A 288,358-nucleotide genomic window follows, 5' to 3' on the forward strand; every position below is an offset into this window, starting at 1 on the left:
GCAACATCAGCGGCTCATGCAATGGATGGGTTGGAGGGTAGTACTTCTTGAGGCAACTGCCAGTAAAGAAACCCATGCCCTCTCCCTTTAAGGTCTCGAGCTTTGCGTTGCCAGTTTGACTAATGTTGTGGACTTTGAAAGGCCCTAATCCTCTAAATTTCACCTTTTGCTTATGACCCTTCAGTAAGTATAGCAACACTAGGTCGCCTTGCTCGAAGTCACAATGTTTTACATGCTTGTCAAACCAACTCTTGCGTCTTACCTTCTCACAGATTAGCGCATGAATAGCTAAAATTTTTGTCTCAGAGAGACGTTCTAGCTCTACTAGGCATTCCGTCCATGCCTCCTTTCTATCCCATCTCTCTTACACTACTACTCTCATGCTAGGAACAAAAAACTCTACTGGTAGGATTGCTTCAATCCCATAGGTCAACTTGAAGGGTCTTTGCCCAACTACCAACTTATAGGATGTCCTATAGACCCACAGCGCTGCCATGAGCTTATTGTCCCAATCTCGCTACATGAGGCAAAGAAACTACTTTAGTGAGCACATTCACTAGGATCTTGTTCGTGGAATCTTCCTAACCATTAGCTTGAGGATAGTACGACGATGATTTTCTACGGATGATCAAGAAGATGGAAAGCAGGTGGGCAATTACTTCATTAAAAATGAAGTGAGTGCCTGGTCACTAACTAGTTTAATGGGATAGCCAAATCATGAGATCACTTGCTCCCAATGGAACTTAGCCGTAGTCCTAGCATCATTCTTCCTAGTGGCTCGAGCTTCGGCCCATTTTGAGAGGTAAATTGGTGCTACAGTGATGTACTTGGCCTAGGAGTATTATGACGTGGAGCTAATTGGCCCAATGAAGTCAATGCCCCATTTTTTGAAGGATTGTGATGCTATGACTAGGGTCAACTCCATCTTATCTTTATGAATAGGTACCTTGGCCCTTTGGCACTCATCACAATTCTTGATAAACTTAGCAGCATCACGAAATAGGGTGGGCCACCACATTTGAGATTGTAGCACCTTGTGGGCTATAATATCTCCGTTGAAGTGTCCTCTAGCAATTCCACCATGTGCTTTAGTTAGCACATCGTGCATTTTGTGTGCTCACATACACATCTTTGCAATATCCCATCCTGTCCTAGCCTATAAAGCTGGCCCCGACAATCAATTGACAGGATTGAATCTTAAGAATGAGGCTTCTTAGCCTAGCCTTCTCAATAGGTCTTTCAAGCAATCTGTGCTCTAGGATCTAGACTATGTCATCTATCCAATAAGGTGTTAAATTGCCTCTAAATAAGTCATTTTCATTGGGCATGATAAAAAGGTGTGCATTGGATAGGTCATCCACAATGTGCTGTCTAGCGGCTTCTCATGTGGATACACAAGACATGTGATCTACCATGTAATGTTTCTTTCCCTTACATACAATCATAGAGAAGTCAAACTCTAAAAGCAAAAGCAACCATTGAGCTATACATCTCATAGCACAAGGTTTGTTTACAAGATAAAGCAAGGGTTGATGGTCAACAAAGAATGTGAAGGACGTAGCCAAAAGATAATACCAAAATTTCTTCACAGCAAACACCATACCTAGGCCTTCTCTCTCTGTCGTGAAGTAATTCATCTTAGTATCAACTAGAGAAAAGCTCACTGGACAGTCAAGGTTATGTTTGCCAAGCTGGCACAAAAGATCTTTCATGGAAAACTTTGATACATCAATATGCACATGGAATGTTATGCTCTAGTCTAGGACTCATAAGATTGGTGCTGTGGTAAGAGCCTTTTTTAATTCCTCATAAGTGCATTGGCACTCCTCGGTCCACTCAAATACAATTAACAAAAGTGGTCTAGCAATCAATGAATAATTCAAGATGAAGTGCCAATAATACCCTATGTGTCCCTGAAAGCACTTAACTCCCTTATAGTTTGTTGGGGATGGCAAGTTGACAATGACCCTAATTGATGTTCTTCCATGCCACATGCCCTAAGATATATATGTGTTTCACCTAGAACTAGTACTTTAAGGGGTTCAAAGAGAGACTATACAATTTTCATCATTCAAAGACTGCGTGAAGCTTGTCTAGGTGTTCCTTCCAAACTGGAGTGTATGCATAGATCTTCAATGAATACCTCTAGCTCTCACCTAAGCATGTCCTTGAAAATGGCACACATTAGATGTTGAAAGGTAGCAAGTGTGTTCATCAACCCAAATGGCATGACTATGTAAGCAAACACACCCCATTCCATGACAAATATTGTCTTATATCTATCGTCAAGGTGTACCTGAACTTGATTATAACCCCAGAAGCTATCGAAGAAACTATAGGCTTCTTTTCCTAGCATATGCTCTATGTAGGGAAATGGATAATTGCCTCTCTTGATTATTGCATTGAATTTCTTGTAGTTCATGCACACTCAGATTTTACCATTCTATTTTAGGACAATCACAATGGGTGACATCCATTCCATGTGCTCAATCTCATAAATGAATCTGGCCTTTAATAGTTTATTGATCTCTTCATGGCATGAGCATGCTTTGGATTCATTAGGTAAAGTTGCTCTTTCACTAGGGTTGCATCAAGAGTCATTGGGATGTTATGCATTATGACTCTCAGATCAACTTCCTTAAGTTTTTTTAAGGACCAAGCAAATATGTCTATGTACTCTCGTAAAAGAGAAACAAGATCAGCCTCCTCTTGCTCAATCAAGTTGTCAACTACAAACATGGGCTGATGCTTTTTTCCTTCCCCTACTAAGTTGACCTCCTTGACCTTGGCATGCCCTTCAATTAGTTCATTTGCATGTCCCTATCTCATCACTCCCAATAAGATCACTACCTTGTCTCCTTTTTTGAATTTAGTGAAGCACTTTGGTAGGTCTTGGGGTGTCTTTTGTTGTTCAACTTCTGATCCCTTTGGTTTTCCTCTCTTTTCCTCCTTCAACTATTTGCACCATAGATGGACCGACAAGTCCCCTTTGGTGTGTTTAGTCTTAGTAGGTGGTCGAAGTCTCTCGGGGTCACTCCCAGAGCTCACTTTCGAATCTAAGTTAAACTCGCAACCCTTGCTAGAGGAAAGAGTTTTCCCTAGTGGTCACAACTTTGAGGCCGATTTTGTTCTGAGGAGAGGTGCAATGCTTTGGCTAGGGACCAATCTTGCTTGCTCATAGTCTATCACACCTAAGTGATCCAACCAAGTGCGATCACATTCCGTTCTGAAGACTCCCTTCTTGATTCTAAAGGTGTTGACTTTTCGTGGCTTGGAGTTCACTCTTAATTGTTCAATCACGTGTCCATCTTTGTCATACTCTATCATCTCAATCTCTTCTTCACTTTCCTCATTTGTGGAGTAGTAGTCTTTCTACTCGTCTTCTGAATCACTACATTCTGACCGCCCCTTGTTGTCTAGGCCTCTATTCTCATCTGTGATTATTGCTCAATTGTACATTAGGCTTAGGTCATGCACTTTAGTCCATCACCATTTCGGTTTCGTCCATGAGGTCTTGGAGTGGCTTAAGATTGGCAATTGGGTGACAAGCTAGCTCCCTTGTCAATTACTCAAAGATCCCCTAAATCTCAAGTCTATTGGATGGTATGTGGATAGGTATTAGTTGTCTGCTAAGGCTTTGGACTATCATACAAAGTGGCACTAATGGTAGGGTCTTTCCCTTTGGCAAAACAACTGAGATGTGGTGGCTCTCTAGGACTCACTAGTTGTCCTTGCAACCTGCTTATAATCCTTTTCATCGTCTGGGAACGGTAGGTCGATGGTGGCTAGCACATACACCCAATCCCACTTGTCCTTAGGATAGGTGATATACTTTGTTAGTGGTCCATAAGAGTTCATGGCTTGTGAGCGTCCCTTCAAGATAGAGGATATAGCATCTAAGTCAACCAGTGTGGTCTTTTTAGGTATCCATCTCGACTTTCACTACCTCCAATCTGTTAGCTAGGAATATAAGAGTATTACCCCAATCTTCGATTACTCATGTCTTCCACATCCAGGTCAGCCTAGTATAATATCGTAGTCTACTCCCTTCATAACTATGAATTTCACTAAGAACTGGACACCTACTATTTTCAAGGACCAGTCCTTCAATACTCCAAATGGTTTAACTTTCACACCATTAGCCTGTGTGAAATTAAACCTTGCTATCTCCACCGGTGGGTTACCCCAAGCCTATAGGACTACATGGCTAAGCACACTCACTCTCGCTCTCCTCCTGTGTCTACGATCCTCTTTCTTGTGACATCTTCTAATGCTACCACTAGTAGGACTGTGTATATCTCTATGCCCTCCCAAAAAGCATTTACATGTAAGGACTTAGGTAGCACTGAGTTTAGTATTAGGCTAGGTATCTGAGTAGTTGTGTCGTGTTCGTGAAAGTCAACTGCTCTCGACTCATTAGATCCCTCTACCCACTACTTTAACTCCTACCATAATGAGGGACTTTGCCTAACCATATCCCCCATTGGCAAAGTTACAGGGACTGATATATCAATGTTGTAAGCAAACTACTAGCCGCTTGCCTTTCATCATGCCCTACATTATTTTGCCACTAATCTTGGGCAGTTTGCCTACCTATGGCATCTAGGCCTTGTCTTTGTGTGGTGTTGCATGAGGTGCAGATGCATCTCTTGATCCTATGCGTGTCGGTGAGATACCTGAAATGCCTTCATTTTTAGCTAACAAACCTAATGCTCTCAATTCCTTAATAGCCTATTTCATAGATCTGTGATTAGCCTTGCACATAGCTTCCATAGGCTTAAACCAACATGAATTGTTTGATGTCTAAGAATAACTAGTAGTAGTAAATATATGCTTCATTCCATCAAGAGGTGAGTACATCCTCTGAACAGCACTACTATAGCCATGCATTACAGTAGTGCTCAATGAAAATCCGGGTCTTTGAATTCCCTTGCATTTGGAGGCAAAGGAGACTCTCGAGGTGTATCCTGATTCCTAGGATGATTAACACAAATGGTAAGAAATTGGACTACTTTTCTCCCATCCTTACTTCTACCTCTTGCATAAGTAGAACCATCATCAAGCACCTTTGTTTCCATATGCACTCCTGTAATATAGGGATGTCCCAAAATCACTGCATATGAGGAACTATCTTGCACAAAGAAATATTGCTCTTCTTATACATCGCCAATCACCACTTTTATATTAGGACATGCAGCATAAAGCTCCCCCAAAGAATTATTTGCATCCCTCATATGCCAACTATGATTAGTGTCCATAGGCCATGTACCATTCTCATACAATCCATACTCAATTATATCAATCTCGAAATCATGGTCAACCAAAGCAACACAAGGAGTTTCACACTTCCCTATTTTCACTATCATTTCGATGGTAGCCCTTAATCAGTGATTTCTTGTGTAATGACTATGAGGAATAAATGCTAGAGTCCCTTCCCCATATTGTTGCATCTGCCTTACTCCTCTTCCATGCATATTGCTACAAGACAATGCATTTTCAATCACTTTCTTCTCTTTTTCACATGTTGTCTAGTGATTAGCGTCATCCTACATAGATAAACCAATACTTACATCATGGTCATATTCAGCCCAAATGCCCAACAAACTAGTTTCCTCTTTTTAATTGTAGCAATACACTAGTGGTATCACCAAGAAACTGACACTTCCTCTTAATTATGTCAATGATTTCATCATGAAATTATTGCTTGGCAATGCGAAGTACCTCTCCTAAGGTGAATTCCACCCGACTATTTAAAATATGTTCTTCAAGAACCTTCTTAAGATCCATGGCTATCTCAATATCAGACTGCACCTTATATCTTGGCTACTTGCCCTTCTTTTTGCCCTCTTATTTGATATCCTATTTCTGCTCCTGCCCAATCTCTTCATTTACATGCTCAAGAGGTGGCTGATTCACACTTCTTCTTGTCACTCTCTTAGATGTCTCTGCATTATCTTCATCTCCCTTTCATTTCTCGTCCACAAGTACATCCATGTTTTGCACCTTTACGAAATATGCATACACTAAATATGCATCTATCGGTGATTCCCAGCGAGTTATGTCATGAATGTCTTGCCATGCATGAGACATTTCACTACAGTAACTTTTCTTTTTTCAACTGCATGCAAAGTATGCGTCCATATTGCAGCCTCGGACCAATCATGGCTAGCCAACTATAGACCAGATGTAAAAGCATGTACAGTTGCATAAGCATGTGCAGTTGCATAAGCATTTCGGATAGCCAAGTCTTCCAACAACTTTTACATATCTCCCTTTCCAAAATTAAAATCAAGAGGCAATCCCATTTCTTGTGCATGGATCTTTCAATCTTTCCAAAAGATAACCTATCATGCTAAGGCCTCCTGATAAGCAGCACAATCCTTCCTTTCATGCTGCAAACTATCACACCACATACAACTTTTTCATGGTTTAGGGGTTGTTGCTTGTCCCCTTTCCTCTTGTCCTTTCTCATCCAATTTTGTGACAACTAAAGATCCCATATGCCTTTAACCAATTCATCTAGCACATATACCTAACAATGGGAATAGCAGGTGCAGCCATATGGTTAGCCACAGAAGTGGGTGGCTTACTGGATACATCAACTATTTTTGTCGTAACATGTGGGCAAGCTAGATAAATTCAATATTTTTCTCCTTGTTATACTTTTTTGCCAATGTAATAACAACTTCCTTAACATGTCTCCACTTTCTTTAAGCCATGTCTCTATAGTCTGATCCTCTAACAAATCATCAAGCTTCTCTTGAAGCTCAAGATCTATTGCTTGCAGAAACAATTCAATTTTCTGACTCGTAAGAGCTTGCTTTTCTGCAAGATCTAATTGCTCAAACTGACTTTCAAATTGTGTTAATAGCTTTGTAGCCACAAGACCCTTATTGGGTTTTAGAACCCACTCTTGGAAACTCTTGCAAGTAATCAAACTATTGTCTTCAATAATATGAATTTCTTCCTTGAGTGTCTTCTTGAAAGCTACCCAGCTAGCATCATGCATGTATAATTCAGTAACTCGGGCTTTCAATTCATGTACAGTAACACGTACAAAATACTAGATCCATGCAAGTTGAGCCATCCGAGAGAACTCTATCTTTTGAGCATAGGTATGCAAACATGCAGATCATTCCTGCCATTAAACAACTTCATCTCATGCTTTACTACTTGCATAGCATTCATCACAATAGTTTTTGTTTGGGAAGAAGCATGCATCACCTGTTGTTCTTGTTGTACCTACATAAGTATGTTCATATTCTACACTAATTGCTACAAAACATCACTAGAAATTGTGCTTGAAGGTTTTCCCATCCTATATTTTCTTTCGACGACCTTTCACGTCAGGTTCACCAATGTCAGAGGGATTTTAGTCGAAAGGTCGTATCCACCAGGGATCATAGGGAGAAGGAAGTAGAGAATAGGAGATAGAATAGAAGAAAAAGAATAGACAGAGGTACACAATATAAAGACAAAGATCAATGAATCAAAGTACTATGTATTGATAGAACGTAAGAAGATAAGCAAAATCCTTGTCTAGGACTAATCATAAGTAATCTCCAAGCATTAGATCTCCTGGAGCTCTAGTAGAACAAAAATGCGTGCCAAATACAAGCCTTTTTCATGCTACTGAGATTGCAAATCCGATGGTTTTGTTGGCTCCAAAAGGGGGGTAAAACACCAAGATAACTGGTCAGAATTCACCCAAATCACTCCTTCTCCTCATTCGAAGTGTTTTTTGCTGCTTAAAAATTGTGATTGTGTGTCGCATGAATTCGGAAGCCCCTTCTTTTTGCATGAGATCTCCCAAAATTTGCTGAAAAACCACTTGCTTTTTGCATGTCACTCTATTCTAGAAGTTTTCTACACTTTCCAAAATATCAAAAATATGCTAAATTTGTCCAAAAATCCTGTATTTTAGAACTAACCATACTATGGACACTAGTACTAAATGAGTAAGATGACATTGACTCTCTAGATTCATAAGAAAACCAGATGATGATGCACTCCAAGTTTTTTCACATTGTGTCCACGTAGCGACATGACAATGGTCCCTCACCCTCACACACTCACTCCCTCACACTCCCTCTCTCAAGCACGACCACAAGCAAAAACAAAAAGGAGGAGAAGAAGAAGAGAGCTAGTTTTGGCCACATATAAGAATGAGCTTCTTCATTCACTTTTTGCCTTTTATACATTCCCTACCTCCTCCTTGGGTGCCCATCCCTTTATTACATGACCAACTATTTTGGCCTAGGTCCTCTTTCCCTATTCCCTTTCTATTTACATTGTTCCTTCACCCATGCCCATCTACATTTTTTATAAATTGCAAGAGGGAGCCTGGCAAGCACTCTTTTACAAAAATTTAGGGTGCGCTTTTATTTTTAACATGCGCCTTTCCCTTTTTGCACTCACCTTGGACTTTTAAAGTTGCTCCTACGCTTTTGGCTTTTTTCCTCCTATTCTTCTATTGGGCCGCATTTTTTTGCTTTGTTCTACGTCTTTTAATTTTCTTTCACTTTCCTTGCACCGAGATTAATAAGCATATCTGCAAGAAGCCACTTAAATTGATATTTTTGATGTGTGGGATCCTACAAAGGCTGCATTTTTAAGTGGTTGCAAGTATTATATTCCCTTCATTGATGATCATACTCTCAAATTTTTAAGGCTTTTTTTCAAAGGAGACAATATTGCATATTAAATACTCAAGGTCAAATAGAGGGAAAGAAATATCTCTCTTATGAGTTTTCTAATTTCATATAAAAAAATGGTATACAAAGGCTAGTATACATGTAGATATACTCCCCAACAAAATGGAGTTTCTAAGAAGAAAAAGAGGTATATTGTAGAGGTGGCTCATGCATTAATTTCAAAAAGAAACTTGCCTCATTATTATTGGCCTGAAGGAGTTGCTATTGTTATATACATTATTAACAGGACATCCACTACTATTGTACATGGTATGACACCCGAAGAGAAGTTTATAGGTAGAAAGCCACCATCTGAAAGTATTTGGACATATTTCTTATGTGCATATTCCTAATGAGTTGCATAGTAAATTGGATCCCAAAAGCAAAAAAATATGTATTTGTGGGATATTCTCTTAAGTAGAAGAGATATAGATGTTATAACTCTATTACACATGAGCTAAGAGTTAGTAGGAGGGGCCGATGAGCATGAAAGTGTGGTTGTGCAAAAAATAGGTTAGCAATCACAAGCATTGAGTGGACCACAAGAGTCTCCTAGTCACAGTTCTATTAATAGACCAAGAGTGGGAGATTGAGATCATAGATTACTCCACCAAGTACATCATAGATATCAAGAAAAGGGAAAGAGAAAGTTGTGGACTCACATATTATGATAGATGTATCCTTAGGTTTCTCTAATATAAATGTTAATTTAGATGGCTGTGAGTAGAGCTTGGATGAGGAGTTTAGGATTTTGTCTATTAAAACACCTAGTGTGGAAAGGCAGAAGAGGATGCTAAAGCACATGGTAGTCATCCAGGTCCATGCAGGTTAAGTAGAGTAAGAAAGCCAATGTAGTAGCCATATGATAGCTGTATAGCTCATCACTATGTATACATGGCTAAAGTTATACAGAATGTGGAACCCACTTGTTTTAAGAATGTAGTGGAAAATGAGTATTGGAATCATGATATAGATGAAGAAATGGGTATTCTTAAGGAGAATAATACATGGGAGTTCGTGCCTTTACCTGAAGGCAAGTTATTGGTTGCAAATGGATTTACAAAGTCAAGATCTATTGAGTACTATAAGGCATGATTGGTTGCCAAAGGATATGCATAGATTCATCGTATTGATTATGAGGAGACTTTTGCTCCAATGGCTAAAATTGCTACTGTAAGGATTGTCATAGTAGTGGTTGCATCAAAGGGTTGGATCATCCATCAAATGGATGTTAAGAATACCTTCTTACATAGTTAATGTGAAGTAACCACCTAGTTATATAGATAAGAGTCATCCAAATTATGTATGCAAACTTTGTGAGGCCTTGTATGGGCTGAATCAAGCACCAAGGGCATGGCATGATAGTATTGCAAAATATCTTGTAAGTGTTGGATTTTGTAGAGGTTGGCTGATCACTCACTCTATGTATGTGAGAGTGATGTAGGTATTGTGGTTATTACTATATATATGGATGATTTAATCATTACAGGCAATAGTGAGATAGAGATTGACCATGTGAATGTCTCCTTAAGACCAAATTTGAGATGAAGGATTTGGGAGAATTGAAATATTTTCTCGACATAGAGATAATTAAGACTTCAAAGGATATATAGTTGTCACAGAGACGACATGTGTTAGGTATGTTGAAGAAGTATAGTATGATTGATTGCAAGCCTATTTCTATACCTTTGGATGTTACTGGTAAGCCTAGTGCACATGAGGGTGACTTGATTGAGGATGTCACTATGTATCAAACGATTATGGACATGCTTATCTATTTGATGATTATTAGGCCAAACCTAAGCTACACATTTGGCTTGGAGAGTTAGTTTATGTGACTTCCTAGAAGCCACATTTAGATGCGGTGTGATGCACATTGTGCTATGTCAAGTCCTCATTGGATTATGCCTTATTCTATTATGCAAGCATACTATTTAGACTTGCATGGTTACACAGATGTAGTATTTCAAACAAGAGGTCTACTTGTGGTTTTATGTTTTCCTTTGGTAGTGCTACTATTACTTGGAGCAACAAGAAATAGCCAACAATTTCCTTTTCTAGTATGAAGATAGAGTACAAAGGTATTACAATTGGAGCATGTGAGGTAGCCTAGTTACACAAGCTACTTGGTGATTTGGAGATGCAAGTGGACAAGAGGGCTATTATCTACTTTGATAATCTTAGTAGCATTCAATTGGCTAGGAACACACTACATCATGTGTAGACCAAATACATAGAGGTCCATTACCATTTCATTCAGGAGCAGGTTCCGGCAAGTGATATTAACTTGATTTATCTTAGCACAAAGAATCAAGCTGCTAATATTTTCATTGAGGCCTTGGGAGTTGAGAAGCTTCAATGCTTTAGGACTATGCTCGGAGTTCATGAACTCATGCTAAGCTTGAGGGGAATGTTGGAAGAGAGGGAGAGAGATAAAGTGGAGCGGAAGATGACCCTCAGCTCATTGTTGTTCTTCTTCCATTATTCTTCCATCATACTCACTGAAAGAGACTTACACACATAGGTATGACTAACCAAGACTAATTGTAGTTAAGTCACTAACTACACAGACTTATTGAATGTCACACACGTGTACAGCTGGATCTAGCTAATGTCAATCACACACATAAAGATAGACTTACTGAAGAGTAATGGGAGCTTGATATTCTAACACTCCCCCTCAAGCTCAAACCATCTGATAAACTCCAAGTAGCTGTTTAAAGTATATGAACTTTTCTTTACTAATAGACTTGGTAAATATATATGCTACTTGGTCTTCAGTCTTCACATGAATCAAGTCAATCTGTCATGTAAGAACCATTTCTCTGATGAAATGGTAGTGAACCTCAATGTGTTTGGACCTAGCATGGTAGGCAGGATTGCTAGCCAACATAACACTGCTGAGGTTATCACAATGCAATCACACTGCTTTACAGCTGTATTCCCAAGTCTTTCAGTAGTTTCATTAACCAAACTGCTTCGCAAGCCGCTAAGGCAGCTCCTTTGTACTCAGCTTCTATACTAGACAATGCAACAGTAGGTTATTTCTTACTCTACCAACTGATCATACTGTTGCCCAATCCAAATGCATAACCACTTATTGACCTCCTGTCATAGGCACAACCAGCCCATCAGCATCAGTAAACCCTATTAAGTCAAGGGATTATCCATATGCATAAAACAGCCCATAATCTGTAGTACCCTTTACATATCTCATGATCCTCCTGACTGCATCTAAATGTGGTTTGCGAGGCTTCTACATGAACTGACTAATCAGTCCCACTGCATAACATAAGCCAGGATAGGTAATAGTCAAGTATATCAAGCTACCCACCATCTGTTTCGTACATCGTCACATTTACTATGTCATTCCCAACATCAATCTGTAGCTTGACATTCTGATCAAGAGGTGTCTCCATACGCTCGCATTCAGCCATATCATACTTCTGTAACATGTCATGAGCATACTGCTTCTGTAGCAGCCATATACTTTGAGGCGTAGAGACTACCTCAATTCCAAGAAAATACTTCAGCTCACCAAGGTCTTTGACTTTGAATTCAGTCTGTAAACATTATTTAATTTCAGCAATGCTCTCTTCATCATCTCCAGTGATGATAAGATCATCTACATAAACGACTAGAAACACATATCCATGATTTGTCTTCTTCGTGAACAAATTGTGATCTGCATCACCCAAACTAAATCCATGTTGCTGTAAATAACTACTGATCTGAGCATTCCATGCTCTAGGTGCCTGTTTCAGTCCATATAAAGCCTTTTTCAGCTTACATACATGTGTAGGAAAGTCTGAGTGAACATAGCCTTCAGGCTGCTCCATATATACTTCCTCAACCAAATCACCATTCAAGAAAGCATTCTTGACATCCATTTGCCATAATTTCCAGCCTTTGCATGCTGCCAAAGTAATGACAGTTTTGACTGTTGCCATTTTAGCCACCAGACTGAAGTCTCCTCATAGTCAATGCCATATTGTTGTGCATACCCTTTTGCAACCAGCTTGGCCTTATAGCATTCTAACAAACCATCTAACTTGCACTTAACCTTGTACACCCATTTGCAGTCAATGGGAACTTTGCCTTCAGGCAACTAAACCAATTTCCATGTCTCATTTTTAGCCAGGGCTGCGTACTCCTCATCCGTGGCAGCACACTAATTATCATTTGTAACTGCATCATCAAACTTTGTAGGTTCTTTGTAGCCTGTCGTCACACTAGCCATATATGCATAATGGCGGGCTGGATAACCAGTGTATGTAAACCTGTCGAGACTGGTTTTTTGACTCTCTCAGATCTCCGTAACTTTGGCTCACTCTGAGCTTGCCTCTCATGAGGCAATACATATAATGACTTTGCCTTGCTCCAGGCATCATAACAGACAGAATGCCCAACTCACTATCCAAGCTATCACTACTTGATGACTCATAACCTACTATAAGTGGACCTGACACATCCTCAAGCATCTTTTCTTTTCCCTTATCCAATCTCCCCCTCATTGACATATCCGTGTCAGTGGACGTAGGAGTACAACTCTGCAAGCGTTCTGACCAAGGACTTACTATAGGTGACCCATCACCTATAGCACCACTCATAGATGTACTCACTGTAGGTGTATTTTTAGCATTACTAGTGTTGGGGCTGATCCATCAGTAGCCATTGCAACAGGATTACCATACCACGATACCAACTCATCAAAAACAACATCTCTGATAATCAATGTATCATGTGTAGACGGTACATAACACTTGTAAGCTTTCCGATCTTGTGCATAACCAAGGAACACACTCTTGAAGATAGGTTTAGGATCCAATCTCTCCCTCTTTTCATCAGGACATGCACATATGCAATGCTGCCAAATACCTTCAAGTGTGAAATGTCAGGTTTATGACCATAAAACATCTCATATGGAGTTATATCATGAATCCTTGCTGTAGGAGTTCTATTTAGCACTTAGATAGCACAGTCACTACTACTTCATCCCAATAACCATTTGCCAAACTCTTCTCATTTAGCATAGCTCTTGCTGATTCCATCAATACCCTATTTTTTCTTTCTGCTACACCATTTTGATGTGATGTATAGCTACAAGTTAATTGTCTTCTGATCCCATATTTAGCAAGGTACCTATCAAAGTAATTAGAGACATATTCTTTGCCTCCACCTAATCTAAGACATGAAATTTTACAGCTCAACTCATTTTCAGCATGCTTCTTGAAGTCCTTGAATGCATCAAACACATCATCCTTATGTTTCAGTATGTAAAGCCAAGTATACCTGCTGAAATCATCAATGAAGGATACATAGTAATGAGCACCACCAAACGAAGCATTATGAGACGGACCCCATACATCTGAATGTACCAACTACAAGGGTCATGAGCTATTCCATACATGTCTCATAAATGGAAACCTTGTCTGCTTTCCAAACTGACATGCATCACATACATGTCCAAAGTCATGATACTTCAACTTAGGCAGTCTAAACACAATCTCCTTCTGCTGCATAGATTTTATCTTTTGTACATTCACATGGCCATTTTGCTTAAGCCATATCTCAACATTCCGTATAGCACCATCATCATGTGCAAACATGGCTGCTTTCAATTCTGGAATTGATGCATCAAGAGTAAACATTCAGCCATCTCTTCAGCCTCTAGCAATCAATTTGCAACCATTGCCATATTCTTCAACAAAGCATCCATCTCTATTAAATCTCACCTGTAGATTCTATTCTGCCATCTGTCCAACTAACAAAAGATTCTTGGTTATTTCAGATACATGTAGTATATCATGCATCTCTTTTTCTTGCCATCAAGCATCAACAACGAAACAATTCATGTGTGTTGAATGTCATGTTGGGTGTCATCCCCAGTACACACATAACCATGTGAACCTCCAACCATCTCATCAAACCATTCTCCATGGGGTGTCATATGATTTGAAGCCCTTGAATCAATGTACCATCTCTCATCTCTGTTCTGCCTAGATGCATTCTTAGACACATGCTGCATGGCAAACAATCTATCAACTTGCTCATCATGAGCACCACTAGAAGATGCATAGTGTCCATGCTATTTTCTCTTTGCCTTCATATCTCCCTACTTCTTGTAACAATCCTTTGCAATGTGTCCATATTTGTCGTAGTAATGATAGTCCTTATCTCTATTTGACTGATCATTTGACTCCATGAACCAAATCCACCACCTCTACCATGGGGTGACCTCCCCCTACCTCTAAAGTTGCCAAATCCACGCTGGTCCTATGTATTTGTGCTATGCCAGGCATTCTACTGATGTTGTCCATAAGCATTTCGAGTGTCTCCTGAACCTCGAAAAGAGCCACGGCCTCTACCGCCTCTACCACATGCTAGCTAGAGTAAAGAACAATGTCTCTGCTTTAAGACATACTAAAACCTGTATTCAGCCCAAGCTTAACTTCCTCATGCAGTAGCAAAGCAATCAGCTCATCCCAATCAGGGGATTCAGCTCTCACAGAAATAGACATATCAAATGCTTTATACTTTTTGCCAAGTCCATTCAATGTCACTGCAATCATATCATCCTCACACACTGAAGATCCAATGGTGGCAAGCTAATCCGCTATATTCTTGATCTCTGTAGTGTAGGCCTGAATGCTTCTGCCATTCCTAGACATGTTATTGAAATGTTGCTTTAGCTGAATCTTTCTTGCATGTGTTACATGTTCATAATTCTTCATGAGTATGTCCCATGCATCCTTTGGGGAACTGCATCTAGTAATCTGTATAACCATAGCATCTGATATACATTGTAGACCACATTGAAACGGTCAGGAAAAGTGAGCCATTTCTCCAAAAACCATTTCTGTAGCAAGATATAGCTTCTGCAAAAAAACGGGTTGCATGCACAGTCTCCTTTGATGACATTTTCTTCAAAACTGATGTATTGATGTCAAATGGCCACTGCAAAGCCTTCAAGCTCTAATACCATGTTGAAAGAGAGGGAGAGAGACAGAGTGGAGCGGAAGATGAGCCTCAGCTCATTATTGTTCTTCTTCCATTATTCTTCCATCATACTCACTGAAAGAGACTTGCACACACAGGTATGAGTAACCAAGACTAACTATGGTTAAGTCACTGACTACACTGACTTATTGAATGTCACACATGTGTACATCTATATCCAACTAATGTCAATCACACACATAAAGATAGACTGACTAAAGAGTAACAGGAGCTTGATATTCGAACAGGGAAGTGCTGAAATATCAAGCTCTATATATGAGTTGGCATCCACTACATACCTTGGTGATGTGGCAATATATTATTCACTAGCACATTAGGTGGTTGATATTAGGATACGTCGGTGATTCTATAGCTAGACTATACTAACATAGTCCACCCTTGGTTATGGCATATTCATTGTACCACTTGTTATTTCCTTAGTGGATTCACACTTAGTGCCATGTGTACATTTATTGTGGTACTTTCATATTCATCTATTATCATGTTGTAGACTTAGTTCTTTTATGTGGAAGAAGAAGAAGAAGATTTCAGCCATATCTCTCTATGTGCTCAAATCTCCATTGCTTTTGTGTATGTGCTCTTGGTTTCTTCACCTCTCTTCTCTCTTGTCTATTTCCAGGGAATCCAAGATATGCCACATCAAATTAGAGCTAGTGATAAAGTTGGACCTATTAAATGGGTCTTATCCATAAAAACATACTTGGTTGATATGGGTGGATGGATGGCTATGTGAGGTGGGGAATAGTTGGGTGGCATAGGATAACAGTGGTGGTAACTAGATGCTACATGTGCCATTGAAGCACTTGGTATGCTGACTCTAGATGTGTATCCCAAAGGAGGTGATTGATTGCTATATGATCCAAATCTAAAAAGGTATACATTGGCCCAGTAGGTAATGACACATTGAAAAATTATATAGCCACTTAGGTAATGGGATTATAGAATTGCAGGCTTGAGATCCATAGGCGTGATATCCATGCTTATAGATTCCCATGGATTCTTGGTTTGGAGGATAAACCCCCACCAATTATATACATCCACCACTTGGTTGTCTAAGAGCACAGGAGTTAAAGGGAAAGAATGTGCCTATCTTTGAAGATCCCCCAGTGTGGTGTGATGTCGAATAGGTGGAGTGTTGGTAGTGATGTGAGAAACAGAGTGCAAAAAGATGTGAATATAGATATGGATTTAGCGGAAGAGAAGAGATGGTTGGAATTGGGAAGTAAGGTGTAAATGGAATAGATATGAATGCAAATGAATGCTGAGATATCAAGCTCTACATGAGATAACATCCACTATTCACCTTGGTAATGTGGCAGGATATTACTCAGTGGCATGTTAGGTGACCAACACAGGGATACACTAATGATTCTACAACTGGACTATACCCACATAGTCCACCCTTAGTTCTGGTACATTTATTGTGTCATCTCTTCTTTCCTTAGCGCATTCACACTTAGTGACCTCATGTATATATGTGTGCTACTTTCATATTAATCTTTTATTATGTTGTAGACTTAGTTCTTTTATATGGAAAAATAAGAAAGAAGAAGATGAATATTTCAGCCCTATCTCTCTGTGTTCTCAAGTCTGCATTGCTTTTATGTGTGTTATCTTGGGTTCTTTATGTCTCTTCCCTCTTGTCCATTTTCATGATATCAGAGTTGTCCCATGGCTGCACAGAACACAATTAAAGGTTAAGGTGAAGGCCTTTGAGCATGAAAGTAAGCAAGCAAGCAACTGGTGAGAAGCTCTTTCACCTTACTCGATTTGCCTAGGGTTATCGCTACAAGAGGCTTCTAAGGTTAATGTGGTTGTAGTCTCCAATTACAATGAAACTCGGTGAGCATGAAGAATAGTGTATACATTATAAACAAGCCCTTTAGGGCTTATTTGCTATGATTTTTGGCATTTGAAGTCATTTTGGTCTCTATTTTGGACTTGTAAGTGGTCTCGATAGCAATTTTTGGATATGCTATAGTATCAACTAGATTGGCCATTTAAAGGACACAAATTACATATTTCAAATCTATAATATTTTGTGTATTTATTGGGTTGCAAAGACACAAGAAATTTTCATACAGATGGTAGATTGTAGTTATTGTTGTGCTATTCAAAGTAAACATAAAGGCCAGAAAGTTACATGATGTCAAGCTGAACCAAGTGAAAAGAGAGAACATGTCTATTAATTATGCCTTGAAGATCAAGATTATTATGAAAGCTTTGGGATCTATCAATGTGGTAGTTGATGATGATGATGATGATGATGTGCATGCATGCTTAGATGAAATTGCAGATGAAAACAATAGCTTCACATCGTCTATGAATATGAGGGATGATATCCCTGATTTTATAGACTTGATTACTATACTCACTTATGGAGAGCAACCTTATCTTGGATTCCTCTTCTTCTCAAAGCAAGAATAAGTTTGAACATGTATTTTACTCTATTAGCAAAGGTTGAGGTCATGGTAGAGACCAAGGTGGTGGTCGATCAAAGTTACGATGCATAATGAAATAGAGGGGGATCAAAGAGGCCAAGTTGCAGATTCTAATAGGCAACAAAATTCTGGTAATAGCAGAAAGTGCTAACATTGTGGTCAGAAAGACTACATTTCTAAAAAGTACTTCAAAAAGAAGGTTGAAATTAGAAATGGAAAAAAGCAGCAAGGTAATTATACACGTAGTAGCAGGAATAATGATACTAGAAGGCAATGGTTGTTTGTTATGTAGCGCTTTATGAATACTATAATTGTTTATGGTTCATCAAAGAATGATGTATGGTATGTAGACTTAGGTGCCTCTAACAACATGACTTCTTACGAAGAGTGGTTTGGAGAGATGCACAGTCCAAAGTCTTCCGCTATGTGGAGACATGGGATGATACAACTCACCCCATTACTCATGTTGGAAATATTCCTCTGAGTATGTAGGATAGTAAAACTAAGTGCTTGACTAATGGGCTACATGTACCAAATATTATAAAAATTTGGTCTCTATTGATTAGATAGTAGAATAGGGATTGCAAGTTTGGTTTATATGTAATGTTGTTATGTAGAAGATTCTAAAAATGATTGCAAAAGGAAGACATGCTAGCAAATTGTTTACTCTTAATGCAAGTCTACCTAAAACGGATGCTACCATGTTTACATAAGATTCAAGTGTTATAGTTGACATTGCAATTTGGAATAAGAGAATTAGTCATGTGAATGTGCTTCGACATGTAGTCAAAACAATTGTGGATGGCTTGCCCAATTTTAGGATTGATGGGATTCATAAAGTATGTGAAGCATATCAATTTAGAAAGCAAGCAAAACATGTGTTTCCACATGAAAAACTTATGTGCAAGAAGCCACTTGAATTGATATATTTTGATGTGTGGAGTCCTACAAAGATTGCAACTTTGAGTACTTGCAAGTATTATATTTTGTTCCTTGATGATCATACTCGTAAAATATGGGTTTACTTTATGCATGAGAAATATGAGGTGTTCACTCACTTTAAAAGCTTTAAGGCTTTGGTTGAGAAGGAGACATGATCACATATTAAATACCTAAGGTTGGATGGAAAGGGAGATTATCTCTCCAATGAGTTCTTTGATTTTTTGCAAAAAAATGGTATATAGAGACAATGTAGCAAATTTGAGTTGGGAAAAAAAACAAGATATTGTGGAGGTGGCTTGTGCAATGATATCAAGAAGAAACTTGCCTCATTACTATTGGGTTGAAGCAATTGCTACTATTGTATACCTTATGAACAAGATATCCACTATTGCAATACATGGTATGATACCTAAAGAGAAGTTTATAGTTAGAAAGCTAAATATGTCCATCTAAAAGTTTTTTGATGTATTGCTTATGTGTATATTCCTAATGAGTTGCATAGTAAATTGGATCCCAAAGTAGAAAAATGTGTATTTTTTGGATATTCTCTTAAGCAAAAGGGATATAGATGTTATGACCTTGTTAGACATGAGCTCAGAGTTAGTAGGGATGTTGTTTTTTATCAAATGAGTAGGTAGTACAGTAATGTGCAAAATAGAGTAGGATTGATAAGCATGAGACTATGGTTGTGCAGAAAATTAGTCAGTAGTCACAAAGTCACAAACATTGACTAAACCACAAGAGTCTCCTAGTCATGGTTATGTTGATAGAAGTTGGAGTGGTATACTGAGATCACAGGTTACTCCACCAAGTACATCACAAATATCAAGAAAAGATAAAGAGAAAGTTGGGAACTCACCTACTATGACATGTGTATCATTAGATTTCTCTCATGTTGATGCTAATTTAGATGGCTTTGAGCAGAGCTTGGATGAGGAGTTTGGGATTTCATCTATTAAACACCTAGTTTGTAGAAGGCATAAGAGGATACTAAAGCATGAAGCAGTAATAAAAGTCCCACACAAGTCAAGTAGAGTAAGAAAGCTGAGGTAATGATTGACATATGATAACTATGTAGCTCAGCACTATGCTTACATGACTAAGGTTGTGCAAGATGTGGAATCCACTTGTTTTGAGAATGCAGTGGGTAATGAGTATTGGGATCATGGTATGGATGAAGAAATGGCTGCCATTATAGATAATGGTATATGGGAGTTTGTACCTTTACTCAAAGGCAAGAAAGCTATTGGCTACAAATGGGTTTATAAGGTCAAGCATAAACCGGATAGATCTATTGAGTGATATAAGGTATGACTAGTTACCAAAGGGTATGCATAAACTCATGGTATTGATTATAAGGAGACTTTTGCTCCCCTTCTTGTAAGGGGAGTTATAAGAGGAAGTTTATGTGGAGCAACCACCTAGTTATGTTGACAAGAATCTTCCAAACTATGTATGCAGGCTTTGTGTAAGGCCTTGTATGGGCTAAAGCAAGCACCAAGGGCATGGCATGATAGGATTGTAGAATATCTTGTCAGCTTTGGATTTTGTAGAGCATTGGCTGATCACTCACTCTATATCTATGAGAGTCATGCAAATATTATTGTTATTACTATGCATGTGGATGATTTGATCATTATGGATGATAGTGAGATAGAGATTGACCATGTGAAGAGTCTCATCAAGAATAAATTTGAGATGAAGTATTTGAGAGAGTTGTGCTATTTTCTTAGCATAGAGATAATCAAGACCCCAAAGGATATATGGTTCTCATAGAAACAATATGCATTGGATATGTTGAAGAAGTATGATATGGTTAATTACAAGCATATTTCTATACCTTTGGTTGTTAGTGCTAAGCTTAGTGCACATGAAGATGACTTCATTGAGGATGTCACTATGTATCAAAATATTGTGGATAGTCTTATCTATTTGATGATCACTAGGCCAGATCTAAACTACACAATTAGTTTGGACAGTCTATTTATGCAGATTCCACGAAAGCCATATTTGGATGTAGTATAGTGCACATTACACTATGTCAAGTCCACATTGGACTATGCAAACTTATTGTATGGTGGAGGTGTAACATTGGACTTGCATGGTTACAAAGATGCAAATTAGGCCTGCATTATCTCAAACAAGAGATCTACCAATGGTTTTATGTTTTTCTTTGGCAATGTTACTATTACTTGGAGTAGCAAGAAACAACCAACAATTGCCTAGTCTAGTATAGAGATAGAGTACAGACGTGCTACAATTGCAACATGCAAGGTAGCTTGGGTAACCAAGCTACTTGGTGATTTAGAGATGCAGGTGGATAATAAGGTTATGATTTATTGTGATAATCTTAGTAGCATTCAATTGGCCAGAAACCAAGTGTATTATGCACAGATCAAACACATAGAGATCCATTACCGCTTCATTCGAGAGTGGATCCTCACAAGTGATATTAACTTAGTTTATATCAGCAGAGGATCAATCTAGTGATATTTTTACCAAGGCCTTGGAATCTGAGAACCTTCAAAGCTTCATGACTATGCTTAAATTTGACAAGCTTATTTTGAGCTCAAGGGGGAGTATCGAGATGTCAAGCTCTACATGAGTTAGCATCCACTATGTATCTTGGTGATGTGCCATTACCTTGTGCCAGATGTTGAATTTGAAACACTACAACATGATCTGGTTGGACCATGGCCCTAGCTTCCTACCAAGGAGTTTGTAGATCCCTCTACCCAAAGAGGTACCTTGCTGACATATAAGGAAATGAAGATACAATATGATCTGGAGAATGTGAGATTTCTAACTACCATATATTTTTATGCCCAAAACTTGATGGTAGGGTGCATCGAGTCCCTCGGAGTCCACTAGTAAAATCTTTGCCAAAAATTATGCCTGTAGCTACCCTAGCTAGCATCTGGGGCCGCTTTCTTTCTTGGCAAAAAATGATGCCTGGCAACAACTGCCCTGACTGATGGCATCGGTCAAGGCAGCTGCAAGCATCATTTTTTGCCAAGATTTCACCACTGGACTGGGACCCGATGCATCCTAGCGTCAAGTTTCGTCGCTTTCTAATAACTCTAGGTTAGTCGCTAATTATATTGTTTGATTTGACTTTGTCATTCATGACATAGTATATATAGATGAGTTTGCATCAAGGCAAGGAGGAGCTCGACATGCAGATCGATGGAAGGATTCAGCTCTGAAGGAGTACATTGGCAACTTGTTGCAAGACTTGCTGGTCTTCCATAAGAAATACTCACCACGAGGGCAGGAAATAATCATGAAAATTTGAGCTTTGACCAAGTTTGGACCTTTTTGAGCAATACATGTGACATCTAGCTTGGAGAAGGTGGTGCTAGTCAAGCAATCAAAGCTTCTTTACTTGTTTGACCAAATGCTTGGTGGATCAATGTGTGTGCTTGCTACATTAGGTGACTTTGCTAAAGTGTTAGATCCGCTCCTCCTAGAGAAAGAGCTGAAGCGAGAGCATGTTATTTTTGAAGCAAAGAATGAACTTCTATTTTCATCGAAAGTTGGCCCCTCCTCTCCACCGATGAAAAAGCCAAGGAATGAATGAGAGTTCTTGTTGGCTATCGGCTTTTTGTATCTACCATCACTATCATCCATCGCATGTATTTTTCTTAATGAATATAAGATATTTTATTTTGTCTCTATAAATAAATATTTATTGAATAAATGTGTGGTTTGTGTAAGTGTGACGATAATGTGTGGTATGTGAATGACGCATTCACATACATTAACATAATCCAATTTAATTATGTCAATGACGCACTCACATACGTTAACATAATCCAATTTAATTATGTCAATGCGTAGTACTGCACTTGCGATTGTGCATAAGCAATAATGTAGCTCGTATCTGTACGTATTACTACTTTTAATACGTGTGAACGTTAAACAAAAATTAAGAGTCGTGCATTTCAAGAAACAAAACAACACAACTTTACCCAATTATTTGAATTGAGTACACATCGCATGGGATATTATATTATATATATATATATTCCAATGTGGCAAAGCATACAAAATGTTTTGGCCTTCCAAGATGCTATGGTGCTATAACACTCATTACAAAATCTTGCATCATTAATCTCATAACCTACGGAGGAGTTCCTTTCCCGTGTCGAAGCTGAACGATAAAGTTCATGTCTTTATCTATGATTGTGGCGCACTTTGCATGGATGGCCGCTAGTTGTGTATCATCGAACAAGTCGATGAGAAACCCCTCTACAAAGCCGTTTGCAAGGCCTCCATAGCTATAGCAGTCCACCTTCCTGCTGGTGGGCCATCCCGCACTCACGCCCAAAATCTTCCCATCCCTTTCACCTCCAAGTCCTATATAACTTCCCAAAAGACCTTATGAAAAGATCTTTTCGGGATGAGAAGCTCGTATACGCGACGGATTCTCATTATCTCCCGAAGGGTGACAGTGCCTAGTTTCCATCTCCTCTTCTTCTGTGGTGGTCGTTATGCTCTATGGGGAGCACCTACTGCTACACTAGAGGAGGTTCCACCTTGTGCTCCAAGTGGCGGGCCTTGGCATGAGGCCTTCCAGTGGACCAAAATGGTGACATGCTTGCTTGTTTCATGCCATGTGCTCGAGAGGGCAAGGTGGAGAAGAGACAGACGTTGGGGGTGTGAGAATGGAGGAAGCAAAGAAAGCAAGATATGAAAATGAGAAGAAGAATGAACTTTTAACCCATTTAAACCCCAAAACAGAGTTAATGCAGCTTCATACGCACTGTCCATTGTGTGATCGTAAATCCATAACTTTTTATTGGAATCTGACAAAACTTCACACTCGCACTCGTTAGATAGCAAGAAAGTGGTTCCAAATGCCCAAGGGGTCTGCATGCATTTTTTTCCCCAAAAAAAATAATGTGGACTCTTGGCCACCTAACGAAAAGTGACTCTAGATGTCAGACTTCGGACCAGGGGTCTGCAAGTATTTCTTTTCCAAAAAAAAGGGGGCTCTTGGTCACCTAACGATTGTGCATGTGAAGTTTCGTCACATTTCGATACAGTTTTGTATTTTAAAAACTATCTCACACCAAAATTATGGATGAATTGATAATCAAGAAATCAACATCGCAACTACTGGCCCTTAGAAACTTCACACCACCACATAGACTATACAAAGGCATCAAGAGTAAAGTCTACAACACAAGAAATGACAAATTTTTGCATGTTTTTCCTATTGAAATTAGCAGTGCTAGCAAAAGCTATAAGTAAGAGTTGAAAATACAACGAAGATGCATAGTCAAAGTTGAGAGAGAAGGACAAGAGTAAAAATTTAATGCATATTTTAAGGACATGTACAACAATTTTTCACTAGGACATAGTCATATGTCCAATGCACAAGGAGAACACTATGCTAAAAAAGATAACATTACAAACTGTATTCATTCCATTGGAACAAATGCATCCTTCACTGCTTGAAGATTTCTTACAAGTCGGAAGTCCTTGGGAGTTACAGTGATGCACTTTGCATGTATTACACAACATTGAGCATCCATCATCAAGTCAACTAAAAAGGCATCTATAGCACATTGTAGAGCATGAAGACATTCTTTTGTGAAGCGATCAAATCTATCATGACCTTGTGCAAAACACCACCTCCTTCTATGTGGTAGATATCTTACACAATCTTGCGAACAAGTCTCAAGAAGCTCGCCTTCGGAATGATGAGATCAAAAGAGCGTTGATACCTCCTAATTTCTCTCATGGCCACTATACTTGGCTTCCACTTGTGTTTCTTGTAGGGATGTTGAGGAGGACCCTTGTGAGGGAGGCTTGAGGAAGCTGGGTTAGGCTAAGAAGGGGGTGCATTTGAGCAAGTAGATGCTCCAAGGGACTGAACACGATATGGAGCTCTAAGCGGAAGCTTATTTACAACTACCTTAGGTCTAGCCATCTTTCCTACACAAGAGATGTAAGAACTCAATGAATAAGATAGAAAGTAAAACCCTCTTTTATATAACCCTAAACTGTAAGACTCATTCACATAGATGCACACTCTCTCTTTCTCTCATAAACTATAAACTGCATTCACACTGAACACATTGTTCATGTGACTATCTTAGCTCTCTTCGAACCCATTTGCTACCTTGTCGAAGCCTTGTTTCTAGCCACTTTGCATGGTTTTCTTTGGCACTTGAGACTTCATAACACACTCTTTTAGTGACACGACATGATTCCATCATGTCTACATCTGATTCATCAGCACTTTTATTTGCTCTCTTTTGCAAGAGTTTAGCTCCATCCTCTACTATAATCCTATACCAGCAAGATAGCAATTGGATCACTGGATTGCTACCATTCACCCCTCCACCATGATAGGTTTTTCTTTGGTATGCACCATGCGCTATCCAATGTGAATTTTCCATCCGTTGTGTGGACCAAACTCCGATGCTTCCCTTTTCTGTAAAGTATGGCCCATGTGCCTCAAGGATATGCTACAAAGACACATATCACACATGAGTAAAACTATGCTCAATAGTTTATACAATTCATTCAATTTTAAAATATTAACTTAGTATGCACCATGTAATCTGTGATAGAGCTTTTGCCCCACACTTCCACTATGTTTTCATCGAAGCTATGCACAGCATCGATAAATTATTGCTTATATTCATTGTTAAACACCATCTTGCGAAGTAAGGGAGCTAATTTGTTAAGACTTATCCAAACCTTAGCTTTGGCCAACCTTGTTTTTCCTTCATTACTTCGATCAAGAACTACAAAATGCAACTTTTTTCACCCATCGTAGTCATGGAGCCTATGAACCATGACATTCCCTTCCTCATTGATGGGTGCTAAGAGAAACTTCCTAGCCTTTGCTCCTCCAAAGCAAGGCGTTTTTGGCAAGTTACCAGATTTTATTAATCTCTTCTCAACTTTTTCAATCATCACTTGATGCTTATGTAGCCCAATTTCCAATAGCACTCGCTCCACATTCCTACACGTTGCAATGGCTTCTTTTTTTTGTTGCATCCTATAAGCAAAGCAAATGTATTCATTCATATACAAGTTTTTTCATGATTCTGACAAAAGCATGCAATGAACAAATGTGAATACGATCTAATGGAATGTTGAAGATGGGTTTCAAAGTGAAATCTTCTCTATTGCACATCGGTGCAGCACTTGTCACCCTTTGCCAGTTCTTCTTTCCATCCTTTCCTTCCACTCTCTCTGTCAAGCAATATAGGCATGGATTCTTTGTATTTGCACCATTGGAGATTCCACACATGCATTTTAAATTCTTCAAGTCTCTTGCAAAATGCCATTCAACCAAGTATTGACCATATCCTTCAATTGAGAGCATCTCACCATGTTCTTGATGATCGATGATGTTTGGAATGCTTGTGTGCATAAAGAACAGCTCCAGCACCTCAAATGTTTCCTTAGGAATTTCAAATGCAATGAGCCACCACACATGGCACTCGGATTGAATACTAAAGTTCCCTATGTTGTTCTTGTTGAATTGTAAAGCTCTATTCATCAGAGTTACACTAACTCTTTCAAGCTTTACTCCTTTGACAATCTCACTTTCATCCAATTTTATGACAAACTACAATTTACCATTACATTCCTCATTGTAGTACATTACAATTACCGACTGCACCTTGTACAAATCTAAATAGTAATTGTTGAGTTCAGTGAACTTCACCTCATATGCATTTTTGGTCCCAACCTTTAGTGTTTCCACGCATTGAACATGCATGGGATCTCTTATTAGCTCCAAAACCTTTATATTAAGTTGTCGTCAAGCCTCTGAGAGAAAGAGACATGATTCTATTTCTCTTCAGCACATGTCCCCAAACCCAGCCTTCACACCTTTGAATATCTTTAAGTAAGTCACTGTGCTAATACCTGCCCTGTCACAAATGGATTGTGCATCCACAGCTGAGAACTCATTTAACACATCTTTTAATGTGCAATCAATCACCTTTTCCTTCATAAAGCCTTAAACTTAGGATTGCTCAAAGCATTTTCCAATGTACTTGCCTTCAACAATCTACTAATACATGATCCAACCTCACCCTCACCTAGGTTCTCATTCTGAGCTACCTTGCATGCTTTGATACGTCGCTTCCACTGGCTGCTATTCACAATTAACTCATTGATTGGCTTCTTCTTTCGTTTGTGCTCCTGTGTTAGCTTGTTGTTGATCTTTCTCAGGTCATCCAATTGTGCCTTTGCCACCTCATATGAGATACCAATGTTATGGATAGTGTCCTGCATTGAGATAATTTGATTGTTTTGTTGAATTATAGTGCTATTCAGCTATACCACTTGTCCTATGAGTTGTTGTATATGAAGTTGATGTGCAATGATCACATCATGATAATTTTTAATGGTTGTTTGGCAAGTTGTAAATACTTTGAACGCCTGATCATTGAGCGGCAGTGTAACCGAGCAACCCATTTTCACCCTCGCATACATACTTCAGCAATTTTGTGATTCCTAAGAAAGTTGGAGATCTATTGTTTAAGGGGTTAATTGGGTAAATCCCCCCATCAATCCACAAGTCCCCATGTTTCAATCCCATTTACTTGTAACTCTACAAAACCTAAGGGTTGACATTGTTACGCTAGGTTCTTTTAAATAATGTGGCGTATTCAATCTCTACCTCAATATGTAGCTCCATGTTTCCTGTATTCATTTTACTATTAATAGAAACGGGGAGCCTACTTGGTTGTCATGGGAGGTAGAGTGAAGATGCACAGAGAGGCACACAAAGGTGCCAAGGGAAAGGAGGGTGTAAGTAATTCACTCTATTTAATGAAGGTTGCATAAACACAAAGAAGTGGTCACAATAGAGCCATGAGAGAGTATAGATATGGGGGAAAATAGCTCAGAGAGTAGGGATGTCCAAGACTTTTCGTATTTTAGAAATTTCTATTTTACCTCCAAAAACATTTCCAAAAAACACAAAATTTGACCAGTTGGTTTTTTTTAAAAACAAAATCTAAAATTAAAAAATCCTTAAAATATCTTAAAAGAAACTTTTGAAATTTTATTTTCCTTATTTTCGATTAAAAAATCAATTACCTTGTATCTACTAATCATTTTGCATTGAAAACGAAGCACCACACTCCCGTTACTAACTCCTTTTTTAATATAAAATTTGGTTGAAAAAGACTTCTTGAATGAGGAGAGAGAAGGAAATCTAAGTATATATTTGTAGATAATATAAAAAAGGCAAAACAAGATTGCAAATGTGGAGAGAGAAGAGGATTATTTTACTATTCTTCTCTCCTCTTTTCCTTGTTTTAAGGAGGAGAGAGGGGGCTAAAAGGCCCATTTTTGAGTTTATTTTTTAACTAATGGAAACATCCACCAATTGTGGGTGAAATAGGTGGAAGAATCCATTGTTTATGAAACACACTCGAAGAAAACGAAGAAGTACATGAATGCCCCCAGCAAAAAGGATGTGGATGGGGAGTTGTCCTCTATTTCAACAACTTGCAACAAACATTAAAGGCATAGCCATTACATGGAATGGCTCATAGCTAGATCAAGAGCTTGTGTGGGTGGGAGAAAAGGAGTGGAAGGAATATAGGATGTGATCATGGCAGTAGGACCATGAAGGCTAGGAAAGAGGGGAGCATCTTGAGCAAAGCAAGCTAGCTAGGAGTGCATAGAAGAAGAGAACTAACTGGGAGCATCCTAGTGGAGGAGTGAGCTGGGTGGGGACACAAAGTGGACTAACGATTGGATCAATTAAAAACCATTGTTGGAGAGTGGTTTCACAGAAAAAACCACCTACTAGTATAGTAGGTCTGTTGGTCTTGTGCATGGAATATGCCTTCTTGTCACTGTGGTAGGTCCCCCATTCTATTGACTTTTTTGTGCCATGGTCACTCATTTGCATGTGATGTGAGAGCCCCGATACCTTGCTAGATTCTAAATGCACTAATCTGGGATCCTATTAATGTGTTAGGGGTATCATCCTTCACCATATTCTAAGAAGAGCATTTTTTGTCTATCTCTAGTACCACATGAGGGATATTTAAAGTATGATCCTTACCCATACCTATGAGTCGTGTGTGTGTGTGTGTGTGTGTGTGTGTGTGTGTGTGTGTGTGTGTGTGTGTGTGTGTGTGTGTGTGTGTGTGTGTGTGTGTGTGTGTGTGTGTGTGTGTGTGTGTGTGTGTGTGTGTGTGTGTGTGTGTGTGTGTGTGTGTGTGTGTGTGTGTGTGTGTGTGTGTGTGTGTGTGTGTGTGTGTGTGTGTGTGTGTCTTTCTTTCATTAGAAGGCAAGAGGTATGAGCTAACTACTAATATGATATGCCCTTATATTTCTATGACTTAGCTCAATAGTCAATGTATCAATCAAATTGGAACTCTAATATGATGTAACACCATATTAGAGAATTTGTGAATTTCCCAAGTCCTAATTTCAAATAAGTGATAAATATTTGATCACGTGACTAAATCTTGATCTATATTTGAAAGTGGGATTTGAAAATGTAGCTTATATAGCATTTAGGGTAGACTCCACCTTTAAATAAGATAACAAGATTTGACTATATGGTCAAATAATAAAGGTACTGGGGGTTCCCAAAGTTCATGAAAACTCCCAAATTCCCTAATATGATGTTATATGCCCTTATATTTCTATGGCTTACCTCCCACGGTTGACGTACCAATAGAATTGGAAGTTAAAGACATAAAATAGTTTCTTCCTTTCAGATTCAACTCCTCCTTCATCATCAACCCCCTCAGCAAGCCTTGGGCATGTAGGCTCATCAGGGACTTCCATCAAAAGGGGGGAGTATCTGTTATTATTTACCTTCTTTTTCTTATTATTTGATTACCTTTCTTCCCTTTCCTATTGACTTGCTAAAAGCCCTCATCTGCAAATTTCTTTTCCTCTTTAGTTTTTGCAGACTTCTTTAACTTTAGCTCATGACAATCCCTTACAAAATGTCAACCGAACCATGGAGACCACTGATATATGCTAATGACTTTCCAATTTCTAGAGTATAATGTAGAAAAGGCCTTCACATCAGCATCCAAGACAATACATTGCAAAAAAGACCCCAACCTTAAGGAGAGGTACTAAGAGGGCTTCAAAATCAAAACTTTTGTGTTCATTAACATTAATGTCATGAAAAATAAACCATCACCATTTAAGGATCAATTGTCATTATTATGAATGTGAAAAAAGAAAGAGGGATAGAAAGAGAGGGGGTGTCTGTGTGTGTGTGTGCGCGCGCACACGCACGCATGCATGCATCTCTTTATATATATATAAATTGAGTCACAATGATGTATGTGTATGTGAGTGTGGCACAAGTGTGAAGAAGAGGGTCAGGGCCAATATTGTGTGTGTGTGTGTGTGTGTGTGTGTGTGTGTGTGTGTGTGTGTGTGTGTGTGTGTGTGTGTGTGTGTGTGTGTGTGTGTGTGTGTGTGTGTGTGTGTGTGTGTGTGTGTGTGTGTGTGTGTGTGTGTGTGTGTGTGTGTGTGTGTGTGTGTGTGTGTGTGTGTGTGTGTGTGTGAGAACTAGAAGTTAAGTAAGAATTAAGGCAATGTGCAAGTAGTAAGTGAGGTGAGGGTGTGTCTCACTAGCATAGCATGAACAAGAAAGTTGTGTATGATCGCGTGTGTGCGTGTGTTTGTGAAGGTATGAATATGTGTGTGTGCATGTATGTATGTATGTATGTATGTATGTAAGCATATGTGCATTGGTATAAGCATAAGTGTGATTAAAACATGAGCCCTAGTATAAATTTTAGGTAGAAGCTAATGTAGGAAAAGATGCAAATTATCTAGATATATATGTGTGTCTCAATGTGCTTGTATAAGTGTGTATATGTGTGTATGTGTGCACATGCATTAGTGAGTTGTGTATAAGTTAAGAGGGAAAATCCTAACTAAGAAATGTGTGTGTGTGTGTGTGTGTGTGTGTGTGTGTGTGTGTGTGTGTGTGTGTGTGTGTGTGTGTGTGTGTGTGTGTGTGTGTGTGTGTGTGTGTGTGTGTGTGTGTGTGTGTGTGTGTGTGTGTGTGTGTGTGTGTGTGTGTGTGTGTGTGTGTGTGTGTGTGTGTGTGTGTGTGTGTGTGTGTGTGTGTGTGTGTGTGTGTGTGTGTGTGTGTGTGTGTGTGTGTGTGTGTGTGTGTGTGTGTGTGTGTGTGTGTGTGTGTGTGTGTGTGTGTGTGTGTGTGTGTGTGTGTGAAGACAAAGCTTTTCATATAATGTTGAAAACACATTGCTACAATTTCAAAGTCGATAACTATGTATTCCCAATATGCTTGTGTGTATATGTTTACATCTAATTAATCATATAAGATACAAGATGCCATTTACAAAGGATTAACTGCCAAAGAGGTGTTGTCTTCATATTGGAACCATGAAACAAAAGTATACATAGTAATTTCAACAAACACATTATAATCCATGGTTTCAATAGTAATACACCACAATAGGAGTAGGTGGTAGATGTTTTACTTGCATCTATACAATAATACCCAATAAGAACAAGCCGCATTGATGCATATTGCAAGTGTGAGTGACCTACCATAGTTGTCATCCAAGTCCACTCATATTGTGGATTACCTTGTTGAATTCCATGTCATGGATAGGTATTAGCAATAGTTTGATTGCCACAGATTTGACAAATAGTTAGTGTTTAGTGAACACTAAGTAGTTTCTTGTATTAGTGGGATATATATATACCTCATTTTTATTCCAGTGTCCAAATTTCAAGTAGATGGTAAAATGTATATCATATGCCCATAGGGGTAACGTGAATCTTTATTGTAGGCTTCTCTTTAGGTATATGGCTATATATGGGATGCCTTTCAATCATTCAACTTATGTAAAGGCCTTATCAATCCCCTATTTGGCTTAGGCTAGGCCAATTAGCTATGTGATTTAGATGCAATACATGCTACAGGCCTAGCAATGCTAGTGGGTAATCATGTAAGTACCTAAGTATCCATAGCATGGCTCAAGACAAGGCATAGTGAGGTATTATGTACGCATGCAATGGGAGTTAATATTTTAAAGCCATCCATCCATACAGGATCCTACCTACCCATATCTTAGAGCAAGTGCATCAAACCATATGTGTTATCCACCCTCCATTCGTACCAGCTCATGCCATGCAATCCAACCAAGCCAATCAAAGTCATGAGAGGCTTGTGGGGTGGTTTATGAATTGGGGCTAATAGGGATTGTCATAGATACATGATAACTGACACTGAAGTGCCATAGATGATTTTATGATTACATTGCAGTAAATGAGCTATGGTTTCAACAGAAAGCACCTATAGTATTTGATATGGTTGAAGAAGCACCACACACCCTTGGGACTCCTTAGTAGTGGTAGCTCAAGATGCCTTGGATCTTGGTCATATTCATGGAAAATCCAACCTTGGATACCACATTGCCCAATATGATCCTATGCTTTACCCACAAATTAACATTTTAGGGGATTAGAGAGAGCTGATATTTCTTGCACTTTTCAAAGATTGCTATGAGCTTATCTAGATAGATGTTCACCCTAGTTGGACTTAACATAAAGGTCATCCATGAACACCTCAAGATACTTGTGCTAAATGTCTTTGAATATAGTACATATCAAGCATTGAAAAGTGGCCAATGCATTTGTTAACCTGAAGGATATTATTGTACATGTGAACACTTCCCATTTCATCGCAAAAGGCTATTTTGTGCTATTCATCAAGATGGACCATGATACCACACTTGATTATAGTCTAAGAAGCCATTAAGAAAGTTGTATGCCTCCTTTCCTTTCACTCACTCGATCATGTGCTTGGTGGATGGACTAACACCACTTGATTATAGTTGTCAAGATAGATTGGCACCACCTAAGCTTAACAATCCATCAAGAAATTTGTATGCCTCCTTGCCTACCACTCACTCAATCATGTGCTCAATGTATGGAAATGGATAGTGATCCCTCTTGCTAGCCTCATTCCCCTTCTTGTAGTTGACACATACTCTAATTTTCCCATTCTTCTTAGGCACCACTACTATGGGTGGCACCCAATATGTATGCTATATTTCTAGATGAACTCTATCTTGAGAAGGTTATCTAATTCCTCCCATAGAAGTTACACATATCTAGGGTTCATCATGTAAGTTCTTTGTTTTATATGCTTGATGTTGGGATCTATTGGTATTGTAGCATGAATACATGTGGCTATATTCCTTTTTTAAGGTTACTGTACTTTTGGGGGAACACGTCATCTTGAAACTCTATGAGTACCTTAATGAGCTACATGGGCTTAGGAGGCTCACCTTCCTTGGCAAGGTTTACCTAATTAACCTTCACGATCTCTAGATTTTCCTTTTCTCTCAAATTCCAAGCATCACACTAATGTGATCTCCCTTCTTGAATCAAGCAAATCCTTTGGGAAGATCTCATTTCCTCTCGATGCCGAGTATCACAATTGAATTTTCCTTTCCTCTCAATGGCAAGCATCACCCAAGCATCATAGCAAATATGATCTCTCTTTTTAAATTGACTTAATCGTTTGGAAATATCTTTCAATCTCTCTTTGTTCTTCTCATTATATAAGTCTCAATTCTTCTAGGTATCATTCAACTTTTGCCTTGTCAAGTGTATGGGTAGATTTTTCTTAGTTTGTTTAGCTTTGCTAGGTTATGGATCTCAAGATCAATGTTCACCCTATCATCCAATTTTGAACTTGTTGCATTTAACTCTTGTGCAAAGTCCTCATCATTGTCCATAGTTATTTCTATGTAAGGAATTTGAGAGAATGGATGAGGTCTGCAAGATTATACCCTAATCATTCATGGTATAGGACCTCCAACTGCTCTAGCCATTTTGACTCACATTTCACACTCACCACTCAAGTGCCTACTAAGAGTCCTTTGACCTTTCGAGGCTTGGGATATTCTAGAATCTATTCTATTATCTTATCCTCAAATTTATAATCTCAAGATTCATTGTTTTCTTTGTCATTGCTTTCATTCTTCGAAAAATCCTCTCCAACATTGATGTATTCATTATCCTTGGGATCTTCTAGTTTCATAAGTGACATTGTTGGGCTATTATGGTAGTCAAATAGTGGTTGGTATAACTTGGTCTATTTGCACTCTCGTTGTTGAAGCAACTCCTCCAAAATGAACAAATTGGCCTTGAGATTGTTCTTGAGACACCATCACCATTGAGTGAGTAGTTTTCTCAACTCTAGGTGATTGGTGTGAGCATTAAAGCCCCTAACACTAAGATGAGATGGTTTCAAATTCATCATAAGGATGTGTATTGTTAGTACAATTGTTCAAGGCTTGGCCATGTGTATAATGGGCTCTTCTCCACTCCACTGGCTCATTCAATCATAGGCTTCTTTATGTTTTCTCTCTTTCGTGAATGGGGGGAAGGGCAAGAAGCGAGCTTTTTGAGCAAGCTTTTCTGAGCAACCTCCATTTCTTGTTCCACATATTCCACTTATTTCTCCTATTCTCTTGTGCACATATCAAGCACCACTACCGCCCTTAGTACCACCACCATCTCCACCACCACCTCTGCTGCCGCCTCCACCACTGTTGTCACTACCACTTCCACCACTACCATCCCCTCCCATGTTTCTCCCCCCATGTTAATTACCTCAAGTACATCTCTCTCTTTCTCTCTCTCTCTCTCTCTCTCTCTCTCTCTCTCTCTCTCTCTCTCTCTCTCTCTCTCTCTCTCTCTCTCCAACTTCTCGCTTCTCCCTCTCGTACACTCACCTTCTCTCTCACTTGCTCTCTCTCTCCTTGTGTCGCTCACAAATACATGTACATCCACTCTCTCTCTCTCTCTCCCTCCCTCTTTCCTTTCCTCCTCTCTCTCTCCCTCTCTCCTTTCCCCCCCTCTCTCTCTCTCAAATAGAGCAAGTAAATAAAGCAAGTAATTAATATTAGATTATAGAGCACTGGACCAAATAAGCAACTCCTCTCTTTCTCCCCCTCTTACACACACACACTCACACACACACACACACACTCTCTCTCTCTCTCTCTCTCTCTCTCTCTCTCCCCTTGTGCACTCACAAACACACACACACACACACACACACACTCTCTCTCTCTCTCTCTCTCTCTCTCTCTCTCTCTCTCTCTCTCTCTCTCTCTCTCTCTCTCTCTCTCTCTCTCTCTCTCTCTCTCTCTCTCTCTCTCTCTCTCTCTCTCTCACACACACTCTCTCTCTCTCTCTCTCTCTCTCTCTCTCCCCTAGCAACCTCTCTCTCCCCCTCTCTCTCTCTCTAAATTAGTAACTTCTCTCTCTCTCTCCCCCATCTTAATTTTGCAAGGGTCATCCATCTGTTTTTTACAACCCTCTTATTTTTACTAGGGTCAAGGGTTTGCATGAAGTAAATTGTCTTAGACACTTTTAGATGTTAATATTAGGACAAAAAGAATATCACATTGTTATCCCACATGCATGTATACATTCACGTATCTCTCACTTTTATGTGCATGATTTGATATTATATCCTGATATATCACTTTCATTTTGCACACGTAAGCGAAACTACATTGCACATGTTTTCATTACTTTCAATTGAGCATTATTGTGTGGACTTACTATAAGAGGATAGGGTATTAAATAGTTTGTTACACTCATTGCAATATCTATTGTTTTTCACTTTGTTCAAATAGTTAATATCAAGACAACAATATTACCTCATTGTTACTCAATTTACTATGCATATATACATTCCCATGCATGCATGTTTCTACACTCCACCCTTCCCTATATATTTTGCACGTGCTTTGTTTACACATCTTGTAGTATTGCAATTGAGCGAATGCCTATATACAATCTCCCTCACTTGCATATTCCTCTCTCTTTCTCCTCTTCCCTCTCATCCTCATTTCATTGCACTTGTAAATAAACACAATCTAATAATTCTAAAAGTACACATTCATCATGCACATCAAATATCAATCGAGTTCCATTGTGCTAGAGGGTGGAATTGGTGATCCCTGGCAAAGTCTAGGAATGAACCACGAAAGCACGCTAGCTCGATCAAGTAAGGAAGCATGTGCTCCATAAGGATAGTGTCCATGGGGTTTCCCTCAAATGGGGGTGGGCGTAAAAAGGCGTTGGGTGGGTTCATCTACATCTTCTCCATGCTATCATCCGCAAATAGTGTTGTTGTTGGGCTGAAATGCGACCAATCAATGTCGTTAAAACATTTCATGAAAAGGGACTTTGTGTAACTCCTTCTTCCAACAGAAGTTATTGTGGGAGTTGCTCTGCACTTGCCTTGTCCATATTATAATAGAAATGTTGGTGCTTGCTTTGATGACTTTACACATTCACTTCTAACCGATTTGAGTAGCTCACTTAAGTTATCTTCCTTCATGGAACTCCAGATGGCAATGTCAAAGTAGATATTTTCTTCAAAAACCTTGTGAGCCCTCATTGCAAAAATACATGCCCACTTCTAAGGGCTTCACTGGTAATGATCCCTTTTGCTTTGGCCAAGTAGAACCACCCCATTCATATTGAACAAGATTAATTTTCAGGTTGTGGGAGGTAGCTGTACATGTGCATGTGGAAGGGTGAGCACCCATGTATTGGTATGATGAAAAAGAACACTACATTATAAATCAGATATTATACAAGTTTATGTAAACATGTTACCTTTGCTCTTAGATATCTTCCATATTCGGAAAAGCGATACAAACATGCAATCTATCTATTGGAATTTAGTGCTACCAATGCAAAGTCACCACATCCCGCATTGCGATCTAAAATGGTGTCCCCTTCTTTTATGTATATTTGCAAGAACGAGCTCCAAAAAACCCTACCACGTTGCATGTCACCTATAGTATTTGGTAGTCATATAACGGATTAGGAATCTACTAAATGTTTACAAAACACCTCTACAATATTTTAACAACATTGGATCTCATATTGACCTCTCATTGGGGATCCTGTGTTGAGATATCGAGCTCCACTCGTGATATGCCAGGGTGACCGTTGTGCATTTATGTCACCGACGTGTTAGTTGCAGATGCGGTTGGTATACTGCCCATGAATAATAGCTACATGATAGCTATCCTTATCTACTCTAGTTCGTGGCTTGGTTAGTATGCCACCTTAGTTAGTTGAGTTTGGTTTGAGACCCATATATAGGGTTCTTCTATTTCTTTGTATGAGAGTTCTTTTGGCTTACACAACTAAGAAGAGGAAAACTGTTTTCAGCCTCCACCCTTGTGTGTATTCCCCCATTGTGCAAGCAAGAAAGCTACAAGTGAGACTCCTTCCTTCTCTCCCACAATCTTGACATGGTATTAGAGCCTTGTTCGTGGTAAGGAGCTCAAGAAAGCAAGCCAAGCTCGCGGTGTTCTGGTAAGAGGAGCAGTGTTGCTTTCATTTTCTGTTTTGGGAGCAGATCTCTGCAGGTAGCACAGCCGGAAAGTGCAGGAGTGCATTGTCTCAGGTTGAGACGCCCTTCGCGGTGAAGCAAGAGGGCAGTATATGCTGCAGGAGAAGGCCTTAAGCCCTCGGCGACCTTGTTTTTTTGATTTGAGGCCATTTCGGGGCCTGTTTTGGAGGCGGAAGTTTTCTGCACGCACTCAGGAAAAGGCCCAGTTTTATGCTGTGCAGCCACTGTTCTACAGGTCGGTGAATAGTTACTGTAAAAATTGCATTGTATGCTTGTGCGCAGAGGCATTGGGAGTTACAGAATCATCCCTGTTGCCTGTTGATGCAAAATCGTCACTAGGAAGTGACTGTGTGGTCAAATACCACTTTCGCCAGTTTTGCAGATTTTCCCTTGTGAGGGTGAAGCTGTGGTTTTTGCAGTGACAGAATTTTTTGCAGTCTTCTGTAATGGCATCTGATTCTCTTTCACAGATTGTCACTGAAAAGCTTGACAAGAATAACTTCCAAGCATGGAAGTTTAGAATGACGAATTTCCTTATGGGAAAAGGATACTGGGAATTTGTTGCAAGAAATGAAGAAGAACCAGCTCTTCCTGATGTTCCCAATCAACAGCAAATCCAGGCATTTAAAGCATGGCATGAGAGAGCCAGGAAAGTTATGTATTGGCTGTCTATCAGCATTTTAGACTCTATGATTGTGCATATTCAGGATGCAAGTACGCCAAAGGAGGCATGGGATACTTTGTTAAAAATGTATAGCACAAATACACAAGCCAGGAAAATGCAGCTCAAGCAAGAGTTGCACAATGTGCAAAGAGAAAATATGAGCATCAACGACTACCACATGAAGGTGAAGAAGATTGCAGATGCACTTGCTTCCATTGGGTCACCAGTGGAAGATGATGATTTAGTTTCTGTGACCTTGAATGGTCTAGGAAAGGATTATGCACAGTTTTGGACATCCATTTCAGTTCGTGAAAGATTTCCTGATTTTGAGGAGTTGATTGCTCTTCTAATTTCTGAGGAACAGAGAAATGGTGGTGCATCTTCTTCAGGAGGAACTTCAAAAGAAGCTGTCTTCTACTCAAATGCTGGAAGAGGTAGAGGCAAAGGCAGAGGAGGCCGATTTGGAGGCCGTGGTAGAAATCAGAATATGCAGCAAACTCAAGAAAACCAGTCCTATGGAGGAGGACGTGGTAACTCTAGAGGCAGGGGGAGCCAAAGAGGTCGTGGTGGATGGCAAAGAGGTCAAAATGCAAACAGTAATGTTGAATGCTATTACTATGGTAAAATGGGTCATATGGCTAAAGACTGCTATAAAAAGCAGAATGACATCATGAATGGAAAACTACAACAAGGGAATTATGCATCTTCTAGTAGACAGGGTGATGACAGAAATGAGCACTTGTTTATGGTGCAGCACATGAACAATTCTGTGACAAGTGCAGAAGAAAGCAATGATGTATTGTATGTTGACTCAAGTGCATCAAACCACATGACAGGTCATGCAGAATGGATGGAGGATGCAAGAAAAATGGAAAAACCAGGATTTGTGGAGACTGGTGATGATACTGCACATCCTATTGTGCAGATTGGAAAAATTCCCTTGTCTATGCAGGATGGGAAAAAGAAATACCTGTCCGATGTATTTCATGTCCCGAATATCACCAAGAATCTGGTTTCTGTCGGTCAAATGGTTGAGCAGGGCTTGCAGGTCAGATTTAATCCTCATGGATGCTTTGTTGAGGATATGAAAAATAAAGGTCGCTTGATAGCAAAAGGAAAGAAGAAGGGCAGAATGTTTATGTTGGATGCAGACATGTCTGAATTGAGTGCAGCAATGTTTGCACATGGGACCGGTGTAGTTGCAGATATTGATATCTGGCATAAACGCATTGGTCATGTTAATGTACAGCGACTTAAATCAATGCAGGCCCAAAATATTGTTGCAGGATTGCCAAAATTCAAGGTTGCAGAAATGCATAAGGTATGTGAAGCCTGTCAGTTTGGAAAACAGGCAAGGAAACCATTTCCTAGACATGTTCAAGAGAGTGAGAAGCCATTGGAATTAATCCACTCTGATGTGTGGACTACTAAAGCTGCATCTCTTGGAGGCTGTCATTATTTTGTCACTTTTATTGATGACTATAGCAGAAAAGTTTGGGTGTATTTTATGAAAAAGAAAAGTGAAGTTTTTGGGCATTTCAAAACCCTTAAAGCTATGGTTGAAAAAGAAAAACAGGTCTGCAAATAAAATGCCTAAGGTCAGATGGAGGGGGAGAGTACCTCTCAAATGAGTTTGCAAAGTTCTTGCAGGACCATGGCATAAAGCAGCAATATTCATGCAGTTATACCCCACAACAAAATGGAATTGCAGAAAGGAAAAACAGGCATATTGGAGAGGTATCTCGTGCCATGCTCAATGAAAAAGACTTGCCAGATTTTTATTGGGATGAAGCAGTTGCTACAGCAGTCTACATAATGAACAGGACTCCCACTGCAGCAATACATGGGATGACTCCAGAGGAGAGGTATACTGGTAGGAAACCAGATATTTCTCATTTGAAAATTTTTGGTTGCATTGCCTATGTACATGTGCCAGATGAGCTGAGATCCAAGTTGGATCCAAAAGCTGAGAAGTGCATCTTTATTGGTTACTCTCTGCAGCAAAAAGGGTATAGATGCTATAACCCTTCTACTCGTAAGTTTACAGTGAGCAGAGATGTTGTTTTTGATGAGATGAGTAGCTGGTATAAACCAGTAAATGTGATTGATGATGTAGATGCACAAAATGGTAATGCTGCACAGAATTCACAGCAGCAGTCACAAAATATTAGTGGACCTGGAGCGTCCTCTAGCAGTGGTTCACATTCTTCGCCATGGACAGGCAGATTGAGATCAGGAGAATCTTCTCAAAGCAATGCAGATAGTGGTATGCAGGTATCACGAAAAGGAAAAGAGAAGGTTGATCAGCCCATGTTTGATGTGAATGCAGGTCACTCTTATGTGGATGGTGAATCCAGTGGCTCAGAACAGAGCATTGATGATGAGTTGGGTATTCCTTCTATTGTTACACCTGGAGTAAGGAAGACCAGGAATGTTTTGAGAGCACCTGGGAGTGAACCTACTTTGCGCAGGTCTATGAGAGCTAGGTATCCTGTGGATAGACTGAAATATGATGGATTTACAGCCATTCACTATGCATATATGGTCAAAGTGATACAGGAACCAGAACCCACATCTTTTGAGCAAGCCATGGGAAAAGAAAAATGGGAGAAAGCCATGGATAAAGAAATGGATGCCTTGGAAGCAAATGCTACATGGGAGTTAGTACCTTTGCCTAAAGGTAAGAATGCAATTGGCTGTAAGTGGGTTTATAAGGTGAAGCACAATGCAGATGGTTCTGTGAACAGATACAAGGCAAGATTAGTAGTCAAGGGGTATGCACAAACATATGGCATTGACTATGAAGAAACATTCAGTCCAGTTGCAAGGATGGCAACTGTAAGACCAGTCATTGCTATGGTTGCATCAAAGGGATGGTCTTTACATCAGATGGATGTAAAGAATGCCTTCTTGCATGGTGATTTGCAAGAAGAGGTCTTTATGGAGCAGCCACCAGGTTATGTGCATGCTGTTCATCCTGAGTTTGTTTGCAGGTTGAAGAAAGCCTTGTATGGCTTAAAGCAAGCACCTAGAGCATGGTCTGACAAGATAGGACAGTATCTTGTCACTATTGGCTTTCAGATTTCCAAGGCAGATTTCTCACTTTATGTGAGAAAAACAGAGAAAGGTATTATGCTAATTGTCATTTATGTTGATGATTTGATTATGACAGGTGACAGTGATGAAGATATCCTTCATGTGAAAATGCTATTGAAGCAGAAGTTTGAGATGAAGGATTTGGGAGAGCTGCGTTATTTCTTGGGCATTGAGGTGATTAGATCACCAAGTGGGATACAGCTCTTGCAGAGGCAGTATGGATTGGACATGCTGTCCAAATATGGGATGACAAGCTGTAAGCCTATTTCAGTTCCTTTGGAGCAGAATGTGAAGCTGAGCACAGATGCAGGTGAGCTTCTAGAAGACCCTACTATGTACAGACGCATAGTAGGAAGTTTGATTTATATGACTATTACCAGGCCAGATTTGAGCTATGCTGTTGGATTGGTAAGTCAGTTTATGCATGCTCCAAGGAAACCACATTTGGATGCGGCTAGACGCATACTCAGGTATGTGAAGTCCACGTTGCAGTATGGACTATTTTATGAGACTGGGGTTCAGATACAGTTGCATGGATACACTGATGCTGATTGGGCTGGTAGTATTTCTGATAGACGATCTACCAGTGGATATGTGTTCTCTTTTGGGAGTGCTGTAGTCACTTGGAGCAGCAAGAAACAGCCTACAGTTGCCTTGTCAAGCACAGAGGCTGAGTACAGGGGTGCAGCAATGGCTACATGTGAGGTAGCTTGGTTGCATAAGCTACTTTATGATATGCATCAGTCTACAGATGGGCCAGTTGTCATTTATTGTGACGACATGAGTAGTATACACTTGGCAAATAACCCAGTCTATCATGCTAGAACAAAGCACATTGAGGTGCATTATCACTATGTGCGAGAGAGGGTTTTACTAGGTCTTATTGATCTAGTTTATGTCAGCACAGAGGATCAGGTAGCTGACATATTCACGAAGGCATTGGGCACAGAGAAGCTGCGCAAGTTCAGAGACCTGCTTGGTGTGCAGGAATTGGGATTGAGCTCGAGGGGGAGTGTTGAGATATCGAGCTCCACTCGTGATATGCCAGGGTGACCGTTGTGCATTTATGTCACCGACGTGTTAGTTGCAGATGCGGTTGGTATACCGCCCATGAATAATAGCTACATGATAGCTATCCTTATCTACTCTAGTTCGTGGCTTGGTTAGTATGCCACCTTAGTTAGTTGAGTTTAGTTTGAGACCCATATATAGGGTTCTTCTATTTCTTTGTATGAGAGTTCTTTTGGCTTACACAACTAAGAAGAGGAAAACTGTTTTCAGCCTCCACCCTTGTGTGTATTCCCCCATTGTGCAAGCAAGAAAGCTACAAGTAAGACTCCTTCCTTCTCTCCCACAATCTTGACATCCTGATGTATCTCACACCCACTCATTCACAGTAATGTCATCTTTTGTGAACTTCAGAGGGATGATTCCATTGTAAGAAATATCTGAATGCATGTATGCTAGAATATATAGCATATGTACCTACATTTAAAGCTTGAAATACTAATTTTAATAGTTTCATTCACTGAATGGAGCCAACAAGTGTGATACATAAATAGTATCCAACATGACCATATCATGACTTTAAAACTCTCACCTCTCTACCTCCAATGACACATATAGGCATCTCGCAATGTTTGTCCATCCTCCACACCCTGCTCAACAAGCTCTACCATGGAGTGTGTTGTGGCAAAGAAAAGTAACATCGTTGTGTCCTTGAGAACATGATCAACCAAATACATGGCATCAATTGACTCTGCCTCAATATGGGAGTTCCATGATAGAATTCCATCCCCCAATCCATGCACGTCACTTTCTTCAAGGAGACAAACCACCATGATATCACATGATGTGTTTGTAGTTTCTTTGTCAACCTCAACCATCTTGTGTTGGTTGACCTCCTCCAATGCCTCTACTAATCGAGAGAATGCCTCACTTGGCTGATCATTTCGCAATGTATCTCCAATCTCAAATGGGTCGCACAAAACAATACGCTGTCAAGAATCGTGTGGTGGGGGACTTGCTCAAGATGCTGCGTCGAACACACACAGAATGCACAAGGAGAAGCTCACTCAAGAGACAAGAAGAGAGATGGAGGCCAAAACGTTTTCTTGCTGGTTTTTTTTTCTTCTTCCACACTCTTTACAATTTCCACAAAGTATACATAAGATACAACATAAAAGAAAGTGGCCTACTAAGTCAAACAATGCATAACCGACTACACTAGTCGATTGGCGCTATAACTATGCCAGCTGTAAATAGGTGTAACAACCTGAATATAATAAGTAATGAGTCAATGGCCATGTGAGAGTCATAATGACCACCAACGTGCTAAGTGTAGATGTGTGGACCCATCTAACCAGGTGGTCTATCATCAATGTCTGCATGTGTTGAGCTTGTCATCTCAACACTCCCCCTCAAGCTCAACTGCATCTCTGCAACTCCAAGTAAGCTTCGAAACTTTTGAAGCTTCTCTGTACCCAATGCCTTCATGAAGATGTCAGCTATCTGATCCTGTGTGCTGACATACACCAAGTCAATCTCACCTGCTAGTACCTTCTCTCTCACAAAGTGGTAGTGTACCTCAATATATTTTGTCCTGGCATGGAACACAGGGTTCCTAGCCAACTATATACTGCTCATGTTGTCACAATAAATGACAACTGGACCTTCCACCTGCACATCCAAATCAGCCATTAACTTTTGTAGCCATACTACCTCACATGCTACAATAGCAGCACCTCTATACTCAGCCTCTATACTCGACAAAGCAACTGTAGATTGCTTTTTGCTGCTCCAAGCAACTGCTGCACTACCAAGAGAGAACATGTATCCGCTGGTAGATCTTCTATCAGACATACTGCCAACCCAATCTGCATCTGTGTATCTAAACACTTGTACATCTGTACCTGCCTCATAGAAAAGTCCATAATGTAATGTGGACTTCACATATCTCAATATGCGTCTGATTGCATCCAAATGTGGCTTTCTAGGTACTTGCATAAACTGACTCACAAGACCAACAGCGTAGCTCAAGTCTGGCCTTGTAATGGTCATGTAGATCAAACTCCCTACTGTCCTCCTGAACATAGTAGGGTCTTCTATCTCATCCCCAACATCAGCACTCAACTTTACATTCTGCTCCAACAGAACTGAAAGTGGTTTGCATGCTGTCATACCATACTTGGACAACATATCCAAGCCATACTGTCTTTGGGACAGCCATATACCATCATCACATCTGATCACCTCAATGCCAAGGAAGTACCTTAGCTCATCTAAATCCTTCATCTCAAACTTCTTCTTCAAAAAATCCTTAACTTTAGCAATCCCACTATCACTATCACCTGTAATAATCAAGTCATCCACATAGATGACTATGATGGCCAAACCTGCATCTCCCTTTCTCACATAAAGTGAGTGATTAGCATCAGAAACATAAAAGCCAATATTGACAAGATACTCTCTGATCTTGTCAGACCATGCTCTAGGTGCTTGCTTGAGCCCATAGAGCACCTTCTTCAACCTGCACACATACGTGGGATGCTCTAAATCTTCATAACCTGCTGGTTGATCCATATACACTTCTTCCTGCAAATCACCATGCAAAAAGGCATTCTTCACATCCATTTGCTGCAACCTCCAACCTTTGGCTGCTACCAAAGCAATCATACATCTGACAGTTGCCATCCTAGCAACTGGACTGAAGGTTTCTTCATAATCTATGCCATATGTCTAGGCATAGCCTTTTGCAACCAGCCTAGCTTTGTACCTACTAATAGAACCATCTGCATTGTGCTTAATCTTATAAACCCACTTACATCCAATAGCTTTCTTGCCCTTCGGCAATGATACCAGATCCCAAGTCTTATTGGCCTCTAATGCAGCCATCTCCTCATCCATTGCTGCATCCTAATGAGCATGACCAACAGCCTTCTCAAAACATGTGGGCTCAACATCCTCAACTAGTTTCACCATATAAGCATAATGGTGACCTGCATAACCTTCAAAACCAAATCTTTTAACAGGGTATCTAACCCTGCTAGATCTGCGTACCACCGAATCACTCAATGGAGCCTTTACATTACTATGAGCTCTCTGTACACCTGGTGTCCTGACAAAAGGAATACCAAGCTTATCATCCAAGCTCTCTGAGCCACTGGAGTCTCCATCAAGAACTGCATTAATGCCATCTAACACTTTATTCTTTCCTTTGTCTTTACCTGTAGTGCTACTAGATGCACTTGAAGATGTAGAGGTACTCCTTAGTCTCCCAGACCAAGGACTACCAGATGATGTCTCTGGTCCACAAGGAGTCAGTGATTCTTGCTTTTCAGCCTGCACATGAGTGTCATGATCATCATCATCATCCAATGCATCACCACTAGATGCATACCAACTACTCATTTCATCAAAGATGACATCCCTGCTCACTCTGAACTTACATGTGACAGGGTTATAACAGCGATACCCTTTCTGCTCTAAAGAGTATCCAATAAAAACACATTTTTTTGCCTTTGGATCAAGCTTCTTCCGTAGCTCATCTGGCACATGAACGTATGCAACACAACCAAATACCTTCAAGTGCGATACATCAGGCTTCTTGCTAGTAAAGCACTCTTCAGGAGTCATCCCATGAACTGCAGCTGTGGGAGTTGTGTTCATAATATAAATAGCAGTATGAACAGCCTTAGACCAAAAATGCTTAGGCATATTCTTTTCAGCCATCAAGGCGCGTGCAACTTCTGCAATATGCCTGTTTTTCCTTTCTGCAACCCCATTTTGCTGTGGGGTATATCTGCATGTGAACTGTCTCTTTATCCCATGAGACCTTAGAAAATGATTGAACTCATTCGAGAGGTACTCTCCCCCTCCGTCTGACCTCAAGCACTTTACTTTTAAGCCTGTTTCTCTTTCAACTGCAACCTTGAAAGTTCTAAAGTGCTCAAATGCTTCACTCTTTTCCTTCATAAAATATACCCACAACTTTCTAGAACAATCATCAATGAATGTGACAAAGTATGAACTGCCTCCAAGAGATACATTTTGTGTAGGCCCCCAAATGTCTATATGCACAACATCAAGGATATTTCTGCTTACATCTCTGTCATGTGAAAAGGGTTGTCTTGCCTGCTTACCAAACTGACATGCTTCGCATACCTTATGAAATTCTGCAACTCTAAATGTAGGCAAACCTAAAATTCTGCAACTCTAAATGTAGGCAACCCTTTGGACTGCATTAATTTCAGCCTTTTTACATTTGCATGTCCAATGCGTTTGTGCCAAATTTCAATATCTGCAACAACACCTTTTCCTTTAGCATACATAGCAGCATTCATAGTAGGAATTCCAGTATCCAAAGTAAACATACGTCCAACTCTACTTCCCTTTGCTACCAACCTGCACTTGTCATTGAAGTCTTCTACAAAGCAGCCCTTTGCATTAAATCTGACTTGCAGCCCTTGCTCCGACTGACACCAAGTTATTTGTAATAGATGGCACATGTAATACATCTGAAAAACTCTTTGTCTTACCATCATGCAAGGACAAGGGAACTTTTTCAATGTGTGAAATTGGGTGGCATGAATCATCACCTGTCTACACATAACCTGTATTTTGCAAATCATGCATCTCTCCAAACCATTCTGCATGGCTGGTCATATGATTGGATGCACCTGGATCAACATACCAAACATCATCATGTGTTCTTTCTTGTAACAGCATTTAGCATATGTTGCACAACAAATAGACGTTCATTTTTGTCTTCATTCTGTCGTGAAGACGATGCATAGTTTCCTTGCTGCAACTTACCACTATGAATATCATCTTTCTTAGCATAACATTGGGCTGCAATATGACCTGTTTTGCCACAGTAATGACACACAATACCAGAGTTATTAGAACCTCTGTTCTGCCATCCATCTCTTCCTTTAAAGCTCCCCCTGCCTCTAAAGTTACCACGATCTCCTGAAACCTGCATATCACCAAATTGTTGATTCAATCTGTTTTGCTGGTTGTCACTACCACGGCCTGTACCATGGCCTCTTGAAGAGAACCTGCCACGTCCCCTTCCTGAACTGGAGTAGAAAGCTTGGACATGTTCACCACTTCTTTCAGATGTCTCACTCTACATGTTGATCTCTTCAGTGATCATAAGGGAGACCAACTCATCAAAATCTAGAAATGGCTTTCTGACATATACGGAAGTTACAAAAGACTTCCAAGCCTTTTCATTATTAAGTCCACCCAAGGTAGACGACACCAAATCATCATCATCGGGCATTGCATCAATCGTTGCCAATGCATCTGCAATGCTCCTTACCTTCAGTGCATACTCATTGATAGACATCTTCCCTTTCTTCAATGTATTCAACTCTTGCTTGAGTTGAATCTTTCGTGCCTTTGTATTTACGAAAAACATACTTTCAAGTATGGTCCAAGCTGCATATGAATTCTCTACATTTCTAATATGTCCCAGCATATTATTCTCAATTACTGCAGACAGTCAATACATGACCTTCTTGTCTTTTCCATTCCATTCCTTCCGTGCCTTTGTCTCTTCTGAAGTTGGAGGATCACTCACCTCCGGCTCCTTTTCTTCACCTGAAACAAACTCTAAATGCCTTTTTCAATAAGGAAGTTCGTGACACGGAACTTCCATGAAGGGTAGTTGTTCTTGTCGAGCTTCTCAATGATGGGGCTTCCACTGTTCTCTCCCATTATCATAAAACTAATACCAAACAGCAAGTAAATCTTCTACAACCCTCGACCTATAGTGCACAGCAATACACCAAACAGCCTTTTTCACTGTTTGCTCAACAATACATGCAATCTGCAACCTGTTTGCAGATAAACCTTATGTATCCTTCCTGAAAACACCTCAAGAATTACAGATTCGCAATCTGTAACCTGCGTACCCACTTTCGGTCAAAACAGTCGAAATCACAATGTACCCTGAAACTGCTATCCGCAACCTTGCGGCTCTAAAACGGGGCCTTAAACGGCCTCAGATGCCCAAAATAACTACGAACAAGCCCTAAAGGGCTTAACTGCAGAATACACAATGCTCTTCACGCACACCAAATCTCACTGCAATCTGAGATTTTTGCTATGCCCTGCTTCCGATGCCTCCACAGGCACTATCTAAGAGAGAGAAAGAGTGGAAGGATGGGAGAGCTTCTTACCCGTGGCTTGCTTGCTCGAACCTTGCTTCTTCTCCTTCACTTCAGCCTTTGAAATCAGCCTCTCTCAGTGGTGCGGCTCTGATACCATGTCAAGAATCGCATGGTGGGAGGACTTGCTCAAGATGCTGTGCCGAACACACACAGAATGCACAAGGAGAAGCTCACTCAAGAGACAAGAAGAGAGATGGAGGCCAAAACGTTTTCTTGCTGGTTTTTTCTTCTTCTTCCACACTCTTTACAATGTACACAAAGTATAGATAAGATACGACATAAAAAAAAGTGGCCTACTAAGTCAAACAATGCATAACCGACTACACTAGTTGACTGGCGCTATAACTATGCCAGCTGTAAATAGGTGTAATAACCTGAATATAATAAGTAATGAGTTAGTAGCCATGTAAGAGTCATAATGACCACCGACGTGCTAAGTGTAAACATATGGACCCATCTAACCAAGCGGTCCATCATCAATGTCCGCATGTGTTGAGCTTGTCATCTCAACATACGCCACTCCACCTTCACCATCATAACGGCATGGGAGACAACGACTTGCAAGGGGTCTTCCATGGGGTTTTCAATGTTGTGAACCTTTGCACATCGATTTCTCAATTAGTAACATATTCTTCTTATTGAATGTTAACGATAGATAATATTCTTCTTACACATTTGTTTACTTGCATGTGTGGTTGGAACATCTTGCACCATTGTAGCTTTGTGGGAGACGATGTCTTGCAAGGGGACTTCCACGTGACTTTCAATATGGCCCTCTTGTACAATAAATTCATACATTTGTTCAAACATTGCTTTATTTATGTTATCTCTCTCTCTCATCCCTCTCCCATCACTCTATTACTCTCTCTTTCCCCATGCATTCTTGGACACATGAGATTTTTTTACGCCGAGAAAGGGTCGTCGACAACCCCTTCTTGGGCGAAAAAAAAACCACACTTTATTGCTCTCTCTTCTTCCCATGTTGTCTATTCTCGGAACCGTGGTTTGTTTTTTCGCCAATAAGGGGCTGTTGGCAACCCCTTTGTGGCAAGAAAAAAATTACACATCACATGTCCTCTCTTTCATCACCCTTTCTCTCTCCCCCTTTCTCTCCCTCCATCTTGGGTATCCTTCAAAGGGAAAATTGTAATAGCTCTTTAGGATTAGAGTAACCTAGTCTTTTTATTTATGCTAGAAGGTTTGGACAATCTATTTGGCTACCATTTTTTCTAATAGTTTGAGTAGGTTGGGTAATCCTAGGCCGCCCTTTTGTTTGTTCTGTTTAGTCCTCCAAAGCTACCTTGGGAAGTTTTAATGTTTCATTGTTCCATGACCAGAGAAAATTCCTAGCAAGTTGTTATAGTTTTTTAAGTTATGTAGATAAACTCCTTTACTAAGTTTAGTATATGACCTTTGAGAGGGTAATCAACATGATACATCAATGGATTGTCGTTTCAATTCCAAATTCAGTTGAGTGAGCTCGCATACCTCCCGAAGAACCTTTGGCCCTTTGTTAAAACTCTGATAATCCCTTTCAGGAAGATATTAGAAAAGAGACCAACAAACATGGTTAATTCTTGATGGTTCCACCAAGTATTTGATTAATAAGCTCCCTGAATTTCTTCTCATATCTAATTTCAAGGGGAATCTGATGACAAAACAACCCCTATCTTACATGAATTTACTTAATGCATACTTTAAATGTATGAATGTGGGATATTTTGCTAGGGATTGTATACTTCAAATGTGTGAAGGTGGGATATTTTGCTAGGGATTGTCTGGATTCCAACAAAAAGAAGACTAAGAACAATCAAGCTCACCTTAATAAAAAAGGCATTATGTTTGGGGGGGGGGGGGGGGGGGGGGGGCGCGGGGGGGGTGAGGGGGGGGGGGGGGCGCGGGGGGGGTTAGGAGGGGAACAAAATGTGTTTTGGGGGAGGGTTAGGAAATCGAGACATCTACTCAAGTCTTGGTCTTCAAACTAACCTAGAGAAAGTAGATTTTTGTACAATTATTCAATACATTGAAATGTCTTTTAGACTCATGTTCTCCTAGCATATGTTGTATGATTTACAATTTGGGTGTATCTATTCGTTTTCTAGTAATGGTTCCTTAAAAGACTCTTAAATTTAACAAACCTCAAATGTCAATTATCACATGAAGCAAGAAAGTGACATTGATGTTAGAGTTTGAATAAGGTAATGCTAACTAAGTTAGATCTCAAACCTAAAGAGTAGTTAAAGTTGACCAATGGCATCCTTGATATGTAGTTTATATCAATTTGTACTAGCAATTTATGGGGGCAAAGAGTGTTTGGGGGGGAAGGGGGGCAAACCTACCTTGATTTGTCTCTCTATGTGTATGTGTATGTGCATGCGCATGCATGCATGCTTGTGTGTGTCTCATTAAGAACTTGTTTCTACATCTCTACCTTATTCAAAAACTATTATCACTAAAAATCTCTCTCTCATTAATCTATATTGGAAGTCCTAATACACGCACACACATATAATTAGTTTAAAGAAGTATAACTATATTTTATAGTATGTGAATATTAATATTACAACAACATGATGTTAAGTTAGCAAATATATGCTCTCTCTCTCTCTCTCTCTCTCTCATTAAGCATATTGATTGAACATCACATCTATACTTATTTTCACCAATCAATATCCCTTCTTGCCACCACAACAAATAATTCACAAATTTGCAAGATTTAATAATAAGTTTTTATTTTTTAACCAATGTTTAAAGAGGTTGCTAGAGCCATGTATAAAGAAAAATGTTTAGTGAGGATTTAGAATGGATGCAAATATAAACATGTTTATATGCCAATCCATGCTTATCAAAGAGAACTTACATCTCATATTTGGAAAGAGAAAAACATTGGTTAAAAAATAAAATCTTATTATTAACACTTGTACATTTGTGAATTATTTGTTGTGGTGGCAAGAAGGGATATTGATTGGTGAAAATAAGTATAAATTTGATGCTCAATCAATATGTTTAATTAGAGAGAGAGAGAGAGAGAGAGAGAGAGAGAGAGAGAGATCATCTTCTTGATCTCTCATTGTGCATGTCTTTGCTAACTTAACATAATGTTGTTGTAATATTAATATTCACATGGTATAAAATATAGTTATACTTCTTTGAGCTAATCATATGTATGCATGTGTGTGTGTGCATATTAGGACTTCCAATATACACACATAAATACATACACACATATATATGTATATATATTAATGAGAGAGAGGGAGAGAGAGAGATTATTACTGATAATAGTTTTTGAATAAGAGAGATATATAGAAACAAGTTCTTAATGAGACGCACATAGGTGTGCATACATACACATGCACATACACATAGATTGGCTACAAATGGATTTACAAGGTCAAGCATAAGTCAAATAGATCTATTGAGTACTATAAGCCACAATTGGTTGCCAAAGGGTATGCGCAAACTCATGGTACTGATTATGAGGAGACTTTTACTCATGTGGCTAAAATGGCCAATATAAGGCTATCATAGTAGTGGTTGCATCAAAGGGTTGGATCATGTATTAACTGGATGTAAAAAATGCATTCTTGCACAAGGAGTTGTAAGAGTAAGTTTATGTGGAGTAGTTACTTCATTGTGTCGATGAGAGTCATCCACATTCTATATGCAGGATTCATAAGGTCTTGTATGGGCTGAAGCAAGTACAACAATGTATTATCAAGCCCTCGACCAATAGTGGATCCATCATAGGGAAAGAGAATGAAAAAAAGAGGAGAAAGAGAGTTGTAGCCAAGGTGATGCTACAAAACAAAGCTCTTGCTTGTGCTTATAACATCACCTTGGCTGTAGCTCTATTTCTCCTCTTCTTAGCATTATCAAGAATGCTTATTTTGGCCCTTCTTACTTTGTGCTCACATGATGGCATTTAAAGGGATATGTGTTATGTACATTCAAGGCATTGTTGGGTTGCTCAATTATTCTTAGGTGCTTCTAACTTTTATGGACGTGTTGTAAACATGTGTCTAGGTTGCCCATACTTCTAACATTTGATGGTTTTTCATAGTTGGGCTATTCCTCTCCCTTGTCTTTGTCCTAGTTTGATGTCCATGAGGATAGATATCCTTTCTCATTAAAGAGGATATAAGGACTGATAAACTCCTTCTTGATTAGCTCTTCTACATAATATACAAGAGCATCACTTTGACGATGAGTAACAATTGGCACAAGAGGCCACTATATGCATGCTAGGTTGATCTCATCTCTTTGCATGGCTAGATTTTTCTCAATGGGTGTTGTTAGAAAGGCCAATTTTGCTATTGATATGCATTACCCACATATGTGTTTGGGTATGACAGCTATCTAGGAACTCAATAATAAGTTGTTGCTATGATAAAGGACAGTGTAGCTAACTGCTCATCTTACTCAATAACCCTAACTATATATGTAGATACTCATTATCTATTATTGGAGTGATAAGACAATAAGGTGCTACTCCACAAAAGAGCTATTGAAGGAACTACAAATGTAGCGTCTCCTATATGTGTGTGTGTGTGTGTGTGTGTGTGCGCGCGCGCGCGCGTGCACACGCACGCATGTGTGTAGTCTCCATTCTCCTTGTAGCACCAACAACTAGTATGATAGTAAAAGGGAGGCTTTAGTTAGTACTACCAACAAAAATCTTCACGGTCTTTGTTTTGGATGAGATTCAATATATGCACAAAGAGGTTGGTGAATTCTCAAGGTATGCTCATCAGGGATCAGTCTGCTCCATTTTTTTATCTCAAGCTATTTCAAACTCCATTTTGACTTGTAAGTGCTACCCAAAGTCTATTTCATCCTTTTCTACAAAATAGGCCAAGAATTACAGTATCCACTATAGAGACATTATGTGCAAGTTATTGAGCATTGATAATCAATGACGACATATTACTACAAATAAGCAATTTCAAGTTGCATGTAGTTTGACACAAGTTGTTGATTATATATTTCATGGTTTTGGAGGTTGATGTTGGTTACTACTATATGTAGCAAGTGTTACTATAGTAGAGATAATCTTGTCCATACATATTTGCTCGTGAATGAGCAAGAACTCTGTTTCTTGATGTATTATAGATGTTTCAAGGAGATCAATCCTCCGATGTACTTTTGAATATTTGGATTATGTTATGTAGCTATATTTATGAGGAAACATTGATGTTGTAGTACCACATTTTAACTATATGTAGTTTCACAACATTTGGACAATGATATATATATTATTGTTGAATAATGGTTCATTTTCTAGTTATATTGAGCAAGTATTGTAGAAATGTTGGTATGTCTTTACCATGCAGTTTGTTGATTTTTTGGTTGCTCTCACTTGAAAATTGTTGTTGTTTTTCACAAATGACTTCATCATCTACAATGGACAAGGAATTGTATAACATCAAGAAGTTTTATGGTATTAACTTCTGTTTATGAAAGGAGTAGATCCAAGATGTTCTTATTTTGAAGAAGTGATGGTAAACTAAGAAACATATCTGAAGATGTTTGGTCAGATCTTGATGCATTTGCCAAATACAATATTATATTGCACTTGGAAGAATCTATGATTTTATAGTTGTGAATAAGACTACTATACATGACTTACGGAATAAGCTATTGAAACTTACAAGAAAGAAACTACCTCTAATAGGATGTATCTCATGAAAAAGTTATTTGAGTTACAGATGAAGAAGGGCTATATTGTCACCTCCTACATTAACGCAGCCAACATCATATTCAATCAAATGTAGGCTCAAAAGTTGAAGTTTGAAGATGAGGCTAATGTTATCCTTTTGTTGTGCTCCTTACCTGCAGCATGGGACATCTTTAGAACAACCATCAATAATTCAGCTCCAAATGGTAAGGTGAAGTTAATGATGTTGTAGTTTGTTTTTTGTCGAAGAGATACACAAGAAATCCACAAATCGAGGCAAAAATGGCCAAGCATTGGAGACTCATCAACAAGAAAGAGAGAAAATAGTACAAAGGCAAAAACTAGGACCGTGGAAGGCCACACGACAAACGTAGATCTAAAAAAGACATTCAATGCTTATATTGTGATAAAACATGTCAAGAATGACTATTACAAATGGAAGCAAGAAAAAAAGGATAAGAAGGAGGAGGATGAGATGTTGATACAAAAGAAGGTAAAGATAGGATAAAGATCAAAGAAATCAATGCACTGGCTATGCATAATTATGATGGTGAGGTGCTATTTACTTCTACTATTCATACACATATGCTAGTTGTAGTGGAGCTCAAGATTGGATTCTTAATTCTAATGCATATTTTCATGTGACTCCCCATAAGGAGTGATTCTATTCATATGGCAATAGGCAACAAGTGTGGATTAGTCCATCTTGGTAATCACTATGTATGTGATGTAGTTGATGCAAGTGATGTGTAGTTTGCTTTTTAGAATGGATCTACCTTTACTCTTCAGAATGTAAGCCATGTACCTAAGCTTACTAGCTTGATATCTACTAATTAGATTAATGACTCGGGATGCTCTACTACTTTTGGAAGTCATTCATGGAAAGTCCACAAGGGATCATTTGTTGCTGCTAAAGGAGCCAAATGTGGCACTTTGTATCCCCTTCATATATATTCTATAAAAAATCATGTAGTTACAACAATCGAGTAGCCAAATGTATATTTTTGGCATCGCCTATTGGGACATACATCTAGAAAAATAATGGAAATGCTATCTCATTTCGGTTACTTGCCTTCTCTTGATTTTTATGATCTTTTTCTTTATTGTATACATGGAAACTGTGCACATTTAGCCTAAGAAAATCTTCATCAAGAAAAGGAGTGGGCCACTCGAGACTTATTGCATATATGGAAATCATGCACATTTAGCCTAAAAGAAAAAATTAATCAAGAAAAGGAGAGGGCTGCTTGAGACTTATTGCATAGCAATATATGTGGGCATATGCCTACAAAGTCCATGGAGATGTATCGTATTTTAACACATTCATTGATTATGCAAGCAAGAAAGTATAGACTTTTACCATGGGTAGGAGATATGAGGCTTTATCTTATTTTTAGAAATTTTTGGCATTTACAGAAAATCAATTTGGCAAGTGAAGTATCTCAAAACTAATAATGGTGGAGAATATGTCTCTCATGAGTTCAATTTTTTTGTGAAGCACAATGGATAAAAGGGAAACTAATTGCACTTGGTAATCGATCCAAAATGGTGTTGCAAAGTGTATGAATAGGATGTCAAATGAAAGGATATTGAGTATGCTATCTGATAGTGGTCTTTCTCAAGGATTTTGGGTTGAGATTATGGCAATTTTCCTGTACATTTAATAAACAAGTCATCTGATACTACTTTGGATGCTAGCATTCTTGAAGAGACATGGTCAAGCAAGAAGCCCTCTTATAACCATTTAAGAGTGTTTGGTTATGAAGCTTACATACATGTGTTTTAAATAAAAGCATAATAATTTAGAATCAAAATCCACTACGTGCATCTTTTTGGGCTATGGATAGAGTGGCAAGATGGATTATTGCCTTTAGAATCTAAAAGGTAGAGAGATTATCCATAGTAATGACGTGAAATTTAATGAGAAGAATATGTACAAGTAGCCTTTTAAGGAAGTATCAATCACAATGGTTACTTTTTAGGATGCAATGCAACCTATTATTTTGCCATGTAGAGCAAGTGTTGGTGCACCAAGTGTGTAGATAGAGGGCACAAGTGATCCTTCAACTAGTGAGTAGGAAATAGGTAGATTTATCAAGCAACAAGTTGAGAGCCCTATGGTGTCTCATGAAGAAAGAGTAGAGGCTAAAATTGCCACTCTAAGTCATCCCATTGTGTTACGTAGATCTACTTGTATCTCTTGTCCCCCCCCCTCCCGAGAGATTTCAACCTGGCATTGACTATATTAAACAAAGTGTTGCAACGTTTAAATATGGAGGAAGAAAAGGCAGTTACTAGTCCATTGTCTCCATGTGAAAAAATTCATGCTAATGATTGTCCCAAATATAATGAGAAAAAGACTAAAATGGCCAAGGTTCTATATTCATCATGGGTGGCCAGTCTCATATATGCTATGATTTCCACTTGCTTAGACATTACATTTACAGTGGGAGTAGTGAGCAGTACATGTATTAATCCTAGCAAGAAGCATTGGGAAGGAGTGAAATGCATCATGAGGTACTTGAATGGTACAAGATATATGTGCATATACTTTGGGAGAAGTATCAATGGTGGTGTATGCAGATACACAAACATAAATTATATAGGGAATGTTAACAATAGAAAGTCAACCACATGATGTGTTTTTACCTTGTATGGTAGTGCAATCTTATGGATGTCTCACTTGCAAAAATGCATGGCATTGTCTACCACTAAAGTTGAGTATAATGTAGTCATAGAGGCATGCAAAGAAGCCATATGGCTTACTAATCTAGTTAAAGACTTGGGCCTTGGTGAAGACATGCCATTGTTGCATAGTGATAGTCAAAGTGCCTTCATGTCGGCAAAGAATCCTATGTTTCATGCAAAAACCCACCGCATAGAAGTGAAGTATCACTTCATCCATCATGTGCTTGAGGATAACCAAGTTGGGCTTATCAAACATCACATTGATGATAACCATGTAGGCATTCTGACCAAGAGTCTTTGCTCCAAAAAGTTTACAAATTGCAAGGAGTTGGTCCACTTTTGAGCATTCGATGATGAATGCCCCTAAGACCCATGCTTGACTTTGCCTTGAATTTTCTTAAGCAAGACCTTTGGTCTTGGCCATGCCTTCGAGATTCACTTTTCATTCTGCACAACATACAACATAGTCCAAATTGGATCATATGTATGTCATATATGATGATAGTTTTCTGTCTGAGATCTTGGATATGCAAGTTCTACAACCATACGCCTTGCTGGATCATTTTCCATTGCAATTTGACATGCTTGCATAGCCTATCACTCCCTTTGTATAGTTATTGGGGTAGACTTCCCTTGCACTTCGATTCATTCTACTTGAGACATGCATTGTCTAAGAGTAACTCACATGTATTATACACCACACATTCTCTCATTATTTTATCTTCCTTAAAGCCACATTGGCCTTCAAGTGGGAGGTTGTTAGGGTAAAGGTCAACGTGGCTGACTACCCATCTTACTCACTAACCTTAACTGTATTTGTACACACTCATTCTTTATTCTTTGAGTGATAAGACAATAAGATGCTACTCACAAAAAGGCCATTGAAGAACCACAAATATAGCATGCTCCCTCTCTCTCTCTCTCTCTCTCTCTCTCTCTCTCTCTCTCTCTCTCTCTCTCTCTCTCTCTCTCTCTCTCTCTCTCTCTCTCTCTCTCTCTCTCTCTCTCTCTCTCTCTCTCTACACACACACACACACACACACATACATATATGTATGTATATTTGTGCAATCACTATTCTCCTTGCAGCTCCAATAGTTGTCTCAGTTTGGCAGTAGGTGCTCAACCCCATAGTGCACACATTGGATGTTTAGGAGATAGGATTGGTGTTGCTTCAGGGCATCGATGTGTGTGTGTGTGTGTGTGTGTGTGTGTGTGTGTGTGTGTGTGTGTGTGTGTGTGTGTGTGTGTGTGTGTGTGTGTGTGTGTGTGTGTGTGTGTGTGTGTGTGTGTGTGTGTGTGTGTGTGTGTGTGTGTGTGTGTGTGTGTGTGTGTGTGTGTGTGTGTGTGTGTGTGTGTGTGTGTGTGTGTGTGTGTGTGTGTGTGTGTGTGTGTGTGTGTGTGTGTGTGTGTGTGTGTGTGTGATCACTATTCTCCTTATAGCTCCAATAGTTGTTTCATGCCCAAAGTGATAGTAGTTTATGCACACTTGTGGGGGTTTTGAGCATTTTGGTAGGTGCTCAACCCCATATTGAACACATTGGATGTTTAGGAGATAGGATCAATGTTCCTTCAAGTCATTGATAAGTTTTGCTATCTTTGAATATTGTTGCAACAAGTAAGTCTTGGATCACGCTAAGCTCTAGGCCACTTTTTTGCAGACACAATATCACTTCCTAACCTTTCTCTCTTGTCTTGGTTCCTCTCTCAGTGCATGTCATCTATTCATATGGCCTTATCTAGTAATTTGTTGAGATTAGAACTATCCATGGTTAAGTTGTTAGCCATGGCTTCATACATTTATTCCTCATGAACGCCCTTGATAAAGGCCTTAGCAACAGCCTCAATGGCATGGACCTTGGAGATGTAGTCTCACATGTTCTCTCTCCCTGCGATTTTGTAGGTTTTTGAGCCATACAATGAGGTTGTCCTTGCACTTGGCTTCTGTCATGCCTGGCTCAATGAACCATGTCCTTCCTTACCATATAAGCATAACCCAAAGGCTTATGTATTCTTCATTTAAGGTGAGGTTGTTAGCCTCGCAAACCTGTTCAGACTACTCTATGAAGTTGTAAGCCTTATTGCCCACTACTACACTTCTCTATTTTCTTGGGAATTAGGGGGGTTTTCACTTGATCTTTGGTACTTGGTGTAATGCCCAAACTTGTAAATAGTGGAATGGCTATGTGGGTCCCAATCTATATGGTCATGGAATTGTTAAGCAACTTCCTCTACACCAAATCAAAGATTGAGTCACTTGAATATCTTGTGATCCCAATGTTCCAATACAGTAGACCCTTATGAAGGGGATGCAATGACAGTGGAGAAGGAGAAGAGGAAGATGCGGGAGAGAAGAGAGCACACAACGTAGGTGTTGTCCAACTGAACTAACAGCCTTATTGCACTATCACATTATATATGAATAAAGAATGGGTGGTCTTTTACCCCATTGGCCTTTTACCCCAACAACCTCCCACTAAAAGGCCAATGTGGCTGGGGGGTGAAAACAAAGAAAAGAAAAGAAAAAAGACAAGGTGAGGAATCATGACATCTCACCCAATGCCCAATCGAAAAGCGAGCTGTGCAAGAAGTGTCGGGAACCTCTACAGAAGAAGAGTCAAGCATCCCCAAGTCCATGACATCCAGGAGATAAGGGTTCCCGCAACTCCATAAAATGGAGCAATCCAAGAATGCTTCTCATGAAGCAAGCACAACTCATCATGCACAACTGTAAAGCATCAGAGTCGCACATAGCATCACCGTGGCGCATACAAGATAGCAGAGAGCAGTCAAACTCTCCAGAGTCAATCACTAAAAGAGAGCCAACATCCTGGACACTCGTCCAAAGGGGTCTCAAGACTACATGTGGCCTCAGCAAAGCGGAAGACTAACATATGGCTAGCTGTCCAACCTGCAAAAACTACAAGAAAATGGCTCTCATGAGCCTGCAACAAGGGGTCTAGTCAGTGATCACCAACATCCTGACCTTGACTGTTATGCATAGCTATGTCATCCGGGCCAATAAGTGCCTCATTTTTAGCATAAACAACTTGATGTAATAGCACTATAGTTGCTGTAAAATCAGCCATAAAGCGTACTGAATGCTCATCTCAAGAGGCCTAAGAGGTGTCTGCGTCTCATAGAAGACAACATGATGGCTGCGTATGACCTGCTGGGCATCCAAATCCCATAATATGTAGGCCTTAAAGTCACCATCTCCATAACCAAGGAGGATACATCTACGTGACATAGGCTCATGCAGCATACGTAAAAATGCATGGCAACCAAACATCCTCAAGTAATCATAGGAGGGTTGCATATATAGTGATTATTGTTTGATCAAGTGCTTGAGCACTCAATGCAAATGTTCTTAGTGCTTTTTGTGCCCAAGTGCATGTAACTCAAAGTGAATGTGCTCCTATTCCAAGATGCTAGTGTGGAATGCACTCAAGTGGTATGAGTATGCCCAACGTGAAGTGTCCTAGGCATGCGTTATGTAGTCTACTTGAGTGCTTTCGATGCTCGAGTTGAGGTATCCTACAAGAGACTTGAGTAGCAAGTACTCGATCCAAGGCTTATTCCTAGGCTTGAGGGTAGAAATTGATTTCTCAAGCAAGACTTGAATGTTATTATGCAAGTGCATTGATACTCAAGGGTGGGTCATGTCTTGTGCTCATTGTTAAAAGGCCATTGATGGGTTTGATTGTCAAGTGTTTAGGTGGTGACACTTGCTTGATGTGCATAGATGATGCCAGGAGGCATATTTCACGGTGGATTCCGTGCGACGGTGGATTCCGTGAGGTTTTACGGTGGATTTCGTAAACTTTGTTGACCGGGGCTCATACACAAAGTGGATTCTTATGTGCGAGAAGTCGATGGGGATGCCTATCCTTTTCGGGCGTTTCGTTAATTTAGTGTGTACATGGGTGATTCCATAGCGGGTGATTCCGCAAAATACATATTAAATTAATAAACGTTTATGAGTTTAGAGTGTGCACTCCTGATAAATTAAGGTTAGGATTGATTTCTAACCAGTTGATTTATTTATGTAGCTGAAGACTGCTAGGTATTCACTTTTGCCGGTTTAATTGTATTATTTTACTAACGATTGTGAATGCTTCAGTTGATGTGTAGAGATAGCAGCAGTGGCGGAGGAAAGCATTGGAGGATAGCATGTATTCGAGTTATCACTTATATTTTGATGGGCGCATACCTTAGGCATGGCACCTATATTTTATCGCACCTATTTATTAAGGTGTTGGATATTTATTTATTATTTTGTATGCGCATGGGCGCACGATTATGATATTTGTATTTGGACATTGTATTGGGCATGCCTGACTCTTAAGGCACCCGTCCATTAGCTTTATTTCTATTTGGCAGTAAAGCAAACTCAAAAGCCAAAAGCGTGCTATTTTGTAATTTGGGCTATTATTTGAGCTTGAAGATGATTAATACATAAAATACATGCTTTGTGGAGCGCTCACACAAGGCATGGGGGGAGATTGCACCCAATTGGTCTCTTGTTCATGTCGTGCATGCTTTCTACCTTGAGTTTTGTGCAAAAAGTAGAGTTTTTTTGTTCTTGGGGACCTTCCGGTGCTCACTGCATGAACAGACAGCAACCGATCTGTACACCAGTGGTATCAGAGCGAAGCTGAGATCGAGAGCTTCCAATCGCTACCCATCTTGTGCGAAGGTGGAGCTCCTGGAACAATCGAGCTCTACAGTCAGTTTCATCGCGAACGGTCGATATGGGTGGATTCCTGGTGGTCAATAACCTCTGTCTACAGCCTCTGATCATGAAGGACCGGCTTGAGGAAGCACAGGACCACTCCTACATCTTCTTCAACAAGTCATTTTTTCTCAGACAAAACAAAGATAAGCTTCATCTTTAATCTTCAAAGTTTAAGCTAAAGCTTAAAACTAAGCTTTTAAAAAGCTTAGTGATTGAAATTTTCGAATCGGCGGCATCAGTATATCCTCGCCGTGATTTTCGGTGCATCAAAAATGCCCCCCCTCCTTAAATTCGTCGACTGTCAATAAGCTCAATTAGAGCTTAGTTACATAAGCCACAAGTCAAAAATTTTCAAAGTTTATCAAGTCTTGCAAGTTTCATTACTTTGCAAGTTCTGCAAGTCAGCAGAGATCAAAATTGACTTATTCCAAAAACTCCCATAAGGACTGTTCCTGCACAGAAGCACAGAATTGCAAAGTTGTTCCCTGGAAGACTCTGTTCGCATACGCATACTTGCTGAACCAGTTTTAGCACATGCAAAAGGTCATACGCAGATTTTACAAAGACTTCAAATCCCGCAATCGCAAAAGTCGAAGACCATGAAAGCCAAACAAAAATTTATAAGCCTTGTATACCCGACTTTGAGCTACGCTCATCCCGCTAATTGGATTTTGAGAATGTGAGGTCTTTTGAATTTTTACAGGATGACGGAACAAAATATGGATGATTTAATGGCTGAGGGAGATCTTCCTAAACCTACAATGAAACAAAAATTGGATTTAATTATGATGCAGCTGAATGAAGAACGAAGAGCCCGACAAGCTTTACAAGTTCAATTGGCCAATTTACAATGATCGACTACCGACAAAGATGGACCACAACTCGAATATCTTATCCAACGTACCATAGATGCGACTCTCAAAGCTCAATCCATCCGCAAAGAAACAAAGATAAGTAAAAGAAATTTCAAATTCCGTACTTTCAATGGAACTCGAGATGGAAAGATTGTTCTTGCATTCATCAATCAGTTTGATGATTACTTTCATGAAGAGACATACGCTGAAAAAGATAAAATTAAATGTGTCACTAATCACTTAGTCAATCGAGCATCTCTTTGGTGGACCGTGGTTCGTAAGAGCATAGATTGTCCCACTACCTGGGAGAGTTTCAAAAAGAAGTTTCTGCAGAATTTTCTTCCTCCACGATTCCATGAAAAAGCCATAAACCAATGGGACCTTCTTCAGTAAAGAGATCGTGAGCCTATTTCCCAGTACACCGAACGCTTTTGGAATGCCTTACTGCAACTACGCATGCTTGAAGACGTACTTGAAGCGACTCACAAGCGCAAGTTTATGTCTGGATTACTTGGGCATTACTATGCTGAAGTCAATATGTTCAAGCCTGCAACCCTTGAAGATGCAATTTCTTTAGCTCATGACACTGAAGACAAGATTCGAGGAAGAGACAAGCATCCACAACAATTTCAAGCAAATGGTAACTATGGTTCTAAGCAATTCAATTCACATTTTAGAAGATTCAATCAAAGTCAATTTTCTTCATCATCTTTCCATAAGTCTTGGACAAAACCACCTACTTTGCCATCAAATACCAATCAAAACCCTAAGCCATCCTCACAGCCAAATCCTAATATTCCTAGACTTCCTGCCATTGCAAACAATGTATCTAAATCCAAACCTATAGTGTGTTACAAATGCCATCAACCTGGACATCTAGCAGCCAATTGCCAATCGAAGAAGCCACCTATCCATATCAACTATCTTGGAGCAATGGAAGATGAAGAACATGAGGAAATGCCTGACTTTACGGAAGATGAGGATGACATTACTACTCCTTTGTATACTTTACCAAGTATGCCAACTCCACATTCTTTGTTGACAATGAAATGTTTAGTGCATGGAAAAGAAAATGTTATTTTGCATGATGATGGTAGTATACATGATTTTATTTCTACAAAGTTAGTGAAAGAATTGAAATTACAAACCGTTCCTATGCATTATCGCATTAAAGCAGCATTCTTAGGCACAAGGTATAATGGAACACAAGAGGTGCATGATTTAGAAACTCAAATTGGTGAATACACTGAAAGAAGGAATTTCCTAGTTGTACCTTTACAGTCCAGTGATATTATCCTAGGTATGCCTTGGCGTCATCAGCATAATCCTGACATAGATTATTTTATACATTCAATTAAAATTCATTTTCAAGGAAAACACATTACGTTGTATGGTATGCACGCATCTAATAATTTTCCACTGCTGACTTATACTCAAGCTAAACGTGCATTACGTAAAAGTAGTAAAACTTATCTAATTTGGGTGAATGAACTTCAAGTTAAAGAAAAACATATGCACCCTAGGCATAAAGAATTCCTTGCACAATTTAAAGATTGTTTTGTTGAAGATTTACCACCTAGACTACCTCCTTCACGTCCTGAAGACCACAAAATAGATTTAATTCCTGGTACACAACCACCCTATAAAGCACAATATAGGCATAACCAGATTGAACAGAAAGAAATTCAAAATCAAGTTGAGGAATTATTAAACAGAGGATTAATTAGACCTAGTAGTTCTCCATTTGGTGCACGTGTTTTGTTGGTAAAGAAGAAGAATAATACTTATCGCATGTGCATTGATTATCGTGCCCTAAATAAGATTACTGTAAAGAATAGATATCCAATTCCTAGGGTAGATGATCTTATGGATAAACTACAAGGTTCTGCCATATTTAGTAAAATAGATATTAAATATGGTTATCATCAAGTGAGATTAGATAAATCTGATATATTTAAAACTGCATTTAAAACACAATTTGGACATTATGAATTATTAATTATGCCTTTTGGATTGACTAATGCACCTGCTACATTTAGTAGAATGATGAATCGCATATTTTTGAAATATCAGCATTGTGTTATAGTATTCTTTGATGATATCTTGGTATTCAGTAAAAATGAGAAAGAGCATTATGAACATATGTCTTTGGTTTTCAAGTTGTTGAAAGATAATCAATTGTATGCTAATCCAGAAAAGAGTGAGTTCTTTCAAACAGAAATTGAATATCTAGGTCATATTGTGTCATCAGAAGGTATTAAGGTTGACCCTAAGAAGATAGAAGCAATATTAAACTGGCCTATACCTAAAAATGTGCATGAGTTACGTTCTTTTCTTGGTCTTGCTAATTTTTACAGGAAGTTTGTGCAAAATTTTTCATTACTTGCTTTGCCTTTAACTAAACTTTTAAAGAAAGGTATTGTTTATCATTGGTCTGATAATCAACAAAAATCTTTTGATTTATTGAAACATGCATTAACCCATGCTCCTGTATTACAACTACCTAATTTCAATAGACCATTCTTTTTAGTAGTTACTGATGCTAGCGGATCTAGAATAGGAGCTGTACTTATGCAAGATAATCATCCCATAGCCTATTCTAGTTGTAAATTGAAACCATCCGAACTTAAATATTCTACTTATGATAAAGAATTATTAGCTGTTGTACAAGCTTTAAGACAATGGAAACATTGCTTAATGGGTTCTGAGTTTATGATTAAGACTGACCAACAAAGTATTAGACATCTCCTTAGTCAACCCCAAATATCTGATCGACATATCAAATGGGCAGCTTTTATTCAGAGTTTTCATCTCCTTATCCAATATCAACCAGGTAAAGAAAATGTAGTAGCTGATGCTTTAAGTAGAAGACCGACCATTCATCGTATATCTGTTATATCATTTGATTCTTTAACTCCTATGAAAGATACTTATCATCAGGACATTAATTTTCAATCTGATTGGACTAAATTAGTTGGAAATAACTGGATTCCTATTGATTCGCTGTCTTACAATGATGGATTCATGTTTTATGAAAAGAGATTATGTGTTACAGTTCCATTTAGATCTTTTGTTTTGAATGAGATTCATTGTCCTCCATTTCAAGGTCATAGAGGTATCATATCTACTTTGCGTATATTGACTGAAGATTTTTATTGGCCACATATGGACACTGATGTATCTAACTTTGTTTCTGAATGTTTAGTTTGTCAAAGAGTTAAGAGACATCATGGTAAATAGTATGGTTTACCTATGCCTTTATCTATTCCATCACGGCCATGGGAACAGATTTCTATGGATTTTATTACCGATTTACCTAACACTAAAGCTAACCATGATATGATTTGGACTGTTGTAGATAGGTTTAGTAAACAAGCATATTTCATTCCATGCAAGAAAACTTTAATAGCATCTTAGGCAGCACAATTGTTTTTGAAAACTGTTTTCACTAATCATGGTTTACCAAAAGTTATTATTTCTAATCGTGATTCTAGATTCTGTAATAATTTTTGGATTACTTTGTTTGCTAACCTAGGGAACAAAGATTAATTTTTCATCTGCATTTCATCCTGAAACTAATGGTCAAACAGAAGCCACTAACAGTACTATTTTAGATCTTTTACGTACTTACACTATTTCTAAACCACAGACATGGGATACACAGTTACATTTACTACAGTTTGCATATAACAATACACCATACACAGGTATAAAGAAAGCACCGTTTGAAGTGATTTATGGTTATAGATTGCCTACACCTGTTACATCTTTATCAAATAGAATTCAGAGTGCTCAAGCTAATAAGAAAAGATAGGCCATGAATTTCAAAGTTGATGACTATATTTGGTTAAGAATAGAAAAACGTAGATTACAAAGTGTAGATAAACACCCAGTTGTGAAATTAGCACCTAGATTCTATGGACCATTCAAGATCATTCACAAAATCAATGACAATGCATTTAAGTTAGAACTACCACCACATTGGAAAATTCACAACACCTTTCACATTAGTTTATTACGACCCTTTAGAGGCCAATTACCTGTACATCCTGTTTATGAAAACCCACCTTTGTTAGATGAAGAGACTGAAATCCTTGAGCCTGAAGCTATCATAGATACTGACTTTATGACCACTAGAACTGGCCGTACATATTCTAGATATTTGGTCAAGTTTAAAAACCATCCTATTGAAGAGGCCCAATGGATGCACACTAGAGACTTAAATGCTTTCCCTACTCTGTTAGCTCCACATTGAGCTAATAGCAATTGAGGACAATTGCTATCCCACCCCGGGGGTATGATGCCAGGAGGCATATTTCACGGTGGATTTCGTGCCACAGTGGATTCCGTGAGGTTTTACAGTGGATTTCATAAACTTTGTTGACCGGGGCTCATACACAAAGTGGATTCTTATGTGCGAGAAGTCGATGGGGACGCCTATCCTTTTCGGGCGTTTCGTTAATTTAGTGTGTACATGGGTGATTCCATAGCGGGTGATTCCGCAAAATACATATTAAATTAATAAACGTTTATGAGTTTAGAGTGTGCACTCCTGATAAATTAAGGTTAGGATTGATTTCTAACTAGTTGATTTATTTATGTAGCTGAAGACTGCTAGGTATTCACTTTTGCCAGTTTAATTGTATTATTTTACTAACGATTGTGAATGCTTCAGTTGATGTGTAGAGATAGCAGCAGTGGCGGAGGAAAGCATTGGAGGATAGCATGTATTCGAGTTATCACTTATATTTTGATGGGCGCATACCTTAGGCATGGCACCTATATTTTATCGCACCTATTTATTAAGGTGTTGGATATTTATTTATTATTTTGTATGCGCATGGGCGCACGATTATGATATTTGTATTTGGACATTGTATTGGGTATGCCTGACTCTTTAGGCGCCCGTCCATTAGCTTTATTTCTATTTGGCAGTAAAGCAAACTCAAAAGCCAAAAGCGTGATATTTTGTAATTTGGGCTATTATTTGAGCTTGAAGATGATTAATACATAAAATACATGCTTTGTGGAGCGCTCACACAAGGCATGGGGGGAGATTGCACCCAATTGGTCTCTTGTTCATGTCGTGCATGCTTTCTACCTTGAGTTTTGTGCAAAAAGTATAGTTCTTTTGTTCTTGGGGACCTTCCGGCGCTCACTACGCGAGCATACAGCAACCGATCTATGCACCAATAGAAGATTGAGTCAACTAGTGTGAATGGGCTATGAAGTGCATGTAGTCAAGTGAAGAGACTTGAGTATTGAATTGTCTAAGCTTGGTGATAGGTGGATTCAAGTGCATGCCCAATAGTCTAGTGGTCGAACACTCAAGTGGGTATCTAAGTGACCAATTGCTAGGTCTGATGTTCAAGCACTAGGCTACATGATTAAGTGGACATTTGCACATTGAGTGCTAAGTCTAAGTGCAAATGCACTTGAGTAACACAATGGCCTACATCTCATGTCGACAGCATGAGGAGAGGCGCTCATGTCGGCCTCTTCTGAAACCCTTACACAAGCTATATAAAAGTGATTTAAAAAGTGGTCTCACCACACATACTCATAGTTCAAGTCTCTAAAAAGAAAGGCATACACAGAAAAGGAGATGTGTACCTATGATATACATGATCAGCCTATGGCATCGTAGCTCCTGCACCTCTCCATGTAGGCTCCAATACTTCTGCTTGAGTGTCCTTCTCCTCTACTTTCCCACTTGCCTCTTATCCTTGTGATGCACCTCTCGACCATGGTGTCATTAGCTCCCTTCACATACCTACAAGAAACCCTCACTCCCTTCTTAGCTTGCTCTCTACATGCTTACTCAATTAAGAGTGGGTAGCAGTAGCTCTTATTCATCCTCTTATACCACCATGCTTTCTGAGTGATGAGTCCCTTTTGGCAAGTCCCTCAACCACTCAAATCTAGGCTTGAAAGTAGCCAACCAAGGGTATGGCGAGCATTAATTGTCCTCGCCTGAGACTCGAGTGCTAGTTGTTGAGCGCTGGTCATCTTGAGTATGTCTCTCCCTTCCTCTCACTTGAGTGCTTGTGTTGCCTGACTCAAACCTTCATAACCTCCTTTTTTTCCCTCTTAATTAGACTTGAGTGCTTGAGCCTATTCAAATATGCTCGAGTGGTCCACTCAAGTACATCTACAGGGAGATATCCAAAGAGAAAATGTCTTATTCCATCTATCTTAACTCAATCCTCCTAAATCTTTGCCATTCACACAAGTCTAAGCACCTCACACAATGTTGTGATGCTTGATGGATTATCTAAAACTTCTTTTTCTCAATTTATTCTCCAACAAATTCCAATGCAACCAATTCAACATTCTAATCATTCATCACACAAGCAACACCCCATAGTTACCTTCTTCCTATCCTAACCATGCTTGTTTCGAGGCTAGTAACAAGTGGGAAAGGATTGATGGTCTCTCATAGACACACGCTCGTAAGCTTCCTATTCCTAAGCATGGTGGAGAAGTGAGTGTCTTGATAGGTTGATTCCACTTAGTCCTAATAAATGAACCAAAAAATTTGAGGCTTTCACACACTCAAAAGTGGGAGGTGAGTAGAACTCTTATTCTTTTGAGAGTCCAAACTTCCTTGGCTAGCCAGCTAATCACTCTCTTCTCCTCTCCAAACCATAAGTTTGACTCCACATGCATGAAAGTAAATCAGAAATTTTGAGATTGGACACACCCTTCTCATTATAGTCTATCCAATCCAAAGTTGGAGATGGTCTCATGATCCTTGTGTGGTCTCTTTGCTCCAAGTGCTCGATTTATGGTCACAACTTGCTCCAAGATCAACCCACCATTATAAGGTGAACAAGAGGAAGAAGGCAATGAAGAAGAAGATGGAGGTGGAGATGGTGGAGCCAATGGTGTGTGTCACACACGCGCACACACACACACACACACACACACACAAAGCAAGTAATTATTTAAAAAGTGAGCAAGAGAGTGCTTAAGAAAAAATCGCACCCCCATAATAATGAGCTTCTATTCAAAATTTCTAGCTTTTACACACGGCATTCTTTGTTGGGCACCCACTATCTACTCAAGCCTTTGAAATGGCCCTTTTCATTTAAGCACTTGGTGGTAGGCACTTGTTTTCATTTAATTTCTAGCTTTTACACATGGCATTCTTTGTTGGGCACCCACTATCTACTCAAGCCTTTGAAATGGCCCTTTTCATTTAAGCACTTGGTGGTAGGCACTTTGTTTTAATTGTTTATAGATTGGCTTGCTTAGAATTTTATTGAAAATTCTTACAATTCACATGGGAATGAGCTTGGCTCTCACAAAATAACTTACATTGGGACTTAATGCCATTGTGGCCTAAATAATCAAGGTGGTTACACACCAAATGCTGGATACCCACTTTGCGAGTATTAACCGATCAAAGTTCCTCTTTAGGGGTTGGGCATCAATAGTCCTTTACACATCGAAGAGGGCATGGCCTATTGTTTACTTGCTAAACATGTGAACTCCTTGCCCACTTTTGGATGGGGAGTCTCCCCCACCCAGTTTGTAAAGTGATGGACAAGGGTGCACTTTTTGCATTTGGAACCAATTAGAAAAATTACAAATATATTATTTTTTCACTTTTTTGCAAAATGTGTCCTTTTGCATGTAAAGGCTTTGTGCCCATGTCTAAGCCTAGCTTCAAAAATTGCATGCCCACACTCTGGGTAGAAGTTGGGTGTTCGTCATTTGGTGTGTAACTAGCCTCAATAATATTAGAACAAAATGGAATCCTTTAAAATGTCCACCAAGATTTGAGGCATTTGGCACTTTTCTCCCTTTGCTCTTTTCTTCCCTCATTGCCAAGAGTTAGTAATGATCTAAAATTAATGCCCAAATTCTAGCTTTATTTTATCCAGCAAAAACCTTTAAAGTGGAACAAGGCATTCTAATCTTCATAATATCTTGTTTGCTTGAGATTTGTCAGATTTTCTTCCATTCCACCACATCCTCTCACCACAAGGTAATTGAGAAAACATGACACTAGACCAATAAAAAACATTGCAAGATGTAGTACTTCAATGATCACAACATTAGTGACTCCGGGGTAGAGATTGAACCCACCACTTACAATAAAGTCTAGCTATTAGTGTGCTAAGGAGATAATGGCTATACAAATTAGAATGTGTTGACAAATGGTCCTTCTAGAGGGGTAGAAAAATGAATATATAAAAGGTCTATGGCTATGTATTCTTTGCAATCCTTATGGGAAAGATCCCTTTGAAAGAATAGCCTATTCTTATGGATTCTCTATCATGGCAATACACTTTCTACTTACCACATTTTTAAAGATACAAGTAACTTTGCATCAAATTTTGTTTGACCTGTTGCTGTATTGGAGAAGTTTGAACTCTGGTATGCTCCTCCAAAAAACCATATATGTTGTAGAAAATGATGGTGAAGTGAATGGAGATGTTGTGCTTGCACTTGCCAAAAGGCTTTAGCCTTACATCCATTCTCCCACGCATGCCTTTATGTAACTCGACAAGGCATTTTGATGTTGTGCTTGCACATTCAAAAAAGTTTTAGCCTTATGTCCATTCTTCCATTCATGCCCTTGTGTAACTTGACAATGCATTTTGATGCACACAAAGGAAATGTTTGCTAAGAGGGGTTGAAATCGTGGAGATATAATCAACTAGGTAGCATCTTCTAGAGATCATTGGCCTCATTATGTCTCATACTGGAGAAGTAGATGTGTGAAAAAATCATGACAATGTCCAAAGGACAAATGAAAATCAATTGAGAAAAAGTCAATAAGATCCTATAGGTGAAGGAGAATAATAAGACAATGTTAACTTGACATTAAAAAGTATCTGCACATGGGCGAAGCTAAGAACATTGAGTCCAAAAAGAAGAAAGAGATAAAAAAGTAGCCATAGTGATAGTGTGATCAAATGAGATTTTGCAAAACAAATGTTTGCTAAGAGGGGTTGAAGTCGTGGAGATACAACCAACTAGGTAGCATCTTCTAGAGATCATTGGCCTCATTATCTCTCATACTAGAGAAGTAGATGTGTGAAAAAATCATGACAATGTCCAAAGGACAAATGAAAATCAATTGAGAAAAAGTCAATAAGATCGTATAGGTGAAGGAGAATAATAAGACAATGTTAACTTGACATTAAAAAGCATTTGCACATGGGCGAAGTTAAGAACATTGAGTCCAAAAAGAAGAAAGAGATAATAAAGTAGCCATAGTGATAGTGTGATCAAATGAGATTTTGCAAAACACTTGTGAGCATGCTCTATAACAAAAAGTAAAGTCCTCAAAATTAACAAGTTACATAGTTAAGGTACCAGTGTGTGAGCACTTTGTTTCATCTATTAGCAATGCCTTTAAATGGAATTGCTACCTTAGAGTGTGCATCCACCATCCCTCTACTTGGTTCCTTAATCCAAATACAAAAATTGCTACAATATATGTTCAACCCAAGATGTGAAATATTGAACAAAATTGCATAAACCAACTATAAGCTCTTAAATACAATCCCAAAGCTCTGCCATGTTGTTTTAAACTTATTGTTGTTGAGTTACTTTAGTTGTATAATGGAAGGACCTTTTCCTTACCATGAAATGTTAAAATACTTGATGTATTTTCCCATGGGGAATCTTATCATTATGAAAAGAGAATAATTTGAAAAATCTAAAGTAAATGGATTTTAAGTGTCATTTGCATCGTCCTTATCACCCAATAGGAAACAAATATAGTGTTCGCCTTTAAGCAAAAAAAGTAAAGTAAATGTAGGCGTTAGAGTTACATTATCTCCCCCGAAGTGGCTATTCTCTAGAGGTGTTTTTTTCGCAAGTTCATGGAGATTTGCATGTGGTTAACCATCACTTGATGGCTCCACATGTGTACATCACAAATCTCATGATGTTTATGAAGTTTCTACATGGCTAGGGGCCAAAATTGTAAGACAAAAGTGCACGAGATTTTTGTTATAATTGACATGATGGTAGATGAGGCTAGATTGGCCATTTTTTGGCTACACAAACCCTTACGTTTGCAATGGAGATACACATTAAATTTTTGATACAATTTACAATATTGTAAACATGAGGCTATCTAGCTAATAATTTGCTTACACGAAGCCTTGTATACTGTAACAAATACACATGAAAAGGCACATAAAAACTCATTAGTAGTACGGTGTGGGCTCACTCATGTCCATGTTGATGTTATAATAGAGGTTGTAGCCAAGAAAGGAGAGAAACACATGCCATCACTTTACACGACAATAAACTGAAAAGTAATTTTGCTTGTGCAACATTGTACATGTACATATTTGTGCCCATCTTTTATCAATATCAAGTTTTGGTCATTATGTCTCAAGAAGCAACTGCTTAACCTTAGAATAATTGCTTGAATGATAGGTGATCATTGATAAATTACGTCCCATGTAATAAGATACCTTTTTCCTATCATATGCCTCATCAATAATCTACTTGAGTACCTTTAGAGACTAAGAACTATAAAAATATTTCATAGTATACGATCAATTGTCTTATGCATATGGAGGCACATGTCTATGTTGTCAAGTGACTTCAAAGGATGAAAAGTGGGCCATAATCACATTGTGGCATATAGAGGTGTGCCTTGGAGAAGAAAAGGTAGAGAGAGAGAGAGAGAGAGAGAGAGAGAGAGAGAGAGAGAGAGAGAGAGAGAGAGAGAGAGAGAGAGAGAGAGAGAGAGAGAGAGAGAGAGAGAGAGAGAGTCTAATGATTCATCAAAGCTATAGAAAGAGGGATGTAAACAAGAAAGGTAAAAAGAGGTAGATGCGTCTAATGGCAAGGGCAATGCGTAGCTTCTAATGCATTGAAGGTGCTACAAAGGCGTGAGGATGGAGGGGTCCAATGAGTGGAGAAAGATGGTGGAGAAAATTCAATTGGATGTTAGGACAAGAGGATAGTACAACCTCCCTAGGGTGGTATCACTAAACAACACATGCTAGGAAATTCTAGGTTAAAGGTCAAGCTCAAGACCAGTAGAACTTCCAAAACTATGGGTGGGCTAGACAATAGAAATGGAGGTGGTTGTAAAGTGATTGTTTAACTAAAACATGATAACATGACTAACCCTTTAATAATGGAATGAAATTCTATTAGCTAGGTCACTTTAACGTAAACCTTAACGTAAATCAAATAACTATACATGTATTAAATAAATACAAAGAAACGCCTTCCACATAAACGATTACGTCTTGTTCTCATTGTTGGTGTCCTAACTTATGGATCCACCATACATCAATGCCACAAACATTGAATGTAAAGAAGTGATAGAACATCGTTCTCGATTGGCATCTCTAAGATAATCAAGAAAACATTCACACCCAATCAAAGGTGATGCTTCTTTTAACCTGAGAGAAGTCCTTACAATTTAAGTTATTTCTTAAATGGCTAGCATTCCGATTCCATTTGTATGTTCTTAATACTAACAACCATTGCACAATTCTCGAGTCACATAGGCATCCACTTTATTTGAGAATGGGGGCTATCATGATGTCACAAATGAACTTAGGAGGGATTCTATCCAATCTGTGATTCTTAACAACATTAGGTGTGTTAATAAATTTAGGCCTCTTTGTGGTTTTTCTTACAACTCACTTTGTATTAACGCATGATATCTTCCATATAGACCATGGCTAGAAAGGACATTCTTGCATTGTTATAAATTTGCTATTTTGGATGGATGGCTTAAAATACTAGAATTAGCTATGCAATATTGTAGGGTGACAAGCATCAACACCTTAAGTATTGGACCCACTAAATCTTAAAATATGAAATTATTTATTTAATAGGTGGAGTTAAATGCTTAGATTCGATCTCTTTTTTCTTTCATAACTTTAATCCCCTCAAAATATCACAAATTAGGATGACCTTCCTCCTTAGATAGGCGACTCTCATGATATTAAAACCTTGGATAGTAGCCACAAAAAGTCAATGTTGTGAGATTGGTGTAATGCCACTTATAGTGGGCCAACGTTAAGGTTGTGAAACAAGTGACAAACAACCAAGTAATAATATTAAGGAAAAGCCTAACTTGCGAGTTTGTTGAAAGTGAATCCTTAGGCTTTTACCATTGAACCATTAAAAAATAAAAATATTTTAGTCCATTTTTCTTGTAGAAGAGAATTGTACAAACATTAAATGCAAACTATGCAGTAGTGGTGGTGTGGGATGATGTAAGCTCGAGGAGAGTTCATATGTCTAACATATGAGTGTTCCACAACCAGCTGATGTGGGGATGGCCCATGATTTTGGTTCAAACATTGCAATCTTGCCAATAATTTATGTACATGCCATAGCATGGACATAATCTTGGAGGAGTTGATGTCAATGATAAAAAAGAACTTGTTAGTAATCCAATTAGGCAATCAACAAGCATCCAAAAGAAAGCCATTAATTAGCTAGATATGCAACTATATTTGCCCTTTTTTAAGTCATGAAAACTTAATGATAATGTCTAATTGTAGGTTAGGTTTTTTGTTAGAAGTATAAAAATTCAAGCCAACAGATTAAGCTATATGAGCACTAGCTCACTAGATGGAGTTGTTTAAGCATGTTGCAACCAAATAAGGTGGGAATGGAGCCTAATGAGCTTAGGTGGGATGTGGCAATGATGCCATTGTTCTACGTTCAAATGCAGCTCTACAAGCTCGAGAATACTTACATTATGGAGCTCTTTGATTGTTTCCGACCAAGAGAGGATAGAATTGAGCCTTATAAGCTTTGGTTGGGATGTTGCAATCATGCATACTGTTTATGTTCATGTTGTGGCATGGAGGCAAACCTTGAGAAGTGCTCATGTGAACTCTTATGAGGGCTTTGCACCTAGTGGCAATAAGGATGCCAAGCTCGAGAGCTATTCATAAGTCAGAGCTCCTGTAACCAAGTGAGGTGGGGATAGACCTTGTCGATTACAATTACTCCTACCAATGATAACAGTAAACCCTCCCAAGCTTATTTTTGAGCTTTGGCAATGCTTTCTTCATGCATTAGCATGGATGCAAAGCTTGAGTAAGAGTGTTGTCGAATGCAATGCATGGTTGGTATACAATTGGTGACTATGTATGGTTGACCATCTCAAAGGATGAGGATTCCATGGAGCCCCTCGTGTGGTCAACACTGAACCTCAAACCATTGGGAATATGCACATTTGCTCAATGGAGGGGGGATTGAATGTTGGAGACTCGGGGGTACACTTACTCAACCTTTGAATAATGGTCACGAAAAACATTTTTGAATAATGGACAAGCTTGAGGAGAGCTCTTGTGTACAAGATTGCTCATGAAAAATTGAGGTTGAATGCAAAATGGATTACAAAAATTTGCTAAAAGACCTTCAAAATTTAAAGACAAAGATTTAAAACCTTGAAATTTACAAAATTGTTTAGTTATAACAATAGTAATAATAATTACATACAACTTGATTAAAGTGTGTATGGTATGGAAAATGTTTTTGGAGAAACACATTGGTAGGGGGCTTGGGAGTGTGGAGACTAAATGAGCTTAGGTGGGATGTTGCAATCATGCCAATAAAAGGGCGGTCAGAAGGAGATGCAAATACACACAGACACGCAGACGAAGAGAGAGAGAGAGAGAGAGAGAGAGAGGGGGGCGGGGCCCGCTTGAAGTCGGTGGCACGTCGGCGACCAAAAGTCCTAATAATCAAAACCCAAAAAAACAAAAGTAAAAAAAAAGACCGTGGGAATTTGGAAAGGAAAGCCCAACGAGAACAAAACAATACTTGTAAATAAATAAACAATTTCGAGATTATTAAAATAATTTCCAGCGATCAGAATAATCGAGCGGAAGCAATAATCAAACCATAATACCAAATACGAACGAGGGGAAAAATGCCTTTCGTCTCCCCCAATAATAGGAAGGAAGCAATAATTAAATAATAATAATAAGAAGACCGAGGCGGAAATGCCTTTCGTCTCCCTGAAATAATCAAAAAGGAAGCTTGCTCTCCCTCTCTCTTTCGTTGGTGTTCTTTCTCCCGCTTCCTCCGCCTTATCTCACACACACACACGCACACGCATTCTCTTCCCATCTCTCTCTCTCCCCCCCCCCCCCCCCCCTTCTCTGCCTCTGTGCTTCCTCCCCCCTGTGATGAGGCTCCCATGCCCCTTTCCCCCTAGGGTTTGCAGGCCCTCCCTCCCCTCCCCCCTCGCCTCCATGGCCTTCGTTGCCGAGAGGTGATCCCCCCTTCCCCCTCGCTTACTCTCGCGGTACGTTTCTTCCAACGTTTTTTTGCCTGCTTCTCATCCATGTTAGGGTTTCATCGTTCAATTTGTTAGATCAAGCTTGTAGGAATTCTTCTTCCTGAGCTGCATATATGTGTTAGTGTAATTGTCTCAGTAAACTCCAAAGAAAATGGCAGGAATGAGCAGAGCTCTAGAAAATGTCAAAAAGTAGCAGACCCTCTGGCCATGGGGAACTAGTTCTAGAGAAAGCATGTCTGTTAGATTCGTGGTGCTGAAGGGCCATCTTTCCTGGCCTGGTAAACAGAAGCATTCTATGGATGCTTCGCTGGAGCAGAGACCCAAAGGACTATGCTTCCTTCTTCCAGAATCCAGCTCATTCTTGGCTTGGCTTCTTTGCAGAGCTTGATTTGCGCCGGTAAACCAAAGAATAGCAACAATGAACAAAGCTGGATACTCCAGAAATTCGCCAAGTGGCACAGCCCATAGTGCAGCTGGTGACAATGGTGCTGGCTCGCTTGATTGGGAGCTTCGCCCAGGAGGCATGGTAGTCCAACTGCGGGATCCAAATCTTGAGGCTGCGCTAGCTGGGCCAATGATACGAGTGAAGGTTTCATATGGCGTGTCAGTACATGAGGTCTCCATTGCAGCACATTCATCATTTGGTACGTGCTACTTGTGCTCAGAATTTTTGTTTGTATGCTTTTGATTAAGCATAAGGTGCTTTCTGCCAAGTCCCAAAACCTATTGTACTCTACCGTATAGATGGCTCACAAAAGGATGGAATTTTATGTGTAATGAGGTCTGTCTACTTTTAATAACCAAAATGTAAAGTATCACAGCTTATCAGCAGTGCAAAGGGGCAAGGAAATGTCAATCCCCGCAAACTCACAGTTCCTAAGTATCTGAACCGACACTCTAGAATGGCAGGTTTATTCAGATGCTGTCCTTTATGTCTTGTCCTTGTATGTCAGTGAGACACCTTAATGCCAACCTAGTCTAGCAATGCAGTTAATGTAATATTCCAAGACATCAGTCCTCTACCAGAACATGGACTCTGTGTGGTTCATTGACCCACCTGTAAAATTAAACCTGGCTTTTATTATGGGTGGTTTATGATCTGTGAGATTGTTGACCATGTAGCAATAATCAGCAAGGAAAACTGATTGTATGGAGTATGTGATATAACTTTTGTTCATTAAGCCATTTTAATTTGTTGAGGATCTACCACCACCTTTGGCTGCTTATTGCTTGTTGTTGTCTTTGGATGCTTTCAGGCTATTAAACCAGTGGTTGATGGTTTTGAGTTAGAAAGTAGGTCCAGGAAGATGTTGATTTCTGCTTTAGTGATGGAGATAGTTCTGGGCTAGAATCTAGCTGTAGGATGTATAGTGTGGCCAGGGTGTTGGTTATGAGGCCGACCATAAATGGGATGAAATTTCTACTCACAACAAAGCTGCTTGGAGGGGGGGAATATCACTATTTGCTTTGTGCCCTTTGGTGTACTTGGTGTTGCAAGAAACCCGTTTATGTCGACTGACTGAGAAAGTTCCGTTGTCTGAAAAAACATGCTCTGTCACATTCGTTCAGAAAATCATGAAGCTGATGTGTATTCCTTGACAAAGTTCCCTTCCATCCTTAACAAGATCCTTTTGTGTTTGTCATACACACAGTTTGAGATATTGTTCTCTTAACCCACATCTGATTTTCTGCAAGTATAAAGTTGTGCATACTAGAGATGGCCTAGATTGGCTGTGAAGGTTGGTAGTCACCTGACTGGCACATTCTCTAGTTGGACTGTGAGTCAGCATCTTGCAGCTAATGAACTTCCCTGTTTTGACAAACAACATTGTACAGGGGATTTAAAGAAAGCTTTGGTCCAGGATACTGGTCTACATCCCAATCAGCAGCGACTTCTTTACAAAGGGAAGGAAAAAGATAGTAAAATTTATCTTCATGAGGCTGGTGTGAAAGACAAATCAAAGATAACACTTGTAGAAGACACTGCAAGTAGAGAGAAAAGATTATTGGAGTTAAGGAAGAATGAGGCACTTGCAAAAGCATGCAAAGCTGTAGCTGAGGTCAAACAGGAAGTAGAAAAGCTGGCTGAACAGGTATCATCTTCTACTTACTTTGTTTTGTATGTGAGTCAGGCTTGCCCACAAAAGTCCTTGCTATTGTTGTGTTTTACGATGCTGCAATGGAATATAGGTTGCTACTGTGGAAGCGGCTGTTCGTAAAGGGAAGAAACTTCCAGACAATGCGTTTACTGGACCAACTGAGTTGCTTATGTGCCAGCTGTTAAAATTAGATGGAATTAAAGCAGAGGGAGAGACTAAGGCCCAGAGGAGGATTCTTGTGAGTTTTTCAAACTCTTGCTAGCTGTAGAATGTTTTCACCAGGCTTTTGCTTGTGTTACATTGTCAAGTCTAATTGTGTACAAGAAATCAGATCTGTTTGTGTAGTTTTTGCAATGCTTATATTCAGCTGTAGAAGTGTTTTTGTAAGATTTTGCTTGCATTGTTTCTCTATTTTAGTTGGGACTATCACCTTTTGCATGCGTACATGGTGATGAAGTTCATTTGTCATGATGAAAAGATGTCTAGATTGGTCCAGGTGTAAGGCCTTTCATTTCAGATGATGAAAGATGTCTACTTTAGTCGGGAGTAACGTCTTTTGCATCCATACATTCATGCATTGTTATAAGGTCAATCTACTATGATGGAGATGTGTAGTTAACATTGCAACACCTTTATTATAACTATGTGCAAAGAAACAGATGATCGACTTGTGTAGTTTAGCTGCGAGTAATGCCTCTTTACTTCCATACATGCATGTCCATCTGTTGTGATGAAATACGTCTAGTAGGTAACACTATAACACCTTCATTGCATGTTGACTGTCTAACCCTCTGGTCAACAGTTGTGGCTCTTGCACCAAGATGTCACTGCCGTGCAACTGCTACCGTCCTTCCTAGCAGTCTTTCATTGGTCAGGTTAGATGTTTGGTTTGTGATCGTCACTGTTTTGGCTACAATCGAGTTGGTTGTGGCAATGTTTTGGAATATTTTTTAGAATGTTCACAGAGTTAGAAATGGCTTGTGGTTCACTGTTGAACTTGCAAAAGAGGTTATCTTGTAAGGACAGCTGTACATGACTTGAGAGGCAAATTTTCAGTTTGATCTTAGCATGTTCAGTCATTTTTCACACAGGTGATCAGGGTGTTTAGTAGTGCTGTCACATGAATTCATATAAAAATACAATCAAAACACAATGTTTTTGCATTTTAGATTCAGGTCTCTGCAGCAGTTGGCACTAAAATTTGTAGGCAATGCCCATAACTCCATTTTCTTGTGGTGTTTCATTAGCTCTTGGTGACTGGAGGCATCAATCCTGCTCTTCTATTGTTCTCCACTGTGCACATTTGAGGTCAGTAGAATATTCATAAGTCGCAAGCTTTCTGCTGAATGGCAAGAGAACATAAGATTTGATGACCTTGACCGGAGTTCATACGTGCAAGGCCAGCTCTTGGTTGGTCCTTGTTGGTAGGGTCAGGAACAAGGCAGATCTCAGTGTGATCAATCTCAGCCATTGATTCAGCTTGCAAACTATTATATTTGTGAGTTGGAAAATTGCCAACATGGCTCTTGCTCTCTCTCTCGGGTCCTTTTTCTAGGGGAGGCACCCCTGGCTGTGAGAATTCAGGAATGTCTTGGTCAGTCCTTGTCGCTAGGGTGAGCAACAAGGCAGATCTCAGTGTGATCAATCTCAGCCATTGATTCAGCTTGCAAACTATCATATTTGTGAGTTGGGAAATTGCCAACACGGCTCTTGCCCTCTCTCTTGGGCCCTTTGTGGAGGGGAGGCACCCCTGGCTGCCCTGGCTGTGGGCATTAGGGAGTCTCTTTTTGTGACAAAAAAATATTGCAATAATATCTATAATCCCCAGCCTTTACTTCAATGGCTGTGCTCATTGTTTCCATGCAGGATGTCAGATTCTGGCCCTGATTAATCTTGCATCTGTGGTCTACCTCCAGTCAGGCAGCACTATGGGTATCCAGAATTTATCAACAATTGAACTCCAATAAAGCATCAGGGCTGATCTTTTAGAAGGCCAATTTGTCACATTGCTTTTCAATATTTGCAGAGTGCTGTAGTATGTGCAGATTGTATAACTCCTAGTAGAAAACTTACATTTAGAAAATTACTAGAATGGGTTCACTATGGCCAAGTGCAATGCTATCGATAATGGAACTACAGGAGAGTAGTTTTCTTTTCAGGGTTCAATAAGCCAGGTTTTCCCTTTTGCTGCGCACCTTTTCCTTTTAGAGGTAAGTCATTCTCTTTAGAGGGAAGAGGAGTCAATTCAACCTTATTAGAGTCTCAGTAGAGGTGCCATGATATACCCAGTTAGATGCATCCGCCTGTGGTGATATAAAGAGGGGATCTCGAAGTGGTAGTATCAGTCCATAAGTGGGTACACGATGGCCAGGAGCAACGTTATCATTAGTGGAGTTATAGGCTAGCAGTTTTCTTTTCAGAGTTCAATGTGCAGGGTTTCTCTTTGGCCATGGACCATGGACCATTTCGTTTTAGAGATATTTTGTACTTTTTAGAGAGGAATAATTGATAGGAGCCTGTGCAACCTTTTCACAGTTTCAGTAGATACACCATGATATCTCTACTTATATGCTGCCACTGGTTGCGATATAATGAGGGAGCTCCCAAGTGACAATGGAATTATTCAAGCACTACTATATCCAGTTGACTACTTTCCATGTGCATTCCGAAGTGATAATGTGACTGGTTATTAAGTACACAACTTTGTGCTGCTCTTAAAGCATTAACAAAATAACATAATTCTTGAACGCCATGCAGGTGAGGCGGGTGCAAAAGTATGTGGAAACTTTGGACAGTCTTAAAATTCGAAATGATATGCCAGCAAAACCGGCCTCTAGCACAGTAGTAACCACTACATGGGAGACGTTTGACACAGGGTTTGGTAGTCTTAATACTCCACCCAGCTCCAATGCTGCTACCTTAACGACAACAAACTGGGAATTATTTGACTGAAGCAGCTGCTGAAGAGTCAAGTGGTGTGTGTTCTCCTGCATGCTACAATTATGAATAAATGGTTGCACAAGGCCTCACATTCTGGAGTCTGGATATCTATTTTTTGGGAGGAGCATCTGAGAATGGAGATCAGAGCTTCTGTCCTACTGATACTTCCATGTTCCCTTATTCAATTGAGTGTCTCTTCTGCAGCCTGTGAACTATGTGCTTAGCTGCATTGGCTAAATCTGGCAAGCTTGTTAGTAGGATGTGTTGCATATTTTTTTGTACCAAAATTATTTGTACACCTGCACTACTTGTTTAGAGTGCATATGGCTGTTTCCCAGCTCTCAAGGAGTCAACATTTTGTACATTGTAGATTTATGAAAGGTGCAATATGCTACTGTCAATAAAGATGCCTCCTTGCAAGTGGGAACATAAACAGGTGCTTTGTTTATCAACCTGGGCTTCATTGCAAGGGGACATGTTTAAACATGCCTTTAAGAATAATGAACGTGGATCTTGCTGGATTGTATAGTGTGAATTCCTCTTCAGAGATGCACCATTGGGTATATATGGTTAAGGCCTATCCTTCTAACATTTTGTGTGCAACCATGCTATGTGTTGCTGTAAAACCATCGGATCCATTAGATAGGCTTACTGATTGGACCATAAATTTGAATGTCAGATCAACTTTTTGCTGATAATGCACACAAAAACCATCTTTGCAGTTTGTTTGGATTGGTTTCCTGCCAATAATACATAGAGCCTTTTGCCTGCCTCTTGATGAAGAATTATGCCAATCATTTTTGGCCTATGTGAATTAAGTCACAGAAGTGGGCAATTGATTAAATGGATGGGAAATAAGGTTGCCTGTTACTTGGTAGGTAAATCAATTGTTGGCACATTGCAGACACATCTGATGGTGTCAAGCATCTGAGCCTTGTTCTGGATGTGTAGTAGTCATGATGAACTACACTTATATACAAATTCGTATAAATTTATGATTGGGTCAATTTAGATGTAGTTAAGTATTTTTGCCTGAAAAATTTGCAGAGGAAACCTGTTCGACATGGTTACTTCTTCCATGGATTGAACCTTGGGTCGTCTGGATGATTTGCATTATGATTATGCCAACCTATGTGTCGATTACAGGCCACTTGGAAGATAATGTTGGCTTGGTGAAACATTTGTAAAAGGCAACCTACTCAACATGGTTACTTGCATGGATTGAACTGTGGTCATGTGGACGATTGTATGGTGCATATATGCATGGAAGGCTGGACAGTGTATAAATATGTGTGTGTGTGTGCTCTACAATACTTAAACATGGCATATATCAAGTCCTTTGGAGTTTGGGTTCATAAATGTGTTAATAACTTGAGTAAGCAAATGGGGATTTGATCCACAATCTAACGTGTGCACCATGACCTATTCAAAACATAAGACTAGAGAAGATAATAGAGTCAGTGGTGAATACAAACACTAAAGGATAGAGGATAAAACACCATGATGATTAAATGTGTGCACCATCTCCTACTATAGTTATTGAAGATTAACATGAGAAGAAGAATCCACTTAAGGCTTGCATTTTACCACGTAAGGTAGCATACACCAAGTTTTGGAACCTTTGTTATGTTCTCCTGCTCTCATGGAAATTTCTTTCTTTGTTGGTACATTGAAATGTTGAGAGGGGTCTTTGTCCTTAAATGTCCTCTCCATTTTGTGTTCCAATTTTCAACCTTTACAAATAGAAAACCCTTACATTTAAGGGCCCACCCTTCAAGCTTCACAAAGAGCAAAGGCTTCCCAAATGAGTCTTGCAAACCAAACTTAAAAATTTTTGTTCATTGTCATATGTTTGTGTATAATGCAAATGGTAGGTTGTATTTTATCTAAAGAAACATTGCTTTTCATTCTTGTTAGTGGGTGAGGTTTCAAAGGTCCTTAATGTGAAGCTCTTCTTGTACTCATGATCAAATGTTCCTTTGTGTGCATCTTCCATTCCTACCTTTCCTTCTCATGTGTAGATTTGTAGTCGTGTGTATTTGTGCATATACGTACGTGCGTATGCATATGGATATGTTGCCTAACAGAAGTTGTATACTTTAGCTAGCAACTTGCATTTTGGGATCCATCCTTAAATCTTCGTAAAGAGACATTCTTGCTTCAAGGGTCCACCTTTCAATCTCAACTAGGAGCATAGCCTTTCCAAGTGAACCTTGTTAACCAAAGTTAATTACTTCTCATTCATTATCATATGTTGTTTGTGTAAAATGCAAATAGTAAGTTACCTTTTATCTAAATAAGTGTTTTTTAAAAGTATTGTTTTTTAGATATTGAGCTTTCAGAGGTCCTCCATGTCAAGCTCTTCTTGTAGCCCTTATCAAATGTTCACTTGTGTGCATCCTCAATTGGTTCCTTTACCTCTCATACATCTAATTGTATTTGTGTCTATTTGTGTGCATGCATTTAGCAAAGTCTAGAGGTAAGGAAGATGAAATAATTGAAAGTTGATAGGTGAAAGCCTCTTATTTATTGTTTTTTGTAAGTAGACCCTTACAAACAACTCAGAACACTACTACTTACTTTTCATGCTTAATTTGGGGGCTTGGTTAGCATTAGACTAAACTACTTGGTGCTTGTCTCCAATTGTTTGAATGTGAATTGTTATCGTAGTGCTTAGAATTGTTATCATAAATATTTTGATTGCTTGGAACCTAGGGTAAGGCCATCTTAAGATCTTTTTGTTATATTTAGTTTCACATTTAAAACACAATTTGTATTTTATTTCTTAACTTCATAAGCCTTGCTAAGTTTGCATAATTTTTTATGCAATAAAATTTTAAGTTACCTAACATAGCTTAAATCAATGGCTTGTTTTGTGCCCACTTTGAAAATTTCACCTAGATTCAAAGTTGGCTAATTAGATTTTGTGAAGGCAAAGCATGGTTAAAAAACAATTGTACTCTCGAAGACAATGCCAAAAACTTGATCGATATTTTGAATTTATCTATTTAAGGAAACTCTACCTACCTTGATAATGAGTTGGCTACACTTCTAAAAGTTGGGGATTGAAGGGTCTCGATTAGTTGAAACATTTTAGCTATGGAAACAAGCACTTTGGCTAAAAGACTAGAGAGATTGAAAAACTTGCCACACTATTAAGAAGTACTACACTTATATGGGTGAATCTCATTGCTTGGTTAATGTTAATCATTGAACATACTGATTGTTTCTAGATTCCTTTTAAAATTTTTAGCATACAATTCATTAAAGCCTTTCAACTTTGCCATTTGCCACAATAAAGTGGCATACATCGCCAATGATGCCCATGCATAGCTCCAACTATGCTTTAGCTATATTGGATACCTCTTTTTGTTTGCTTTTCAGGATACCATTCTTTTCAGTTTCCTTTTTGACATGGCAATATAGAGTTGGTGGCATGGGTTACTCCTACATCCCCACAACTCAATGTAATGTGCCTCTATTGCTAGTAGCTCGACTTTGTCTCTATCACATTGATAGGGTAGACTAGGGCTTATGTGCTTTGCTCGAAGCATAATAAATTTTTCAAGATAAATAAAATTATGAGTTTTTCTCTTGTTATATGGAGAGCAAACCCATATAAGAAAATGGATTTTTAAAAATGACGTCCTACTAGAGATGATGAAGATGTTACCTATCTCATTTCATTGTCCTCTTTGATAAAAAAGGATGATGATGTCCAAAAAATATGGAGAGAGGTTCAATCCTTGTAGAGCTAGTTCTCATGACCATACTATGTGGAAGCAAACTCTTATTGGATACAAGGAGAACATGTCTTGGAATTGTTGAGTGCTAGCATGTCAAAAGAGGGGTTCTTTTGCAAAAAGTTTGGGAGCCTCTTGACTTGGTGTACCTAGATCATGTTAGATTTGGCAAATAAATTTATGGGGCTAGGTTGATAGATCGTTAGAATACTTTCTTATGTTAAGTAGATTGTAGGTAGTAAGCTATTGCTACTCTCTTGGTTAATACAAATTCTCACTTTTTTTAAACAAAGCCTTTCACCCCAAGAAAATATGCCACATTTTGCTATACCTAGTGTCCCATGGTTTCTCTAATACATTCATAATCTCAATTTAGGTTTAAAAAACAATCTCACTCTAGAAAGTATATTTCTTAGCCATATGAACCATCATGTTTACCCTTGCATTTTTGGATTAGTGACTATAATTGATACTCATGTTCAAACATTGCCTTTATTAAACTTTTGTGATTTAAAAATAGTATTGGAGAAATAGCTATGCCATTCTTCATTTTCTATACTTGTGACTACATCATACATGTCTCACAAGAAGTATGTTAAATATCCTATATCTTTAGCTATTTAAGGTGATAAAATGCCAAATCAAGAGAAATATCAAGCTCAAAGAAGAAGAAATTGTAAAGAGGTGGAGAACTAGCCTCTCCTATAATTGAAGATGGAATGAGGATTGGCATAGAGAGAGAAGTGGTGGTGGAAATTTAAATGCTCATACAGAAGCATCTATATTATCTCAAATCATGAGTGAATTGACGCCATTTGGTTTTTGTATAGTTGGAAGCAGTAGAATTGCTTTATTTACACCATGGTCTTTCTAGTATCTTCTAAATTAAGGTTTGGGTTTGACAACTTCAACATCTTGAATCCCAAGTGATTTCAGTAGCTACAAGAACCTTAGGAGTGTCTTCATCTCACACTTCTCTTTGAGCAATATTTTGACACCAAATCTAAGAAAAATTAACAAGATAATGATAAGGTCCAACCTTCAAGTGTCATGTTCCTTTCTAGGGGCTAGAATAAAGGGCTTTTGGTACCCTTTCACATCCTTTCTACTCAAATAACTCTATTAATACATATCACATCACATTGTTGAGAGAAATAGTGAAAGAGAGGATGGTAGAGAAATGTGGAAAATAAAGCAAAAAAAAAATCTATTACTATAGACATACAACATGGATGTACTAGCGAGGATGAATTAAAATAGGTATAAATTATTGTAGTGGTAGAACAAGAGAATAATAGAGAGATTGAGGAAAGTTGAACTTGCAATAGGGTATAAAATCATCATTTTCACTACAACGTCCACTCCTTGCATTCATATGCTTGTTTTGTAAGGTACCATAGAAAGTAATTGAACTTGGAGATGTTCATTAACTTCAACAATTTTTGGTCAAGTTCTTTTGGTATAGAACAATGTATAGAACAAATTCGATGGCTATAAAATTATTTTAGATCCTAATGACATGTGCCAAGAATTTGCCTTTATGCTCATTCACTTTTTTCTATAATGGTAGACTAGAGCTCCAATGTAGTGAATATTGATGGAGTGAACAAGAAGACATAGAAAAGAGTTACCTTGAAGTACTATTTTGACATACGAGGGTGGCCCGATGAAAAAACAAGAAATATCACCATCAACTCAAATGGGTTTTCCATGAAGTGACACATCTCACATGCACGATAAATATTGCTTTTATTCACTTGGATTGGCACAAAAAATGTCTATCATGATTCATGTTTGAAAAGCAGATTGCCAAGTAACCGATTTTAAGTTCATTTAATGTTTTCATTTCAATATGATGGTATACTTTCAAACATGATAGGAGTCTCTTAGAGATTGTAAATTATTTTTGGAAGTGGTCATGTTTTGTGTTTGAGTGTCCAAAATGTATACTTTCAAGGAGACTGACTAGGTCTTTTCCCCATGTTTAACTTATCCCCTTGATTGATAGTACAAGTGAGCAAGTAACGTTTTGCCATGTATTGTGCCATCACCCCAATCTAATAAAATTGTTGCAGATCTTGTGTGGATATTTAGCAAGTAAAAGTGAATGGTGTCAATCATTATGCTTAAGGTTTTCATGGAATCATCAATATCCAAATCTATCAAAGAAGAACATTAATCTTTAATAGAAAATTTGCACCAATGTGTTTAATTGTCTACATATAGTCCCACAAGATGAAAGGCCTAACTTGTTAAAGCATAAAGAATTTAGCCTTCTAAAAGTATCTATACACACACTAAGACAAAAGCCATAGGCTTTTCTCACGAGCCATATGTTATACATAGATATGCACAAATATACATACATATAAGCATAAACCATACATAGATGCACGCATACAACATGTATACGTGTATACACATACATATGTATGTACATGTATGCAACCATATATACAATTATATGTACATGCATACACTCACAACAAATACTCTTATGTATGTATGTATATGTATGTTTTCGTGCACACACACACACACACACACACACACACACACACACACACACACACACACACACACACACACACACACACACACACACACACACACACACACACACACACACACACACACACACACACACACACACACACACACACACACACACACACACACACACACACACACACACACACACACACACACACACACACACACACACACACACACACACACACACACACACACACACCCGCACACGCACACACGCACACGCACACACACGCACGCACGCACGCACGCACGCACGCAAACAAACAAACAAACAAACAAACATATGGACACACATATGCATATGTGTGTGTATGTGCACATATGTTGTATGTGCATAAGTGTGTGTGTGTGTGTGTGTGTGTGTGTGTGTGTGTGTGTGTGTGTGTGTGTGTGTGTGTGTGTGTGTGTGTGTGTGTGTACACATACACACATGTAAATATAAAAATAAATAAATAAATAAATACATACATACACACATATGCATATGTGTGTGCACGTGCACATATGTTGTGTGTGTCTATACACATACATGTAAATATAAAAATAAATAAATAAATAAATATATAGAGAGAATGGATTGACCTTTTCCAAAAAGTTCAATAATTAAGAAGTGATGTTATTGGATAGGGGGCTTCATGAGAAACACGAGACACAATATAAATATTTAAGCAAAACTCACTTGTACAACTAGGAATATCTCTCATTAGATAATGAAAGGAAAGAGAGCATGAAGCTGGCCAAGGGAAAGATAAAGTGTTTCTTAAATCTATCAACACCATATGAATATATATTTGTTAAATCTAAATATTACACCATGATTTTTGAAAAGTTGATTAGAATGCATATCCTTCAAAGTTGAATGCTACTTAGAACTTGCATGTGCAATAATGAATCTATTGGGATTGCTAATGAATAAGAGTTTATTCTAAGTAAGTAACTAGAGTTAACTATTTTAGAAATACAAGTCTTATATTGAGTATCATATTTTGGATTTTTAAGTACACATATATCTAAGAGCTTAGATGTGAGCTTTACTATGTTTAGATGTGGCATCAACATGCATCCACATTATTAATGTGAATATATATGCTTTTCCAATGAAAAATTCATATGGTTTAACTAGTAAAAGACCGAGTCCTTTGTTGGTTATATTATTTTCCAAATTTCTAAATGACTGCAGTGCATATATACTGGTAAGTTGACAACAACAATGAAAGAGATAAAATATAATCTTTCATCATCCTAAAATAAAAATGCCCATAATTTGTGCACATTTCTCTCTACAGTAGAAGTGGTAATGCAGCTAATTTGTATGTTTAAAACCTTAGCGGATGAAAGTTAATGGAGGTGTTATACTCCTCAAAGTTTGCTTTTGTTACATGGTCCTCATTATTACCATTGCCTTTTCACTTCAATACCTTCAACAACTAAGAAATTAAAGCACATATACTCACACTATCACTTCACTTAGGTATGAGCTATGCTTTTGGTTGAACAAAGTTGAGATTAATGTAATGGTGGTACTGTACATGCCTAAGCTCATACATTTGACTTATCTATGTACTTTTAATGCTATAAAAGATGTATGGTTAGCTGGGAACTGGGGACAATTTTTGCTTCAATCAATGAGTAAATTGTTGGTTTATGTCTTTGTTGGAAGTAGTTTTATGGAGTGAATATGTTTTAATTGGATAGTTGAATTTTGTAACAAAACTCATGTAGTGGAAGACTTGCTTGGGCTTGTACACCAAACACACATAGAAAAGTTGCAAGGAAGCCTAACTCAAATATGTGAAAAGAGAGATGCAAGCCAAAATGTTTTCTTTCCTTGTCTTCTTCTCTCCTTTCTCACACACTATAATGTATACTAAAACTGTAAGGTCCCCATTATGAAGAGAAGCTATTTGTGAGCTAGACATTGGTTGGGTGTCTTGACTTGTATGTTGGATGAGGTCTATGTGACCAAATGTCAAAAAGGTGATTTTTGTGGATTTAACCTTTGGGTTAGATAGAGTAGTTATGTTGGTATCAATTCGAGGCACAATGGATCGAGTTGTGGGGCATGGGAGTTATCAAGGATCCCTATTTTGGGGGTTGAGGGATTGTGAAAGTAGCCCTGGATGAGGGGTCTGAGGGGGACCAACAACCCACCTAATAGTGGGGGCAGGGACCCTGGCCCATAGTAAAGGAAATATTTCCTATAGTTGACTAGGTAACGTTCATATAATATGGTCAGACAGGTTGACCAAACTACCTTCATGAGCTATAAAAGGAAGATCCGTCCAAAGCCATCATCAATTTATCTTTCACCTAGTCAGAGTTCTTCTAGCAAGCCTTAATCTCTATGCCTATCATATGTTTGGATTGCCATCTAAGCTTCATACTCGAAGTGCATGAGTGCATAAAGCTATCTTTATATCGGTTTGTTTGGAATAGAAGGAGTTAGCATTCTTTTCATATTTGTTGTGTATGCTTTATCTCTTACTCAAGTTCTGTCCGCTATATCGTGTTGTAATTTTTACACTAAATACCGTAAATGAGTCAATCACCATGTGAGAGTCATGATGACCATTGATGTACTAAGTGTAGATGTACGGCCCCATCTAGCCAAGTGGTCCATCATCAATGTCCCTACGTATTAAGCTAACCATCTCAACATCTCCCTCAAGCTCAGTTGTTGCATCCTTGGAATTCCAAGTAATTTTGAAGCTTCTTGTCAATATCCAAGGCCTTCATAAAAGTACCATTTACTCGATCTTGTGCGGTAACCTACACCGAGTCAATCTCACCTACAAGTACCTTGTCTCTCACAAAATGGTAGTGTACCTCAATATATTTTGTCATGGCATGGAATATAAGATTCCTCGTAAATAGCATGTTGCTCATATTGTCATAATAAATGACAACAACTAGACCATCTAGTTGAACATCCAAATCAAGTAGTACCTTCTATAGCCATAACACCTCACATGCTAGCATAGTTACATCTTTGTACTCAATGTTTGTACTAGATAAGGTAATTGGAGGTTACTTCTTTTTTCTCCAATTATTTTCTACACTTTCAAGTAAAAACATTAAGCTACTAGTATAATTATTATCGTATAAGCTACCAACTCAGTTTGCATCTATTTACCCAACTACTTGTACATCCTTACTTGCTCATTAAAAATTCCATGGTACAAAGTAGGCTTTACAACTATATAACTTAAGTGTGGCCTTGTGATAGTCAAGCAAATCAAACTTCCTACTATTTGCTAGGACATAGTAGGGTCTTCTATCTCGTCTCCAATATTAGCTATCAACTTTACATTATTCTCCAATGGCATTGCAATAGACTTAGATGCTATTATACCATACTTGGATAACATATCCAAGCCATGTTGTCTTTGGGACAACCAAATACCATTAGCACACATGATCACCTCAATGTCAATAAAGTATTACAACTCATCCCAGTCTTCCATATGAGGCTATTGTCTAGGTGACTTGCACTTGATTATACCTTAAGAATTTTTCAAGGAAACTAAGATTCATTGCTTGATAGACGCTCGATATAAGGTAGTAGGTAGTGACATCTCTTCATTTCCTTTCCTTCTTATAATTTATGAATTCTTTAATTTTTGGTTCTACTTGAGTGCCACAAGGATTGTTATACCCAATCTATATTATCACCGATTCGAATGCTCATTCTCATGGATGAATTCAATCTTAAGGGGATTATTTAATGTAGTGCACATATCTTGGGCTCATCAAGAATGGTTGATGTTTCATTGGCTTGGTATTTGTGTTTATTGGAATTGTAGTATTAATGTATGAGGTGGAGCTTTCTTTAGGCCAGTTTCACTCTGGGTGAACACATATTCAAATTGCTTTGACAAACTAATAAGCTTGTACTCGCTATAGTAAGATCCTTGGTAATATAAACGGGTCTTGGTGTTCCTCCTGAAATGGTAGAGCCCAAGTGGACTCAAGATGTAGAAAGTCCAATAGTCACAATGTGTGACTAGCCTTCCCTTATTGAATAGTTCATTGAAAGTGTGAATAATAAAATGACAGTGATGGGCGCCTGCCACCTGCAATATACAAGTCTACGATCATGATGTGTGTAGCAAATATAGGGCCATGTAGACACATGCACCTTTAACCCCATTAACCTCATACTTAAAGGCAAACGTGCCTTGAGTGAGAAGAGAACAATAAAAGTGACAAAGTACAAATGTACATAAAGTCTAATAGGATGAGGAATAGACGTAATCTCATCCTACACCCATCATCTTCCTAAGAAAGTCTAAACGTTCCGTTAAGAGACTTTTAGTGAGTAGATCTTTATGATTCTCACTAGTTAAGATCTTGACAAGCTCAATAGATTTGTCCTCTACCATCTCCCTGATGAAGTGATAGCGTATCTCAATGTGCTTTGTCTTCACATGGAAGATTGAATTCTTGGCCAATTGAATAGCACTCAATTTGAATGTAGTGTAGGAGTAATAATAATGATAAGGACTACCACTAGACGGCCTTAACCGTAGGGCATCTTTGCAAGCCTTAGTTGGTTGCAACATACTTGCCTCAGTGTAGTAGATAAGGCTCTCCATTTCTGCACCTTAGACATCCAAGAAATAGCCCCTCTACCAAAAGTGAAGACATAGACAAAGGTGGACTTCCTACTACTTGCATGTCATGCATAGTCAGAGTTATGTAACCCATGACTGTAGTGTCTTGACCACTATAGAAAATGCACATTTTTGCAGTGCTTTTTAGATGTCTCATGATATCCTTCACAGTGTCCCAATGTTATTGGTCATGTGTGTACCACAACTCCCATTACAAATGCTATGCCATGACAAGTCAATATCATGGTATATATCAAACTACCCATTGCAAATGCATGAGGGAACTTGGCTATCTTGACCTTTTACTCATTTGAATGGGGACAATTTTCTCAATTGGCCTTTACAACATGGGAAGGTAAAGGGTAGCTAATAGGCTTAACATCTTGCATATGGAAGCGCTCAAGGACCTTCTATATGCACTCCTTCTGTGACAAGGAAAGGATTCCCTAAGAGCAATTGTGCACAATGTGCATCCCAAGAATATAGGAGGCTTGTCCCATGCCCTTCATCTCAAAGCTCTTATTGAGGTGAGTTTTCAAAGCATCCATCTCATCATGAGCTCTCCCAGTAATCAACATATCATCCACAAAAAGTACCAAGATAATAAGGTTGCCATCATGAGCCTTCTTTGTGTAGAGACATGGATCCATATCATTAGTAAGATTTCAACCACATAAATGCATCAAAATTATGATACTATTCCCTAGGTGCCTAGTTAAGACCATAAAGGGTCTTTCTCAACTTGCACACTAGGTGTTCCCTACCCTTTTTCTGAAATCCCTTAGGTTGTTGCATATAAATCTCATCAGTCCTCCCTGTGTAAGAAAGCCATTTTAATATCCATTCAATAGAGACCTAGATCTCCAAGCAACCAAGGCCAATACCAAGTGTAGAGTAGTCATCTTAACTATAGAAGAAAAGACCTCATCAAAGTCAACACTATGCTTCTACTACTTAAAACCCTTAGCAACCAATCTGGCCTTATATGCTAGCTTATGGCATCCAGGAGTACTCTTCAACTTGTACGCCCACTTGAATAACAATGCATACTTCCCATTGGGCAAAGAAACCATGGTTAGTGAATTAAACTTTGATTGCATGGCCCTCTCCTAAGAGTGACTTTCAATTCTGAATATAGCCTCCTCATAAGTAAGAGGCTCACCAAAATCTATAACCATAACATAGTCCATGGAGGGTGCAAATTGATCAGGTTGACGACTATCTTCAGTAGATTAGGATGTGGGGCTTGTGCATTACCATAACATAGTCCATGGGGGGGTGCAAACTAATTAGCTATCTCTATTAGATCGTCTCAGGACATGCTATGGGGCATGTACATCCTATCCAACATCATAATCATAGGCCACTAGAACATTAGCTTTCAGGCTATGTAGTTGGATGCATGGTAATAGGTGGCTCCTCTTGAAAGATCACCATGCATATCTCAACTACCTGCTTAGGCTGCTTATGCAGCTTCTTCTCATGGAAAACAACATCATGGTTGCAGATAATCTTCCAAGTCTATGGATTCCATAGGTGATAGCCCATCTCACCTACATTCCCATAACCAAGAAAGATGCATTTCACTAAGTTAGGATCTAGCTTATTGCGTTTGTCCTTGGAAACATGGTGGAAAGCCTCACATCCAATGTCTAAGATGCACATATGAGGGATGTTTTCTAGAACATACCTCCTATGCAACCAGACAGTTAATAGTAGTGCATGGGGATCTGTTTATCAAATGTACGACAGTAATAACTACCTTAGGCAAAAAATGCTACACTAAGCTTGCCTGACTAAGTATACTTTTGAGCTCTCTCTTGAATGGTCATGTTCATGCAGTCGACAATACCATTCCGGGGTGGGCTCTGTAGGGGGTGGTCAACTAGCGTTTAATACCCCTCTCATTGTAAAACTACTCAAAAGCCTTAAAAACATACTCACGCCCATTGTTAGACCTTAGGCATTTCAACCTATACCTAGATTGGTTCTCAACAAGAGCAAGGCAACACTAAAAGGTAAATAATACTTTCCATTTTTTCTTAATAGAATATGCCTAGTCCTTATGTGAATAATCATCAAATAAATGTAACAAAGTACTTCTTGCCACCTAATGATGACTGGCAAGGCATGGGCCCACATACATCAGAATGCACAAGATTTAGAGGCTCACCCATGCACATAATGCTAGACTTCTTATGAGAATTGCATATCTTCCTACCATAAAGACAATGGTCACAAGAATCAAAATATTTTTAATCAAGAGAGAAAGATATTGCAAACGAGTAAGCATTTTTATTCCCTTTAAGGACATGTGCCTAAGTGACGATGCCATAAAGATACATGTGATATGTCAACCACAACCCAAAAATGGTCAAGGGATCTAGATATAAATAAAGGGTGGAGGCTTCCAGCCTTGGTATCTTGAGCGAAAACAAGATTTCCACGAGTATTCTTCCATGTGGAATCACCAAAAGGTACATAATAGCTTGCATTATCCAACTATCTAGTAGAGAGAAGGCTTTTGGTCAAAGATGATACATGACATACATTATGCATAGTAAAAGAGCTAGCCGAGTGAAATTGTAGCCATACATTCTTGATGCTAATAATATCCAATGCCAAGTCATTGCCTAGTCTAATAGAATTTGTCATGCTGCAGTAGAACTAAAACCAATCCCTATGTAGGGTAACATGAAAAGAGGCCACCAAATCAAGCGACCAACATTGAGAATATACAGAAGAAGCATCTATCACAACTGAGAAGCATCACGAGAGGAAGGTGCTAAGATGTACTCATCATCTAACTTAGGTTGCACTATATTTATCTCTTCAATCTTTATACTAGACTTACCAGGGACAATGTTGTGATCATCAAAATTTTCCTACACTTTGTCCTTGCCTTTTTCTTTGTGCTTATCATCTCAAATCTGATGGCACTATGGCTAAATATGACTATGCTTTCCATAGTAATGACATTCTAGAGAGGACTTATGACCACGAGACTTATTGGGAGATTGCCTAGTAGATTGAGTCCTATGAGAGTCTCTACCGCTACAGTCATTATTGCTCTTACCATTATGTATGCCCCTAATAGTCAATGCATGAGAATTATGGTTTGCATCCACATTCTTTTCGTTTATCTCCTCTATAAGTAAAGCATTCTTAATATCCTAGAGTTTCAAGCCATCCTTACATATATTAGCACACATGGCTGTACAAAAAATGTCTCGTGACTTAGGAAGTGTCACAAGTAAGAACAAGGGGGGTAGGTTGTCTTTGAACTCAATGCCATGTGGGGTCAATTGGCTGAAAATTGAATGAAATTTATTCAAATGCAAGGACACACTAGTCCCTTCATTCAAAATTCCATAAGTTGTTTCAATCAATACATCTACGATTTAAGACTTTTCTTATCATAAAGATTGCATATCTTTTCCCATAATCGCTAAGAATTATGAAAGGTGAGAAGGATTGAAGCTTGCTTGGAAGAGCTATGGCGGGAGAGCAAGAGCAAGAAATAGAAAGATACAAAATGGAAACTCTGACAGTCACAATGTGTGACCGGACCTTCCTTTATTAAAATTGTCACTAAAAGAATAAAGAATAAAGTGACGGTGACAGGTGCCCACCACTTGTAGTGTGTAGTGGCGTGTACTGTCAGTGTAGCAATACATGGGCGGCTAGGTGGAGGTGCCTTTATCCCCAACAATCTCCCACTTAAAGGCGAATCTACCCTAGTGAGGAGTGAAAAGAAAAAGAAAAGATAGTACAATGTACACATGTACAACATGATAAGGAAAAACATCATCTCATCCAATGCCCATTAATCTCCTGAGGAAGGCAAAGTGGTCAATAGTGAGGCTTTTCGTGAGCAGATCTGCAGGATTTTTGTCAATGAAGATCTTGACAAGGTCAACAGATTTGTCCTCCATGACCCCACGTATGAAGGGATACCTTAGCTCAATGTGTTTCATCTTCGCATGGAAGATCAGATTCTTGGCTAGTTGAATAGCACTCATAGAATCCAAATGCAACGTAAGTATAGAATCAATCCCAAGGTCATGAACCAAACAGCCCAACCAGATGGCCTCCTTGCAAGACTTAGTGGCTGCAACATACTCAGCCTCAGTGGTAGAGAGATCCGTACACTTCTAAACCTTGAACATCCAAGAGAGAGCACCTCCAGCATAGGTGAATACATAGCCAAAAGTGGACTTTCTACTATCTGCATGTCTTGCATAATTGGAGTATGTATAACCCACAACTCCTGTATCTTGACTATCATAGAAAATACACATATTTGCTGTGCCCTTCATGTATCTTATGATACCCTTTACGACATCCCAATGCTTCTTGCCAGGTGTAGCCATATAGCGTGCCACAACACCAACTACAAAGGCAATATTTGGACGAGTGGCTATCATGGCATACATCAAACTGCCCATGGTTGATGAATAAGAGATCTTGGCCATCTCGGCCCTCTTCTCATTTGTCTACGGGCAATCGGCCTGTGAGACTTTCACATAAGAATGGACAGCCAATAGGCTTCACGTCCTGCATGTGCAAATGCTCAAGGACTTTATAGATGTACTTCCTTTGGGAGAGGTAGAGTAGTCCCTAATGCCTGTCGCGCTTAATGTGTATACCAAGAATGTGAGAGGCATGCCCCAAATCCTTTATCTCAAAGCTCTTCTTCAACTAAGATTTAAGAGCATCCAGCTCATCATGAGTTTTCCTTGCTTTTAACATATCATCCACATAAAGTACCAAAATAAGCACTGAGCCATCACAGGCTTTCTTTTGTAAAGACATGGATCCATAGCACTTTTGCTATAGCCCTGTGATTGCATAAATGCATCAAACTTATGATACCACTCCCTAGGTGCCTGCTTCAAGCCATAAAGACTTTTCTTCAACTTGCATACTAGGTGCTCCCTGCTAGTTTCTGCAAAGCCCGTGAGCTACTCCATGTATATCTCATCATGCAAATCCCCATGCAAGAATGCAGTCTTGACATTTATATGATACATGTCCAAGTCAAGCTACACGACTAAGGCCAAAACCAAGCATAGGGTGGTCATCTTGACCACAGGAGAAAAGACTTTACCAAAGTCAACTCCATGCTCTTGTTTAAAACCCTTAGCAACAAGTCTTGCCTTATAGGCCAGCTTGGGGTTTCTAGGGGTACTTTTTAGCTTGTACACCCATTTGCATGGCAAAGCCTTCTTGCCCTTAGGGAATGCACCAAATCCCAAGACATATTCTTATGCAAGGAGTCCATCTCAGACTGCATAGCCCTCTTCCAAGGGAGTGACTATCACCCTTGCGCATAGCCTTATCATAGGTGAAAGGCTTTCTTGCATCTATAACTAAGACATAATGTATTGAGGGCTCAAATTTGTCAAGTGGACGTCTAGCTCAAGTAGACCGTTTGACTGCAGTCTTTGCTGCATGTCCAGCATCTTGTCCAACACTCTGGCCATGTGTACCAACTGCTACTGCAGGCTATCCAAGTGGTTGTGTAGGAGCACGTGGCTCCTCCTGGAATATAACCCTGTGTATCTCTACCACCTTCTCAGGCTGCCTATGCATCTTATCTTCATGGAAGACTAAATCATGGCTACGGAGACTTTTCGTGCCTGTGGATCCCAAAGGCGGTAAGCCATCTTGCCTGCATCTCCATGACCAATGAAAATGCATTTGACACTCTTAGGTTCCAGCTTACTACGCTTGTCCTTGGGCACATGGCAATATGCCTCACATCCAAAGACACGTAGATGCGCATGAGACGGAAGTTTCCTAGTCCATACCTCCTTTACAACCTAGAAATCCAAACCAACGGAAGGTGATCTATTTATTATATGCATGACTGTACTGACTACCTCAGCCCAAAAGCTCTGTGGTAGGCCTGCATGGCTAAGCATACTGTGTACACGCTCTTGGATCGTTCTATTCATCTGCTTAGCCAAACCATTCTGAGGTGGGGTATAGGGGGCGGTCAACTGACCATTAATACCCCTCTCGTCACATAGCTGCTCAAAGGCATGTGACACATATTCTTCCCCATTTTTAGTCATAAGGCATTTTAGCCTATGCCCAGTTTGGTTCTCAACCAATGCAATCCATCTCTGAAACACAACCAAGACATCAGATTTAAGATTAATGGGATAAGCCCAGAATTTATGCGAAAAATTGTAAATAAATGTCACAAAATACTTTGTACCACCCATAGACTGATAGGGCATGGTTCCATAGAAATCAAAATGTATCAATGCCAAGGGCTCACTCATGCGTGTCCTACTAGACTTCTTATGCATATTTCTAGTCTGTCTGTCGCCATAAAGACAATGCTCACATGAATCAAAACATGCATAGTTAAGGGGCGGTAAGTACTGCAAACTAAAAAACATTTTTATTTCCTTCAAATACATATGGTCTAAATGAGCATGCCAAAGATATACCTGTGGGATGTAATCCACTGACAAAACATGGTTAACGAAGGACCCATCAACTACAAGGGGATAGAGGCTGCCAGCCTTGGCACCTCTAGCAAGCATAAGTTTTCCACTCACGTGTGATCTTCTAGGTAGAATCCCCAAAAGAGACATGAAACCCAGTATTATCAAGCTGCCTTGCAAACATAAGATTGTGTGTAAGTGTAGGTATATGACGTACATTTTGTAATAGAAAAGTAATGCTAGTAGAGAACTGCAATTGTACATCCCCAATGCCAACAATAGCAAGTGACCTGTCATAACCCTCGCGAACTGATCCAGAGACAGTGCGGTAGGAGTGGAACCACTCACACGACATGGTGTAACATGAAATGAAGCACAAGAATCCAAAAGCCAACACTACGCATACATAGAGCGAACCTTGGTCAATGGCACAACATCACATGAACTAGCTGCAAGTATGTACTCCCAATCATCAGAGTCCTTAGCCTACATGACATTTATTTCCTCAATTTTCACATTGGATTTTGCATGTACCATGTTGTGATCACATGACTTTTCATGTACTTTGTCTTTCCCCTTCTCATTGCGCTTCTCATTGTGCAACTCATGACATTGTGGATGTATATGCCCCTTTTTGCTGCAATGATGACATGTCACATTAGCACTTCTCCCATGAGACTTGCTGCGCAACTTACCACACGACTTAGACCTAGACTTCTGCAAGTCTCTGCCACGGCCATTTCCACAGCCATTCTTTCCATTACCATCTTTGCCTCTAACAGTCAAAGCATGCGACCCACAAGAGGCATCCAAGTTCTTACGATTGATCTCTTCTTGGAGAAGAGTAATCTCTACATCATCAGGCAAGTTCAAAATAGTAGCAGAAGCACATAACGCAGTGCGGGAAACATCCCTTGACTCACTCAGAGTCTTAAGCAAAAACAATGGAGTAACCTCATCATTGAAAGTAATGCCTTACAAAGTCAAGTTCTTGAGAATAGCATGGAATTGGCTCAAATGAGCAAACATCGTTATATTCTCCATAAGTTGCTTTAGCCAATACATCTGACTTGCTGGACTTTTCTTGTCATAGAGGTTCTTGATCTTATCCCAAAGCTGCCAAGCACTCTGTGCTTCCTCAACCACATTGTAATACATCTTTTTAGTGAGAGACAAGATGAGGGTGGACTTGCATAACTCATCAAGCTGCATCCATTTGTCATCAATCATAGTTTCAGGCTGCTCTCCATGCAACCTTAGTGGTTTTATATGTGATTTCTGCACCAATACTTGCCAAACTTGGCTCTTCTAATAGGCATAATTCGTACCGTCAAGCTTAGTGATGTTGAAGATAGCACTGTTAGTGGAAGAAGATGCCATATTGCAAGCTGAAATAGTGTAGACAATTCAAAACTGCTTGCTGTTTTCTATTGTAAACAACAAAAAGACGACCAAAACCAAGGCAAAATGACCACGAACTAATAGCTAATGACGTTGCCCACCAAGTATCATCAAAAGTACATAAAATCAGGATGATTCAGCATGAAAATTCCATGTCAGTCCATACATAAATGCTTGCTGTAATAAATTACAGCCACATACAATGATAGCAAACTGTAGGCAAAATGAATGCACCAAGTCAACCACTAACTATCAAATCATAAACAGCATCAAAAAAGCGGATATAAATAAGCACAAGTGACAATCGTATGGACATTAAGCAAACACCCAAGCATGTCAAATGAATCCGTTAGTAAGCCGACACACCCCTTGCGTAATAGGAAAAAGTGTATACAACAGTGGAAAGACCTACCACAAATAGGTGTATGCTCAGGGAGTGCAAAGCACAAATTAGCCCAAGTACATCTGTGAGGACCATGGCATATCAACCATGCAACATCCAAGTGAAGATCCTAATCTCAAGTGTTCGAATGCTCAAGTAGCATAAACTACATACTCAATGTCTGTCAAGCATCCAAATACACTCTCACTAGCACAAAAGCCGTAAGTGTCAAGCAAGAAAGCTCGAACAAATCATGTAAGAGTGCACAGTGATAAGTGTCCAAGATCAAGCATCAATGAGACATCCCGAGCATATAGGCTTCGTAGCATCCATACATAACATCCATAGACATCGAGTATATCCAAACTGTAACTTTGGCAAGCCAAGAAATAGCCAAAGTAAGCTCCAGACGAGCCCAAGTAAGCCGTAGTAGCAATCAACTCCAAGACAATGTAACTAGCATGTATAGAGATGGCATAAGCCAAGCATGTCAAGACACCGGTCAGACATAAGCAAAGTACATGCTATAAGTACATCAAAGATGGAGATCCAAATGCTATGCAAAGCGAGCTCAAGCTCAACCAATGATCTGAGAGCAAATCCAAGCTCTATATTGATCCCCGAGAGTCACTACATCAATGTATATATCCAAGACATAGCCCGAATCCCGGATTAGAAAAAAAACGAACTCACAAATGGGCCCTTAAAAATAATATAGTTTAAGATGTGGGCCTTTTGGATTGTCCAATAGGAAGGCTAGATGTTGATATCCATGGAGGGTGAATCTTCTCTCTCCAAATCTTGGGTTTTCTATTAAAAAAAGGGGTAGTGGGGGATTAAAAAAGGGAGAACGAATAGTACACAAAATTTGAGTTTCTCTCACCTTGTATTTTCCCCCTTTTATTTTGGAGAATTTTCAATTTTGGTTTTTTTCCCTCTCACGAAATCAATTTGACCCAAAAGTCGAGCAATAGACCAATTTCCCTCTCTTCTCTGTACTCGTGAATTTCGTCTCCATTGAAGCTCCTTGCTGAGAGTAATTAGGGTTTTGAGTGTTTTGCTTACCTCTGCACTTTCTTCTCCACGCAGCTCTAGATTTTGGGCAAAACACAGGTGCCCATCTCTCTTTGCATTTTCTCTTGTTTGCTATTTTTTCAATAGGGTTTGATGTCGTTTCTTACTGTTGTTGTTTTATTGCAGAGGTTGTTTGGGGCAGGAGACATAGGTGCTCATCTCTCTCTCCTTTCTTCCCCCCCTCTCTCTATGTGTTGTTTCTCTTTTATGTTGTGTTTTCAATAGAATTTGATGTTTTCTTGCAGATTTTATTTGGATCAAGAGGCAAAGGTGTTAATCTCTCTCTCTGTTTGTTTTTTTTTTGCTGATATCTTTTCAACATAACACAATGTTATTTCTAACCCTTGTTGTTGTTTTGTTGTTGCAGAGATCATTTTGGGTGACATTGCATAAGTGCTTATCTCTCTCTCCCTCTCTCTTTCTCTGTGTATGTTTCCTCTTTTCTACTGTTTTTTTAGTATACCTTTATGTAAATACTAACGCTTACAAAATTGTCTTTTGCAGAGATCAATTTGGGCAAGATTGGATAGGCGCTCATTTCTTTCTCTCTCCTGCGTACTCACACAAACTCTCTCTTTCTTCCTCTCTGCATTATCCCTTTTCTACTATCTTTACAATAGGGTTTGATGCTAGTTCAAACTTAAGGATCAATTGTTATTGCAACACTTAACATAAGGTAGAGTAGAGATTCTGTAGCTCAATTTACAGGTAAATCTACCATATTTTGTGGTGCCAAAATTTATTCATTTAATTAGTGACTTTTATATTTGATGGGATTGATGTTTTCTTATGTTCATCATTTGCAATGGTTTTTGATTAGCAATGATTCAATCTTATCTTTAGCAAATCAGCTTATAGGTAAATTGGCCCTGTTTTGTATTGCTTTTATTCATGCAGTTATCTAGATATTTTTTGCTAAAAGGGATTCATGCAAGTATTTTTGTTAAAAGGGATTCATGTAGGTATTTTTTGTACATGCACGTATTGTACAAGGTCTAGGTGAAGCATATAATTCTTCATCAACTATTTTGATGTGGTGAGTGATTCCTTTGTGTTGGATGATATGGATTTGCTGGAAGTCGATGGTTCAAAAATCCTCTGCTTTATTCGTCCTATGTGTCCATTTGGATCTCCATGCCAATTGGCAATGATCCATGAAACTCTTGTATCATATCATCCATATAACACACAATGTGTTGAGTCGTAGAATATCTCATGTGTCAATCCAATGTGCCTATTAAGATTTACATGCCATGTGGCTGCTATCCTTGTAACAACTACTCTATAATACCCACATTTCATACAATGTATTGAGTCAAATCAGACTCCTCTTCATTATAATAAAATTTATTTTGGCGAAATTCTCTGAGTATTCTTGTGCTATTCTTTTCATTATATTTCATGTAAATGGTATGATTAAAGTGATGTCTTGAAATTAAATCTATACTTTGTGTTGATATATATATCCACATGCGTTTCGATATCGATATTTATGTCTGTTTACAAAAGTGTAAACATCTCTTAATACCATGTTGAATTGTATGGCATATTGGTGATTACTGGACAGACTTAAAATGCTTATTATTTAGGGGTTAATACATACTTATTTACATCTAATGCGTAGATTATAATGCCTGAGAGAAGAACAAGCATTCTCTTGATAGAAGTACATAACAAAAAAGATGAAAAAGGGAATTTTACATGCACATACTCCATCGAGGGATCCCGATATGACTTGGGTGCCTCTGGAACAACTCATGGTATTTCAGGTAGGGAAGAATCACCAAAAAGTGGTGAGTAGGTGTCTGGCCCATGTGGATCCTTCGCATAGAGTATGCACTGCTCCCATGGGAAGTGCACCAGGTACATCACCTTTGGATCTTGTGGAGTGTGATTGTGCATTGGCAATTTACCTCCTTGCATTGGATACACTCCTAGATGAGGAAAACAATGAAGATACAACTCCACAGGTTGTTTCTATCACATACACGGGAGAAGAACTGATTGAAGAGCTCATAAATGTTGAAGAGGAACATCGAGTGGTGACAGAGCAAGGGTTGGCTCTCATGGTGCCATCTTCTTCAGAATAGCCACAAGTCGACAAACCCAACCTTGCCTCCTTGACACCCATTGAAGTAGATGGTGTACAATACTTACTTCTATCAGATGTACCGCAATACTTGGAAATGAAGGAAGAAGAGTTGTTTTCTATCCTAGTCAGGGATTCACTGGAAGACTTGATCGATTATGATTACACGGATGTGCATCCAACAATGGCAGAGATTGGAAGATATGATGGCACAAGCTTAGATACTGTGAGTGCGATCATAGCAGCACAGGAGCATATAACCTTGGTTAAAGAAGATTACCTTGTGCCCGATGCTGAATTTGAAGCACTATAGCACGATTTGTTTGGACCAAGGCCCCAACTTCCTACCAAGGAGTTTGTAGATCCCTTTGTCCAAAGAGGTGCCTCCTTGATATACGAGGAAATGAAGATACAAGATGATCTGGAGAAGGTGAGATTTCTAACTACCATATATTTTTATGCAATGAAACTTGATGGTAGGGTGCGTCGGGTCCCCTGAAGTCCACCGGTGAAATCTTGGCAAAAAATGATGCCTGCAACTGCGCTGCCCTGTCCAAAGTCTGGTGTCTGGGCCACTTTCTAGGCAAGAAAGTGGCCCCAGACAGCTGCAAGCATCATTTTTGGCCAAGATTTCACCGGTGGACTCCAGGGGACCTGACGCACCCTAGCATCAAGTTTGGTCCTAGATGCCAGACTTTGGACAGGGCAGCTGCAGGCATCATTTTTGGCCAAGGTTTTACTTGTGGATTCCTGGGGACCTGACACACCCTACCATCAAGTTTCATCACTTTTTGATAACTCTAGGTTAGTCACTAAATATATTGTTTGATTTGAATTTGTCATTTAGGACATACTATATATAGATGACTTTGCATCAAGGCAAGGAGGAGCTCGACATGCAGACCAACACAAGGATTCAACTCTTAAGGAGTATATGAGTAACCTTGTTATAGATTTGGTGGTTTTCCATAAGAAGTGCTCACCAGGAGGGCAATAAATAATTATGAAAATTTGAGCTTTGACCAAGTTTGGACCTTTTCGAGCGATACCTGTGACATCTAGCTTAGAGAAGGTGGTGGTAATTAAGCGGTCAAAGCTTCTTTATTTGTTTGATCAAACGCGGGGTGGAGCTATGTGTGTGCTTGCGACATTAGGCGACCTCGCTAAAGTGTCAGATCCGCTTCTCCTAGAGAAAGAGCTGAAGGGGGGAGTGCATCATTTTTGAAGCAAAGAAGGAACTTATATTTTCATCGGAAGCTGGCCCCTCCTCTTCACCAAAGAAAAAGCCAAGGAACAATTGAGAGTTCTTGTTGGCTATCGACTTTTTGTATCTACCATCACTAACAACCATCACATGTATTTTTCTTGATGAATATAAGATACTTTACTTTGTCCCTACAAATAAATATTTATGAAATAAATGTGTGGTTTGTATAAGTGTGACGATAATGTGTGGTATGTGAATGACAAATCCGCATATATTAACATAATTCAACGCGTATTACTACTTTTGATGCGTTCGTACATTAAACAAAAATTAAGAGTCATGCGTTTCAAGAAACAACACAAAACAACTTTACTCAATTATTTGAATTCAATATATATCGCACGAGATATTATGTATATATAAATAAATATTTCAATGTAGCAGAGTACAAAATTTTTTGGGCTTCCAAGATGTTATGGCGCTGTAGCACCCATTACAAACCTTGCATCATTAATCTAGTAAACTATGGCAGGGTCCCCTTGCCGTGTCAAAGCTGAATGATAAAGTTCATATCTTTGTTTGTGATTATAACACGCTTTGCATGGATGGCTGAAAGTTGTGTATCATCAAACAAGTCAATGAGAAACTCCTCTGCAGCAATTTGTAGGGCCTCAATGGCTGCAACAGTCCACCTTCCTGTTGGTGGGCCATCCCGCACTCGTGCCCAAAATCTTCCCATCCCTTTCAGCTCCAAGTCTTGCATGACTTCTCGAACAACTTTATGAAAATAACTTTTTGGGATGAGAAGCTCATATACGGATATTGTGCCCGGTTTTACATATGAAAATACATTGTGCCCGGTTTCCATCTCCTCTTCTTCTATGGTGGTCCTTGTGCTCTACGGGGAGAACCTGTTGCTGCACTTGAGGAGGCTCCACCTTGTGCTCTCGGTGGCGGGCCTTGGTGTGATATCTTCCCGGGGCCAAAACAACGATATGCTTGCTTGGTCCATGCCATGCAAGGAGGGCAAGATGGAAAAGAGACAGAGGTTGGGGATGTGAAAATGGAGGAAGCAAAGAAATCAAGATCTGAAAATGAGAAGAAGAATGAACATTTAACCCATTTAAACCCCAAGACCGGGTTGATGGAGCTTCATACGCACTGTCCATCATCGTGTGATCGTAAATCCATAACCTTGTATCGGAATGCGACAAAACTTCACATGTGCAGTCGTTGGGTGGCCAAGAGCCCAAATTATTTTTTTTGAAAAAAAAGTGCCTACAGACCCCTAATCTGAAGTCTGGCGTCTCGAGTGGCTCCAAACACCAGACTTTGGACCAGGGGTCTACAAGCACTTTTTTTTCAAAAGGAAATTTGGGCTCTTAGCTAGGAAAGTGGCTCTAGACACGAGACTTTGAACCAAGGGTTTGCAGGCACTTTTTTTTTAAAAAAAAAAGGGCTCTTGGCCACCCAACCGGTGCGCATGTGAAGTTTCGTCGCATTCCGATACAAGGTTATGGATTTTAAAAATTATCCCACACTAAAATTATTGATGGATTGATAATCGAGAAATCAACATCGCGACTACTGGCCCTTAGAAACTTCGCACCACATAAACTATACAAAGGCATTAGGAGTAAAGTCTACAACAAGAAATGGCAAATTTTTGCATGTTATTCTTATTGAAATTGATAGTGCTAACAAAAACTGTAAGTAAGAATTGAAAATATAGCGAAGATGCACAGTCAAAGTTGAGAGCGAAAGACAAGTGTAAAATTTTAATTCATATTTTAAGGGCGCATACAATAGTTTTGCATTGGGACATAGTCATATGTCCAATGCACAAGGATAACACTATGCCAAAAAAGATAACACTGCAAACTTTGTTCATTCCATTGGAACGAATGCATCCTTCACTGCTTCAAGATTTCTTACAAGTTGGAAGTCCTTGGGAGTTACAGTGATGTGCTTTGCATGTATTGCACAACATTGAGCATCAGTCAATCAAGTCAACTAAAAAGGCCTCTGCAAGCAGCACACTGTAGAGCATGAAGATATTCTTTTGTGAAGCGATCAGGTCTATCCTGACCTTGTACAAAAAACCACCTCTTGCTTTTTGTGCGGTAGAGGTCTTGCACAATCTCGCGAACAAGTCTTGAGAAGCTCGCCTTCGGAATGATGAGATCAAAAGAGCGTTGATACCTTCTAATTTATCTCAAGGCCACTGTACCTGGCTTCTACTTGCGTTTCTTGTGGGGATGCTGAGGAGGATCCTTGTGAGGGCGACTTGAGGAAGGTGGATTAGGCTGAGAAGGGGTTGCATCTGAGCTAGTAGATGCTCCAAGGGGATGAACACGATATGGAGCTCTGAGCAGAAGCTTATTTGCAACTGCCTTAGACCTAGCCATCTTTCCTACACAAGAGATGTGAGAACTCAATGAATAAGATAGAAAGTGAAACCCTCTTTTATATAACCCTAAACTGTGAGACTCATTTACATAGATGCACACTCTCTCTTTCTCTCTTAAACTATGAATTGCGTTCACACTGACTCACATTGTTCATCTTACTATCTTAGCTCTTTTCGAACCCATTTGCTGCCTTGTCGAAGCCTTGTTTCTAGCCACTTGGCATGGTTTTCTTTGGCACTTGAGGCTTCATAACTCACTCTTTTAGTGACACGACGTGATTCCATCATGTCTACAGCCGATTCATCAGCACTTTCATTTGCTCTCTTTTGCGAGAGTTTAGCTTCATCTGCTACTATAATCCTATACCACCAAGATAGCAATTGGATCATTGGATTGCTACCTTCACCCCTCCACCATGATTAGTTTTTCTTTGGTATGCACCATGCACTATCCAATGTGAAATTTCCATCCCTTGTGTGGATCAAATTCCAATGCTTCCCTTTTCTGCAAAGTATGGCCCATGTGCCTCAAGGATATGCTACAAAGACACATATCACACATGAGTAAAAGTATGCTCAATAGTTTATACAATTCATTCAATTTAAAATATTAACTTAGTATACACCATGTAATGTGTGATAGAGCTTTTGCCCCATGCTTCCACCATGTTTTCGTAGAAGCTATGCACAACATTGATAAATTCTTGCTTATCTTCATTGTTAAACACCATCTTGCGAAGTAAGGGAGCCAATTTGTTAAGACTTATCCAAACCTTAGCTTTGGCCAATCTTGTTTTTTCCCATTACTTCGATCGGGAAATGCAAAATGTAACTTTTTCCACCCATCGTAGTCCTGCAGTCTATGAACCATGACATTCCCTTCCTCAATGATGGGTACTGAGAGAAACTTCGATCAGGAAATGCAAAATGTAACTTTTTCCACCCATCATAGTCCTGCGGCCTATGAACCATGACATTCCCTTCCTCAATGATGGGTATTGAGAGAAACTTCCTAGCCTTTGCTCCTCCAAAGCAAGGTTTTTTCAGCAAGTTACCATATTTTCTTGATCTCTTCTCATCTTTTTCAGTCGTCACTTGATGCTTGTGTAGCCCAATTTCTAATAGCACTCACTCCACATTCCTACACGTTGCAATGGCTTCTTTTTCTAGTTGCATCCTATAAGCAAAGAAAATGTATTCATATATAAGTTTCTCCATGATTCTGACAAAAGCATGCAATGAACAAATGTGAATACGATCCGATGGAATGTTGAAGATGGGCTTCCAAGTGGGATCTTCTCTATTGCGCGTCGGTGCAGCACTTGTCACCTTTCACCAGTTTTTCATTCCGTCCTTTCCTTCCACCCTCTCTGTCAAGCAATATAGGCATGGATTCTTTGTATTTGCACCATTGGAGATTCCACACATGCATTTTAAAGTTTTCAAGTCTCCTGCAAGATGCCATTCAACCAAGTATTGACCATACCCTTCAACCGAGAGCATCTCACCATGTTCCTCACGATCGATGATGCTTGGAATGCTTGTGTGCATAAGCTGCAACACCTCAAATGTTTCCTTAGGAACTTTAAATGCAGCGAGCCACCACACGTGGCGCAACACTAAAGTTCCCTGGGTTGTTCTTGTTGAATTGTAAAGCTCTATTCATTAGAGTTACACTAACTCTTTCAAGCTTTACTCCTTTAACGACCTCACTTTCATCTAATTTTATAAGAAACTGCAATTTACCATTACATTCCTCAACCGACATATTGTAGTACATTACCATTGTCGACTGCACCTTGTTCAAATCTAAATAGTAATTATTGAGTTCGGTGAACTTCACCTCATATGCATTTTTGGTCCCAACCTTTAGTGTTTCCACACATTGAACATGCATGGGATCTCCTATCAACTCAAAAACCTTTGTATTAAGTTGCCGTTGGGCCTCTATTAACTTTGAAGGTTGAGGAAGAGGCACGATTCTATTTCTCTTCAGCACACGACCAAACCCAGCCTTCATACCTTTGAATATCTTTGAGTAAGTCGTTGTGCTAATGCCGGCCCTGTCACAAATAGATTGTGCATCCACAGTTGAGAACTCATTTGACACATATTTTAATGTGCACTCAATCACCTTTTCCTTCACAGCCTTAAACTTATGATTGTTCAAAGCGTTTTCCAGTGTACTTGCCTTCAGCAATCTACTAATACATGATCCAACCTCACCCTCACCTAGGTTCTCTTTCTGAGCTACCTTATATGCTTTGATACGTCGCTCCCACTGGCCACTATTCACAATTAACTCATTGATTGGCTTCTTCTTTCGTTTGCGCTCCTGTGTTAGCTTGTTGTTGATCTTTCTCAAGTCTTCCAATTGTACCTTTGCCTCCTCATATGAGATACCAATGTCATGGATAGTGTCCTGCATTGAAATAATTTGATTTTTTTATTGAATTACAGTGTCATTTAGTTGTATCACTTGTCCTATGAGCTGTTGTATATGAAGTTGATGTGCAATGATCACATCATGGCAATTTTTTATGGCTGCCTGGCAAGTTGTAAATACTTTGAACGCCTGATCATTGAGCTGCATAGTATAACCAAGTAACCCATTTTCACCCTCGCACACATACTTCAGCAAATTTGTGATTCCTGAGAAAGTTGGAGGTCTATTGTTTAAGGGGTCAATTGGGTAGATTCCCCCATCAACCCACAAATCCACATGTTTCAATCCCATTTACCTGTAACTCTGCAAAACCTGAGGGTTGACATTGGTACGCTGGGTTTTTTTGAATAATGGGGCACATTCAATCTCTATCTCAATATGCAGCTCCTTCTTTCTTGTATTCATTTTACTATTAATAGAAACGGGGAGCCTACTTGGTTGTCACAAGGGGTAGAGTGGAGATGCACAGAGAGGCACACAAAGGTGCCAAGGGAAAGGAAGGTGTAAGTAATTCATCTGTTAATGAAGGTTGCATAAACACAGAGAAGAGGTCACAATAGAGCCATGAGAGAGTATAGATATGGGGGGAAATAGCTCAGAGGGTAGGGATATCCAAGACTTTTCGTATTTTAGATATTTCTATTTTGCCTCCAAAAACATCTCCAAAAAACACGAAATTTGACCAGTTGGTTTGTTTTTTGACCAAAAGCTAGGATATAAAAAATCCCCAAAATATCTTAAAAGAAACTTTCGAAATTTAATTTTCCTTGTTCTTGATTAAAAAATCAATTATCTCGTATCTACTAACCATTTTGCATTGAAAACGAAGCACCACACTCTCGTAATGACTCCTTTTTGAATATAAAATTTGGTTGAAAAAAACTTCTTCAATGAGGAGAGAGAAGGAATATGAGTATATCTTTATAGATAGTATAAAAAAGGCAAAATGAGATTGCAAAAGTGGAGAGAGAGGAGGATTATTTTACTATTCTTCTCTCCTCTTTTCCTTGTTTTAAGAAGGAGAGAGGGGGGGCTAAATGGCCCATCTGTGAGTTCATTTTTTTCCTAATGAATAGGCATATCCAAACATAAAAAAATGAGCTTCAACCTTGAATATTACAGTAGTAAATAAATGTCCAAAACTGAGCAAATAGTGGCTCAATCCAAGCTCAAAACCATAGGCATACTTTGGCACCAACAGAGCATAATCGGGCATCAAATGACCATATAGCGCATAAGCATAAAATGTAATTATAGGGAGCTGCCCTATTTTGGGCTGCTTATGGATTGTCTAAAATAGTCATTGGCTAAGAAAATTCAGCTCTAAAAGCATCTCACATCATAGGCATACATTCCCCTAACATTCGAGACCAACCGAGCAACCAATGTCAATGCCAAAGTGGTCTAGACATAAAATGCTAGTGTAGCACTGTTGTTGGCTGCCTGTAAACTATGTATGACAATCCCAAAACTGAAGTAAATCATATCAATGCTCAATGCTGAGGCTTGGGATTAGATGCCAAGCATAAACCAAGTGTATAGTGCCCAAATGAGGTTGCGAATGACTGGGATGAGCTGTCCAAGGGCTGCCATAAACTAGTGCAAATTCACATTGATCTACATGGGGTTGTTGCTCATGTTTTTGTGCTAGTTAGGGTGATAACAAGCTCAAGGGGGTGCCAAAGAAGGCACACAACAAGCCTAAGGTGCTCCACCAAGGCCTAGGTTAAGATATGGAGCCAGCAAGATATAATGGTGCTGGCTTCTTCTTCTGTTCAGACATGTAGACCTGTAGCCAGCATGAAACCATGAAGAAGATGAATGAATACCTTTGTTGAAATGCCTTGAGGGTGCCCAAAGGGGACGGATAGGTGCTAGGGAAGCTGGGGAGTGATGGGAGCTTGAGAGAGTTGGCTTTGGCTATTGGGAAGGAGACCTAATGAGTGTAGGTAATCAATAGGAAGCTGAAGACATCATGAACCAAGTTGGAATGCTGAAGCAACCATGCTGTGATACAAGTTGAAAGGTGAGAAGGATCGAAGCTTGCTTAGAAGAGCTATGGTGGGAGAGCAAGAGCAAGAAAGAGAGAGACACAAAATGGGAACTCTGACAGTCATAATGTGTGACCAGGCCTTCCTTTATTCAAACTGTCACTAAAAGAATAAAGAATAAAGTGACAATGACGGGCACCCGCCACTTGCAGTGTGCAGTGGTGGGTATTGTTAGTGTAGTAATACATGGGCGGCTAGGTGGAGGCACCTTTACCCCCAACACATTATCCTCAAGTGCAATAACATTGAAGTAAACATGTTTAGACAATGACAGTACAAGGGTGGATTTACATAGCTCATCCAACTTATCCCAATGATCTTAACTATGCCTTCGGGCTTTACACTCTTGGTTTTCAATGGCCTAACTTGTTTCTTTTGAACCAGTGCCTTGCATATCTACATCTTCCAATAGGTGAAATTTGTGCCATCAAGCTTTTCAATGTTGAAAATAACACTCTTATTCAAAGAACGACCCATAATGATAGTTTACCAATGCAAAATCCAAGAGAATGGGATGTTGTAAGTGATTGCAAATCACCCCCCAAAACTCAACGAAAACAAGGAAAAAATAGGCGGGAATACCAAAGTATAAAGTTGTCCATCAAGTATAAGCAATAGATTGCCCAAAGTACAATGTCTGCTCTCCAAGACAATGCTAAAAATTCTAATATGACAATGTTGAAATAAAGAGAGCAATATATATCAATCTAGCTCTAGGAAAATATCCAAGAAAGAAAGGTCCCATTGCTAAAGATATCTAAGTAGCAACTTGGATACAAAGAATGCAACTAGCAGTGATTAAGCGCATATACCACCAATATCAAAGACGGTTTCAAACTCAAAGTATCAGTAAATCATACATCCCATAAGCATGTACATCATTGACAAACTATTGACAGAGGTAAGTTATGGTGTCCAAAGTGTAAGGAATAAATCAGCCCACAAGTGGAGGTAACTACATCCAATAGCATCAAGACAGCAGCAGCACATACATGAATCAAGAGTCTCACTATCTCAAAGAACTAAGCTTTGCCAACTAAGTATAAGCATCTCCCACTAGAAGTGAATTTGGAATGCAAACTAAGCAAGAAAATCTCAAGACATATACATCAAAGCATCCAGGAAGTCCAAGTGTATCACAAATACATTCGGGAGTATAAGTGTCCAAGGCCCAAATACATCAAATGTAGTTCAAATATAATTGCACCAAAGCATGTCATAATGATATCTAGGCTCATATATCAATACTAGACATCATCATAGACATGTAGCATACTTGAAATACCATGTAGGCACAATAGGCATTCAAAGCATGAAGCTCATTGTTGTATGCTTGTTGTCCAAACTATTATGATAGTAATAAATCTCTTTAAAATTAAGCTAATCAAGCTCTAAATAATCCAACTAGCATCTCAAAGCATAATCATAACATTTGGGCACCAAAATAGCATCACCAATGCATTAAACATGCATAATGGAGCTCACTATTTGTCATCCAAACATGAACTGTTTTGTTTTGTGTGAAATAAAGAATTAAAAAAATACCCAAAATCAACTTTTTGAGTGCTCAAATCCATAGCTCTCATCTCACTCTTTGTTTCTAGCTATAGAACACTTGAATCTAATATCATATGCAAAAGTTATGGCCAAAATACGAAAGTGATATCAAGCTACTATAGCTGTCCATGACTTCTGCAACATGCTTTGTATCCACTCAAAATGGATAGAATGGCTACTCCTCTGCTCATTAAGCACTCAACAAGGCTTAGCTAAGCCTTGAGAAGCTCCTCAATAAGCTAGGAGCAAGCTGGAACATGTAAGAAGAAGGGAAGACTCAATGCATACCTTGGGAGGAAGAAACAATGGCTACCATGAAACCTTGAGTTGAAGCTTTGATTCTAGGCTAAAGCAAAGGATGAAGAAGCTCCTCGATTTGTTGTCTCTGATACTAGTTGAAAGTTAGAGCCTAAGTGGGAGCACACAAGTGGAAGCAAGAGTAAAGTAAGAGCTATGGTGGAGCAAGCTGAGAGAAAGAGAGAGAGAATCAATACGTGGGAACTCCAATAGTCACAATATGTGACGAGCCTTCCCTTATTCAATAGTCCCCACACTGAAAGAATGAAGAATACAATGATGGCGATGGGTGCTTTCCACTTGCAATGTACAGGTGTGCGGTCATAGTGTATGTAGTAAATACAAGCTTGCGTAGGCACATGCGCGTTTAACATCAAAGAATCACTGAAAAATTGCAGATTCTTTTAGACTATGTTAAAAGTACTGCAATGTTTGATTTGTAATTGGTATTCATGCAATCATAAGCTTGAAACATGGCTGCACTACGCGAGCTAGTTGGCAAGTTGACAAGCTAGTTGGCTTGTGTAATGGTTGGATAGAGGGGCCAAATCCTAAGGTTCAAGTTGTTACTCCAGCTGGCATAAAGGGACTTTATTGATTGAGTTGAGTTGAGGTGGATGGAGGAGCCAACATGCAAGTGAGACACTAAAAAAAGGCTCTAGAAATAACACCCATATTATGAGCCCCAGATAAGTAAGTTGAGTACTCAATGTTCTAGTCCACACGAGCACTCGGTCATAAGCAACACTTGAGTGGACACTCAAACCAACTACCATCGTTGGAGTGAGCATTAGCCAGAAGCCACCACCCCCTTGAGTCAATCTACGTGTGCGTCACACTTGATATTCTCAACGCTTGAGTCTCCCTCACGGAGCGCCACCCAATAGAGCTCTCGGTGAGGCCTGCAAGCTGCTGACAACTGACAACAAGCTCTCCACCACTACTATTGCGTCTCTCCCCAGAGCGGCGTTGCAGATCTGCCACCACTCGCCAAAGCCTCGACATGCACCACAACGACCCGTGACGAGTCATGCCATCTTCTGGCGCATCTACGCGGCGCCCTACAAAATAAATCCCATCCGTCACCTTTTGCTCAACCCACCGGCATGTTTCGACGGCCTGTGACGTCTGTCACTAGCGTGTTGCCGGCCGAAGATAAATTTCAGCATGGGTCCCGCTTTTATGGGGACGTGCGGGTAAACTCCCGGTTGCTTGCCGGTCTCTCAACCTTTTTGTTTTTTGAAAGCCAACTCAAAACGAGATAGAAATCTCTCAGCAATGTGATTCGCGGGCGCGTGGTTTAAGGCTTCAATGTGTGGGATCGGGGGTACAGGGTTCGATACTCGGGATGATGATCCTCCCGGCGAGACCAATGAAGCTTTTAGGGGGCTTTTAATTTGTGGGCCCCACACTCACCCAACGACCAGGTAAACCCGTGAAAGAGCGTGGGGCCCTTGCTGATATATATCCACAGCCCGTGGGTTGAAAACAAGCAAACTTCTACTAATTATCACCACTATAAGTGGTGGGGTGAGGATCAAGCCAAAGCTTTGATAATCAAGCCAAAGCTTTGATACCACTATAAATGAATCGAATAATGTATTATGCTTGCAATTATAATATCCACTTACTTTTGAGACTCAACGGTTTGAAAAAATTGAAAGAATGAATACTTGAAGTTGAATGTGATAATTATTTAGAAAGTTATATTGATTGAAATATAAATAAATGGAGACAAGTTTAGGGTTTACACAAACCACCATGAAGAAACATATTTTTGCTTAACCAAGATCTAGTAGGGATGAGCTCAATTACAATCAACCTAAGAGCAGGGAGAATCTTACTCACAAGATTATGCAAAGTATGCACATGCACGCATGTATGTACTTACTATGGAGTTACTATGCAATAAAACAACTAATTTCACTCAAGGGGTTCACTATATATAAACCCTCTATATCATGCACATTCAAGGCCTACTTGAAAATACCTATATCTGTGAATTTTTTATAAATAAAATACAACCCTTTTCTATTCGGTCTATAAATAACTCCTTTATATGGTACCCTTCTCTCTATGTAAAAAATAGATAGATGTATACTATCTTTCTCCTTACCCACTGCATGAGTCTATTATGATCTATGATTACTCATTAGTGGCCAGCTCTCATACAATCTTTAAGGCAATATCTATTAGTTACAAATGAAATAAACACAATGGATATTTGATTATGAAAATTACTAAAAGGGACACGAATTCTTTTTTGTTGCATTGTGACAAGATTAACCTCTTTCTATATCTGATTGATCATCTCTATTCAATCATTGTTAACACTAGGGCAAGACAGAGAAAAAGGAAGCAAAAGAAAATTAAAAAAAATAAAAAATACACAAAAAGGCAGTCAGATGAAAGGAATAAGAGGAGAAAAGACCAAAAGCACAAGGGCAATCTTAAAAGTTCAAGGCAAATGCAAAAGGAAAAATACACATTTTAAAATGCAAAAGTATCCCAAATTTTTGTAAAAGAGCACCAGGCTCCCTCCTGTGCAATTTGTAATGTGTAGACGGGCATATGTGAAGGGACAATGTAAATAGAAGGGAATCGAAAAAGATGACCTAGGCAAGATGATTGATCATGTAAAAAAAGGGGATGGGTGTCCAAAAGGAATTAGGGCATGTATAAAAGCCAAAAAGTAAATAGAGAAGCTCATTCTTGGTGTGTGGAAAAAAGTGGCTCTCCTCTTCTTCTTCTCTCCTTCTCTTCTTCTAGTTTCTTGCTTGTGCTTGAGAGAGTGAGTGACGGAGTATGAGAGGGTGAGGGACCGTGGTGGAGAGCTCTCCATCTTCTCCTCTCTTCTTCTTCTTCTTCTTCTTCTTCTCATCCCTTGTCTTGCATGGCTATGGAGCGTGGTGCTTGAAGGTTGAGGATTGAGGTTGCTTGAGCTCGCATCTCAGAGGTCGTGGAGCTACCAGAAGGTTTCGAGAGAGAAGAGTACTCGATTGGGCATGGAGGTAAGCTCACTACGCTCGTAGAGTAGAGGGTGCGCACAACTATATGAGAGGTAGCCATTAGCATTCGACTCGAAACACTTGAGCAATAAGTAGTCCGTGGGCCTTGGCGGTTGTGAGCAAAAGCTCCCCCATTTTGGTTCCATTGCTCGAACCAACAGATTCGAGCATTGAGAACTTGCACGTCGGAATCGAGCGTAGGAGTAGGGTTTTCCCTGAACCGGTGCTTGAGGTAGATAGGTAGAAAGAAAGGGCATTTGATCTTGAAGTTTTGGATTCTTGAAGTCTAGATAGGTTGGTTTTATTAGCATTGGTATTGCTTGTGATTTGTAGGCATTTAGGTAGGAAAAATAAGGCCATTTGTCTGACCGAACATCCACCTAAAATCGACAATTGAGAATTGAAGTCAAAATCAGACATTGGACACTAAAATCAAAAATTGGAAATCGATAGCTAGAATCGGATCAAATGCTCACAAATCAAAAATAACAAATAAAAAATTGAATGCTTGATTCTGGGAACTGGGCAAAAACTGTCAAAATTAGATAGATAAACAGAACACAAATTTTGACATGCTCTGACCTGACCAAACCCAGATAGGGGCCAAAAAAACCCTAGCCATAGGACACCCCAATGCGCTCCCAAGCAAGTAGATATGACAAAAAGCAAATTCTCCCAAATACTTGGCACCCAATAGTCTAGGAGTGATTGCAACTGCTAATCGCGCCCAATAGAGACCTTGAGCAGACCAAGAGGGCGGACACAATTCGTGCCTTAGAGCTACATTGGTCCAAAATGGAATGAAGGGGGGGAGCACAATGCACAGTCAAGAGCAATATTCATAAGGCAGTTGCTTTAACTAGAGGGCTGTTTGGAATAACAAGGAATTCATATACGATAACATAAACTAAACAAACCCACCATTAGGAGAAGATCCCAGACTTTTAGGCAGGAGACTCAAGGAGCCAAGATTCTTGGAGGAAAATAGGAACAAGTCCATTAGGGACCTGATGTTGCTTGATCTGATTGACCAGATTTGACACCTTAGTGGCTTAAGAAACAACCGACATGTCTAGCCCCCCTAGTGCCAATCATGAAAATAATGAGCTTGACGTGGGAGATTTCTTAGTTGATATCCAATAGATAATCAATCGATATGACTTGCAAACCAGAAGATGGAGCATCATGGTAGGCTAGCTAAGGACATCATATTTGACCTCGAGGAAGAGTGGAGATTGGCAATGAAAGCATTGCAAGCCATAGCCGCTTACAATTAGGAACAATGAGCTCAAAGGCTAAGGAAAGAAATAGAAATGCGAGAGGTCCAGTGCATCTTAGCACTTGGTAACCAAAATAGGATAGGACCTAATGCGGAGAGGGAGAGAGTGCTAGAAGCTGACCTTACGCTGATTGAGCTTCTTACAAAGAAACTCTTAGATAACACTACTATAGAGAAGAGCAAAGCATCCCTATCAACTTCATTGCTAGGGGACTAGGCATTACTCCGAATTCAAAGATCCAAACGAAGATACCCATAGTTGCTAAGAAACTCGACAAGTATTAGTCTGATAACAACCCATGTAGAGTAGTTCGAGCAGGTATGCAAGGCGAATGGCCTAACGGACCTTACTCAACCTGTGCAGGATTTTGGTCTTTGTCTTGGGGATAAAGGATAGACATCGTACAATAGTCTAGACAACGCCGAACGCAACAACTTCAACAATCTCAAGAGTCTTTTCATCAAGAGATTCTCTGAGGCAAGATACTCGGACAACCTTATTAGTCGACTAATGAACATCAATAAAAAAGACAAGGAGGATATTCGAGATTATGTCACCCATGTGCGAAATCTGTTTAAGAGAATTCTAGTTGCCATAGAGCGACCTAGTGAGCGAGCGCTCTATACCGTATTCATAAGCGGAATTAGGAGTGAAGAGCTTTACAAGACCTTGGTGAGCAACACTTGAACTTGCAAAGGGACGTGCTAGCTAGGTCTTTAAAGAAGCCATATGTGTGGACAACCTGCTTAAAGAGAGAGACTTAAGGGCCATAAGCCGAGATAGTGCAACCTCCAGAACCTCAAAGAGAGCTATGGCCATTAGCAAGAGATCTAGAACCAGAGTAACCAAGAGAAAGAAAAGAGTGTTGACTCGAGCGATTTGGCAAATGTAAAGCTAGAGCTGGCTAAGCTCCAAGAGATGATAAGAAGACCTACTCAACTTCACATGCAATGCATGCATTATTATGAAGGAAACCACCTCCCGGTCGAGTGCATGTATCCTAGATCCAAACCTTGTGCCAACTACAATAGGTTTAGCCATGATGCTTTGTATTTCCATTTACTGAGGAGATTACCATATCCACAACCATATTGCTAGCCATACTACTTGGAAAACAGATTGCCACACTTCGGAAGGGAAGCTCCATTAGCTCTCTCTGTGCCTAACGATGCCAAGCCAACTATCCCTAGGATGGAGGGCTTAAATTTCAGCAACTATACATGCATGAAATGAGGCCGAAAATAAAGTGTTGTCAATATGTTCTTTAGACATGTATGATGTTATAGCATTATTTATATGCAGGAAGAATTACAATGGGTTGAGCCAACTATGCAAACAAAGTATGAGATAAGGTGAAACTAGTTGGTTTTCTATTTCCATCAGATAGTGAGGGTCTGTATGAGAAAGTGTCATAGCAGCAAAGATTACGGGATCCTAAAGATATGGGTCATCAGTTTACAATTGAAACATTGTAGGAATTGAAAGTTGGTGCAGAAGGGCTCCTTTTGCCACCATTGAAAGAGACTATTTTATGCAGATATTGGCTAGGCATGGGAAAGCATTTGCATTTCAGCTAGCTAAAATAGGTTGTGTGGATCCGAATGTTGTCTATCCTATGGTAATATTTACTGTGCCACATGTACCATGGAATTTGAGGCCTATTCGAGTGCGTAAGCTTACTTGATAAAGCTAATGGATTTGCTAAATGAAAATATTTTCATGAAGATCTTGGAGCCCTCTTCAGCCCCATACTCAAATGAATGCAAGATGCATGCACAAATGTATATGAGGTACGTAGATTCTTGGGTGCATGTGTATTCTATTTGATATGGATCCCTCACTTTGCACATGTAGTCGATGCTCTATATCAGTTCTTGAGGAAAGGTTAGAGGTTTCACTCGGAAAGGAAGCATCAGAAAGCAATGAAGAAATTGAAGTGGCTCTTGAAATTTGCTCCTACATTGAGAAAGGCTGATTATTCACATGGGAAGCTTATCATTATTATTGTTGATATGAGCCCAATCGAGATTGGATGGGCAATTGGGCAAGATGATGAGGAAGGGCAAAGATATGCAATTCAATTTGGTGCCAAAGTATTGACTAAATGACGGAGAAGGTATCCATAGGTAAAAAGAGAACTATAGGAAATTGTGACAGCCTTTAAATGTGATAATGAGTATTTTATGGGTGCTAGTGTAGTCATTGAGACTAATTATTTGTTGGTATTGGGTATGATTACTAGTTGTGTTACCTTGGACATTGCTATGCTCCGATGGATTGCATACATCTAATCTTGCCTTGAATTTCAGCATATTGCAGGAATAGATATCCTAGTGGCAGACATGTTATCTTGGGCATGCTATGAGAATAAAGATGGGATGATGGATGAGGAGGAAGAAGATGGCTTTCTTACAGTTGAAAATGATATTTTGATTTGGTGAAATGGAATTGGTAGCCATTGTAACAATAGGTACGACTCTCATGAATGCAAGGACAATATTAAATACAGTAAATACAATAGTTGGCTTATCAAGTAGAACTGCTATAAGAGTGAATTTAGCAATGCAAGGAGTGGCTACAACACTAACAGAAGCTTGGATAGCAAAGAGAAAACACTTTCGATATTATGTATCTTGTGTACAAGTGTTTTTGGGAGAAAAATATATATGGGAGTGGCTGAGAATTGGTCAATACAATAGCACATTAACAAAAAGAGATGGGTGGTCGGATGAGGAGTTTAAGAAGTTCAAGAGGAAATCCCAAGTTTCTTAAGAGATGGGTATTTGTGGAAACATGCTAAAAAGAAATAGGGTATGCCATTTGCGAGTTCTGGGTAATAAAGCTTCACAAAAGTAAATGTCATGCAATAATTTCAGAAAGCTTATGGGTTGGTCATAGAGATGTTTGGGGTACTTTTGTAAAGATCAAAGAAAGATATTGGTGGCAGAGCATGTATAAGGATGTTGCTCACTTTATGGAAACATGTACGACATGTCAAATGTATTCATCTATGAGACATCGGGATGGATTGCAGCCCACATATCCCTTGTCTCTTCATTTTAAGTGGGTGGTGGATTTAGTCACAATGTCTATAGGTCTTTGGCAAATGAGATATCTCGTACTTGCCTGTGAAGACTTGACTAATCAAGTGGAAGGGAGAGCTCTACGTACTAAGACAACAAATGCAGTGTGTACTTTTCTCTTAGAAGAGATATTTTGTTGGTATGGATGTGTGGGAAAAATTATAGCAAATAGGGGTAAACTGGATGCAAATGAAGCCCATGATTTCTTTGCGTAGTTGGGAATAAAGCTTGCTTTAACTTCAACTTATAACCTTGAAGTAAATGGCAAAAGTGAAAGAGGTTATTCACCTATTGTGAAGGTGTTGGCAAAAGCATGTGGAGAGAAGGTAAAAGAGTGACCATGATTCCTCCCTTATGCTTTGTGGGTTGATAGAACAACTCATAGAGCTATTATAGGATATATGCCTGATGAATTGATATATGGTAAAAAATCTATCATGCTCGAGGAGTTGTTGGCCTTACGTATTAGATAGTTGGAAAGAAAGTCAGAAGACAAAGGCAACAATTGCAAAGTTAAGGGCAACAAGGATATAGAACAAGAAATGATTTGATAAAAGACATAGATTGAGGCCAAGAACCATACAAGATGGGAATTGGGTATTGGTTTATGATAGCAGTTTAGACAACCAGCATAGTGCCATGCGTAAAGTCTTCAATCGGACCCTTGTGGTAAGACATGTGTTTGATAATGCTACTTATGCATTAAATGAGCTAGATGGGACAACCATAAAACTTTTGGTAGCAGGGAAAAGAATCAAATTATTCAACATGTAGGAATCTAGTGCCTATGAGTTGCCAGAATTGGAAGAAAATAGTGGCCATGATAAAAGGGCTAGCCACGAAGATATGGAAGATGAAGAAGCAAATGATATGATTGCAGAGGATGAGGAGGACTCAGAATCTGGTGACAAATGAGACTTTGGCACATACCAAAGGATGTGCATGTTTAGAGGGGATGGTTGTCATATTGCTACATGGACACAGTGTGAAAAAACCTGGAGTGTATCATCATCTAGATTTCTTATGAATCTATAGAGTCAATGTCATCTTAGTCATTAATGCTAGTATCCCTAGTATGGTTAGTTCCAAAATACAGGATTTTGGGATGAGAACAAGGTTTGTTTTCTCTCTCTTCAAGCTTCCTTTCATGGATTCCATGGAAAAACTATGCTCCTACCTTGAATCTATGGCTTTTATCTTGCAAAGGTGCTCTATAACAAGATTCTTTATCGACTAAGCTTGCAAACAAGCACCATTTATGGTCGTTTTGCCTCAATCACTTCACATAAGATAGGAATGTAGATGAGAGTGGCTATGGTGGAGAATCACCAAGGTGCTTGTGTTTTTTTGTCCAAACCATAGGCAATAGTTGTAGCAGTCGGCTCATTGTTAATGCTCATCATGTTCAAGCCAAAAGATTCTACATCAGTAATTACAATAAGGTGCATCCTTATCCAATGGTTTATGGGTCAAAACCAAGTGTTGGTGGTGATTCTAGACCAATGATTGAAGCAAAACAAAAGGGATCTCAAAATAGCACTAATAACAAAGTCCTTTCTAATGATTAAATTAGGGAAATGCGGGCCAAAGGTTTATACTTTAAGTGTAGAGAAAAGTGGACATAAGACCATAGGCTGAAATGTAAATCCAAAAATAGAAAGCTCAATTTTGTCATCTTCGATGAGCCAGATGAAGATGAAGGTGAAGAGGGAAATGCGTTTCACGTGGATGCAAACCCTATGGTTGAAGACATGCATGATGAGGATGATGGGACTAATGATGAGCTCTATGATATTGTGGACAATTTTCCCTTTGATTTGGATGCTTCTTTATGTGCAAATTCTCATGATGCATGGACCCGATTGTAAGGGAGAAAATACCCTTGGATCAATGGGAAAGTGATTCATGGGCATCACCCATAGCTTCATAAATACCAAACCTTTGCATGGGCTGAAATTGGTACCTCAACAAATGCAAGTGCCATTGAAGATCCCAATTGCCAATGGAGCTTATGAATCAAGCAATGAAGTGTGCCTACACATTCCTATCACCTTATCTCCTTCTTGTACCATACAAGTGGACTTGATTAATTTAGAAATGGGACCTATAGATGTTGTTATTGGCTGTGATTGGTTAAAGTCCATTGGGAAAATTTCATTATACTTTGAAAAACATGCAAATGGAGTTCAAATGGAATGGACATCATATAGAATTGAAGGGCATTGGTAAAAACCAATTGGAACTCATATCCATGAAGAAGTTAAAAAAATAAATCAATGCAAGATCATGTATCTTCACTCTTTTGCTTGCGAAAATGGATGAAGATCAGGCACCAAATTAGCCATCTTCTTCTTCAAAGAAAAGGGATCCAAGGTTGGAAGAGCTATTGGAAGAATACAAATATTTATTTCAGCTACCATCATCTTTGCTTCTAAAGAGAGAGGTTGATCACCCTATTGACTTGGTGCCTAATACCAAACCCATCAACAAACCTCCCTATCACTTGTCAAAGTTTGAAAGGGAAGAGGTGGAGCGACAAGTCAAATAGTTGCAGCAAATGGGTTTAATTCGGACAAGTCAATCTCCGTTTGCCTCTCCCGTACTCTTGGAAGGGCATTTGGAGGGGGATGTTAAAGACTATGTCATGAAGTGTTTACCATGTCAACAAAACAAGGATTCCACACTTCTACTCAGAGGTCTGCTTCAGTCATTACCCATTCCTCAAGGGAAATGGACGAACATAAGCATGGATTTCATCACGGGAATACCAACAACAAAGTTGGAATAGTATCTATGTCATTGTGGATCGGTCGACTAAATCAACACATTTCATCCCAACAAAGGCTCAATTTACAGCAAAGCAAGTGGTTGATTAGTTTATGGAAAGTGTCTTTAAACTTCATGGCATGCCATTGAAGATCGTATCTGATTGTGATACTAAGTTTATGGGAAGTTTTTAGAGGAGCTTGTTCACTTCTATGGGAACAATTTTTACTCCTAGCACAACATATCATCCCCAAACGGATGGCCAAATGGAGCGTTCCAATAAATGGTTGGAAGTCTAGCTTTGATATTTTTGCCATGATAGTCAAGCTTCATGGGATCATTGGCTATATCTTGATAAATTGTGTTATAATATAACACTCATCATATGAGCATTGGCATGTTTCAATTTGAAGCACTTTATGGATATAAAGTGCAAATACCTTTAGCTCTCTTTCATGAAGATGTGAATCCAAAGCCAAGGTTGAAGTTGAGAAAATGAAAGCTCTTTTACATCAATGCAAAGAAAGCATTAGAAAAGTACAAGATATTATGAAGGCTTATGCTGATGAAAAGAGGAGGCCTTTGGAGTTTGAAGAAGGAGATTGGGTATTTCTCAAAGTGCCTAAATCTAGGTATGCTTCTCTCAAACATGGTCATAATAAGTTGGCTCATCGTTACTATGGGCCTTATCAAATCCTCAAACGAGTTGGCGAGCTTGCATAAAAGCTTGATTTGCCTTCTTCAATAAGGATTGATTCTACCTCCCATGTTTTCCAACTTAAGAAAAATGTGGGTTCGACCATAAAGGTTTTAGAGGAGTTATCTCCCATCATAGATGAAGATGGTCTCATCATGTAATATACCCCCCCTAAAAAAATTAATTTTAATACAAATTTTTTTATCCCTCCCTCTCTCCCCGCCGAGAGCACGTCGGGGAGAGAGAGAGAGGGAGTGAAGTAGTGTTAGGGGGGGCATGCAGCCCCCCAGGTGGGAGGGGTGGCGGCCGTCTCTCCCCCCCCCCCCCACCCCATATAAGGAGACTCCCCCCTGCTCCCTGGCGGCAACACAGGTCCTCCCCCCACATAAATCTGCACAGCGCTTCCCTTCGACAGCAGTACCCCCCTCCCCCCCTCTTCGTTTGTCAGGCGGAGAAACCCCCGTGGGGGCTTTCGACAGAAACCTCCCCCCGCTCCTCATTTGTTAGGCGGAGAAACCCCCCTGTGAAGAGAGAGAGAGAGAGAGAGAGAGAGAGAGAGAGAGAGAGAGAGAGAGAGAGAGAGAGAGAGAGAGAGAGAGAGAGAGAGAGAGAGAGAGAGAGAGAGAGAGAGAGAGAGAGAGAGAGAGAGAGAGAGAGAGAGAGAGAGAGAGAGAGAGAGGGAGGGAGGGAGGGAGGGAGGGAGGGAGGGAGGGAGGGAGGGAGGGAGGGAGGGAGGAGAAGAGGGAGAGAGGAGAAGAAGAGAAGAAGAAGAAGAGGGAGAGAGAGAGGAGAAGGAGAGAAGAGGAAGGAGAAGAGGAGGAAGAAGAAGGAGAAGAAGAGGAGAAGAGGAAGAAGAAGAGGGGAAGAAGAAGAGGGAGAGAGAGAGGAGAAGGATAGAAGAGGAGGGAGAAGAGGAGGAAGAAAAAGGAGAAGAAGAGGAGAAGAAGAGGGGAAGAGGAAGAAGAAGAGGGAGAGAGAGAGGGAGAAGGAGAAGAAGAAGGAGGAGAAGAAGGAGAAGAAGAGGGAGAGAGGAGAAGAAGAGGAGGGAGAGTGAGAGGAGAAGGAGAGAAGAGGAAGGAGAAGAGGAAGAAGAAGAAGGAAAAGAAGAGGAGAAGAGGAAGAAGAAGAGTGGAAGAAGAAGAGGGAGAGAGAGAAGGAGAAGGAGAAGAAGAAGGAGGAGAAGAAGGAGAAGAAGAGGGAGAGAGGAGAAGAAGAGAAGAAGAAGAAGAGGGAGAGAGAGAGAGCTTTGGAAGGTTCTAGGAACCTTCCAAGCATCCCTAGCTTAGAGGGAGTTTTTCCCTCCTTCCCGGGATTTGCAATTTGGATTGCCGAAGGTGCTACATGCCATGGGAGATTTTGGAGAAAATTTTCTGCGAAGCCTAAGCGAATTTTACCTCGTGTACGGCTGCTAATTTCCTGCGAAGTATGGCACCTAAGAGGCGCGCATCTAGCAACCATGTGAGTAAGTCCGATCGAGACGGGGCCGTCGCCACTAATGGGATCTAAACCAATGGGAACCAGGTCCCAGACTCATATCTTCTCGATGAATTTAAGCTCGTAATTTTGACTTCGTAATCCGCCTTTAACATGTAAAAATATTAGTTGCAGGAGTAGATTGCATCGATTAAAATGATAAAAATAATAATAAGTTCAAGGAAGGTTGCATTGATGAAAGTCGTAAATTTTGTCACACTCAATGCATGGAAAGGAATAGGTTATGGCATCCTGCTTTTTACACATTCTCTTGATGGATCAATAGAAGATCTTCTCAATTCTGTTGTCCTACCAATTAGGGCACATTATGCCGAAATAAGGGAATTAAGGTTTCGACCAATTCTCGATTTAAGCAGATCCTCAAATTGCCAATTTGCAATTGTGGTTTCAAAGTTGTGCAACACAACTTGGGACAGAAAAATTATCTTGTTCTTCCAGGAAGGGGAGACTTACACACTAGGGTAAGGACGTCCTAGTGGACTCAATGCGCAATAGCATTTAGGAGTTAAATAGGTAAACTATCTAGGGAAAAATTCCTATGAAGACCTAGTCGATGCTAAGGTCGTTGGAAAGGGCGGATCACCAGTCCATAACTAAAAAAGCACGAGTTGAATTGGCATTCGACTATGTAGATTCTTGTTCTTTACAAGCAAAGGCGAACTTAGGGAAATCCCCAATTCCCAAGGTATCGGATCTTGCGGGTTGCAATCGACCTAAGGAAGAATGCTGAGGGTATTCAGGAAAGAAACTTCACCTTAACAAGAATGTTGTATAAACTACCAAACTTGTCTATGTGTGAAACAATAGGGTAATGTTAGCCTTGATCAAATCAGCATCAAGGGGAAGACCACTTAGATCATTTAAAGGATCTAGAAGGATTTCTACCTTAGAAAAGGTTATAAATTCCTTGAGCAAGTGTTTTGATACATCCAAGTTAAATTCTGGTTGTGCATGCAATGGGATTGCGATGCCTTGAAGCAAGAGGTTGTGCATTCAACTGTTTGTTAATGTGGTTTTGGATGTTAATCCAAGTGGGGTGTGATTGATGATTTCATAGCCGGATCTGTGATGACTGATTGCCATGGGAACAAAAAGGATGTTTTCCTAGTTAAAGGATGTTAGGCTGGTTGTTTTAGCTTGATTGTTCTCGAAAGGATACTTAAGGATTGGCTGTGGTTTTGGATGAATATCCAAGTGATTATATTTTCATGGCAGGAATTGTAAGGATAAATTGCCATGGGAACAAAAGGGATGTTTTCCCTAGTAAATATTATTGGGCTGGTTGCTTCAGCTGTGGATGATTTCCTAAAGGGAAAATTAAGAAAGGATGGCGCTAGCTACCCCCGCGAATTGCCAAACCCTAACCAAGGGGGTTATGAATCCACGTCGGGAACGTGGACCGAACCCGTCGCGAGAGGTCTCTCCGTGGAAATTACTTGGCGTAGGAGGACGCTTGGGTGCCAGGGGGGCTCTGGCCGTAAATCCCAATGCCTCCGTACCCTACACAAGTGTTCTACGTGACTCGAGATGGGATCTCGAGGCCTTGATACTAGTTACAAGGCGGAATCTTGGCAGGATAAACCTTCGGGTTTTATTGCCAGAAGACGGAAGGATTTTTCTGCGGAGGCAGAAAGGGACACTTCATTCTCCTGTATGGGCAGGAGACAAACATTAATATGAAGATAAGTTATTGATCTTGTTATCTTGTCTTCGTGTCTGTGATCGAAATTACGTAAAGGAACGTGTGATTAACAGGTTAATTAAGGAAGTTTCTCTTATGTGTCAAATATAATGTGGTAGGTAATTCAATAACTAAAACAACCCCCGACGGAAGCGTGGTGGATGTGACCGTCGGGTCCATCCTACGGCAGGGTGGTCTCGGTTAGCTGAGAGCTTTCCTCAATGGAATTTGTTTGATGCGAATGTTAGATAGACAAGGACCTTAGAACTTGTAAGTTAAAAACTAGATTCATACCGTTTTAAGGGACCAGAATGGGACTATGCCCTACGGGCAGAGAGCTCGAGCGATGCATCCCTCTCATTTCCCATTCTCTTTGAACCAAGTGCAGTATGAGTCTGCTTTGGTCCAGTTGTATTTGCACAAAGTGGAGCAGTTGGACTTCAGGTCGATCCTAGTGGGAACGTCCGGATAAGTTCCGTTACGAGGCAGACTCGAGAGACCCTAGTTGGCAAACCCCATGTCATTCCTTGGGAGTGGCGGTTGGCGTCTTCTAGATATATCTCTCGATAGACTGCTAAGACGTGTCCCATGATTTTAGGAGCCGGCACGTTACACATCATTTATGAGCCCAGAAAGATTATTGGAAAAAGAGAAAAGGTTTTAAGGAATTGTTTAATATACTGGAATACCTTATTGAATGGTGAGGTTTGCCCATCGAGTAGTCTACTTGGAAACCATAATCATATCTTGATTCTTTTCCATGGATTTTGCAAGAAATGGAGTAAAATCTGAACAAGACAGCTTGATGTATAAAAATTCTATCATAAAAATAATTGCTCTATTGCCACCCATCAAAATTGGATTTTTATGGTATGGCTGGATACTAGGAATTGTCCTCTACATTTCTACAGCTCATATATGGTAATTGGACATTTCTTCTTCAAGTTATTGCCATTCTTGTGAAGCAGCCTATTTTGGACAGTTTCCAGTCGTATACTCAGATTTCATACTTGTAATTCATTGACATATGAGATCTTCTTCAACTTAGAGTTTCATTTCACAATGGATCCATTACTTACAAAGCTATCCTTGTGACCTTTCATTGTAAATTGTCCCAATTCCAGCTTGAGGACAAAGCTCTTTTAGGCTGGGATGGCTTGTAATAAAGAATAAATGCCTTAGCCTAGGGTTAAGTATAAAAGGTGGAACCACAATTATTATGCAAGTTATGAGTCTACTTGCCATATAAATAATGATCACATGAATCAAAATGTAAGTAGTTAAGAGGTGGCAAGTACTTCAAATGAGTAAGGACTTTCATTCCTTTAAGGAACATATGCCTAAGATGGCGATGCCAAAGAGGTGCATGGGGAAGATCAATCTCAGTCATGGAAATAAAATAGTGGACATAAGAGCACCCTCCTTTATGCAGAGGTCTACAAGCTTCTTCAACTAATACAAACATGAAGCACTACTTAGCTTATCATAAATATCACATATCTTTTCCAAATCATAAGCACCACTTTCAATGGCAATAATATTGAAGTAGACTTGCTTAGAAAAAGATAATATAATGGTGGACTTGCATATCTCATCAAGCTCTTCCCAATCATCCCTTTTCTAGTATTCCAGCTTTATTCCCTTGGTTTTTAATGTCCTCAGTTATTCTTTTGTACCAATACTTGCCAAATTTAAGTCTTCCAATACTTGAAGTTATTGGCCATCTAACTTCTCTATGTTAAAGATATCATTATCATTGGATACATTTAAAACATTTGCACACTTGCCATTATGTTTGTCAATCAAAAACAATATAGGCTACCATAATAACAGTAAATCAACCCCAAAACTAATCCAAAATGTATGCAATAAGAGGAAAACTGAGCAAATGCATTGTGGTCCACAAGTAGAAATCAGTAGAGTCCACAATATAAGTGTCTACTCTCAAAGAAGCCACTCAAAACTCAATTTCTATATGGCTATCCATAAAATTGGAGCAAATGAATGCACAACTATAGGTAAATGAGCAAAAAACAAACCCCCACTATTAGGGATATCTAATAGCAAAGTAGATATAAAATGCAACTAGTAGTACAAAAGTAGAGAGTAAAAATCCAAAGCAAACAAGTAGCATGTACATAATGTGAAAATCAAAATGGAAGCCAAGATTGAAGAGTGCATAAGAGGGAGAGAAGAGCACACAAGTACAAGAACAAGTCTTGCTTATTCAGTTGCTCATGAAAGTACAACTTGGGTCACTCTCACTCAAAGGTTGATGTAGACCCCTGGGAAGTTTATACAGCCCCAACTAACTAGGGTTGGGGTTTTCCCTTCCCCTTAGGACCATTCACACCTACCTTCCCTTATCCACTCCTGCATAAGAAGGGTTCATATGCCTATACTCTCAACACCCCCCCTCAATGCCAGTGGCATTTGAATACAAAGCATAAGAGAATGCCCCCCCTTAACCCAAATTAGGATGCCTTTATAGAACATGCTTATAAGGATGGTTATAGGCAAAAGCGATACATGAATCAGAAGAGTCAATCATCTATGGATTGGGAGGAAAAATTGGCCTCCAATTCCTTAGGTACTTTAGGATGTTTAGGAAATTTACTTGTAATATGTCCTGTCTTCTTGCATTTATTACATTTCATCTTTTCTGGGTATTTTTTCCAGTAGTTGTTTGTAATATGCCCCTTCTTTTTACAGAAGGTACACTTATTGACGATTGTATGCACCAAGGCTTGGTCACGGGATGTTGGAGTAGATGTCTGATTGGTGCTTTCTTCCTTCTTTCTTCATCCAAACAAGATTGGATGGTACTTGCCAAGGTAGGATTGGGAATATTAGTTAGGGTTGTTACAAGTGTGGAAAATACCTTTTTGAATGCCTTTAAAAGAATGGCAACAACATCCTCATCATGGATTGGTGCTTGCACTGAAGAAAGTTGTGTCATGAGGCATATTGAGGGTGTGTCCTTGGGCTTTCCCATCGTCTTGATGGCTTGTTTGTACTCCTCATTGTCAAAGAATGGCAAGTCAATGGTAGCAAGAATGTGCATCCATCCTTGCTCATCCTCCAAGACACATGATATACTTGGTTAAAGTCTCATAGTATTTCCTAATCTGGATGCCGTCACCCTTTAGCATAGTGGAGATGGCATCTAGGTCAACTGGCATGGTCTTCCAGGTGTCCATCTCTACCCTTACATCTCCGTTTGATTACATAGGAAGATGAGACAGCTGCCCCAGTCTTCTATAACTCTTGCACCGTGCATCCACGGGCCCAGTAGGATGTCGTAGTCCACTCTCTTCATGACTATAAAGTCAACAGAGACTAGTGAGGGATTCTATTGTCAGAAAATTTGGTCTAAGAAGGTGCAAAATCCCTATTTTGATCAGCCAAAGCAGTAGCCACCAATTGCTGAGTTATCTAGTCTAATCAAACTGCAACCTCCTACAGGCTTAGACCCTGTTATGAACGGAGGTCCATTCTCACCTTGGCCTAGAACACGGGGGATGACTTGGTTGTATTCATTAGATGCTTGGATGCTACCTTCACTATGCTTGCTAAAAGCTATGACCGGTTGGACTTAGGCCTCCTAGATAAGCATTTAGCAATGGAAGTATGCGTGCTGCCATGCACCAATGAAGAATCAGAATTCATGTTTGTCAAAGTCCCTATGGTAGCTGAAGAGTTGATTGCCAATGAAATTTCTTGAGAGCAAGCTAATGACTGATCGCATCCTATAACAAGAGCAAAGTCTCTACAACCAGTCAGGAACTATAAGAGCTGAAAACACTAGCTGACTCGGACTCTTCTTTTCTACGAAAATGGTATGCACTCCATCTCCAATGGGAACATGAGGACTGCCAAATCATGACCAATGTTGAGTAGATATGCACCGTCAAAACCACAGAGTATGATCCAACTTATGTGGCTCCTACCTCATTTAGAGTATTGGCCATCACTCATAGTCGATCCTTAGAAGATCATGTTATGGCCCATCCATGGATCACATCTTGAGTGAGGAAGAACATGTATTGACCTACATTACGTGCGTCAGCATTAGACCTCAGGACATGGACCGTCGTGCTACCTTAGAGTACAACCCATAGTTTTATGCTTGGCTCATGAAAAAGTAAAAGCATCACATCCATGCACTTAATGCCCTTAACCCTTCATCCTCCAATCCTAGGAAGGATTCACATCATTTTTGGGGAGGAGGGGGTAAGGTGGAAAAGAAAACCTTATAGAAACACGAATAATAAAATCATAAAAAGGGAAAGAAAGTAGGAATAAAACTTTAAAATCAAAATCTGAAAGTAAAAAGATGGATAAAGAGAATTTGCACTTAAGAAGAATATTCAAGAAATGCTTGCTTGGGAATTTATGGATTGTTTGAAGCAAAAATTTCCATTCTATCTTTGAAGTTCCTTTGTTTCTTTGTGTAAAGTTGCAGTCTTTTTACCTCCTTCATATTGGAAAATGGCCTCGCACAAGTGAACTAATAGAAGTCGTTGCATCTTGGCAGGAACCCAAATGGTTGCACACCTTCCATTCCTCATTGCAAGAAGAGCATAATAGGTACCAGTTGACTTCGAGACAAGAGTCTTCAACCAACTCAAGTACCATAGCATCGGCTACCTGAAGGAACTAATAGATACTGAAGATGCAGTGAAGAGGATGATTGACCAGTACAACCTTCACAAATACATGGAAAAAGCTAGCCCAAGAAATCGACCACAACAAATGCACGGAGTTCTTGAAAACCTTTGATGCAAGCAAGGGTAGCGACACAATGACTGTCAGGCGAGGAGGTTCTCCCAGGAAGGTCAAAGTTGCACTAAGCCCGAAACTGGTGAAGAAAGCATTAAGGTTGGCAAATGTCTAAGAAAAAAAGCCAAAGAGGGATGTCTATAGCATGTTGAAGATGACAAAGGCAAGGGTGCACACTAATGATGGAATCAATTTAGCAGACATTCGCGGTGCTACCATCTAGCTACAATCGAAAACCATGCATTCACTCTTCTCCAGTCATAGGTACAATGCACTTATGACTAGAATCCAAGTGTCTATGCTTGAAAGCATTGCAATAGGAGCCTTAGATGAAGTCAAATTGAATGCTTATGTTCAGAGAACCATCGAATCTTTAGCCAAGGCACTAGTGTCTAGCAAAAAAATTGGCAGGGGGCGAGTCACGGACTGCCACCTCCAAATCTAATCACAAAATGCATGCATCCAAAGCATCGACCATAGGGTTTGGTGGGGTGCAAACCACTATTATCCAAGAGGTAGTGGGAGAGGTGGAAGGTGAAGAGGAAGTGGGGGAGACCCTTGAGAGATCACCAATCCACAAACAAGATCAGTCAAGTGAAAGAATAGTGAGCGAGGGTGAAGAACAAGGGACACCATCTAGCTGACGAGGGCCGAAAAATCTACAAATTAAGATTCCTTTGAAGAAGCGAGAGGAAGCCACAAAGAGGATGATGAGAAAAGAAAAGGTTGAGTTGTAGAAGGTGCAAGAAGAGTCAAAAAAGTCCGAAGAAGAGAGGGTGAGGAAATTGGAAGAAGAAGCAGAAAGACTACGCAAGGAAGAGGAAGAAGACATTGCTAAAGCTATTCGCATGTCAATAGGACAATGCACCAAGGAGGAGGAGTTAGTTGCCATGAGCCTGCTAATAGACAAAGGTCCAAGTAGTAGTGCCAAGACAGTAGAGATTGAGCAAGGAAAAGGAAAGGGCTTGCTACATCCGATCCCACTAGTTCTCTTGGCTCCAACTTATAACTATAACAACCACCCAAGGCACCACAAACATGGTGAATGAAAGTAATCTAATGGCCTAGGTGCAGTATTTGTTGGGTAGAGTGCAAGAAGTGTCCCCAGAATCAAGTGAAGGAGCTCCAATAGTGGGAATGAAGAGACTGACAGCTGTTGCAGATGTGTTGAATCACGGCAAGGTCCTAAGAAGCAAAAAGTAGAGGCATCAACAACGTCGATACCTATAGTAGTTCCGTTGTTGATGGGGTATAATGAGTATGTCAAGAAGCTCCTTGTGCAGTTGGTAAACGGAAAGGAAGAAATGAAGGCAGTTGTGGCTGAGCTGGAGGCTGAAAAGGAAGCCTTGGCAGCATTCTGGTTGGAGAGGATGCACCAAGTAGCAGGGTATTAAAAGGAAATACATGAGCTAAAGGAAGAACTCAAGGCCAAGGAAGAGGCAGAAAATTGGCAAGAAAGGTTAGAGGAAGAAAGACAAAAGCTAATAGGGTTACTAAGAGAGTATAAGCTCCTTATCATGCAACAATAGGAATTAAGAGGGCAGTTGGAAAGGATAGAGGAGGCAACATATAGACTTGTAGTAGAAGATATCACAAAAGCTCATGAAGAGGAAAAGCACTGTAAAGAAATGGAGAAAATGGAGAATAAGTTGCTGTCAAAGAGAGAGCTAGAGGAGCAAGAAAGGTTGAAAGGTGAGATGAAGCACTTGGAAGAGAAGAAAGAAGAAGCAACCCAAATGTGGAAAGAGCATGATCCAAGAATGGTGGATTTAGCCAAAGACAAAACGAAAGTCTAGAATAAATGAAGCAAAGAGCTAAATAATGGGTAGCTAAGAGCAAGGAAAGAGTGAAGGACTTGGCAAGATGTTTAGTCCATGTGGAAAGCAAGAGAGTGCTAATAAGCAGAGAGTAGGGCAGAGGCCGTGGAGACAAGAATAGTGGGCCAGCAACGTGCTTTCCTCTAGATATCACACAACTAGAAGAAGAGGAGGAGGCCAGAAAGTTTTCGAAGAAGAAGTTAGAGATTACTCGCAAAGCTATAAGGCATGTCTTGTGTGCCCAAACATAAGAAGTAGAAACCAATATAAGCCAACAAGAGCAAAGTGAATACTTGCTGAGGGCAGGGTTGATAGCTCAAGAAGTAGAATTGCTAGGGTATAAGGAGGAAAAAGGACCACTGCAGTCCATGAGAGGAGAAGAGCAACATGTGCCAGCTATACTGGAGGACTGGATTTTGAGGTGGGCCAACAAGAAGAAGAACAAGTTCCACAACCAAGCTCTCCACAATCAGAAGCACAACGGGAAGTTCCACAAGAAGATCCAACTCTAGAAAGGAAAGCCAAAGTTAGAAGAAAGAGAGAGAAGATGTTGGAGGAGACATGAAGAAGGCTAAGGGTGCAACCCCTAGTAGTTTTAGAAGTCCCTATCCCATAGAGAGAAGAGTGCTTTCCTGTAAATTGGAACATGGAACTCGCAGTGTGGGAAAAGTGGGAAAATAAATGCCAACTCTTTGAGTTTACCTTCCGATTCCCACCCACAATGGGCTGAGTGCTATCCCCTAGAGTGGTGGAAGAGGTGATAACCATATTCAAAAGACTTGGGGATTGATGGAACAAAGAAAGAGGAAAGAACCCAACACTGTGGATGATAGAATCACTAGATTATTAGGAAGATAAGGTCATGGAAGTGCCCAAGACTATGAAGGGGTATGAAGCACAACCCAAGTAGAGGAGAAGGATTTGGGATACAAACATGGATGCATGGATGTGTTTTTCCAACATCCTATCCTACGAGAGAGATGACTTGATCTACATGCCATATCCGAGAAGGGTAGGAGCGGATTTTAATTCCGATATCCATGGCCACTATGACTTCCCCAAGTTATATAATGTAAATGCCACAAAACTAGAAGAAGCCCTCACATTCTCCGTATATGACCTTAGGCCCTCCATCTCCCACTTCCTTAGTGAGTTCTCCTCTTACCCTAATCTAGCCTTCATTACAACTTGCAATTACCTTAGATTACTTAGGGCGTTGCTCACACTGGATCCTACTGCTCAGGAATATCGCCTACCGTCCCTCTTTTTTGACTTGAACATCGGCATAGATAGCTATGCAATGGCTAGGGAGCTACACTTTCCCCATCTTTTTGCATGGCTCTACTAGAGGATATGAATGATAGCCAATCCACTAGATGTAATAATCCATTCTTGTCCATAACCCCTCTAAATTTATGCATGAATCTAAAGGGCTATATGTAGAGTAAGAACTTTCTTAGCAAGTCCCTCAAGCCCCCAACCTCTTCCTCCCACGACCCTGAACACAAGGACTAGTTCTTTGTGTACCTTCAAAAAACAAAGAGAGAAAGAAATGAGAAAAAGAAAGAGAAAACAACAGAGAAAAGAAAAACGAAATCAAAAGAGAAAACAAGCAATATATCTCACTTTTGATGAGTGCCACAATCACCGCACCTAGGGGTCCTCAAGTTAGGTGCGTCTAGTGGCCTCCAATGGCCAGCTCTGTGCCTAACCCCCTAGCCCTTTTTGTTCCCCCACTTCACACACTTAGGGCACATCAAGGATAGGACACACTTAGGGAGGTCACACTCGCCTAGACCTATCTCCCTAAGCGACGCCCCACTGCACCTCCCCTATGCACGAATTGGGTCCTCAAGTGTGGAACAACACCCCATGCTTGCTAGGGTTCTGACCCAACTCCCAGTTCCATTGGCAGCATGGACAAAATGCATTGCACGATAAGGTAGACACATCCCCTAGGTAGTACACCTTCTTTTTCTTTTCAAGTGATTCGACACTCCGCAACCAGCTGCCGACTCCTTTGAAGGCCCCGTCACCTGCTCAATCCACTCTCAGTCTCCACAACCCCCACCATTTTGAAATGCTTTTTCTCCATGTTGAACCCCCATAAGGTCCCATCATTGATCCACATGGCAGCTCTTCAACTACCCAAGCCCTTATCAATAGCTATCCACAAGTGCCATGGGACTAGCACTAGACTAGGAGGGGGGTAATGTTAACCCCAGGACAAGACAAAGAAAAAGGAAGAAAAAGAAAATTCAAAAAAATTCAAAATGTGAAAAAAGGTGGCCCCACGGAAGGAATAAGAGGAGAAAAGGCCAAAAGCACAAGGAAACCTTAAAAGTTCAAGGAAAATGCAAAAGGGGAAAGGCATATTTTAGATTACAAAAGCGCCCCTAAATTTTAGTAAAAGAGCGCAAGGCTCCCTCTTGTGCAATTTGTAATGTGTAGACATGTATAGGTGAAGGGACAATGTAAATAGAAGGGAATAGGAAAAGAGAACCTAGGCAAGATGACTGATCATGTAAAAAAGGGGATAGGTGCCCAAAAGGGATTAGGGCTTGTATAAAAGCCAAAAAGTGAATAGAGAAGCTCATTCTTGGTGTGTGGCAAAAAGTGGCTCTCCTCTTCTTCTTCTTTCATTCTCTTCTTCTAGTTCTTGCTTGTGCTCGAGAGAGTGAGTGAGGGAGTGTGAGAGGGCGAGGGACTGTGGTGGAGAAGCTCTCCATCTTCTTCTTCTCCTCATCCCTTGTTTCACATGACTATGGAGTATGGAGCTTGAAGGTGGAGGATTGAGGTTGCTTGAGCTTGCATCTCTCAGGGAACTACCAGAAGGTTTGAGAGAGAAGGGTACTTGATCGCGAGCATGGAGGTAAGCTCACTACACTTGTAGAATAGAGGGTGTACACAACTATGTGAGAGGTAGCCATTAGCATTGGACTTGAAACGCTTGAGCAATAAGCGGTCTATGGGCCTTGGGGCGGTCGAGCGAAAGCTCCCACAATCATTGTCTATAGAAAATGGTAAACAAGAATTTATGTACATTCTTCAAATATATTGAAAAAAGATGTACTAAAAATGTGATTGGAATGAGACATTAGCCATGAGACCGTGTGTGATAAAATATATCTATTACATTCTTTGAGTCTTTCAAGCTTTCTTAGTGTTCTATTATCCATATGTATAGGCTATTTTTCTTCAAGAGAATAGTCATGGGTGCTGCACTAGGGAATAGTTCTTGATGAAGATTTGACATCATCTTGTTAATCCCAAGAATCCTCAAATTTCATTGTCTATTGTAGGTATGAGCCAATCCATTATTATATAAATGAAATACGACTCCCCAATCACTATAATACAAACCCCCCCCCCTCCCCCCCTTGGGGCGGTCGAGCGAAAGCTCCCACAATCATTGTCTATAGAAAATGGTAAACAAGAATTTATGTGCATTCTTCAAATATATTGAAAAAAGATGTACTAAAAATGTGATTGGAATGAGACATTAGCCATGAGACCGTGTGTGATAAAATATATCTATTACATTCTTTGAGTCTTTCAAGCTTTCTTAGTGTTCTATTATCCATATATATAGGCTATTTTTCTTCAAGAGAATAGTCATGGGTGCTGCACTAGGGAATAGTTCTTGATGAAGATTTGACATCATCTTGTTAATCCCAAGAATCCTCAAATTTCATTGTCTATTGTAGGTATGAGCCAATCCATTATTATATAAATGAAATACGACTCCCCAATCACTATAATACAAACCCCCCCCCCCCCCCCCCCCCCCCAAAAAAAAAAAAGGAAGAAGCATTGGACGACAGGATGGTAGAATATCATGACTCTTTGCAGGCCTAAACAGGCCATGATATACATATATATGTACATACGTACTCTTGCCCCCACTATAAAAAAAGAGGTCTCTATCTCTTCTTGGACAGCATGTGAAATATATAGATGAGAGAGAGAGAGAGAGAGAGAGAGAGAGAGAGAGAGAGAGAGAGAGAGAGAGAGAGAGAGAGAGAGAGAGAGAGAGAGAGAGAGAGAGAGAGAGAGAGAGAGAGAGAGAGAGAGAGAGAGAGAGAGAGATGAGAAGAGATTGTGATGTTCATGCATAAGAAATGAATGATGTTCAAGGTTTGAGAAACTCTCCATGGGATTACACCCTCTCACCCTTCTTTTCTTTTATCCATCCTTTATTTCCATGCTACCATGGCATTGTAGATGCATGGGCTTTGTGGGACCATCCTTGGACATGAACAACAAATCCGAGCACACGAACATTACCTTAGAAGTTCAAGTTTTCTCGTCGTAATTTCTTAAAAATTAATTTGAAAATTTTATAGAAATATTGTTATTAAAAGGTTAAACAAAGAAATATTTAAAAGGACTAGGCTAATATATAGGGTTAGTTGTCTAAGTTTCCTAGGGTTCCAATTATTATTTACATGTTATTTTGATGAATGAGTGAGGTGTTTTTTCGTTAGATTTTGAGAAGGTAAGAAGGCATTAAAATGTAGATTCATGTAGGGGGTAATAGCTAAATAAGGAAAGCTAATAATAATAGATATGCAACTGCTCTAATGAAAGGGACCTAGTTTAATGAGATATTAATCTCCTATAAAAACTAGTGTTCTATAGTCTATGTGATGCCCAATTGGTCTTTCCAAGCAAGGGATTGTGAGGGCAAGAGTAATGACACAAGAAAGAGCAATTTTGAGCAATTTAGATTTAACATTTAGCTTAATGAGCTGTTATGAGGTTAATGAAATTAGCAAATTTAGAGAATTTTAATAAGCTTAAAAATTTAAGTTAATAATTATTATAATTATTGAATTAATAAACATTTAAGATAAATAAATAATTTGAATAATATTAATTATAATTAGTTATAAAATAAAATAATTAAATAAAATAATTTATTTTTAAATAAAAAATTTAAGTCGATTAAAGTTAACTTAAAGCTAAAATTTAAGTGAGGAAACTTTAAGATAAAAGGCAATTTTCATTTTAATCAAAGAATTTTGAAATATTATTTAAGAAAAATTTAAAAAGGTTTTAAATAAGCATTATCTTTATGTATATCATTTGTTTATCCTCACATTTCACCCAAATATAGTGAGCTTGTTATACAGATCTTGCTTGTTGCGTAAAGCGAATAGTGTAGTACTCAATCCCTTTGATCGATTATTACTGAAATGAAAATTGTAAAGTGGAAACATAAATCCATGATAGGTTTTTAAAATTTAATAAAGATAGGTTTATTCAACTTTGTGAAAATATGTTTGTAGATATGATTAAAGGATGAAGCTTATATGTAGTATGAGCATATGTTTTTAAATTGTATAAAGATAGGTTTTTCAATTATGAAAAACAAGTTTGTTGATATTCTTGAAGGCTCAAGATTATATGAAGTATTTTTTTGTATGATAGGTTTTTGGTACAAAAAAGTAAATTTTCATATGAGAAGTTATTTGTTCAAAATATGTTTTGTAAGAATTCATTTGTAATACTTCTTTCGTATGAAAGATTAGTGATTGTACAAAACCTAGCTGATTGAAAAAAACTTACGAGGGTATTGCATGTATAAAACATAATTTTCAATACTCTCCTCAATAGAAGTACATTCACCTTCAAGTGGGAGGTTATTAGGGGTAAATGCACCTTTGTCTACACCGCATTGCATCTACTATACACATCGACTACACATATGTACACGACAGGTGGGTGCCCATCACTATCACTTTATTCTTTATTCTTTTAGTGACTATTGAATAAGGGAAGGTCCGCCACACATTGTGGCTATCGGAGCTCCCAAATCTTGTCTCTCTCTCTCTCTCTCTCTCTCTCTCTCTCTCTCTCTCTCTCTCTCTCTTGCTCTCTTCCTCCATTCTCCATAGCTTGCATCTATCTTGCTTTCGCTTGCTCGTGCTTCCACTCAAGCTTCTCCCTTCACAAGCTAGCAAGTCTTGGATAAAAATAGAAGGTGAGGGCAAAGGATTTGCATAACTTAAGGTAAGTAGGTGTGGGTGCTATCCATTGTGCTACAAGAAGTAAAGAATCATAGGAGTATCAAGAAGAATTACAAACAAATTGAAAGATCATTTTAGAGAATAACTGCCATAGCATTAATCCCATGAATGATTGTTTCAACAAAGCATAGCTAAAGATCTAATTCATCAACTAAATTATGCATGTTATAAAGACTAACTTGTAAGATAAGAGGTTTATCCAAAGCTTGAGATGTGTGTGTGTGTCCATCTCATATGTGGAAACACCTCAAAGGTCAACTAGAAAAACGTATTTGTATGTGCACACCTTGTGTAAGTTACTCATAAGTATATGTGTGCATCACGTAGGCTCAAAATAAAGTATTTTTATATATACTTTTTACATACATAAGGGTGTAATATAAGGGGGTTATTTATATATTGAATAGAAGATGATTACTTTTTATTCAAAAAAAATTCACAGATTAGGATACTTATAAATAGACCTTGAATGCAGATGATGTAGATGATATACATATAGTAACTTCCCTGGGGTGTGCACGTGCATGCATGTTTGTGTTTGTGTTTGTATACATTGTAAGATTGTGTATATTCTTATTCTTCAAAGTATGTTGGTAAGTACCAGAAGAAAAAAATGTGTGTGTGTGTGAGCGTACACATGCGCACGCATACGCACATGTGTGTGTGCATGTGTGCACATGTGTGTGCATGTGTGCACGTGCACACGTACATGCACGTATGTGTGTGTGACTATTTGTGTATGTGCACATATATTGCCATCTTTTCCATCAAACTATTTGCTTACAACCATCAACATTTGTAGCCATTAATCATCCACTAACAATGGCATTGCTTAGAGTGGAAAATAATAGTAATTGTTATAGTGATATACAACATCCCGCTGTAAAGACTACACAAAATAATCCACATTGACATTGACCGCCCAATTGTCATCTTGAGTATGCATGACATTTTTAGATTGTGCTCAACCTACTATCTGCATGTCCTACATAGTCAGAGTTAGTGTGACCCATAAATGTAGTATCTTGGGCACTATAGAAAATGCTCATATCTACAGTGCTTTTTAGATACCTCATGATATCCTTTACAATGTCCCAATGTTGCTAGCAACCATATAGCATGCCACAACTCCCACTGCAAATGCTATGTCAAGGTAAGTAGTTATCATGACATACATCAAATTGCCCATTGTAGATGCATAAGGGATCTTGGCCATCTTGGCCTTTTGCTTGTGTGATTGGGAACAATCAACCTAACTATCCTTCACATGGAAAGGTAAAGGATAGCTAAAAGGCTTAACATATTGCATATGAAATAGCTCAAGCACTTTTTGTATGTATGTCTTCTGTGACAAGTAAAAGAGCCCTTTAGAGCAGTCACACATGATGCACATACCAAGGATACGTGAGGCCTATCCCATGTCATTCATCTCAAAGCTCTTCTTGAGCTGAGTTTTTAAAGCATCCAACTCATCATGAGCTCTCCCAATAATTAACATATCATTGACATAGAGTACCAAGACAATAGGCTACCATCATGATCCTTCTTCATGTAAAGACATGGACTGATATCACTATGAGTGTATATATGCAAACGTATGAAAGAATTGAATGTGTGGTATCATTCCCTAGGTTCCTACTTAAGGCCATAAAGGCTTAGTCTCAGCTTGCACACACTAGGGGTTCCCTACCCTTTTCTATAAAGCCCTTAGGCTACTACACATAGATATCCTCATGCAAGTCCCCATGTAGAAAGGCCATTTTCATATCCATCTCATGGTCTATACCAAATAGTAGAGCAATGGTTGATCCAAAACTCTCCAACCGATGCAAAGAGCAAAGCCAAAGGATGCGGAAGGACCCCAAACAATAGCAAAGCACTAGGCAAGAGGGTTGGAGCAATAGATAGGAAGTAAAGCAGCATGGCAACCCCCTAAAAATGCACCAAAAATTGCATGGGCTACTCTTGGGGCTCTATCTTTTGTAGCCCAAAAAGCTCTCTTTCAGGAGCTCAAATGGCTAGGAGAAAGGCTTGAAACAATGTCAAAATGGGTGGGGATGACTAATGAAGAAGCAAGGCTAATGCTTACCTCATTGAGTGGCTACCATGAAACCTTGAATTGAAGCTTTTTTCATGGGATGAATAAATGAAGAAGCAGCTCCTCAAATGATTATAATCAAGAGTTACAAAATTGAAGTGTAAATATAAAAGGATCTTGTTTCGTTTGCATCTATTTGTCTTCTTTTATCTTTGTAAATTCTTCATTGCTTTCTATAAAGATATCTAATCTCCTTACACTGGCGTTTTTCTTTGGTTGCTTGAAGATTTTGACTTGGAAAGGGGGACCTCTTCTCTTCAAGTTGATGAGGAGATGGATGAGAAAGTGTTGGCATTTCTGTCTTTTTGGAGTTTACCTTACTTGTCTTTCCAGACGACTTGCCCTTCACCTTATCCTTACTCTTAGTTGAGGATTTTAGTGGAGGGGAGTTGGGGTTGACTGGCGTGATTGCCCTATCAAAAATCAACTCAATGCATCTTTGTCTTATCCACCATGTGTATGAATTGAGGTAATCTTGGCATTGCGAGGAAAATTGTAATAAGTTGGAAATTGTACCCAACATGTCTCTTAAAAATATCAGAATTTGTTAGGGCAGTGATAGTTCATACTTGTAGGGAGTTAAAACAAAGAAATGGAATGATTATAAAATTTGATGATAATGTAGCAATTGTTGTGAAAACTCAAAGACATGTTGCTAAAAAAACAATGTGAAAGATACTTACATTAACCCCATCTATCTTGAGAACCTTTGAATCTATTGTCCTATAAACATTTGAAATCACTCTCCATCCACAAGAGTGTGCATCATTTTGCAAGGGCACTTCTTATTGGAGAAAGCTATATGGTTTTTGAGAATTAGCAATATCCTCATACGTGGTGTCCAAAAAGGTAACCACCAACCTACTAGCACTATAAATGGAAACATGTTACTAAAAAAAACAATTAAATTAAAAAAAAACCAAAAAGTAAGCAGTATTGTATTCAACACACATTTTTGCTTGGCTGTGGATACCACACTGAGAGAGTTCATAAGGATAATTTCTCTAGTGAGAATATCAATATATATTAGGCTCCAATGTCCTATGAAAAGTGAAATGTTAGTAAGAAATGCATACTATAAAGAAGTATACATTAAGCCCTTTTCAAAATTGCATACCTTTTGACGTAAGGAAAAAAATATGGTAGTTTATGATTGGATTGAACGTTTTGAAAAATATTTCTATGTTTGAACAAGATCTTGAAAACAATTCCACTGATAATAGTGGATCAACAATAAATATAGTTTTAGAGATTTCTTGGTTGAGAGAAGCAATCAACACCTTGAAACCAATAGCAAAAACAAAGGAATATCATTTGCAATGAATAACACCATCATTCCATATAGTAAAAATTTGGAGTCAAAATGCCTTACCTTATGCAACAAAAGACTACAGAATCTAAGAATTGAATATATTTCTTAACAAGCATGGATTTGTCCTTAAGGGAAATACTTAGATAGTCCTCTTCTAAAGAAGTGCAAGAGACATTCACAACCATTTGCCCGTATACCTCCCCCATTCTCTTCAGATTGATAAGGCCAAGGACAACAATTTTCCTCTTGCAAACTTCATCCTCCCACTCTATAACCTCTTGTGGTCGTTCTTGTTGGGCACACTTGTTGGGACACGGTCTTTGTTGGGTATAAATGTGTCACCTCCTTGATCATTAGCCCTTTCTCTCTCCTAGACAATTTTGGAGGAATGTTAAGGATCTCAAAGGCTTTTTTATCAGTGGTGGGCAAGGGCCTAAATACCTTGTCGAACCTAAACCTAATTCTGTGACCATACTAAAGTCTTTGTTCATCAAAGTCACTCTATGAGCATGAGTAATAGCAATGTAAGCATCATTCATAAAATCAATAACAAAGTCTTCACTAGCTTCATGAAGGCAAAGAATGGCTGCAAGCTGCCATTTCTTTTGCATGCCAACTTTAGTGGACACCCTTGATAATCTACAAGAAATGTATTTGATAACTCTAATAAATGTTGTCTTCGGAATCACATGTTGTGTAGCTCTTTTGTTGAGAATAGAAAATGATGCTTCGCCATAGAGGCCAGATGTGTGCCCATAGAGGCTGAATCTATGCCCTGAAGAGGCTAGAAGATAGACAATTGATGTATGATCTAGGAAGAGATGTTCAAAATCCCATATGCATAGTGAAAATAGTGGTACTATCCAAAAAGCTATATAAGCATGTACTTGACACTCATTAAAATGCAATGGAACTATTAGTTTGAGTTACTCAAGACTGTCTTTATGAGTACAAGCTAATATATCTTGGAACCTAATTCACTTGAGTTACAATCTCTCATTTTGATAATGTATCGTGTGTTTGATTTGCGTCCACCATAGCTAACTAGCTCTAGATCTGTGTTTCCTAACATGATATCAGAGCCATGGCTGAGCTAGATAGCTAGTGAGCATAGCTTCCTAACATTCTAGTCTTCCTTGCATATTCTAAATCCTTTCCATCTTGTTCTTCTCCTTGTACACACTTGTCTCTATTTCAAATTTTCAAGCCAACATCTAGTGTTGTGTATGAATTAAAGAAGCTCAAGAAAGAAGGTGCTGCGGTGTTGCTCAAGAAGCTCAATTTGGAGCTCACATTAGAGATATTAAGGTTCATTTCTTATTTCAGAAGCTATCATTTGGAAGAAGAAAAAGAGGGGCCTGCTTAAGGCCAAGCTGAGGACTCGCTTTCAATTGCAAGCAAGGGCTTTGCTTTGAAGAAAAAGGAAAGGGTGTGCTTTTTGGTTTGACAGAGAAGAGAAAGCAGAAGAGGGTGTAATGGGTAGAGAAGTGTCGAGTTTCAGTTGCATAGAGCCTCATCATCGACGACAAGAAGATCAAGGCTCAAATCTGGGACATGATGGGCCAGGAGGTCCAATTTTAGAGAAGGAAATCTAAAGTATCCTCAAGAAATGCTACAGCTTGCACTTGTATGGATTCATTAGTAGATCCTATATAGATGATCACAGGAGTACTATCTTCTAGGAAAGTTGCAAAGCCTATTCAAACACCTCGAATGTTGTACCACTGGTCAGGTTCCATGGCATAATCAAGGTATAGCTAGTTGATAAGATCAACCAAGATTGCATGCCCCCAATAGATAAGGCCCCAGTAGGCTTGATTTGGGTTGTACTGGTAGAAGAGATGGTACCATCCATTATAGTGCATTGGAGCATTCAGATCGTTCATCTAGTTGCTCTCTGGCTGGAAGTGAAAGGAAATTTGGAGGGAGGTCTGAGCATAGGAGTTCCATGAGGAGGGTGCATATGACAACTTTGAAACGAGAAGGCTGAGGTTTGTGATCATTGTTGTGACAATGATTCGGGTCTCCTTCTTCTACTTGATGGAGCAAAAGCGACTTGAAGAGAGCTTCCCCATCTTCAAAGGCCATGGCTAAATGCGGATCTCCCCCCTTCCCCACATATAGAGAAAGACATGCCGAGAGAGAGTAGCCTGCAGCTCAATATTCTCTCCATTCCTTTTTTTTTCTATTTTTTTCTAAAGTATTTTTTTACCGAAAATGTAAAGTTTCAAGCTATTCTCTTGGTCCATGTCCGCAAGTAGGGGGGCAAATGCCAGCATGTGTAGGAACTCATCATTTGAGGGGGGGTGTTGAGAATAGCAAATGATGCTTGGCCATAGAGGCCAGATGTATGCCCATAGAGGCTGAATTTATACCCTAAAAGGCTAGAAGATAGACAATTGATGTATGCTCTAGGAAGAGATGTTCAGAATCCCATATGCATAGTGAAAATAGTGGTACTAACTCATTACAATGCAATGGAACTATCAGTTTGAGTTACTCAAGACTGTCTTTATGAGTCCATGCTAATCTATCTTGGAACCTAATTCACTTGAGTTACAATCTCTCATTTTGATAATGTATCGTGTGTTTGATTTGGGTCCGCCATAGATAACTAGCTCTAGATCCGTGTTTCCTAACATCTTTGTGCCTTCCTTATCTCACTACTTTTTTTTTGAACATAATAAAATCTAGAATTTTCTCTTTCTCTTGGACTCGGAAGGCTCTTCTCCATGGGCATAAGAGGGTCCAAGTTGCTCTGTTTGTTGAATAGGGGCTCTAGGGGAGTGTAAACTTGGCAGTTGTAGGGGAGGACTGTACATAATGAAGCTTACTATGGGCAGGAGAAGACACTATCAATCTACACTAGATTGCTTAGATTGCATGGTAGGAGACTAAGGGAAACCAGGGGTAGAAGGGATCTCATGAGGGAAAGATTGAGGAACCAATGATGGTCTTGTCTCTTCCTCACTATCTTTGCTGTCTATATACACCTTTCTTGTGCAGTTTGCTTTGTCCTAGCCATGACCTACTAAAAAATGAGACAAGTTAGAACATTTAAACTCAATTTAAAAACCTTAAACACAAATAAAAAACTTAAAACATAAATCAAAAACCTTAAACATAGATTAAAAACCTCAAACCCTAATCAAAAACTTAAAACATTAGATACAATGCAAAGGGAGAGAAGCCCAAGATGGAAGGTGATTCATTCACGCCATATTTGCAAAACAAAGATTTGAATAGCAAATACGGCGTGAATGCACTCGGGTGTCATATCATAGGCAATACATTTGCATCGTATTTGCAGACGATAGATATGGCACGAACGCACTCGAGCGGCATGAACAAGGTTTTGTCTTTTCGCATCATATCTGCAAAGAGGAGCTTGCATGGCCATTTTTGCATGACCGATACAACGCGAATGCACTCAAGCACTAGATTGAAATTCACCTACTCACGCCCTATCTGTAGATTGAACGTCACTCAAAAGGCATGAACAATGTTTGAAGAACAAATACGATGCAAATGCACTCAAGCGTCAGATCACATGCAATACATTCATGCCGTATTTACGGCACGAATGCACTTGGGCATCATGAACAAGGTTTTGTCTATTCATGCCGTATCTGCTAAGAGAAGCTTGCGTGGCCATTTTTGCATGACTGATATGGCGCGAAAGCACTTGAGCGCTAGATTAAAATTCACCTATTCGCGCCCTTTCTGTAGGTAGAAATCGACTGGATATTACTAGGTAGAAATTGACTGATATGGCGCGAGGCGACAATCTTTGGGCTTGACATTGCTATGTATTCATACCATATCTACAAATTGAATGTCACTCAAAAGGTACATGAGATCGAACGTCACTCGCTCTGTATCGTCTTTTGTGGTCATTGATGCAAAAAGTGATCCACGTAAGCTAGCATTGGTCTTTTATACTTGTGGGGTAGGCAACATGTGGCACTATATTATTGGCTACGGTTTGCGGGGGCCATTGACGTGGCTGTCCATGTGGAAAATTATTGTCCTTATCTATATATACACGTAATTAAAAATTTATGGTTTTTTTGGAAAATTATCAAGCCTAGCTAGATTTGAGCTCCTTTTGCAGTTTTTCATCTCTCAATTCGTGCCATTACGTGCACTCCTTGATGTGAAGCGAGGGGGCATTGTTCGTGAGATCAGGTGCACACTTTTGTGCCCCATCGTTGATCCACAAATATGAAGCGAGGAGGCATTGTTCGTGAGGTCGCTTACACACTTTCGCACCGTATCGTGGATCCCCAAATATGAAGTGAGGAGGAATTGTTCTAAGGTCGAGTGCACACTTTCATACCGTATCATGCTTTCACTCATGTTTGAACTAAAGGATGTTGCAGGCTCCCAAGAGCAGGTCACCCCTATCAGAAGACGCGGGATCTAGAGCATGGCTATGGTGGATGGAACACAAAGAGAATGTTTATGATGACATAGATTGAAGAGACCAACTGTTACTCAAGTGAATTAGTGTAGAGGGAGCTCACGCTCAATTGCCAAGACCCACGAACTGCTTATTGTTTCAAGTGTTTCAAGCGAGCTCTAATGGCTATCTCTCACCTAGACAATGTGATTTCAAACCTACGAGCGTATTGAGCTTACCTCAATGCCGAAATGAGTTGCCTCCTCCCTCGCACACACCGGTAGCTCCACGATCCTAGATGCTAGCTCAAGCACCCTCAAGCCTCCCCCATCAAGCTCCATCCACCATAGCCTCCATGCGTGTGAGAGAAGAGAAGAGAAGAGAAGAGAAGAAGAGAAGAGGAGATAGTGAAGAGCTTCACCCTCTTGATCCCTGACTCCCACACACTCACTTCCTCACACACTCACACTCCCTCTCTCAAGAGCACACACACAAGCAAGGTGAAGAGAAGAAGAGAGGACTCTTGTTAGCCACACACCAAAGAATGAGCTTCCATTCATTTTTTGAACTTTATATACAAACCCTAAAATCCCATGGGCACCCATCCCTTTTTACATGATCGGCCGTTGTGGCAAGGTCCTTTTTCCTATTTCCCTCTTCTTGCCTCATGCCTTAAGCCTATATCCGTCTATTCTTTTACAAATGGCAAAGGAGGGAGCCTGGTGCTCTTTTACAAGAGTTTTTTGAGTTTTTTAAGACGCTTTCCATTTAAAATTGTGCTTTTTGCCTCAGCTTAGCTTTAGGGGCTGCCTCTGTGCCTTTGCTCTTTTTCTATCCTTTTTTTGCTCTTTGATTCATATTTCCACCATCTCAAATTGAGGTTAACATTACCCCCCTCCGAGATGGGGGCTAGTCCCATGGCACTTCGAGCTCTTTTTTGTGGAAGGGTGGGCTTTGGGTAAGTGGCTGGTGGGGTGATGATAGGGTCATGTGTGGACTCCGTTGATTGTGCTTTGGCAATGATTTGGATGGAGAATCCAAGGCATGCTGAGTGGATGATGGGGGCCTCCGAAGTTGGTGGTTTGTAGCATCTTGTTGTACTTGAAAGGAGAAAGTGCTCTACCTAAGGAGAAAGTGGTCTAACCATAAGCAAGCTTGGGTGATATCCCACACTTGAGGACCCCGTTTGAATGAAGGGCAGTGCAGTGTGTGTAGCTTAGGGTGACAGATCTAACCCTCGGGGGGGGGGGGGGGGGGAGGGGAGGGGTCCACTAGGGCTTACCGTATGGTACCATGTGAGTGTAAGGGAGGGGGGTTATTTAAGGGAAGAAAGGTACATTTTATAAGGTAAGGTCCCATAAATAGGGGGTAGATAAAGGGTATTTTCATATATTTCTTGCACACATGTGATATCTCCTTATTACGACTGGTGAATCCCCCGTGATCTAACCATAGGTGAGTGTTACCTCCCTAGGTATGTCCTGCCCTTGAGGTACCCTAAGCGTGAAGTGGGGAGTCAAAAGGGACTAGGGGATTAGGAACAGAGCGGACCAATAGAGGCCACCAGACGTGCCTAAATTGATGACCCCTAGGTGCAGTGACTATGAGTTATGTGCCACGAATTGTGTTTGAACTTGTTGTGTGCTCCTTTCATTGTTATTTGTTTGCCGTCTTTGTGCTTGACCTTCTCTTTTCTTTTCTTTGCTTTTTTTTTTTGAGTTACATGATTTGGGCCGTACCTAATTGCTAGTTATCATCATTAGAATGTGGTGGGGGAGGGGATTTAATGGAGTGACTCAAAAATTTCCAGCTCAACATGTAACCCTTAAGGTTCAAGCGGACATGGAGAGAGGTGGTGGAGAGGAATGGGTGGTTATAGCGGGTGAATTGGCTGTAACTCACATCCTCGAGAATAGTTGAGCAGAAGGAAGGTAGAAGGCTGTCTTGCATCATTAGGTGGGTCATTGCACATCTATCTATGGCGTTAGGATAAAAAAAGAGTGGGGGGAGACCAGGTTCTGGCCGGAGTGGGATCTTGCTTAAGTAAGATTTTTAATAGCCTAAGGTAGTTGCATGTGGTAATGAAGGCTGGATTGGGACAAGAGGAGAAGTCAGCAATGAAGCGGGTCATGGTAGCATCTAGGTTGTCTGAGGTGAAAGTGAGGGCTTGTGCTAAGGTAGTAGTACGGGGGTTATATCTGATGGGGAAGTTGTAGTGACCATGGGTGTTTGTATCAAAATCTACTTCTACCTATGAGGATACACCATGAAGGTGGGGTTGTTTCTCTCAGAGGGGAGGGTATTACAAAAAGCCATCTAGGAAAACACATTGTCATTGCAAATGCGTCTCCGCCACAGTGGCTAGCACTCGTATTTAGACATAGAACAAGGCACTTAAAAAACCTTATTTTTCCAATACTCTGCATCCTCGGTGCCCCAGAGGGTGGGATTCTTCTCTTGGGGTTATACAATCTCAGAAATTCCACACACTTTGTGTGGTCAAGCTCATGTGCAAACTTCTCTAAGTACTTTGAGAGGTTACACTGTTCCACCACTCTCCTTGTAGCCTCCTCCTTGGCTACCACCTTCTCGAGGTTGTGGATACTGTGGAATTTAAAATGATTATAAGCACAGTTTTCTAAGCTGATGCCATACTGCATCCTCTCCTCCTCCGTGAAAGGGAGTCAGTGAGCATGATCTTGCTGCGACATCTTTCGTTTTTGTCATGAACCATGATTCCTATTAGTGCTTTCAAAACAATTATTTGCTAAAAAGAAAGACTTCATGTTTGTTGAATGAAAACATTTCAACTCCAAAATAAACTTTCCTTTCAAACTTTTCACCCTTTATTTCAAAATTTTTGTGTCATTTTTCCTCAATCACAAGTTAACATGTTTCTTTCCTTTCTGCGTTTAAGTGTAGACTAAGGTTTTTAGACGGTGTGTTTTTTCTTATGTGTTTATGCATTTGCTTGATTTTGATTGGTTTTGATTTGACTCGTTGATTTTGATTGGTTCTGATTTGACTCACCTTACCTCCTCCCCTTCTGGATTTGAGAAGAATCCTTCCTAGGATTGAAGGTTAGCAGGCCAAGGGCATTCAGTGTATGGGTCGAGTGCTTACCTTCATATGAGCCAAGCATAGAAGTTTGGATTGTACTCCAACTGAGCTTCACGGTTCAGATCGAAGGGTTAGCTACCTACGCGTGTGATGCAAGTGAGGACATCCATTAGGAAGTCACAAGAATTGACATGGCTAGTAATATGTAACTCTTCCTCGGTCAAGGCGATCAAGGTAAGGGTGTCCTTTGATGTGCTCTTCCATGGTTTGGCCACAAATAGCGGTTGACACCCTATACGAGGTTGGAGCGACATAAGTTGGGTCATAATCTGATGTCTTGATTGCGCATCGTTGCTCAATATTGGTCATTATTTGGCATCCTTTGAGTTCCCATTGCAATCAAAGAGCGTATTAGTTCAATAAGAACGGGGATTCGGTTTTAGCAAGCTATTTCAACTCCTCGATTTCTTGGTCAGTGATTGCAGAAGTAGCTCACTTATCGAATAACGTAATGAGGCACTGTTTGATGGCTTGTTCTCTAGATATCTCAATGCTGAGAAACTTTGCAGTTGAGTGGGGTTCTTTGACGAATGCAAATTTGAACGTGTCCCATGAACAAGGCATCGTATGAACTTCAGTTGCTAAGGGCTCTTGCAAGAGGTCCAAGTCCAAGTGGTCATAGCTCAGGGCCAGTGACATGAATGTGGCATCCAAGCATCTAAGGCAAGGAATCACGTCATCCCCTATGTCTTCAGCTAGATCTGCGGCTAGTGTCAAGAATGATTTTTGCTCATAGGAAGGTCTAAGGCCTGCGGGTGGTTGGGGTTTGACAGAACTAGAGAGTTTGGTAGCAGATGGTCTTCATAAGTAGGTTGAGATTTGGGCTGAAAGACTTGGTCAGTCTTCATGGGGATAATCAATTGTGAGTCCATGGGCTTGGTGTCTCGAGGCTTATGCATCTTTAGGCCTTGACACATTGTATGGCTAGGCAAGGTTAAGTGTGAGGGAGGCATTTGATCAACGCCTTTGGTTTTTTTAGCCTTAGGATCCATATCCAGGCATTACCCTCATAATAGCCTTGCACTTGCAATAGGGTCTTAGGAACCCATCGTGGCTTGTTGGCCATACATCACTATCTATAGCTTTGTCTTGGCCTCCTAGGTTTTGAGGTTGCGTTCTTAGCCTTGCGAAGGTGTGGCCGATTGCTTCTTGGTGGTAGGCTTTGGTGTTTAGGTATCGATATGGACTAGGGTTCACGGGCATTGGCTTTGGCCTTAGCAGGTTGCTGGCATAGAGGCTTGGCAGGTTGTAACAAGTCACAACCCCCCTCCTTAGACTTGGATGTATGTGTTTTTACCGGTGGCTTTGTGGATCTTGTAGGATTTGCGTAGCCCTTGCTGAAAGCTGCTACTATGCGGACATTGCAAATGGCTAGGTGGATACACTGTCACTCATAATCAAAATTGCAGTGAGCTTGCTTTTTAAATTTTCGAACTAGCAGTGACTTCGTGCCTACATCTTTAATGTTTTGCACCACATAAAAGATAATTGGTATGCTCTTAGACTCGATAGAAATTGCGGCCCTGCACTTCCCTAGGAGTGCGTATGATCGTCCCCCATATGGGCTTAGTTTGGTGGTAGTGGGCTGTAATTGTGGTTTTCCAATATGGGTCCAATGATAGTGGGTTAAGACATTGAAGTCTGCTCCCTCATCAATCAAGGCATTGAAAGTGCATGTCTGCTTGGCAATGACCAGTGATCTAGAGGTAAGCACGTTCTACGGCTTCCTCATTTTCATTGTCAATCTCCATGATTGTGGCTACTCGTACCTTGACAGGGGGTTCTAACATTGGTGGTTCATGCAGAGGATGTGTGGGAGGGTAGTACTTCTTGATGCAACTGCCATTGAAGAAGCCTATGTCCTCGCCTCCTAGAGTCTCGAGTTTGACATTACTAGTACAGCTGATGACACGAACCTTGAAAGGCCCTAGACCTTTAAACTTTATTTTTTGTTTATGCCCCTTAACGAAGTACAAGAGCACTAAGGCTCCCTGTTCAAAGTTGCGCTGCTTGACATGCTTGTCAAACCAGCTTTTGCATTGGGCTTTCTTGCATATGAGCGCATGGGTAGCTAGAGGTTGAGTTTTCGAGAGGTGTTCGAGTTCAAATAGACGTTTCGCCCATGTCTCATTTCCTTCCAATTGTTCGTGAAGTGTGATCCTCAGGCTAGGAATGAAGAACTCTATAGGTAGAAAGGCTTCAGTTTCATAGGTCGACCTAAAAGGTGTTTGGCCTACAGCTATTTTATATGCTGTGTGGTAAGCCCACAAGGCTGCCATCAACTTGTTATCCCAGTCATTGTGCAAAGTAGAGACTACCTTGGTCAGGACGTTTACTAGAATTTTATTTTTAAATTAGAAAGGTATGGTGAGGATTTTTGATGGATAATTAGAAAGGTGGATAGAAGATGCACAATCACATCATTAATGAAGGGCGTTAGCTTGAGGGTAGTATGGCGAGGATTTCTGATGGATAATTAGAAAGGTGGATAAAAGATGTGCAATCACATCATTAAATGAAGGGCGTTAGCTTGAGGGTAGTATGGCGAGGATTTCTGATGGATAATTAGAAAGGTGGATAAAAGATGCGCAATCACATCATTAATGAAGTGTGTGCCCTGGTCGCTAACCAGTTTGATGGGGCAACCAAATTGTGAGATTACCTGCTCCCATAGGAACTTGGCAGTCATTCTAGCGTCATTATTTCTCGTAGCTCTTGCTTCTACCCATTTTGTTAGATACTCAGTGGCTACAATGATGTACTTGGCTTGCAAGTATTGTGCCACAGGACTAATGGGTCCTATGAAGTCAATTCCTCATTTTTCAAAGGGTTGTCGTGTAATTATTGGGGTTAGCTCCATATGATCCTTGTGAATCGGGACCTTTGTTTGCTGACACTCAGCATAGTGCTTAATGAATAGTGCCCCATCGTGAAAAAGCATGGGCCACCATAGTTGAGAGTGCAACACCTTGCGAGCTATCGTATCTCCGCTAAAATGTCCTCCAACAATTTCGTTGTATGCCTCTGAGAGTGCATCGTGCATCTCATGCTTGCATACACATCTATGCAACAATCCGTCTTTCCCCCTAGCCTATATAGCTGGCTTGTTATCAACTAATAGGGTTGGATCTTGAGGATAAGTCACCTAAGTTGGGCTTTCTCTATCGGTCATTCAAGTAGTCCATGCTCAAGCACTTGGACTATGTCCTCTACCCAATATGGCGTCAGGTTGGCTTGAAATAAATCTCTCGCTGGATAGGTTAAACAACTGTGCGCCTAACAACTCATCGGTGATGCCTTTTCCAGCGGCCTCTCGTGTGGGGATGCGTGACATGTGGTCAGCCATGTAGTTCTGCTTTCCCTTTCATACAACCATGGAGAAGTTAAATTCTAAAAGTAGAAGGAGCCATCAAGCTATGCATCCTGTAGCACAAGGTTTTTTTACTAAATACATCAAGGCTTGATGGTCCACAAAGAAAGTGAAAGGTGTGGCTAATAAATAATGCCGAACTTACTTCACAGGAAATACCTATCAAAAGACACAAGCAATGGCAGTGAAGTATCAAAAGATACTAGTTTGAAATTTGATGTTTGTTGCTTGAGTTTGACTTGATGATCTTAAAAAAGTCTTCATAGCTTCCCCTCCTTGATGATTTGATGGTTGAATACTTGCTGAAAACTTCAGATTAAGTGGCCTTAGCTTGGTTTAAGTGGCAGGAGAGAGAGAAAATGAAGGAAAAATGAGCTTGAAGGTAAGTGGCTATGGCTGTCTTGTCAAAACAGGGACCAATGATTGGTAAATGAGCTCCCACGAGCTCCACAGGTCGAATTTGCTCAAACCCTTTGAGATGGAGGACCCTCACTAATGGGTCAAACTCCCCCCTAAGAGGGTTTGTACTCATTTTTCCTGAGTTGAGATATCTAAGCCTTCAAAGTGGTCACTATCAAAACTGCGCCCAGATTTAGGAAAATGCAAATGCTGGGCATGGTGTGCATCAATCTCCTTGATTTTTGTGCCAAGAAGTTATGCCTTGACCTGAATAACAACTCTCGAGAAGAAATCTTGAAGAGATATGGCCTGATTGATGAGATATGGCTACTCCAACAGAGGTAGGTAGGTGCTATCCATAGACACAATTATGGTAGCAACTCTGAAAAGAGGCAATACTGAAGCTATAGTTGCCCAATCTCAATGATTGAGGTGCTAAAGAGGAGCTTTGGAAGTAGAGAAACACTTCTCCAGAAGGAAGTTTAGAGAGATTTGGTATGTGGAGAGAGATATGAAAGCTTCAAGGTGACAGGGTACTGCTGTCTATGGCTGCCATGAAAGCTTTATTGAAGGTAGGAATGTAAATGAAGTTGGAGATAGGGTCCAGTACTCAAACTGAGCTGAGCTGAGATGGAAAGAATCCAAGAGGAGTGAAAGGAGAGTTGGGTCATGCTCAACTGAGCTCTGATACCATGTGAAATACACGGATCTAGAGCATGGCAGGAGCTATGGAGGATGGAAGATGAAGACAAGAATCATGTTGACATAGACAAGGAGAGACCAACTGTTACACAAGTGAATTAGGTTCCAAGATGGAAGCTTGGACTCATAAACACAATATTGTGTAGGACTACCAAGTACAAGACTGACACTAATTGATAAAGAAAAGCATAATCATGTATTCATTCATCTATCAAAAGTGGTAGTCAAGTACAATGCTTTATAGTTGTTGGATGGGTACAGTTTTCCCTTTCTGTGCATATGGGATTTCTACAGCAACCTGCATATCTTCATCCCAAACTGCCTCATACAAAGAGGCTACATTAAGTGTGATTGCTAATATCTCAACAAATGGCATCTCCAAAAGAGAGATATACCATTATAAATCATCAAAACACATCCAATGATATCAATGAAGGTGTTTCCTCTTAAACGCTTCGTGGTTTTGGAAACGATCCATGGAGATTCATTTACAAAAGTCTTGGGAGGATTTTAAAAAAATTGCAAGCAACACATCATCTTCACCAATACAAGATACAAGCTAGGCAAGCAAAGGGTATGAAAGTACAAAATATCTAATTGTTGGGGATAAATATCCACATTCACATTCATACACAACTTTAGGATCGACTTTTGATCATTATGTGAATGTCGGTCAATGTAGGCAAGATACCAAGCAAAGTGAGCAGTTAGTCTCATAGAAGGATCTAAAGACCGAGAATACATTTGAGCAAAGTTTACATAATTTTGAAAATCTTGGTTGGTAGTCATCCATTCCCCTAGAATCCGTAGTCAATTTGTTTGAGGTCATGTTAGAGAATCTGATGAAATCCATCCTCGACATCTAAAGATCTTGAGATCAAGGCCCATGTAACCACTAACCAACTAAGGGGGATGAGGGATAAAAGTGGTAGGAGATGGAAGAGAAACAAGCAAGAGAGGGTGAAGGGATGGATAAACCAAATCATAAAAAGAGGAATGGGTTAAAGAAGGATCATTTGATATTTTAGGAGAATTAGCTAAAAAGGTTGTTAACAAGTATGCTGGAAAGGTGGAAATAACACTTGTGGATGGGAAGGACAAGAAGGAGAAGGGAAAATTAGATGATCCTCAATAAAAGAACAATAGGTGAAAATAGGGATCTAAGGGGCATCTTTGGGTTGACAAAGAAGGGATAAAATAATCTGTGGATTAGATTGATAAATAGAAAGGTAGGCTTCATATCTATGGGCCATCTATTGGATAATAAGATAAGCAAGGCACTGATAGACCTATCACAGATTTGCAATGATAGACATCAAAGAAAGAGGAATAAACCCAACATACTAGTGTCAACCCTCAGGTGTATTGCAAAATTACAAGAAAATGGGATTGAAACATGTGGACTTGTGGTTTGATGGGGGGGATCTATCCAATTGACCCTTAAACAATAGACCTCCAACTTTCTCAGGAATCACAAATTTGCTGAAGTATGTGTGTGAGGGTGAAAATGGGTTGCTCGGTTACACTAGGTGGCTCAATGATTAGGCATTCAAAGTATTTACAACTTGCCAAGAAACCATAAAAATTTATCATGATGTGATCGCTGCACATCAACTTCGTATACAACAGCTCATAAGACAAGTGGCACAGCTGAATGATACTATATTTCAACAAAACAACCAAATTATTTCAATGTTGTTGAGATATCGAGCTCCACTCGTGATACGCCAGGGTGACCGTTGTATATTTATGTCACCGACTTGTCAGTTGCAGACGCGGTTGGTACACCGCCCATGAATAATAGCTACATGATAGCTATCCTTATCTACTCTAGTTCGTGGCTCAGTTAGTATGCCACCTTAGTTAGTTGAGTTTGGTTTGAGACCCATATATAGGGTTCTTCTATTTCTTTGTACTTGAGTTCTTTTGGCTTACACAACTAAGAAGAGGAAAACTGTTTTCAGCCTCCACCCTTGTGTGTCTTCCCCCATTGTGCAAGCAAGAAAGCTTCAAGCGAGACTCCTTCCTTCTCTCCCACAATCTTGACATGGTATCAGAGCCTTGTTCGTGGTAAGGAGCTCAAGAAAGCAAGCCAAGCTCGCGGTGGTCTGGTAAGAGGAGCAGTGTTGCTTTCATTTCCTGTTTTGGGAGCAGATCTCTGCAGGTAGAACAGCCGGAAATTGCAGGAGTGCATTGTCTCAGGTTGAGACGCCCTTCGCGGTGAAGCAAGAGGGCAGTATATGCTGCGGGGGAGGGCTTTAGCCCTTGGCGACCTTGTTTTTTTGATTTGAGGCCATTTCGGGGCCTGTTTTGCAGACGGAAGTTTTCTGCACGCACTCAAGAAAAGGCTCAGTTTTATGCTGTGCGACCACTGTTCTACAGGTCGGTGAAAAGTTACTGTAGAAATTGCATCGTATGCTTGTGCGCAGAGACATTGGGAGTTTCAGAATCATCCTTGGTTCCTGTTTATGCAAAATCGTCACTAGGAAGTGACTGTGTGGTCAAATACCACTTTCGCCAGTTTTGCAGATTTGCCCTTGTGAGGGTGAAGCTGTGTTTTTTGCAGTGACAGAATTTCTTGCAGTATTCTGTAATGGCGTCTGATTCTCTTTCACAGATTGTCACTGAAAAGCTTGACAAGAACAACTTCCAGGCATGGAAGTTTAGAATGACGAATTTCCTTATGGGAAAAGGATATTGGGAATTTGTTGCAGGAAATGAAGAAGAACCAGTTCTTCCTGATGTTCCCAATCAACAACAAATGCAGGCATTTAAAACATGGCATGAGAGAGCCAGGAAAGTTATGTATTGGCTGTCTATCAGTATTTCAGACTCTATGATTGTGCATATTCAGGATGCAAGTACGCCAAAGGAGGCATGGGATACTTTGTCAAAAATGTATAGCACAAATACGCAAGCCAGGAAAATGCAGCTCAAGCAAGAGTTGCATAATGTGCAAAGAGAAAGTATGAGCATCAACGACTACCACATGAAGGTGAAGAAGATTGCAGATGCACTTGCTTCCATTGGGTCGCCAGTGGAAGATGATGATTTAGTTTCCGTGACCTTGAATGGTCTAGGAAAGGATTATGCACAGTTTCGGACATCCATTTCAGTTCGTGAAAGATTTCCTGATTTTGAGGAGTTGATTGCTCTTCTAATTTCTGAGGAACAGAGAAATGGTGGTGCATCTTCTTCAGGAGGAACTTCAAAAGAAGCTGTCTTCTACTCAAATGCTGGAAGAGGTAGAGGCAGAGGTAGAGGAGGCCGATTTGGAGGCCGTGGCAGAAATCAGAATATGCAGCAAACTCAAGAAAACCAGTCCTATGGAGGAGGACGTGGTAACTCTAGAGGCAGGGGGAGCCAAAGAGGTCGTGGTGGATGGCAAAGAGGCCAAAATGCAAACAGTAATGTTGAATGCTACTATTGTGGTAAAATGGGTCATATGGCTAAAGACTGCTATAAAAAGCAGAATGACATCATGAATGGAAAACTGCAACAAGGGAATTATGCATCTTCTAGTAGACAGGGTGATGACAGAAATGAGCATTTGTTCATGGTGCAGCACATGAACAATTCTATGACAAGTGCAGAAGAAAGCAATGATGTATGGTATGTTGACTCAGGTGCATCAAACCACATGACAGGTCATGCAGAATGGATGGAGGATGCAAGGAAAATGGAAAAACCAGGATTTGTGGAGACTGGTGATGATACTGCACATCCTATTGTGCAGATTGGAAAAATTCCCTTGTCTATGCAGGGTGGGAAAAAGAAATACCTGTCCGATGTATTTCATGTCCCGAATATTACCAAGAATCTGGTTTCAGTTGGTCAAATGGTTGAACAGGGCTTGCAGGTCAGATTTAATCCTCATGGATGCTTTGTTGAGGATATGAAAAATAAAGGTCGCTTGATAGCAAAAGGAAAGAAGAAGGGCAGAATGTTTACATTGGATGCAGACATGTCTGAATTGAGTGCAGCAATGTTTGCACATGGGACCGGTGTAGTTGCAGATATTGATATCTGGCATAAACGCATTGGTCATGTTAATGTACAGCGACTTAAATCAATGCAGGCCCAAAATATTGTTGCAGGATTGCCCAAATTCAAGGTTGCAGAAATGCATAAGGTATGTGAAGCCTGTCAGTTTGGAAAACAGGCAAGGAAACCATTTCCTAGACATGTTCAAGAGAGTGAGAAGCCATTGGAATTAATTCACTCTGATGTGTGGACAACTAAAGCTGCATCTCTTGGAGGCTGTCATTATTTTGTCAGTTTTATTGATGACTATAGCAGAAAAGTTTGGGTGTATTTTATGAAAAAGAAAAGTGAAGTTTTTGGGCATTTCAAAACTCTTAAAGCTATGGTTGAAAAAGAAACAGGCTTGCAGATAAAATGCCTAAGGTCAGATGGAGGGGGAGAGTACCTCTCAAATGAGTTTGCAAAGTTCTTGCAGGAGCATGGCATAAAGCAGCAATATTCATGCAGTTATACCCCACAACAAAATGGAATTGCAGAAAGGAAAAACAGGCATATTGGAGAGGTATCTCGTGCCATGCTCAATGAAAAAGACTTGCCAGATTTTTATTGGGCTGAAGCAGTTGCTACAGCAGTCTACATAATGAACAGGACTCCCACTGCAGCAATACATGGAATGACTCCAGAGGAGAGGTATACTGGTAGGAAACCAGATATTTCTCATTTGAAAATTTTTGGTTGCATTGCCTATGTACATGTGCCAGATGAGCTGAGATCCAAGTTGGATCCAAAAGCTGAGAAGTGCATCTTCATTGGTTACTCTCTGCAGCAAAAAGGGTATAGATGCTATAACCCTTCTACTCGTAAGTTTACAGTGAGCAGAGATGTTGTTTTTGATGAGATGAGTAGCTGGTATAGACCAGTAAATGTGATTGATGATGAAGATGCACAAAATGGTAATGCTACACAGAATTCACAGCAGCAGTCACAAAATATTAGTGGACCTGGAGCGTCCTCTAGCAGTGGTTCACATTCTTCGCCATGGACAGGCAGATTGAGATCAGGAGAATCTTCTCAAAGCAATGCAGATAGTGGTATGCAGGTATCACGAAAAGGAAAAGAGAAGGTTGATCAGCCCATGTTTGATGTGAATGCAGGTCACTCTTATGTGGATGGTGAATCCAGTGGCTCAGAACAGAGCATTGATGATGAGTTGGGTATTCCTTCTATTGTTACACCTGGAGTAAGGAAGACGAGGGATGTTTTGAGAGCACCTGGGAGTGAACCTACTTTGCGCAGGTCTACAAGAGCTAGGTATCCTGTGGATAGGCTGAAATATGATGGATTTACAGCCATTCACTATGCATATATGGTCAAAGTGATACAGGAACCAGAACCCACATCTTTTGAGCAAGCCATGGGAAAAGAAAAATGGGAGAAAGCCATGGATGAAGAAATGGATGCCTTGGAAGCAAATGCTACATGGGAGTTAGTACCTTTGCCTAAAGGTAAGAATGCAATTGGCTGTAAGTGGGTTTATAAGGTGAAGCACAATGCTGATGGTTCTGTGAACAGATACAAGGCAAGATTAGTAGTCAAGGGGTATGCACAAACATATGGCATTGACTATGAAGAAACATTTAGTCCGGTTGCAAGGATGGCAACCGTAAGAGCAGTCATTGCTATGGCTGCATCAAAGGGATGGTCTTTACATCAGATGGATGTAAAGAATGCCTTCTTGCATGGTGATTTGCAAGAAGAGGTCTATATGGAGCAGCCACCAGGTTATGTGCATGCTGTTCATCCTGAGTTTGTTTGCAGGTTGAAGAAAGCCTTGTATGGCTTGAAGCAAGCACCTAGAGCATGGTCTGACAAGATAGGACAGTATCTTGTCACTATTGGCTTTCAGATTTCCAAGGCAGATTTCTCACTTTATGTGAGAAAAACAGAGAAAGGTATTATGCTGCTTGTCATTTATGTTGATGATTTGATTATGACAGGTGACAGTGATGAAGATATCCTTCATGTGAAAATGCTATTGAAGCAGAAGTTTGAGATGAAGGATTTGGGAGAGCTGCGTTATTTCTTGGGCATTGAGGTGATTAGATCACCAAGTGGGATACAGCTCTTGCAGAGGCAGTATGGATTGGACATGCTGTCCAAATATGGGATGACAGGCTGTAAGCCTATTTCAGTTCCTTTGGAGCAAAATGTGAAGCTGAGCACAGATGCAGGTGAGCTTCTAGAAGACCCTACTATGTACAGACGCATAGTAGGAAGTTTGATTTATATGACTATTACCAGGCCAGATTTGAGCTATGCTGTTGGATTGGTAAGTCAGTTTATGCAGGCTCCAAGGAAACCACATTTGGATGCGGCTAGACGCATACTTAGGTATGTGAAGTCCACATTGCAGTATGGACTATTTTATGAGACTGGGGTTCAGATACAGTTGCATGGATACACTGATGCTGATTGGGCTGGTAGTATTTCTGATAGACGATCTACCAGTGGATATGTATTCTCTTTTGGGAGTGCTGCAGTCACTTGGAGCAGCAAGAAACAGCCTACAGTTGCCTTGTCGAGCACAGAGGCTGAGTACAGGGGTGCAGCAATGGCTGCATGTGAGGTAGCTTGGTTGCATAAGCTACTTTATGATATGCATCAGTCTACAGATGGGCCAGTTGTCATTTATTGTGACAACATGAGTAGTATACACTTGGCAAATAACCCAGTCTATCATGCTAGAACAAAGCACATTGAGGTGCATTATCACTATGTGCGAGAGAGGGTTTTACTAGGTCTTATTGATCTAGTTTATGTCAGCACAGAGGATCAGGTAGCTGACATATTCACGAAGGCATTGGGCGCAGAGAAGCTGCGCAAGTTCAGAGACCTGCTTGGTGTGCAGGAATTGGGATTGAGCTCGAGGGGGAGTGTTGAGATATCGAGCTCCACTCGTGATACGCCAGGGTGACCGTTGTATATTTATGTCACCGACTTGTCAGTTGCAGACGCGGTTGGTACACCGCCCATGAATAATAGCTACATGATAGCTATCCTTATCTACTCTAGTTCGTGGCTCAGTTAGTATGCCACCTTAGTTAGTTGAGTTTGGTTTGAGACCCATATATAGGGTTCTTCTATTTCTTTGTACTTGAGTTCTTTTGGCTTACACAACTAAGAAGAGGAAAACTGTTTTCAGCCTCCACCCTTGTGTGTCTTCCCCCATTGTGCAAGCAAGAAAGCTTCAAGCGAGACTCCTTCCTTCTCTCCCACAATCTTGACAAATGTAGGATACTATCCATGACATTCGTATCTCATATGAGGAGACAAAGGCACAACTGGATGGCCTAAGAAAGATCAACAACAAGCTAACATAGGAGCACAAACGAAAGAAGAAGCCAATCAATGAGTTAATTGTGAATAGCGGCCAGTGGAAGTAATGTATCAAAGCATGTAAGGTAGCTCAGAATGAGAACCTAGGTGAGGGTGAGGTTGGATCATGTATTAGTAGATTGCTGAAGGAAAGTACATTGGAAAATGCTTTGAGCAATCCTAAGTTTAAGGATGTGAAAAATGTGATTGAGTGCACATTAAAAGATGTGTCAAATGAGTTCTCAGCTGTGGATGCACAATCCATTTGTGACAGGTCCGATATTAGCACAACGACTTACTCAAAGATATTCAAAGGTGTGGAGGATGGGTTTGGTCGTGTACTGAAGAGAAATAGAATCATGCCTCTTCCTCAACCTTCAAAGTTAATAGAGGCTCGACGGCAACTTAATACAAAGGCTTTGGAGCTGATAGGAGATCCCATGCATGTTCAATGCGTGGAAGAACTAAAGTTGGGACCAGAATGCATATGAGGTAACAATTACTATTTAGATTTGTACAAGGTGTAGTCAGCAATGGTAATGTACTACAATATGTCTGTTGAGAAATGTAATGGTAAATTGTAGTTTGTTATAAAATTAGATGAAAGTGAGGTTGTCAACAGAGTAAAGCTTGAAAAAGTTACTATAACTCTGATAAATAGAGCTTTACAATTTGACAAGAATAACCCAAGGAACTTTAGTGTTCAATCCGAGCGCAATGTGTGGTGGCTCACTGTATTTGAAGTTCCTAAGGAAACATTTGAGTTGTTCTTTATGCACACAAGCATTCCAAGCATCACCAATTATCAGAAACATGGTGAGATGCTCTTGGTTGAAGGGTATTGACACTAAATTGATTACTTATTACGCATTCTCTATTTAATAAATTCATGTCAATAAATTAATGACTCACTTTTGATGATGATCTAGCATGGCCATGAGACCATTTAGAGACCAGTATTCCTAGTGCATCACTTAATGGGGTGATCAGAGCACTATGACGGGGATATCTGGTACATGCAGTACAAGTTATGAAGGGGAAAGAAGTGTCTGCTAAGTGTAAGAGTGCACACAAGAACCAAGGAGTTACACATAAATGAAGACGGATTGAGTTCTAAGAAGAGGAAGTGCATTAGCATTGTGTATATTTATTTATGTGTGCATCCAAGGACACCTGGGAATGTTTACTTGTGTGTAATGAGCATTGCATTCATTTGCGGTCATCCTCTCCCCTATAAGTCAAGTTTTAAGGTATTTTCTTTCATTAAGAAAGACGAGAGAGGGAATTCTCTCATTAAGAAAGACGAGAGATGTGATCCTCTGGAAGTGAGGAGAGAAGTGATTTTCTCTTTCTAAGGTCTAAAATGGCACAAGCTTTTGTGTGGAATTCAATCTTAAGGTTGAGGCCCAATGAAATCTAATGAACTCTCCTTATCTATAACTCAAAGTGGTTGCATGGACCACAAGTTAAGAGTACAGTTTAAAAAGCTATTTTTTGAAAAATATATTTTTAAAATATCTCGCAATAGAAAAACAATCTCTAAAAATGAGCCGCGTGGGTTATCGGAAACAGCAAGATCTACAACCTTTGTGTTGGATGTTTTCTCATCCAAACAACGCACAAAGAGATATCTCGAAATTAGTGCTGCGCATAGTGGAACAACTACACCTTGCATGAAGAACGACTCAACTCTCTCTCCAAGAAGAGAAGCTCTTGAAAGCCTATAAAAGAGGAGGCTCTCTTTGGATGTAAGGGGGAGGTAGAAGGAAGCATCACTTTGCATGTATCCAAGAGGAGAAGAGAAGGTGCAAGTGCTGCAGAAGCCCTGTTGTGGAAGCCTTGCTGAAATCAAGTTTTAAGAGGAGAAGAGAAGGTGCAAGTGCTGCGGAAGCTCTACTGAAATCAAACATCAAGAGGATAGCCCTACACATATTGTGTAGGAGAGAAGGAGACTCAAGAAGGATCAAAAGGTGCCAACTTCCAAGTTGTGCAAGTATTAGCCGGTTGTATATCATGCAAGGAACCATGATCTTGTTTCCAAGATCTACAACTAAGAACTGGCTTATGTGTAATGGAGGAGCTTGCTCCTTGTCAATAATATAACTCCACAAGGGGGGGACTAGCCCATTGTAACATTTCCTGTGCCTCTCCCATAAAACCCCCTCCTTTTTCAAAATTTTAAAATTAGTTCAAATTTTTTTACCTCTCTCTCCCCCATGCCGGCAGCATGTCGAGGAGAGAGAGAGAGAGAGGGAGTAAGAGTGGGAGAGGGGGCATGCACCCCCCAAGTGTGGGATGGTGGTCCGCCACCGTCTCCCCCACCCATGAACCACTCCCCACACTATATAAGGGGAGCCCCCCCCTCTGGAGGGTCGTCTTCAATGCCACCCCCTGCTCCGCCTGACACGCCACACATCCCCCTGCTCCGCTTGACACGCCACGCATCCCCTGCTCTGCCTGACACGCCGCTAGGCTGTTGGACGCTGCCACATACCTTCATCACCATCAATTTCATCATCATCGCCATTCGTAGTGCGATTGAGGAGGAGGAGATGTTGTCAGGCCCGACTAACAGAAAGGAAGAAACTAAAGAAGCTTCCTAGAAGCTTTCACTAAAAGCTTCTTAGGGGTGCTTCACCCGCAGATCGCGTGAAGGACACAATTCGTTTGTGAAGGGAGTTCCCTTGCGGAAAGGAAGGACTGCCAACTTGCATAAAATTTCAGCACACCCTCCACCTGCCCGACTTATTCCCAAATCCCAATTGTGATGGCCCCAAAGTGCCACACAAGAGGAGCACGTGCGGGAGCAAGAGGAGCACGTGTAGGAGTCCCCACTCAAAGCACAAGAATCGATAATACCCCTCCTGCAGATGTTCAGGTTTCATCAAATTCACCTTTTTCATTTCTGCAAGATATGGGTGCAGTAAGTATAAATTCGCATAGGGAAAAATTAATTGCATTGGAAATTTACTACATTAGAGCCCTCTGTTTTAAAAAGATCATAGGAATGTTCGAAAAAGTTTTAAATTGCATGACAAGGTACTTATATTTCTCACACCATCATGATGAAAGGTTGTTGCATTTTTGGATATATGGTTCATGTGTTAAAAGATGCACTTATGCAATAATGTTCCAGTTGCATCTTGCATATAGGTTAAACTCTAGGTTGGATTATTGATCAAGGCCTACGCCTTGGACATTTGGAGAGGATAATTCCAAACAATCATTGGATTGTTTGATTAGACAATCTTACTAGGGACAAGTGGTCCATAAGGGAAAAGGACGTGATCTTAGGGTTCTCATCTTAAAGATCGAATGTCCAAACATTAAGATCTCACAAGAAACCATAGAGCCAAATCAATCTTCAACCTAGCGGGACAAGGGTTTTGGATTGGGGTCCATGGAACTCCCAAATCCTATACCTTGATCAAAGGTATTCTTAGTCAAAGAATGCCATATGACAGGAGATGTAATTCCTCAAGATAGGTAATGCTACCTATCTCGTGCAACAAGTCTGCAAGGTCATATGCTATTGCAACTAAATCATAAGATGCTTCTACTACATCTTAGGCCAAGGAGGGCGAGATCTAATTACAAGCTAGATTTTTTAAGAGTCAAGTAGTCGCCCTACTACAACTCTCTCTTGGGGACCGATCTGTCAAACTTAGGGAAATTGTGAATTGCCAAGAAGCAAATTGACCAACCAAGGATGACGGGGTTGTCCAAGATCTATTTGACTATAGTACAAGGAGACCTAAGGTAATGATAATTGGGGTCGGTAGGGTATAAACCCTAACCCAAGGAAAAATGGTAAAAAAGCAACCTAGCTTGCCAAGCCCTTGGAATCTCACCAAGTCGCGAATGATCCAGGATCGAATGTTGGAAGTATTCGGGAAGAAGGAATCACACCTTAGCAGTTGGTCGTACGAACAACCACATAAATGAGCATGATTGTACACTTAGGTACATTGTTTGAACTTCTTTGCTCAAGGAACTAATTCAAGGCAAAACACTTAATGCTTCAGGTTAAAAGCCTGGAAGGAGAGGCAGGTTCAGTTACCTCCAACTACTTTCTTGGCCCTATCCAAGAGGGTTGTTAGCCGCGTCGGCTACATGGACCGAACCCGCCGTGAGAGGTCTCTCCGTGGGTGCTTCTTGGAGCAGGAGGACGCTTGGGTGCCAGGGGAGGCTCTTGCTGTAAATTCCTTGCCTCCGAACCCCGCACAAGAGGCCAACATGGCTCGAGATGGGATCTCAAGGCCCATGTACTAGTCTACGGGCAAAACTTGAAGCAGCAATCCTGATGATTGTTGGGATAGCCTTCGAGAAAGATACTTGATGTATTCCAAGACTATGATAAATAAAGAACAAATATTTGAAAAAGGAACTTGCTTGACATTGTTTTTTTAATGTCAGTGCCTAAGTTAGGTGAAGGAACTTGTGTTTAAATTGGTTAATTAAGGAAGCTGCCTTTGCATGTCAAACATAATGTGGTAGGTAATTAGATAACTAAGCAACACGAGGAAAGTGCAGTGGACGTGACTTGGGTCCGTCCTATGGAAGGGTGGTCGCGGTTAGCTGGGAACTTTTCTCAAAAGACGTGATAATAAAACTGTGAAGACCTAGAGTCAGTAGAGTTAGAATCTTGATTTATGCTGTTTTAGGAAAGCGGAATGGGACTATGCCTTATGGGCAGAAAGGTTGAGCTTCGCATCCCTCTCGTTTCCCATTCTCCATGAACCAAGTGCAGCATAAATCCGCTTCGACTTTGTTGTTCCTACGCAAAGTGGTTCATCTGGAGCTCGACGTTAACTACTTCCTAGAGACTTGGTTGATAGGAAAAAAACCCTGACTTCAGGTCAGTCCTAATTGGGGATGGCCGGATACTTCCACTTCGGGGCAGAATTAGGAAGACCTAGATCACAAACCCTGTGACATTCCTTGCGAGTGCCAGGTGGTGCTTTCCAGCCTGGTTTTTCACTCTATGTGAGTTGGATAGTTGATCATTTTCAAAAAAAAAAAGAAATGAATCTTGGTAGATAAGCTACCAAATCCCCATGATGCCTCATCAGATTGCACAGTGCAAAGAGCAAGCCAACGTATGGATGCAGATAGGCGCAAAATGAGGCAATGATCTTAGAAAACAACAATCCATAGGCTCCAGAGTGAACAATGTCAAGCATTCTTGTGATGGAAAGCTGCGCTCCGACTTTAGAAACATTTCCCTAGAAGTATAAATATATATATATAATGTAATGTGTACAAAATTCAAATAATTGAGAAAAGTTATTTTGTTTTGTTTCTTGAAATGCACGACTCTTAATTTCTATTTAACGTATGCATGCATCGAAAGTAGTAATATGTACGGATACGAGTTACGTTATTGCTTATGCACAATCGCAAGTGCAGTACTACACGTTGACATAATTAAATTGGATTATGTTAACGTATTTGAATGCATCATTCACATACCACACATTATTGTCACACTTACACGAACCACATATTTATTCAATAAATATTTATTTATAGGGATAAATTAAAATATCTTTTATTTATATCAAGAAAAATACATGTGATGGTTGATAGTGATGGTAGATACAAAAAGCCGATAGCCAACAAAAACTCTCATTCGTTCCTTGGATTTTTCACTGGTGGAGAGGAGGGGCCAGCTTCCGATGAAAATAGAAGTTTCTTCTTTGCTTCAAAAATCACACATTCTCCCTTTAGCTCTTTCTCTAGGAGAAGAAGATTTGACATTTTAGCAAGGTCATCTAATGTAACAAGCACACACATTGCTCCACTACGTGTTTGGTCAAACAAGTAAAGAAGCTTTGACCGCTTGGTTAAAACCACCTTCTCCAAGCTAGATGTCACATGTATCACTCAAAAAGGTCCAAACTTGGTCAAAGCTTGAATTTTCATGATTACTTCTTGCCCTCATGGTGAGCACTTCTTATGGAAGACCACCAAGTCTACAATAAGGTTGCCAATGTACTCCTTCAAAGCTGAATCCTTCCATCGATCTGCATGCCAAGCTCCTCCTTGCCTTGATGCAAACTCATCTATATACAGTATGTCCTCAATGACAAAGTCAAATCAAACAATATATTTGGCAACTAATCTAGAGTTATCAGAAATTGATGAAACTTGACGATAGGGTGCATCGATTCCAGTCCACCGGTGAAATCTTGGCCAAAAATGATACTTGCAATTGCCCTATCCTGTCCAAATTCTGGCGTATGGGGCCAGTGGCCCCAGATGCCACAAGGTAGCTGCGAGCATCAAATTTGGCCAAGATTTCACTGGTGGACTCCGCAGGACCCGATGCACCCTACCATCAAGTTTCGTCGCATAAAAATACATGGTAGTTAGAAATCTCACCTTCTCCAAATAATCTTGTATCTTCATTTCCTCATGTGCCAGCAAGGCACCTCTTTGGGAAGAGGGATCTACAAACTCCTTGGTAGGAAGCTATGGCCTTGGTTTGAACAGATCATGTTGTAGTGCTTCAAATTCAACATCCGACACAAGGTAATCTTCTTCAACTGAGGTAATATGCTCCTATGCTGCTATGATGGCATTCACAGTATCTAAGCTTGTTCCATCATATCTTCCAATCTCTACTATCATCGGATGCACATCCATGTAATCATAATCGATTAGGTCTTCCATCGAATCCCTGACTATGATGGAAAAAAACTATTCTTCCTTCATTTCCAAGCATTATAGCACATCCGATAGAAGCAAGTATTGTACACCATCTACTTCAATGGGCATCAAGGAGGCAAGGTTGGGTTTGTCGACTTATGGCTATTCTAAAGAAGATGGCACCATGAGAACCAACCCTTGCTCTGCCACCACCCGATGTTCCTCTTTAACATTTATGAGCTCTTCAATTGGTTCTTCTCCTGTGTATGTGATAGCAACAACCTGTGGAGTTGTATCTTCATTGCTCTCCCCCTCTAGGGGTGTATCCAATGCAAGGAGGTAAATTGCCAATGTGTAATCACACTCCATGAGATCCAAAGGTGTTGTACCTAGTGCACTGCCCATGGGAATAGTGCATACTCTGTGCGAAGGATCCACGTGGGCCAGACATCTATTCACCACTTTTTGGTGATTTTTCGCTGCTTGAAATACCATGAGCTATTCTAGAGGCACCCAAGCCATGTCAAATCCCTCAATGGAGTATGTGCAGGTAGCAATGGTGCTCAAAAAGTCTTCCAAACTCTGAAGGGGGGGATCCAACAATGAGAGTACACTTTCAAGTTTGAAGTTCTTAGAGAAAACCTGAAATATCTCATCACCCTGGCTGGCAAAGATAGTCTCATGGATCCACTTGTCAAAGTGTGTGCGAGCATCCATCGTAGCAGGTAGGAGGGATGTGGTGGATATAAAGAGAGAAAGTGTGAAATGAAACAATGAAACAAGAACTAAACTAGTTCTACCTTGAAAACCTTAAGTTTTAAACCATTAAGGGTTGTTCGTATACGATATTTAGTTATGGATTTACTTACGTATTTGTGAAGTTTACATGCATATGTAAATGTGTTGATGTGGAAAGTGTATAGCAAGTATATGATTTTGCATAAATACCATAATTTTTAAATATTGCAAGTTTGCAAGCGAGAATATTCTATTGGCCAAAAAATCCAAAATTTTACAAGTGTTGGATATTACAACTTGTGGTGTTGGTATTTTTAGGGAGACTCTACAATTTCTAAAATATGTGGAGCCACACACTTTCCACTGGTAATAGAAGCTAACATGTGGATTCTGCATTAACATTGTAATTTCCTAGCGCATTATACTCAAGGGTCAATCATCCTCCATTTGCAACACTTGGGGCTGGCGGCCCTCACAAATGAAAATAACATCCATAGCTACACTTTCACGCATGTCTTGATCAAGGCACAACCATTTACCCTTAAGCATCCTCCATCTACGATACTTGAACACTAGGCATAAAGTTTGTCGTGTGAAAAAGTACCTGTAATTGGAAAGGAAAGTTAGCCGATCCATCCCAAAGTAAGATAGTAGTCAACTAAGAGAGAAAAGTTTTACTTGAAATCCATGTCCCTTGTTGTGACTCGACACTCCACTATGTTAGGACTATGAGTCATTTTTTATGTCCAAGTTTTGCCTAGAATCCTTGTTACATAATCCTCCAATACACTTTTTATGACGTACGTGCTTTTGATAAATCTCAAACCCTTACATTCCTTGAACATATGTGTAAAAATTGCAATTGGTATGAACCAACTTAGATGTACATTCATTGACTTGATGCTTTGGTTTCATAGAGTTCAATATGTCTACTGAAATTTTGTACTACACATGTGCAAAATGTTGCTACCACACAATGACCATTCTATGCTATTGAGATTCGATATGTACATAGACTCAAGGGTTCCATATTCTCGATCTCCCTTGGGCAATATGTACTTGGAGTCATAGAAAAAAACAAGGTCCTCTGCGAGTTGCTTAGTTGTACGCCCCTCAAAGAGCAATCTAGCAATTTCGAGGTGGTAACACTTAAAAGAACTTGTGAAACTCTCGACATTTTGCCACTCATAGTAATCCGAGGATATATTTATGTAAATACGAGACAAGTAGTTACATAGATATCATGAAATTTCTCATTCTCAATGAGTTGCAAATACTTACTGTTTGCAATGTTTCGTTGAAAGGACACAGTGGGTGAAATATGTATTTGTTTTTGCATGGATACATGTTGTACAAATGCCTCTATTATAAGGTGAGAATCAACGTTCTTTTGTTTGAGAGCTAAAATTTTACTCTTCCAGTGCTTTGATACATCTGCATATGTACCCAAGATGAGCAATGATACGTATCAGTGATCCAATTCCCTTCTTCATCTTTTATGTTACATACTTCTATCGAGAGAATGCTTGTTCTTCTCTTAGGCATTATAACTTAGGCATTAGATGTAAAGAAGTATGCATTAACCCTTAAATAATAAGCATTTTAAGTCTATCTAGTAATCACCAATATGCCATACAAATCAACATGGCATTAAGAGATGTTTACACTTTTGTAAACTGACACAAACATCGATATCAAAACGCATGTGGATATGTACATCGATACAAAGTATAGATTCAATTTCAAGGCATCACTTTAATCATACCAAATATAATGAAAAGAAGAGCACAAGAATACTCAGATAATTTTACCAAAATAAATTTTATTATAATGAATAGGTGTTTGATTTGACTCAATACATTATATGAAACATGGGTATTATAGAGTAGTTGTTACAAGGATAGCAGCCACATGGCATGTAAATCTTAATAGGCACATTGGATTGACACTTGAGATATTCTATGACTCAACACATTATGTGTTATATGGATTATATGATACAAAAATTTCATGGATCATTACCAATTGGCATGGAGATCCAAAGGGAAACACAAGACCAATAAAGCGGATGATTTTTTAACCATCAACTTCCAGCAGATCCATATCATCCAGCACAAAGGAATCACTCACCACATCAAAATAGTCTATCAAGAATTATGTGCTTCATCTAAACCTTGTACAATACCTACATGTACAAAAAAATACATGCATGAATCCCTTTTAACAAAAAGTCTAGATAACTGCATGAATAGAAGCAACACAAAATAGGGCCAATTTACCTATAAGCAATCTACAGAAGATAAGATTGAATCATTGTTGAGATCAAAACCCCTTGCAAATGATGGACAAAAGAAAACATCAATCCCATCAAACATAAAAGTCACTAATTAAATGAATGAATTTTGGCACTACAAAATATGGCAGATTTACTTGTAAATTGAGCTACAGAATCTCTACTCTACCTTGTGTTAAGTGATGCAACAACAATTGATCCTTAAGTTAGAACTAGCATCAAACCCTATTGTAAAGATAGTAGAAAAGGAAAAATGTAGAGAGGAAGAAATAGAGTGTGTGTGAGTACGCAAGAGAGAGAAAGAAATGAGCACCTATCCAATTCTGCCCAAATTGATCTCTACAAAAGACAATAGCAAGAGTTGGTATTTACATGAAGGTATACTAAAAAAACAGTAGAAAAGAGGAAACATAGAGAGAGAAAGAGAGAGGGAGAGAGAGATGAGCACTTATGCAATATCACCCAAAATTATCTCTGCAGTAAAACAACAACAAGGATTATAACTAACATCATGTTGTATAAAAAAGATAGCAGCAAAAAAAAAAAAGCTAAACAGAGAGAGACATTAATACCTTTGTCTCTTGTTCCAAATAAACTTTGCAAGGAAACAACAATTAGAACCAACATCAAATTCTATTGAAAACATAACATAAAAGAGAAACAACACATAGAGAGAGGGGGGAAAGAAAGGAGAGAGAGAGAGAGAGAGAAAGAGAGAGAGATGAGCACCTCTGCCTCCTACCCAAAACAACCTCTGCAATAAAACAACAATAACAGTAAGAAATGACATCAAACCCTATTGAAAAAATAGCAAACAAGAGAAAATGCAAAGAGAGATGGGAACATGTGTTTTGCCCAAAATCTGGAGCTGCATGGAGAAGAAAGTGCAGAGGTAAGCAGAACGCTCAAAACCCTAATTACTCTCACTAGGGAGCTTCAATGGAGACGAAAATTCACCGGTATAGAGAAGAGAGGGAAACTGGTATGTTGCTCAACTTTTGGGTCAAATTGATTTTGTGAGAGGAAAAAAAACAAAATTGCAAATTCTCCAAAAAAAGGAAAAAATATGAGGTGAGAGAAACTCAAATTTTGTGTACTATTCATTCTCCCTTTTTTTAAATCCCCCACTACCCCTTTTTTTTAATAGAAAACCCAAGATTTGGAGAGAGAAGATTCACCCTCCATGGATGTCAACATCTAGCCTTCCTATTGAATAATCCAAAAGGCCCACATCTTAAACTATATTATTTTTAAGGTCCCATTTGTGAGTTTACTTTTTTCCTAATGAGAGGAAACATTCTAGGATATGAAGATAGACAGATTTGGTACATTAACCAAAAAAAAGTTATCGTAAAAAAAAAGGTATGTGAGAAGTGTTTCAAGATATAAAAAATTTCTGCATGAGCAAGCTTTTTGCAAAATTTGTATTGAAAGAAGAAAAAGTAAAGATTACACCACAATGGGGAGTAGTTAAACCCCATAGGAGTACCTTGACATTGTCTTTTGATGTTGGTAGAAAGCATGATATATGTATTATCAATAATCCAAGAGTCAATATTGATGCATTCTTCAATGAGAAGGTAATATGGTTAGACTTTTGATTAGATAACCAACTTGCTTGTCTAAAGGCTCTATCAAGGGTTAAAAATACAATATTATGGTTCTTAAAGGCCCATCTAATAATTTGTCAAATTACTTCAGCCAAAATCCCCATGATGAGGAATGTTCTCATAACATTTGGGTATGTTTTGATGATTTGATTAACCAAAAACATTGGATATTTAGACTCGTAACCAAAAAAACTTGTTCATTGAGTTTCTTGGCCAAGTCCATCATGAATTTTTTGCATGCTTCAAGAATGCCTACCAAATTGAGTATATAATCTATATAAATTGAGTTAGTAGCATTTGCAAGCCATCAAAACTCATTTTCATGGGCTTTTAATATGCCCATAAGTAAAGGTAGGTCCAAAATGCTATGATAAGGGAGTTCAACCTTCCCAGATTGTTGAACATCATGTACCATAGCATATAGATGTATCTCAATATTTAGAAAATTTGCAGTAGAACCTTCTTCTTGTAAGTGAGAGTATAATTTTCTTACAAAAGAAAGAAGGGTTATAAGCTACTTAGTCGATCCCAACAATGTAAAAATCATTAAGAAGTTAATTCCAAATCCTTCACATAAACATTGTCACCTTAGCTAAGGTTCTCATAGATAGGAAAGCTTTTCAACTTATTATCAAGGCAGGATTCAAATTTATCCAGATAGATATGTTCTTCAAGCTCAAGGATCTTGAGAAACTCCCTAAAGCCACATATGTGTGAATGTTTCGCTTCAATATGATTGAGTGGCTTAGAGGGTATACGATTTAAACCTTTAGCCAGCTGTTTCCTTAGATATAATTTGCATACAATTTTAAGACATGTTGTGCCAACATGATCATATTCCATAAAATAAAAGTCACGATGGTAGTTATGAAAATTACAAGAATCATAAAAGGTGGGAAAAGTAGCTCTTGGCTTATGGACTATAAATTTGAGTGAAGGCAAAAACTTCCAACCAAATATCACTTCTTTGAAAATATTCAAAGGTAAAGGTTCACTGACAAGAAATAGCATTTCTTTGAAGCACTTCTTAGAAGAAACCTTGTCAAGCAAGGCATTACAAAAAGTCAGATGAATGATGAGGATTGCCTAACTTGAACCAGCTTAATTTGACCATGCCTTTGTTGCACTAAGGCCTACATTAATAAAAAAAGAAATTTCCTAGTAGTCAAGCTACAAGATGGATGCCCTTTCTTTTAAGACTTTGAGAGGTAAACTTTCTAGAGGCTTGAGTAGAAAAGGTTGTAGGCATGTTGCCAAAGTTTATTGGCTTGTAGTGGCTTTGGGTCATCTACTTCCCCTTGCGATAGAACTAGACTTCCTTTGTTGATAGAGTGTTATGACCTCCTTGCTATAGCTTAAAAGGATTGAAGCATCTCTCTATAATCCTTATTCCTTCACTTTTCATATTTAGTAGAAGCTTGGCACCTTTCTTAGAGACCATAAGATTATTGGCTACAATCAAAACCATTGATCTAAAGTATGCAACTACTAGAGAAGCCTTAATTATTTTAGAGGTTAAAGACTATGCATGTGCCTAGTTGACTACACTTACTTGTAATTACTTCCCACACACTTGTACACTACAAGTGGCGATTGCTCGTTCATTGTCACTTTATTATTTATTATTTCTATGACAATAGAATAAGGGAAGATAGGTCACACATGGTGACTATTGGAGTTCCCACATATTGTCTTGCTCTCTCTTGCTTGAATCTCCATAGCTCTTTCTTCCACTTATCCCCTCACCTCTTTCTACTACTTTCAATATTGGGCATCAGAGCAGGCATTCAAGAAGCTTCACTAACATTCAGTTCAGGCTAGGGAGAGAGCTTCATTCACTGCTTCCATGGCAACTGCTCAATGAGGTATGCATTAGTCATGTTGCTTCTGCGATACCTTCCACTCTTTCTAGCATTGATCAGGACCTTCCAGAGCTCTAGCAAGCAAGCATTGAGGTCAATGATAGTAGTAATACCCTACAAGATAGCTAGTATGATTTGTGCCAATTATCCTTGCTATCTATCTTAGTAATTTCTAGCTTGCTCTAGCTTCACATTTGCTCTAGCATTGATTATTTTCTTGGCATCCTCCTCAATATTTAGGGATTTGATCTTGAGCACTATTTGGAGTATTTGAGGTCAGTCATCATTGACCTATAATTTAGAATAAACCTATAGTTTACTATTTGGATAGCAAGCATTTTCTTGTTTTATGCTCTATTGATGCTTATGGGACCCATTTGTTATGCTTAGATGATGTATTAATGCTCGAGAAACAATTTTGGATTGCTTAGAGGTTGTTTAACTCAGTACATTTTGATGGTTAGCATTGATTAGTATGCCCAAATATACTCATGTTGACCTTTAGACCTTCGATTTGAGCTCCATTGTTGAAGTGGTTGTTTGCTTCAAAGCTTGTTGGTTACATGCTTGAAGGCTTATTATGGGTATACTCCCGAATGTATTGCTTCATGTCATTGAGCACCCAGGTGTTATGTGACATGTGTATTCAACTCTGTTTGGCTCTTGGACATTCTAGATTTATTTCCATGGGAGCACTTTGATATTTTATTGTAGATATTGGATTCTTGAGTCAATGGGAGCCTCTCACATGCTTCTTGGTTTATACATACACTATCCTTGTTACGGCCATTGATGATCATGGACTGATTTAGCTTTGGTTTATACACCAAGTACTTCCTCTTGTCAGAGGCTTTTTTAGCTTGGATGCATAGTTGGTTGTATACTTGAGCTTCACTATTCATAAGCAATGAGTTAGTTGCAAATTGGTGGATCTCAATTGCTTTTGGGAGATCTCCTATGCACAATTGGGTTATGTGTCCAGAGTATAGGCATATGAACCCTCCTTATGCAGGAGTGGATAAGGGGAAGTAGGTGTGAATGGTCCTAAGGGGAAGGCAAAACCCTAACCCTAGCCAATTGGGGCTATATAAATAGCCCAGGGGTCTACATCAACCTTTGAGTGAGTGGAGGGGAGCTTCGAGCTCTACCCCGAGACCTACGGACCACTTATTGCTCAAGTGTTTCAAACCGAGCAGCCATGGCTACCTCTCACATAGCCGACGCACAATGCCTACCTTACGGTTGTAGTGAGCTTACCTTGATGCTCGATTGAGTACCCTCCTCTTTCTTGCACATCGGTAGCTCCACGATCCTTGAGGCAAGCTCAAGCAACCTCAATCCCTCTCCCATGAGCTTCATCCTCCATAGCCACGCGCGAGACAAGAGAAGAGAAGAGAGGAGGGGAAGATGAAGAGAGAAGATGGAGAGCTTCTTCTCCAAGATCCCTTGCTCTCACACAATTGCTCCCCCACTCCCTCACACTCTCTCAATCCCTCTCTCAAGCACAAGCAAGAAGGCAAGAAACAAGAGAAGAAGAAGAAGAAGCTTTTGCCACACACAAGAATGAGCTTTCCATTCACTTTTCAACTTTATATACATGCTCTAATTTCCATGGGCCGTCATTCCCCTTTTTTACATGGCCGGCCATTAGTCTAGGCCCATTTCCTCCTTTCCCACCGTTCTAGTCTATCCTATCCCCAACTAATGCATACAATTTGCAAAGGAGTGATCCTGGCGCTCTTTTACAAGGTTTGGAAGTGTTTTCACACTTAATGGTGCACTTTTTATTCTTTTACTCTCCTTGGGCGACTCCAAGACTTCTTGAGGATCGTGCCCGTGCATTTAATTTTTTCTCGAGTCTAGTTTCCATTTAAGGCGCCTTTTGTTTTTCTCTTTTTCCATTTCCCACTCCTCTGTGCTGCGGTAAACATTACCCCCCTCCTAGCCAAGTGCCAGTCCCATGGCACTGTAGTGGGAAGTAGTGGGATAGATGATGCTACTGCTAGGTGGAACTGGTGGGGAGATGAAACTGATGCTTGTGAATGAGAGGTGATGGAGTTTGATGACAATGACCAATAAAGATTTCGGCGTGCTTTAGGCTTCATGAAGATTCTCAGCATCCTTCACACTGTTCTGGCGCCCCTATGGAGCCGGTCGTCTTTTGAGTATCCGAAATGCTTGAAGCAATAAGCAATCCTTTAGGAGGATGGTATTGGAGGGATTTATTCTGGAGAAACCCCCCGAACGCTGTTTGCCTTGAAAAGCCGTGGCCTGGGCTAAAAACCCCTGGCGGTGGGTAGAGGATCTTCAGTTTTGAGTTGAAAGTCTTGAGGCTTGTGGTATCAATAAGCGATCCGTGGATCTTGAGGCGGTGGGCATGGACTATTGAATGATGAGGTTCCAAGATCTATGCCAATGGTAGCTCCATCACTGGGTTTTCCTTTTGCTTAATTTGGTTCAGTCATGGCAGCCATCAGTAGGCAGATGATTGGCAACATGAAATCTGTTGAGCCATTTAAACCTTCGCAGCGAAGCTCCTGAAGTTGCCGTAATGGGGTCATGTTCGGCTCCTGGAAAAATTCCTTGTCATTGGAGGATGTAGTAGATGATCTCCTTCAACCAAGCAGCCTGTTTTTGAAACACGAACATAACCTGCAAGAGAAGTGGTGCACTTCCTAGGGGGTGTGTCTGTCTCACTGTGTAGTGCATGGTGCCCGTGCCAGTGGAACTGGGAGATGGGTCTAACCTTGGGCAAGCCCTTGGTAATGTCCCACACTTGAGGACCCAGTTCATGTGGCATTGGAAGTGCGGTGCAAAACTTAGGGTGATAGGTCTGAAAGTCCTGCCCTTGATGTGCCCTAAGTGTGAAGTGGGGGAGGGGCTAGAGAGGACTCTAGATGTAGTGAGGGTGGTGCACCAAAATAGTGAAGGAAGACTGCAAGCACTTTTTTTTTGAATGAGAGAGAGTACATTGGGTAAGGCATGGGGCACCTATTTAGTCACGGGGCGGTCGCAGGCATTGTGATAAAAATGCGCGACTTTGTAGGTATTCTTTAATACCGGCTTTAGCTCTCAGAGGAGTGGTGGACAAGAAGGGGTGATTACACCGTGCAAAACGTGTGTCACTCATATTCTCTAAGAGCTCTAAACAGAAGGCATGGAGGAGAGTAGCATGCAGCATCAACCTAGTCATGGCTCTACTGTCTATTCCTACGTTAATATAAAAAAAGAGTGGGGGGAGATGGGCTTCCTCTGCTGCAGGTTTCTGGAGTAGCAGGAATTTGAGAAGTCGGAGGTAATTATAAGAGGAGAATCAGTAAATTCTTTAACTTAAAACAACTGATACAACGATGGCTCTATCTACCCGTGCGCTTCCACTGTGTGAAGCTTAGATGGCGATCTAGACAGAAGATAGGTGAAGAGCTTAAGGCTAGCTGGAACAACAACTCTGACTGGGTGAAAGATGAGTGAGAGATGGCTGCGAAGGGGTTTAGCTTTTATAGCCCGCGAAGGTCGTTAGGTCGGCCTGCTGACCTAACAACCTACCATATGAGCCTCCACTATTCGAACAGGGAATATTCCAGGGAATATTCCCTTTACCATCGGGCCCTCCCTTACCATGCAACTCAATGCAATGTGCCTCGAGTTGCTACCAACTTAACCTCTCCGTCTAACCCAAAGACTAGACCCACAATGGTCACCTTTTTGCCATCCGGTCACATAGACCTCATCTGATATACAAGTCAGGACTCCACCAATGTCCGGGCTCACACTTGGCTTCTCCTCATAATGGGGGCCTTACAACTTTGAGCACCATGGATCATTGGTAGCATCTAATGAGGGTGGGGCATTAATCATATCTAACAAAGTGAATGAAAGCTCGAATGGCCTCTTATGTAGCTCTCGCTGGCACCAGATGACCAACTCCTGGGGCCAATCTATAGGATGTGTATCATTTCTCAATGGCATGGGCTCCTCAGGGAGTTGTCATGGAAGTATGTGTGCTCGACGTTGGGCCTCCTCTGCTAACTCTTGCCTCCTTCTCCTTGCTGCAATTATGTGTTCAGGTAGCTCGGCATCGGCAGGTTCCTCTTGTGGGATCTCGGGTTGAGGCAGACTCGGCATCCTTTGTGGCTCTTCGTCATCATCTTGCTTGAAGTCCGGGCCCTCTTCGACATTCCGCTCAACCACATGAGGAATGACTGGTGGTGGTGGCGGTGGTTGCTCCTGCTCCTGAAAACCTAACTCCTTGAGCTCCACAGTGGAAAGGCCCGTACAGCACAGGTAGTAGACTTGTTGCTCTTTAGTTATTCCTGTACTTGTTGGAAGCTCCTGCTCTTGAAGACCGTATCTTAGAGCCCGGGTGCTTAGTTTCAACTTTCTTTTTACCTTTTCCACTGTATCATCGCCCTCGGCTTGCGTCACATGGAGCACCGTGTTAAGAAAGGCTTCTTGATGGGTCTTAGTGGTTATCTCTGCAGCCTCAACCCTAGCTTCAGCAAGCATTCTTTTGCACTCTGCCACCATCAGGCGTTCAGTTAAGTTCCTTACCCTATCAAAGTTTTTCCTTTCCCACTCCATGGCTCTCTCCTCCATCCTTTGCCTTTGTTCCTCCAGTTGGTTTGCCAGGGTGGTTACTACCTGTTGCTGCTCATTTGATAAAAACCATAACTGGTTTCTTTCTCTTAGTTTCTGAGCGAGCTGTTCTTCAACGATCCCTCTTGCTTGATTGACAATGTTGAGCCTGTGGTGCGCCTTGGCCAGGTTTTTTGATTTCTCTTGTACCAACTGTTCTTGGCTCTGGATTTCAATGAGGAATAGCCTTTTTTTATTAAAGGTCATGGCCATGAGGGCTTCCACGTCTTCCTGGGAGGTCTCCAGCGCATCTTGCAATCTCTGCACTTCATCCTGTAGCCGTTTTGCTTCAGCTGCTGAGACTCCGGCCCTTCATTTTTCAGGAATTCAATTTCCCTTATTAACCTATTCTGTTCTTCTTGCTCCTGCCATGACTGGGGCTCCGTGGCATGTTCTTGTGGAACAGTGGCATCGCCTTCCTGAACCTCCCAGTAGAGCTTTTCCACTTGGGCAACCCTTTGCTGTAGATCACTGTATTACTGCATTAGTAATTTTAGGTTCCTTTGTTCCACCACCAGGCTCTGCTCCTCGTCCTCCAGCCTTTGCCTAAGGCGGCTTTCATTGTTTTGGGCTTCCTTCATTTTTTCTGCTAGTTGGTCCTATAGGGCCTTTATTTCTCTCCGTCTGTCGGCTTCTTGCCTTGAGACCTCTAGCCTGAGGGCTGCTGACGTCTCCTTTTCTTTCTCTAGTTCCAGTAGGGCTACCTTCTTCTCTTCTTTTGCCTTGTCCAGTTGTGTCAGTAACTCGGCCACATATGCGTCATAGTCTGCGGCAGGTATGGGAGTATTGTTGAGATATCGAGCTCCACTCGTGATATGCCAGGGTGACCGTTGTGCATTTATGTCACCGACTTGTTAGTTGCAGATGCGGTTGGTACACCGCCCATGAATAATAGCTAGATGACAGCTATCCTTATCTACTCTAGTTCGTGGCTCAGTTAGTATGCCACCTTAGTTAGTTGAGTTTGGTTTGAGACCCATATATAGGGTTCTTCTATTTCTTTGTATAAGAGTTTTTTTTGGCTTACACAACTAAGAAGAGGAAAATTGTTTTCAGCCTCCACCTCTGTGTGTATTCCCCCATTGTGCAAGCAAGAAAGCTACAAGTGAGACTCCTTCCTTCTCTCCCACAATCTTGACATGGTATCAGAGCCTTGTTCGTGGTAAGGAGCTCAAGAAAGCAAGCCAAGTTCGCGGTGTTCTGGTAAGAAGACCAGTGTTGCTTTCATTTTTTCTGGTGTGGGAGCAAGTCTCTGCAGGTAGCACAGCCGGAAAATGCAGGAGTGCATTGTCTCAGGTTGAGATGCCCTTCACGGTGAAGTAAGAGGGCAGTATATGCTGTGAGAAGAGGCTTTAGCCCTTGGTGACCCTGTTTTTTTGATTTGAGGCCATTTCGGGGCCTGTTTTGGAGGCGGAAGTTTTCTGCACGCACTCAGGAAAAGGCCCTGTTTTATGCTGTGTGACCACTGTTCTACAGGTCGGTGAAAAGTTACCACAGAAATTGCATCGTATACTTGTGTGCAAAGACATTGGGAGTTACAAAATCATCCTTGGTTCCTGTTTATGTAAAATCGTCACTAGGAAGTGACTGTGTGGTCAAATACCACTTTTGCCAGTTTGCAGATTTGCCCTTGTGAGGGTGAAGCTATGTTTTTTGCAGTGACAAATTTTTCTACAGTGTTCTGTAATGGCGTCTGATTCTCTTTCACAGATTGTCACTGAAAAGCTTGACAAGAACAACTTCCAAGCATGGAAGTTTAGAATGACGAATTTCCTTATGGGAAAAGGATATTGGGAATTTGTTGCAGGAAATGAAGAAGAACCAGTTCTTCCTGATGTTCCTAATCAACAGCAAATGCAGGCAATTAAAGCATGGCATGAGAGAGCTAGAAAAGTTATGTATTGGATGTCTATCAGCATTTCAGACTCTATGATTGTGAATATTCAAGATGCAAGTACGCCAAAGGAGGCATGGGATACTTTGTCAAAAATGTATAGCACAAATATGCAAACCAGGAAAATGCAGCTCAAGCAAGAGTTGCACAATGTGCAAAGAGAAAGTATGAGCATCAATGACTACCACATGAAGGTGAAGAAGATTGCAGATGCACTTGCTTCCATTGGGTCGCCAGTGGAAGATGATGATTTAGTCTCAGTGACCTTGAATGGTCTAGGAAAGAATTATGCACAGTTCCGAACATCCATTTCCGTCCGTGAAAGATTTCCTGATTTTGAGGAGTTGATTGCTCTTCTAATTTCTGAGGAGCAGAGAAATGGTGGTGCATCTTCTTCAGGAGGAACTTCAAAAGAAGCTGTCTTCTACTCAAATGCTGGAAGAGGTAGAGGCAGAGGTAGAGGAGGCCGATTTGGAGGCCGTGGTAGAAATCAAAATATGCAGCAAAATCAAGAAAACCAGTCCTATGGAGGAGGACGTGATAACTCTAGAGGCAGGGGGAGCCAAAGAGGTCGTGGTGGATGGCAAAGAGGCCAAAATGCAAACAATAATGTTGAATGCTACTATTGTGGTAAAATGGGTCATATGGCTAAAGACTGCTATAAAAAGCAGAATGACATCATGAATGGAAAACTACAACAAGGAAATTATGCATCTTCTAGTAGACAGGGTGATGACAGAAATGAGCATTTGTTTATGGTGCAATACATGAACAATTTTGTGACAAGTGCAGAAGAAAGCAACGAAGTGTGGTATGTTGACTCAGGTGCATCAAACCACATGACAGGTCATGCAGAATGGATGGAGGATGTAAGGAAAATGGAAAAACCAGGATTTGTGGAGACTGGTGATGATACTGCACATCCTATAGTGTAGATTGGAAAAATTCCTTTGTCTATGCAGGATGGGAAAAGGAAATACCTGTCCGATGTATTTCATGTCCCGAATATCACCAAGAATCTAGTTTCTGTTGGTCAAATGGTTGAGCAGGGCTTGCAAGTCAGATTTAATCCTCATGGATGCTTTGTTGAGGATATGAAAAATAAAGGTCACTTGATAGCAAAAGGAAAGAAGAAGGGCAGAATGTTTACGTTGGATGCAGACATACCTGAATTGAGTGCAGCAATGTTTGCACATGGGACCGGTGTTGTTGCAGATATTGATATCTGGCATAAACGCATTGGTCATGTTAATGTACAGCGACTTAAATCAATGCAGGCCCAAAATATTGTTGCAGGATTGCCTAAATTCAAGATTGCAGAAATTCATAAGGTATGTGAATCCTGCCAATTTGGAAAACAGGCAAGGAAACCATTTCCTAGACATGTTCAAGAGAGTAAGAAGCCATTGGAATTAATCCACTCTGATGTGTGGACTACTAAAGCTGCATCTCTTGGAGGCTGTCATTATTTTGTCACTTTTATTGATGACTATAGTAGAAAAGTTTGGGTGTATTTTATGAAAAAGAAAAGTGAAGTTTTTGGGCATTTCAAAACTCTTAAAGCTATGGTTGAAAAAGAAACAGGCCTGCAAATAAAATGCCTAAGGTCAGATGGAGGGGGAGAGTACCTCTCAAATGAGTTTGCAAGGTTCCTGCAAGAGCATGGCATAAAGCAGCAATATTCACGCAGTCATACCCCACAACAAAATGAGATTGCAGAAAGGAAAAACATGCATATTGGAGAGGTATCTTGTGCCATGCTCAACGAAAAAGACTTGCCAGATTTTTACTGGGCTGAAGCAGTTGCTACAACAGTCTACATAATGAACATGACTCCCACTGCAGCAATACATGGGATGACTCCAGAGGAGAGGTATACTGGTAGGAAACTAGATATTTCTCATTTGAAAATTTTTGGTTGCATTGCTTATGTTCATGTGCCAGATGAGTTGAGATCCAAGTTGGATCCAAAATCTGAGAAGTGCATCTTTATTGGTTACTCTTTGCAGCAGAAAGGGTATAGATGCTATAACCCTTCTACTCGTAAGTTTACAGTGAGCAGAGATGTTTTTGATGAGATGAGTAGCTGGTATAAACCAGTAAATGTGATTGATGATGTAGATGCACAAAATGGTAATGCTGCACAGAATTCACAGCAGCAGTCACAAAATATTAGTGGATCTGGAGCGTCCTCTAGTAGTGGTTCACATTCTTCGCCATGGACAGGCAGATTGAGATCAGGAGAATATTCTCAAAGCAATGTAGATAGTGGTATGCAAGTATCACGAAAAGGAAAAGAGAAGGTAGATCAGCCCATGTTTGATGTGAATGCAGGTCACTCTTATGTGGATGGTGAATCCAGTGGGAGTTGGGTATTCCTTCTATTGTTACACCTGGAGTAAGGAAGACCAGGGATGTTTTGAGAGCACCTGGGAGTGAACCTACTTTGCACAGGTCTACCAGAGCTAGGTATCCTGTGGATAGGCTGAAATATGATGGATTTACAGCCATTCACTCTGCCTATATGGTCAAAGTGATACAGGAACCAGAACCCACTTCTTTTGAGCAAGCCATGGGAAAAGAAAAATGGGAGAAAGCCATGGATGAAGAAATGGATGCCTTGGAAGCAAATGCTACATGGGAATTGGTACCTTTGCCTAAAGGTAAGAATGCAATTGGCTGTAAGTGGGTTTATAAGGTGAAGCACAATGCAGATGGTTCTGTGAACAGATACAAGGCAAGATTAGTAGTCAAGGGGTATGCACAAACATATGGCATTGATTATGAAGAAACATTCAGTCCGGTTGCAAGGATGGCAATCGTAAGAGTAGTCATTGCTATGGCTGCATCAAAGGGATGGTCTTTACATCATATGGATGTAAAGAATGCCTTCTAGCATGGTGATTTGCAAGAAGAGGTCTATATGGAGCAGCCACCAGGTTATGTGCATGTTGTTCATCCTGAGTTTGTTTGCAAGTTGAAGAAAGCCTTGTATGGCTTGAAGCAAGCACCTAGAGCATGGTCTGACAAGATAGGACAGCATCTTGTCACTATTGGCTTTCAGATTTCCAAGGCAGATTTCTCACTTTATGTGAGAAAAACAGAGAAAGGTATTATGCTACTTGTCATTTATGTTGATGATTTGATTATGACAGGTGACAGTGATGAAGATATCCTTCATGTGAAAATGCTATTGAAGTAGAAGTTTGAGATGAAGGATTTGGGAGAGCTGTATTATTTCTTGGGCATTGAGGTGATTAGATCACCAAGTGGGATACAGCTCTTGCAGAGGCAGTATGGATTGGACATGCTGTCCAAATATGGGATGACAGGCTGTAAGCCTATTTCAGTTCCTTTGGAGCAGAATGTGAAGCTAAGCGCAGATGCAAGTGAGCTTCTGGAAGACCCTACTATGTATAGACGCATAGTAGGAAGTTTGATTTATATGACTATTACCAGGCCAGATTTGAGCTATGCTGTTGGATTGGTAAGTCAGTTTATGCAGGCTCCAAGGAAACCACATTTGGATGCGGCTAGATGCATACTCAGATATGTGAAGTCCACATTGCAGTATGGATTATTTTATGAGACTGGGGTTCAGATACAGTTGCATGGATACACTGATGCTGATTGGGCTGGTAGTATTTCTGATAGACGATCTACTAGTGGATATGTGTTCTCTTTTGGGAGTGCTGCAGTCACTTGGAGCAGCAAGAAACAGCCTATAGTTGCCTTGTCGAGCACAGAGGCTGAGTACAGGGGTGCAACAATGGCTGCGTGTGAGGTAGCTTGGTTGCATAAGCTACTTTATGATATGCATCAACCTACAGATGGGCCAGTTGTCATTTATTGTGACAACATGAGAAGTATACACTTGGCAAATAACCCAGTCTATCATGCTAGAACAAAGCACATTGAGGTGCATTATCACTATGTGCGGGAGAGGGTTTTACTAGGTCTTATTGATCTAGTTTATGCCAGCACAGAGGATCAGGTAGCTGACATATTTACGAAGGCATTGGGCGCAGAGAAGCTGCGCAAGTTCAGAGACCTGCTTGGTGTGCAGGAATTGGGATTGAGCTCGAGGGGGAGTGTTGAGATATCGAGCTTCACTCGTGATATGCCAGGGTGACCGTTGTGCATTTATGTCACCGACTTGTTAGTTGCAGATGCAGTTGGTACACCGCCCATGAATAATAGCTAGATGACAGCTATCCTTATCTACTCTAGTTCGTGGCTCAGTTAGTATGCCACCTTAGTTAGTTGAGTTTGGTTTGAGACCCATATATAAGGTTCTTCTATTTCTTTGTATAAGAGTTCTTTTTGGCTTACACAACTAAGAAGAGGAAAACTGTTTTCAGCCTCCACCTCTGTGTGTATTCCCCCATTGTGCAAGCAAGAAAGCTACAAGTGAGACTCCTTCCTTCTCTCCCACAATCTTGACAAGTATTGGGCATGGTGGTCAATGCCTCCAGCCTTTTTCGTTTGGGGTCTTGCTGTGACTCTGCATCTGCGGCGGTGGGCCTTTTCAATCTAGTTTTAGGGACGATTTCGGCCATCTTGCTCATGAGCATCTGCACCATGGTCATGAGCTGTGCCGTGTCGAGGGGAGGCGTGGGTTGTGCAGTAGTTGCAGTCGTAGTTTCAACTGTTGTCAGCACAAAGGAGGGAGTGGATGTAGCAGGGACTTTCCCTTGCTGCTTCTACACTTGCGCTGGCTTTGGCTTTATGGCCAAGGCTTGCGGGTTCGAGTTCTCCGCCCCCATGGGTCTCTTCCACCGATCTTCGTGTAGCTTCCACCAGTTCGGCCAGTTCCTTTAGTCGCTGCTCCTCGGCTTCTTCCTCTGCCCTTCTTTTCCTGTCCTCTTCTGCCTTCTTCGACTCATCTCTTATCCTGGCAAGCTCCTCCTTCTCTTTCCTCCTCCTTTCTTCCTCAGCCCTTCGAGACTCTTTTTGAGCCCTTTTGATGTCAGCCCGTTCTTCCTTACTTAATTTCTCTTTCTTCTCCTTCTATCTCCTATCACTTTTGCTTTGTTCTTTGGGTTTGCTCGCTCGTGGAGGCGGCACCTCTTGCTCTCCCTTGTCGCTTACTGTTCTTTCGCTTGATTCCCCTCCTTCGTGGTGAGGTGGGCTTTGATGCACAGCTTCCTCATCCATGACGCCCTCATTCTTTATTGCTTCGTCTATGATGGCTGTCAGGATGCCCCGTATCTGATTGTAGCTGCCTTTGACGTAGGTTTCTTCCTTGCGGAGCGTGCGGTTGAGGCAAGGGATTGTCCTCCTGCTGGTGCTTCCACTGGAGTGAGGAGGGCAGCTGAACTTTGAATGGTCTTCTATACGAATCCATTCCAGTCTATCTCTTCAAGAACTCCTGATGCTATGCTTTCCATCAGTGGGACCCCAATCCTGTTCATCAGCGCATTGTAACGTTGGCCCGAGAAGAGGGTATGGATAATCTTTGCTTGTAATTTCACTGCTGGGTCCGAGATGTCAGCCAAGCTGATTCCATCCATGGTATGCACCGCTTCTTTCTTGACCCCCAGCATGGTGTAAACATCTCATCTCGGCCTTCTCTCTTTCTTTGGCACAAGCCCTAGGGCCTTTTCTATGATTGTTGCATTGAGGGGCACTTCGATTCTTCTTTCTTGCTCCCCTGTCCTTACTATGACGGTGCCACAGTTCCGGCTCTTGTCAAAGTTTCTCAGGAAATACGCACACATGCTGTAATCCACAGCCTGCCCCACCTTCTCCACATACTTGTGGAGGTGGCATCTGTCCACCAAGTCTTTGATCGCGGGTTCCTTTAGGATGGCCTCATCCAGATTCAGTGTGTGCTTGAAAGTGAATTGACTGAATCCTCTTGTTTCGATGCTGATGCCAAATTTGGTCATTTCCTCTTCAGAGAATGGGAATTTGCCCCCTTTGTCCTGTCCTACCATGGTGGTGATCTGTCAACACACCATGCCAACATTAATGCCTAACAATTGGCTTATTTCTAATCAGAACTCAGTTTGAGAGAAAAATATATGTGCTCAAAATGGGTACACTTGCTTAGAGGCTTGACCATTGCTATTGTTTTACTCTGTAGTATTCTTCCATAGAAACTTACTTAATTATAACAATCTGCTAGCTAGATAGCATAACTTTTCATTTTTGCTCTGCTCTTGCTCACATTGCTCTCCCCTCCGTCGGGGATCTTTCAAAGAATCCTTCCTAGGATTAGCACAGGAAGGACGAGGTAAGTGCTGTTTCGCGTGGGTTGACTTACCTAGCCAATAGCCAATCATAGAAGCTTGGATTGTATTCGAATTGGGCATGACAATCCAGAGTAGATGGTTGGATGGAGACTTGGGAAATGTAGGTCAAAACGTCATGGAAGAGATCTCCAGTATTGAGGCGACTGGCAACATGTAATTCCTCTCTGGTGAGGAATTGGTCAATGTAGGGGTGGGCGAGCACATGGTTGTCCAAATGCTGATTACGGGTGATGGCCAAGACCCTAAATGAGATAGGTGCCACATAAGTGGGGTCATATTCGATAGTTTTAATTTTCGTGCGTTGCTCAGCATTGGTCATTATGCGACAACCTTTTTTCTCCCATTGGATCCTTAGCGTAAACCACTACTGCAAGAATGTGGAAGGTGAGCTTGCCATCTGCTTGAGCTCTTGCAACTCCTGTTCAGGAGCAGAACGAGGAGGCTTACGATATGAAATGATAAGTCTTCTGAGGGAAGCTTGATCCTTTGAGATTTCATCGTTTTCTATCAGTTTCGCAGCAATTTTGGGGACTTTAGTGGTCATAAGTTCGTATTCCTCCCAAGTGCATAGTAATGCACGAACATCCGAAGCAAGCATTTCGTCAAGAAGGCCTAGGTCTAGCCTCTCGTAGCTTCTAGCAAATGTAGTGAAAGTTTCGTCTAACATTTTAATGCAGGTTATTAAGTCATCCCCAGAAGTTGCGGTAAGGTCCTTAGCCAGAGAGAGGAAAGGTCGTATTGCGTATGAAGGTTTAAGACCCGCTGGCGGGGGTGGTGCAACTGGACTAGATAGTTGTGACTTCCTCATTGGTGTCACGGGTTGGGCCTTGCACTCTGAAGCACTTTGAGATGCTGCAGGAGGCTCCGGAGGCATGGGAGTTGTGCTAGGTTTTGAGTGAACAGTCATAGTGTTTTGTAAGTTCTCTGGATTAGGTGGGTTTAAGGCCTGTGGCATGTGCTTTGGTCGATAGATGAGCTGAGGCTTGCTAGCCATAGCTGGCCAGGGTGTGCTGACTATGTGCTAGGCGCCCTTTGTGCAAGCCTCTCTCATTGGGGTGAGATTGCTTGTAGATGGGCTTCGTAGCTGGCCACTTTTAGGCACCCAAATCCAGGGATTGCCCTCGTAGTATCCTTGTGCCCGCAAGAGATCTTTGGGAATCCAGCGCGGCGTGGTTGTGTGTCTACGGCAATAGCAACTAGACTGCCTCTTGGGTCGGGATGGTTGATAATTTTGACGTTTAGGATCATACTTGGGTGGTCTACCCGGATGTGGTTTTTGCCGTTTCGGCACCCATAGAAACTTGGACTCTTTGGCCTTGTAAGCACTCTTGGTGAGCGCATGAGGCCGTAGTCTCCGTCTGTTCAGAATCGGGCTGAAGCGTGGTCGTAGGATTTTCTACCGGTGACTTCGTAAAAGTGGGGGAATTAAGACAGCCCTTGCTGAAAGTCGTCACTATGTGCACATTGCCGATAGCAAGATGTATGCGGTTTAGGTTGTAATCCACATTGCAGTTGGTTTGCTTCTTGAAAGTGCGACCCAATAGTGACACATTACCAGCTCCCTTAGTGTCAGGTAACACATGGAAGAAGGCTGGTAAACTTTCAGACTCGATGGAAACGACCACCTTGCACTTCCCTAGGAGTGGGTAAGAGGTACCCCCAAAAGGGGCGAGTTTGGCATTAGTGGGCTGTAGTTTCGATTGACCAATGCGTGTCCAATGGTCATGCGTCAAGATATTGTAGTCAGCACCTTCATCAATCAAGGCTTCAAAAGAATACACCGCTCGTGCTGCGACTGTGATCCGCAGGTACGCCAGTGCCACTGCTTCTTCGTCCTGATCTATAAGGTCAGTTACAGTAGCCATGTGGACGTTCAGTGGGGGTTCTAGCATGGGTGGCTCATGTAATGAATGTGAAGGAGGATAGTACTTCTTAATGCGGCTGCCGTTAAAAAAGCCTATTCCTTCACCGTCAAGTGTCTCCAACTCGACATTCCCGGTCCTACCGATCATGCGTACTCTGAAAGGCCCTAGCCCTCGAAACTTCATCTTCTATTTATGTCCTTTTATCGAGTACAGCAGAACAAGATCCCCTTGTTCGAAGTCCCGCCGCTTGACATGCTTGTCAAACCACATCTTTCGTCGAGCCTTTTCACAAATCAGAGAGTGAGTGGTGAGGAGTTGAGTCTCCGTTAAGCGCTCGAGTTCCACCAAGCGGTTGGTCCAAGCCTCTCTTCCCTCCCAACGCTCCTGGACTGCTAGCCTCAAACTAGGGATGAAGAATTCTAAGGGCAAAATGGCTTCAGTTCCGTACGTCAGCCTAAAGGGCGTCTGTCCTACAGCCGTTTTATAAGCTGTGCGATAGGCCCACAAGGCCGCCATTAGCTTGTTGTCCCAGGCACTTCTCAAAGTAGACATGACTTTTGTAAGCACATTGACTAGGATTTTATTTGTGGATTCGGCTTGGCCATTAGCCTGAGGGTAATAGGGAGAGGACTTCCGATGAATTATTAGGAAGGTAGAGAGCAAGTGGGCAATCACTTCATTAATGAAGTGTGTGCCTTGGTCGCTTACAAGTTTGATTGAACAGCCAAACCGTGAAATGACATGCTCCCACAAGAACTTTGTGGTGGTCCTAGCATCATTCTTCCTAGTGGCTCGTGCCTCTGCCCATTTCGTTAGATAGTCGGTCGCCACTATGATGTATCGAGCTTGGGAATATTGCGCTGTAGGACTGACAGGTCCAATAAAATCGATGCCCCATTTTTCAAAGGGTTGTCGGGCTATGACAGGGGTCAACTCCATCTTGTCCTTTCGCACAGGCACTTTGGTTCTTTGGCACTCATCGCAATGCTTTACAAATTTAGCTGCATCGCGGAATAGGGTGGGCCACCATGGCTGGGATTGTAGCACCTTTCGGGCTGTTGTGTCCCCACTAAAGTGTCCTCCAGTGATCCCGCCATGTGCTTCATTTAATGCGTCATGCATCTCGTGCTCACATACATATTTGTGCAATAAACCATCTTGTCCCAACCTGTAGAGTTGGCCAGCTATTAGTTGGTATGGTTGGATTTTCAAGATAAGTCTTTTCAGCCTGGCCTTCTCAATGGGTCGCTCTGGTAATCCATTTTCTAGTACTTCACTATGTCATTGGCCCAATACGGCGTCAGATCCGCTTTAAATAATTCTCGCTGACTAGACAAGTTAAAAAGATGGGTATCTGGCAAATCGTCAGGCACCCCTTGCCCAGCGGCTTCTCCTGTGGGTATGCGGGACATGTGGTTAGACATGTAGTGCTGCTTTCCTTTGCGTACAACCACCGAGAAGTCAAACTCCAGTAAAAGGAGTAACCATCTAGCTATGCGCCCCGTAGCGCAAGGCTTGTTTACAAGATACAGTAGGGCTTGATGGTCAACAAAGAAGATAAAGGGAGTGGCCAATAGGTAATGCCTAAATTTCTTTACCGCAAACACCATGGCCAACCCCTCCCTTTCTGTCGTGGAATAGTTCATCTCGGTCTCTGTGAGCTGCCTACGTGCAAAACTCACCAGGTAATCCAAGTTATGCTCACCAAGCTGGCATAGCACAGCTCCAATAGCAAACTTAGAGGCATCTATGTGCACACGGAATGTTACGTTCCAGTCTGGGGCTCGCAAGATTGGTACAGTTGTAAGAGCCTTTTTCAACTCCTCATATGCGAGCTGGCATTCCTCCGTCCACTCAAACACTATCAATAGCTTGTACAGAGGTCTAGCTATTAATGCATAATTTAGCACAAATCATCGATAATATCCAGTGTGTCCCAAGAAGCACTAAACTCCCTTGTAGTTGTCGGGTGGCAATAGGTCAACAATGACTCTGACTTTGGAAAAGTCAATAGCAATGCCGTTCCTTGACACTACGTGCCCCAAGATGCATTCGTGTTTTACCCAAAACTGGCACTTTAAGGGGTTTAGCAAGAGGTGGTACAACCTACACCTTTCAAAGACAGCTCTCAATTTCTCCAAGTGTTCGGCCCAACTAGAGTGTAAACATAGGTCGTCTACGAACACTTCCAGTTCGCGCCTAAGCATATCCTTAAAGATAGTGCACATTAGGCGTTGGAAATTTGTAGGTGCATTCATTAGCCCAAAAGGCATGACAATGTAGGCGAATACACCCCATTCCGTGGCAAAGGCAGTCTTGTGCCTGTCATCGGGGTGCACTTGCACTTGATCGTAACCCAAGAAACCATCCAGAAAACTGTAGGCTTCCTTCCCTGCTACCCTCTCCAACATGTGCTTGGTGTAAGGTAAAGGATAGTTATCCCTTTTCGTAGCGGCATTCACCTTTTTGTAGTTTACGCACACTCGGATTTTTCCATTTTTCTTCATGACAATCACGATAGGTGATAACTAGTCCGTGTGCTCGATCTCATATATGAAACCTGCCCTCATGAGTTTATCAATCTCCTCCTTCACTGCATGGGCGTGCTTGGGATTCATGGGGTAAGATCATTGTTTTGTTGGCACTGCATCTGGAACCATTGGGATGTTATGAGTAACGACCCTGGGGTCGACTCCCTTAAGTTCCAGGCGAACACGTCAATGTACTCTTGCAGGAGCGCAACAAGTTTGGTCTCTTCCTCCTCCCCCAAGTCATCTACAATGAACACCGGTCTTGGTTTTTCGCCTTTCCCAGCCAAGTTAACCTCTTTGACTTTGGCGGGTCCCTCGATCGGTTCACTAGTCTGACCTTGTCTTTTTGCACCTAACAGGACCACCACTCTGTCACCCTTTTTAAAATTTGTAAACCATTTGGGTAGATCCTATGGTCTCCTCTGCCTTTCCGCTTCTGAGTCCCTTGCTTGCTTCCTGACCTCCTCTTTTAGCCTCCTGTGCCTCAGGTGGACTGGCAAGTCTCCCTTGGTGCTTTTGACCTTAGAGGGTTGTGGTATCTCTGGATCACTCTCAGTACTAACTTCTGACTCTGAGTTGAACTCGTATCCCTCACTTGAGGAAGGTGTTTCCCCCAGGGGGTCGTAGTTCCGTAGGTGAATCTGTCTTGAGCACTGGGATTACCCATGGTTGTGCTACTCCCGCTTGCTCGTAATCTACGGCTCCTATTCATTCTAGCCAGGATATGTCACACTCCATTAACATGACTCCTTTTTCGTTCCGACTGATCCCTTCTTTCCTAGGCCTTAAGTCTGCCTTGATTTTCTCTATCGCTTTTCCCTCCATGTCTATTCTATTGTGTCTACCTCTTCTTCACTCTCTTCTCCTGTAGAGTGACAATCCTCATACTCCTCATCATCCGGATCATGTCCTTCTGACTGCTCATCATCCCCTAAGCTTCCCTCTTCAATCTCCTTGTTGTCAGTAACTAAAGCCCAGTTATATAACAAGTTCAGGTCGTGGACCTTGGTCCATTTCCATTCTGGTTTAGCTAAAACGTAGAGGTTTTAAGTTAGTAGCCAAATTGCCATCCAATTTATCGGTCAGATACTCTACGATTTCCTGAAGCTCTAATTTGTTGTTGGGGGATGCGGGACGAGGCCGGTTTGCCTGGGTTGAGTGAGCTTCCTGCCATCATGCAGAGCGGCACAACTGGCTCCTGAGTTGGCATGGTAGCGGTTTTAGCAACCTACTGATGTGGTCCTTCCTCATCCGAGAATGGTAGGTCAATGGTTGCCAACACGTGCATCCAATCCCTCTCATCCTCAGGGCAAGGAATATATCTAGCGAGCGATCCATAGGGCTTGGTCGTTTGAGTATCGCCTTTTAGCATGGCTGAGATGGCAGCCAGGTCAACATGCATCGTCGTCCAAGTGTCCATCTCTACCCTCACTGCACTAGTTCTGTTCCCTAGGAAAGTCAATCCATTGCCCCAATCCTCTATGACTCGTGCATTCCTCATCCAAGGTCGGCCTAGTAGTATGTCGTAATCCACTCCCTTCATGACTATGAAGTTTACCAAAAATTGCACACCGGCAATCTTTATCGGCCAATTCTTTAAGACCCCAAATGGTCTTACCCTCATTCCGTTTGCTAGCGTGACATTGAATCTAGCAGTCTCTACAGGAGGGTTTCCCCATGCCTCTAGGACCGCATGGTTTAGCACACTAACACAGGCGCCTGTGTCTACAATTCCTTTCCGAGTCATGTCTCCTAAGGCTAGGATGGGCAAAAGATCAGTACTCGCAAGCCCTGCGTGTCCCTTGATCGAGTCTTTTAACTCCTGCCACAAGGAGTGATTTTTCCTAAGCAAATCCTCCAAGCTTAGAGTTACTGGAGTGGATAGCAAAGTTGTGAGGAGACTATTGGACCCTTGTCTTCCTCTGAGGCCAACAGTTCTAGGCCATGCATTCTGTCTACCCTGGTAAGCTTCCCCTCGGCCTTGCTGCTGAGTTGCTCCTAGTGGTGCAGGTATGCTCCCAGCCTGTGGTTTTGAGGGTGAGACTAGTGTGCTAACACTGAAGAAGTCGTCCATAGGGTCTTCCAATATGGATTCAGCATCTTCGAGGTGCTTTTGGGCGTCCTTGACCCACTCCTTGACCTTGGCTATAGCTTCGAGTTGCCGTTTGGGGTGGGGATATTCCCCTACCTTGGCACTCCCTAGCTCTATTGTCTTAGGAGCCGAGGTCTCTGCCTCTGCGTCTGTGACCTTCCTTTCTGTTACCAGCGTAGTCGTTTCCTCGGTTTTAAGGGTTATCTTCGCATCGGTTCTCTTTTTCCATCTCCTCCGACTTTTCTTCCCTATTGAGGTTGCATCAAGGTTACTTGGCCCTGGCAAGGAAATGCCTGCTTGTTTCGTCTGAGCTCGTGTCATAGCATGTAGCGGGATGGGCATATCCTCACTACCAAAAGTTTCCACTCCAAAGAGCCCCAAAGGCACCGATGGCATGTTGGCAGCGCTCGGTGATGGCTTCCGCCTAGGATAGTCAGGAAACAGATGTGTGATTCCACACTGTGCATCGGAGATCCGTTTTGTCTTTGTTAGCTTGTTCTCGCTCTGGGCAGCGTGATGAAATGTGGCCTGGGTGGCCGCAAGTCCAGCATGTGACTGGATCCTGGCTAGGCCCTCCAAACCCTCTGCCTCAACCTCTTCCTAAAGCCATCACCGGCACTGGCGGATAGTCCATCAGGACTAGGTTGCCCTCCTCGTCGTAGGATACATATGAACTGACATATGCCTCTTCCTCATTAGGCTCCTCCACAAAGTGAACAGGAGCATCGCTAGGTGGGTGAGTCACAAAAGGCCCTGGTGGCCTGGGTATACTAGTTGGGTTCATTTCCAGCCTAGGCACGACAGGTCTTGAGTCAGTTGGTGCTGGAAGAGCTAACTGGGTTCCCCTGCCAAAGAAATTCGGTGGCCTATTACCTAAGTATGGAGGGTTGTACTGCTGTGTGTATGGGAATCTCCTTGGCATTCTGCAATGCTCTGCATCATGTCCGAATCTACCGCAATTTGAGCACGACCGAGATCTAGGATCTTGGCACTCCACTGGGAGGTGATTGCCGCCGCAGTACACACATTGTACATGCGATCTCACAGGCTTTCTAACGAGCTCTTGCAACGGCGCAATCTCCATTCTCATCTCTGCCATCCCTTGGTCGTGGTCTACACTCTTTCCCTTGTCTTGCGCGCTAGCAGTTACTTTTTCCCCTAAGGTGGTTGATCTCTCAGGGTCCCTCTAGCCTGCACTATCTCGGTTGGTAGCCCTCATGCTTCATTCCCTAAGTTGATCATCTACGCGTACTGCCTCCTCAAAGACTCGAGCTAGCACATCTCATTGTAAGGTGGAGTTATTGGCCAAAGTCTTGTAGAGCTCCTCGCTCCGAATCCCGTTCATGAACACTGTAGACACTGCCCTCTTGGTAGGTTGCTCATTGGCAGGGATTCTCTTGTAGAGGCTACGCACCTGAGTAATGTAATCCCTAACGTCCTCCTTCTCCCTTTGACTGATATTCATCAACTTAACAATGAGGTTATCCGAATACCCTACCTCTGAAAACCTCTTGATGAAGAGGTCCTTAAGGCGAGCAAAGTTTGTACGTTCTACGTCATCCAGACTAGAGTACCAGATCCTCCCCTTGTCGCCTAAGCACAGGCCGAAGGCTTGAGCTCGCTGCGTAGGGTCAGTAAGACCGTTCGCCTCACATACTTGCTCGAGCTGCTCCATGAAGCTGTATGGGTCACTGCTAGGTTCGTATCGAGCTAGTTGTTTTGCTACTGTGGGGATTCTAGCCTGCCCCTTAGCCCCTTGCGTGACTCCCAATCCTGACAGTAGCGCGGTGGCTAGGGCAGTAGCACTTTGTTCCACGGATGTATTGTCCATGAGTCGCTTTGCCACTAGTTCACTCAACGTCATGCCAACCTCTGCTGCCCGTTCCCTCTCTACGTTCGGTCCCCCAGCTAGGTCCAGTACTCGCCTACATATCCACATCTTGCTGCAGCCTTCTAGCCCTTTGCTCATGGTTGTAGGAAATTATGCCTTCCAGCGCTCTCTTGATAGCTCTTCTCTCTTCTTCCAGGTTAGCCACTACTTCCTCTACAAGTTTACCTTGGATCACAGTCCTGGTGAGTAGATTGTAGTCGTGGACTAGTTCCTGGACCGAGGTTGGAAATTCTCCTAAGTCTAATTGGTCTTCCCCTTGGTCGCCTCTTGATCCCAACATTGTTTCTGCTTCCAGCTCCATGAGATTGTCAATGAATCCAATCATCTCCGACAGCTTCCACTCCTCTATCTTGTTGCTTCCCGTGTCTTCGTGTTTTCTCCAGGTACTACTAGTAGGGCGCTCAGGCACCCATCTAAGTCTTGGTGTCTTCTCCTACTAGTGGGTTCCTTAATGTTATTAGGTATCCAGATGTGTTCCTTGTTATTTGAAAGCAATGCCGATCCTTACTCACACGTTGTGCTTGGTGCGTTCGTGGTGCTTGGTGCGAAAACAGGCTTTTCTCTTTTCTTGCTGTGCAGGTTTAGTGGAACACAAAAGTGAAATGCCGATGCAGAAAGCATTTAATGAAAACTCCACCTTGTTTCTACCCACGTTCTTAGCCTAATTTGAGTTTTCAACTCGGTTCCTGGCTATCCTACGGTCTTTCTGCACCCTAAGTTCGATTAGTCTCTATGGTCCTAATGGTCGAACTAGGTCTTGGGGTGTTCAGGGTTGCGTCTTGGGGTCAGGTCTATGGCAAGGTCAGCAAAAGATCCTTATCCTTTTGTTCTGGCAAGATGGTTCGATTCTGGGAATCGGACAGGGCTAGTCCGACTCTGGGAGTCGGACGGTCCGATTCTGGCAATCAGACCGGTTTGGTCCGACTCTAACAGTCGGACGGGGTTGGTCCGATTTTGGGAATCGTCCAACCCTGGTGGTCCGATTCTGGGAATCGTACCAGGAGGATGGTCCTATTTTGAAGTGGTCCGACTATGGACTGGTCCGAGTCCAGCCACAATGGTCCGACTACGATGGTATGATTCTAATGGGCAGTCCGAGTGCCACGTGGCATGTTCGATCGGGATGGTCCGATTCTGGCAATCGGACCAGTCTGGTCCCGACTCTCTCTCGGTCGGACAGTCCGATTCTGGGAGTCGGACGGTCTGACTCCAGAGCTCGGGTGGTCCAATTCTGGGGATCGGACCACTGCGGGTTGGTCCGACTGCGTCGGCGGCGGCGGGCGCGATTCTAGTGCGTTTGAATCCTTCCTGATGCCTGTTGCACTCAATCACCACAGACTTCCCACAACTGATTAGAGCACTAATGGAACACATCAGACTCACCTGAAGCATCACGAATCGAATGCGCCTAGAATCGGGGTCGCATTTCCTCGTCCTGTGAACCAGAAGCTCTCTCTCTCTCTCTCTCTCTCTCTCTCTCTCTCTCTCTCTCTCACAAGGACAACTAAAGAAATGAGGTCTGTCCTGGCCTCCCAAGCCTCTTAAGGTCCTTTCCCAGCATTGCAGAACCTTATAGCCAGTTCCCTGTCCCTGTTTCACTCAAAAACTTGAATCTGGTCCCCTGTTTTTTCCTGTTTTTAGCAGCAGCCAGAACCTCTGTTTTCTCTTTTCTTACCCTAATCTAACCTTAGTCTAGTGCAGGCAATATATGAAAAACAGAAATGCAGAACAGTAGTCCTAATCTAATGCTTCCAACAAACCCAAATACTTACCTGTTCCATGGATTAAACCCTCCTAAATCTCCTAGTTATCTCAAGCACTGGTTCAGGCTGCAAACCCTACTTCCATGCTCGATCTAATGCGTGCGACGCTCAAGGCTTGATTCTGTCTGTCCCGGCAACGGAACCAAAATGGAGGGGAGCTTTGAGCTCTACCTCGAGACCTATGGACCACTTATTGCTCAAGTGTTTCGAATCGAGTAGCCATGGCTACCTCTCACATAGCCGACACACAATGCCTACCTTACGGGTGTAGTGATCTTACCTTGATGCTCGATCAAGTACCCTCCTCTTTCTTGCACACCGGTAGCTCCACGATCCTTGAGGCAAGCTCAAGCAACCTCAATCCCTCTCCCATGAGCTTCATCCTCCATAGCCATGCGCGAGACAAGAGAAGAGAAGAGAGGAGGGGAAGATGAAGAGAGAAGATGGAGAGCTTCTTCTCCAAGATCCCTCGCTCTCACACAATCACTCCCCCACTCCCTCACACTCTCTCAATCCCTCTCTCAAGCACAAGCAAGAAGGCAAGAAACAAGAGAAGAAGAAGAAGAAGCTTTTGCCACACACAAGAATGAGCTTCCCATTCACTTTTCAACTTTATATACATGCCCTAATTTCCATGGGTGGTCATTCCCCTTTTTTACATGGCTGGCCATTAACCTAGGCCCATTTCCTCCTTTCCCACCGTTCTAGTCTATCCTATCCCCAACTAATGCATACAATTTGCATAGGAGTGAGCCTGGCACTCTTTTACAAGGTTTGGAAGTGTTTTCGCACTTAATGGTGCGCTTTTTATTCTTTTACTCTCCTTGGGCGACTCCAAGAATTCTTGAGGATCGTGCCCATGCATTTAATTTTTTCTCGGGTCTAGTTGCCATTTAAGGCGCCTTTTGTTTTTCTCTTTTTCCATTTCCCGCTCCTCTGTGCTGCGGTAAATAGTGAGAGTGACCCAAGTTGTACTTTCATGAGTTTTTCTCTTTTTCCATTTCCCGCTCCTCTGTGCTGCGGTAAATAGTGAGAGTGACCCAAGTTGTACTTTCATGAGCAACTGAATAAGAAAGACTTGTTCTTGTACTTGTGAGCTCTTCTCTCCCTCTTGTGCATACTTCAATCTTGGCTTCCACTCTAATTTTCACATGGTATCAGAACCACCTTTGATCCTTTAGCTTCCCTTAGCCTGATTACACCACCAAGTGCACATGAGCCTTCATATTCTTCTTCTTGCCTCTTGACCTCCATAGCCACAACTTTACCCACCTCTATTGGAGGACTTGGGGAGAGAAAAGGAGAGCATGTCAGCTCAAGGTTCCTTCTAAAGATCTCCTTCCCAACTCAAGGTGCAGCAGCGTGTCGTGAGAAACCCCAACATTGTGGGCACAGGAGGGCGGCATTGTTGAAATAGCAGGAAAAGGCACAGTCTGGCCAACATGACATCTCTGTGCATGGCGTGATTTGTAGTTGGTGCAATCTTCTCAACTGCCATAGGGCTTTCATACCTTCCCTAATGGGCCATCTCCCTCTAAGAGGGTTTGACCCCATTCCCTCTCTATTGCCCACAATCAGCAAAACTCTAACTGTGGGTTTCCTGGCAGCCATAGCCAAGAAGCTTCAAGCTTTCTTATTCTCATTTTTTTCAATATGGGAATTATCAACAGTGGTTTTAATCACTGCCCTTATCAAGATTTGTTACTGCCCTATGGAGCTAAAATGCAAAGTCTCTTCTCATTCCATGGTCACTACCAAGCTCGTAAAGATCGACCTTCATTATGAGTAGAATAATGGAAGTTGGTACAAGTGCTTCTTAGCACTACTAATGCATTCAGCTAATGTTTCTTAGGATTTGCTACTAGTAAATTAGAGAAATGAGTATTATTCTACTCTCCTCTGATTCATCCCATAACATAGAGTTGATTGATAAGCCTTGTTCCACCAAGAACTCCTCTAATAGGCCACATTATTAAGGAGGAGTTAGAAGTGCAGTCTAAGATCACCTCACTAAAGCCAAGAAAAGTAGTCAAGCACAAAAAAAGGGTTGGTCAGAGGCAAGGACCACCTAAGTCCTATTTTGAAATACTTCATATGTATGATTTTCAACCATTCTCAACCTTGAAGTTTTAATTGTAAAATCTACATTACTATCATCCTTGTGCTAATGGCCCCTTGTAAAGGATTAGACACTACTACTTGCACTAAGCAAGTAGTTAAGACCTTCCTATGACCTCAGACTATGCCGACCTTCGTCGTCAGATTCATAAATTTGATAGCAGAGCCTTTCACCCTTGGCAAGTACTCATTAAGTACAAAATGATGGAGAGAGGTTATTCGCCTCTCATTCAAGGGACTAGAGCTGTTCATCCTACAAACCTTTCTGATGGGAGGATGATCAAGGTGCTCAAGCAATAATCATGTTACACTTAGATGAATCCTTGATTCATCATGTTGATCACCTCTCCACTGCCAAGGAAAAATGGGATGAGCTTGAAAAGCTCTATGGTGCTACAAGTAAAAACACTAAGATTTTCCTTAAGATTGGATTCTTCAGCTTGGAATATAGAGAATGAGAAGACTTGGGAAAATTTATTATATACAACCATGCAAACACACCCAAGTTCTCCTTCAATACGTCATTTAGGACCAACAAATCCTCTTCTAGAAGACTGGTACCCACCTTCAAGTGACATTCAATACCATCTGGAGTGGCCTCCTCATCTAATGCTCCATTAGAAATGAATTCTTCCATCCATGGGGACTTTGTTGATCCTTTGGAATGATGAAATGGTACATGACTATTTCAGACTTTATGGGAGGGTTAAGAACCATCTAAGTTTTATTTGGGCTATCAAGTTGGTGTTTGTTGGCAAGGTGCATTGTCATTGTCCTTTCTTGGGAAGGGTATATTCAGGTGATAAGAGTCACTACTAAAGGAAGTCATCAACTGCTTCTAGAACTTCATCATCATTAGTATTCTCCTCTAGTTTTATAGCTTCTTTCATGTCTCTTTCATTGTCTTCCTCTTGACTTTCATCCTCATATTTTATAGACTTTGTCTCTTTCTCTGTATAAGAAAAACTAGCTCTTTATTGTATCCTCTGCTTGTGCCTCTAGCTCTCATTCTACTCCTGTGTCTCTCTATGTCTCTACATTTATCTCTGACTCTGCTAGGGCCATGTAATAGGGAGAACAATACATCCAGGCCTCTATCTCATGTTAGAGGTGATTTTTGAAGTCATTACTAGGTCAAAGCAGTTTGTATTCACCCATCGCTAAGGACTTTGCTTCTTTCGAGAGTTGGCTTACAATGCCCACTGTTAGGGACTATGCTTTTGTTTTCTTGGGAAATATCTATTTTAAATATTCTTTGTCTATTGATGTACCATATGTAACTTCATTGGAGGAGTCCATTAAGACTTCAATATAGGTGGATCCATTATCTTTTTGTGAACCATACAACTTGACTACCATTTCTTGGGTCCTCTGCATAGGGTTAGGGTTCCCTTGAACCAATCTGTTCTTTCTCTTACTTCAAAAAGCCATGGTCTTCCCAAAAGTAGAGGGTATGAGATCTCGTAGGAGATTGGTTTTACCACCAAATAGTTCAATCAATAGTCTCTTCCTACGAGAGTTGTCTTCACATATGGGAGAATACCCATACCTTGCAAGCCTAGATTCTTCATTGTCACATATATTCATTGATGAAACTCCATCAATAAATGCATCTCTTATAAAACATCCTTTAATCCAAACACCAATATTTGGGGTATTAGGATCTAGGAAGGCTTTAGCCACGTTCACTTCTTTCATAAGCTCTAGGATTTATTGGACTTGGGGGAAGTTTTTAGAGCAATCCTTAAGCCTCTTCTTCTTATCAATATGCTTTTAAATATCTTTTAATAATTGGGAGATAACATCAGCAAAACTATCTCAGAATGTTAGGTTTGGTTTGAAGGTGTTTAGGTCTTTGACCAAGTCATACTCTTTAATTTGATCCAAGGGCTTCTCCAATCGACTAGGGAATGGGGAAACATCCACTTTTATCTTTCTTTTCTCCTCTAAAAGTGCCAACATCTACACTTCTTCTATCCCTGGGGATACCTCTATCTCTTGGACCTTTGGTCCTATCTCTATAACTGTCTGTGTTTCTTCTGTGGTACTGGACTGCTCTGTACTGTACCATTCTATTATGTATTGTTTTGTTTCTCCTTTGGTAAATTTAACTTCACGATTTTAACAAAATGAAAATTTTCTTTTGGAACCGTGGATTCTCTTTTCTTGGCATGTGGTATTGTGGCAACTTCCAATTACACCAAGTTGGAGGCAAGTTCTTGGGTCTTCTGTTGGATATCAGTGGTGGTAGCTTTCATAGAAGTTGGATTGGGATAGTCTTTTGCAGTGTGGCCTTCACCTTTGCATCGATCGCATAAGGGTTTGTAGTCTATGGACCTTCTAAGGATTGGGAAATTTAGTGAGATATGTCCCTTTCCTCTGCATATGTAACACTTCGCTTCTGATCTCTAGCCAAACTATTGTCCTCCTATAACTTTGAGAGGGAAACCTCCTTGGCCAAAATTAGGACCAAACTCTCTAGGCATTGGTCTTATATGTTGGGTAGTCATCTTGGATTCCAACAAGTTGAATCTTGCTTCTTCATCCTTCTTCCTTTGTTCATGCATCTCCTTTAGAGAGCAAATATCTTTTGTAGTATGGTTCTTCCTTAAATAGTAAGAAATAGAAGGCCCTAGGGATAGTTGATTTTTGTGTACATTCAGTGGCTAAATTTCCTACCCAATGGCACTTTCCGCACTATGTATTAGATTGCATCACATCTCTTTTACCTTCTATAGAAGTGGATATGTTGGCGGTATTCACTTTCACCATCCGCAGTTGTTCTCTATAATCACATCCATCAACTCTTTCTTGATGCTGGTGACTGAATTGGACAGATAGTCCTTCAAATTTTCTCCTCCTAGAGTACTTGCAGTAGGATTTTGTGAAGTTTCTGTAATCATTGTATAGATTGGTTGGGTTGGGTCCAGAGGGTCCTTCGTTTTGATTCTGATTCAGAACTCCTATTGAGACTCGTGGTGGTTGTTGATTTTAGTTGGTAGAGTTCCACTATTGTTGTTGAGTTGCCATTGGGGGAACTGTTTAAGGCCACTATTGTTGTGGTTGAACCATCATTTGAGGTACTATTTTTTGTGGCCACTGTGGATATGGTACATTGTACTACAACATTGTTTGCATCTAAGGGTAGGGGTAGCAAACAATCCTTGGGACTACATTTGATGGGTATGCCATTCTTGGCATGAAATGAGGTAAGACTCCTCTTCTTGAGGTCATCGATAACCTTGCTTAAACTTTATCGAGCACCTTCCACTGCAACTTGCATGTTGACTGGTCTTCTCAATTCCACAAACTTACAAACTTTTGGTTGTAGGCCTTTAAGAAAAACTTCCTTCTGGATGCCTTCATCTAAGTGAAGGTTAGTCTATCTCTTCAGTATGGATTCCATTCAAGAGATATACACTTCCACCCATTCACCAGAGGACTAACTTAAGTTCATGAACTCCTCTCTCATCCACTCTTCGAGACCTTCATGCCTAGATTTAGTGAGGAAGGCAAAACTTCCGATCATTCCATGTGTCAAAGCTTCCTACTACTTGTCTCTCATACCACTGAAACACCACGCCTTTGAAAGTGGTGAGGAATATCACTAACCAATGCTCGGGGGTTTTGGCATTATTGGCTATACACGCTACCATAAACTTAGTTACATAAAGATCAAGGTCTTTATACTCTCCCTTAAAGATGGGAAATGGAACTACATTTGTTGGCTTGTCACATCAATATTTCCAAGACATATCAAACTAGGAAGGGGACATTGAGTCACCATTAGGACTTCTGTAAAGAGTGCTGCAAGGGTGTCGAAGGAGGCTTGTGCTGCTAGCTTATTCTTAGCTTTTATTTTTGCATTCTCTCTTCTCATGAACCTTTGGACTCGTTCTAGTGCTTACCTCTTGATTGTATCATTCATTAGGGAGTTAGCTCCACTCGATTTGCTAGTACTCAATAGAAAAAAATCAGAAGGGCTTCAGTCTTTGGAGGACTCTCTTGCCAACATTTCTTCTACTTCTTTCCAATGTCTCTGAATTCATCTTTCATTCCACGAGGGAAAGATATTTAATTCTTCTGAAGGTATTGAAACCCTCATTCTTCTAAGGATCACCATAGTGTCATTATCTTGATAATACCAAATAGTATAGGTTATGAAGAACGCTTTGTCTACTAGCTTCCAGTGGATTGCCAATTGGACAAACATAAGGTTGTCAATGCACCACGCATCCCACGTATCTTGTTGTTGAGCATCCATGAACAAACTCCAACTCTTTTCCTTCTTATTCTTATGAACTTCAACTGACCATGACTCATGAAGCTTCTTCACAATCTCCCACTTGTTGATGATCTCTTGAAATTCTTCAATGAAGGAAAAATCCCCCACATATGGTCATTCTATCTATTTTTGCTTCACTTTTTAAATTTGTATTAAAAAAAAGGATCTCGTGATAAAAATTTCTGTAGCTTCAGAAGACAATGGGGTTAGTCTATCAAATAGAACATGCATCAAGATAGTGATATTCTTCCACCATTGAGGGATACATGTTACTGCCCTATCTATGAAAAATACATAATAGAAAACACAATGCCTCATGGGGAAAATACCTAATCTTATATCAGAAACTCAAAGATAATCACATAGAGACATAAAAACATAGACTTTAGCACTAATAATTAGAGAATGAGAAACAAAACATAGAGAACATGCTGAGAATAGAACAGAAACACAATAAATGATAGCACCAACTATCAAATCTATTGTATAATAATGAGAATCCATCATACACAGGTCGTAAACATTAGAGAAGAGCTTAAAATTTGAGAATGACACAGTGTACCTCATCAGGTCACGTCTTTACAACTGTCTAAAAATTGCACTTCATGGGGCATCCACTTCATGAGGCATTTTAAGACTGCTTCGTATAGTAAATAGTAAAGACTAAGGCTTTGAACCATGTTAAGGGCAAACATAGTGTGAAACCACCATGGTAACACCTGGCATAGCCCAATGGATGGTTGGCACAGCCATGACTTGAACCCTTGCATGAATCATGGTGTCAAATGCCTTATCTTTAAAAAATTTGACATACCTAGTGAGAAAAATTATGCCTTGCACCATGAAGTAAGCCACAAAGAGAAACGATAAGTAGAGCCTCTCTTGTAGGATACTTATAGCCCTCTAATATGGTTGCATAATCCACTTAAAAGATGGTCACAAAACATAAAGTCATACATAGTAAGTACGATGGAAAAAAGAAACAAAATCTAACAGTGGTACAAGAAAGTATCTCATGAACTATGAGGCTCATGAGCACCATGAGAGTTAGTGATAGAGTACTGTGCATGCTGCTCATGTGATACAAGAGGTAAAATATCCATGTCATGAATCTTATCCACGGTAAGCTCCCTGATTGATATCTATTTATGAATATCATGCAATACATCATTAATATCAGCCTTGATAACATCAACATCAAAAAATTGATTTTCAGCATGACCAATCTGCTTAACACTCCACAAACTAGCAACCATTTCCACAAGTCTATGATACTCAGCCTACATCCCATTAATTTTCTCCTTATCAGCATTCTTTTCATGAATAAATGCTTCCATATTTTTAGGCACAAAGGATTTCTCCAACACTACATAAGGCTGAGAAAGAGTAATAAAATCATAAAATGATCTATGAGGCAAAACTGCACTACTGCCTGCTCTATGAGGCAAAATTGCATTACTGCTTGCTCTATGGGGCAAAATTGCACTGCCTACTCTCTAGGGCAAAAATGCACTGCCCGCTCTATGGGGTAGAACTATAGAACCAAATTAACTTCAACTGTGGATTTTTTCTGAACTTCATGAGGTAAATCATCATAATCTGGTTGTACCAACCTCCTCAGTCAAATCCCATTTCTTGCTGCCTTGATTATTTCACCTTGCAAAGTAGCCAACACAAAAGTTCCTTGACCCACATCTTTAACAATCTCATACGGACTAGTATACCGCAACTTCAACTTTCCCGGATGCTTTCCTGCTTTCCAAGCTTTGAATTATAAACCATGACAAGAACTCCCTCCTTAAATATATTCTTCTTAATGTGTCGGTTTACCCATACCTGCCTTCTTGACTTTATCAATTTAGAATGGGACTCAGCATCCAAATACACTTCCTGAACATCATCTTCAAACACTCTAACTGACTTACTCATAGTGTGTTCATATTTCAACTCCGCATCAATAATAGCTTGTTGACTTACTCCATCAAAATCCTCCTCTATTTCTGATAAAGGATTTTGCTGCTCCTTAAGTGTCTGTATATCCGTTCTCTTTCTCCCCTTTAGGGTTACAATTACTTTCTACAACCAAGTTGATTTCTTGCTATATGAAATCACTGTCATGCTCTATGGGGTCACTGCTTTGCTACATAGAGTGATTGTATTGCTGCATGGGGTAATTGTGTTGCTGCAAGGGGTAACTATGTTGTTGCATGGGGTTATTGTTTACTAACAATGGTAAACCTGCTGCTTGGAGTGGTAACCCTATTGCATGTAGTAATAACCTTATTTTGTCCTACAATAACCTTGTTTCTTGCTGCGGTAATCCTATCTCTCGCAGCAAGGTTATAATCATTTTCATCAAGATTGTAGTTTCCTATAACATGAAAGATGTCTATTTTGTCCATTCAAGACAAACAAATACTACTTCCAGCACTAAAATATCATCAGCATAAGTACAATGATATATTGTCAAAGTTTTATAGCTATTTATCTCATTAAACTGTCAAATAACCATAATTTCCATAGAATTCTGCACTATTGCTATGTGGGGCACTTCAATAGTGACTTGCATAAAATTTATTCCAACTACTTGCTGAACCCTATGAATCCTTCTGTGGCTCATCATAATCATCTTGAACAATGTCCGCTTGCATTATAGCTAGAATGAAAGTGGCTAACAACTGACATGTAATGAGCCATAATTCTATAGTACAACAATTTCAATGAAATATGCCAGGGCGAGAACTCATCATATACAATGACATCCATAATATATAATAGAGAATGAAGATATAAAACCATAACAGAATAAGTAGATTATTGCTCCAAATGCAAAGAATAATTGCATTGACCTGAAAAAATATTAATGATGCTCTAGCATTTTCATCATTAATAAATGTATGGCAATGTACCACCCAATTTGAATCTTGAATAAGACATTGCATCCTAAAATAAATATGTAAGATAATCCACAACAACATGTAACTACTGATTTTCAAATACGTGGAGCCATTAATCATCATGTGGTTATCGTATTTACTATTTTTGAGATTTTTGTAGCACTTTTGAATATTTTTCAACTGGTTGTAGTACATTTTGCTATTGTAGGAAGTACAAGAATTCAGCTTGCTATTATAGGTACTACAGAAATTCAGCTTGCTGCTGCTGCTGCATGAAGTCAAGATACTATTGCAAGAATTCAGAATTCAACAATAGGAATTGCTGAAATTTAGGTTATTGTAGGTCATTCTGAAGCTTTCTTGATACAAAGAACTATATCATACATTTGCTACAAGCATCCACCTCATACAACATCAGTACTTTGATGCTAAAAAACCAATCAACATGAATAACATCAACCATTCCTGCTACAATATGAATTGCGTAGATATCCAATGTAGGTACTTGCATACTTGCAAATACTTCAACTTTAATGATAGACTGATCAGAGTCCTCAAAGACTTCAGAAATAGCAATTTGAATTGAAACATCAACAACATGATCATTCAATGCATATAGATCCTCAAGAATAACATCTTGGCTTGAATCAGGAGAAAATACCAATTGTGTATGCAAATCAACAATTTCATTATCCTTTTGCAATGAGAAACTTGGAAATCCATTACATTCCTTAGTTGAGAAACCTCTTGCTGTAGTAATGCTTTCTCCTCTTGAAGCCGATTAATAACAGACAAAGCTTCCATTGCTGCAACATTGGCTACATTTCTCTCCTTTTCAAGCTCAATAGAAAACCAATGAATCATCTCAATTGGAGATTGAATCATAGAGTATACCTCATGGGGAACTTCAGAAAAACCATGCAAAAACTGACTACATTCTGCAATGCTTCATATTCAACCAACTCTTGCAAAGGAAATGTAGTACAAATTCTGGCAAAGGGATTGCAGTGCTAATATTGCAATTTCATAATTCCGAGAGCGAAAAACTAACTTGTTCTTTAGATCGAGCAATGCAATGACCTAAAATATTATCTTGCATGTTGGAAACATCAGTATCCTGAACAAATACATCCAAAGATGGTGCATTTTGCACTACAAGTAGTGGCACTTCTTCAAGTTCTGGCAAAGTTCCTTCATTGAAATCCAACTTAGTAGTTTCATTATCCTCCTTAGCATCAATAAGGGAACAAAGAAAATCATGCACAATGACATCTTCATTTCAACAACCATAATTCTTGAACTTCTCATCCATAACAGCATCATCTTCTTGAATACATAATTGATCTTCTTGATCACCAATCTTATCATCTTCATTGTTCATAACTACTAGCTTGCTTTCTTCTTTATTAAAGCTGACTGGAGATTGATGATAATAGTTTGAAAAATACCAAAATATGGAAAATATCTTGAGATTATTGATGCAAAGTGTGTGATGATCGACTCTCACATTGGCAAGTTGCTTTGTGGGGTTTGGGGCACTCGAGGATTCTTGGCTTCTTTAACTCTTGTCCTCTCTCACTCCCTTTACCTAAATCTTTGATAATACCATGGGTAAAGAGTAAAAATCATCATCAACATCACTTGAACTTGAATCGGAATCCAAAACATCTTCATATCTTTCCTTGAGCTTTTCAACGGTTGTAAGCAATCTCCCAATATGCTTAATGCTTGAATAAGACCTGACTTTCTTGCCTTCATGATCATCATGCCATTCATAAGCCTCCTGAAGAATATCCTCAAAAGAATCCAACTTCTCCCATGCTTTATCCATCTTCGAACTTGAAGCCTTCTTTGTGGTGGTGAAAACCTCTTGTGGATACCATCAAACTCATTGCATAAATCAAACATGAAAAAATACTTGCAAGATTTTCTGTCTTCATCACAAGACCCATGAACATAAGAACAATGATTTGAAGTATGTCCAGAATCAAAGCAGACTTTGCACCACTTTTTCTTTTCCTTTGATTTACCCATTGCTTTAGGTAGTTGTCACTGCTTTAGGTAGTTTGCCCCATTGCTTCAGGTCTTAACAAAAAATTTAGATTTTTAGGACATTTTGCCTCATACAAAAACTCTACCTCATGTAGGAAACTACTTCATGTAGGAATTTTTCTCCATGCATGAATTATGCTTCATGTAGGAACTATTGCTTCATGCAGGAACTCTACTTCAAACAGAAAATTCGCTTCATGCAAAAATTGTGCTCCGTACAGGGATCCTACTCCATACATGAAAATTTGAATTTCTGGCCTCAACCTTTGCCATTTTTAATGATGTTTGAACACAGAGATACATGGAAGCAATGGCAGCGTATACAAATAGAAAACCCTTCGAACTATACAACAAATTCGTTTTTCATCCATAAAACAAAGTCGTTTTTCACAAATCTCAGTTGTTACTACTTCAAGTCTCTGCACAAATTCTACACCTAGAAAACCTTTCAAATTGCATATAGGAAATTAGGTTGTCTTTCCCAAAATAGGGTCATTTTTGACAGAGCTTCAAATTTTTGGCATCAATTGAAGTCGTTTTACTATGAAACTCCACACTAGAGATTCAGAAAAGCATGGCAGGATCACCAAAGTTTTGTTGCCCTATCTATGCAAAATACATAATAGGATAGACAGTGCCTCATGGGAAAAATACCTAATCTTATATAAAAAACTCATAGAAACTCAAAGATAATCACATCCATAGAGACATACGAACACAGAATTTAGCACTAATAATTAGAGAATGAGAAATAAAACATAGAGGACTTGCTGAGAATAGAACGGAAACACAATAAATGATGGCACCAACAACTGTCAGATCTGTTGTATAATAATGAGAGTCCATCATACACAGGTCATGAACATCAGAGAAGAGCCCAAAAATGAGAATGACACATTGTATCTCATTTGGTCACGTTTTTACCACTGCTTAAAAACTACACTGCATGGGTCTTCAATCTTCCATTGCTTTTTTTCCTATTCAACAATGCCACTTTTTCCATTTTCAACCTCAGTTGGTGCTTAGTGATGGCATTTTTCCCTGGCTGCTGTGTATCAAAGACATGGAACCCCAAGAGAGATACCAATAAAAATTGGGAATCTACTACAAGAAAATTTATCTTGTCACACCAACAAGTATGTTCTTCATAGTTTAATCAACCACAAGAAGAAAAACAACACCAATCTTCTCAAATCTTCACGCAACATTATATAACAATTCTCTCGTGGATTTATCACAACAAAACTTTAATAAATTCTTCATATTCTTCATAGAAACCATCAAAGAACCACAATGACACAAAAGAAAGATCAACTTTGAATGGAAATCGTAACATACTATTCATCTTTCATCATCTTCATAGTCTCTCTCATGTAGATACAATGTTTCTCATAGAAAATTGGCTATCTCTCATACTCTCTCTCTCTCTCATAGATGCTCTCTCTCAATAATAAATTGGAATAATGAAGAATAGTACTTGATAATCCCTTTTTTTTCATGGATACCCCTCCCAAGAGGTATATCTTATATGAAGAGTCACTAGAGCCACTACAGTGTCCTTTCGTAGCTCAATAGTGTCACTATCACTTCAATCTTTCCTTGAGTCTAAAACAACTACATCTTTCACTTCTTTAAGCTATTTTGAACTTGTATTTATCTCTTACCAAAACTATAAAACTTTCCCAAGCTACAAATTCATCCACAGAATACTTACAAAGGCATACGGAGGATCTATAAAAGCTCTACAAAAGGTCTATAATACCATACAGAAGGTCATCAAAAAGCATTTAGCTCAAATAAAACCATTCAAAAACATCAAGAATCATTCAATAAGCTTCAAAAAACCCTCAATCTCCATCAATAATTATTGCAATATCTCATACAAAAATAAATAAAAACAAAATAGAAGCTAAACAGAACCAATCAAAACCTATCAAGCACTCAACAAAACCTTTCAGCACATCATATCTCCCCTGAAAAACATCATGAGCTTTTCAAACATATTCAAATTTATCCAAAACTCTCTGAAACACTTCCAAAAAAATCAATAATCATTCAAATCATACAAAAATCACCCAAAAATCCAACAAAAAGTAGCCAAAAACACAATCATATCAACCCTCAACACTTTATACCTTTGCATCACGAATATGGAACTTGATAATCAAAATGCAATTACTAAATAACTTTACTTTCACTTTTATCATTCCAAATTTTATTTATTTTCTTATTATTGCAAACTCTTATGTCCTAGCCTTTACTTACCTATAGTCTTTTATCATGACTAGGGTGATCCTTTGTAATAGAGCTTGGATAGAGCAAAAAAGCCTTAGTTATAACCCTTAGAGCTATCTTGTATTAGTAACCTTGTTTATGTGATGTAAAGCTACCTTGGAACATTAGGGTTTGGGTAGCCTCTTGCTATGCACATTGGATGCATAAACTATTATCCTCCCTTTTCTCTTTGATTTCCTCTATTTGTGCACATTGGCCTTGCTAATCCTCTTCTAGTTACACTATATGCATAGTTGGTAATAGTTATCCCAATTATCCCTTGTCTTCTTGTTTTAGCTTTCCCTTCTCCATGTTTGTGGCATGTTTATTGTAGCTTGACAACATGGTAGTAGGTTGACTACATGAGCACTTGCACCTCCTTGAAGTCATCTACTTATGCTCGGATAGTTATTACTGTTGGCCATGTGCATAATATCTTTGCATGATACACCTTTGCTCTTTTCATTTTAAACTTGGTGCATACTAGGTATTACATGTTTTCTCAAGTTTCTTCTAGCCTCATTTTTATGGCAAAAACAGTCTGGCCATTTTATTGGTTTAAGATTCTTTCTTGGCATCATGTTTCTAGCATAGTATGAAGATATTACAAGTCTATTTCCTTTTTGTTATCCTTTGGCATTGAGTATAGTTTGGCAAGTAGTTGTATCTCTACAAACTTGGTCATATTTATTTAAATTTTCTTCCCTTTCTGTTGCACATGCAGTGAAGTTTAAATGGTACCCCATGCCATTTTCTTTTTTGGATCCATTTACATTGATTATCTATGTATATAGTAAGGTTTAAACCATATCATCATTTTGAAAAAGTTATGTCAATGGTTTTTTATAATGCGTGAATATAATACTAAAAGAAAGCATTTACAAGCCCTCCTAAGGTGAGGGCACAATCGAGTTTAAAAATAACTCAAAACTATATCCAGCATAAGGCTCATGCTAAGACAAGACGCTCTACACCACAATTTACTTTAGACCACCATAAGCCACCTTATAGGTGTGTTCTTTCTTCCTTAGCATTTTGATGGTACTTAAGATGAGCTTCGTGAGTCCAGGCCATCCTTCAATTAACTACTTCCACTTGATGTATCTCCCAAAAGCCCTCTCTCTCACTCCTCCAGATCCATTGAATGGTCACTCCTCTAATCACATTCCAAATCTTTAGGGATTCAGGGTTCAAATTCACCGAATCCCCAAATAAGACTGCTTTTGAGTGATCCACTTGTCAAAACATGTATCATGCATCCACTTCTTCAATCTATTCCAAACTTGTTTAGTGTGCCTACAATCCCAACACAAATATCCCATCGATTCCTCCCCTCTCTTGCAAAGTACACATAATGGGGAGATTTTCATGCATTTATTCAACCTTTTTTTTGTAGGAAACTTGTTAAATAACACTTCACGTTGATTCTTGATGAAGGGGTGGCCTTCCATATCCTCATGTTTCTTTTCCTCCATGTCCTAATCCTTGTTTTTGGAAATTTGTCCCTGCATGCAACAACTAACTTGAAGATGAACTAAGGGGCTAGTATTTTCCCCATTGGAGACACCAATACTTTCCAAATTTGTGTTTTGTCATCCATAATTGCAATGGGCCAATCATCCCTTTTTTTAATTGCACGTAGCTTAGCCACTCTTATTCCTATCTATTCAACTGAAATCTCCTCTAACATTCCTCCAAAAACATAAAATCCAGTACATCTTTGTCTTAGACAACCTTCCACATGCAGATCCCTTTCTCCATCAACCTCTATGATCCTCTGGGATCTCTTGCCATGGACTGTACAGTGGTTCAAAGCTTTTCTCACACACAAAAATTGATTGCAATAGTGCAGGGTCCCCTTTTCCTTTATTGGTTCCTATCCTATTAGTTCTCTTTGTTTCTTCACTTTCAGAGATTCCAAAAAGAATATATTCGATGCATCCCCCTACAATATGCAATTAGCCGTGTGAGCTAAATCTTGGCTGCTTCCACCCTTTTTTATTCCAGTTGTTGCTACTCATAGCATTCTGTATCCTTTAGCAACTATCGTAACACCAAATTGTGGTGATTATCTCTAAGAAGGTGAAGTAAGCTCTTCTAAAGTGATTGAGTTATTTCTCTGCCCATCTTTGATGTTTTGACATTTTCCTTCCCATGCATTTACCTAGCATTGTGATTGCCCCTACTGCAACATCCCATCTATCCAATGGATTGGAGTGCTTCCCACTGGTGTCCTTACATGCCATTCTGAGATCCTTCACAAAGTCTTGGTTGTTTAGAAACAACACATTAAACTTGAACAAAGGAGGACCATTGTTGGTTCTGCCAATAAGGGGACATCTCAAACAAGCTAGTATAAGAATATAATCTGAAGTGCTCACATCAGTTAGGGTTAGATAAGACAACTTCAATGAAGCCCACCATCCCCCCTTGACTAGTAGGCCCTATCTAGCCTTGCAACCCTCTAGTTCTCCCCAAGTTTCTTATTATGCCAAGTGAATGAAGAGGGATTTCTTATCAATGCTATTGCCATTACATCAACCAAACCATAGGAATTTTCTAACTCTTTCCATTTATTCATCTTTAGTCCCATCATGTTTCCCACACTATGAGACATGTCATTAGGGGACACAATCATATTCAACTCCCCTAAGAGCAAATAATTGTCCCCATCTAGCTTACAATTTATTGTCTCCCATAAAATCGCCCCATCTTTGGACATGTTAGGGGCATATACAACATCTACTGTCAAACAAAAACCAAAAACAAAAATTAGATGTGGTCACCTTGGCTACCACACAGCTACCATCTCCATAATTCCAACCCGAAAGGCCTAACTTCATTTCTTGCAATGCCACAATATCTAGTTTCCTCCTTATGGGCATAGCACACATCTTTTCGCCTTTGTGATCCCAAGGATCTTCAACTCTATTCTACACATTAAAGAAGTCATCAACCATCTCATCATCTTCTTCAAGAGCTATATAAAAATTTTGATCCACCAATGGATCTCTTTCCAATTTTTTGATTGATATCTTTATTCTTCCTTTAGGCTAGGAATGTGACATTTGAGGAACCATACTGACCTATTGATTTCTTGAGTAGCAGGTTCTCCTTGTCTCTTCTTTGCACAAATTAGGTATTTCTTTTCCTAACAGGCTTGCTTTCTTCTCCAAACCCTGAACCTTTCATCCTTTGGAATATTCCCTTGAGCACCGATTGTGTTGCTTGAGACTACATTGCCACGATTGGATGCTTGTGAATGGTCTTAAGAGAGCTTGAAGAGTCTTGAACAACATCATCTTCATTAAGGCTCCTGGGACATCCTTTTTTGTAGTGACCATACTACTTATAAACAAAGCATGCATCAAGGTGCGGATAAAATTTGACATCAATAACCACCTCAATCCCATTAGGATGAAATACCTCCAACATGTTAGGTTGTTTTTTCCTATGGTCCCACGAGATGCATACTTTTTTTTCTACCTTAAGAGCACCATTTGGTTGGCCATTGCGGGGTTATACATGACTTCTCCCCATGCATGTGAGAGCATTGATGCCTTGTTGTCAAACCACACTAGAAGTACAAGGAAAGATGCCCAAACAAGGCACTCGTGTTGTAGCACATCATCGAGTGAGAACCCTAATGTCCAAGGTAGTGAATATACTAGATCACCCCTGAGCCTAACTATAGAGCGAATGATCCATTCTCTTTCTGCTCAAGAGCCCACCACCACTAGGAATAATCCTTTCCCCACTATTTACCGCAGCACAGAGGAACGAAAAATGGAGCAGAAGTGTGGGAGAAATGGAAGAAGGAGACAACCAAGAAGGCACAGGACAAAGAAAGGAAAAGGCGTCCTGGATGGAGGTCAGGCTCTGAAAATCTGAACGACGGTGTCGCCTCGAGAAAAGAAAAGAGTAAAAGTGCACCATTAAACATGAAGGCGCCCCCGAATCCTTGTAAAAAGAGTGTCGGGCTCACTCCCGTGCCAATTGTATGCATTAGTGGGAATGGGATAAGTTAGAATGGTGGGAAATAGGAAAAGAGGGCCTAGGCTAATGGCCGGCCATGTAAAAAGTGGGGAGGACCGCCCAAAAAGTAGGGCATGTATATAAAGTTCAAAAGTGAATGAGAAGTTCATTCTTGGGTGTGGCTAAAGCTTCTTCTTCTTCTTCTCTTGCTTCTTACCTTCTTTCTTGTGCTTGAGTGAGGGATTGAGGGAGTGTGAGGGAGTGAGGGAGTGAGTGTGTGTGAGTGAGAGATCGTGGAGAAGAAGCTCCCCATCTTCTCTCTTCATTTTTCCTTCCCTTCTTCTCTTCTCTCGTCTCGCACAGCTATGGAGGATCGAGCTTGACGGAGAGGGATTGAGGTTGCTTGAGCTTGCCACAAGGATCATGGAGCTACCGGAGTGTGAGAGAGAGGAGGGGACTCGATCAAGCATCAAGGTAAGCTCACTATACCCACAAGGTAGGCATTGCGCGTCAGCTATGAGAGAGGTAGCCATGGCCGCTCGGCTTGAAACGCTTGATCAATAAGCGGTCCGTAGGTCTCGGGGTAGAGCTCCATAGCTCCCCTACACCCACAAAACAGAACTGTAAGAGAGAAGCCTTACCTCCATAGGTGCTCTAGAACCACCTGGGAAACTCCTCCTCTGTCTGGTGGACGGCCAAGAAAGAACATGTATAGTCCACAATAAGAAAAATTGGAATATCTTTGCTTAAGCTTCAATAGCAAGAAGGCCACATGGGTGCAGAGAACTTCTTTCTCCTTTGTGATCTCAGTCATGCTCTATCATTGAATCTTTTTTTGTCTTTCCACACTAGTTTCTCGATATCAAGGTCACCAAGAATACTGCAAAGAGCACTCACATAGTCAAGCTCCATTGTGTTGTCACTCTTTTGCAACTATATTCCATCCCCATCGACTGCTGCTTTAGTCGACCCCTTGACCTCAAGAGGCCATTTGATTTCTTGGAATCCTTGCATGCATGCATGCATGAGTGGAAGAGAATGCCATGTGTTATTATTTAATGGAGAAATAAATATGCAATTAATTCTCCTCTCACATCCAATTATGTCAATGGTTGTATGTTGGTTTATTTTGTTTAATTATTTGTTTCTATCTCATGTTTATGATTTAGCTTAGGTTTGCAAAAAATATTATTTTCCCTATCCCCTTTCATTATTTCATTTATGATTTTTAATTGGAAAAATCTTATAATGAGATTTTAGCTTTGCTTATCCCATCACCCCTTACTTCCTACATATTTAAAACATAGATGTTGTTCAAAGTTTGTCATGTTAAAAAGTCTTTTACATTGTATTGGGTAATATAACCCTAGATAATGATGGTAATTTATAAACCTAGTTCAAGATCCAAAAAAAATTGTCTTGACGTATTACCATGTGCCATTTAAAGCGCCACTTGATTTTTTTGATAGACAATTAGCAACAAATATGTTTTTCTTTATGCAAAATTATTTTTATCAATATTTATCCCTAACTTCTCATGAGTATTGAAAGGAAGTTTGTTTAATCTATTCTTAATGTTGTGTTAATTGTCTTACTATAGTTGTTTTTTTGGGTGTTCTTAACCCTTTGAGAAAACCTCTTTTTAATGGTTAAGGAGTATATCCATGGGCAATGATGGCAAATTTTTGACAACTTTCTAGGTCATTCTACTTAGCCATAAATCCTAGAAAACTTTCTAGTTTATTATACTTTTGAAGGCATTTAATCCTTTGCAACTAGAATATAATGCTTATCAATTGTGAATGTGTAATCATCATTCCTAATCCATTATTTAATCCCTTGATGATTGATTAATCCAAAAATTAGATTAGGTTAAACTCTTATAGATCTACTTCAATGGATATGTATATGGAAAATGTAATTGTTTGATAATCTTTCCATTGGTCACATTGTTTACCCATGTAATTTTCTAGAGCAATTGGTATTTTGTCTTTATGGAATTGTTTCCTTTAAACTTCACTCATATATATGGGTTTCTTAGAGCATTATTAAGCAATGGTGGATTGACTTATTTTCACTATCTTCATTGTACCTAAATTTTATTACTCTTGCAAGGTTTACCCTTCATTTATACCTTATTCCTTTCCTTGTAATACTTTAGCTTTTAAATTACTTGTCTATCCCTTAGGCTCTTGTATGAGTCTAAGTTTCAACTATTTTTCCTATACAATGTGTATTTTAGTTGGCTCCCAAGATTTATTTCTTAGTTTGCAAGCTTGTTTTGGAATGTGGGCTACTTGGTTTTACTTTTTAGAAACCAATAGTTTATTTGTCCTTTGGGACAAACCCTCTTGGGGTTTGAGAAACCAAGTCCCTTTGTATCCATCTAGTGGGAGGGTACTAATGAAGGGAAAGAATTTCATCTAATTTTGTTCTTAGCCAAATGCTTATAAATGCACAAGCCTTTTTGTTGTTGAGCCATATTCGTGGCTATGTATACTGCTCTTCAATTGCTATAGTTGTTGTTGTTCTACACATCTCAAACCCTCTTGGAATAGCTCCATGGACATGAATAAAGTAAACTTGTTTCATGTTGGTGATAAGGATAGCAATTGGGTACTACTGTAGACACCTATAACATAAGTTTGGTTATGTAGTCCCTACTAATAATCTACTTACTTAGCTTACAAGTAACAAGTAGCACCCCTCCTTCATGAACATGTTTGTTCTTGGTTATGTCTTGGAAATTTCTTGTAAAGTGAGTTATAACATTGCTAAATTTGGCCTATTATACATTGAGTATGATTTTATTAGCTTATTTTGCAAGTTAGTCTTTACAACATTGTGTAATTTAGTTCATGTGTTAACTCTTTAGCTATGTTTTGTTGAAATACACACAACTTATCCTAGCTTTCCTTGTTTTTACATGCCACATGATTGAAAGAATCACATATACTGACATATAAACATGTACAAATACACACATAGACAGTCATAAAAGATTAGTCATTTGATACTATTAGAGAATTCTTCGGACAATAGTAAATTGATGGTGGATTGTGCTATGGAAAAACTAAGTGATAAATTACTTTAAGTTCCTAATGGAAATTTAACTTTGAGTTCCTTTAAAGGAGGACAAACTGATAATCCTATAGGTGTAGTGTTAACCTCGTAACTTAGTACAATTGACCATGGATAATGAGCCAACGTATTGTCTTGATGCTTGGAAAGCATTATAGCTCGTACCTCCCCTTGATCATGATAGACCTATGAGATCACTACCTAACCCATCTTTTTAGATATGTAGTACTTGTCTACATTAGGGTTGCCTAGTATATGTTTGGTAAACATGTAGATACTTCTCAAACTAGGTGTTTTCCTAGTATTCAATAGCAATAATATGAAATGGTATGGAACTCATTGCTTTCATTTTTGATATTATGGGTGTTCAAAAATACCATTCTACAGAGGTATTAAACTCATGCTCAATACCCTATTCATCGCAAAATTGCTCAAAAGCTTTAGAGACATACTCACACCCATTATGGGACCTTAGGCATTTTAGCATATACCCATGATCATTTTCAACTAGAGCAAGCCAATGCTAAAAGGTAGACATGACATTCGATTTGTGCTTAATAGGTTAAGCCTAGATCTTATTTGAGTAATCATCAATGAAGGTGACAAAGTACTTTGCACCACCTAGCATCTATTGACAGGGCATGGAACCACATATATCCAAATGAACAAAAGCCAAATGCTCACCCATGCACTTCATGCCAAACTTCTTATACGTACTACGGGTCTGCTTAACAATAATCACAAGACTTAAAATACTTATAATCTAGGGGTGGAAGATACTACAAATTGGTAAGGATTTTCATTCCTTTCAAAGACATGTGCCCAAGGTGATGATGCCAAAGAGATACATGTGGAATTGTAGCCATAGCCAAAACATAGTCAACTAACCCAGATACAAGCAAGGGTGGGATAGAGGGTACTAGACTTAGCACCACATGCAATAACAAGATTCCTACATGTAATCTTTCCAAAAGAGACAAAATAACTAGCATCATCTAAGGTGCCACCAGTAGAGGATAAGGCTCTTCATAAGAGTCGATACATGACATACATCAAGAGTGACATATATCATGTAGCTGGACATCACCAATACCAAGTATCTCCAATGCTAGGTCATTATCCAAATGGATAGATCCAATTATACTATGATAGGAGTGAAACTAATCTCTATGAGGGGTCACATGAAAGGAAGCCCCTGAATCTATAAACTAACATTGAGTATATCTTGACAAAGCATCAGTAGTAAGCTGTGAAGCATCCTCTTGAAAAAGCATTAGTCAACTTTGAAGCATCAAGGAAGAGGCTGCCAATATAAGATCATCAGGTACATCAATTTGAATCACATTAGTCTCTTCAATCTTAATGCTAGACTTTCTAAGCACAATGTTATGATCATCATTCTTGTCTTGCACTTTACCCTTTCTCTTTTTCTTCTTGTGCTTGTCCTCGTGCATTTTATAGCATTGTGGCCGAATATGACCTGCTTTCCCACAATAATGACAAGTAAGATTGGACTTACAACCACAAGACTTATTGCCAACTATCTATGTGTTCTAGATTGAGACCTTTGAGAGTCTCTACCATGGCCATTTCCATCTTGCTGGCCTCTGAGAGTCAAAGGTATATGACATATAGGAAGCATCTACATTATTTCTATTCACCTCTTTTATCAAGAGGACAATCTCAACATCCTACAATTTCAGCCCATCCTTTGAGTTGTTAGCACATAGAGCCATTCAAAAACTATCCCATGACTTAGCTAGAGTACTAAGCAAAAATAAAGGATGCAAAGGATCCTTGAACCCAATCTTCTGCGAAACTATATGGTTGACGATGGAGTGAAACTCATTCAAATGTGTAGACATAGAAGTCACTTCCTTCATGCAAAGGTCCATCAACTATTTCAGCCAATAAATTTGAGATGCAAGACTCTGCTTGTGATTTTAGACTTGCATAGCTCACCCAATTCAGCTCAATCCTTGGTCCCGATTTTTTCAGGTTTGGCACCCTTATTTTTTAGTGGTCTAACCTATAATTTCCACAATAAAACTTGCCATATCTGTGTTTTCCAATAGATATAGTTGGTCCCATCCAATTTTTCAATATTGAAGATAGCAATGTCATGAGAACCACCGGCCATAATGAGACCAAGCAAGGTCACAAAAGGGCAAAACAGGCTGTTGTAATTTCCTGCAAATCAACCCAAAATCCACTACCAATTCAAGTTGTAAACAAGAAAGGCTACCAATGATTTGTCCACTAACTACAATCAAGAAACTATCAAGTACAAGTGATTTCCCTCATAAAGAATGCATAGATCAAAAATGGCAAGCTGCTATAATAAACTGCAACAATAGGTCAACAATCCATTGTGAGCAATCAAGATCAAGAAGCTAGGAACAATCATCACTGAAAACTATCACAAATGAAGTGTGTCAATAATCATACATACAATAGGCATAGACATCATGCACAAGGTAGGTCTCAAGTGTGAATGAAGAGAACTAGAAAATGCATAATCCATTGAGAAAAGCTCAATACATAACCCAAAAGCATATAAATACCACTGATAGTACCCTAACAGACATTAGTGCTAGATCCAAGAAAAAAGATCAAATCAGCCCATGAGAGGGTAAGTACATCCAATACATGTCAAGAGAGCATGTACATGTCACAATAAGTCCCATTGTCTCACTATTATACACTCAAGCTCAAGTACAAATATCAAGTGCTCTATGTAACATCCAAGTGTCAAGTAGCGGCTCCCACTAGAACAAAATTCAAATGCCAAATAAGAAATACAAGCTCAATATACTAAGTACATGATATTCGACCATCCAAGCTACATGAAGCATAAGCTAGAAGCATAAACCCAATATATTTTTCAAACCCGTAATGGAAATGACAAAAGCAATTGAAGGTTAAAACCAAGCTGTCAAAGCATCCTTTGTGGCTCAAAATAGAGCCTGAAATGTCACCATAGACATGTTCAAGACCATACTTCAATGCCAAGTATGTACATTAGCATATGTCATACTCAAGAACCATATAAGCCTTCAATACATAGGGCTTTCAAGTCAAATGCTTGCTACCCACTGTATATATAGCAAATAACCTTGCTTCAAAATAAGCAAAGAAAGCTCAAATCTATCAAAAAAGCATCTCAAGACATGCCTCAAATTATGCCTAAACTCAAGCCCAAAGCCCCAAGTACAATACCAAGTTAATACCCAAGAGTGCTTAGGAGCTCGAGAGCTAAAGATGATGTCAGCATGCTGATCAAGAATAGGGGCCTGAAAACAAGCACAAATCACATTGATTTGCTGATCACTACTACTAGTCTTACTACTCCACTAAGCCCAGGCAATGGCAAACAAGGTGTCTCTAACCCTTAGAACAAGCCTCAATGGATGGAAACAACTAGGGAAGAAGCAAAAGCAAGATTCATACCTCTGGAAGAAGAGGGTTGAACTACCATGGAACCTTCAAGCTAAAGCTATCTTAGGCTAAAGCACACTAAAGGAAAGAGCTCCTCGATCTTAGCTTTGATAGCAGTTGAAGGGAGTAAGCCCAGAGTGAAAGCACGCAAGTGGAAGCAAGAGCTATGGTGGAAGGAGCAAGAGAGCAATAGCAAGCAATACAATATGTGAGAACTCCAATAGTCACAATGTGTGTTCGGTCTTCCCTTATTCAAATGTCATTGAAAGAATAAAGAATGAAGTGGTAGTGATGGGCACCCCCCACCTGCACACTATAATCACAATGTGTGACTGAACTTCCCTTATTCAAATGTTACTAAAAGAATAAAGAATGAATTGGCAGTGATACCTGTAGTGTACATGTGTGCAAGTACTATCAATGTCACTAATACAAAGGTGGCTAGGCACAGGTGCCTTTACCCCCAACACTACTCATATATGGAAACAAAGTGGTGGATGATGGATTAGAGTTAGAAGTAATAAAGATGGGAAAATAGAATATCTAGTTCTTAACTATATGTGTGAATCATGCTATGAATAGAGATATGTTAAGGGACTCTCCATTGCCACCAAACACAAAAGTGTTTAAGGAATTTGGTTTTAGTGAGCACTACTATAAGGTGGGTGTCGCCTCTTATTGTGGACATAGATGTATTTTCTATTGGTTTTACTAAATTTCTAGCAACAAATTTTTTATGTTTTCAAATATTGAATTTATGAACATGACTAAAAGACTATATGTCGAGCTAAAAAGGGTTGAAAAAACATGGATTGGCAATAGATGAGTGCATTACTAACATTTTTTATGGCTTAAACTTTGTGGATACATTGGGTTGAAATTTTAGCAATGTTGAAAGCTGAAAATGTTGTTGAAAATAGTGTGGTACAAGTTTACTCATTGGACATGTTTCAAGAGATAGAAGAGTTTGCTAACTAAGAAGGGTTATATCTAAATGAAAGGGCTAAAAATGAATCAGTGTAGAAACAAAGTATAAAACAATGGACAAGAAAGTGAAACTAGTTCCAATGTCATTGCCACAAGATAGTGATGAAATATATGATTTAATGTCTAACCAATCAAGTTTAAGGGATCCAAAGAGCATTGGGACAAATTTACTGTAGAATCATTGAAAGAGATGAGGAAATGCTTTGAGGAGATGATAGATAGGCATGGCAAGGCTTTTGCATTTTAGCCATCTAAAATAGGTTGTGTGGATCCAAGTGTTATGACTCCAATGGTTATTTTAACCATCTCACACATACCATGGAATTTCAACCTATACTTATGCCAAAAGCTTACTTGCCTAAGCTTATAGGTTTTCTAAAAGAGAAGATTAGAATGAATATTGTAGATCCTTCATCAACTCCATACTCAAATTGATTGTCTATCTTACCAAAAAAGAATGGTTGCTTGAGACTTATCTAGGATATGTAGCAAGTTAACAAGGTGACTATTCAGAACATTGGTGCAGGTCCTATGGTTGATGAATTTGCATAAGCATAAAGCACTTTTTTCTTTGGGAGACTTGTATTCAAGATATGATCAGTTCTAGTCGGCAATTGAAAGCAAGGATATTACTACTATAAAGACACCCTTAGGTTTAGTGTGTATATTTACTTTTCCTCAAGGGGCAACAAATTCAAGGGTACACATGATGGTAGCTATAAACAAGGTTTCTATGAAAAAAGATATGTTTACTCTTTCTCAAGGGTAAACAAATTCAAGGCCACACATGATGGTAGCTATGAACAAGGTTGCTATGAAAAAGCTATGTTTACTCTTCCTCAAGGGGCAAAAAAATTCAAGGGCACACATGATGGCAACTAGGCAAGGTTACATATACTATGACTCCAAAACTGTCGTGTTGGATTGCATATATGAAAGATGCAACTAGGCACCAAAACTGGAGCAAAAAACGAAGCATTTTTAGTAAAAATGCAGAGGCACCATAGTTTTCTAAAAAAGTGTGTGACCTGCTAAAATACGTTGGAAGTGTCTACTTGTCAATCTGATTTTATTCGATGACCCATTTAACGAGGCATATCTTTTGCATTAAAAAGCAACTACTTGATTGAGAGGCCAGAAATAGCATCCTAGAGGCCGAATCAATAGAGAACAACACTAGGAATGTGGTTGTGCTTTCAGATCTTGAATTTGAGTTTGTTTAGGCCTTTGATTTTAGTCAAACAACTTACCAGTAGTCCCCATAAAAGGGTTGAATTGGATATTTTGTAATTAAGCTTAACAAAGCTTAATGACTTTTTAAAATCATGATTTAGGGGGGTGCATTTTTTAGCGCACCTTTCATAGCACAAAATTTTAGTTTTTTGACTATTCGGTTCATCATGAGAGCAGCCTTTAGCTATGAGACCTTGCAATTCTTTGCTCTTGATCACTGAAGAAATCACTAAGAATGATGCATTCTATCAAAATATTAATTTTTAGTCTTTGTCTCTCCTCTTTCTCTCTTTCCATAATGACTTTTCATGTGAGAGGGAGAGGGGAAAGGGTGCCAAAATGTGGTATGATGCAAGCAACAGAGTGAAGGAGCATGAAGGTGGATGTTATCAGCTATGTGCAACGTCAGCGGGTTGCCTAAGCAATACCAAAATCATAAAAAATAAAGTGATTTTATGAAATATCTTACTATATGTCTCATTTTATTTGGAAATGGCAAGAAATGAAAAGTATATATACATATGAAGAGTTCTTATTGAGTAAAAATTGGAAATATGTTTTCTAAATGTTTGATTAGCATGTTTTTTATAAAAATAATTGGTTTTGAAAATACATTCATATGCAAAAAATTACAAAAGTGGGCTTTTGAAGAGAATTGAATGATTAGATAGATCTCGATTGTGTGGAATAATAAATATAGGTTTGTGTAATATTTGTATGGATTCCATGGCGCATGTTGATTACTTCAATGTGGCCTCATATTGTGTGTTAAAGTGTGTTCTTATACGATTTTTCTTATTTCAATACATACCTAAGAATATGAGTGCTTGCAAAATCTATCGATAAGGGGTGGTGAGAAGGGGACAATGAGATTAAATGTGCTGATTTTTTTATCTCAATGCTATCTTACATCATTGGAGTCCCAAGACGAACACCAAGAAAACAAGGAATCTACTACAATAAAATATATCTTATATCATCAACAAGCATATTTTTCATATTTGGTGTGACCTCAACAAGGAAAAGAATACAATGAACAAGAAATTTTCACGCAGCTTCATAGAAACAATTCTCCCATGGCTTTAACTTGAACCAAAATTGATCACGCTCTTCATATTCTTCATAGAATTCATCAAGATACCACAAAGACACAAGAGAATACACCATTTTGAATGAAATTCATCACATAGTATTCTTCTTCAAAGATTCCATAGCTTCCTCTCACAATCTCTCACATTGTTTTGCATAGATTTGGCTATCTCTCACTCTTTCTCTCTCTCTCTCTCACATGCTCTCTCTCAAATGTACAATGGGATAATCAAGAATGATCATCCATAACCCCTCTTTGGTCATGGATACCCCTCCCAAGAGGTGTGTCGGTGGGTATGAAAGGTCACCAGAGTCACTATGGTGTCCCTTGAGAGCTCACTATTGTCATTGTCACTTTAGTCTTTACTTCAAGTCTTCAGTAGTAGCTACTTCTTCCATGTCTTAAAGCTATTTTGAACTTATATTCATCGCTTCCCAAGATTGGAAAACTTCCCCAAGCTACACATTGATTCATCATCACACTTATAGAGATATACATACTAGAACAAAATAGAAACAGAGGCTCTACAGACGGTCAAGAGAGGGTTAAAAAAAGGCATCAAAAATCTTTTAGCTCAACTTGAATCATTCAAAACTATCCAAAATCAATCAATAAGCTTCAAAACACTCTCAAACCTCATCAATCTTCATCCCATCCTCTCATACTAAAGGAAAATAGAGCAAAACAGAAGCTCAACAGACGCAAACAATACCAATCAAACACAATCATAACATCAACAAAACATGTCAGAACATCATATCTCCACTATAAACCATCATGCACTTTCCAGGGCCTGATCAACCTCATCCAAAACACTCCCAAAAACTTCCAAAACAACTAAACATAATTCAAAATCCATCAAAAATCAACCATGTAGTCCACGAAAACAACAAAAAGTAGCCAAAAATCAATCATTTCAACTCAACATATCCCCACACTTAATCAGAGAGTATCCTTGCGACCTAGAAAAAAGAGAATAGAAGTTTAAAATATAGGTCAACTTTATCTTCTTTAGCATCTTCAAGAAACACCATGCAAGCACGACTCTAACTCATAACATGTATCTAACAAAGAATTGCAATGAAAGGAAAACAGCTTTATCCATTATCACAGCTTTGAAAGATAAAAGCATAACAAATTGTTAAAGGATATCTAAGGTTGGTTTTCTTCCACCATTAAAAAAAATATTAGTGAGTCTGGGAATCTCCCAATTCCCATTTTTTGAATACTAAAAAGGTAGTAAATGGATAATATGCCTATAAGTTCTTCAAAACCATATGATGCAACCTATCATTGGAAAGTGCTTGAAAAATGGAATCTATTGAGCTATAGAGCGCTTGATTTGGAGTTGTAGTATTCAAGTTATGATAAATCCAAAGATTTGACCACGTGTCCCAAACTTATGAGAAATTCCCATATTCTCCAATATGGTGTTATAAGCATCCATCCATCAGATAAAAGCACGAACCACCATTATTTATCTTCTTAATTGGCTTCATCTTCATCTTCATCATCATCTTCAACTCCACACAAGAGGGATAAAATGCCACATATACACCATAAAACATATACACAACTCACATGGACACATGCTCCCAAAAACTAAAGAACAAGGAGAAATATTTTCATTAAAAAGAATCGATACATCCAAGAGAGTCCACAGGCTATGTAGAATGAATATATTTTTTCTTGAACTTCATACTCAACTTGAGACATTCCAAACTCTTATTCTCATCCACAAAATGTAGAGGCATATTTTGAAGAAATTGTAAGCAACACATCCTTTCCAACATGATAATAAACCTAATAGAAAAAGCTTGTGCAAAATAATATAGAACATCCATCTGAGCAGCAGTCACATCCTCATTGGGATTAATCATCAAGTTCATAATACTCTTCCTAGTATTTAAGCGAGACTGTTGATGCATAAAAGCAAGATACCAGGAAAAATGAGATACCAAGCGTACCGAAGTATCCTCAGAACAAGCATGTGCTCTAGCAAATTACAGATAAGAAGTGGAACATTGTGCCAAAATGTCCCAAGAACCAGGAATGATAAGCCAATTAAACATTGGTCCTGTTAAAGAATCATTCAATGTCCACTACTGTCGACGGAGGATATCACTGTTATACCCAGGAGTATCCATCACTAATTGGGGAGAAAGATTAATATAATCAAATAGAGATTGTAGAGAGATAATACGAGAATAGTAAAGAGGTGGGTAAGTTAAATCATAGAATGAAGATATTTGAAGGGATAATGAGGGTGGGAAAGAAGGGAAAGAAAGAGAAAATTTTGAAGGGATTCTGCTAGAAAAATAGAAGGAATAGGTTGAACAACAAAAGTAGGTTCAAGAGGAGTAGGCGAGGATATAGGACCAGCAATAAATGGGCATATAGTAAAAACTAAATACACTTCGTTGACAGCAAGATTGTAGAACATCATCCTCCAAAGGAGGATGCCAAGCATAGCCTTTACACCACAATGCCTATTGATGATAATTCTTCAGGCCATCAACTAAAGTCATTTCAGTTGAATGGACATACATGACTGCCTTAAAAATCACATCTCTTACATAAATGCTCATATCCTCCTCATCAGGGATGTGCAGATCTTCTCAAAGATATATAAAAGATAAGATTTGAGCTTCATGAGAAATCAAGTCATCAACAAATCTATCAAATACTCCTTTGAGTAAATCTACTGACTACATATTCTACCACCCATCCTCTGGAGGTTCTATGTCCACATTACTCAAGGAGATGTACAACGCAGAGTGCTGCTACTAATATTGAATCCAAACAAATGATGGAGGTGACACCAATTCAACATAATGGAAAAAATCCTCCAATGGACACAATTCATGCACTGCTAAAGGTGCTCTACCTTAGCAAAAAATCCATCACACAGTTTAGCCTTTTGTTGCAAATGATCTAGTTCTTCCTTAGACAACAAAGAAGACATCATCGGGGCTAGAGGAGGAATAGAAAGAAAGGCAACTTTTGATTAAGTTCATCAATAAACTTATTTTTCGACACTGCAGTCTCTTGAGAATGCTACAATTGGCCTTCACAGATACCAAGCTTGCGAGCTGATTCTATCATTTCCTCTAGAGCAGCATTCTTCTCTTTGGTTAAGGAGGACACATTCGCTTCCTCTAAAGTGGCAACCTTAGCTTCTAATTCCTTAATCATGGCCTACTATGAATCCATCAAAGCCATATGCAGTCATTTGTGTATGGATATCACTTGATCCGAGAAAATCACAAAAAAACATTTGTCTAACACTTTGTTGATTTTTTGTGCATTTGGAGGTTTGAAATAAAGAAGAGGGTGGGAACAACCTTTTGGGAAATCCAAGAAATCACTGGATGGAAATATTTCATGGACCGGTTTACCAAGGGGGGTGAAGAGCAAAGATCAATGGAGGAAGGTGAAGAGAAAATGTGTAATGTGAAAAGAAAAGACATGAAATGGATTTGGAGCCATCCAAAGGGCATGTGAAACTCATAATGTCATGACTTTGGAGCCTTATGATAATTCAAACAAATGGGACCCTGCTTGGAAGCATTAGTGGAAGAAAAATCAGGCACATGATTTTGTAAGATTTTTTAAAAATACTTCGACTCTGATCCAATAAAACTTTTCAACATGAAAGTTATAGCCGTGAGTTGAAGTTTTGGCTGGTATTTTTTTATAATTTTTTGGAGCTACGAGTCAAGAGATATGGCCAAAATGGTGGACACAAACTTTTTCTAACTATGGTGGAGACCACCTCCCAATTTTATACACACCCACACTTTCTTCCCCACACTTAACACTTCCATAAAACATCATTCATTAGACTCCCGACCCTTTCCACTCTCTTCTCCTCTCTCTCAAGCTAATAAACCATTAGAATTCCCCTCCTAAATCACCCTCAAATCATCCTTAATTGTAGTAGTAATGTATAAATTCTCACTACTCTCTCTCCATTATTGCTACATATGATCTTATTTTATGAAGATTCTCTATATTTTTTTATAGGAGAGCTCTTAGACTCAAGCTATGGGGGGGAGAATGGAGACAACTCACCTATGATGAAACTGGATTAAGTACAAAATTGGTCAACAAAACATCTAGATGGAGCTTTCACATTGGTGGAACTGCCTTAATGCAGCTTTGGTGGTGTTACTTCCTATTCTATCTTAACCTTCTCCCTAAACACCCTCAAGGCCTATATAAAAAGGCCTTCTCCTTTGTAATTTGCAAGAGAGAGCCAAGAGGCCTTCTTCAGCTCTATTGAGCATTTCCCATTCTCTCTCATGAGCTTATGCAGTTCATTCCCTTGCTATAGCTTATGCATGCTCTACAGTGTAATAAGCCCATGCTATTGGTGTCCATATTGTGTACATTGGTTATGTCTTGAGGGTTCTCCATCTCTTGTGCCCTCTTAAGTTTTATTGATTCATCTATTTTTTGTAGTTCTCTCTCTCTCTCTCTCTCTCTCTCTCTCTCTCTCTCTCTCTCTCTCTCTCTCTCTCTCTCTTAGTTTCCCTCTCTTCTCCCTCACAAGCTCCTCTCCCTCTTGCATAGCGTCCTAGTCCGCTCTTCCATGACTAGGTGGTGCCCTTACCTCATTCACTTTGTGGCAAAAGGAAGTTTGGCATAGTATAGAGGCTACCATACCGAATTTCCTTCGTCATCACTCAAAGCACTCTTTTTAGAAGATAAATCTGCAAAAACTTTGCTAAGTTGACTAGTCCAAGAATCTACATTGTCTAGCAATAAAGTATACACTCACATATAGATAAAAAAACACTAAACTCCACAAAGGAAAAATAAACGAGAGAGAGAGAAAAAATCAAACCCAACTTACCACACATAATAACACATTTATGAAAATTCATTTAAAAAAAACAAAGAGAAGAAGAAAATAAAAAAATCAAAAGAAAGAAAAAACCCAACACATAATTATGCAAGTGCGAAACCCTTTTTTGTTCTCGTTCTTTTTATATTAGTATTTGGTTTTTCGTAACTTCCAACAGGCCAACTGCCACTTGGTCGCCTTGTTGTCTGTGTACGAAGATTTTCCTATTTTTTGGATTGTTTTGAAGTGGGATTTTGCATGATAGACCTTGCGAGTCTCCACACGCCGCCATGTTTTTTTTTCTTTCCCTCCGTAGCACATAAGTAATTGTAATTAAAATCAAATGATCGTTGCACCCACAAAATTGATAGAATGCACATCCTAAAATTTTAATTAAAAAGAATCGATTGTTAATCCATAAAAGGAACCCCACCTCGTTGCACGAGCATATAGCACCATAATCCACTTAATTTGGTAACTTAAAATCCATTCACAAGTGCACATATGTAGGTGCTATACACAGAATTAATTTGTAATTCATAATGAGCCCCCAAAGTCATGCATGCATGTGCTTTGCACCACAGATCATATAACTTTTTAAAAAATGAATTGCATTTGTAAAGACCCCTAGTTCAGTTAAGTCAGTATAAGCTGGGGTTGGGCTACAGCCATCCCTTCATGACCCAATAACACTGACCACATAGTGATACCCACACCAAGCTATATAGTGCCATGGACTAGCACAAGTTTAGGAGGGAGGTATTATTAACCCCTTCTAGGAAGGCATGTCAAAGGAGAGATGCACAAAAAGAAAGGAAAAATTTTAGAATCAAAAGAGAAGTGAAAACCAAAGCATCTCTCAAGTGCTTGCAAATTTTTGGCAGAAAATTCTTTTGTAAAGAGAGTTGGGATCACTTCTTTTCAAATTTTCATAACATCCTAAGTGAGGCATGAGCATAAAAATCTTGGCCCAATAAGTTGGAAAAGATTTTGTAAAAGACCAAAGAGTGTGCATAAGGTAAGAGAAGATAAGTTTTTAAGGGTATTCCAAACAACCAAGTTTGGAAATTTCTGCAATGTCTCATTGTTGAAGTTTTTTTTTCAAATAAATCATTTTGAATATGTTTTTCAATTTTTATGTATTTTTAACAGGTCATAATTATCATGGATTTTTTTTTACTTTTTTTCAAAATTTTAGGAAAATTATATAACATGTTGAAGTTTTGTGAGCTTTTTTTAAAATTATATATTGTTAATAAATTTGTATGCTTTATTTTCTATGATTTTTTTGTAATTTTATTTGTTTTATTTTATTATTTATTTATTGTAGACAATTTTAAATATTTTGATGGTTTTTTCTTGAAAAAGGAGGGAAATATGGTACTCGGTCACACAGATGACATGGAGTGCGTGTGAACAATTACAAACTCTCCATCGAGCGGACAAAACCGCACGCGCGTCCTCACACGTGAACGACCACGATCATGAACGTGTTCAACGAGGGCAAAAACCCTGCATGCAAACAAGAGCTTGAGGAATAGCAACATGCGCACGATGGCAAAAAATGGGGCGGTCATCACAGCAAAGAATAAAAGAAACGAGGAAAGGGGAAAAGGGTTTGAAGGGTTGGTATTAAGGTTTATTGTGTGTGGTGTGTTTGGTTCTTTTGTTATCGTATTTTGTGTGTGTTTTTTTTTAATGGATTTGTGGGGATTTAAATGGGGAAAGTAATACAAATATATGGAGAGAGAAAAGGTGGGGATGTGGGGACTTGAGGGGGTTGTTGTTGTTTTTTTTTTAAATATTATATTATTAGTATTATGTGTTTTTGGTTGGGGTGGTGGAAAAGAAAGAATTTTTTAAAAAGATAAGATATGTATAGATATATATATGTAGATGGATGAGGGTGGAGGTGGTTTGTGTGGTGGGCGGTTTTTTTTGTGTTAAATATAAAATTGTTAATGGGAAGTTTGGTTTAATTTTAATTGGAAGTTTGTGGGCATCATCTCCATGTGGCGGCAGAAGGCGCGACGATTGCACGGTAGCCATGGCGGTTCCAAGGGGTCGTCCGACAGTTCACGCTGGCGGCGAGCGGCAAGTTCGTGGTGAGAGCGATAAGCAGGCGAGCGTCCGATGGTTCGTGCGAACGGCTGGTGACGACGACGATGGCGCGGTGGGTATCTCCGGCGGCGGCGACTCCGAGCTTCATCGGGGGCGACGCATCACGTTGTCGAGCGGCACGGGGGGTGGGGAAGAGGGAGGGAGGGAGGACGAGAGGAGGAGGGGAGAGAGGAGGAGGAGGGGATATGGAGGCGGGGAAGATTCTAGAGAAGAAGATGGAGGAGGGAGATTGAGGGAGGAGGTATGCAAGGGCGGAGAGAAAGGGAGAGGGAAAGGGGGTCGAGAGGGCAACGGTTGGGGGGAAAGGGGGGTTGTGATTTTCATTTTTAAGTGTTTTGTTTTGTTTTGCTTTTTTTGTTTTGCAAGTATGTTGTTGTAAAAGAAAAAAAAAGCATGAGGAGTCCCCCCTCGCTCCCACGTGAGGGGTATAAAAATTTGTGGCGGAAGGTTTGATACGACGGATGGCACGAACACACAGGAGGAGGATGCCTGCATGGATGCGTCAATACTTGGGAAAATGAAAAAAACGTGGGTGTTCGTGTGAAAACACACGAAATATTAAAACGTAAATTACGAAAAATTCAATAACAAATAAACCAAGCACTAGATGAATGAATAGAAAAAAGGAAAAATATGTTGGAAGATGAGAGGAAGAGGGCGAAAAAGTGAAGTGGGATGTGTCCAAGGACAATGGAGGGCGTTCACATGGGAAAAATGTAAAAAGCATGCCTTTAAACACACACGAAAATTAACACTGGGAAATCCATTTGCCAAAATGAAGGATTGTCAAAAGGAAAAGTATTTGGGATGATGTGACGGTTCAGCTAACACATCAGAACGCAGTTCTGACAAGGATAAGATATGTTCGCATGGCAAAAACTGTAAAAATGCACCCAAAATAGGAAGAAAAATTAATACGAAAAAATATGGCAGTCAAAACAAGAAAGAATTCAAACAAAAAATGTCCACATGGAAGTGGAAGATAAGAAGGTTGAATGTAGTTTGGGGGTGATAGGATGCATTCGCATGGAAAAAAAGGTAAAAACACAAATAAAAACAGAGTAAAAAATTAATATGAGAAAATCCGTGCATCGAAACAAAGTGCAACAAAAAGGAAAAATGTCAAGGGAAACCTATGGGACAGGGTTGGTAGGTCAGAACACATTTCCAATGGCATTAAGGGGCGTTCACATCATGGAAATAATAGGAAAAAGAGGTACGAAAACTCACGAAAAAATGAATAACATAAAATCTAGGGACCCAAATAGGATGGGGAAAGAAGAAAAATTGTGCAAGGGAGCATGCTAGACAAGGCTACCTAATGAGAATTGAATGCTAAGGTGTTTAGGGCAAGTTCACATGGAAAATTTTCCAAAAACACACATGAGAATACCCGAGAATACGTGAACATTAATCATGGACAAACCATGTATCAAAATGATGGATAGTAAAAAGAGAAAAGGTCAAGGGGAAGGTATAAGTTAGGGCTTTCACATCAGATCATTGTTCCAAAGTGAGAAAGGTGCATTCACATATGGAAACACGTTAAATGGGCCAAAAATTCTTGGAAGATGAATAACTCATGATCCATGGTTCGGAACTGAGGGTAGTAAAAAGGAAAAGTGGCCAATTCAAAGGGACAAACAGGGCTGTAATGTTAGATTTTTTATTTTGGTGATTAGAGGGGGCATTCTCATGGAAACACATCAAAACAAATGAGAAACCTAAACAGACAAAGAACGACCCCAAGAAGGGGTGAAAAGAAGATAGCTGGGTGGGGAAGGGACCCCAGGATAGAACCAAGACATGGTATGCTTGAATCATCCAATAGGGATGTTTCCATGAAGGTATGTAAGTGGACGCACACAGATGCGTCCCCATACTTAAAACCTTAATAGAGCGAATGGACTTGATCAACAAGGGCTTGACACTTGATCACAACTCATACACGTACATCCCCACACTTAAAACATGACTAACTCTTATAATCAAAAGGGGTAGGGTTAGAAAAACTTGGCCCGATTTGCAGATGGTCAAGGTGAACCGTCGATGTCACGTAAAGGATCGTAGTTGGCGACAGAAGGTATCACAATTCACCATGTCACAATCATCCAGCATGGCAAGGACCATGCAGCAACACCCAAGGAGGTAGCTTTGTTAGTGAAGCATTGGTTGAATTGTCGATGGTGAGGTATACATCACTTAATCTGGACAATCACTCATGTTGGATTGTTAGATCAGTCACCCACCCCATGACTCCGTCTCTTAAAGAATAATGATTGAGACCCATAGATCACACCCGGTTTATAAATTGGTATGAGGGATAGTGTAGAGGAAGTATGCCAGCGTGCATAGTTGATGGTGCATCGATCTATCCCAACCCATTTGGCATAGGTGCAAAAGGAAAGGCCCAAGAGCCTTAGCATGCAGTACACCAAACAAAATGAGGTGTATAGTGATGGCCGAGGAGGCCCGTCCCGTGTGTGCATAGGGAAATGAGAACGTACATGTCTCCAATTTTCATAGCATCCCTCAAACCTCACCTCTCAGTTAATGAAAGGAAAATCAATCACACTCAACTCCCTCTCTGTCTCACACTCTATTGATGATTACAAGAGGGCAATCGAGTTCCTCACACCCCATTGATTGAATCCTCACTGCCATTTGTGTGAAGGTTGTATACCTTGTACACAATTAATGGTGAAATAGTGCATCCCACCCTGTGTAGGCATACGGTGCAAGAAGGAAGGCTAGGGAGCCTTATAGTGATGTGCACAGGAACAAATTATGCTTTGTGCATTGAGAGGCCCATCCAATGCTTCCTACAACGCTTCATTCGCACATCTCACCTCTCTACTGAATATAAAGGCAAGGACTGGTTACTCATCGCACCCTCTCTCTCACACTCTGTTGATGAATACAGAGGCAACCCTCACATCCCCATTTGGTTACGATGACATCTCGCATCACTCAAGGGTTGTCAATGAAGATCGCAGTTGTAGCTGGTTGATGATATCAACTTGTATTAGTTGATGGAGAGGCATACCCAGGGAGGTAGCCAACAAGTCAAGTACTTGAATTGCATATTGAAAATATCGTATGTTGTAGGGGTCGGAAGCATTGATGGGGTTGCAAGATTCGGTGCACCAAGGGAGGTGGCATTGGCACTACTTATGGAAGAGTTAGGATTGGTATCCTGGATTGCAGGGTGTTACCACCTTCTCCACATCCAGCTTCCCATCCAAGGGTAGTTGCTACATTTTCTTAGAAGAAGAAGGCTTGTTATGACACTATTATGACAGAAAATTTCTTCATTTTCTTCCATAGCATTTTGATTTTTTTTTTGTTCCTTTTCGTTTTCTCTAAATTTTCTTTTTTTCCTATTCTTAAGGGTGTCTCCGAAGCATTGACTATATGTACTTGGACAGAGCCATTTGTTGAGATATTTGCAATCACACCTACTTTAGTCCCTTTGTGAGAAGCAGTGAGGGCTCAGGACCAGAATCCCATATGCACAGTAGGAGAAAGTACCACCACTCAATTCCTATAAAGCATTGTACTTGCACTCTTTTCCTAATGCAATGATAGTACTCTTTTCTTTCCAGTAAACTATCATGTCACTGTCAATACACAAGATTGTGTTTATGAGTCCAAGTCTCAATCTTGGAACCTAATTCACTTGTGTAACAATTTGTCCTAGTTAGGGTCAATATCTTCATGAGTTTCTTTTTCTTCTTTCAACCTCCATAACTTCCGCATTTGCCATGCTCTAGATCCCGCGTATTTCACATGGTATTAGAGCTCAGTTGAGCATGGCCCAACTCTCATTTCACTCCTCTCAGCTCCTTTCCATCTCTTCTCAGCTCAGTTTGAGTACTGGACCCTATCTCCAACTTCATTTGCATTCCTACCTTCAATGAAGCTTCCATGGCAGCCATAGATGGCAGCACCCTATCAGTTTGAAGCTTTCATATCTCTCTCCACAGGACAAATCTCTCTGAACTTCCTTCTGGATAAGTGTTTCTCTACTTCCAAAGCTCCTTGTTGGCACCTCAATCATTGAGATTGGGCAACTATAGCTTCAACATTGCCTCTTTTCAGAGTTGTTGCCATAACTGTGTCTGTGGACAGCATCTACCTACCTCTGTTGGAGCAGCCATATCTCATCAACTAGGCCATATCTCGTCGAGCTTTCTTCTCGAGAGTTGTTCTTCAGGTCAAGGCACAACTTTTTGGCACAAAAATCAAGGAGATTGATGCATATCATGCTCGGCATTTGTATTTTCCCAAATCTGGGCACAGTTTTGACAACGACCACTTTGAAGGCTTAGATCTCTCAACTAGAGCATAATGAGTACAAACCCTCTTAGGAGGAGTTAGATCCATTAGTGAGGGTGCTCCATCTCAATAGGGTTTGAGAAGATTCAACCTGTGGAGCGCATGGGAGCTCATTTACCAGTTGTTGTTGGTCCTTTTTTTTGACAGGACAGCCATAGCCACTTACCTTTAAGCTCATTTTTCCTTCATTTTCTCTCTCCTGCCACTTAAACCAAGCCAAGGCCACTCTAATCTGAATTTTTCAGCAAGTATTCAACCATCAAATCAGCAATGAGAAAAAGCAATGAAGATTTTTTGAAGATCATCAAGTCAAACTCAAGCAACAAACATCAAATTTCAAACTAGTATCTTTTGATACTTCACTGCCATTGCTTGTGTCTTTTGACACATACAAAGATCAACTCATTCCTGGTTATTCTAATTCATTTGAAGCTAATTTTCTACTGGTCTCTCAAGTCGAACATGGGCAAAGATTCTCCAACTGCCTGTTTCAAAGGAGTCGGGTTTCATACCTGGCAGACTCGCATCAAATTGATCCTGATGAAGAAGGGCCTCTAGGCAATTACCACTGGAAAAGAAAAGGAGCCTCGTGATGTGGATCTTACTATCACTTGGCAAAAGAACGATGATAAGGCTCAGGCCATTATCAAACTGTAGCTAGACGACAGCTATATCCACCATGTGGATAACTGTGAGACCTCACAGAATACATGGAAGAGACTTGACACCTTGTTCAGTGCACAGTCTAAATCATCAAAGTATGGTCTCCTAATTGAGTTTTTCAAGCTTGAAATGAAGTCCAGCACATCACTTGCCACACATTTAAATTACATGGAAGGACTTCTCACCCAACTTGCACGAATCAACATTAAAATGGAAGAAGATGTTTGCATCGGTGTTCTACTTAAGAGTTTGCCTCCTGAATATAATAATGTATCAACAACTTTAATCAACATGCCAAACCTGAACTTGTTGATATCCAAGCATCACTATTAGAGGAGGAAAAGAAGCTAAAAACTAAGGAAGAACCAAGTACCTCTAGAGATGAGCATGCATTATATATTGGCAACAGGTACAAAGGCAAGAAGGATCAACTCTTTTGTGACTTCTGCAAAAGGACTGGACACACTAGAGTTCTGCCACACCAGAAAGAGGTCCCAAAAGGCCTATCTAGTTGCAGTCAAAGAAGAAGAAGAAGATGGAGCAAAGGAAGAAGAAGAAGAAGAAGAAGAAGAAGACCACCAGGAGAAGGACAAACCTCATCATCCCTTCTATTCAAATCGACTTTTTTAGTTTTGTATTTCCTAGCCCTAATGCCTCAAACATAAACTTGTAAACTCCTCAGTTATCCCTATACTACAGCCTCTGTACACTTTGTGAGGTCCCTGCTACAACCTCTGGATGTCCATCATGTTTGTGGTACCCACACTTAGCCTTTTCTACAACAGTCTCTGGTGTTTTTGCCATGTTTATGGTGTGCCCACACTTTGTAGGTGTTGCTTTCACTAAAGCCTCTATACAGTTTGTAATTTTGGTTGTGATTGAGGAAGGGTGTTGAGATATTTGCAATCACACCTACTTTAGTCCCATTGTGAGAAGCAGTGAGGGCTCAGGACCAGAATCCCATATGCATAGTAGGAGAAAGTACCACCACTCAATTCCTATAAAGCATTGTACTTGCACTCTTTTTCTAATGCAATGATAGTACTCTTTTCTTTCCAGTAAAGTGTCATGTCACTGTTAATACACAAGATTGTGTTTATGAGTCCAAGCCTCAATCTTGGAACCTAATTCACTTGTGTAACAATTTGTCCTAGTTAGGGTCAATGTCTTCATGAGTTTCTTTTTCCTCTTTCAACCTCCATAGCTTTCGCATCTGCCATGCTCTAGATCTCGCGTATTTCACACCATTAGGGTTGACGGCAAGTACCTTATAGGGACCCATCCATCACTGTTGAAGCTTGCTTGGAAACTTGCCAAATCTCGAATCATAAGAAAGGACTAAGTCACCTTCCTTGAACTCCTTGATGAAGCTATCATGATATGCCTTTCTGCGAGCTTGCATGGCTTCCATACACTGTAGGGCCATCCTGTGAATCTCATCTAGAAATTCTAGGTGCAAGAGATGGTATTGCAAGGACTCATCATCTCCCAAGTGTTCTTTGATAGCCACATGCAAAGAGAGTAGCTTTAACTTAGCAGGGAAGACGGCTTCTATACCAAAAACCAACTAGAAAGGGGTCTATCCTATAGCAGCCTTATAGGAGGTTTTATATGCCTGGAGGGCCTTTGTAAGTTCAGATAATCCCAATCACAGTGATGTGTATTAATCTTTCATGTTAGGATTAAGTAGAGGATGTGATTGGTAACTTCAACTTGCCCATTGGCTCTGGGATAAAAGGGTGTGGACTTGCAATGGAAAATCTTGTATAGCTCTGTCAGTTCTTCTATAATCTTATTGAGAAAGTGAATACCCCTATCACTTACAAGCTTGAGGGGACTGCCAAACCGAGTGATGATGTTCTCATATAGGAACATGGCCACACTAGTGCCATCATCCTGCTCTACCTTCACATCACTTCGTCATATAGTCCATATACAGACCAAGATATATATGTTTTGCTTCCTTCTAGTTGGCATATCAATGGGTCCCATGAAGTCAATTCCTCACTTCTCGAATGGCTTTAGGGAAAGAATGGGTTGCAGTGGCATAGCGCTGGATTTGGTAGGTTTTTCCATGCATTGAAAAGTATCACAGCATTTGCAATAGTCATAAGCATCCTTGTGGAGAGTTGACCACCAGTATCCTACAAGCAAGGCCTTTCTAGCTATTGCTTCCCCTGAAAAGTGTCCTCCCACAGGGCTCGTCATGGCATGCTTTCATTATTATTTCAATCTCATCTCTTACTATACATATGTGCAATACTTCATCATTGCCTTTCTTGTACAGTGCACCACCTAACAAGGTGTAGGGGGTTGATTCCAATAGAAGCTTCTTCTTCTCATAGATGGAGATACTTGGGGAATAATGTTGTGATGTGCCAAGAGGTTGGCTATGTCTATGTACCATGGGGTAACATGTTTGACTAGAAAGAGGAAAGCATCAAGAAGGTCTAGGCCATCCTACTCTTCTTCATCGTGTTAAGAGATCTGTGATGACAAATGATCAGCTAGGACATGGGAGCGACCAGGTTTGGTAACCACTTCAAAGTCGAACTCCTAAAACAGGAGTCATCTCATCATTATCCCCTTCACATCTACTTTGTTTATCAAGAGAAGGATAGGGCCTCATGATCCACGTAAAATTTGAAGTATGTCGACAGTAGGTAGTGTCGAAACTTCTCTAAGGTGAATATCATTGCCAAGCACTTAAGCTTTGTCATCATTGTGTAGTTTCTTTCTCGATTGATTACTTTTTGGCTTACATAATAGATGGGTTGATCCAACTTTGAGAAGCCTTTTTGGCATAAGATTGCGCCTAGGCCTTCAATTGGTGCATCAGTGTGCACATGGAACTCATTTGTCCAATCAAGAGGTTACAGGATGGATACTTCAATCAAACATTGTTTCATGGTGTTGAATGCCTCATCACAATCAGTGGTCCATGTGAACTCATGGCATCCTTCCTCAAGAGTGCAAGGGGGCTGCCTTTGTCGCAAAGGTTGCAATGAATCTTCTATAGTAGCCCACATGGCCAAGGAATCCCCTCAACTATTTGAGGTTAGTTGGCATTGTTAAGGCTACGATTTCTCGATCTTTGCGAGGTCTGTTGCTATCCCTATACAGAGACAATGTGGCCCAAAAGAACTCCTGAGATGAGACTTCGAAGACACATTTGTCAGGTTTGAGAGAGATCACATACTCTTAACATAAGTCAAAGCATTGTTTGAGGTGTCCCCAATGCTCACAGATTAGGCTATAGACACAGAAATCATTTAGGTACACCTCCATGAAGTCATGCAGATGGTTCTGGAATGCGGCCATCATTACTCGTTGGAAGGTAGCAGGAGCATTACTATAGAGCCCAAATGGCATTGCTCTATAAGCATAGATTCCCCATTCTATTGTGAAGGTTATTTTGGATTGATCTTCTTCTGCCGTTTGGACTTGATTGTATCCACTAAATCCATCCAAGAGGAAATAAAGCTCATGGCCTGCCATTGTGTACAACAATTGGTCTGTGAAAGGGATAAGGAAATTGTCATTCTTTATCTTGGAATTCAGATTTTGGAAGTCCACACATATTCGGATCTTTCCATTCTTCTTTTCTTCTTGGGTACTACCACGATGGGTGAAACCCATTCACTATTGGCCATTGGATAGATAAACTTGCCTTCAAGGAGCTTCAGTAGTTCGACCTTCACAAGGGCATAGTAATTTGGATTCATGGGCCTTTGTCTTTGCCTCACAAGATTGGTATCAGGTTCTAGGTTGATGTGATGTTGACATGTTGTGGGATCAATCCCCTTCAAATCTTTGTAAGACCATGGAAACACATCCAAGTTCTCTTTCAAGAGGTCATGCAAGACTGACAGCTCTTCGTTTGGAAGACTGATACCCACCTTCAGGTGACGTTCCATATCATTAGCATCCATGAATGTTAATTTCTTTTCACCTTCCACTTCATGCATAAAGGTCCCACAAACTACTTCTGGGTAGAGATTTGGACTCCCTTTCAAGGGAGTGGTCTCCTCATCTGATGCTCCACTGGAATCGACTTCTTCTTTTGGTAGAGGCTTAGCTTGCTCCTTGGAAAGCTGGAAGGATATCATTTCTATTTTAGATTTGTTTTAGAAATTAGTTACTTCTTAGCTTGAGGACTTGTCTTCCGAGGATGCATCCAAGAACTTCACATAACATGAACCTTTGGAGTTCTGTTTGGGTTGCCACACTTGGTGGTTGTTGGTACGGTGCATCATCATCATCTTCTCTTGAGAATGGTAACTTCGAGCAACAATAGCCACTGCTAAAGGAAGGCTTATTCTACTCAATCTATTTCTTATGGAGGTTTTCCATATGATGCGACTCATTAACCAGTCCAAAGGGTACCAAAGTCATTCTGTCTAACAGCATGGGATCTTCTACTTCTGGAGCCTCTAAAACTTCTTCCTCATTTGTGCCTTCTGGGAGTATGATAGATTCTTCCAACTCACTTGCATAATTTTCTTCCTCACTATCATCTTCATCCTCTTTAGACTTTGTTTCTATCTCTATGGGGGCTCTATAATAAGAGAAGAACAAACTCTTTGTTATGTCCTCTGCCTCTGCTTTTGCACCTATCTCTGCTTCTATCTCTGGCTCTCTCTTTCCTACAGCCATGTAACAGGGAGAACAATACATCCATGCTTCTATCTCACTGTCAAAGGTGACTTCAAAAGTCATTTCGGGTTTAGGCAGGAGGTATTTATCCATTGACAAAGACTTTACTTCTTTCGAGAGTTGGCTTACAGTGCCCACTGTGTTAAGGGTTGTGCCTCTGTTTTCTTAGGAAAGATTTGTTTGCATCTTCTTCATCTCCTGATATGCCATCCGTTACTTCATTGGAAGAGTCTATAAAGACTTCAATGAAAGTGGATCCATTACCCTTTTGTGATCCATACAACTTTAGCACCATTTTGTTGGGTCCTCTACCTAGGTTTAGGGTTCCTTTGAACCAATCCATCAATGCCCTTGCTTCAAAAATTCATGGTCTTCCCAACACAATAGAGGATATGAAGTCCCATAGGAATTTGGTTTGACCACTAGATAGGTCGCCACCAATAATCTCTTCCTCTGCGAGGGTTGTCTTCACATATGGGAGAACGCCCAATGGCTTGATTACGCTTTGGTCTACCAATCTGATAAGCAACTACATAGGCTGCATTCCTTGCAAGCCTAGATCCTTTATTGTAACATTTGTCATTATGTTCACTGATGAACCTCCATCAATCAATGCATCTGCTAGAAAACATCCTTCAATCCACACGCCAATCTCTGGGGTACCTGGATCCAAGAAGACATTAGCCACATCCACTTCTTTCATAGATTCTAGGGCTTTGTTGGTCTTAGGAACAATTGTGGAAGCAATTTTAGGCCTCTTCTTATTAGTATACTTTTGAATTTCTTTTGACAGCTAGGAGACAACATTAGCAATTGTCAAAATGTTAGGTTTGGTTTAAAGGTGTCTATGTCTTTGACCAAATCATATTCTTTAATCAGATCCATGAGCTTCTCCAATCAGCTAGGAAATGGGGCAACACCCACTTTTGTCTTTCCCCTTTCTTTCAGGAGTGGTAACATTTGCACTTCTTCAAATTTCAAAGGTACTTTGACATCCTCTATTTCCTGGATCTCTAGTCCTATCTCTACTACTCTCTATGTAGCTCTCTATGGCATTGCAGTGCTGTGTGCTTCATCATTTTGCTCTGCACTATTTTGTTTCTCCTTAGGAAGAGTTAACTTCATTGATTTAGTAGAAGGAATGTTGTCTTTTGGAACTACACTTTCTCCTTTCTTTGTACGCATTAGTGTGACAACCTCTAATTCCACCAAAGTGGAAGCAAGTTCTTAGGTCTTCTATTGGATATCAGGAGTAGCTTTCACAGGAGTGAGCTGGACTTGGACAGTCTTTTGCAATGTGGCCTTCTCCTTTGCATCGACTGCATAAGGGTTTGTAGTCCATGGACCTTCTAGGGTTTTGACAGTTTGATGAGATATGACCCTTTTCTCCACATCTGTAATGCTTGACATCTGATCTTTGGCCACCGCCAAACTAACCTCCTCTATAACCTTGAGAGGGAAACCTCCTTGGGTCGAAATTAGAACCCGAAATTAGGACCGAACTCCCTAGGCTTTGGTCCAATAACTTGCATTGTCACTTTGGATTCGAACAAGTTCAATCTTGCTTCTTCGTCTTTCTTCCTCCTTTCATGCATCTCCTTCAGAGAGTAAGCATCCTCTGTTTGGTTCTTCCTTAAATAATATGAATAGAAGGCTCCAAGAATGGTTGGTTTTCGGGGTACATTAGTGATTAATTGTCCCGCTTGATGGCACTTTCCACACCATGTATTAGACCATATCATATCTCTTTCACCTCCTACAGGACTGGATATGCTGGCTATATTCACCTTTAGCGTCTGCAACTATTCTATAATCACATCCATCAACTCCTTCTTGATGTTTCTGACAACTGAATTGGACAGGTAATCCTTTAAATTTTCACCTCCTGGAGGAGTACTTGCGGTAGGGTTTTGGGAACCTTCTGTAATCACTGCATAGATTGGTTGAGTTGATCCAGAGGGTCCTCTATTCTAATTCTGATTCAAAGCTCATGTTGAGATGGGGTTTTTTGTTCCAATCGGTAGGGTTCCATTGTTGTTGTTGAGTCGCCACCACTGGGGGCAATTGTTTGAGGCCACTATTATTGTGGTTGAACCATCATTTGAGGTACTGCCATCTGCGCGGCCACTGTGGATTTGTCGCATTATACTACGGCATTTTTTGCATCTAGGGGTAAAGGTAGGGATAGGGGACTATCCTTGGGATTGCATTTGATGGGTATGCCATTCCTCACATAGGAGGAGGTAGGACTCCCCTTCTTGAGGTCATTGATAACCGTACTTCAACTTCATCATACAATCTTGCACCTTCCACTGCAACCTGCAAATTAATATGTCTTCTCAATTCCACAAACTTATGAACTTCTGGTTGTAAGTCTCTAAGAAAAACTCCCTTCTGGATACCTTCATCCAAGTGATGGTTGGTCCATCTCTTAAGTATGGATTCCATTCTAGAGACATATGCTTTCACCCATTCACCAAAGGACTAACTTAGGTTCAGGAACTCCTCTCGCATCTACTCTCCAAAACCTTCACGCCTAAATTTAGTGAGGAAAGCCAACTTTGGGTCGTCCCATGTGCCAAAAGTTCCTACTACTTGTCTCTCATACCTTTGAAATGATGCACCTTTGAAAGTGGCAAGGAATATCACCGACCAATGCTTGAGGGTTTTGGCATTGTTAGCTACACACACTACCATAAAATCTACTACATGAAGATCGGGGTCTTCATTGTACTCTCCCTTGAAGATGGGCAACAGGACTACATTCATTGGCCTCATCACCATTTCTAGGATGGCCGAATCTGACTAGGAAGGGGACCTTGAGTCGCCATGGGGAGTTTTGTAAAGAGTGCTACTAAGGCATCAAATGAGGCTTCTGCTAGCTCATTCTCAGCTTTGATTTTTTCCTTCTCTCTTATCACGTACCTCTGAGCTCATTCTAGTGCTTGCCTCTTGATCATGTCATTCATTAGGGAGTTAGCTCCACCTAGTTGGCCCCTATACGCCACAGAACAAAATCAAAGGGGGCTTTAGTCTACGGAGGACTCTCTTGCCAACATTTCTTCTACTTCCTTATTTTCAATGTCTTTGAATTCGGGCACTACAAAGGGGAAGGTATTCAGTTCTGAAAGTGTCAAAATTCATTCTTTTGAGGATCGTTGTAGTGCCATCATCATAGTAATGCCAACTTTTGGTGGTTTCAACAGTGTATGTTGTGAAGAACACTCTATCCACCAACTTCTAGTGGGTTGCTAATTGGACAAACAGAAGGTTGTAAGTGCACCATGCATCCCACATATCTTGTTGTTCAGCATTCACAAATAGATTCCAACTCTTTTCCTTCTTGTTCTCGTGAACCTCCACCTCCATTGACTATGACTCCTAAAGCTTCTTCACAATTTCCCACTTAATGATGTCGAAAAACTCTTCAATGAATGTTAAATCTTCCATATATGGTCATTCTCTCTATTTCTACACTTCAATTCACTCCCAGACGATTTGCCACCAAGATGCACGTCTTTGTTGCTTCAACAAGGAGAGGAAATAGTCCGCCACATAGATCTTGCATCATGATGGCAATATGTTTCCACCATTGTGGGATGAACTTCTCGTAGAAAGTGGCTTTGACAATGTGAGAATTTCCAATTCTTCAGTGGGTTAAAGGAACTTTGCAAGAATCCATTGAATTCTTCTCCTCTCAGCAGTGCCATTTTCTTTATTTTCAGCTTCTTCTAATGCTTGTTGATGGCAATATCCCTGACTACACACCAAAAACATGGAGCCCCAAGAGGAACACCAAGAAAATAGGAAATCTACTACAAGAAAATCTAGCATATATCATCAACAAGAATATTTTTCATATTTGGTGTAACCACAATAAGGAAAAGAATACCAGGAACAAGAAATCTTCATGCAGCTTCATAGAAACAATTCTCCCACGGCTCTAACTTGAACTAAAATTGATCATGCTCTTTATATTCTTCATAGAATTCATAAAATACCACAAAGACACAAGTTAATATACCACTTTGAATGGAATTCATTGCATAGTATTCTTCATCAAAGATTCCATAGCTTCCTCTCACAATCTCTCACTCATAAACATTATTTTGCATAGATTTGGCTATCTCTCACTAACTCTCTCTCTCTCACATACATGCTTTGTCTCAAATCTGCAATGGGATAATCAAGAATAATCATACATAAGCCCTCTTTGGTCGTGGATACCCCTCCCAAGAAGTGTGTCTAGTATGAAAGGTCACCAGAGTCACTATAGTGTCCCTTGAGAGCTCACTACTGTCATTGTCACTTCAAGTCTTCAGCAACTACTTCTTCAATGTCTTCAAGCTATTTTGAACTTATATTCATCTCTTTCCAAGATTGGAAAATTTTCCTGAGCTACACATTCATCCATCATCACACTTATAGAGACGCACAGAATAGAACGGAACAGAACATAACATAACATAACAGAAATAAAGGCTCTACAAACTGTCAATAGAGGGTTAACTGAAGGCATCAAAAAGTTTTTAGCTCAACTTGAATCATTCAAAACTACCAAAAATCAATCAATAAGCTTCCAAAAACTCTCAAACTTTATCAATCATCATCCCATCCTCTCATACAAAAGGAAAACAAAGCAAAATAGAAGCTCAACATACCCAAACACAGAACCAATCAAACACTATTAGAACATCAACAGAACATGTTGGAACATCATATCTCCACTATAAACCATCATGAGCTTCCCAAACATAATCAGCCTCATCCAAAACACTCCTAAACACTTTCAAAACAACTAAACATCATTCAAAATCCATCAAAAATCAACCATTCAGAGTTCACAAAAACAACAAAAATTAGCCAAAAAATCAATCCTTTCAACCCTCAACAATCGTTGCAATACATATGGTAAAAAGTATGAAAAGATATTATGCACATGAAACACCATGCCATTTTTTCTTTATTTGTGCACTTTAGATCATTCCACCTTGCATGGAAAGATCATAAAAGCATGTTATCAAAATAAATCTCCTGGATGCATAGCAATTGTTTGAAAAATCCATTTACCCACATGGAGTGGAAGAGAATCCCTAGTCATAGGTTAACAAGTTTATTCTTGGGGAAAGATTATCTAAGGTTATGAAAAGTTTCTTGAAATAATAAATATCAAGAGAGGATTTTATGATGCTCTATATGTTGCAAATGGTGCATCTTGGGTCCAATTCGTAGGATGTAAGAGAGCTATATGTTGAGAAATCAAATGATGTATGCCCATAGAGGCTGAATGTGTGCCCATAAGTGGCTTTGTATGAGAGATATGACAAAGATGTATGCTCTAGAAGCTCTAAGAAGAGATGTCCAAAATCCCATATGCACAGTGAGGTACAATGGTACTATCCAAAAAGCTATAAAGGCATATACTTGGTTGACACTCATTTCAAGGTAATGGAACTATCAGTTTGAGTTACTCAAGACTGTGTTTATGAGTCCAAGTTAATCTATCTTGGAACCTGATTCACTTGAGTTACAATCTCTCATTCTGATAATGTATCATGTGTTTGATTTACGTCCACCATAGCTAACTAGCTCTAGATCTGTGTTTTTAACATGGTATCAGAGCTATGGCTGAGCTAGGTAGCTAGTGGGCATAGTCTTTCAACATTTCCTTCTCATTTTTTTTCTTCTCCTTGTACAAACCATTCATCATTCACTATTGTGTAGGAGGCGAAGAAGCTTAAGGAAGTGTTGTAGTGCTATTCAAGAAGATCTATTTGGAGTTCACATTGGAGGCATTGAGGTCTATTGTCATTGCCATATCCTCAAGTTGCCATTTGGGAGAAAATAGAGAAAGAAAGACAAGAGACAGAGAGACAGGGGCCTTGGAAGCTTGTAACGTTGATTCTTTCAACCAACTCATTGAGATTCTTGTAGAATTGACCATAATTACGCCCCTTTGACATGGTAACATAAATTGAGACCCGGATATCCAAGTAGAGAGGCTCCTTGTTGCCATCATCAAGGGGAGCTACATCCACCATCAGCATATCATCTACAAGAATAGCTTTGACCAACACACACTTGCAGAGGCCTTGTTGGCCAAAACCAGAGTATCGAAAAGCATATGCCGTTGGCATATCATTCCAGCCACATCAATACCTACGTCCTCCTGACTCTCTCCACCTTCTGGAGGGGGAGAAGATGCGCGTGAGCCGGCAGTTGTGAGGGAGTAGCCAGCCAAGAGGAAGGTAGCATTCATAGCAAATGCCGCACATTCGTGTGGGGATTGGAACTCTAGTCGTGCAGCCCTGATGACTCCAAGAACCCCCTCTCGGTCACTATTTCCATTGAACCTTCTAGATGCAGACTCGACTAAAGCTAGTTCATGGAGAAGTCAACAGCAAGCTGGATGTCTTCCATCTTGGGTGCCCTTGACTGGTGTTCTTTGGCTCAGCAGGAGCCATGGCAAACATTGTCGGAGGAGTGACTTAGTGCGAGATTCAACACAGGGAGCATGAGCAACAGAAACAATTGGAGCAAATCCAAGCTCTGGATGAAGCAGTAATGGCTAATGTGAAGAAAGGTGATCTTTCACGGGGGATGCTATTGCATAGGCCGACTCCAGCAAATCGGCGCCGTTCTGCTGCCAAAATCAGTGTTGAATGACTATTCAAATTGGGAAAAGTCTTTTTTATTTCAATTTCCTTATCACTAAGGTTAAAAGCTAGGTTTAGTCAATAGAGGCCATTCAAACCTAGCCTCCTCACAAACCATTTCACAAGCCTATTTCACACTCATCATCAAATTGCCTTCACATTTAACTAACTTTCACACTATATGTATCTCAACTTGGCTTGAACTAAAAGAACGGATTGTTAATACGCTTGATAATTAGTTATCAGAAATCCTTAAGAGGTTACTTGAGAGATGAGTTTCTATTGAACTCCTATTCTTGTAAGGGACTAGACACTGCCCAAGTATACTCATGGTAAGACCTTCCCGCATGAAATGATTTGCTTGCACAAGTGCTCAAAAGGAAAGTCAATGCCAAATGAAAACCCAAAAGCCATGTATTCTGAAATTCATCTCATGTGTGAGAAACAAAGCTCATGTATCCATCAGTGTACTCATGTGCAAAAGCATGAAGCAAAACGACTATTGAAGCAAGAAGAGAAGTACCACACATCGGAAAAAGGGATAAGAAGCACAAAAAAATCCAAGGAGCATGAAGAAAAAGAAGTCCAAAAAGACGAAGAAGATCAAAGGTTGCCAATGAAGCAACAAAACAAAAAGGATGAAGAAAATATTTTTCCGCTGCTGCAAACCAACAAAATGTTTTTGCAAAAAATTCGCATAGAGGATCTGGAATTCCTTGAGTGGATCTGTTTCCCAAAGTGGATTTAAAACCCTTACCAAGAATGTAAAGTTTCAAGCCTTAACTTGACTAAGCTGCCAAAGAGCTAGTCTCCTGGTCCATGTCTACATGTAGGGGGGGCAAAAGCCAGCAAGGGTAGAGACTCATCATTTGAGGGGGGGTGTTGAGAAATCAAATGATGTATACCCATAGAGGCTGAATGTGTGCCCAAAAGAGGCTTGCCCATAAGTGGCTTTGTATGAGAGATATGACAAAGATGTATGCTCTAGAAGCTCTAAGAAGAGATGTCCAAAATCCCATATGTACAATGAGGTACAGTGGTACTATCCAAAAAGCTATAAAGGCATGCACTTGGTTGACACTCATTTCAAGGTAATGGAACTATCAGTTTGAGTTACTCAAGACTGTGTTTATGAGTCCAAGTTAATCTATCTTGGAACCTAATTCACTTGAGTTACAATCTCTCATTCTCATAATGTATCGTGTGTTTGATTTATGTCCACCATAGCTAACTAGCTCTAGATCCGTGTTTTTAACACTATAGGGGTCACAGCATTAGATTGGGGACTACAAGCTGAAATTTCATCTACAAATACAATAGTTAGGAGAGTTATCTATAGTATCTAGATGCTCTTGGTCATGAGGCCATGTGGGGTATCTTAGTGTATTTAGGAGTCCATCAACTAGAGCTTCATAGGGCCTACTGTTTTAGGTCTTGACAAGTGGTGTGCTTGCCTAGAGTTGCTAACAACTGGAAATTTTCAAACCTTGGCTATAAGGGACCTAGTCTTTTTTAGTTTCTACATAGGAGCCGCCTTGAAGCATGGATTTCAAATTGGGACTAATTAAAACCTTTGTCCTTATTAGCATGACTATTAGTCTAAAGAATGCCCATAATCCAAAATATAATATGTCAATCATGAATGATTTAGTCAGATCTTTGACTGGTTGTGTGGCTAACTATTTCATCCTTAGCCCCATGAGTGATTACATACTTGAGTTTGGGTCACTATGGGGGAAAGTATCCATGGAGATGCCTACCAGATTAATAGCCCATGGGAGCTAGAGAAAAGAGAAAGTAAAAGTACTGTTAAGATGGTACAATCATCTATGACCACTAATTATGATAATTTTGTAGAAGAAAAGATTGTGATGGCAGTGGTCATTATGCACACACAGTAAGACATGATTATGACCCAAGGATATATTTGGTGCTAATGCCTAACATAGTTAGGTACTATAATGAATCACTAAGATCCATAGAGCATTGGATGATGTCTATGTGTGTGGAAAACCATTATTAGCAAGGAAGGCTCTATTGGAGCCTATCCTTGTTGGTTTTAGTAAAGTGGTAGCAAATGAGAATATACTTGCTAAAGTGTTAGCATATCAAGCTCATACTATTCTCCTGTTAGTATGTATGACCGACATTAGCCGTTTCCAACTATATCAGCAAACAAGTGTGGGACATTAAATAAGTTGGTGGTCTTAGACCCAGTGTGAATGGTCCTACGGACCTTAGTACTATTGTATACACTTACTCTATGTGTGTGGTTAAGTGAGAATAAATAAAGAAGAAGAAGAGAGCATGCTCGCTCCTCACTCTGTCTCTGCCTCTCTCAATCTCAACATGGTATCAGAGCCATGCTAGGCGGGCTCTCTAGAGTAGGAGGAAGTCAAGAAGACTTGCAGGAGTTGAAGATCAGGACTTCTCAAGACCAAACATGCTGCCATTGTTTCTCCTTAGGTATGCATTTGTTCATGGGAGATTCTATGCTTCATGGCAGTTGTGAAGACTTGTCTGGGTGTCTTTGGGAGCATCCTTGAGCATATTTAAGTGCTCATCACCATCATTATCATCAACATTAGCTGCCGGTCCAGGATCTAAAAACAGTGTGACTGCGCCTGTTTATGTTGCTGCCTTCATGGTCTGCAAATCATCAACTCCATCATCCATAGACTGACACGCAGCTTGTCTATGCTCTTTGGAAGGTCATTGAAGTTTTGGATATGTTGGTACTTGATCATGCACTCATTAATGAGCTTGAAGGACTGATCACAGATCTGGAATAAATAATGGATTGCTGTATACAAGTAACATACAGCAGGTATGCATCTCTAACATGAGACGGGAGCATTCAAACATATAGACTTGATGTCATGCATTGGAGCTAGAATTATTTGAAATCTGTGAGTTTATGACAAGCTGAAAACTGTCATAAACTGCCATCAATATATACTCATTGGCCTTGAAGAAGTACATGCATTTTGTTACCTACAGGGAGTTGTATGGTATGGGATATGATTGTTGAATGCTATAAGCATTGATATGAGCATTGAAAGCTCTTAAAAATTAAAGTCTGAATCTGGAAACAAATGTATTCATAGGGTATTGGCTGGTCATAAACAGTTAATGCATTATATGGCATTGCCTCTTATAGATAGAGTGTTTGTGGATGCTTGTTTGGTCATGTATTGTTTGACCTATACACATAGTGGCATATGTATGAAGTGGTTTGAGGATCTCTTGGGCTGAAATACATCTTGGTTTGATAGTTTATTGGCTGTATACAATCTGTGAGCAGATTTATGTAACTTGTACTTGCTGGATATGCACTGTTTTGTACCCGTATGCTTATGACTGGACTGCCACATGTACCAGCAGATATTCTAGAGGGTTTGGAACATGTATGACATGTATACACATTGATTTTGGCCTTAAAATTACTATTGGTTACTCACAGGTTACAGTTTTCAGACTGTATGTATTTACCATGGCAGTGAGGTTGCAGGAGTTTAAGCTGAAGAAACTCCATAGCATATGTATTGACTGTTATACTTATGAGTTAGACCACTAGTTTATGGACTATTTTGAGCTGTCATTGGGCTGAAATACCCTATTTTTTTACTGCAATTAATTGTAGAAAACTGTCATAAATAGTTGAGGATTGAACTTGGTCAGTCATACTTGTTGGTTTGTAGGAAGTCAGGTAGTGACTAAATAGTGTCTGGTACAACATGGCTAATGCAGAAAGGACTAACAACATAACCCAGATAGTGGGGGAAAAGCTTGACAGTAACAATTATGCCATATGGAAGTTCCGCATGGAGAACTTCTTAATAGGGAAAGGCTATTGGGAGTTGGTGTGACTGGAGCAGAAGCTAAACCTGAGCTCCCAGATCAACGTACGGCTAATCAGAGACAATTACACCGAGCTTGGACAGAAAGAGCTCGTAGAGTCTTGCACTGGCTCTCTTTATGTATCTCAGATGCCATGGTAATGCAGATAATGAATTGCAGCTCTCCTAAGGATGCATGGGACATTTTGGTCAAGTATTATGGCACAACCACAAGTGCCAGGAAGATATAGTTGAAGCAGAAGTTCAACAACATGGAGAGGAAGAGCAAATTTATACAGGATTATGTCATGGAGGTTAAGACCATTGCAGATCAGTTGGCATCTGTTGGTTCATAGGTTGAAGATGAAGACATGGCTGCTGTGACTTTGAATGGCTTAGGGCCTGAGTATAAGTCTTTTGACACTTCTGTGTCTGTGCGGGCTGAAATGCCTGATTTCAATGAGCTAGTTGCATTGCTTATCCATGAAGAGGTTAAGCTTGGCTTGGCTAGAGGATCTAGCAGTTCTAAAAACAAGGATGCAGTTTTCTATTCCAATCAACGCGGCCGTGGAAACCGTGGTAGAGGCTATGGATTTGGCAGAGGAGGCCAGTAAAATGCATCCTATGGCAATAACAACCAGTAGGTATCGAATGCAAGAAGTGGTGGAAACTTTAGAGGCAGGGGGAGATCTAGCCCTAGAGGTAGAGGCTCCTGGCAACAACAGCATCCATCTGACAATCCGAACAAGGATAAGGATTGTCATTATTGCGGGAAGTATGGGCATATTGCCAAGGACTGCTGGAAGAAGGAGGGCAATCAGAAAGGCAAATAACATGGACATTTTGCTATATCTAGTCAGGCAGATGATACTTCAGGAGATAGATTGTTTGCCATGCAGTATGTAAAAGACAGAGTTGCTGAAAAATCTAGTGATGATGCAGTTTGGTATATTGATTCAGGGGCATCGAACCATATGACTCCTCATGATGATTGGTTCACTGATATGGTAGCTGAGAAAAATGGCTATGTCTGTACAGGTGATGACACGCAGCATAGCATTGAGCATAAAGGCAAAGTGCCTCTTGTGGTTCATGATGGCAAAAAGAGAAATTTGCATGATGTATTGCATGTTCCTTCAATTACGAAGAACCTATTGTCTGTTGGTTAGATGATGGAGCAAAACTTGCAGGTTAGATTCAACAAGCATGGTTGCTTTATTGAAGAGTTTGGTAATGGATGCAAGTTGATAGCTCGCGGTCACAGGAATGGCAAAATGTTTACTCTTGATGCTACCTTGCCAGAGCTGAATTCAACCATGTCTGCCCATGGTTCTGGCACTATCAGAGACTTGGAAATTTGGCACAAGAGAGTGGGGTATGTAAATTTGCAAAGGCTGCAAATTATGCAGAAAAAACAGCCAGTTACATGTTTACCCAAGTTCCAATATTCAGATATTGGTCATGTATGTGATGCTTGCCAGTTTGGTAAGTAGTCAAGGTTGCCATGTAAGGCAGAGTACACGTCTGCTGTAGTTAGTGCACTCTGATGTTTGGGGGCCAGCCCATAATGCATCCATGGGAGGCTCGAAGTATTATGTGACATTCATTGATGATTATAGTCGCTATACTTGGGTTTACATTCTGAAGACAAAGGATGAGGTGTTTGCTATTTTTCAGTAGTTTAAAAAGCAGGTTGAAGAGGAATTTGACTCTTATATCTCTTGTTTGATATCAAATAGCGGTGGGGAGTATGTATCAAATGAGTTTGACAACTTTTTGCCTCAAAATGGCATACGCAAGCAGCTTACATGCAGCTACGCTCCTCAGCAGAATGGGGTAGATGAAAGAAAGAACAGGGTCTTGATGAAAGCTGCTCATGCCATGATGAATGAGAAGAAGATGCCGCTCTATTATTGGGCTGAGGCTGTTATGACAGCCATGTATATCTTGAATCGGACTCCCACTGCAGGTATTCATGAGATGACACCGTTTGAGAAGCTATATGGCTATAAGCTGGATGTAAGTCACATGAAAGTCTTTAGTTGTCTTGCTTATGTGCATATTCCAAATGAAAAAAGGAAGAAGCTAGATCCAAAAGCGCATAAGTGTGTTTTCATTGGATATTCGCAGGAGAAGAAGGCATACAAATGCTATGATCCCTCTACTAGGGAGACCTTGGTGAGCAGGGATGTTATTTTTTATAAGATGGGTTCTTGGTATGTATCACCGGCTACAGTGCCATAAAATATGCCTTCTACTCATGTATCCATAGTTGATATGCAGCAGAGCACTGCTATGACAAGACCTAGTAGTCAGACAGCATCCCCATGGACAGGGAGATTGAGGAGCTCACCATCCACTGACACCAGTATGTCACTGAGGGGGAGATATGATGTTGCAGACAAAGGAAAAGAGAAAGTTACTGAGGATGTATTTGGGATGATGACACCTAGTAGAATGACTTTTGGATATGAGCCTACTGATACTTTAGACAGTGAACTTGGTATTCCGACTATCTATACACGTGGCGCAAGGCAGAGCAGGTACATTTCGCCTCATGAGAGAGGGAAATCGAGCACTGCACCACAGCTTAGATGCTCACAGAGGGTCAGATACCCTGTTGACAGGTTGACATATAGTGGTTATACTGCAAAGCATTATGCTTACATGACAAAAGTGATGGAGATCAAAGAACCAGGTACATATGCTGAAGTAGTGGAAAATGAGAACTCGTGTGCAGCCATGGATGAAGAAATGAATGCCTTGGCTGAAAATAAGACATGGGATCTTGTGCCACTGCCTGAAGGAAAAAAGACCATTGGCTGCAAATGGGTCTACAAAATCAAATGCAAGTCGGATGGCAGTATGGAAAGGTACAAAGCCAGGTTGGTTGCTAAGGGATATGCCCAACAGTATGGACTTGATTATGAGGAAACATTCAGCCCTATTGCCAAGATGGCAACCATATGCACTGTGATTGCCTTGGCTGTTGCTAGAGGCTGGAAATTACAGCAAATGGATGTTAAGAATGCATTTCTTAACTGTGACTTAGCAAAGGATGTCTATATGGTTCAGCCAGAAGGGTATGTTCACCCTGCTTTTCAGCATTATGTATGCAAGCTTAAAAAGGCACTGTATGGGCTAAAGCAGGCTCCGAGAGCTTGGCATGCTAGGATCAATAACTACTTGCAGAGGTTGGGATTTACTGTTGGTAGGACTGATCACATCCTATTTACAAAGAATACTGACAGTGGCTTGGTAGTGCTGGTTATATATGTTGAATGATTTGATAATCACTCATAATGATGATTTGGGCATACATCATGTAATGAAGATGTTGAAATCTGAATTTGACATGAAAGATCTCGATGAGTTGAAGTACTTTTTGGGTATTGAGGTAATCATGGCTGAAAATGGTTTATGGCTAATGCAGAAACATTATGCAATGGAAATGCTGAAGAAGTATGGCATGGCTGAATGCAAACCATTGGATACACCCCTTGATCAGAATGTCAAGCTGGACATTAGCACTGGAGCTGAAATTCACAATGTGACTATGTACAGGCAGATGGTTGGAAGTCTGATCTACTTGTTGATGATGACGGATTTGAGTTATGCAGTTGGGCTCATAAGTCAGTTTATGCAGAAGCCTAGGAAGCCACATTTGGATGTTGTTAGGTAGATTATGAGATATGTTAAGTCCAGTGTAGATTATGGGTTGTTCTATATGAGAGATAAGCCCTTGAAACTAGTTGGATACACACATGCGAATTGGGCAGGATGCTCATATGATCGCAGATCTACGAGTGGTTATGCTTTTGGCTTTGGAAGTGGCATGATCAGCTAGAGCAGCAAGAAGCAACCAACGGTTGCATTGTCTAGTACTGAGGCAGAGTACAAGGGTGCTGCATTAGTAGCATGTGAGATTTCATGGTTGCTCAAGCTTATGGCTTATTTGGATATTCAGGTGGATGCTCCAATGACCTTATTATGTGACAATCTCAGTAGTGTACTCCTGGCAACGAATCTAGTATACCATGCCAGGACAAAACACATAGAGGTACACTATCATTTTATCAGAGAGATGGTTCTTGCAGGGAGAGTAGATCTTATGCATGTGAAGACTGATGAACAGGTTTCAGATATCTTTACCAAGTCTTTGGGTAAAGATAAGTTTATAGTTTTAGACAACTACTTGGAGTTCATCAGATGATTTGAGATTGAGGGGGAGTGTTAGCATATCAAGCTCATACTACTCTCCTATTAGTATGTATGACCGACATTAGCCGTGTCCAGTTATATCAGCAAGTGTGGGACATTAAATAAGTCGGTGGTCTTAGACCTAGTGTGAATGGTCCTAGGACCTTAGTACAATTGTATACACTTACTCTATGTGTGTGGTTAAGTGAGAATAAATGAAGAAGAAGAGAGAGCATGCTCGCTCCTCACTCTGTCTCTGCCTCTCTCAATTTCAACATAAAGCACCACTAGTGAGTGATGGGATAGTTCCCTTGTTGCATAGTATTGGTCTCCATAAATCATTTTGTGAGTTGGTGGTGTAGGGAAGCTATGGAGCTCTACCCCGAGACCTATGGACCGCTTATTGATCAAGCGTTTCAAGCAGAGCCGCCACGGCTACCTCTCACATAGCCAACGTGCAATGCCTACCTTCTTGCAGGTGTAGTGAGCTTACCTTGATGCTCGACTGAGTTCCCTCCTCTCTCTTGCACTCCGATAAATCCATGATCCTTGTGGCAAGCTCAAGAAACCTCAAGCCCCCTCTGTCAAGCTCCATTCTCCATAGCCGCACAAGACAAGAGAAGAGAAGAAGGAAAGGGAAGATGAAGAGAGAAGATGGGGAGCTTCTTCTCCACGATCCCTGACTCTCACACACTCAGTCCCTCACTCCCTCAATCCCTCACTCAAGCACAAGCATGAAGGTAAGAGACAAGAGAAGAAGAAGAAGAAGCTTTAGCCACACCCAAGAATGCGCTTCTCATTCACTTTTGAACTTTATATACATGCCCTACCTTTTGGGCAGTCATCCCCACTTTTTACATAGCTGGCCATTAGCCTAGGCCCTTTTCTCCTATTCCCCACCGTTCTAACTTATCACGTTCCCACTAATGCATACAATTTGCATAGGAGTGAGCTCGATGCTCTTTTTACAAGGGTTCAGGAGCGCCTTCATCTTTAATGGCGCGCTTTTACTCTTTTCTTTCCTTGAGGCGACACCGTCATTCGAATCATTCAAATTTTCAGGGTCCGACCTCCATCTAGGACACCTTTTCCTTCCTTTGTCCTGTGCCTTCTTGGTTGTCTCCTTCTTCCAGATTTCTCGCACTTCTGCTCCATTTTCTATTCCTCTGTGCTGCAGTAAACATTACCCCCCTCCTAGCAGAGTGCCAGTCCCATGGCACTGGGGTGGGGAGTAGCAGGGAAGTTGGGATTGGTGCTAAGTGGAATTGGTGAGCAGATGACCACAATAAAAAAGGTGATGCTGTGAAAGAGTCATGATGGGGTGTGGATTCCTGATGATTTGGAGAGATTCTGGCTTGCTTTGATCTTTATGAAAGTTCTCGGCCTTTGTTACACTGTTGAAATTTGTCGTCGGTGATGACTGTCAAAACCGGGGCTCTGTAAGTCGTTGAAGAGCACGTGGTTCCAAGATCTATGTCAATGGCGGGCCCCGACTGAGTTACGAACAGCCTGCAAGAGAAGGTTGTGTACTCCCTAAGGGGTGTGTCTGTCTTGCTAGTGAGGTGTAAGTGCACGTGCAGTGGAACTGGGAGATGGATCTAACCTTGGGCAAGCCCTCGGTAATGTCCCACACTTGAGAACCCAATTCGTGTGTGGAGGTGCAGTGTACAAAGCTTAGGGTGACACGTCTGGAAGTCCTGCCCTTGATGTGCCCTAAGCGTGAAGTGGGGAGAGGGGCTAGAGGTGAACCCTAGGTGCAGTGAGCAAAGTGAGGCTTCGTGCCTTTGTCTTGCTTTCTTTTCTTTCCTTTCCTTTTCTTATCTTTTTTGTTCTTTTTTTTTTTAGATTGTATACATAGAAGGTGTTTTGGCTAGTGCCGATCACCTTCAGCCGTAGCGCAGGGTGGTCGCAGGCATTGGGATAGAAAGGCATGGATTTGGAGGTATTCTTTAATAGTAGCCCAGGCCTTCAGAGGTGTGGATGACAAAAAGGGATGGTTACACCTTGTGAAACGGGTGTCATTCATATTTTCTAAGACTTCTAAGCAAAAAGAGGGAAGTAGGGTTGCCCTCATTATTAATCTAGTCATAGCCCTACTATCTATTCCTAGATTGATGTCAAAAAAGAGGGGAGGAAGGTGGGCTTCCTCAGCAGCAGGCTTCTGCATTAATAGGAATTTGATTATCCTAAGATAATTGCAGGTGGTTAGGAAGGCGGGATCCGGGCAAGAGGAGAAGTCAAGCGGTTGATGGAGGAAAGGATATCCTCTACTCTAAAAACTAGGCATTCCTCAGGAGTTCAAGAATTTACATTATATATTCTAGGAAAATAAAAATCCCCATGAATAGTGCGGTCATAATCCACTCCATGCCTGCGGGGGTAGGGCATGTAGGTGGGAATTTCGTTCCTCGGGGAGTGCACTGCAGAAGGCGGTCCAAGCATCAAAATTGGCATCCCAAATCCTCCTAATCCACTTCGGTTGCGCCTCGTAGCCTTGGACGGACCGGCCATTCCCATGCTAGGAACTCTATCTCTCTCTCCAGCCTATCTTGTTCCTCGAGTTCATACTGTAGCTTTGCCATGGTAATCGCCTGCCACTCGCTCGGTTCACCCTCTTGAGTTGCCAATGGTCCATACCGTTCCAATCTGGCCGTTCTCTGTTCTAGGTTAGCATATTGCTGCACTAGCACCTTTAAGCTCCGCTACTCAGCCACCAGGTTTTGTTCTTCATCCTCTAGCCTCTGTCTCAAGCGGTTTTTGTTATCCTGGGCCTCTTTCTTTTTTACCTCCAGCTGATCTTGCAGGGCCTTGACCTCCCTTTGTCGATTCTCTTCCTTTGCTTTATCCAACTATTCCAGGAGCTCAGCCACATAGGCGTCGTAGTCTGCACTAGGTGGCATGGGAATAGGAGCTGCGGTGATTGACTCTTCTAGCTATTGCCATTTAGGGTCTTTCCTAGACTCAGCATCAACAGTGGCGAGTCTTTTTGCTCCAGTTTCTAGGACAATCTCAACCACTTTACTGATGAGCACCTGCATCATGCTCATCAGTTGCGCCGTGTCCAGAGAGGGCGTGGATTGTGGGGCAGTTGGGGTGTCTGATGGCGCCGGCACGAAGGAGGAAGGCAAGGGGTGTAACAGCAACTTCCCCTTACCTACGATCATTGGGACTGCCCTCGCGTTGCCACTTGCTTCGGCCTCATGGTGAGGACTATAGGGGTTGATTTCTCCTCTTCCATGAGTTTCTTCAATAGACCTGCAAGTGGCCTCTGCCAACTCAGCCAGTTCCTTCATCCTCATCTCGTGGGCTTCCTCCTCCACCCATCTTTGCCTTTCCTCTTCTGCCTTTTTTGACTCCTCTTTAACTCTTTCGAGTTCTTCCTCCTCCTTCTTTTGCCGTTGTTCTTCCAACCTACTTGACTCTTTTCGAGCCCTCTTCACCTCGGCCCGCTCCTCTTTGCTCTGTCTCTCCTCCTTTTTTTGGATCTTGCTATTCTTCATTTGCTTCTAAGGCTCGGCCATTTGAGTGGGTGGTACTTCAGGCTCTCCTTCGTCGCTTACCGTCCTTTCGCTTGAACCTTCCTCCTCATGATGTGGTGAGCCTTGATGGTTAACTTACTCTCCCTCCATGCCGGCATCCTTGATAGCCTCATCAATGATTGCCGTGAGGATACCTCCGTACCTGATTCTAGAGGCTTTGATGGCAGGTTTCTTTTTGGTGGATCGTGCAGTGGAGGCCGGAGATTCCCCACCAGCTGGTGCTGCGGCTGGAGCTAGAAGGGCGGCTGAACTCTTGATAGTCTTTTGGACGAAGCCGTTCCAGTCCACCTCCTCCGGGACTCCTGCCGCAATGCTTTCCAACAGTGGCACACTGATTCTATTCATGAGTGCATTGTATCTGTGGCTGGAGAAGAGAGACTGGATCATCTTAGCCTGTATCCTCGTCACAGGGTCTGGAATGTCAGCTAGACTGATTCCATCGACCGTGTGCACATCCTCTTTTCTGACTCCCAGCATGGCGTACACATCTCTTTTTGGGCGTCTTTCTTTTTTGGGCACAAGTCCCAGGGCTCTCTCGACAATGACTGCGTTAAGGGGCACCTGCACCCTTCTTTCTTGATCACTTGCCCTCACCGTGACTGTGCCATAGCTTCATCCTTCATCAAAATTCCTTAAGAAATTTGTGCACATGCTGTAGTCCACTGTCTGCCCGACCTTCTCTATGTACTTTTGGAGGTTACATCTCACGGCCGGCTATTCTGAGATGGCTTCATCCAGATTCATGGTATGCTTGAATGTGAATTGGCTGAATCCCCACATCTCGATGTTGATTCCATATTTCGTCAGCTTTGCTTCCATAAATGGAAGTCTACCCTATCCTACCATGGTAGGTGCCTGTCATCACCCAAGTCGACGTTAGAGTTACTACTCGATTCATTCCTAGTAAATCCCAATAAAAAATTTGTGTGATAGTTTGCTGTGCGGATTCAGAGGGATGAAACTTAGAAATAATTCACAACAATCATCTACTTTCTCATTGCCTTCTTTCCCATTTGACTTTAGTTGAGCCTTTCCAGCCTTTACACCTCTTGCTACATTACTTGGTTCGTCACTTGGTTGTCACTTGCTCTTTCTCCCTCCTTTTCCTAAGTGTTATTACTCAAACTGGGCATGACGATCAAGTTCACATGGCTATAGGGAAGCTTGAGTGATGTAGGTCAAGACTTCGTGAAAGATGTCCCCTGAGTTGAGGCGACTAGCAACGTGCAACTCCTCTTCCGTGAGGAACTGGTCAATGTACGGATGGGCCAATACGTGATCATCTAAGTGTAAGTTGCGTGTAATGGCTAAAACTCTGAATGAAACAGGTGCCACACGTAAGTAGGGTCACATTCAATTGTTTTGATTGCCCTCCTTTGCTCAGCATTGGTCATGATCTGGCGGTCTTTTTTCACCCATTGGAGTCATAAGGCATACCACAGTTGTAAGAATGGAGAAGCAGAGCTGGCTAGCTATGTGAGCTCTTCCAGTTCTCGTTCAATAGTAGAGCGAGCAGGTTTGCGATACGAGGTGACTAGTCATCTGAGAACAGCTTGTTCCTTTGAGATTTCTCCATTAGTAATTAGCTTGGTCGCAACTTTGGGAAATTTGATGGTCATAAACTCGTAGTCTTCCCAAGTGCATGGCAACGTGCAAACATCAGAAGTGAGGGGTTTGTCAAGAAGTCCTAGGTCAAGCCTCTCATACCTTCTAGCGAATGTAGTGAAGGTGTCATCCAACTTCTTGATGCATGTCACTACGTCATTTCCCGAGGTCTCAGCGAGATCCTTGGCCGCTGAAAGGAAATATCATCTTTTGTACGAAGGCTTAAGACCTACTGGTGGCGATGGCGCAATTGGGCTGGACAGTGGTGATTCCCTTGCTGGCGCCATCAATGGGACTTTGCACTCTGGAGCAATTGGAAACACTGCAGCAGGCTTCCGTGCCATAGGAGGCGTGTTGCATTCTATTCGAGTCGGCATGGGGGTGTACACCTACCTGGATGGTGCTAGGACATCCGATTTGGGACAATGAATGTGTTGGGGGCCCTTAATCATCACCGTTGCTAGTTCGACGTTCTTTGCGACTTGTGATTTGCCTATGCCAGCCTGTCCAGTTGGAGTGGGGTTGCCCAGAGTTGAGCTTCTGGGATGTCTACCCTTAGTCACCTATATCTAGGGGTTTCCCTCATAGTATCATTGCGCTCCCAGGAGATCTTTTGATATCCATTATGGCATGGTGGTGCACCCATGTCGATGGCATCTGGGCTGCCTCTTAGGCTATGACTGATCATTTTTGCATTTAGGAGCGTGTTTCTACGGTCTACTAGAAGGTGGCCCTTGCCGTTTTGGCACCCATATGCGCGTGGGCTCTTTGGCCATGTGAATGGCTTGGGTGGGATTGCTTCTGGTGGTTGGAGCACGGGCTAAGACATCCATGCCCTTCTCCTTAGGCTTGGTTGTGGGGGTCTCTGTCGGTGGCTCTACAGTTGTAGAAGGTGCAAGATGGCCCTTGCTGAAAGTAGTTACTATGTGCACATTGCCTACGGCCAGATGGATGCGACCTAGGTTATAGTCCACATTGCAGTTTGTCTGCTTTTTGAAAGTGCGGCCTAGTAGTGATTTATCACCGGTCCCCTTAATGTGTGGTAACACATAAAAGACGACTGGGACACTTTCAGACTCGACAAAGATAGCCACTTGGCATTTTCCTAAGAGAGGGTAGCTGTTGCCCCCAAATGGGCTAAGTTTTGTGTTTGTGGGCTATAATTTAGGCTGACCAATGTGTGTCCAATGGTCATGTGTCAAGATATTACAGTCGGCACCTTCATCGATCAGGGCATCAAAAGAATACGTCTGTTCTGCAGTGACCGTGATTCGTAGGTAGGCGGGTGCTACTGCTTCTTCATCTTGATCTGTTAGTTCGATAATTGTGGCCACGCAGACATTGACATGAGCTTCGTGCATCGGTGGCTCATGCAATGGATGGGAAGAAGGATAGTACTTCTTCATGCAACTGCCATTGAAGAAGCCTATTTTTTCCCCTTCAAGCATCTCCAACTCGACATTGTCATTCTACTAATTGCATGCACCCGGAAAGTTCCTAGTCCTTGAAATTTCATTTTCTATTTGTGCCCTTTCACCGAGTAGAGTAGGACAAGGTCCCCTTGATCAAAGTTGCGCTGGTTGACATGCTTGCCAAATCACAGCTTTCATTGTGCCTTCTCACATATCAGAGCGTGGGTGGCTAAAAGTCGAGTCTCTGTGAGACGCTCTAGCTCCACTAAGTGGTTAGTCCAAGCCTCTCTTCCCTCCCAACACTCTTGTGCTGCTATTCTTAAGCTAGGGACAAAGAACTCTAAAGGTAGAATGGCCTCCATTCTGTAGGTCAGCCTAAAGGGCGTTTGTCCGACATCCGTCTTATAAGCTGTCCGATAGGCCCACAAGGCCGCCATCAATTTATTATCCCAGTCTCTTTGTGATGTGGATACTACCTTAGTAAGCACGTTGACTAGGATTTTATTTGTGGACTCCGCTTGGCCATTTGCTTGAGGGTAGTAGGGAGAGGACCTTCTATGAATGACTAGGAAGGTTGAGAGCAGGTGGGATATTACTTCATTAACAAAGTGCGTGCCTTGGTCACTCACTAGTTCGATTGGAAAACCAAATTGTGAAAAGACCTGTTCCCACAGGAACTTCGCAGTGGTCCTAGTGTCGTTCTTTCTAGTGGCTCTTGCCTCCGCCCACTTCATCAGGTATTCTATTGCTACAATGACGTAGCGTGCCTGGGAGTATTGCATCGCAGGACTAATAGGTCTGATGAAGTCAATGCCCCATTTTTTGAAGGACTGCCATGCCATTACAGGGGTCAACTCCATCTTATCTTTGTGCATGGGCACCTTAGTCCTCTGGCACTCATCGTAGTGTTTGACGAACTTAGCGGTGTCACAGAATAGGGTGGGCCACCATAGTTGGGATTGTAGTACCTTACGGGCGGTCATATCCCCACTAAAGTGTCCGCCAACTATCCCGCCATACGCCTCTCTCAATACATCATGCATCTCATGCCCGCACACACATTTACGCAACAACCCATCCTATCCCAACCTATAGAGTTGGCCAGCGAGATCAGTTGGTATGGCTTGATTTTTAAGATAAGTCTCCTTAGCCCGGCTTTCTCAATAGGCCTCTCCGGCAGACCATTTTCTAGCACTTGGACAACATCATCGGCCCAATATGGCATCAAATCAGCCCTAAACAAGTCCCCTTCTCTAGACAGGCCAAAGAGATGCACGTCCGGTAAGTCATCAAGTATGCCTTGTCCAGCAGCTTCCCCTATGGGTATACGGGACATGTGATCTGCCATGTAGTGCTGCTTTCCCTCACGTACAACCATCGAGAAATCAAACTCCAACAGGAGAAGTAACCATCTCGCTATGCGACCTGTAGCTCACGGCTTGTTCATAAGATACATCAAGGCTTGATGGTCAACGAAAAAGATGAAGGGTGTGGCCAACAGGTAATGCCTAAATTTCTTTACAGCAAACACCATGACTAGCCCTTCCCTTTTTGTAGTGGAATAGTTTATCTCCATTTCGGTGAGCTGCCTGCTGGCAAAGCTCACAAGGTAATCAAGACTATGTTCACCAGGCTGGCATAGAACGGCGGCTCCAATAGCAAACTTGGAGACATCTATGTGTACATGGAATGTTACACTCCAGATTGGGGCTCGCGATATTGGTGCAGTGGTGAGAGCCTTCTTTAACTGTTCATACGCGCGTTGGCACTCCTCAATCCACTCGAATACAATCAGCAGCTTGTACAATGGTCTAGCAATCAGTGCATAGTTCAGTACAAAAGCATCAGTAGTATCCTGTGTGGCCTAAGAAACATTGGACACCCTTGTAGTTGATGGGTGGTGGGAGGTCAACAATGGCCCTGACTTTTGAGAAGTCAGTGGCAATGCCATTCCTTGACACTAAGTGGCCTAGGATGCATCCATGCTTCACCTAGAACTGGCACTTCAAGGGGTTCAACGAGAGTTTGTATAACCGACATCATTCAAAGACAGCTCTCAACCTCTCTAAGTGTTCGGTCCAATTAGAGTGTATGCACAAGTCGTCTATGAACACCTCAACCTCGAGTGTATGCATATCCTTGAAGATCGTGCACATTAATCGTTGGAAGGTTGCAGGTGCATTCATTATCCCAAAGGGCATAACGATGTAGGCGAACACATCCCACTCCGTGGCGAAGGTAGTCTTGTGCCTGTCGTCAGGGTGCACTTGCACTTGATTATAGCCAAAGAAACTATCCAGGAAGTTGTAAGATTCTTTGCCTGCCACTCTCTCCAGCATGTGCTCGGTATATGGCAAGGGGTAGTTATCCCTCTTTGTAGCAGCATTCACTTTCTTGTAATTCACTCACACCCGAACTTTATTGTTCTTTTTCGTAAGGATCACTATGGGCGATACCCAATCCGTATGCTCGATCTCATATATAAATCCCACCTTCATGAGCTTATCGATTTCTTCCTTCACTGCATGGGCGTGTTTGGGATTCATAGGGTAAGGTCACTGCTTCGTTGGCACTGCTTCTGGAACCATTGGAATATTATGGGTCACAACCCTAGGATCGACTCCTCTCAGTTCCTCCAAGGACCACGCAAACACATCGACATACTCTCGCAGGAGAGCAACCAGTCTAGCCTCCTCCTCCTTAGTCAGGTTGTCAGCAATGAACACAGTCCGAGGCTTCTTGCCTTCCCCTGCCAGGTTGACTTCCTTAACCCTGGCGGGTCCCTCAATTGGTTCATTGGCTTGCCCTTGTCTCTTTGCTCCTAGCAAAACCACCACTCTATCACCCTTTTTAAACTTCGTGAAGCGTTTGGGAGGTCCTGTGGCTTCTTTTGCCTCTCTGCTTCTGAGTCTTTAGTTTGCTTCCTAGCCTCCTCCTTTATTCGTATGCACCTTAAGTGGACTGGAAAGTCCCCTTTGGTGCATCTAACCTTAGAGGGTTGGGGTATTTCGAGATCACTCTCTGTACTAACTTCAAAATCCAAGTTAAACTCACATCCCTCGCTTGAGGAAGGAGTTTTTCCAGGGGATCGTAGTTCAGTAGGTGAATCCGTCTTCAGGTAATGGGACTACCGGTGATTGCGCCACCCCTGCTTGCTCATAATCCATGGCTCCCATGTGCTCCAGTCAGGTCCTATCGCACTCCATCCACATGACTCCTTTTTCATTCATGCCTGCCCTTTCCCTTTTAGGCCTAGAGTCTTCCTCGATCTGTTTGATTGCTCTCCCTTGAGTGGCATATTCTATCGTGTTTAACTCCTCTTCACTCTCGTCAATCTCAGAGCAACAGTGCTCGTACCCCTCATCATCGGAATCTTGCCCCTCTGACTGCTCATCATCCCCCAGGTTTTCCTCTCCAATCTCCTCTTCATCAGTGGTTAAAGCCCAATTGTATAATAGGTTAAGATTGTGAATTTTGGTCCATTTCCATTCAAGCCGAGCCAAGAGGTTACTAAGGGATTTCAGATTAGCCGCCTTGTTGCCTTTCAGTTTATTGGTCAGGCATTCTACGATTTTCTGAAGCTCGAGCTTGTTGGTGGGGATGTGGAACGAGACCGATCTCCCTGGGTCCTGTGAGCTTCTTGCCATCATGAGAGTGGCACCGTGTGCTCCTTTGCTGGCATGCTTGGTGATTTAGCAGCTTGCTTATACAGCTCTTCCTCATCTGGGAATGGTAGGTCAACAGTTGCCAAGACATGCATCCAATCCCTCTCGTCCTCAGGGCAAGGGATGTACTTGGTCAGTGTCCCATAGGGCTTGCTTGCCTGGGCATCACCTTTTAGCATGGTCGAGATAGCATTGACATCGGTTAGGGTAGTCTACCAGGTCTTCATCTCAACCCTTACCGCTTCCATCCTATTCCCTAAGAATATGAGGTTGTTTCCCTAATCTTCAACCACTCGCGCGTTCCTCATCCAGGGCCAGCCTAGCAATATGTCATAGTCCACACCCTTCATGACAATGAAGTTCACGGAAAACTGCACTCCTGCGACCTTTACTGGCCAATTTTTTAAGACACCGAATGGTCTGACCTTCATTCCGTTGGCCAATGTAACATTAAACTTAGCCACTTCCACAGGTGGGTTTCCCCAGGCATGTAGAACTGCGTGGCTCAAGACACTGACCTCGGCGCCAGTGTCTACAATTCCTTTCCGCGTTGCGTCCCCCAAGGCTAAAATGGGTAGGACTGTATGCATCTCCGTGCCTTCCCAGAAAGCATTGATGTGCAGTGACCTTGGAGTTGAATGCAATGTTAGGCTTGGAATTTGCGTGACTACGTCCTGCTCTTACAAGTTAGCGGCAGCATGCTCCCCCTTTCCCTCCACCCAGTGCCTTAATTCTTGCCATAATGGAGGGTGCTACCTAAGCAAATCTCCCAGGCTCACGGTCACTAGGGTGGTTACTAAGGTGGTGAGGAGGTTGCTGGGTAGTTGGTTTCCTCCTTGGTCGCCATTCTTTGGCCATATGTCTTGGTTAGCTTATTGACAAGCTTCTCTCTGGTCTTGCTTCTATGACACCTCTTGTGGTGTAGGCACGTTTCTCGATTGAGGTCATGATGGCGAAGCGGGTGTGCTCACACTAGAAAGGTCTTCCATCAAATCCTCCAGTATGGGTTCTACATCTTTAAGGTGTTCTTGGGCATCCTTGACCCACTCCTTAACTTTGGCTATAGCCTCGAGTTGCCGTCTGGGATGAGGGTATTCCCCTACCTTGGCACTCCCTAGTTTTGCTGTCTTAGGAGCTGAGGTCTCTGCCTCGGCATCAGTGACCCTCTTTCCTGCCACTAAGGTTGTAGCTTTCTCAGTCTTAAGGGTGATCCTTGCATCTGCTCTCTTTCTCCTTCTCTGGCTTTTCCTTCCCAACGAGGCTGCATCCAGGTTACTTGGCCTAGGCAGCGAGATGCATGTTCGCTTTGTTTGTGCTTGCATCATGACATGCAGTGGGATGGGCATGTCCTCCCCGCCAAAGGTCTCCACACCAACTAGTCCCAAGGGCACAGAGGGCACGTTGGCAGAACTAGCTGATGGTTTCTGTCTAGGGAAGTCAAGAAACAAGTGTGTGATCCCACACTCGGCACATTGAAGGTCATCCTTGTCCTGGTTTGCCTGTTTCCTTTCCGGGCAGCGTGATGAGATATGGCTTGGATGACCGCAAGTCCAACATGAGATTGGATCCTGGCTTGGTCCTCCAAAGCCTCTACCTCTTCCTCTGCCCAACGCCATCACCGGTACCAGATAGTCCATCAAGACTGGATTGCCTTCCTCGTCATAGGAGATGTATGGGTTCACGTAGCTTTCTTCTTCACTGGGTTCTTCCACATAGTGAACAGGAGCATCACTTGGTGGTTGGGTTACGTAGGGTCCTGATGGTCTAGGTATGCCTATTGGGTTCATCTCTAGCCTAGGGATGGCTGGTCTCGAGTCATTTGGTGCTGGAAGTACCAGTTGGGCTCCCCTGCCAAGGAAGTTAGCTGGCATGTTGCCTAGGTATGGAGGGTTGTATTGCTGCGCATATGGGAACCTCTTGGGCAATCTGCAGTGCAATGCATTATGACCGAACCTACCACTGTTCGAACACGGCCTAGATCTAGGATCCTGACACTCGGTTGGGAGGTGGTTTCCACCACAGTGTATACACTACATGTGAGTCCGTGTAGGCTTCCTTATTTGTTCTTGCAATCGTGCAAGCTCCATTCTCACCTCGGCCAGGTCCTGGCCTTGGTCAACGCCCTTTTCCTTATCCCTTATGCTAGAGTTCTCTCTCTCTCCTGACGTCGTTGCCCGCTTTGAAGCTCTCTGGCTTTTACCATCCTGACTGGAGTTCCTCATGCTTCACTCCCTAAGCTGATCGTCCGCCCTTATTGCTTCTTCAAAAACCCTAGCTAGCATATCTCTGTGTAGGGTGGAGTTATTAGCCAAGGCCTTGTAGAGTTCCTCGCTTTGGATTCTGTTTATAAACACTGTAGACACATCCTTCTCGCTAGGTCACTCATTGGCCGGGATCCTCTTGAAGAGGCTATGTACATGAGTGATGTAGTCTCTTACGTCCTCCTTTTCCCTCTGACTGACATTCATCAACCGGATGATGAGGTTGTTAGAGTATCCTGCCTCAGAGAACCTCTTGATAAAATGATATTTAAGATGGGCAAAGTTTATGCGCTCGGCTACATCTAGACTAGTGTACCAAACCCTCCCCTTATCACCTAAGCACAGCCCGAAAGCTTGGGAGCGTGTGCAGGGCCTGTGAGGCCGTTTGCTTCACAAACTTGTTCGAACTTCTCCACAAAGCTATATGGGTCATTGCTAGGTTCATACTTGTCTAGTTGTTTTGCCACTATAGGGATCCTAGATTGCCCCTTGCGTGATCCCTAATCCCGAGAGTAATGCTGTGGCTAAGGCTGTTGCGCTCTGCTCAGCGAACGTGTTGTCCATGAGCGGCCTGGCTACAAGTTCACTTAATGATAAGTCAGCCTCCACTGCCCGCTCTCTCTCTGCATTTGGTCCTGCTTTGGCTGCTCCAACCAGGGCTAGCACGCGTCGGGCCTCGTACATATCCATGTCTTGTTGGAGTTTCCTAGCCTTTTGCTCGTGGTTATAGGTGATCATGCTCTCTAACACCCTTCTGATCGCCTTTCTTTCCTCTTCTAGGATTGCTACCACTTCCTCTAGTGGCCTACCCTAAACTACCATCCTAGCCAACAAGTCATACTCATTGAATAACTCCTACACCACGACTGGGAATTCTCCCAAGTCTAGTCGCTCCTCTCCTTGCGGTCCTCTCCTTGTCCGCCTTGTGATCCTGACATTGCTCCCACTTCCAGCTCCACAAGGTCGTCGATCAACTTGAGTAACTCTGGCAGCATCTGATCCTCTATGTTGTTGCCTTCCGGACCTTCATGTCCTCTTAGGGCTTGCTAATGGGGTTCTCTAGTAGCTAGCTATGTTTTGGGATCTTCTCCTAGTAGTGGGTTCCTTGATGTTATTATGTTTCCTGATGAGATCCTTGTTATTGGAAACCATCGTCAATCTTATCCACAACTTGTGCTTCGTGCTTTCTAGTGCTTCGTGCAAAAATAGGCTTTTCCTTTCCTTGTAGTGCACCTGAGGTGATGAAATCAAAAGGTGAGGTGAGGATGCACGAAATGCCTAATGCAGACTCCACCCTACCCCTTATGTTTGTAGCTTGATGTGGCTCTAAGTGCAGGTTCTAGCCGATCTAAAGTTTTACTGAAAGACCCTGCTGCATTCTCTATTCTGCTTCAAGGTTGGTTAGCTGGTTGGCTAGTCGTCGAATGTCACTTCTAATTCCAGTGTCCAGCTATTCGGGGTGAATCTTCGGTCACCCTGTCTGGCCTCTAGCTTCCAAGGTTAAACTGGGTTCCCTGGGGGATCAAAGATGTGACCAAGGTGCCCAGGACTGTGGGGCAGGTTTAAAAACCTTCTATTCAAACTCTGGTGAGCTGGTCCGATTCTGGGAATTGGACGGGATGGTCCGATTCTTGGAATCGGATGGGCTAGTCTGATTATGGCGATCGGACAAGTGGGTCCAATTTTACTCAGGTCCGACTATTGTAATGGGTCGAGTGGTCCAAGTCTGGGACTAGGACATGTGGCCTGACTTTGATGGGTTGGTCTGATTATAAGAATCGGATCAGATCAACGGTCTGATTTTTGGCTGATCCGATTATAAGAATCGGATCAGACCAACGGTCTGTTTTTCGGCTAGTCCAATTATGGGAGTCGGACTATCCAACTCTTGAAATCGGACAGTCCTATTCTAGGACTCGGACGCACTGGTCCGACGGCGCGGACTACGGCCTGCAAGTTGTACGTGATGCCTCTAGGACAACATCTACTCTATCGAATCGTGCCGTGCCTTCCAAATAGATGCGAGTAATAGAGGGAACCGTCTGGCATTCCTCGAAGTGATGGGGCGCTCGAATCAATCAGCACTTCACAATTTCCCGTAGCTCTCTCCCTTTCGCTCTCTCCCTGGCTCTCAAGCTCATAGTCTTCTCAGAAGGCAGAATGTCAAATGTGGGATCCCCTGATTCCCTGGGCCCCTTATTACCTAATCTTAGCCTGTTGTAGACTCAAAGATTAATCTCGCACACTCTTCCAGCCAGATGTCTAAATCTGTGCCCCAACTTCCCTATCTCCAGCAGCAGCAAAACCCTTCTGTTCCCTTCTTTTTCCTATCCTAAACTTAACCTAATACAACAGAAATCAAAAACAGAGATAGAGATAGATGGTCCTACTCTAACATTCAACAGCAAATCAAAATACTTACTTGCTCCAGGGATTAAAACTTCCTAAATCTCCTAACTATCTCAAGTACTGGTTCAGGCTGCAAACCCTACTACTATGCTCGATCCGATGCACGTGGCACTCAAGGCTCGATTCCGTCGGTCCTGGCAATGGAACCAAAATGTAGGGGAGCTACGGAGCTCTACCTCGAGACCTACGGACCACTTATTGATCAAGTGTATCAAGCCAAGCCGCCATGGCTACCTCTCACATAGCCAACACGCAATGCCTACCTTGCGGGTGTAGTGAGCTTACCTTGATGCTTGATCGAGTTCCCTCCTCTCTCTTGTACTCCGGTAGCTCCACGATCCTTGTGGCAAGCTCAAGCAACCTCAAGCCCCCTCCGTCAAGCTCCATTCTCCATAGCCACACGAGACAAGAGAAGAGAAGAAGGGAAGGGAAGATGAAGAGAGAATATGGGGACCTTCTTCTCCACTATCCCTCACTCTCACACACTCACTCCCTCACTCCCTCACTCTCCCTCAATCCCTCACTCAAGCACAAGCATGAAGGTAAGAGACAAGAGAAGAAGAAGAAGAAGCTATAGCCACACCCAAGAATGAGCTTCTCATTCACTTTTGAACTTTATTTACATGCCCTACCTTTTGGGTAGTCATCCCCACTTTTTACATGGCCAGCCATTAGCCTAGGCCATTTTCTCCTATTCCCCATTGTTCTAACTTATCCCGTTCCCACTAATGCATACAATTTGCACAAGAGTGAGCCCGGTGCTCTTTTTACAAGGGTTCGGGAGCGCCTTCATCTTTAATGGTACACTTTTACTCTTTTCTTTCCTCGAGGCGACACCATCATTCAAATCATTCAAATTTTCAGGGTCACCTCCATCCAGGACACCTTTTCCTTCCTTTGTCTTGTGCCTTCTTGGTTTTCTCCTTCTTCCAGATTTCCCGCACTTCTGCTCCATTTTCTGTTCCTCTGTGCTGTGATAAACATGTGGAAGGGGAAATCCATTGAACAAGTAACTTTTCCACACCATTAGAGGTGGAAATGAAAGAGAGTGGAATCTCTAAGACACTAGAACTAGGTCAAGATGAGTATGAATATCTAGATGACCAAATGTTGATCCCAAAGAAGAGGACAAAATGCCCTCCTCCTTATAGGGATCTCCTAATGTTTTATGGGTTATTAGATAAGGATCCAATGCTGCATTTGAAAAACTATGGCCTAACTTGCCTTGCGAATGGTTCTGATGATATACACTGAATGCTTTGTTTTCAAGTATTCTAAAGGGAGAGGCCAAGAAATGGTATTGGAGCCTCTTAAGAGAGTCAATTAGAACCTTTGGGAAACTATGTGACAAATTCCTAGATGGGTATGAGAAGAAGGTTCCCATGTCTCTCAGGTATTGGGATAGCTTGCACAAATTAATTCAACAAGAGTCATATATATCCACCATTAAAGAGTACACAAGATCCTTTGATGACATTCTGAAGCTTTGGCCAATGAAAGTTAGTCGATTTCCAAAAGATGTGCTTTGCAACCTCTTTGTCAATGGCTTAGAATTAAACACGTAGTTTCAAGTTAGGATGAGAAAGATTCAAGTAGATGATTATGAGAGCTATACTGAGGGGTGTTGGGGAAAATTTGGAGTTTTTTCCACATCCTTGAAATTCATAAGGAATTGGAATCATTTGCTAATTGTTAACAATGCTAGAGCTGCAAATGAGAGGCATACTAGGGATAATCTTGGCATTATCCAAAAGGTCCTTGAGTGGTTTCATATATAGGATGTTAAGCCCATTGGCTATCCTTTACTTCTAATGTGAAGGTTGATCGAGTCGATGGTCCGTAGTAGCTTGATGAGTAGAAATTCAAGATCGCCAAGATCCCTTATGCAATTGCAATGGGTAGTTTAATGTATGCCATGACAGCCACTCATCTTGACATGGCAATTATAGTGGGAGTTGTAGCATGACATATGGCTACACTTGGCAAGTGGCATTGGATGATGTGAAGGATATCATGAGGTACCTTAAGGGCACTGTAGCTATGTGCATATATTATAGTGGCTATGATGATATAGGAGTCATGGGATACACTAAGTTTGATTATGCAAGACATGTATACAGTACGAAGCCCACCTCTGGCTATGTATTCACCTATGCTAGAGGTGCTATTTCTTGGATGTTCAAGGTGCAAAAATAACGTCCCTATCTATTGCAAAGGTAGAATATGTGCAGTCATTGAGGCTTACAAGGAGATATCTGATTAGGTTGTCTGGTGACAAATGTTGATATTACTGATGTGGTCCCTACACTACATTTGGATTCTATGAGTGCTATTCAATTGGCCAAGAAACTGATCTTCCTTGTATGAAGATAAAGCACATTAAGGTGTGTTAGCACTTTATCGAAGAGGTTATTGAGGAAAGTCCATTGAACTTGTCAAGATCTCAATTGTTCAAAATCCTACAGATCTGCTCACTAAAAGTCTCTCAACTGAGTGTTTTGCCTTCTGTAGGAAGATTATAGGTATTGGATGAGATGACGTCTTTCCTCATCCTTTTGTACTTTATGTACATTTGTACTTTATCACTTTTTTCTTGTTCTCGCTAGAGGCACATTCTTTTTTAAGTGGAAGGTTGTTTTTGGGGATTAAGCCTTTGTGCATATGCCGCTCGTTTATTCACTATACTTACAATACCCGCATACATGTACACTGCAGATGGTAGGTGCCCATCACTCTCACTTCATTTCTTTATTTGTTTTGGTGATTAATGAATAAGTAAAGGTCGATCACACATTGTGACTATTGGAGCTCCTACATCTTGAGTCTCTCTCTCTTGCTTTCTTTCTCCATCTGCCATAGCTCACACCTCCCTTGCTTCCATTTTCTCATGCTCCCAATCGAGCTTCTCCTTTCCATTCAATCTCATGAGCCAAAATGGATATTGGATTTACATAAGCATCATACACATCATCATTCTAGAACAAAATCTAGTCAAGTGGAAGGATAGTATTAAATAATGTTCTACTTGGGAAAACATGTGCACATGAGAAGAGATTTTCCACTTTTGTTTTCAAGGATAAAAACTTTTCCAAAAGGGAGAAGTAATGTCAAGATAAGGGTCCTAGGAAAATATGGTCAGTAGGATAGCTCAATCAAGTGCAGCTATTAGGAAATGGGACAATATGACAAGGTGTTGTTGGGGTGGTTAAGGGGTGAAGGGATAGCCTATATTAGAGCACAAACATATATGGACCAAAGAATTAAAGAATGGATAATCTAGTGAATAGACTTATTAAGGTCAATCTAAATATAGAGCTCATGGATTTGCCTAAATATACCAAAGTGATACTAAAATAGGTCATTATCTTGAGTGGTTGGGAGGTTAATCAAGCTTTATTTAACATATGTACCCATCAAAGCAAGGCATCTATAGGAGCATGGCAATCAAGTACTATGATTGGTTATAATTTGCAACCTTGAGTGACATGATCCACCAACTCATCTTTACCTTTGATTAAGGGATGGAAAGTGATTATGCCTTGGACCACAAATTCCATATAAAATGCTAAGAACATGGATCAACCATCTACTTCAATAAACAAAGATGGCTATGGCCGAAATGTGTACATACTATTGGATGATTTTTTGGATGAAGAGTTAATATCTCCAAAAAAAAGGCAAAGGGAAGATAATATTAGTCCTAACTCCACAATTTGTCTATCCATTCCTTGTGCAATTGTTTGCCACTTGAAAATTTTCGTGCACTCATATATGGAGAGTGTTCCCTATGAATTGTTAGGATGTCTTATGCATACTTAAATATAAAATTAGTGAAGAAGTAGAAAGGATAGTACATTGTCCTGGCTTTAAATTATTTTACATTGAGCTTACATCAATGAGCTTTTATGTGTGTTGATGACTATACATAATAAATTTCCTTGGATGTATATCTGGTAGATTCCATGTAATTGAAATGAGCATATGAAGGTAAAGTTATGTGGCAAGTTGGTGTATATGCATCAAATGTTGTTGCCCATCATTGTGATTTGTGGCTATAATTACACTCGTGACTTCAACTTGGTAGGCTTAGTTGTTGATGGATGACTTTAACATATGTGTGGATCCTTCTCGGTCTACATCTAGATATGGTCTTATGCACAAACTTGAAGGCAAGTACTAGGATACTCTTGTATCAATGGTCCTTGAACAAGAACTACCAAATATTTGGATACTTGGAGTAGGTTGGATTGCATGTATGCTATGTATGATGATTATTTCTTACTAAAGTGTTGGAGGTTGTGGTTCAACATCAATATGTCCTTCCTAATCACTTTTCTTTGGAATTTACAATGCTCACAGGACAACATGTGCACCCCTTCCAATGCCATTTGGGCAAGTTACCATTGCAATTTAACTCAGTGTAATAGAATAAGTGCATTCAGGTTGCCTCGAGCCCTTACAATATACTATGAATTGTAAGATTCCACATGTTTTAGGGAAATACATCGTATTGAAGAGCCTATGCTATATGAAAAGCTAAAAATAAAATATATTTTTGAAAACAATGCATTTAACAATATATGGGTTGATCCAAGAAGATTGCAGATTGCAATGGTCAATACATATAAACTCACGATAGAGAAATGTCACAGTGTTTTGAATTTTTCCTTGAAGTTGGATGAAGCACCAATTCAAAAAGGACAAAAGATGAAAAGAGTTAGCATTTACATCATGAACAGGATATTGGACTATAGCAATGGTGAGGGTCAAGCACCAATGCATAAGTTCTAGTCCAAGATGGAGATTCAATGGATTGGTGCAGCTCAAGTACCAATTGAGAATCATCAAACATTGAAATGGTTGTTCACTCATACAAGTATTCCAAACATTATTAAGTCTCAAAGTGAAGGAGAAATGTTGGTGATTGATGGGGTTGGTAATTTTAACATGGAATGGGATATGAGCGTTGACTTAAAAACTATCAAATATATGCTTGAAATATGCAATGATGCAAATGCAAAATATCATTGTGTTTATTGCATAGAAAGTGTTGGGTCTAAAGATTGGAGCAACTTGCACCCAGCAAAGAACCCCAACTAGAGACTCTATATTCCTCTTAGAAATATTCATATTTGTACTTTTCATGTGCAGAGATTAGAATAATTGGCAAACTTCTTAGATTGCATCTCGACTATGCATACTTGATTAAGCCCTTGTCTTTATCATATGAGTATATTGACAAATGTGAGGCATTACTCTCAAAAATGGGTTTTCATGTGGATCAAGTTCACTTAAGAAAATATCCAACACTTTTAGGAAAAACAAGAGATGTCTTGGATGATGTCTCTATGGGAGGCTCAAAAGTCATATGCTTTTAAGGAAACCACAAGAAAATAGGTGAGCATCACTTGGAAGTATTGGAGAGAGCTATGTGAGATAACGACAATTGTTAAAAGCACACTATGACTTGCATATCTAAGGATGGAGATTTGGCGACACCTCGATGTCTTTCTAAAGCTCCTCAAGCAACAAAAGACAACACACACATACCTTGAAGAGTTCAAATTTTCAATTACAAATCTTATTCAAGCAATAAAAGAGGCATGGGGAGAAAAGAATATCATGTTTTATTTGGTAAGAGAAAAAATCTTTAATCCAAGTTTTCTTTGATAAATTTTCCAGTAGTATAAAATTATTGTTACTCTCTTGTATTGCAGCACATCCTTCATATCCATGGGCCTTGCTTTGTGGAGGAACGAGGCCCCCTAGAAACTTATAGTGGCCAAGGTATGGAAAAATCTCACTATTAAGCATGTACAATTTTTTCTCGAAGCACAAGACATGGAAGAGGAGTTACAAGAAGCAATGCTCTTGAGGAGCTATTTTTTCAACAACATCTTAAAAGAATGAATACTAAAGATGGCAATGAAACCTGAGAATCCATAGTATTCTTTTAGATAGAAAAGTACAAAGCTAGCTCTCAATAGCTTTTACATCGTCTTCCTCCTCATGGATCTTTCCTATGTAACATAGAAATTTTTTTCTCTTATAGCCAACTATAGAATTTATATCATTTCAATTTTCTACCAAAGCATAAGATTAGAGGGACAAAAAGTATCTTGCTCTAGAAGTAGAGAAACTAGGACTATAACCAAAAATCCTAATTTTTGTTGTCTTGTCCAAAAATATCACCTCTGTGGGTATTATATTCTAACCCAGAGAAACCAAGTAGCCTTGTAAGTGCCTTAATACATAGTATAGACCATGTTGCTTCCTTTGAGAAGATATTATGGAATACTAAGAAAATATGAGGATCAATCCTTACCAAGTAATGGCCAAGTGTAACATCCTTCAATGAACTACCGCTAGCTCTTGACCCTTTGCCACGTCCTAAGAAGTTATTAGAATCTTCAATATCCAATTGCAAAAAAGATAAATATAAAATGAAAGTTGAACTCAAACCTATCAATGTATCTTACAAAATCAGAGATAATATTGCCAATTGGTTTTCATCATGCTCTTGTTGAGATGACAAGCTCAACACATGCGGACATTGATGATGGACCGCCTGGTTAGATGGGTCCACACGTCTACACTTAGCACGTCGGTGGTCATTATGACTCTCACATGGCCACTGACTCATTACTTATTATATTCAGGTTGTTATACCTATTTACAGCTGGCATAGTTATAGCGCCAGTCGACTAGTGTAGTCGGTTATTCATTGTTTGACTTAGTAGGCCACTTTTCTTTTATGTTGTATCTTATCTATACTTTGTGTACATTGTAAAGAGTGTAGAAGAAGAAGAAATCACCAAGAAAACGTTTTGGCCTCCATCTCTCTTCTTGTCTCTTGAGTGAGCTTCTCCTTGTGCATTCTGTGTGTGTTCGGCGCAGCATCTTGAGCAACCCCCTCCACCACGCGATTCTTGACATGGTATCAGAGCCACGCCATTGAGAGAGGCTGATTTCGAAGGTTGAAGCAAAGGAGAAGAAGCAAGGTTCGAGCAAGCAAGCCACGGGTAAGAAGCTCTCCCATCCTTCAACTCTTTCTCTTGGATAGTACCTGTGGATGCACTAGAAGCAGGGCAGAGCAAAAATCTCAGATTGCAGTGAGATTTGGTGTGCGCGAAGAGCACTGTGTATTCTGCAGACACGCCCTTTAGGGATTTCCCGCAGTTATTTTGGGCATCTGAGGCCGGTTCAGGGCCCGTTTTAGAGCCGCAAGGTTGCGGACAGCAGTTTCAAGGTACGCTGTGACTTCGATTGTATTGACCGAAAGTGGGTGCGCAGGTTACAGATTTCAGATCTGTAAGTTCAAAGGTGTTTACCAATGAGTAAACACAAGGTTTATCTGCAAAAAGGTTGCAGATTGCATGTATTGTTGAGCAGACAGTTAAAAAGGCTGTCTGGTATATTGCTGTGTACTACAGGTCCAGGGTTGCAGAAGATTTACTTGCTGTTGGTATTAATTTTGTGATAATGGCAAAGAACAGTGGAAGCCCTATCATTGAGAAGCTCGACAAGAATAACTACCCTTCATGGACGTTCCGTGTCACGAACTTCCTTATTGGAAAAGGCCTCTACGAGTTTGTTTCAGGTGAAGAAAAGGAACCGGAGATGAGTGATCCTCCAACTGCAGAAGAGACAAAGGCACGGAAGGAATGGAATGCAAAGGATAAAAAGGTCATGTATTGGTTGTCTGCAGTAATTGACAATAATATGCTGGGACACATTAAAAATGCAGAGAATTCATATGGAGCTTGGACCATACTTGAAAGTATGTTTTCTGTAAATACAAAGGCACGAAAGATTCAACTCAAGCAAGAGTTGAATACATTAAAGAAAGGGAAGATGTCTATCAATGAGTATGCACTGAAGGTAAGAAGCATTGCAGATGCATTGGCAGCGATTGATGCAATGCCCGATGATGATGATTTGGTGTCGTCTACCTTGGGTGGACTTAACAATGAAAAGGCTTGGAAGTCTTTTGTAACTTCTGTATATGTCAGAAAGCCATTTCCAGATTTCGATGAGTTGGTCTCCCTTATGATCACTGAAGAGATCAACATGCAGAGTGAGACATCTGAAAGAAGTGGTGAACAGGTCCAAGCTTTCTACTCCAGTTCAGGAAGGGGACGTGGCAGGTTCTCTTCAAGAGGCCGTGGTACAGGACGTGGTAGTGACAACCAGCAAAACAGATTGAATCAACAATTTGGCGATATGCAGGTTTCAGGAGGTCGTGGTAACTTTAGAGGCAGGGGGAGCTTTAGAGGAAGAGGTGGATGGCAGAACAGAGGTTCTAACAACTCTGGTATTGTGTGCCACTACTGTGGCAAAACAGGTCATATTGCAGCCCAATGTTATGCTAAGAGAGATGATATCCGCAGTGGTAAGTTGCAGCAAGGAAACTATGCATCGTCTTCATGACAGAATGAAGACAAAAATGAACGTTTGTTCGTTATGCAGCATATGCTGAATGCTGTTACAGGAAAGGGAACACATGAAGATGTTTGGTATGTTGATTCAGGTGCATCCAATCATATGACCAGCCATGCAGAATGGTTTGGAGAGATGCAGGATTTACAGAATGTAGGTTATGTGCAGACGGGTGATGACTCATGCCACCCAATTTCACACATTGGAAAAGTTCCCTTATCCTTGCATGATGGTAAGACAAAGAGTCTTTCAGATGTATTACATGTGCCATCTATTACAAAGAACTTGGTGTCAGTCGGTCAAATGGTAGAGCAAGGGCTGCAAGTCAGATTTAATGCAAACGGCTGCTTTGTAGAAGACTTCAATGACAAGTGCAGGTTGGTAGCAAAGGGAAGTAGAGTTGGACGTATGTTCACTCTAGATGCTGGAATTCCTACTGTGAATGCGGCTATGTATGCCAAAGGAAAAGGTGTTGTTGCAGACATTGAAATTTGGCACAAATGCATTGGACATGCAAATATACAAAGGCTGAAATTAATGCAGTCCAAAGGGTTGGTTACAGGTTTGCCTACATTTAAAGTTGCAGAATTTCAGAAGGTATGTGAAGCATGTCAGTTTGGTAAGCAGGCAAGACAACCCTTTTCACATGATAGAGATGTAAGCTGAAATATCCTTGATGTTGTGCATACAGACATTGGGGGCCTACACAAAATGTATCTCTTGGAGGTAGTTCATACTTTGTCACATTCATTGATGATTGTTCTAGAAAGCTGTGGGTATATTTTATGAAGGAAAAGAGTGAAGCGTTTGAGCACTTTAGAACTTTCAAGGCTGCAGTTGAAAGAGAAACAGGCTTGAAAGTAAAGTGCCTGAGGTCAGATGGAGGGGGAGAGTACCTCTCAAATGAGTTCAGTGATTTTCTGAGGTCTCATGGGATAAAGAGACAGTTCACATGCAAGTATACCCCACAGCAAAATGGGGTTGCAGAAAGGAAAAACAGGCATATTGCAGAAGTTGCACGCGCCTTGATGGCTGAAAAGAATATGCCTAAGCATTTTTGGTCTGAGGCTGTTCATACTGCTGTTTATATTATGAACAGAACTCCCACAGCTGCAGTTCATGGTATGACCCCCGAAGAATGTTTTACAGGTAAGAAGCCTGATGTTTCACACTTGAAAGTATTTGGCTGCATTGCGTATGTTCATGTGCCAGATGAGTTGCGGAAGAAACTGGATCCAAAGGCTGAAAAGTGTGTCTTTATTGGATACTCTTTAGACCAGAAAGGGTATCGCTGTTACAACCCTGTCACATGTAAGTTCAGAGTGAGCAGGGATGTCATCTTTGATGAAATGAGCAGTTGGTATGCATCTAGTGGTGATGCATTGGATGTTGATGATGATCATGACACTCATGTGCAGGCTGAAAGGCAAGAATCACGGACTCTTAGTGGACCAGAGACATCATCTGGTAGTCCTTGGTCTGGGAGACTAAGGAGTACCTCTACATCTTTGAGTGCATCTAGTAGCACTATAGGTAAAGACAAAGGAAAGAATAAAGTGTTAGAAGGCATTGATGCAGTTCTTGATGGAGACTCCAGTGGCTCAGAGAGCTTGGATGATGAGCTTGGCATTCCTTCAGTGAGGACTCCGGGTGTGCAGAGAGCACGTGTTAATGCAAAGACTCCATTGAGTGATCCAGCGGTATGCAGGTCTAGCAGGGTGAAATACCCTGTTAAAAGATTTGGTTCTGAGGGTTATGCAGCTCACCATTATGCTTATATGGTGAAACTAGTTGAGGATGTTGAGCCCACATGTTTTGAGGAGGCTGTTGGTCATGCTCATTGGGATGCAGCAATGGATGAGGAGATGGCTGCATTAGAGGCCAATAAGACTTGGGATCTAGTATCATTGCCGAAGGGAAAGAAAGCTATTGGATGTAAGTGGGTTTATAAGATTAAGCACAATGCAGATGGTTCTATTAGCAGGTACAAAGCTAGGCTGGTTGCAAAAGGCTATGCCCAAACATATGGCATAGATTATGATGAAACCTTCAGTCCAGTTGCTAGGATGGCAACTGTCAGATGTGTGATTGCTTTGGCAGCAGCCAAAGGTTGGAGGTTGTAGCAAATGGATGTAAAGAATGCCTTCTTGCATGGTGATTTGCAGGAAGAAGTGTATATGGATCAGCCAGCAGGTTATGAAGATTTAGAGCATCCCACGTATGTGTGCAGGTTGAAGAAGGCACTCTATGGGCTCAAGTAAGCACCTAGAGCATGGTCTGACAAGATCAGAGAGTATCTTGTCAATATTGGCTTTTATGTTTCTGATGCTGATCACTCACTTTATGTGAGAAAGGGAGATGCAAGTTTGGTCATCATAGTCATCTATGTGGATGACTTGATTATTACAGGTGATAGTGATAGTGGGATTGCTGAAGTCAAGGGCTGTTTGAAGATGAAGTTTGAGATGAAGGATTTAGGTGAATTAAGGTACTTCCTTGGCATTGAGGTGATCAGATGTGATGATGGTATATGGCTATTCCAAAGACAGTATGGCTTGGATATGTTGTCCAAGTATGGTATGACTGCATGCAAACCACTTTCAGTCCCGTTGGAGCAGAATGTAAAGCTGAGTGCTGATGTTGGGGATGAGATAGAAGACCCTACTATGTTCAGGAGGATAGTGGGGAGTTTGATCTACATGGCCATTACAAGGCCAGACTTGAGCTACGTTGTTGGTCTTGTGAGTCAGTTTATGCAAGTACCTAGAAAGCCACATTTGGATGCAGTCAGACGCATATTGAGATATGTGAAGTCCACATTACATTATGGACTTTTCTATGAGGCAGGTACAGATGTACAGGTGTTTGGATACACAGATGCAGATTGGGCTGGTAGTATGTCTGATAGAAGATCTACCAGCGGATACATGTTCTCTCTTGGTAGTGCAGCAGTTGCATGGAGCAGCAAAAAGCAATCTACAATTGCTTTGTCGAGTACAGAGGCTGAGTATAGAGGTGCTGCTGTTGCAGCATGTGAGGTAGTATGGCTGCAAAAGCTATTGGCTGATTTGGATGTCCAGGTGGAAGGTCCAGTTGTCATTTATTGTGACAACATGAGCAGTATACAGTTGGCTAGGAACCCTGTGTTCCATGCCAGGACAAAACATATTGAGGTACACTACCACTTTGTGAGAGAGAAGGTACTAGCAGGTGAGATTGACTTGGTGTATGTCAGCACACAGGATCAGATAGCTGACATCTTCACGAAGGCATTGGGTACAGAGAAGCTTCAAAAGTTTCGAAGCTTACTTGGAGTTGCAGAGATGCAGTTGAGCTTGAGGGGGAGTGTTGAGATGACAAGCTCAACACATGCGGACATTGATGATGGACCGCCTGGTTAGATGGGTCCACACGTCTACACTTAGCACGTCGGTGGTCATTATGACTCTCACATGGCCACTGACTCATTACTTATTATATTCAGGTTGTTACACCTATTTACAGCTGGCATAGTTATAGCGCCAGTCGACTAGTGTAGTCGGTTATTCATTGTTTGACTTAGTAGGCCACTTTCCTTTTATGTTGTATCTTATCTATACTTTGTGTACATTGTAAAGAGTGTAGAAGAAGAAGAAATCAGCAAGAAAACGTTTTGGCCTCCATCTCTCTTCTTGTCTCTTGAGTGAGCTTCTCCTTGTGCATTCTGTGTGTGTTCGGCGCAGCATCTTGAGCAACCCCCTCCACCATGCGATTCTTGACAGCTCTTGCTTAGTTGGATTCCATAGATTAATTGATGGTGATGTCTCATTGGTATCTGGTGATTCTTTAAGATATTCTGACTCTTATCTTCCAAAATTGGAAATTCCAAGTAGGTCTTGAAGACTATTAAAATCCTCATAAGTAATCCCCAACTCTTTTTCAACATCCCTTGCCTTATTGAAACAAAGAGAAAGGGCATCCCCTACATCAATAAACTTGTCATCTGTAATTTTTGTGTTCTCATAAGCCTACATTTCCTAGAATGAACTGAGCAAAACACATCTATTGCACAAAATATGTCTAGAGAATGAGCTCCACATTTCCTTGTGAATAGTGACTTCTCTAAAGGTGAGGTCCCAATAGGTATATGAATATATTCCTTTGTATCCTTTTCAACCATAGGAAATGCTAGACTTTCAAACTCAGCAAAGTCCTCCACACAAAAATTTTTGCAAGAGTTCACCACATGATCAAGATCCCAATGAAAATATCCTTTGCAATTGCATAATAAGACAACTCCATGCCATTCTTAAGAAGAAAGTCTAAGAGCCTTTCTGAGGGAGAAAGCTCTGTGATTTGAGACAATCCAAGAACCCTCAATTGTGACTTACCTTTTCCTGGAGATTTCTTAGGCATTCCCACACTTACTGTTGCTGAGCATGGAGAAGAAGCTGAGGGAATTTCAAGAGCAAAGGCAACACAAAATAAACCCCTTGACCCTAAAGATAACCTTCTTCTTTTCCTCTTTTGTGTGTCTACATCTGTCTGGGGAGCCTTGAAAATCTTTTGGATCAAACATCGAAGGGTCCAAGATACGGCGTAAAAAAAGGAATCCGACCACACCAAAAATGCATCCTTACTTTGTATCAGTGTAATGCCAATATGGCACGAAAAAAAACTTGCGAGCCTCATGAATGGCTCTTCTCACTTCATATCATCTTCCAAATAATGAGTGAAAGGAAAAAGCATGAAACATGAGAAGGAAGACTTGAAAATAACACTAAAATCATATGACAATCAAAGTGCAAGTTTGGGTAAAAAGTGTATGAGGAGCTTGCCATAGGTATTTATACACCACCAAGGCACCTTGCCACATGGATGGCCATCACAAAACCTAGCCTATGATAAAATGCCATGTGTCATGGGCCACACCAACTATATAAGATGGGCCCTATCTTACATGGCTCATTTTAGTCATCATGCAATGGCTTGAGAGTCATTTTTGGGTTATCTCACTATATGGTTAACATGTCACTTTTGGTCCCTACCTCACAGCTTCCTCCATGATACATCATGATCAAGAGTCCTCAATGGGACACACTGCTCTTCTTTACACTGTATTGTAAACATTATCCCATGCCTTCTGAAAATCTCCATGATACAACATGATTCAAGGTCTTCAAAAAAATGCCCTTCTGCTACCTTTCACGCCTAGTGCTCAGCCCATGTCTGCCATGATACAGTGTGATTCAATCTCTTTGTAGAGACACGTTGTTATCTCTTGCATCATATATCGGCTAGTGCTTGACCCCCATCCTCCGCAATACGACGCAATTCCACCTCCCCACAAAGATGCATTGCTGCTCCTTGTGGTGTATCAACTAGTGCTTGTCCCGTCCATGATACACCATTATTCCACCTCATTGCAAAGACACAATACTGCTCTTCACGATGTATCGGCCCCTCCTCCACTCTATGGCCCCCTTAGTCAAATATTATTTTTTTGTTCAAACTATCAGTTTCTGTCAGGCCAATGCCAAGGACAAAGCAAACAGCAAGGAAAGTTTATATAGATAGCAAGGATAGTAGACAAGAGACTTAGCTACTAGAGGCTCCAAAGGTTATTGCTCCAGAGATCCCTCCTACTAGTTTTGTCATGTCTCTTGCTATGCAATCAATGCAATCAAGTGTAGAGGCATGTCTTCTCCTCCTGCTCAAGGTAAGATCCATGTGGCTAATGACCAACCCTATATCTTAATGGACATTCATCCCCTCCAACTGGCAAGGTTCCAACCTCCCCAAAGGCACCTGATCAACCAACTAACCAAGCTAGACCCTCTTCTACTCAAGGAAGACAGCCTTCCAAGCCAATTAGGAGAAAGAGAAGGTCTAGGTTTTACTATATGTAGAAGTATTTTAGTGAGATAAGGAAGGACCAAAGAGCCACACAGCATGTCATTCCAAAGATAGATTTTATCAAAGTTGTCAAGGATATTTCTGATAAATTATCAAGAGTGTCCTCTGAATCTAGCCTTCAAAAGAAATGGTAGCTTGGAGAAATTCTTTGTCTTCAAAAGGCAACCAAAGATTTTGTTATTGCCTTTATGAATGATGCTTACATTACTGCTACTCATCTTCATAGGATCACCTTGATGAACAAAGATTTTAGCATGGTCAGCAAAATCAGGTACAGATTTGACAAGGTATTGAGGCCCTTGCTTACCACCACTAATTAAAAAGCCTTTGAGATCCTTAACATTCTCCCAAACTAGGAAAGTTAAAGATCCAAAAGATCGACGATGTGATGCACATATATCCAACAAGGAATGCATCCCAAGCAAGGGTTTGTCCAGGAAAGAAAAAAATGCAAGAGGTCACAAAAACCAAGGATGGGATTTGCAAGAGAAAAATCACTTTGCTTGGCCATGTTAATAATGAGAGGATGAGTGAAGTGTATAACCAAATGGTTGTCAATGTTTCTTGCACTTCTAAAGAAGAGGACTATCTTAGCATATCTCCTGAGAACAAATCCATGCTAGTGAAAAAAGATATTCAATTGTCAGACTCCAATTTATTATTGCATAAGGTAAGTCATTTTAGTTCTCAAAATTTTAAGTATTTATAATGATTGTGTTGTTGATTGCAAATAACTTTCATGTATTTTTGCTATTAGCTTTAGGCATTGATTGCTTCTCTTAGCCAAGATATCTCTAAAAGTATATTTATTGTTGATCCACTGTTATCAATCGAATTGTTTTTTAGATTCGTTTCAAACATAGTAATGTTTTGCAAAACTTTTGATTCCATCACAAACTACCATATCTTTTTTCCTT

At 40.5% G+C, this 288,358-nt stretch overlaps 1 protein-coding gene across 1 annotated transcript; it reads left to right on the forward strand.

Annotated features, from left to right (window-relative positions):
- The first annotated feature begins 76,473 nt into the window (after positions 1 to 76,473).
- On the forward strand, positions 76,474 to 82,214 carry LOC148026079 (BAG family molecular chaperone regulator 1-like). The gene is made up of 5 exons (XM_087693317.1): positions 76,474 to 76,660; positions 77,036 to 77,298; positions 78,491 to 78,747; positions 78,845 to 78,991; positions 81,511 to 82,214. The coding sequence occupies exons 2-5, from the start codon at positions 77,073 to 77,075 to the stop codon at positions 81,703 to 81,705; spliced, it is 825 nt and encodes a 274-aa protein (XP_087549443.1). The 5' UTR covers positions 76,474 to 76,660; positions 77,036 to 77,072; the 3' UTR covers positions 81,706 to 82,214.
- Positions 82,215 to 288,358: the final 206,144 nt, after the last annotated feature.

Source organism: Lygodium microphyllum, chromosome 14 (genome assembly GCF_053477565.2).
Source record: "Lygodium microphyllum isolate KBCC chromosome 14, Lygodium_microphyllum_v1.1.10, whole genome shotgun sequence".
NCBI lineage: Eukaryota > Viridiplantae > Streptophyta > Polypodiopsida > Schizaeales > Lygodiaceae > Lygodium > Lygodium microphyllum.

What these genes read in the sequence shown, in the direction of transcription:
- LOC148026079 (XM_087693317.1), top strand. Translation starts at nt 77,073, where the DNA reads ATGAACAAAGCTGGATACTCCAGAAATTCGCCAAGTGGCACAGCCCAT. An exon ending in TAGAAAAGCTGGCTGAACAG is followed by an intron (nt 78,748 to 78,844) that starts GTATCATCTTCT and finishes AATGGAATATAG; the next exon opens with GTTGCTACTGTGGAAGCGGC. An exon ending in AGGCCCAGAGGAGGATTCTT is followed by an intron (nt 78,992 to 81,510) that starts GTGAGTTTTTCA and finishes AACGCCATGCAG; the next exon opens with GTGAGGCGGGTGCAAAAGTA.